Raw genomic sequence first — 234,762 nt, forward strand, 5'->3', positions numbered from 1 at the left:
ATCCATGCCATTAGTCGATTTAAACCAATTTTTTTTCCTCTTATTTTTTCTTGTTTTTTTTTTCTATTTCTTTCAAAACCTTCGTATATGTATCACACATATTTTTTATGTCTAGCATTAACTAATATATATTGTTCCTAGTACATTGCCAATAATGTGTAAATATAATCCCAAGGAGAGAAACTATATAAGAATCATTTCTTTCGTTTCAATCCATTTCTTATATCCGCTGTAGTGTGTATTTTGATATATTGTACTTTCTTTTAAACTAAAACCAACGTATTCAGCGAGTATACAGCCGATAACTATGCCGATTTTTCGCACTTCGCGATCGAGTCGACATTTTTGTTCAATCCGGAAGTGACGTAGTCGAATATCACTTGCTTGACAGGGGTTTCGCTGCCGACAAATTTGGCGACACATTTTTCAAAGTGGCATGCTAGCAAGCCCTCCGGGCATTGTTTGTTCTCAGAAGAGATTGACATGGTGTGACAGATTACCTTCGAGACTCCGACATCACAGCAGCTGTTTCACGCTTGGTAAGGCAAATCACACTCCATTGAAATAAAAATGAGTTCTACATGTATCTGCTTTTTAATCTCGTGATTTTGATAATGAATTTGTTTTAATTCCATGTACCAATGCAACAGTTTTAGTTTATTTAAGTATATTGTTTTTGAAATGTACGGAACCCGGATAATGCCATCTATAATCTCGTCCTTCTTTCATCAAGGGCGACACCCGACACACTAAGCGATACACGATATTTTGCGCGACACACGAAGCGACACACGATATTTTGCGCGATACACGACACGAAAGAATATACCACGAAATATCGCCCTTTTGTAGGTAGCCCAAAAGGCGATATATCGTGGTAAATATCGCGTGTCGCTTCGTGTATCGCGCAAAATATCGTGTATCGCTTCGTGTATCGCGCGAAATATCGTGTCTCGCGTTCAAAGGGCGACACACGAAACACGTAGCGACACACGATATTTTGCGCGACACACGAAGCGATACACGATATTTTATAATTCAAATATCGCCCATATTATCCGAATCTCGTGTCTAATTTCAGACCGCGACACACGACACACGAAGCGATACTCGATATTTTCGCGATACACGAAGCGACACGCGATATTTGTACTGTTCAAATATCGCTGTAATAATATCGCCTGTCGACTCTCGCGTTTTTGAAAAGGTGTTACAGTAATTTTTAACCATTTATTATCAATATGGCTGCCCAAATGTTTGTATAGGTCCCCGACCAAAGTTGTGCGTGTCTATAAAATTATTCCCGAGTACTACACTTTTTATTTATACCTATTATTTTAGCATAATCATAAAAAAAACTAAGATTTATGGAGACAAGTTCGAGTCAGTTTAGGGAACGTACATAACGCAAAAAATGAGGATCCAATCAGTTACCTACCAGGCGCTAGGCATGCAATACATCCACTACGCCACACTGACCTTACATTTATAAACGTTTCTACAGGGAACGGCTGATTTCTAAATTGTGCGCACTGTAACTGCTGCTATTGATGTTGGAGCAGCTACTTATTTCAATCCTGCGACTCTCTTTCTCCATTGCATGCTCAAATGTAGGGGTCTGATGTTTTAAGCAAGACAGCCATGATTTTAAACATTAAAAAAAGGTTAAATACTTTTGCAAAATTCATTGATGTACAATTTAAAAAAAAAGTTTCAAAACTATTTTTACTCCTTGAATGCCACAATGGTTTTTTGACAACAAGTTTAATGGTAAAAATTTCAAAACAAAGAACATGTTTGTTGACATGATATTTGTGGGTTGTTTAATCAGGCATATACTTGATCTTTAATTAGTGAAATTTGAAGAATAAGTTAAAGACGTACATATTCTTTGATAATTCGATTCATGTTTTGAGGAGACCCACTAATATACAAGAAAATTAGTGATTAATAATCAATTATAGTTTTAAGGTTTCGATGTAAATACTCTCGGAGTAGGGATTCAATCTGGTACTACCTGTTCGCTAGGTAAACACAATATTCACTATGTAATAACGACCCCTATAGATTTTTTAAATAATGAACTCAGGACAATTTTATCTAATTTGCGACAAGATCTGCATATCAGCTTCTTATAAAGAAAAGTACAGCTCACTACCTCCATGCAAATTAATGTTATTGATTGGACACTATTTTTCTTTTTTCAATAACAGTGACCTTCACCCAATCGAAATAAAGTCATACCCAAGGTCTGCATGTACGATACCTACAGAAAAAAATCCAGCATAAACCCTTCCGCAAACTGTTACTTTAAGCAACATTTAAATTGATCTCAAAAATGTCAATCAAATTCTAATATAGCTCTGTATCTAAATCTGCATGTATGCCACCTCTATACAAAATTACAGAAATATACATCAATCAAATGTAAAGGTATTAGGCGGAAACTCTTTTTTGTTTTTAGTAACAATTGACGTCATCCCACTGACCCTAAATCTTATACCTCACTAGATTAGAATGCAACCTACCTACACATACAATTTCAGAACATTATCTGAATCAACCTTGTGAACATGACCTAGAACCAACTTTCCCCCAAATGTTAGCTAGAGAAATGAGTTATTGCATGAAAATGTTGTCTCAATTTAATAGTAAAAACGTACACAATTTGCAGTTAAGAGTTATGGAACTTGGTCAGTGAGCACGCAAAAGGCCCCGAAGACATGTGTGAAGTTTGAACTGAATACATATAGTACAAACAGTGAGATTTCGCACGTTTAACTAAATTAATTGGACACAAATGGACATAATAAAGAGCAAATTGCAGTGAGTGTAATGGAACTGGATCAGTTCCCTAACCCAATGGTCCAATGCACATGTTTACGTTAAAATTGAATACACATAGTAGCAACAGTGACACTGCGATGTTGTACCTTGACCTTAACCAGCACACAACTTAGATGCCGACGTCAAAATTTTTGGTGAGTACTATAGCCAGGACTATTCGGTAAGAAATTGAATAAAAAAAAAAGAGATATTCCAAGAATGGGTGAACTCTACTTGTACGTATATGTACTTATGATGTTTTTTTCCTTATTTATTGTTTCCTGAAAATGGCCGTTTTCTCACAAATGTGAGAAGTTTGCGACTCAATTTTTCTTAATTAAAGAAATTCGCGACTAAAATCTTCACAATTGTGATAAGTTCCACCTCATTTGTTCACCATTTTAAACAGTTCGCGACTCATTTCTGCACAATTTTGATATGTTCGCAAGTCATTCTTTCGCAAAACGAGGGGGGGGGGGGGGGGCTAGGCCGCTTTACACAAATGGGTATATGCCTTGTTATTGTAAACAACCCTTAAACATACCATGAGGCTGATACGGGTCTATAAATTAATATAAAAACCACACCTGGGCTTGCTGTTAAAAAAAGTTACTAGTCGGTATTATCCTTACAAAAACACAAATCATCTCCAAGAATTCTCAGTTATGAAGTTACTAGAATATATGTTAAGGTAAATGTCCATTCTTGGCGCACATTATAAAAAGTATTATGAAGTTTATCCTTTATTTAATGGTCGTTAAATGTTTTAGTAATACAACATATCATATCTTACCATTTTGGAATTACGCCTTTTTATAAACGTTTAAAAAAAAACATACCATGCAGACAAAGCAAAACCGGACCTTGAACATGGGGAATAGGAAATTACGAGTTAGACTGAGCATTCGCCTTAAGGTCCTTAGCCAAAAGCCTGTTGCTGCACACGCCCGAGCAATGTCTCTGAGCTTCAAGTTCAACGGCCCACTTAAAATATGGGTGATAAGTTGGTTCCTTTCTCCTAGTTCCTTATTCCTTATTCACGCGTAACTTATTTGTTATAGGGTTTTAAAGAACAATAATGCATACATTTCTGAAGTAAATCAACACAAAATAACTCGAATACATTCACTTTATGTATTACGTTACAGATTCATGTTTCTTCTTCGCGCTTGCATAGGATTTCTTGTTTAAACCGAACCGATATTTTCTTATTTGAATACTAATTTCACATCAACAAAACCTTAAGCATATACTATTATTTTACATGTATGTGATAAAAATTCAAACGTGTACATTCAAACATGTTTGTTGTTATTTATAATCCAGTTCCTTATTCGAGGCTGAATAAGGAAAAAGGAATCAGTTCCTTATTCCTTATTCAAGCCAAATAAGGAACTGGCATTTTTTTTACTTAAACATCAATAAAATTGATCCAAAATTAACCACATATAAATTAACATATTATGTATATATTGGTTGTATATGTTAAATTCTAATTGCAATACATTTCTACTAAGCTTTAAGTGATGATTATCCAGTTCCGTATTCAGTGTGAATAAGGAATAAGGAATTGGTTCCTTATTCATTATTCAAATCGAATAAGGAACTGGAATTTTCTTTCTATAAATTATTAGTCAAAATAAACCAACGAGACGAATAACTCAACGAAAAGTATTGTAAATGTATATCGGGTGTAACAAATATTAATTGCAGTACATTTCTACTTCTACATTTCTACATGTTTTATTTAATAATAACATAGTTCCTTATTCGGTTTGAATAAGAAATAAGGAACTGGTTCCTTATTCCTTATTCGAATCGAATTCGATTCGAATCGAATAAGGAACTGGTATTTTCTTAGTTAACAAATAAAATGATATGAATTAAGGGACGCATTAATGAAGGAAAATCAATGTTATGTAGGTTGGGAATAAGAAATATGTATTTATTACAGTACATTTCTTTTAGTATTCTTGTGTAGTGATAACCTTGTGCCGGCTTAATAAAGAAAGCGTAACCAGTTGCAATATCTAAAGATATCACTTATAACCACGGAGAACAGTGCCATTGTGTCGGTTCTCACGACTTCTAATCGTGCGCCAATGTTGAAGGTGGCCGGATGTAACGTTGGCATCCTAGAGCGAGGAAACGCGCTTTCGGAGATAGAAAATGTATTGAAATAAAACCAACCAATTACAGCTATGTAAGTTTGGGATTTTGATTGAAAAAAAACACAACAGCAGAGGGATTTCGACGAAACTTTCCAGTCTAATAGAGGCATCGTGGCCGCTGCTTCCGGTTTAGTCTCGCTTTATTGTGACATCAGTGACGTCGCACTGATGACAACTCTGTCCGGAACATTGGCATTCGTCTTGTGCCGAGGTTGAAAGTCGCCGAATGTACCGTCGATCTGCATGAGCGAGAAAACGCGTATTCGCATTAAAATATATCAGAAGAAAACACACTTTTACAGCTAGGATGCGCGTTTCTTTCGTTTCAATTATAAAATATTGAGGCATTTCGATGAAACTTTTCAGTCTTATAGAGGCACTTAGACCGCTGCTTCCGGTGCAGTCTTTCTTTTATGGAAACGTGTTGAAATCATTTTGAATTCTTTATCATATACCTTCGTAACATTTTTCGTATGAAAACGGAACAAGATATTTAAAACATGTTTAGTTTTCAGCTATTATATAGTCTTGAACAAAGTTCAGGGTCAGATAAGACTTCAAAAACTGTACCAGAGATATAAGTAACAAATCTTACACAAACAATCGCCAATAATAACGAATATAAAGTTGTGCAATTCTAAAATGATCCGAATTAAAGTATCCGAAATTATGGCCTCCGAATAAGGAATTAGTCGTAAATTTAGTTCCTTATTCGGAAACCTGTATTTAGGACAATCACTTTCGGATATGTTATATTTTAGATGGTGTGTGGGTTATTTAAGCTTGAATATGTTATATGGACGTTTTCTGTCAGATTTCTTTTTTTATTCTATGTGAGGATACATGCTGAAAACTAGTATTATGTAGGCGATAATAAGGAAATGGTATTGCCTTACTCAAACATAAATTGAAATTTACCATATAATATTAAATGACGATGAAAATCATGGTTTATGTAGGTTCGAAGTTAAAAATATTTTAAGCAATATGTTTCTACCTAGTATTATTTAATAATAACACGGTTCCTTATTCAGTGCGAAAAAGGAATAAGGAACTGGTTCCTTATTCCTTATTCAAATCGAATAAGGGACTGGCTTTTTCATACTAAACAAACTACTAAAATGAACAAAAGAGACCAATAAATCAATGAAAATCAATGAAAATCATTGTAAAACCGAATAAGGAAATATGTTATTATTAAATAAAACAAAGTAGAAATGTACTGCAATTAATATTTGTTACACCCGCCATACATTTACAATACTTTTCGTTGAGTTATTCGTCTCGTTGGTGCACTTTGACTTATAATTTATAGAAAGAAAATTCCAGTTCCTTATTCGTTTTGAATAAGGAATAGGAACCTGTTCCTTATTCCTTATTCACACTGAATAAAGAACTGGATAATCATCACTAAAAACTTAGTAGAAATGTATTGCAATTAGAATTTTACATATTGCAATTAGAACTTTACATATGCAACCAATATATATTGTATTGATGTTTACATCCTTTGAATAAGGAATAAGGAACTGGTTGCTTTTTCCTTATTCAGCCTCGAATAAGGAACTGGTTTATAAATAAAAACAAACATGTTTAAATGTACACGTTTGAATTTTTATCACATACATGTACAATAATAGAATATGCCTTAGGTTTTGTTGATGTGAAGTTGGTATTCGATTAAGAAAATATCGGTTCGGTTTAAACAAGAAATCCTATACAAGCGCGAAGAAGAAGCATGAACATGTAACGTAATACATAAAGTAAATGTATTCGAGTTATTTTGTTTTGATTTAATTCAGAAATGTTTGTATTATTGTTCTTTTAATACCTATAACAAATATGTTACGCGTGAATAAGGAATAAGGAACAGTTCCTTATTCCTTATTCGAACAAGGAATAAGAAACTAGGAAAAAGGAACCAACTTATCACCCACACTTAAAATGGTGTTATGCTGGAAATCGATACGTCATTCCTTTGTGTTACAGTTAAGTGTGTACAATCTCATCCTATGTGCCCTAGGCTGTCACAAAGCTTTCAAAAAATTGAATGTTTTACTTCAGAACAAATTTCAGATAAACTTCTCCACAATAAATCTATTTATGTTAGCTTATATTAAAAGCATACAATACTAAACATGTTAGCTACACTCACTTGTTAAACACATTGTAATGTAAAATTATCGTGTCACAAATATGCCCCTTGCTTAATTAATTAAGAATAACCTTAATTGTTGAATAGTTTTCTCCACATAGTTTTGTGGGTCTCTGCTAGCCAGCTATACATATTAACACGAAATATCTTTAAAAAGAAGATATACGGCGTTGATTGTGGTTGCAGTTAATGAAAGGTAAAGACTTCAATGAATGAGATCAAAGATAGCGAATGTCTTTTTGTGTGCAGTTCTTAGCTGCAGCAAACGCAGAACGGGATGATACGCGGAGTTTTCGCGGCTTATTTTACATTATTACATATTGCTGGTCATAAACGTATAGATACAAAACAGAAAACCAAAAGAAGAATGGAAGTGAAATTAAAACATATGAGTCAATCGGCCACACGCGAAGTATCCGTACATATTTTAAATATTTATACGCGCGTTCTTCGAACAGACCTGTTTTAGTGGTTGTCTGGCGTTGCTATTAGATTCGATTATTAACAGTATCGAGAATCATTGCCCTCATGCTTATTTCATTAGTCTATATGATGGCATAATTCTTGTTAAATTAATTAAAAATAATATTTATCATGGTATTGTTGTAAAACACATTAAGAATCTATTATTGAGAATCTATTATTGACATACCATATGATATCGCTGGATATCATTTAACATCTGTCTGGTCTAAAGTAAATTCCAGTTCACCTAGTTCACGCTATAGCGTCTTTATTATGTAACGATTATTTTCCTGGCCGCGAACTCCGATCAGCACATAGGGTAGAGACGCAGCGATGACCTGTATGTAAACTCTGACATTCACACACAGTGGCCGCAAATTGACCCGATATACCTCGCGAGTTGAAATGCAATGCATTAAAGTGAGTCTTCGCTTTCACTGCTCTCTATACTTTAACATGTTAACATGTTGACAGGAATATGGAAGTTAGTACTAAATAGGAGAACATAGCCTTTAAGTGCAAAAGTTCTCGCGTTGAAAATCTTCTGAAAATAAAAGGTGGACGCACAAACTGTATTGATGTCGAGATTGAGTGTAAAACTGTTCTATCTATTAAGCCTTTTATTAGATATAAAATTGTTTCATGCTGAACACGCAGTAAAACAGTGTTACAAAGACGCGGACATGTTTCCAATGTTCTGGTCGTATTCTCAAATCAGCCAATGCAGTCAATGAAGTGTATTCATCTGTACTTGGCCGCGGGAAGTTTTATTTGAATTCTATTGGACGCTAACAAAGGTCAGGCTAAGGTGAAAAGCTGGCGTATACAGCTAACGCCGAAAAAAATGAATACCTGTTGGTGCTGGTGTTGCTGCGAGCAGGCCATAGACAGACGCGGGGTGCCAACCGACGAAGAGGTCAACACCCCAAGCTCGGGCTTGCCCGACAGCAGTTGCTGCTGAAAAACATAAATTACCGACTGTTCACAAGGCGCTTTGACAACAACATTTCAAGTTTGGTCACTTTTAAGTACAAATCGCTCAGCCCCAGCACTACCTGTTGGATCAGATCGTTCCCGCTTGAGCTACTTAGCAACAAGTTGTCCACACCGGACTTTGAGTTGTTGGTAAGCAAGATCGATGATAAAACAGATATTGAACTAATCAGCCCTCCGCTGGTTTAGCTGTTAATAAAAAAATGCCGCTTAATGAGAACATGCTGTAAAGTGGTGTGGTGGACTGACGAGATATGTCTTCTTGCTGAATTTTCCTGAGCAAGATCAAAGTAGTGGCGCTAAGAGCAGATCGAATTGTCCTTGTAATCAACATTCACTTCATATTGAGCTTGATGGGTTATATATATAGCTTGAAAGAAATGGATGGTAAATTACAACTTTTCCTTACTGTGGTAATACAGGAATTACAGAAATTATCAGATGAAGATAAAAAAAACATTTCATAAAACATCTGCATGCCATAAGGGATAATTTATTCACGTTCTTATGTCATTACATTCAAAAGATAGGAGTACAATAATTTGTTTTCAGACAGATTTCTATGGTGTATCTTGTATACCTCTAATTTCTACCTTGCGAAGTGTTTTTCACTAAAAGTATTATTGGCATTGTTCTTCTTGTTCTCTAACAACTTTGGCTGGATGGAATATTATAATACTATATTTCTATAATAAAGACCGGGGCTCCATGAGGCCGGTGAGGTGCCGTTTTAATGTCAACTGAATATTAATGCTGTTGCTTTCCTGACAACAACACCAAATGGTTGATCGACTTGTTACTAAGACATGCTTTAATTATTTGTGTACAATGACTAGTCTTTTGTAAGTGGAAGTACTTAACTGAAAACAACAATTACAAAATTTGTGTTGAACTCGACTATTTGGGTTTAATTATTCAAGTATATGTAGATATTCAAATTTTAAACCCATTACAAGAACTTACGATAATTGATTACGTTATCTATCAAATATTAAACATTTTCATACAATTACTACTGCTTAAACGCTCATGTGGACAACGTAGTTTTCGGTTGCTGATTGAAGCAAACTATATACATATAAGAGGCTGTTAAATGGTGGGAGGCGCGATGTACCTGATATGACGAATCAATAAGTAACTGAAGTTACCTGTGTACAATAAACTGTTTGGTGTCCCTGCTTCTCCTCTTTGACTAACAGCGTATGGGTGTTTTCACTGAAAGGGATTAAAACTGGTGATCTTAAAGTTGTTATTAAAAACTCAGACAGCACGTGTTATTCCGCAAATTTTCGTCAGGTAGAAATATACCTGTTCTAAATCCAAGGGTCCTGTATTGCCAGATTGATTGCAAATCTTTAATCAGCATGCAACTATTCTTGTGACAAAAATTCATATAACAAAAAAAAGTTATTTGCACCTTGGGGATTGTCGAGTTCTAAATAAGGCCTTAAGTTGCTTCTTTGTAACTCTTATTGATTTTTCAGTTATGCGTCTCGGCTAGACGCAAACTGTTATGCAATGCACAAGTAAATTTGACCTATGTCCTATTTAATGGCAAGTTTCAAAACAATAATCTTTTTAGTTGATGATATCAAATCATTTACACATACACGACAGTCGTCCGGAAAAAATCGTTTAAAAAAAATATTACTTAGCTGGAGCTGCATGTCATTGTCCATTGTAGTCATGCATGGCCAATAGTTTTATATATATATATATATATATATATATATATATATATATATATATATATATATATATATATATATATATATATATATATATATATATATATATACACACACACACACACACACAAACTACGCTCCTTATAAAAGAAGTACTGCGTGGGCAACTATATTCAAAATGTTAGTTTTCAACCCTATGATTGCATTGTTTGCATTCTCACGACTTATATACCCAGACAATGGTCTAACCTTGAATGCTCTGGTTCTTTGTTCTGGCCTCATTTTACATGCGACATGGACGCCTGACTCAACGGTACTGCGCCGCGTTTTGGTCTAGCATCATGAGCACCAAATACGTGAGCGGGTGGTTTTGCTATAGATTAAAAGAAATGTGTTGAAGAGCAAATTTAAAATCTGCGTGGGAATGGAAAGTGAAGAGTTTATCCAAAGACTAATGTGGGCGCCATTTTTCTATATTTGCTTGCATATTGTAAAGAATGATAAATTGCTTATTGTTCATTTCTTCATATTTGGTCTAGGAACATTATTGAAAAATTCTAACGCTACTTAGCTATCAAGTTAACTAATGTATATACACTATATACTCATAACAAGAGAAGGCACACTATTTTACCTTCTGCAAATTTTCATCGTTCTTACCGACATAATTCTCAGCATCTTGGCCCTGACGGAATAGTGGCTCCAAGAGCGTATTGTTAAGGCCCTCTCATTGTCATGGTGATGGTCGTTGTTGCACATGATCGGCAGTCTCTTCTGGCGTCTCTAACTAGTTCCTGTCTGCGGGGCACATTGCCGAGTTTCACCTGACGACTGTTGTGTCGACCACGTCAACATTGGTAAAAATATTTAAACCTGTTGAGTTCGGGAACAGCATCGCAGAGTTACTCCAACGACTGTATTGTCGACAATGTCATATGGCGATATTTAAAAGTTAAAACTTTAAAAATCACAGAATTAACTAGACAGACTGTTCAACAGAGTCTTTTTTAACAGTTATCTCAGTTAGTATTCAATTAATTTGAACAATAGTTACTGCACAGTAAATAATTTCTTACTGCTACACAACAAAATAACAAAAGATTATAGTTGGCTTAGCCCAAATCATGCTAGAACACTAAAAAAACATAAATTATAATCCAGGCAACGTTGTATGTTTTCAGTTTGAATATGTGAGCAAGGTGCAGCAAAAACTCTACCTTGTATACATAATTTCCATATACGTTTGTAATACAAATGGAAAACTAATTGAAAATCAGATTGTCTCGGAATGATTTTTTTTATTAAGCTGTACCTTCTAAACAAAAATAGAGTTAACATGAAAAGCAAAATAGCGTCATGTTTAGCGTGTTTTTATGATTACGCTTATTAAATAATAATCCAGTAAAAAAAACGTTATCATAAATAATAATAACTGATCAGTAGCATAAAAAGATACAATCAACCCATTTCCTACCAGGAATTAATTTTCATATAATAGACGTGATCAGTATATTTCCGTTGAAAATAAGTAAAACTATTTCATTAAAAAATCATATAACATAAGATGTATTTGTCATAATTTAAAGCTATTGTTTTTATACATTTCTGATAAGAACGCAGATATGAAAGCCTAAAAATAGCACAAGCATCATATACATGTATGTCTATGTACACACATTTACAGTAGAATGCAAAAGTAATAAAAATGTTATGAAAACATTACATATTACACATTAGTGATAAAATTCACAAATAAATTCACACTGTATAGGCTATTTATTCAATATGGACATTATTTATATCCGCAACTACAAACACAATGCTTTAGTAACATCACGTGCTGCGATGTTTTCATGCTTAACAACGCATTGTCAATGTATTATATTATACAAACATGCACACACTATTCCACTCTATACACCAAAATGTTGTTGCTGTTCCACTGTCCCACAATGAAGGAGGATGTAGTGTTGCTGTAGCAAACCGACACTGGGTACTTTACTCCATCCTCCAGTGTTGCCAGTGTGGCCATCTTACTCCCCTTTCACAGACCACCTGTATTAAAGTGTTGGACAGCCATCGACATACCTGCACCTGGCCTTAAGTTGTAACATATACACCTGCTGGGCCTCGTAGTTCTGGGTCTGTAACTGTAGCCTGGAGTGTTCCATCAATAGCTAGGGTGAGGAGCTTGTGCTGGTCTGTGTTGGTAACATACAGCTTGTCACCCGTGGGACTCACAGCACACCTAGATACTGCAAAACAGAGTCACATTAATGTATAAAATAACTGTTAATGTTAAATTATTTTATTAAAAATACTGTAGTGATATTGCATTACGTATGTGTTGCTATAAACATACAATTAACACATCTTAAAAACATGAATACATTCAAATAATTCAATAGTTCAATTTAATAGTTAAGTGTGAAATTAAACTTTAGTAGTAGTGTTATTGTGTAAAAGTTTGACAAGCTGAAATGCAACTGAATAGTAAGAAATGAATTGTAACACGATTACGCAGATAAATACACAAACGGAAACAATTGCACAGTTCAATAAACACGTGTTAACACAATCAGACATACTTCTTCGTCCAGTTTTACGACTTTATTTGCTTTTGGGAAAGTTTTGTAACACGAAAAATAATGTTTCAAACAACACATAATGAATCGTTTCTATCTAGTTGTATACTTATCCATGTACAAAATGATCTTATTTTTATATAATTATTGTGAAACATTTCAATTGTACATTTCCAATAAGTTCATGTCACAGGAAATCATTTTCTATTTATAGACATGACATATATTTACAATAAAATACTTGATTACTGATGTCTATATACATTGCTAATACTTATTATTATTTCTGGCAATCATTACAATCAATGAAAGCAAGTACATTATACAATATAAAGATATAAAGAAGTGAAACTCCAGCTGCTGGAGCAGTATCGCATTCCAATTATAAACAATTAGTTGGTCTTTTATTTAAGGCAAGTGACCTATTGCCCAAACAGTACGAAACAGCAAATACGAAACAACATACACACATAGTAGAATAAAGCTGGGGTAACCGTCTTGGAACGGTTAAGGCAAAGCATTGGGGGTTTAAACCGGTTTCAGAGTGCTCAGCCTCATACTTGGCCCAGCAATATGTATGATACATATACGTGTGAATAAAATTTAACCTCATAGAACTTAAATTAAACAATAATAAATGGGAATTTAAAGCATTCAATTTAATTTCCATTTAATTACTCAATAGTAGAAAGGAGACCAGAGCAACAGAGTTACAACTTTTTGAGGAACGATGATATTTTTTTAATAAATACTTGTTATGCTGAAGGATGGATCAACCATGATTCTTACCTGTATATTCACGTGATCTTTCCAGAGTCTGCACACAAGTTTCCCACTTAGTGAGTACTTGTACAGTGCAGAACCAGAGCAGATGAACTGGTCTCCCTGGTGATGAGCAATACCTATACAGCCGTGTTTTAACTGGAACTTTCTTGCTGGAAGCAGTTAGCTCTGGTTGACTGTGATAAACTGGACTTCTTATATGTTACCTCTATTTTCAACCTCCACTGCAACTGCTGTAATTTGACACATGCCCCACGGTTGAGCAGTCCCACCCCAGTGACTTAAAACCTAGTACTGCTGGTTCAGCTGCTGGACTTTCTTATTACCCCAGTATGCAACCAGGACTTGTACATCTGGGAGAACACATATAGCTGTGATCCAGCATGTGTCTAAATCATTTGGCATTTTCACAGTGTACTCAAACTTTCTTTTTGCAGTGAACATATGATATGAGAAGATTGGATACTAGTTCTTATCCAAATATGTTTCAAACTGGTCTATTGATTTTCGACATTTTATACTGGCTATAAAAGACAGTTCAAGCATACCCAGTACTTTCTGTATGGCTACATGGAGTTGAAACAATTCATCATGACGCATGATGCAGCTGTTTCTATTGCAGCCGCATCTTGTTGACGAAGTATTGTTCATGTTTTTTTTAATGTGCTGTTTTCACATTCAAATAAAAAGGATGATACATTAAGACGATATCTTTTTCATGTTCTTTGTATGAAACCTTTCGAGACTTCATTATGCCCTCATGGTAAAACTGTTTCATTCGTGAAAGAGTATTTTGTATTCTTACAGACAGAGTCTTGAAGTCGACTGACCTCTCTTTTGAAGCCTGATTAATGGGGTCACTGGTAAGCACAGTCTGGAAAACAACAAGAACATCACGATTTATGTTTAAGAATACCATTATACTGTTAAACAACATGTGTATACTACCTTTAATATGCCATTCAATGCACAAACTGGTTAGTGTTGGTTGTTGCAGTTGAACGGTATATTGAGCATGAATTTACAAAGATTTAAACCACATGGGAGACAGTAACTATTATGATAGCAATCAATGTTCTACACAAACTCTACAATAAGTTTATATATTTCTTATACTACTATTGACTTTCCGACCACATTTTCTATTCCTAGGGCATATTGTTTTAATTATGAATACATGTATATACAATTTGTCTGCGTGTTTTGTACAAATTTCATACAAGTAGAATTTCTTACAAAATGAAAAGCTCAGTATTATTAACACATATAATTGGGAGATCATATATTTTCAATTCTGTGAAAATTTTATAATAAGGACTAGAGCATTTACAAAAGCATATACAATCATCTATTTTGACATATACAATTAGTTGGTCCTTTTTTAAGTGACCAATTGCCGTACAAAACAGCACAATACAAAACAACATAAACACATATAAGAATAAAGCTGGGGTCATCGCCTTGGAATGAACAATGCAAAGCATTACCTCTTATTTTAACTAGTTACCGAATACCCCAAACTTAGCCTGTTATTTTTAAAAAGAATAGCAATCCTTATGTAGTGTAAAATTAAAGACAAAAAATTCCAAAAAAAGTAAATAAAAGTGGGAATGATGACTCTTAAATGCTAACCTGAGCTTGTTGAAACTTATTGTGGATAACGTGAACCTAGTTCAACGATATTCCGACTCGGCCTACATATTATCCAGATAAATAATCTTATCACGTTCCACCAATTCTGATTCATAAATGTAGTGCCAACAGTGGTGAGAACTTAAACAAGATTGTACATTGAGACCTAGTTTCTTGATGATTGTGACCCAGATTCAGACTTTGAATTAATATTGTGCTCTTGACCTTGGTCTTGTGCACTTTCCCAATGGAATACGAATTTGAGGTAGCTTTATGAATATACATTACAGAATACAGGCGACGAATATTAAATTTAAGAAAAGGACAAAAGGCAGGTTGTGTTTCACTTTTGATATATGAATTAAGCAAGACAATAGAATGGCAGTAAATGGCACAATTTAATGAGGGGCCTGAAAAGGGGCAGGGTTTACATTTTTGCGGAAAAAAAATCGTCAGATGGTTAACATGACAAAGTTTTAGTAAGTTAATGTGCTGTTTCAAATCAATTACTTTTATTCAATAATCAATTCATAATATATTCCATGAGACCCCACTTAACTAGACTGTTCTAAGCTGGGAACGTTCACAAGGTTTTATAATAGGCTTATACGCGAAGCCTCCTAAATAGCTGTTTTTGAACACATTCCGTCATTTTGTAGTCAGGCACGGGTGTATGATCCGATGTTTCAATGATGATATAGTAAAAGTGTTCTAGAGTGTAAATGATTTTACTATAAGCATATCTTAGGGAAATCTTGCATGCCTATAAAAGCCACGTTTTACTAGAATAATATTTCATTTGGAAGAGAAATCGCTGGATAAAACACTCTTAGTTAGTCAGTTTTACGAAAAGTGTTTTAAAAATTGTACCTAGTAACATAGTTTCGAAAACAGCTACAATATCATATGGAAAATAATTGCTCTGACCAAATTTTATAGGATTGGAAATTAAATGTGGCCTGTCGAGTGTTCACATGTTTTAGTATTTTTATATCTGACCCAATTTCATGAATATAGGACAATACTCGAGGCCTCTATACAGTTCATTAACTTTTTCTTTAATTCTGTGGTATGTTTTTGTGGGCAATAACTATAATGTATGAAAAGCCTTATCTTTAACAAAATACGTTTATCCCGCATGAACCCCTATTAAAATAATGATGATAAGACACCATGGGGACAAATGTTCTTATCCAGTTTCATAAAGATTGGGAATAAATATTGCAAGAGTGTTCAAAAGATTTAAATTAAATTTGACTTAAGAGCAATTACCAGACGTTACCCATTTAAAAACTATTTGGAATTTTCATTGGGACAAATTTATCTTAAGTTGGCCTGAAAGGCCATGCCACTTCGTCACAATACTTTAATAGCAAAATACGGTGCGTCAAATTTTATGAAATCAATTAAAAAGAAATAGATACATGTGCAAGGATTGGACAAAAATGGAGGCTAGAAGATTTGGCATTCAAAAGCGACCTTGATAATGAGTTAGCATAACTGAATTTTGCCTTTATTATATCATCTAAATGACTTAATATTTCAGGCAGCTTTCATGACAATATTTCACTCATGAGGTGAAAAGGTATGGGGTAGACTTTATACAGACATGCGGATGTAAATTCATTTCTTAAACGTGCCCCCCTTTGCTAACTGGCATTTATGGCATGGTTTTGGATACATTGAGCGAGGAGAGGGGGGGGGGAATGACATTTATTGACCACAACAACTTGAGACAACAAACGAGACATTTTTTAATATTTTCATTTTAATTGTTCAAGCAAATTTATAAACAAGGATATTAGTAATATTTTTGGAAAAGGCTTCTTTGAAATGGTTAAATAACGTCTACTACCGGTATTTCGAGGTCACAATAGAAGATCACATATTTAGCATCTATATTGTGTTCATTCCGTTCTATTTATCTATGCATTTTAAATAGATGTTCAATGTCCTTCTCTGATATGGTAAAAATCATAAAGCTGCTAACAATAATCCAAAATACTAATCATGGTCGATGGTAAATTAATATTACAATGCCATTATTTGCACTGAAAAACACAGTAATTATCTTCTACCTGTGATGAAGTTTAACACATCTAGAGCAGCAGAGCTGACTGTGGTCCGCACAGTACATTGTTAATGTTTCATCCTTGTGTGTGTCACATGTTATAAGATAATTCTCCATCTTCTTAGAAAGTGGCCACTTCCATATCTTATCCTTTCCATAAAGGGATTTTTTATTTAACCACATACCATGCTGACCATGAGAGTCAATACATTGTCCAAAGAAAAATTGATTGCATTTTTTATAGTAAACTACTGCATCTACCTGGATGTTCTGCTCTTCGCAGATTGAACAACAATACTCTTTAATCACAACATGATCTCCGATATCTTATGAAACAGAGGATGCTGCCATGTTAAATTGAATTGCAGCGACCTAAAATTCAATTGAACTGTAACATCAGCGTATTGTTGTTAAACACGTTTTAAAAAATATTTTAAAAGTAAATAAATAAATAATTAGATCCGAACACAAAACAAGGCATCAAATAACATTCATAGGTCTGACACAAGTGAACATTTGAACGATGTAAACTGTCAAGTGCCTATTGGTCGACGTGACACTCAGATTACTCTAAACATTGGTATGCAGTGAATAAGATTGGCTTTATACTAGATGTTTTTAACCTGATTGTTACACAGACCCAATACATGCTTATTATTTATTATATCTCAACTGCAGATCTTTCCTTAAATGGTTCTAATGTATCAATTTAGAAACTTAAGCATAAAGGCCGGCTTTTCCTCTAGTTATACAATGAAATATTTAATAACGAAAGCCTTTTGTTATTGAACGCTTGTTTCACAAGAGAGCTTATATGGCCTTAGAGTGCTCATTTACTATTAGAGCAAGGTTGTTTTTTTTTAAGCATGGGCATAATGTAAACAATCCTTGTATAAGTCTTAATTTGATGTCAAATACCAAACATAAAAGCTGATCGGATTGTGGTTTAATCGCAACATGATTTCTGACAACAAAAGATACAGTAGATGCTGCCAAATTTTAATTCAGCAACCTTAAATTCAATTGAACTCTGTATGCAATATGTAATATGGATCTTTTACACCACATATTGCTGCTTCTTCCTGTACTTGCACGATGATGATCTGAAATATTAATTATATGATGCTATATTCTTAAATCTTGGTAATTAAATTGAATGCGTTTCAATTCCAGTAAGTCACTGTTTTATTTGATTAGCAATGCTATGGAGTTAAATTTTATTTTCACTTTTATGTATCATGAATATTGATGTGCCAAGTGTGAGGTTGAGCGCTCTAAAACCGGTTTTAAACCCCCAATGCTTTGCATTGACCGTTCCAAGGCGGTGACTCCAGCTTTATTCTTCTATGTGTGTATGTTGTATTTTGCTGTTTCGTACTGTTTTGGCAATTGGTCACTTGCCTTAAATAAAGGACCAACACATTGTATATATTAAGAATGCAATACTGCTCCAGCAGCTGGAGTTCCACTTCCTTATATGATGCCAAGAATCAAGGAGAGAAAAGATACCATGCTGCAGTGCAATTTGAAAACTGATTAAAGGAATCCTACACACGATACTTTGCTGCAGTTACTTATAACTTAAGACAACAGAAATACTTAACATGATACTTTGCTGCAGTGACAAATGGCATATGATGACAGAAATCCTCAACAAGATACTTTGCTGCAGTGACATATGGCATAATCCTCAACATAAAACTAGTCTGCTGTGACATATAATATATATGATGACAAAAATCATCAACACGATACTTTGCTGCAGTGAATTTACAAATGATATATGGTGACGTAAATCGGCATAATTGTACTATGCTGCAGTGGCATATGACATATGATGACATAAATCCTCAACATGATACTATGCTGCAGTGATAACTGACATAAGATGACATTAATCCTCAACATGCTATGTTGCAGTGACATATGAAATAAGATGAAAGATATCATCAACAGGTTACTCTAATTCAAGGGCTTTTGTGGACAGAAGTCGTCAACAAGAAACTTTGCTGCAGTTACATACGGCACATGGTTTAATGACTCCTAATCATGATTCTTTGCAGCAGTGACAAATGGCATATGCTAACAGAAATCCTCAACATTATACTATGCTGCAGGTTCAACGAGAAATTTGAACTTCTGAATGAGTAAGTCCCAAAGTTGGTCGATGGCAAAGACAACATGAGGACAGACGGCGAGGGGGTGTTGAGACTGTTAATAGATAACATCCATGCTAGTATTTATTCTTTGTAGGAAGTGTAATTGGTTAACGATGAAATGCGTAATTTTTGGTTAAACAAGAGATTGGACCCTCTGAATTAGTCTGAGCAGGGTTGCAATTGGTGTGTTGATAGTTTCCTCGGACACTACCCATGCAAGTATCAAAGTTTTGTAGGAAACTTTGTATTACTGTTATATGAAACATGTGCTTTTGCGTTAACCTTTTACAGATGCATTCACAATATTTTCAGACTGGGTTTACTCTTACATATATTAATGTAAGCACAAGGTACAATTTGGTTTTCGATTGTCATCAACGGAAATAGCCACTGGTGAAGGGCGTCGAGCATATCTTGTAAATGTAAGTGCACACTTAAATGTTGATTGTGCAGGATAGATAGCCAAGTATTGCTATTATGCACATACTAGTTCATGCATTCAACTTTAACCAAATTAAACACGATACGATTTAAACACTTTACAGTCATATCAGATCCTCCCTAACAATGTTCTTTTTATTCGTCGCTCGGGATTAATACAAACAGTGCGAATTGTAACCGGAAAACACAAGTTTGACTGCCACATTCACGCTTACAAGAAAAGCTTATTAAGTTAGCCAAAATAATGCTACATTCATATATACAATCAGTCAACATGTTAGAGTAAAAAAATAGTATAACAAGAAGTTCAAGATGGTATACACAATAAAATAGTATTCTGCGAAAGAATTTAATTTTATTTATCCTTCGAAAATAGTAATGAAATAGTTTCATAAAGTTCAAATGCTTGTACAGAATGTAATGCAAACCCAAGAAAGGGAGAAAACGTTTTTGCTCTCATATCAATTTTTAAGACATAACTTTTACAAAGTTACTATACTGATATTATACGTAAGTTTATCAATTTTCTGGTTGAGATAATATATATAAACCATAGTGATTCAAGTTAAACCTATTACTATTTTTTAGACCAGAAAAAAAGTATATTTAATTTTCTTGACTGATACGAATATACATTGCTCAAACTTAATGGCATATTCAAAATGTGCAGAGGCAGAGATTGGTAACAATATTAATCAATAGGAAATGGAAATGTGATATAAAAGTAATCTATCAATTTAAGAGAAACAACTAAATATAAAGAAGTGAAACTTCAGTTGCTCAATCAGTATTGCATTCTTATTAAACACAATTTCGTGGTCCTTTATTTAAGGCAAGCGATCAATTGCCGAAACAGTACGGTAAAATACTAAACAACATACACACATAGTAGAATAAAGCTGGGGTCACCGCCTTGGAACGGTCAATGCAAAGCACTTGGGGTTTTAACCGGTTCTAGAGCGCTCAACCACACACTTGGGCAGCAATATTCATGTTACATATAAGTGTAAATAAAATTTAACTCATTGCAACTCAAATAAACAATAATACAATGGACTTAAAAGCATTCAATTACATTATTGTTTAATTACTCAATGGTAGGAAGGAGACCAGAGCAACAGAGTTACATCGTTTTGAGGAACGATCAAATGAAACTACGAACATGTGTCAACTTCATGCCTTCTTTTTACAAAAAGATTTAAGAGTAAAGCATCATAGTTATTCCTTCTGATCGTCATCGCGCATTTACAGGAAGAAGCAGCAATATTGTGTGTACAAGATCCATATACCATAGCTTGGTAGTTTATGGGACTTATATATACTATGAAAATAAATGTATAAGAAGATTAAACAGTGTACCAAACTTCTCTATTTTTCCATCAATTATAACTTAATTTAATGTTGTCAATGAATCACTTCATGGAAATTTCAGAAGTACTTAACGTCTTTATAAAAGGAATACATACTACATATACTTTTAGTACTAAAGAAATGAACATGGCATACACATGCTTTAATGTTACATATACATTTTTACATTTAAGGAATTATTCATTCAAAATAGTTTGACTGATTTCATACAAGTGATAAATAATATGCTAAATAAGGCTTGATAACGGCTGACCGATTGATTAGACCAAGTTGCTAGTCACTACATTGAATAATTATCTATATTATAAAATATTGAATTGTTCCCAATTAAGTTAGGACTGCAAATATATTTTTAGTTGTAAGCGCTAGCGAGCAACTAATGTAGAGCGAGTTTTACAAGTCAGTCTGCTGTTAACTACGCTATGCGGAGCGTCGTTGTATTGGACAATCGATATTGGCCAATGAGAGCGCACGCTTTGCATGAGCGACAGCACTCATAGGCCTGCACTACCTGCAATAAAGTTATGCAGACGACCAATTCTAAGTGCGTCTGCTCTCCTACGCTATGAACGACAACCGGCGCAACTGCCTGTTTATAGTTTACCACTGGTACACTGCAGTGTGTGTATGTAATCAATAGTGTTTAACAAATTAACAAAAGACGAGATTTGCCAGTATAGTGTTTTACAGCTTGTGCGACGTCATTGGCCAGTTTATAATTGAAATCTGTACATATTGGCTGCTTTCAGGGAAAACGGGGCTTAATGCATGTCAAATAAGATTAGCATGTGACACCGATCTGTCTGTGGAATGCGTACAAGCTTATCAAGGACGACACTTTCTGATGCAATGGTGTTATTGTTTCAAGAGAGTCTGGGATGACAATTAATGCATATGCATTAAGCCCCTCTTTTCCCAAAATGAAGCTTTAATTATATTTTTTTATTAATGATTTGAAAAAAACATATCTCGACCTCTGCTTTTAGACAGACTCTTTATAAATTTAAATGGGTTGTGTTCATTTCAAACTTGCGACATAAAAACCTATAACATAATTTTGAAAACTGAGTTGCGTCTAATTAAACAATAGCGAACAACTTCAGTGCCTTCAGCGCTTTGATTAACTGTAGTCCTGTGGTTTCAAGGAGAATGTCAAAAGCTAAAACATGTTGCCAACATATAACATGCAAAACATATTGGACAGTAGACGAAGACTGATCACAATAGTAGATATTTACAAACTTTAACCTCAGTTTAGCACGCAGTCTGTGATTGGGCTGCATCATGCCACTGAGGCTATGAAATCAAAGTCATCTTACCTTACATGACTTGGCTGTAATTATTAACTATTCCAACCTTGGTCACTTCCACCTTGGATGAAAGTACAAGTTCAGAGTCTAGCTAGAGTTCCATTTCTGCTGCTCACTAAACAACTATTCCAACCACAGTCACTTTTTCCTCGAAAGGAATGAGGATAGTACAGTTTCAGTGTCTGGCTCAAGTTACATTCTTGCTACTGAAAGAACGTTTCCCTGGCTGACAAATATTTCTTCTGTTCATCGTCTGCAAAGAAACAAAGAATAACACACATGATTGGGCTTATCGAAACTATTGTTTATACGTTTAATCATTTGTCAAGACATCAGTTTACTTGTAGGAGTAATAGGAGTACTGTTTGGACCGCCTGTATGGAAAAAAGTTTTCTCCTATCTGATAAAGAAGGTATGGAAAGAAGTTCATACATGTCTTTATTTTTAAGTCTTATTAACAACTAAACACTTCTTAAAAATCATGAATTATTGCATCAAGAATCGAATTAAGTTTTGTATACTTCATTTCCAATTGTATTTTTACTAGGTCCAATAAGACACGAGGGACATGCTGGCGCTTAGGCTCACATGAGGTCCTAGACATCACTCGTTGAAGCCCAGACGATCTAGTTTTTGACTACACATGATCCTGATTCAAACGTTGACTTCCTATTGGCAATTTTAACATTGTGATCAAGTTGTTGTAATGTTATCTTATTGTAGTGTAGAGGTTTATAATACAAATGTATATTAAACAGATGACATAACAACACAAGTGTTAGGTTATATATTTAATAGCATTCTAATGAAGCTTAACTCTACAAAGAGTAATAATGATGTTACCCCAAGCAATGCATACAAGAGACTGAATATGCGGGCTGTCTGCATCTATGTTATGAGTAACCATTGGGTATGTTAATTAGCTATAGCCTGTATCTATGTCCAGCAATAATTGTCACAAAAATAATAAATGTCCGTAAATCCAGTTAAATCACCTTTTTTCTGACACCATGTTGTTATGTTATCTTATTGTAGTGTAGAGGTTTATAATACAAATGTATATACACATGACATAATAACAACACAAGTGTGAGGTTATATATCTAATAGCATTCTAATGAAGCTTAACTCTACAACTACTAATAATGATGTTACCCCAAGCAATGCATACAAGAGACTGAATGTGCGGGCAGTCTGCATCTATGTTTTGAGTAACCATTTGGGTATGTTAATTAGCTATAGCCTGTATATATGTATCTGGATCATGGAACACAAGTATTATTTAGACTGAGTCATAAATGTGGCCGTAGAGTGGTATTTTAAGAGAGATTTTGTGAAAATCCGCAAAGCGGTTCAGGAGATGTCAATTCATATCAAACCTGGCCTTTTTGCGCTAATCAAATATTGCGCTGTTCAGCCAAGCGAGTCAGTAACAATCAAACTTTTCTACAACATCAAACATAAAGAACAACAAACGAGTCAAATGTAGTCCATAAGCATCTAGCTATTTATCAGCCTGTGTTTATATGAGTACCATTAAGTTTTAAGGAATATACAAAAATCTAAAAGTAATCTAAAGTGTTTACTTTTCAATTTCAAGTTCAAGTTTTCTATTGGAACATCGGCAAAATGCCTTTGAACATTTACATCAAAGTTAAAGCGACATTATACGATTTTCATATGTGTAAAATGGTAATATATTAATAAAAATATGTAACAATAACACAAAATAGGCAAGAAAAACTATACATTGAAGACGAATTTCATAAACTGCAGCAAAGACAAATAAGCGCCCCGAGCCGATTGTGACGAAGATATTTCGTACATATTTTCCTTCACTAACCGAAGAATTCGTCTTTTTATTAGAATCAGAGTTAGTGTTCGTGTGTCGTATGAATAGATATCGTTGCAGGAATTTAAAATGAACCGTTAAGGTTCATGGGGGGGATAAAATTCATTAAAAATTCGCTTTGGTTTTTCTTCATTCAATGTGGTACAATATGGTCAAACTATATATCATTTTAAAGCTAAAGACGGATAGAATAACATAAACACATTTTTGACATTCAATATTTGTGTTCTTTATTCATATTTTGGTTTAAAACCAATACATTTTTACACTAATTTACAAAATCTCAATCTAAAGTTAGGAAGGATATGCACTACCTTAAGTTGAATAAATACAAAGCTATATACATATACAAGGTCAAGTTAGCAACATTTCACAGAAAATTATTGTCATAAAACAACAAATGAGTTTTTATTCAACTGCCTATTTTGGATAAATTTCCTAAACAAAGTTCTAAAAATAACTAAAACGTAACTACTTTTTAAAAATCCAGGTATGGTGGATAGTAAGAGTCACAATTCTTCTTCAAAGGCTTAACAATTTTGTTATTTACCTCTCAACCAAATTGCAAATTTAAACCATCTAAAATTGAAATAGATTGCAGACGACATATAAAATTGTAAAGAATTATAAAGAAATTGGCAAACCGATTGATTTTATATTTCGATTACTTCTACCCATTTTGAAAGCGTGGCCATCGCTGTGCTCCGTAGAAAAACGTGCAAAACAAATCGGTCGAAACCACGTGCAGTAGTGAGAAAACCGGGTATGTGTATACACATACCTGAGAAAACACAAACATATTTTGACAGTTGGTTCGCAACTAGTAAAACAACTATTAACATTAATCAGCAAGAGATCGCACTCAATAACAGAAATGACCACGTAGAGATATCATCACTTACCCTATTTCAAATATTTTCCAGCTGAAAATTGTCCCCACACGTCTTTTTTAGTTTATTTGTATTGTTTTTTTTCTGGAGCCGAAGTGCATCTCACAGAATATCCATCTAACTTCCGTTGTTTTCACTTTCGTTATTAAAAACTTTGTTTAAAAGAATTATTTCTCCTTTTAGATTGTTAAAGCGATGTGTTATTATATATTATCAATAGAATAGTATACCGTGATGAATTTAACGGAGTTACGTATCGATCTTTCTGTCAGTCTGTAAGCGTACTATTTTATGCGCAATAATATAAGTATGGTGATTCGACAACAATTGTAAACATTGGTGAAATGCTTCTTACATAGTTATTCTTTTGAGTGTTTATGAGGTCTGATCGTGCAGTTTGCAAACATCAACGGAAAGATTACAATCCAATGCATTTGTCATCGTCAACCGTTTGGAATGTCAATTAGGCGATGAGTGAGTTTTTAGACTGTTTCTTTCTATGTTATGAATTTACAAATGGCTGCCCCCATGGTGATGAAATTACATGTGTTCGAGTTTTGATATTTCTAGATATGTAAACTTGTTTTACTATTTAAGCGTAACTTGCCCTCGTCAATGTCGAAATTATTCACTAGTTATATAATTTTCCGCCGAAATACGTGGAATAAACATGATTCAGATTTTTGAAAATAATGTATATTTTAGTGTTAAAATCGCTTTGTATTTTGATTGATTTTGTGGATGGTATGATACGTTGATGTACAAAATTGGTAGCAATTTGAAGGAAAAACATCCTTTAAAGCATATATGTATACATTTTCAATGTGGCACTCTTCCTTTAGTCAAATTTGAGTTCAATGCTTGGGGTCCCACATTTTTCAAAATGAAGCCTCTACATGAACCTTAAACTAAATTTATGATCACATCGTACATGCATGATTTACATGCTGGCGAATTCGACTGTACAGACATGTTCGATTTCAGAATTAAATATCCGGCTTATTTCGCATTTTTCGACACATGTTCTTCTTAACTTTTATTTTAATTTCTATTGAAATAAATGTTTAATAAGTTTTTTACACATTTAATATAAATTCATAGATATTTGACAAAATCGTATAATCTCGCTTTAACAAAATATAGTCGAATTGCATCAGAACAATACAACCAAATACATAGTTATACACATTTCAATAAATAGGTTTAGCACAAGCATGAACCGCTATCTAATAGAAATGTGTGTCTGAATCTAGTCTTTTCAATATATTCTATTTAACCAAGTGTTTGTTTTCATTTTTATAAATCATTTGTCACGATTTTGATTGTTAACAAAAAGATAACAAATGATTGGTCTTAACTCTCCACAATCGAAGTGAATTTATATCATAAAGGACAAATACCATGTCAAAATTTAGTTATTTACGTTTTTATTTCATATCTAGTTAAATACTCTCCTGCTAGTGCAGTATGTTGTATATTTTGTTATTATGATAACTGTATGTTGTATATTCTGTAGTTCATTTAGTAAATTAAATGATTACTGCAGACAGATGATCTTCTTGTGCTAGATGAAATAATTTATAACAATAGATCACTGATAACATGACTTCTATGAAACAAACAGGGCCAACTATTTTATTACACCAGCTTGATTTATGGCAGCTGTAAGATAATGCTGCCAACTTGGTGCAAATTCCATGCCTTGTTGGCATAGTGATTTGCACCGGTACAGGCACTTTAGTGACCTACTTATTTGGTCAAGAAACCATCAAATTGAATGAACTTTATACATGAAATGTAAACATAATAAACTGAAATTGGCTTATTAAATTTTGAACTCATTATAATGCTGTCACTAGATGACAGTTAACACCCATGTATTGTCTACTCTTATAATAATTGCAACACAAACTTGCATGATAAATATAAATTTGTAGTCAAAATAGTAATAAACATGTTTTTCTTTTGATCCACATTACACATTTATCAAGCAATACACCTTAAGTACATTAAATTCTAATAATGATATATCCACATGGCTAAAGCCCATACATACCAAAATGTGTTTATTAAACCGAAAACTGTTACTAATTTTATTAATGCATATAATTATATTTGTAATTACAAACATATTGCACTACCAGTGGCCTAAATAGGTATCCTGACAAACTGCACCAGAACAATCGGCACCTGTGTGTTATTTGCCTAAATAGCCATTGGCTACTTTAATCAGTATAATTGATAACTAATATTAAACAATGCCTACTTCATTTAAGAAAACATAATGGAATATTATAAAATCAGATGCATTTACACTACACGAGGAATAATTGGTATAAGACAAATGTTAGCTACTTGTTCATTTTTATTGAATAAAGCTAATGGACTTTTGGCGAACTATTTTGGGAACATTACATTTACCAGCGAAATTGTAAATTTTAGATGAATTATTATGTTAACAGTGAAGGAAAATTTTGTTTTGTTCATACATTTTGAATTGCTAATTATACATATGTGATATAAAAGAAAATCCACCACATAAATAATTTAGTAAAATGGTAATCTATTGCTAGCTTATCATCTCTATTTCTAAACAAGCAAGTGTGAATTGTCTGAATGTATTTGGTAAAAAAGATACTTTTTGCGGTTCTTAATATGAACTTGTTTTCAGTAAGGCAATTTCAACAATAGCAGCATAATAAACAGGAAAGAGCCCTTTTTCACATAAAAAAAAGGTAAGCAACCGATTTTTAATGGAAGTTTTATTTTAGAAAATTTGTTACAAAAAAAGGCTTGTTATTCAAAATGTTTTATGCAAAGTTTTGCATATTTGCTGGGCGTAAAGTCCACCACCTTCCCGTCGATTATCCGTCGTGAATTCACGGCTAGCATCTATTTGCGCCTTACACTATCGTCCTTTGGGAAGCCGAAGAATCCTTTCTTCTCCTTCTCAGGCCGAGCATTGTAACCATACACTGCATACTGCTCAATCGTATTATCTGTAAATCCGCAATGTCACGTAATAATTTGAATCGTAAGCAATTCAACGTAGATTGAAAATCCATAAAATGCAAGTAAATGATCAACACAGTCCTGTATTATGTATACAGTGACGTTTTTCGCGAAATTTGCGTAACTGTAAACAACAATAAAGGTCATTTTGGGTCATGCGCAGTGGTGTTCGACTACGTCATCGAGGGAAATAGCTGCGGAAACTGTCGAACGCATTACGGATATTGCCGATCATCAAAACCATAGTTTTTTTAGCTCTAAATATTTTTGTTTGTTTGTTTTAATTTCAATATTTTTTATAGGGGTTTCCTTTATAAAATATTATTTTGAATTCAGAATTCTTCTGTTAATCCTTAAGTTGTCTTACTAATAAAGTTAAACTGTGATTTTGTTGCTGTGAACTTAATTTATCATGCTTATTAATAGGGATTTGTTGTGAGTTTTTGGTAACTCAGTCTAGAAAACCTTTAAAATTCCGTTTAACAACTATTTGATTTATTTTAAATGTCATAACGGATTTTTTTTTATTAAGGACAATAATTCATTAAAAGAATGTTGCAAACAATAATGGTTTTTGTGGTGATTATGTTTATTGATTAGGATTTATTGTGCGTGAATGATAAAAATTTAGCTAAAGAAACTTCAGCGAACAGTTTATATAGTATTGACAGACCTGCACGCTGAAGCGAACCCCGTATCGAAAGTCAACCAAAGTCGTAACACATTTATGTCAAGCTATAAATCAAAGACAGCTCATTTTCTTGAATACATTGCTACATATATTGGTGAATAAATGTATAATTTCTGCATCGGGGAATATTTTAATGTTCAAATGTTTCAAATGCATCTTCCAATAAATTCACAATTTTGACGATATTGTCGCTTTGTCACGTGACGAGTTTGGATACTTTCGGATTGACCTTGACATTACTGGCTGAAATTGTAAACATTACTTTCTCGCTGACTATACTCCTTTAATTGACGTTTCGGCATAATGCCTTTATCAAAACAATGGAATTTATAATTAAACTACATGTTCACATCTTTTGACAGTACAATTTAAATAACAAAGAAAAATAAAATTAGTAAAATTATAAATTCCATTGTTTTGATAAAGGCATTATGCCGAAACATCATAAAGGAGAATAATCAGAGAGTTATAATTATTTAATATCCGTAAGGATAATTCAACTGAACATTACTTTCGTTTTCTGAAATCTATTACCAGTATTTGTGATTTACAACCTACGTTTGGGGGGTTAAAATACTGATTTCAATGTGAATCAGGTAGTTCAAACTAATGTTTACTTTGAGTTTGTATTAACACTACAATTTGTTTACAAAACAATCAAGAATGATTTAAAATACCGTCATTCTGATTTTGAAAACACTTGAGCACATGGTATGTTACTAAAAATAAAAAATAACGTCAAATGGACGTGAAATCTCGGGATTTTTCATTTCAAGAATGTCTGTCGCATCGCTGTTTTTCTGGATATGTTAGAGCAGAAAAGATAAATTTCAAATGTTTAAGGTAGTATTTTGTGAAAGAATATATCAGTTAAATATGAAAAGATGTCAATCTTCCCGATCAAGTGATTGATTTGGGCCAATAACTGCATTTAAAAGCTGTTTTGGACTGGTCTAAATTGTTAACTGTCAACTTTTCGGGAATTTCTGATTGACTTACCTATTGGGGTTGGTCCATAACTGTAAAGTCGCGCTAGTCAAAAATCATAAAAAGCGACATTTAAAGTTATGGTAGCCATAACTAATAAAAATAAAGCTTTTTAAATAAGTGAGATATTTCTTCCTTGATTTGTAATTGATAATAACCGGCCTAAATTGTTAACTGTCAACTTTTCGGGAATTTCTGGTTGACTTACCCAATGGGGTTGGTCCATAACTTTAAAGTCGCGCTAGTCAAAAATCATAAAAAGCGACATTTAAAGTTATGGTAGCCAGAACTAATACAAATTAAGCTTTTTAAATAAGTGAGTTATTTCTTCCTTGATTTGTAATTGATAATTGGTTTTGAGAATTTCTTTGATAAATGCAACTTTTAATTTTAATCATGTTCAAACTGCTAACGGCTGATATGATACACTTTCGCATGATGTACCTTATGTCCAACATTTTATAATACAAGCAGATGGACGGACTATCATTCTTTTAGGAATATCAATTATGTATTCCTTTTCTTGAGTGCTAAAATGTATATACATATTCTATATTTAGGATAAGAATTTAAATTAACGTGTTATTTTTTATCCTTCGTTTATCAGTCACACTTTGTAAATAGTTACCGTGCCAAAAGGCCTGACTATTTCCCTATTTAAATAAATATGAAGCAAACGACTTTTTTATCATCTAAACAAAAGAAGGAAATTCAACATGTTAAGTGTAGAAATTGAGGCTGAAAACCTTGCGACAAAAATATACAGTTTGATCTTGGTGAACACATTGTATTTGTTTCAATATGTCCATGCCACACTACTTAGTGTTTTCTACAATTTGTTTGAACATATTTTTATAGCTGAACGATAATAACATAAAGAAGCAAATTTGTCTTGGTTTGTTATTGGCTTTTTTTTTCGACCTAAACTGCGTGCTGGAAATTAATAAATTGATAAAGACATTGGAGTTTAAGCAAATTAAAGCAAGTGTGCACTATATGAAATACTAAATCCTATTGATCATTGCTCAAACACACTATTTTACTATATAACATCTTGCATTTTTTCCTCTGACATTTTTTTCTTCTTACATTTATTCCTCTGGTATTTTATCGCACACCGATAACTCGTTTTCAAGTTCCTTTCGTTCACCTTCGTAGCGAGAATACACTCGTTGCTACACTAATGATACGTATTGTATATTGAGCCTCGGTCTAGGAAAACCGGGCGTAATGCGTGTGCGTTAAATGTCGCAGCAGCTTAGCCCTTGCAGTCCGCACAGGCCAACCAGGAACGACAATTTCCACTTTTATTGTATTCCATATGTATGTAAAGGATGTCTCTTCTCAACGAAAATCAAGTTTAAGTGAAAAGTGTAGTCCCTGATTAGACAGTGCGGACTGCACAGGCTAATCTAGGACTTGACTTTACGTTAAGCATTTAGCTGCGTATTCCCAGAGCGAGAGCATACACTCTTAGTATTAATTTACGTGCCGTTTTGTTAAGAGATATTTGCTATTTACATTTCGTGGCGATTTCGAAAACTAACGCTAATAAATGCATATCTTTCCGCAAGGACAACCCGGGATAAAAAAAATAAAACAATATCACACCGCATTCAAAGTGTTAAATGCACAGTCAGAAATTATTGTTAAAATTAACAAAGCTATATTTTCTTAACCCCGATGTGTGTTGGGGATTGTAAATAATGTAGCAATCGTGATACGTCGGCTATCTCCGGACTCCTCCGTAATGGTATAAACAATCGTTTGCTGATACAGAGTGATAATGTAGTTGTATACACAGCGTATAAACTAAAACAAACATTTATATGCTGCTTTTTTATTTAAATTACGATATAATGTACTATCTCAGTATCTGTTATATCTGAAACATAATGCTTATTATGCAAGAGACCGTACATTTAATATTATGCTGACATAATTTTTTTAAGTAACTTTTTTACGGCTACAATGAGATTGCAGATAAAAACCAAAACACTTAATAAACAAACACAAGCATGGCAGAAAAAAAGTAAACGAAGAGTAATCTTTTGAAATACTTGTTAACATTAATTTACTTTAAAATCATAAAAACACTAAAAAAAAAGACACGCACAGAAACAAAATGTAAACATAAGTTTGACTTCGTATGCACAGAAACAAAAATATAGACAGATAATGAAACTTAAGTCTCACTATCCCTCCCACTAGCATAGTGGAAACTCAAAAAAAAACAACATCACACTGAACATACAATTCAAGTGGTCGAAATAAACACAGATTCAAAAAAGAAAACGTTTGCGGTATAAAATATAAATGAAATAAAAAATAAAATACTAGCCATCAAACTAATTTGTTTTTATAATAATCCTAAAAAGTCTCTGTTTATCATGTTGAACAATTTTCATGTAACAAGTTCGTGTAATCTTGATTTTTTGCATGTTTACTTTAAAATGGTCAGCGCAAAAACACAAAACGAACATTGGGCCTTTGGCCTGAAAAAACATACATCATGAAAAGACAAACACATGGTAAAAAACTTATATCCGAAATTGATACCGACGTCCGAATACTATTCAATGCAGGTAGTTTTATCATTATCGAACACGAAACGATATTCGTTAGAAATAGTTACAGCAAGTCTAAATACAAACAAATATTTGACCTATCAATTTCCGAACAGACCAATACAATACAATATCAGCACAATACATGAACCTTGTATTTTTGTTGTTGAGCTATCTGGCCGGAATACGGCACTTAAATGTCAACTGCATATTTATTCTAATTAATTTTAATTTTAGATTATTTAACATGTAATATGATCCCACTTGACCGTAAGCTTCCGACTAAAGACCGTTTTATGACAGCAATATCGCACTCAATTTATTGTTAAATAATGTTCTATTTATACAAAAGCAGACTATATCTTTCTGCGCAAATTAAAAGATGTTTTTCTTTATGATGCGCATGGCCAAAAGACAATGCTCCGAGGTTCGATCCTCGTGGTAGCAACAGACATTCACTATGTCCTGGTATGAAACATTTTGTTCAAATTGTTAGTATTTGTCAAAATAATCCGCGAAATGAAATATGCAAAACAATTTCATCCTTCAATTGAATCGTTTTCCAATCTCCTATACGTATTTTTCGAGCCAGTTCCTTTGAAGATATTACACCAAATGTTAAGGACTGTGATATTGTTCAACAAACAAGCTTCAATTGGGACGTTCATTATCAAGTCGCACAGGTAATCCAAGTCCTGTGCGTTATATTCTGTATTTTTCCGCCACATTATTTTCTTTGCGGATCTAAAATGCAAAGATATGCCTCTTGGCAACTCATTCGTGTCCGTTTCGCCTTTGATTACGTACACGATCGGTTTGGGAACCTGGTTTGCCTCTCCCGTCGGGAAGCACGACAACAGAACCATTTCTACACTGTTATCTTCAAAAGAATGTTCCGTAAGTAGCACGACTATGACGGAAGAATTTTTTATAAGCTCATCGGTCTTATCCAACAAGACCGCTCCAGGCTTAATGTCACGGGCTTTGAAACGTACCAGATCCCGTTCAGATTTAATTTTTTGCTTTAAGCGTATCTCCAACCCGGGGCATAAAATGTCTTTAACAAATATATCGTCATCTGGTTCGCTATCATTGTATATAACAAATGCTGCGTTTTTGATGACCCCATTGCCATTCCGTAGTTCTAGGATCAAATCTTCCTTTAGTTTCATTCGTTCTTTTGCACGTTTGAGTCGAATGGCCACGCATGTGGCGACACATACAGCAATAAACAGAGCCATTGGGGTGGCTATGCTTGTCGTTATGATCCTAGGAAGCTTACATTCAAACAGGAGGTGAATTTGGATAGAAATCGATGCTCTTTGATACCCACTTGACCAGTCGAACATCGCAGCGCGTTCTTGTAAATAACAGCGTCTGTGTGCAGAAGCCAGCGGACTGATGTCGAGTCCTCACACTTTGAACATCGCAGAGGATTTTGGGAGATGTCAACAAATGCCTTCCTATCGATTAAGTCAATTGCTCGTGACGTCACGTCCAAAGTTAGAATTTGATTGGAACTCAGATTAAGTAACTGCATGCCGGAGTGATTTGAAATAATGCATGGGAAGTCTTCTAGAAGGTTGTTTGATAAATCCAACACTCGAAGTTTTGAATTGTTAACAAACAAATCGGGAGGAAGTGTTGTGAACTTATTTCGTGAAAGGTTAAGTACAAGTAAATTATACAACGATGCAAACACCATTTTGAATTCTGATTGGTTTTTCAGAATCATTTTATTAAGGTCATTACTAGAAAAATCTAAATATTTCAAAGTTTTACGGAAAAATAGCGCTTTGTGATTAATATACTCTAGACTGTTATTACAGAAAACAAAGTCTTCTATGTTGCTGTCCACAAACTCATAAGTCATAGACACGTCTATTACTTGAATGTTATTGTCACACGACTTGAGCCGCTTCAAGGCCGCTGGTTGACCCGTCATAATTGTAAAGTCAGTTATGTTTATGAACCGTTTTGGTTTGGGCTGTTCTGGACAAAATCTACTCCAAGTTAATTTTTCCGCCCCTAGGATCCATGACATAGATCTGTTTAACTGTAAAGTTGCACCAGAGATATTTGCCACGTCGTTTATTATCATGCACGAAATAAATTGCCGCGGAAAGTCCACCCCTGTAAAATCCACCGATTTAATATTTTTGCAGATGACTTTGATTGCACTATCGTGAATGGCGGCATCAACTCTTGCATCTGTTAAGTCTATACCTTCTAATTCAATATTGTTGCAAACTCGTTGCAAATCTGGCAGATTTATGCTACTTATGACAGCTCCTCTCAGAATCAGTTTCTTTATTGGGCGATTCCTGAATATGGTCAAGAAGTCATCATCGACCGCAAATTTAAATTTGAAGATGCCAACAAAGGATAGGTCAAGAACCTCTAGACGAGGCAATGAAGTGTTCGTATCGAAACTCTCGATTAAATACGTCTGGTTGCGTCTCTTACATCCACTCATGTTCAGCGTCCTCACGTGCTCAAGACCTTCGAACATTCCAGAATAAATCTGGAGGTAGACGTCTGTACTCAGCTGTAACTCACTCAGACTGTCAAGTCCGGTAAACGCGCCTGATTCGAACCCAAGCAATGGGATTACGGAAACCAGAGAAGACCACTGACCCACAAAGCGCAACGTCTCGACTTTGTTCCAATTCAATCCATGAAATGAGCCTTTTGTTATATTGACGTTGGCGAGCGTTTCAATGCAATATACGATGACTGTCCGAGTGTCCACAGAAACGTTGTGAGGTATGTGGCCCACACAAGACAGTGTGCTGTTGTCGATATTAGTACACTGGGAAGAAACTTGCACAGGGCACACAAAATCCGTTGTTATTATGGCAACGCATTGTGAAGAAACTAACACTATCCATAAAAAATAATAAACTCCAAGTTGCGTAATATTTTGAGATTCATGCTTTATTCAATAAGTTTTACTTGTCAGATCACAAATGATCTCATACTCGAACATGGTATTTTTTTAAACGCATTCGTTTGAGAAAACTTCCCGGACTCTGATCGCGGGCTTTATGTATTTTTGATGGTAAAATAAAAACTGAAAAAATGCAACTGCTGACGTAAGGGGAAATTTTTTCATTCCCGTGCATAAAGATAACAATTTTATACAGGCTGTGGAAGAACAGCATACATGTATATTTACCGACATTGTGATTTATGTCTGCAGTATTACATTGTTCATTGCTTTGGCGAACTGTTCTATGTTTAATTAATGAAGAGGCAATAAACTCAGGATATAATCTTTTTTTTTTTTTTTTTTTTTTTTTTTTATTCAATAAAATACATACAATGTATACATGAATATATACAACATAGTGATTGTACAAAGCAATAAAGTTCAGACATGTTATACAAGATATGCTAATATGTATTTTTTTTTAAAGAGAAAAGAAAAAAATAATAGAAGAATTGTTATGGAAAATGATGAGTTGTATAAAGTCGGAAGAAAGCATACTGGACTTGTGTGTTTCGTTGTATATTCAAAATGATCTTATAAGATTGAAAAAAAAACATACAAAAATATTTTAGAAAGATAACTTACATTAGAGTGAAATGTATATAAGTGGACAAGCATCATGAGAATTTAATCCGATTCCATTTTTGTTCAAAGTTTTGTAATGTGTCATTACTGAGGGCTATTTCTTTCTCAATCTGGACTTTAAGTTTAAAACTATGGATAAAACAATTAAAATTTGGTACTTGTTTTTTTAACTTCATGTTAAAGATGAACAATTTCATCATTATAGGAATAAAATTCACAATATTATTACAATCTTTTGATTTCAATGAGTAAATTCCGAAACTTACATTTAAGAAAGATAATTTAACGTTTAGTTGCTGTTGTTCAAGAAAAGATGTTAAATGATTCCAAATAGGCTGGATGTGTTTGCACTCCCAAAACAGGTGTTCTATAGTTTCGATGTTTTCACTGCAGAAGTCACACAGATTTGAGTTAGATAATTTGCATTTAAAGAGGTATTTATTTGTAGCTATAATTCTATGTATGTATTTATATTGAAAATTTCTCAGAGTGCTTTCAATAGTTGCTTTATATGGCATGGTAAATATGTGTTTCCAATTAAGTTCATGTACTCCGAAAAGGACTTGCCATTTATTTTGGGTTTTTGAGTTTTCTGTAGGGTTTTTAATTTGTAGTGTGTAAAATATTTTATTTGTTTTGTTTTTTCTTCCAAGTATATTTTCTACGAATGTTGTTTGAGTACATGGTGTATTATTTGTATTGATTTCAGATATAATATGTATGGGTATGCTTTTGATTAATGTGTAGTACTTCAGAAAATTATTTGAAGGTATTCCGTATATGTAGCATATATCATTAAAAGAGTAGAAATCCTTAATTCTGTAGTCATATAATTGGTCGACATATTTAATGCTTCGTTCAAACCAATCTTTATAGAAAAACGTCTTATTGTTTGAAGTTATGTCTTTATTGTTCCATAGAATAGTTTTACTGCTTGTTTGGGTTTCTAGGTTATGCGTGACATCACACCATGCTGATAGAACATCAGACAGAAATATGTTTTCGTTTGCAATTTCATGTAAGATAGATTTGCTGATGTTACATTCAAAGAGTAAGGAGTCACCATAGTTTTTTAGGATTTTCTGATAGAATAATTTCCATTTACTTGTATTGGCATTGTCTAGGTATCTTTTAACCCAGCTGCATTTGATTGCATTCAAGAATGAGTCGATGTTCGTTAATTGGATACCTCCATTTTCTACAGATTGAATTAACTGAGTTCGTTTTATTTTATCAGGCTTACCGTCCCATATGAAATTAAATATTGCTGATTTTATATCGTTAATAATATCATTTGGTGGATTTGGGAGGACTGTTAATACATAAATTAATTTAGGAAGTGCAAACGTTTTCAATACTGTGTTTTTTCCGATAAGTGTAAGTTTACGGTGATGCCATGATTTTAAGCAGTTTTTAAAATTCTGTAATTTAGGTAGTATGTTTTTAAGAACTGTATCTTTTTCATTATTTGTGAAAGTAATTCCTAACGTTGTGGCTTCATCGGATGTCCAATTAAATTTCATTTCTTTTTTATATAGGACATTACTTTGTTTTAATTTACCTGCTCGTAGCACAGTACATTTACTTTTGTTTAGTTTCAGACCCGATGTCATTCCGTAAAGGGTTAGCGATTCTATTAGGTTATGGAAAGAATCGTAATTGTCGTTTAAAAAATAAGTTGCATCGTCAGCAAATAGGGATTGTTTGATTTCTTCGTCAGGTTCTAGTGATATGCCTTTTATGTGTTTATTTGATTGGATGTGATGTGATAGATACTCGATGCAGATAATAAATAGCGATGATGAGAGTGGACATCCTTGTCGAACCCCTCGTTCGAGTTAAAACTGTTTGAAAAGAAGCCATTGTTAATGATTAAACTGTTAATATCGGTATAGAATAGTTTGACCCATTGAATGAGACTTTCACCAAAGTTCATATTTTCTAAGCAAGAGAACATAAATGAATGATCAAGCGAATCGAATGCCTTTTCGAAGTCTGCAAAGAATATTAGACCAGGATTATTTGAATTGTTGAAATAGTTTATGCATTCTTGGATAAGACGAACGTTTTCACCAATGTAACGTCCCTTTATGAAACCAGATTGAGATCTTGAAATGATTGCTGGTAATACTTTTTTCATTCTGTTTGCTATACTTTTAGTTGCAATTTTATAATCGTTGTTTAGTAAACTAATCGGGCGCCAGTTTGATAAGGATTCTAAGTTTTTTCCAGGTTTTGGAATAAGTGATATAATACCTTGTTTTTGTAGCGTAGTTAAGTTTTCGTTGTTAAATGAATAGTTTAGTGAATTAATTAGATGTGTTTTTATATCATTCCAGAATATTTTATAAAATTCGATTGTGATGCCATCAGATCCTGGGCTTTTGTTATTTTGCATATCTTTTAGGGCTAATCCACATTCATATTCATTAAGCAATCCGTCGCACAGTTGTTTTTCCTCTTCGTTTAAAGCATGATGTGTATTTTTAAAAAGGGTGTTATTTTCAACATGTTTTCGTTTATAGAGGGTTTCGAAAAATAAACGTTGTTCTTCTAGTATTTGAGTCATGTTTGTTATATCTTTGCCATTGACTACTAATTTGTGTATAGTTTTTTGTTCACTTCTACGTTTTTCAATGTTTGCGAAGTATTTTGTATTTTTTTCATTGTGTTCAATATGCTGTGCACGCGCTCTTAGTATTATTCCATTGAGACGTGTATGCTAGATTCCATCTAATATTTGTTTTTTAAATGTTATTTCATTTTCAATGTCGGTGGTATCATTTGTGTTTGTTTGATGCAATTGTTTTTCAAGTGTGTCAATGGTTTTGATGGTTTCAGTTTCAAGTTTGTGTGTTTCTTTTTGTTTAAATGATGTGTATCTAATTGTTGTGTTACGTATATTTCCTTTAATTACTTCCCATAAGGTGTTTGGGTTTGCATCTTTATTATTTTGAACTGTATTTAATATTTCCTGTTTTATTTGTGTTTGATATTGTGTATCCAATAAGATGCTGTTGTTAATTTTAAAGTATCCTGGGCCTCTTTCAGGTTGTATATTATGCAGTTTAAGTTCAACTAGAGAGTGATCAGTCATAAATCCTGGTTTTATGTTACATGTGTCAATAATGTTGCAAAGAGATTCAGATATTAAAAAATAGTCTAGTCTACAAAATATTGTTGGTTTTGTGTTTGAGTGCCAGGTGAATTTGCTTTCGTTTGGGTGTACTGTACGCCAGATATCTATCATATTGTAGTTTTCAAGTATGTTATTTAAAATATTTCTATTTTTAGGATGAGTATAAAGGTTTCCATTCTTTTTATCTAATACTGGGTTCAGGACAGTATTGAAATCACCACCGATTATAATATTTTTATCTTGGTTATTAATTATAATGGATTGTAATGTTTCGTAAAATGTGGAGTCATCTATGTTAGGACCGTAAACGTTGATTAATGTTAGTTGTGTTTCATGTATTTTTATATCTATACTTGCTAGTCTGCCAATTATTATTTCGTTAAGGTTATCAACTGTGATCCCTATGTTACTTTTTATCAGAAAGGCAATGCCTTGTTTATTAGTATGTTGTCCACTGAGATAGATTTCTCCGTCCCATTCATCTTTTAAGGTTTGTGCTAAAGTATGTGTCAAGTGACTTTCCTGTATTAGGCATATACTATATTTTTTTTCGTCTAACCATTTGAAGATTTTTATGCGTTTATCTTTATTGTTTAGCCCTTTTACATTTAAAGTACATAATTTAATCATTTAAAATGATGAAGGGTGTTGTAAATGATAATGTGTGTGTGCTTGTCCGGTTGATCTTTATTTTTTTTAAAGTCCAGTTGCTTTCTATTATAAGAGATAAGATATCCATACATACAAACAACGAAAAAAAGAAAACACAAATTATGGAAACAAAAAGATGAATATTCCATAGAAATGAAGAAATAAAAAAAATAATCACAAGAGTAAGAGAAAAATAATAAACGACTATATTCACTAAAGTGAACATTTTAGGGTATCCTTTCGACATCTAAAATGAACTGAATAAAAATAAAAATAGCATATACAAGTCAGTAAATATAATCATAAATCACTATTTCAAGATAATATTTAATGCAAACAACTGAAAGAAACAAAATACCTAATTATTTCCTTTTAGTCATATGTGGAGTTTTAATAATTGAATTAATCATAGTGTATTTATTATGTTCGTGTGTGTATGCATGTGTTCATAATTTAATTTCATTCATAAAAAGTTCCCGTACATTGTGGCAACCTAGTGCACGCTAAATTGCCGCTACGGTTTACCAAGCAAAACTATAATATAATTTTAAACTATTTAGTATGTATTAAGAGACGCCACTCTATGGCAGTTTAAAACACGAAAATCGAAAGTTTAGACAGCCGTAATGGCCTTTTTTTTAATGAAGTGTCTATGTATGTAACAATAATATTTTCAGTGGATGTGTGTATGTATTTAACAAAAATAGCAGTGTATAGCGTGTATGTGTCTGCGCGCGTGTGTGTGCTCTTAATTGTGTATGACTGTGTTTATTATAGCATGAAACGACCAATAGCATATTGTCAGCTCATGAAAAACTTATATATCTAATAGCATTGCATTACACAGTATACTATTAAATTTGACGTGACTACTGTAGACCTACATAAGTTCGTGTGTGTATGCATGTGTTCATAATTTTATTTCATTCATAAAAAGTTCCCGTACATTGTGGCAACCTAGTGCACGCTAAATTACCGCTACGGTTTACCAAGCAAAACTAGAATATAATTTTAAACCGTTTAGTATGTATTAAGAGACGCCACTCTATGGCAGTCTAAAACACGAAAATCGAAAGTTTAGACAGCCGTAATGGCCTTTTTTTTTAATGAAGTGTCTATGTATGTAACAAAAATATTTTCAGTGGATGTGTGTATGTATTTAACAAAAATAGCAGTGTATAGCGTGTATGTGTCTGCGCGCGTGTGTGTGCTCTTAATTGTGTATGACTGTGTTTATTATAGCATGAAACGACCAATAGCATATTGTCAGCTCATGAAAAACTTATATATCTAATAGCATTGCATTACACAGTATACTATTAAATTTGACGTGACTACTGTAGACCTACATAGTAATAATACGTACAAGGCGTAACAACAACAATGTGTGCACATATACAGTACTCATGTATACAATCGCAGCAATTAAAGTAAGAACACGTACAAGATGTAACAGCAACAATGTGTACATATATTCAGTACACATGTATACAATCACGGCAGTTAAAGTAAGAACACGTACAAGGCGTAACAACAACTATGTGTGCATATATACAGTTCTCATGTATTCATAAAGCCTGAGTAGTGCATTCGCTTAAGATACAATAAAGGTATTTATTAGTAACAATTAAATACCAATTAAATACATTTGTTCATGTAACGATTGTTCGAACTTTATGTAGTACACATATAATCATACCATTATCCCATAATCTATAAATTAAAGCGACTCGCTCTACACGTGGAAATGGGAAGGGGTTAAAGAGACGCGAAAAACAAATGTTTTATAACTATTTTAATTTAAACAGCATAATCGACGCCAAGTACTTTGAACATTGCAATCGGTTAACGTAAGTTAAGTTCCCTATGCCTACAAATAAGAGAAGCAATTTATGTCATGTATAAACAATGATATCCATCATACAAATCGACGCATTTGACATGTCAACCGCATACTGTTTCTTATTAAATTGTAAAGAAAGTGTAGGTTAACAACTACTTTTTGTCCTCATGCGCTCATTAGCCAATATTTATTGCCGCTAGTTCTAAAGCAGCAGAGTTTCCCCCAGCATTTTATTGGTACACAGACGTAGATAACGACGTCTCGGATTGGTATTATAAAGAATATTAAATATATTGTTCGTATTTTTTAAAGAAAAAACAACAAGTTAGCATGTGTTGTATATGGTCAAGCGTCACAATCACATAACTTACGACAGCTCCTCTCAAAATCAGTTTCTTTATTGAGCTATTCCTGAATATGGTCAAGATGTCATCATCGACCGCTAATGGAAATCGAAATATGCAAACCAAGGATAGGTCTAGAACCGCTAGGCGAAGTAATGAAGAGTTCGTATCGAAAGAGTGGATAATATACATCTACGTGTCGTTGAGTCTCTTACATCCACTTATGTCCGCAAAATAACTGTTCTTATTTATTTATCATATTAATGTCAGTGTTTACCCAAATGGAAGGCAATACAGTTATGACATAAAACTCTACGGTCCCAAAATCTATAAGTTAAAGAGACTCTTTCATCAAGAAGATCTGGTAATGGTCTTAAACAGATGTGCAAGCATTTAAAAAACTATAATTAATCAGCCATATCAATATTTTATAAAATTTAATCCGGGCGTGAACATCGCAAACTATGACATTAATAGCGAACATCAAACACTCTGAAAGCTCTTTCAATATAAACTTTAATATCAGCTTTCAACAAGGATTGAATTTCACAATATGACTAATAAACAATAAATGACTCCAAGTTAGCACCATCAACAATTTTTGATGAACTTGATAATGCATACAGCAGCAAAAAACCTACCCAATCGAAAAACGTAAAAACCATATATTACAACTTATGTATTTTATTATGCATTTTACAACGCACTGTCTTGAGACCGATTTCTGAACAATTAAATATGAAACTAAAACACATACACATGAGCACCTACAACATATCGTTAAACTAAAAAATGCATTCTTTGTGAGTCAACCACTTTCTCACAAGTGAAAGAAATGTTCTGTTATTGATTTAAATTCACCTTCGTGAGTTTACCACCACCATTGTGAGGAGAAGACACTTCAATAAAAAAAGAAATATGTTCAGCATTCGCATGTTATTTAAGTTCATGTGACATAATTTGATTGACACTATATTTATTTAAACTATATATCTAATAATGTTTCGTTTGCGTTGAGAGAAAATTGCTTGATTTAATCATAGACGTTTTGTTATTTTCAAACACGCAATTGCACTTGTGTTTTATATTTAAACAGGTAAAAGGAAACTATGAACAGTTTCTGCTCAGTTTCTGAGGGTTTTCTTCATCAAGGATATACTGGGATCTCAGGACTTTAAACTTCTTTTTTATCCAGTCATTTTTAAGTTATGCTCTGATTTCCAGAATTACGTACGCCTTTCCCCGGTTGCAGTCAACATCAGTCTGTTAATTTTTTTCTATGAATTTAAGTAATTTCATCATGGTAAATTATGTTTGTGAGCAACAATTCTTAATGAATGCATGATAAAAATCAATCTCCCAATCAGTCACAACCAATTTAAATGTTGGAGACATATGTCACCTCTGCATGTTTGTATCTTCTATTATGACAACTTACTCGCATCGCGTTAGCTCTGAAATCGGACATTATGCGTTGTTAATGATGTACATGTAGTTTTAATCGAAATTAAGTCGGAAACAGGTGCAAATATAGAGTTGTGTACGGTAAACTCAAATACACTCGAGTGCAAAGTACGTCCTCATTGTCGGACGTATATCATTCAACCTGCTTATGCAATGTACTATAAATAGCATATTCTCGTGACCTGGTTCAAATATCTAGCAATACCAATTTCATTTTTATAGCACAGATTACAGTTTATCGGGTTTCATGCATTTTCCGAGGCATCGTGTTGCGCATTTACGCTTATGACACACAATTCAAGCTTTGTTGAGATAATCCCGAATTTCCGTTTCGTCTCATAAGTTTGATTTAGTATTCGAAATTTATGTGAATCGTTATGAACAAAGCCCTTTGACTATAAATTCTGACATTGATTTCTCACTGAAGAGCCGTGTTAATTGTATGTGTGACACATCGTCTGGTTATAGAGAAAAATAAACGCGCGTAATAATACAATTGTCGATGCGTAATAATAAAATTACTCACAGGCATTAACAAATTAAACTGTCATACGCATTTCTTCTACTCGTTGGCTAATGATAGGTGTAAACAAATCAAAGGCGATGAAAAACAGACTTTAACTTTTGTATGGATGTAAATATTTTTTATAAATTGTACGTTACATAAATTTGTTTCTTCTTTGCGTATAATAACTACACAGGTCCGTTATTTTGAATAGTATCCAGTGAAGATGCGCGCGCATCTAATAGTGCCCGCCAGAATGTTAAATATTTGTAACATTTGTTCAAGTATTACAAAGCCAAGATTTTTCGAGTACTGTTTCCTTTGTTTACAAAACTGTCCATTTGTTTTTAAATTAACCTTGTGTATTATCGTTTTACACCGGTACATATTATTAATAGTAACTGGTAAATATTGATGGAATTTGTATTGTGTTATTTTTTTGTATTTATATTAACATTTATCTGCAAAAACATGTTCGGTATAATAAAAGGAATAGGAAACCTCACTTCAGGCCCAATGGCAGAATAGTGACCATTTAAATACTCAAATATATTCACAAAATACAGTGTCCAAAAATTTAGACTATATATCTAATACACTGAATGTTCTTATATTCCCATACATATCAACTATGAATAATAGAGGGTGCCTTTTATATAAAACACCATTTAGAATTTATCTCCAAAGGATATGTTTTAAAAGAATTTAATATCATTTCAGTGTGTTTTGGAGGCCTTTTGAGAGGCGTACGCGCTAAAACATGTGAACTTTTTTAGCAAGCATTATTAAACATAAGGGAAAAGTAATTACGCTTAAAAATATATTTAAATCAGCTTTAAGTATTAACAAGAACTGCAAGTACTTGGTTAATGTCCTTAATGTAAAACGACTGAAAACAGAGGTTTGTGTAATCGTGCAAAATAAAACTTCAAGGAATTTATTGAGGGCATAAAAGGAAGGTGAATTTTGAGTTTCAGTATCGCTTTTATCATACTTGAATTATGATTTGTCATGCGGTTTGTTGATTTAAAATAGTTAAATACGTTAATTTTCACAAGAATTCTCGTTTTATTAATATTTTAAGGACTTTTCACGGACGATTTTTCGAAAATAGTTTCATAGACTTAAAACAGGCATACCGGTGCAACAAAAGAGCGTGATCAAAAATTACATTCTTCTGAAATACATACTACCCGAAATCATAAGACAGTAAGTTAACAGCAAAAAATGCATACACAATTCACCCCATTGGTTCAAAAAGGTATTTTGTTACATTGAAATTGAAAGCACATGGTGCCTTTTTGCACCAATAGGGCAATATCAGTCACTTTGTTTCTTGATTTAACATTTTGTAACCGAATCATCGAGGATAATTTCATGTGTTTTCAAAAAAACAAATATAAAGTATCAGTTTTCATGTTTGGTCTGGTTTAATGTGTCAACTTGTCGGCAAAATGCAAAATAGAGCACATCAGTGGCCTTGAGACTTACCTATCATGCGGAAATCGATTTATCCCGCGTGATAAAAGCGTGTTTTTAAATACAAATTGTAAATGTGTGTCATGGTCCGGGAACACAACACGCGGCAAACAACTACACAATGCAAACGGGTATATAAACACATATTAATACATCTTTTAGGAGTCAATCACAATTTCAAAAGTTAAGGACATCGTAGTGATTTAAAGACATATTTGCGAGTTAAGAACAATCAAATAACAAATATAAAGTATCAGTTTTCATGTTAGGTCTGGTTTCAAGTGTCAACTTGTTGGCAAAATGCAAAATAGAGCACATCAGTGGCCTTGAGACTTACCTATCATGCGGAAATCGATTTATCCCGCGTGATAAAAGCGTGTTTTTAAATACAAATTGTAAATGTGTGTCATGGTCCGGGAACACAACACGCGGCAAACATTTTCAAAATGGAAACGAGTGTATAAACGTATATTAATGCATGCATTTGTGAGTCAACCAAGCTTTCAAACGTGAATGAAATGTAAGTGATTAAAGACATCTTCGCGAGTTTCGGACAATTATTCGAGGGGACGACTTTCATTAAAATGTTGTAACATTTTCTAGTTGCAAAAGTTCATCTTTCATAAACAATACATTGATAGACAATTTAATTATTTTAACTGTTTATTTAAAAAGTGTTCATATCCCTATACTTTTTGTCTATGAACTAAATAAAATCTTCATGGTAAATTATGTAACGGAATACTGTTGCCTGAATCAGTCGTTCGTGAGCAAATATCCTCAAAGCGTGTATGATACTTTGATATTTAAATAAGAAAACGCTAATGTTTGTGCAGCTCATTTTTTGTTATAACTTGATTTACAATATAACAGAGAAAACAATCAAACAGTTATTATATAAATATATATATATATATAATTGAGTACCCTTTCGCTTTTCATAAGTATGTAATTAAAATCGATCTTCCAATCAGTTCTGTCACCTGTGCATGTATTTATGTATGATTTATATGGAAACTTACTCGTGTGTGTGCGAGAAAACTATCAAAGTGGACTGCTGTTTCCGATGTTAATGCTGTAGTTTTAAACGATACTTTATCTAAGAAAAATATGTAAATATAACGGAAAAACATTCCCATCGTCGGATGTATATCCTTTGTCATGATTATGCAATGTACCATAAATAGCATAGTCACGTCAGCTTGTTCTGTTTATTCGCACAAATAGTTGTTTCTCGGGTTTCATTTGGTTACCAACGTATTGCGTTGGGCATTTCACTCATGACGCACGATTAAAAAATTTCGAGAAGATTTCGAATTTTCTTTTTGTCCTATAATTTTGCTCAAGGGTTTGCAATTCGTGTGAATCGATTGGAACAAAATACAATGTACTATTGTGAACCACTGATTTGAAAACACTTCATTGGTGAACTAAGTCATTGATTAGCGAATATCCACAGATCAAGTGATGTTTTGTGCGTATGTAAAATTACTTACCAAACATGCAAATATTATGGGTGTGCTTATGTTTGTGACGCTTGGGTATTAAATATAAAACTCGTTTACCCGTTTTTTTAATTACATGTTTATATGACACTTTAACAACATGATACAGTGAACATATCATGAAAGTACAAATACAGAACAGAACAGAATATTTTATTTTGACTTAAGCATATATACAGCTCATCGTTTGAAACATACATATACAATAACTGCATGCGTTTCAATTAAATAATCAAAGCGCTGAAGGCACTGAAGATGTTCGCTATTGCATAATTTAACACGCAATTCATTTTTCAAAATCAATCGCAAGTTTGAAATGAACACACGCCATTCAACTTTATAAAGTGTGTGTCATAGCGCACGGGTCGAGTTTTGTATGCACTTTTTATCATCCTTATTATATTATTTCATAGAAATAACTAAGACAAAATAAAAACAGCATGCTTTTTGGAAGTTCTGAAAGCATAGAGAGTATGAATGAAAATGGTAATGGGAACTTAATATAAAGAAAATTTGCAGTCACCATTATATTAAAGGAATATTTTTTCTAATATCAAATGACTATCTCACCAAGAATATAAATTCATAATGAAAGTTCCGTGTACACAACTTTTGATTTTTGACACCATATACAAATTCAAAATATACAATAATCTTCGTATCTTGTATATGGAGGAATAAAAGTATATAAACATTGCTGTTTATGCTTTACTTGTTACCCGAGCAGTTCCCACGGTGTCAACAACGCTAACATAAACATAGGTATAGAACACTAATGCGCTTTTAGGCGAAGCTGTTACAGTTTTCATCTTAGTGACTTTTACATAACGCCAACAGACACGCATGAATATTTTCGAATATTTAATAAGCTGATTCGAGATACAACCTCTGAAGTTTTGCTTCATCACCGCGTATGTGCTCAATTCAAAGGATGTAGCACTGTTTAGTGTAAGGGATTCCGGACTACTCTCTGTATGCTCAAACGACAAAATTGTGGCCCTGTTACAATTACGCGTTACAATCCATCTCGCAGAATTTCACTTTCGCCTCCAAGATGAGAAAACAATCATTAGCGAAATAGTATAGTGTCACGATAAGAGAAAATCGTTTAATTATCATACCACAATGTTTGCCGTACTTGGTCAGCACGTCTGGAAATCATTCCTTAATGTGTGGATAGGCTGCCATTATTAACAAGTTCGCTATTTTGAATTCAATTTTGTATCAAAAAGCATTGTTCTTAAATGTGGCATTTTCAATTCGCAATGAGATTTGTAATGACCCTCGTCATGCGAAAATAAGTCTTATTCCATATGCGCCCATCATATAAATAGCCCACTCAGCTATCCCTCCTTCTGGTAAGGAGTAACATAACATATTGGGTGATTTTAAAGCGAACCGCATCGCCTATGGCCTGACAGCGCAAAAGTACATGTTGGGTTTAACAAACGCTTGCCGAAACGCATAAGACCCATTTTCGCATGACGGCGCTATTGACGTGTGATTAAAATGTGTCGAAAGAAAACTGCGTTTAAATCAAATATAAACATACGATATATTTCGATAGTGAAGAAAGATACTCATAACAAGGCATATGATGACACATATGAAGTGCTCTCCGGTAGTATAAATTTTTATTTACTCACACTAATGTGTGGTTTGACAATGCTAACACACATTTCATGCGGTGAATATGCAGCTTACAAGTGAAAAACGGTGTGATTCGTGAAAAACACAACACAAAAGTTTAACTTTTGTTTAATTGTATTTAATTATTTAGACAAGTAAATTGCTAACTTTATTTCAAAGTCAGCGTATACGCCGACTACATTTTTTAAAGACATTTATTGTTATAAATATATTTAATATAATATATTAAGTTGTTTTCGGTTTTAGCGATTATAAAGCATTTTCGAGGTTGCCTATAGTATGCCTGTAGTAATTGATGAACTCATATCCAACTGTCTATGTATTGAGAACTGTGAATATAAACAAGCTAAACCTTCAACTAACCTTCTACTATTGCGTTGCTAGCACCCGTAAATACAAAAGATCGCCGCTATCTGTTGAAAACCAAAGAACGTTTTCCAGAAAACCCGCTGTAGTAGCATGAACGAGGTTATGAAACAGGTCATTCGTATTATAATTATAAATTGTTTGTTATATTCGGGTTTAGCGATTATGAAACATTTTTTTTTGTTTTTGTCTATCGTATCGCTATGTTATTGTTGAACTTATGTTCAACGTTTTATAAATTGAGAATATAAATAAGCGTCAACTTTTTTCCCGAATCTCTCAATTTACGACCTGTACTACGTCATTGAGTTGTATGTGAGAGCGTAACCTATTGCGTTGTTATCGCCCGTAAACTTTCCTTTGTTTATCGACATGCGCATCTATTAATAGCCTCATATCATGAATGCCAAAAACACCCGCGAAAAAGAACCACGTGACCAAATAGGACGCTAAACGCAAATACCATGCGACTACGACTTTTATTATGTAAGAACGCTCCGCAATTCCTTTGAAGCCGGGGCCATGTGATTTCAATTACGTAAAGAATTGACCTCTAACTGAAGCAAGCAAAGGAAACGCAGCACCTAATTGACCCATTCCTTCTATGTGCGAAGGCAGATTGAATTTTACTAATGTATGGTTTTGCCTATTTTAACACACATTATAATGCGGTAAATATGCGACTAAAAAGTAAAAAACACTATAATTAAAGTTTTGTTTTGAATTAAGTTATTTAGAAACCAAAATTCCAAACCTTATTTCAAAACAGCAAGACTACATTTTTTTAGAGAATATTCTTGTTATATTTAAATGTTTTTTGAACAGTTTCAGCGATAATGAAACAATTTTTTATGTTGTCTATCGTATCCCTGTAAAATTGTTGAACTCGTGGTCAACGTATTATTAATTGAGACCTCTGAATATGAACAAGCGTAAACATAAACTAGTGCGTTATTCTCACCCGGACTCCCCTTTGTTTATCGCCAGCCTCAGATTTATGAATGAGATGAGCGAAAATACTACGTCACGCAGACGCAGCAGAAAGTGGACTCTTTTAATAATTCATAAACAATCTCCTCCGCGACACGTACAATACGATCATTGTTTTTTATTCTTTTCTATAAAACACCATTCGAAACTATTGCATTTAACACGATATTAATATAATGTTTCTATTTGTGAATAAACATAATTGGAGAAATCAAACCTCTTGCATAAATTATACAACTCTTTCTTCGCGCGTAGTAAGCGGGAATTGGGCTAATCATACCTAGGCCGTACCGACCTGAATTTTACTCTAATCACTTTAGACGGTCGCTAAAGGTTACAATACACTAAATGATCGCTTCATGTAGGGCTGTACTCTCTAAAAAAAATATCATAGTTGACAGGAAGGCATGTTTTACACTTTTTACCATTATTCGGGTGTTATCTTGCGGAGATAATGGTAGGCCATGAATAGGTGTTCACTACTGAATCTCTGAAATATGATACACTTGAAGACTATAGTAAACCATTGCACTAGAAAAGGTTACATTCCACTAAGAAACGGCCGAAAAAAAGTTGCAAAAACAGTCGATTTTGATTTGTGTCAAGTTCTTTCTTGCATTGTACATGACATATCTTTTTTTATTGCATAAATCGATTCTGCTTAGAATGGCCTTTAAGAAAAGGTATGGTTATGGGGGTCTCTATGTGCAAAATGTTGCATTTATTTTCGCTCAAAGTTGTCGCTTTTACATTGAATTATATAGGAAAACTATTTAGTGTATTATGACCTAAACGCAAAACCAGGCTTAGCCACAAAGGAGCTGTATTTACAGAAAATCATCATTTTTTAGTGGGATATGACGCAAAGTTCACGGAATAAATGCGTTTGTTTCACGAATTTAAGGAGCATCGTGAGTTTTTAAGAAAAAAATACGTTTTCAGAGGAAAATAAGAAAAAAAAACGTACAAAAACTCGTCTTGAGCATCTCAAATCGCAACATTTTGTGCTGAAAGAGCTCATGAACACGTTTTAATAGTTGTTTACTTCTTTTTCTACATAGCTTGTAACAATATTCCAGTATTTTGACCGATTGTAATTATTTAGGGTAATCGTTTTACGCCTGAACGTCCGTTATAAAGCAAAGCTCCGAACGCGAAAGCCACATGGCTTATCAGGCGTTATAATAAAATGCATGTTCAAGCTTTTCTACGTGAACGATCGGTCTGAAAATTGGCATGCACATAGAAAATAAGTTAATAAGTATCGAGAAGTGCTTATTTTCCGCGATGTTAACAGTAAACGTTGTCTTATAGGTTACAATACACTAAATGATCGCTTCATGTAGGGCTGTACTCTCTAAAAAAATATCATAGTTGACAGGAAGGCATGTTTTACACTTTTTACCATTATTCGGGTGTTATCTTGCGGAGATAATGCTAGGGCATGAATAGGTGTTCACTACTGAATCCCTGAAATATGATACACTTGAAGACTATAGTAAACCATTGCACTAGACAAGGTTACATTCCACTAAGAAACGGCCGAAAAAAAAGTTGCAAAAACAGTCGATTTTGATTTGTGTCAAGTTCTTTCTTGCATTGTACATGACATATCTTTTTTATTGCATAAATCGATTCCGCTTAGAATGGCCTTTAAGAAAAGGTATGGTTATGGGGGTCTCTATGTGCAAAATGTTGCATTTATTTTCGCTCAAAGTTGTCGCTTTTACATTGAATTATATAGGAAAACTATTTAGTGTATTATGACCTAAAGCGACCATCTAAAAAGCATAAATCAGTTTGAAGAAAGATCGATTTAAAAAGGAATGAAATACAACATGTTTAAGTGAGAATGTCACATGAAAGAGGTCAATACTCAGTGACCACATAATCTGAAAACGTTGTTTAATGATTGCAACAAGTATTACATTATTATTATCTTATTGACATTATGAAATAAATATAATGTATACTGCATATATTAGACATTTTATCGCATTTCAAAGCATTTTAAACAAAACATGGCCAGTTTTCTTAACACTTTTTTTTAAACTATTAAGTAGCTTGATAAACTTGAACATGTTTGGGCGAGATCTATAATACTTTGGAATTAATGTTTTCCTAACATAGGCATTGTGAGGACATTAAAGAACAAAGTGATATTCATCCTCGATATCATTAATGTTGCAAAAACACATTTACGTTGATCTCTAAAACTGTTTTGATGTCTACCCGTTTCACTAAATAATTTGTGAGACGACAAACGTAATTTAGCAATAATGTTCCAATTTTTTTTTAATTTTCAACAATATCAAGATAAGCCGATCTTTCGAATACTGGTGTTAATTCCTTATATAAAATAATTGAACTAGATGATGTGACACTTATATTCCTGTTAGTGATATGTTGGTCTCGTAATCACTTTTTAAGTAAATAATACAATAAACTGGATAGTAAGCTTTAATGTCCATCTGCTGTACGATTTTGCAAAATAATATCTGCAATTAAACATCAATAAAAAGAATAAATGCCAAAATTTGTAATATATCACGTGAGGAAATTTCCCTCATCAATTAACATATTTTTGCAGAGAACCCCCAAAAAGAAGAAGCATGCAATTGTAAATAATATACGAATAACACTCGACATTTACAAATGATCAATGCAGAAAATTTAGTAAGATTCGCTGGATTTTACAATGAAATAATTGTAATTATGAACTGCATATATATGGCATCATATGTACCGAAAACATTATACATATACACACTAACTTTCCAGTTTTTATGAAGTGTACAAAGTAAACAATTGAACCAATATTGCTGTAACAATGCCATTTGTTTGCAAAAAATTAAGCAGATCAATATCTTACCGACATAAAAACAAACATGAATTAAGGTAACCAATAATGCTCTAAGGTAAATTGATTGCAACCATGGGTACAGAAAAATAATGAAATGCATGTAATAAACATAACAGTTATAACGCAAACACATTATTATACACAATCACAAACTGACCACGTGTTATTGTTTTCGTTCTGAATTTCGTCAATGCACATATAATAAAAAGATAAAAGAAGATATCTTTATAAAAAATGCCCGACCCTCAAATTTACAACAGATAATACCTGTGACATAAACATGTGATCTCTTGTTTTTAAAATAATTGTGGTTCATTAAGACCAAAAATCGTACTGATTTTTATTCGTTATACTTCTTAAAAGTGTCTAGATTTAATGTGGAAGCAATGTCGACATAGTCAGGTACATTCCAAAATCTGCAAAAGCACACTTTATTCTTGCGATCAAATGAAAAAAGTATTGCTTTATATAATCCGCATGATCAGCAGACAAAGCTCCTTTGACTTTATTTTGAGATCAGCGGTTCAATCCTTGCAGTAGCAATTTACAGTCCCCATGAGCAGTAACGCAGCCTTTTTGTTAAAATTAATATATTTTCTTCTTCAAAATATTCCGGGTAATGTTATATTTCAGCAATATCATCTTTCAAACAATATATTATCCCAGTCTCTTATACGTGTAAGACGAGTCTGCTCTTTTTAAGATATTACACCAAATGTTACTGACTGTTATAGTTTCTACAACACGGACGTCGATTGGGCCGTCAAAAGAATTTCGCGTTTATGTAAGCACTTTTGCGCCAGAAAACATTTCTTGCGGAACTATTATTATTATCAGCGTTATTTCCTGGTCATGTTTTCATGTCTGTGTCGCCCTTTATAACGTACACGAGCGGCTTGGGGATCACGTTTAGCTCTTCCATCGAGAACGACCACGACAGATACTCATGCGCCAGAATACTTTTCTTGCGGATCTATTATTATTATAAGCGTTATTTCCTGGTCATGTTTTCATGTCTGTGTCGCCCTTTATAACGTACACGAGCGGCTTGGGGATCACGTTTAGCTCTTCCGTCGAAAACGACCATTAAAGATACTCATGCCAACTTTCATCGGTACAAAATTGTTTCGTAAGTGGAACGACTATTACGGAAGATTCGTGTATGAGCTTTTTGTAAACATCCCACAATCTATGTGGAGCCGCATGGTCCTTGGCGATTAAATTGACCAGGTCCCGTTCAATTCCAACCTTTTGTGATAAGACTGATTCCAAACCGGTATATAAAATATCTTTAACACATGTTTCGTCGCCATAATTGTACATTATGAATGATGCATATTTGTTGCCCTTGATACATTGCCGTAGGTTCTGGAATCTTTCTTCCCTAAGTCTCATTCGCTCTTGTTTACGTTTGCATAGAATGTACAACTTTGTTGCGACACATGCACTAATAAGCAGAGCCGATGGGGCGCCTCATGAAGACCAACCGTCATGCTAATTTTAACTTGTAACAATCCTAACAAGTCTCTGTACATTATGTTGAACAATGTTTATGTTACAAGTTCATGTGATCCTGATTTGGCATGTTAACCTTAAAATTGTCGGTGCCTTAACTCAAAAACAACATTCGGTCCTTAGCCTGAAAAAACATATGCCATGAAAAGACAAACACATTTTAAAATACTTATATCCGATATTGATTCAGACGTCCGGATACTATTTAGAATACGAAGTGTTGAGATTATCAAACACGAAGTGACATATTCTTTGGAAATAGTTACAGCAAATCGAAATTATTATCAATATCGGACATATCAATTTTGAAACGAACCGATACAATTCAATTATACAACACACGAACCTTCTATTGTTGTTGTTGGGCTATCTGGGCGGAATATGTCAACTGCTTATATATTCGTTTTACTCTTTTGTAAATAAACACAACAATCTAAAATAATAATAGAGGACTCCACCCATAGCATCTTCAATTACATTATTTAACATGTAATATGATCCCACTTGACCGTAAGCTTCCGACTAAAGACCGTTTTATGACAGTTAGCAATCTCACACCTAATTTATTGTTTAATAATGTGCTATTAAATGTCACCCGTCAAAATAATCAAGCACATTTTGAAATTTACAAAAGCAGACTATATCTTTTTGCGCAAATGATAAGATGTTTTTCTTTATGATGCGCATGGCCAAAAGACAATGCTCCGCGGTTCGATTCTTGTGGTACCAACAGTCATTCATTTTGTCCTGGTACGATACATTTTGTTCAAATTTTTTGTATTTGTCAAAATAATCCGCGTAATGCTATATGCAAAACAATATCATTCAATTGAATGGTTTTCCAATCTCCTATACATATTTTTCGATCCAGTTCTTTTGAAGACATTACACCAAATGTTAAGTATTGTGATATTGCTTAACAAACTGGCTTCAATTGGGACGTTCATTATCAAGTCGCACAGGTATTCCAAGTCGTGTTCGTTGTATTCAGTATTTTTCCGCAACACCATTTTCTTTGCGGATCTAAAATGCATGGAAATACTTCTTGGCAATGCATTCGTGTCTGTTTCGCCTTTGACTAAGTACACGATCGGTTTAGGAACCTGGTTTGCCTCTCCCGTCGGGTAACACGACTTCAGAACCATTATCTTGAAAAGAATGTTCCTTAAGTAGCACGGCGATGACGGACAAATTTTTAATAAGCTTATCGGTCTTATCCAACAAGACCGCTCCAGGATCAATGTCACGGGCTTTGAAACGTACCAGGCCCCGTCCACTTTTAGTTGTTTGCTTTAAGCGTATCTCCAATCCCGGGTATAAAATGTCTTTAACAAATCTATCGTCATCTGGTTCGCTATCATTGTATATAATAAATGCTGCGTTTTTTATGTCCCCATTTCCATTCCGTAGTGCTAGGATCAATTCTCCCTTAAGTCTCATTCGTTCTTTTGCACGTTTGAGTTGAATGCCCACGTATGTGGCGACACACGCAGCAATAAACATAGTTACAGGGGTGGCTATGCTTGTCGTTATGATTGTAGGAAGCTTACATTCGAACTGGAGGTGATTTTGAATAGAAATCGACAGCGGCTCGTTGGAAGCCACTTGCCCAGTCGAACATTGCAACGCGTTCTTGTCAATCACAGCATTCGTCTGCACAATCCAGCGGACTGACGTCACGTCTACGCACTTCGAGCATCGCAGAGGGTTGTGCGAGATTTCAATAAAGGCCCGCCTTCCGATTAAGTCTATTGCTCGTGACGTCATATCCAAAGTTAGAATTTGGTTGAAACTCAGATTAAGTGACTGAATTCCGGTGTGATTTGGAAACACGCATTGGAAGTTTGCAAGACGGTTGTTTGATAAATCCAATAATTGAAGTTTGAATTGTTTAGAAACAAATCGGGAGGAAGTGTTGTGAACTTATTTTGAGAAAGGTTAAGTGCAAGTAAATTATACAACGTTGCAAACACCATTTTCAATTCTGTTGCGTTTTCCAAAATCATTTTATAAAGGCTTTTACCAGAATAATCTAAATGTTTAAAAGTTTTATTAAAAAATAGCGATCAATGGTTGACATACTGTAGACTGTTATTACAGAGAACTAAATCCTCTATGTCAAATGACGCATAAATCATGTCAATGTCTAGAACTTGGATGTCGCTGTCACATAATTTGATCCGCTTAAAGGCCATTGGACTAGTTATTATCGTAACGTTCTTGATATTTATCAACCATATTTGTGAATGTTTTTCTGGACAAAATCTATTAAGTGTTACATTTTCCGATCCTAAGAACGCCATTATAGATTCATTCAATTCGATATGTTCATTAGAGTAATTTGAAATTTCAGTTATAATGCACGATATGAATGTACGTGGAAAGGTCACACCTGTTAAATCCAAAGATTTTATAGTTTTGCATACGACTTTGTCAGACATATCTTTGATACTATTGAATCTGGCGTCTGTAAAGTCTACATTTTCTTGTTTAATATCGTTGCAAACCTGTTGCAAATCAGTAAGATTTAATATATTTATGACAGCTTCTCTCAGAATTAGTGTCTTTATTGGGCGATTCCTGAATATAGTCATGAAGTCATCATCTATATTGAAATCAACGTGAACGGTACCAATTATGGAGATGTCTAGAACTTCTAAGCAAGGCAGTGAAGGGTTCGGGCTGAAACTTTGGATAATAAACATGTAATCGAGTCTCATACATCCACCCATGTTCAGCGTCGTCACGTTCTCAAGACCTGTGGACGTTCCAGAATAAATCACGAGGTAGACCTTAGTGCTAAGTGGTAACTCAGTCAGACTGCCAAGCCCGGTAAACGCGCCTGATTCAACGTGCATCTGAACGGACTGATTAGACTTGTGACCCCAAATACGTAGCGTTTCGACGTTGTTCCAATTCAATCCATAAAAGGAGCCATTTCGTATGTACAAGATCTCAGGCGCGTCTTAGCAGTTCACAAAAACAGTTAACGTGTTCCAAGGCACGTTGTTAGGTATGTACCCCATACAAGACATTGTGCTGTTGTCGATAGCTTTACACTCGGGTACAACTATGTCTGGACACACATCTTCTAAAGTTACTGTTGTAACGCATCGTAATGAAATCCACACCATTATGATAACATTCATGTACTTCAAGGTGTTTATGATTTTGATATCCATTATTAATTTCAATAAATATTCCATTTATTTCACTTGCCGATTCACAAATTATAGTAAGTATAAATCGCTGAAGATGCAAAAATAAATGAATAGATTTCCTTAGATAGTAATGTTGCTTATTTAAAATAAGTTAAAAAGTTCTGTACTTGTTTAATAATCAAAACACAAGCAGGAGTAAAGTGTTTTATTCCGCTGGTATGCGCTTCTAACCAGTTTACATGTTATATCACTTTCAATATCCGTTACATTGTCTGCTAAATAACTAGGGCGGAAGTCCATATTGCGTCATAACGTAAAGAGTACGGTGTTCCGTCAAGCCAACCGCTGTTATGTCCACATCTGGCTTTTAAAGGTGAGAACGCGAAAACACGATGCAAAGGAGCAAAACCATGATGCTATAACACGAAAGCGCGATGCAAGTATCGTTTTCTCATGTGTATGCGTTCTCACCCTTGATGTTAAGCATTCGCAAATAAATTCCGTCTTTGTTCTTTATAAAATACGCCATGTTTGTGTCATTTTGGCCATGATAACCTACAATAAACTACACCATGGTTAGAAAGATAAAACAGGGCACAACTGCAACAAAAACTGCTCTAAAAATTGCTGATTGTTTTATTATCAACATATATTCCTTTTGTTGTATACATTATATTTCATTTAATAATTTGCATTTTATAAAGTACACGCAACATGCACTCAACCAAAAGTGCCTGTGACCACAATAACAGATTTATCTTTCGACCTGGGGTATGCGCGTTTTAAAGGTCGAAATTGCGAGAACACGGTATTAAAATCTCAATCTCGCAGCGAATCCTTGCACCTCTGCAACGTTATATTGCAACCTCGCATCCTGATTTTGCACTATCAACCTTAGATTTACAAAACACAATGAGCAGGCACGAGGTTACGACGAGACGTCGCTAAATCGCGATGAGAGATAACGAGATTACGATGCGCGAAAGCGAAACAACGATGCGAAATCACAAAAGTGATATCGCGATCTCCCACAGTGGTGGAAGAACGCGATTTCATTATATTATTTCGCAATTTCGCCCTCCGGTTGAATTACCGCAACGGGTCACTTCGATCAAATTCTCACTTATCTTATGTCATGTTTCTTTATTGTAATTTTGTGTAACAATAACCGGTAAGATTGTATTTCTTACCTTCAAATAAATGTTTCGTTGTTATATATTCAGATATTTAAACTGTGGAGATATTGAAAATATCCGAAACTTATATTGAAATACACACATTACGTCAATGATTGTTGGTAATTAAATTCTCATTGTTTTATTTCTTCGGCAGTATACAACAAAAATATATTGGACACAAAAGAAAGCTCAATAATATTAAAACAACGTTTACTATAACAAGTGTGCGTCATTTGCTGCATCTGACCAAAGGAAAACTCGTTTTCGGAAGGAGATATCATCACCATATTGATACACCACATTGGGACAGCACCATTTACCTTGGTCATAAACTGCCTTTTAACTTGTTCATACTGGTGACATTATGTGGATATATAACACTATTATAATATTTTCAAAACAGAGTTTATATAATCTAAACATCACTAGACGTTTAATATAAAAATCAGCTATCAATTTTATTGATTTTTTAAATGTTGCGCATTCCAATATTTGACAGTTTATGCCAGCTTATCCTTAAACTTAAAGTGTCATCTTGAAATTGTGGTAGGCATTTGTTTTATTGACAAAGTCGCCGTTAGTGCCAGAATTATTGTCAGTATATAATCTTGGTCAAAACGACTGTCACAACGGCATGATGTTACTCTTGAGGAGTATGCCCTTGACTGAGCGACGATGACGTTAAATTTGAATTTGATTAAACAAAAAAACGCGAGGTGATATATTTCGCCATTGACTTGTTCCATATGCGGGGTTCAAGCACATGGGCGAAACCGTTACAACGCTAGAATGGTTTCACATTAAGATCAGGATGATTGTTTTGAAAACAGGGAAGAAAAGGCTTTCACAACTAAATAACAAAGATGAAACCAACACTTTTACGTTTTAGAAACGTAGTTGACACAAAGAACGAAGCATCAACGGTATATGAGCTCTTAGAAAGAATAGAAAAGCAAAAGGCGGATCGAAACTCACGCCAATGAAAAAACTTATATATGGGCGTGAGTTGAACTACCAACATAAAGGGTGGTATGCGAGAGATAATCGCAATATAGAGCAACAAGACGCAACGAACAAACTAGACAACCAAATGAAGACGACTTTACACGGAAAAGGACCTGCCGTTGAGGGCGAATGGAGTTCAGATTAAATCAACAATTAAACTGCTAAGAACAGCACGACCACTATGAAAATACAACTACGACCGTGTCAGTTTCAACGGGTGTTACGACAGGGATTACGGAGATCATCTTAAAATATGGGGTACAGTTCCAAATACCTCTGTTGTGTTTACAACTGACACTGACACATCGGAAACGAGAGTTACTTCAAACGTCTTTAACCTGCTAAGTGAAATTAAAAAGCCTAAGTTGGCCGGATCCTTATGCATATTGCTCACCGGCTATAATTCGTTCAGGAACCAGATTGTTTGAGACATTGTGTCATTTCTTTAAAGACCAAGACGTACCTTGCACCTAGAAAAAAGTACGGGCATATGCGAAAAGTGATTGTCGCAGGCTATATACTTGCAAAAGAGAACTCTGAAGCTGTTTTAGACGTGTATGCAGACAGGGTAGAGGCAAATGGTGGTGAGAAGCCTGATATCATAATAGAAGCCAATGATCAGTGATAAGAGAGATAAGGTCTAGTTATGGCATCAAAACTGGTAAACATCAAGCCAGCCTCAACATTCGCGGTAAGGCTCATGAATCCTTTTCCATAGCAAGCAGTCATAAGGCAGGATGCAAAAATAGCACGGACTGAATATGGCTGTGGGCGTGTGCGTTGATAACGAGGGCTAATATATTGTGAATTACTTTGGTTTTAGGAGAATCGCTGTTAGGAGAAATCAATAAGTGCCTGTAAATCTGGAAGCACTTGCTCAAGCTGGATTCAAATGACTACCAGATCATCTGAAAGATCTTGACGGGCGCTCTTAAAAAGTTTAAACGGAATAGGAGATCGTCGTTGTAACATGACTTCTTCACGAGTATAACGAAACTCTTTTGAAAGATTATTGCAATATATGTGTAACTAACCTGACAGAACATTGCATTAGTAATATTGGAGAAACCGTTGAAAACAATGCCTCGCCGTGTGATGTTAGCTTATGCTAACAAAGAAAAAAATGCAACCGAAGACCTCATGAAGAAAATTGTGATCCAGAAGAGAAGTTCGCCTTGGGATAGCCTGATAGAGCTTGAGCGAAAGACATTCAGTGCGCCGCTTAGTCGTTTGTTCATTACCGGCGTGTCAGTCCTTTGGTTAAGACAGACGGATATCAACTTCCTCGACTCCAGGATTTGCTAGACCGTGTCTGGCTTACAGTATTTTATCAGCTCTGATTGGACGTCCTGCTACTTTCATATACTTTAAAAAAGGGAGGCGTTCCAAAAAGCGTTTGTGTATGAAATTTTTGAAATTTTGAAATGACACAGATGGCATTCGGTCTAAACACCGCAGCTAGTATTTTTTCAACGGACCATGGCATTACCTCTGCAAGCTCTCCAGTGGCAGAAATGTCTCCTATACATTGAAGATATTATTGTGTTATGATTCAAATAATTAATCATGTTGTCCGAGTTAGTGCTGGCGCGATTTCAAGACTCATGCCTAACGTTAAAGCCAGAAAAATGTCACATACTGCAAAAAGAAATTGTCTTCGTGCATATAACGAGGAGACCGTACATAAAATGTGTTTCGGAAATGTCAATCCAGTTAAAATTTCAGATGACTTCATATTTGCAATGCTTTTTTAGAAGAAATATTGTTTTGCAAAAATGTGACAGACAGTGTAATTTGAAAAAGTGGTATCATTTCAATTTTTAAACGAATATTGTCAATGCTATAATACTGTTAACTAACAAACATTCAGTTGGTTACATATATTTCCTTTTGTTACTTTTTGTTACTTTATTTAACCAATTAAAATGTGCATCTTTGGAATTCCTTAGCAGTTTTGGTATTCTATTTAAAATTAGTTATTTCAATACAAATACTTAAGAAATGATTATAGTAAATGTGTCGGATGAATTGCTTGATATACAAAATATATCATTTCTTACATACATTTTGAAGTCCATAAACAGTTGGGAACTATTGGGATCAAACAATCGTATGACGCAAACACAAAATTCCCTTATGTGCAATGCTGCTACCCTTAAAGGGACCTTTTCACAGATTTCGGCCTGTATTGAAGTTTGTCATCAAATGCTTTATATTGATACATGTAAATATTAGATCTCAAAGGCTCCAGTAAAAAAAGTCAGACTTTAGTTAAAGAAAAAAACAAATTAGCGCTCAACTGGACTCGAACCACTGACCCCTGGGGTCCTGGATCAAAATTGTCTCGCTTAGACCGCTCGGCTATCCGCGCTCATACAATGAGTGATGTGTTTTATTATGCATCTTTTGACGATTTAAAAGACTGAAAATTATAAAGCCTTGCTACGCGAAACGATTGAATAATTTTGAGACATGTGTGTATTTCGAAACCCGCATTACGTCGTTTATATTTCTTACGGAATACTGTTTGGGCCATCGTGGTTACACATTAAAATCGAGAGGGCGACAATGCGATAGTGCGATAGAACGATGGCGACAATTCGAAAGTACGATGGCGACAATGCGATAGTACGATGGTGACAATCGATAGTACGATGGCGACAATGCGACAATAAAACAACGCGATAGTACGATGATGACAATGCGATAGTACGATTGTACGATGGCGACAATGCGACAACGCGATAGTACGATAATGACAATGCGATAGTGCAATAGTACGATGGCGACAATGCGATAGTACGATGGCGACAATGCGATAGTAAGATGGCGACAATACGATAGTACGATGGCGACAATGCGACAACGCAATATTATCTAGTAGTCAGAGCTTCTAACGATAACTACTGCCATCACAAGAAAATCCTTCTAGATCCGGAAGGATTTTTTGTTTAAGTATGTATAATGAAAAGTAGTATTATTTACTTTTATATTTTGAAATAGTGTATAAGTTTAGGTTCATTACAAAGAAATACCTTAATTAAAAGAAAAGTAAAAATAACAACTGTTGGGTCGTTGAAACTGTAAGACGCAATTATTGTACCACGTGGCTCGGCTATCGTCACGGGGCTGGTTATAACGGAAAGATTTGATATACAGCTATGCTCGGAACCAGTCAAATCTCCGCGCGGAGGTTGGATCCGCGGGGCTAATATCTGCATGTCTTACTTTCGATAAAATTAGCTTTGATTTGATACATTCGAAAAATAAACATTTCGCGTGAGACAATTATGTGAGGAACATATAACACGAAAACACATGATTTAAAGTTAAACGAGGTAAAAATACCAAGGTAAAATAAGTAATTAAATTTAACACCTTAACATATATACTATTTTATTATCTTGCAACAAATTTTAATCTACAAGGGACATTATTTTAATCAATATGATAAAATAGTATAATAGTTACCAGGCATCTAGAGTGTTCTAGATTTGGGATACCTATTTATCCGGTTAAGGTCGGCTTTTAGTTGAATAAATGTAAACTATGTTTTCTGAAACCTCACTAGTCAGTAATTATATCTGCTTATAACACGCAAAGCACTTCACTTTATGGCATGTTTATTGGTTCTGGAAAGATGGGTTTGTTACGTGGGAATGTTTAATAATATGTTTTTCTGTGAATATACTTAGATTTCAGGTACAGTGTAACCTTTTAGGCGCTGTGCGTGTCAATTTAATTACGATAGCATCTTTAAATACGGTCCATATAATAAAATAACCACAAATGTACCATGTTTATTTGAAGCTTATTGGAATGATTCATGCGTGTCTGAATTGATCAGTTTTAAAGTCAGCAATACTTCAGGTCATCAACATGTAAGGTATGTGTTTCCTTGCATGTTTAATATGTTCTTTGGGTAAAACTACAGTGGGAAAGAAAACACATTTTTGCCCTGCCTTTTAGCAAATGTGAATATTCATAAAATCCTACTAAGTCAATAGAACATGTAACAGTCTGTATCGCTTCTCCTATATGTACATGCATATTAACTCATGTACTTATCACCCGATATTTTTTCAGGACTGTTAATGCTGTATTTACGATTTTACCATAAGCTCCTAAGGTCAAGATGAAACATAACGATCACAGCGAAAGAATGGCAATTCTACTTAAGGGTTTAATCCTGTGACGAATACGAGTTCAAATTCAAAATGGATCGGGAATCTAATAAAACAAAATCACTGTGTACGGAAGATGATCTTTGACACTGTTACTCACCAAATCCTTTCATATTCACAAAAGTAGGAAATAACTAACAGAAGGCTTAGTTCACTTATCAGTGTTTAGTCAGTTCATCAGTATGCTAATACAAACTACGGCATATGCAAGTGCGTCTGCAAAATAGTCATACATTAACTAAGATAATGATACATGTACTACAGTCATGTAACTTACCTACAATATTCAATACAATTTTATCGTTGTAGTGGTAGTGGTAGTGGTAGTGGAAGTAGTAGTAGTAGTAGTAGTAGTAGTAGTAGTAGTAGTAGTAGTAGTAGTAGTAGTAGTAGTAGTAGTAGTAGTAGTAGTAATAGTAGAAGTAGTAGTAGTAGTAGTAGTAGTAGTAGTAGTAGTAGTAGTAGTAGTAGTAGTAGTAGTAGTAGTGGGTAGTGGTAGTGGTAGTAGTAGTAGTAGTAGTAGTAGTAGTAGTAGTAGTAGTAGTAGTAGTAGCAGTAGTAGTAGTAGTAGTAGTAGTAGCAGTAGTAGTAGTAGTAGTAGTAGTAGTAGTAGTAGTAGTAGTAGTAGTAGTAGTAGTAGTAATTGTGTAATATTTTGAGAATCATGTCTTATACAATTTGTTTTACTTGTCTCTTAATCGACCATGTACATTTCTTAAACGTTTTCGTTAAGATAACTTCCCGGATTCTTAACAAAGGATTAATGACTTTTTGATGGTAAAATATAAACCTGACTAAATGCAACTTCTGTTGTGGGGCGAATTATTTTCATTCACCTCCATAAATATAACAATAGTGAACAGGATGTGGAAGAAAAACATACAAGTATATTTGTCGACATCGTGATCTGTGTCTGCATCGTTAAAGTTCTTATTTATATATCTTTTTTATTTCAGTGTTTCCCAATAAAAAGGCAATAAACGTATGACATAAAACACCACTTTACCATAATTTAAAGAGACTCTTTCATTTAGGAGATATGGTAAGGGGCTTAAACAGATGTGCAAGCAGTCTGCAGCCAAACTTAATGAAGGGTAATACAATTAGGGTTTTGATTATTAGTGACGTTGTTATTTGCAGAATTATTCAGAACACAAACGATGTTGCATAATTACCATTTAACTCTAAATTTTCGGACACTCAAAATAATAATTAAAATGTCCTGTCCAACCTTTTAAATACTCAAGCATATTCCCAAAATACAGTGTCCGAAAAGTTGGACTATATATCTAATTCACTAAATGTTATTATATTCCCATGCATATCACATATGAATAATAGCGTGTGCCTTTACATACAACACCACTAAGAATTTATCTCCAACGGGTATGTTTGAACAGAATTTAATTTCATTTCATTGTGTTTTGGAGGCTTTTTGAGAGGCGCACGCGCAATAACATGAGAAGTTTTTTTAGCAAGCATTCTTAATCATATGGAAAGTGTAAGTAAGCTTAAAAAGAAATTAAATCACCTTTTAGTATAAGTACTTATTGATGTCCTTAAAAAATGTTAAACGACTGAAAACACAGGTTTGTGCAATCGTGCAACATTAAACTTCAAGGAAGTTATTACGGGCATAAAAGGAAGGTGAATTTCGAGTTTCAGTATCGCTTTCATCATACTTGAATTATGTCTTGTCATGCGTAACATCCGGTTTGTTGATTTAAAATAGTTAAATACGTTCACTTTCAAAAGAGTTCTCGTCTTATTAATGTTTTAAATGAGTTTTCACGGTTTGTCAAACGGACGATTTTTTAAAATAGTTTCATAGACTTAAAACAGGGATGGTTTAATGCAAACCGGTGCAACAAAATATCTTGATTAACTAATTCACATTCTTCTGAAATACATACAAGCTGTAATCATCAGATCGTACGTTAACTGCAAAAGGGCATATCACCCCATTGGTGGAAAAAGGTATCATGCGACAATGAAATAAGATGGCACATGGTACCTTTTTGCACCAATAGGGCAATATCAGTCACGTTGTTTCTTGATGTAACATTTTGGAACCCAATCGTCGAGGATTATTTAATGTGTTTTCAAAATAACACATATAAAGTATCAGTTTTCATGTTAGGTCTGGTTTAAAGTGTAAACTTGTCGGCAAACTGCAAAATAGAGCACATCAGTGGCCTTGAGACTTACCTATCATGCGGAAACCGATTTATCCCGCGTGATACAAGCGTGTTTTCAAAATCACACTCACATTCACAAATTGTAAACGGTCCTGTTTTGTTTGTGTGTTTTTTTTTTTTGGGGGGGGGGGGGGGACAAAATTTCAAAAGTGAAGAACATCGTAGTAATTTAACGACATCTTTGTTTTAATGACAATCCTTTGAGGAGACGAATATTCGTTAAAATAGGAATATGTTAAATTAAATCTTCATGGTTTATTTTGTAACGAAATACTGTTGCGTGAAACAGTCGTTCGTGAGCAAATATCATCAAAGTATATATGACAATTTGATACTTAAGTTCAATAAGACAACGCTTGTGTTTATGCAGCTAATGTTTTGTTATAAATTGACTTAAAATAGTTTTTAATATAACAGGGAAAACAGTCAAACAATTATAATATATAAAACTAAACCATCAGCCATATACTTGAGTAATCATTTCGCTTGTCATGAGTTTGTAATTAAAATCGATCTCCCGATCAGTTATGTCACCTGTGTATGTATTTATGTATAATTAATATGGAAACTTACTCGTGTGCGTGCGAGTAACCTATGCAAGTGGACTGCTTTTTGCGATGTTAATGGTGTAGTTTAAAACGATACTTGGTATAAGAAAATCTGAAAATTTAACGTTTTAAACGGAAAAAACAGTCCCAGCGTATATTAAAAAAATCCATATTCGAATAATATTTTTCTATGAATTAAAGTAGATCTTCATAGTAGATTACGTTGCGAAATATTGTTGCATGAATCAGTCGTTCGTGTGCAAATATCCTCGAAGTATGAATGATACTTTGATACTAAAATTCATTAAGACAACGCTTGTGTTTGTGCAGCTCATGTTTTGTTATAACTTGACATAAAGTAACTTTTTATATAACAAGGAAAACAGTCAAACAATTATTATATATAAAACTAAACCATCAGCCATATACTTGAGTAATCATTTCGCTTTTCATGAGTTTGTAATTAAAATCGATTCCCCGATCAGTTATGTCACCTGTGCATGTATTAATGTGTTATTTATATGGAAACTTACTCGTGTGCGAGTAACCTATACAGGTGGCCTGTTTTTTGCGACGTTTAAGGTACCGTCAACCACGACGACGAAGAAAAGAAAAGTTGTAAAATACCATATTTTTTACGATTATTAGTTCATTTTGATTCAAATACCACGACTTGTATAATACATTACTTGAAAAGAGTTCATATTTTCAGTATATTCGGTAATAAAATTTCGCGATGTGAAATCGAAAGTACATCGCAAAAATAGGTGGCATAACGATATACACATTATAAATAACGCAAGTAGATTGATTATTTTATATATAAAATATATACAATTCACTACGCATGCACAATTTGCATTCATAGGTTTACCACGTGATGAAGATGATGATCAATCTACTGGCGTTAACTGGCAGTTACCTGCTACCCGTACCCAGTTAAATTTATTACCGTATATACTGAAAATATGAAAACTTAAACACTTTTTGCAAGTAATGTAATATACCAGTCGTGATATTTCAATCAATATAAACTTGTAACAAAAATACGGCATTTTACAACTTTTCTTTTCTTCGTCGTCGTGGTTGACGGAACCTTTAATGGTGAAGTTTAAAACGATACGTTGTTTAAGAAACATCTGTAAATATAACGTTTTAAACGGAAAACATTCCCATCGTCGGATGTATATCGTGTGTCATGTTTATGCATGTTAATGTACCATACATAGCATAGTCTCGTCAGCTAGTTCAGACATCGAGCAATATAAATTAATATGTATTCGCACAAATAAGTAGTTGCTCGGGTTTCATTTGTTTACCAACATATTGCGTTGCGCATTTCCGCTCATGACGCACGATTCAAGAATTTTCGAGAAGAAATCGAATTTTCTTTTTGTCCTATAATTTTGCTCAAGGGTTTGAAATTCGTGTGAATCGATTAGAACAAAATACAATGTACTATTGTGTACCGCTGAATTGAGAACACCTCATTGGTCAGATAAGTCATTGATTAGCAAATATCAACAGATAAAGTGATGTTTTGTGCTTATTTAAAATGACTTACACATTATTCAAATTACATCGATGTGCTTATGCTTGTGACACTTGAGTATTAAATATAAAACTTCCTTGACCGTTCTTTTCTTAAATACCATGGTGCTATGACACTTACTGTATGAACAACAAGCTACAGTGAACATATCATGCAAAATAAAAATAACATAGACTGGATAGTAAGTTTTAATGTCACTCTGCTGTCCGATTTTGCAAAAAGAACATCTCAATTAAACAATAATAAAAAGAATTACAGCCAACATTTAAAAAAAAATCATGTGAGAAAATTTCCCTCGTGAATTTACATATTTTCACAGAGATCCCAAAAATGATGAAGCATGTATGCTATTTCGTATACGAAAAAAAACTCGACATTTTCAAATGATACTCACAGAAATTTAAGTTAGATTCGCTTGATTTGATAATGAAGTAATTGTAATGATAAACTGCATTTATGGCATCACATGTACTGAAAACATTATACATATACACTCTGACTTACCAGTATTTATAAAGTGTAAAAAGTAAAAAAGTGAACAAATATGGCTGTAACAATACCATTTGCATGCAAAAAATAATCAAATCAATATCTTACTGACACAAAAAAACATGAATTATGGTAACCATTAATGCGCTTAGGTAAGTTGATTACAACAATGGGCACAGAAAAATAATGAAATGTGTGTAATATACATAACAGTTAAAACAAAAAAACATCATTATACACAATCACAAAATGATCACGTGTTATTGTTTTCGTTCTGAATTTTGCAAATGCACATATAATCATAATATACAACAAGATATTTTTATAAAATATGCCCCCCCCCCCCCGATTTACAACAGATGGTACCTGTGACAATAACATTGATGTCTTGTTTTTTAAATCATTAAGACTGATTATCATACCAACTTGTATGTGTAATACTTGTAAGAAAGTTCTATATTTTATGTGGAAGCAATGTTCATGTCACAATTCAATGTGCGCTTGATTTTGGACATGTTCACCTTAATATGAATAAGCATCTTTGGTTCCTTAGTTACGAACATACTAGTGAGTAGGAATATAACATTTGAGGTCAGACAGACAGCCAGGCGCAGGTACGGTCAAGGCCATAACATAAAACGACCATTGGGCTTACAACATATATAATTAAAAGCCAAACCAATTGCAAAAAACTTATATCCGAAATTGATTATGACGTCCGGATACTATTGATTGCATGATATGAAAATTATCGAACACAAAATGACATTCTTTGCATATGAATATAGCAATTGAGATAAAACATAACCAAACAATTTTCAAACGAACCACCACATTAAAAAATCAGCACATTTCATTCATAGACAATTTAATTTTTAATCATAGGCTATTTTATCTCACCCTGTTGACATAATCAGGTACAATCTAAAATCTGCAAAAGCACACTTCATTCTTGCGGTCAGATGAAACAAGTATTGTTTGATATAATTAGCATGATCAACAGACAAAGCTCGTTTGACTTTATTTGGAGATCAGCGGTATTATATTACGCGATAAGTTACGCAACATTTTTGTTTAAATCAATCGACTTTCTCCTTAAAAATATTCAGGTTAATTTTATATTTCACAAATATCATCTTTCAAACAATATAGTTTTCCAGTCTGATATACGTGTTATCCGAGTCAGTGCTTTTGCACACATTACACAAAATGTTACATACTGTTATATTTCTTACAACATGGATGTCGATTGGGCTGTCAATTACCAAGTCACAGAGGTATTCCAAGTCTTTCGCGTTGTTGTCGGCATCTTCGCGCCAAATCACTTTTCTTGCGGATCTATTATAATTATAAGCGATTTTTTCTTCTAATACTTTCATGTCGATGTCTCCCTTTTTGATGTATACGATAGGCTTAACGACTTCGTTTAGCTCTCCTGTCGGCATACACGACAAAAGAATCTCATGTAAACATTTATCGTTACAAAAATCGTTCGTAAGAAGTACAACTATTACGGAAGATTCGTTGATTAGCTTCTTGTAAATTCCCCATAGTCTTTGTGAAGCTTCGTGGTTCGTGTCGATTATACTGACCAGGTCCCCTTCATTTCAAACCCTTCGTGATTCCCGTTCAATTCCCACCCTTTGTGATTCCCGTTCAAGTTCAACCCTTTGTGATTCCCGTTCAATTCCAACCCTTTGTGATTCCCGTTCAATTCCAACCCTTTGTGATTCCCTTTCAATTCCAACCCTTTGTGATTCCCGTTCAATTCCAACCCTTTGTGATTCCCGTTCAATTCATTCCAACCCTTTGTGATTCCCGTTCAATTCCAACCCTTTGTGATTCCCGTTCAATTCCAACCCTTTGTGATAAGAGTGATTCCAAACGGGGATGTAACACTTCTTTAACAAATGTTTCGTCAGCATCATTGTTCATTCGCTCGTGTATACGTTTGTATAGAATGCACCTCCCTGTTGCGTAACACGCACTAATAAGCAGAACCAATGTGGCGCATATGCTTGTCATAATGATCATAGGAAGCTTACATTCGTGCTGGAGTTGATTTTTAATAGAAATAGACAGCGGCTCGTTGGTAGCTACTTTCCCAGTCGAACATTGCAACGCGTTCTTGTCAATCACAGCATTCGTCTGCAGAAGCCAGCGAACTGACGTCACGTCTTCGCACTTCGAGCATCGCAGAGGGTTGTGCGAGATGTCAACAAAGGCCCGCCTTCCGATTAAGTCTATTGCTCGTGACGTCATATCCAAAGTTAGAATTTGGTTGAAACTCAGATTAAGTGACTGAATGCCGGATTGATTTGGAAACACGCATTGGAAGTTTGCAAGACGGTTGTTCGATAAGTCCAATACTTGAAGTTTTGAATTGTTTAGAAACAAATCGGGAGGAAGTGTTGTGAACTTATTTTGAGAAAGGTTAAGTGCAAGTAAATTATACAACGTTGCAAACACCATTTTCAATTCTGTTGCGTTTTCCAAAATCATGTTATAAAGGCTATTACCAGAAAAATCTAAATATTTCAAAGTTTTATTGAAAAATAGCGATCTATGGTTGACATACTCTAGACTGTTATTGCAGAGAACTAAATCTTCTATGTCAAATGACGCATAAATCATGTCTATGTCTAGAACTTGGATGTCGCTGTCACATAAATTGATCCGCTTTAAGGCCATTGGACTAGTTATTAGCGTTACGTTCTTGATATTTATCAACCGTATTGGTGAATGTTTTTCTGGACAAAATCTATTAAGTGTTACATTTTCCGATCCTAAAAACGCCATTATAGATTCGTTCAATTCGATATGTACATTTGAAAAATTTGAAATTTCGCTTATAATGCACGATATGAATGTACGTGGGAAGGTCACCCCTGTTAAATCCAAAGATTTTATAGTTTTGCATACGACTTTGACAGACATATCTTTGATACTGTTGAATCTGGCGTCTGTAAAGTCTACATTTTCTAGTTTAATATCGTTGCAAACCTGTTGCAAATCAGTAAGATTTAAGTTATTTATGACAGCTCCTCTCAGAATCAGTGTCTTTATTGGGCGATTCCTGAATATAGTCATGAAGTCATCATCTATATTGAAATCAACGTGAACGGTACCAATTAAGGAGATGTCTAAAACTTCTAAGCGAGGCAGTGAAGTGTTCGAGCTGAAACTCTGGATAATAAACCTGTAATCGAGTCTCATACATCCACCCATGTTCAGCGTCGTCACGTTCTCAAGACCTGCGAACGTTCCAGAATAAATCTTGAGGTAGACCTCAGTGCTAAGCTGTAACTCAGTCAGACTGCTCAGCCCGGTAAACGCGCCTGATTCAACGTGCATCTGATTGGACTGATTGGACTTGTGACCCGAAATACGTAGCGTTTCGACTTTGTTCCAATATAATCCATGAAAGGAGCCATTTCGTATGTAGAAGATCCCAGGCGCGTCCAAGCAGTTCACAAAGACAGTTAGCGTGTTCCAAGGCACGTTGTTAGGTATGTAGCCCATACAAGACAGTGTGCTGTTGTCTATAGCTTTACACTCGGGTACAACTATGTTTGGACACACATCTTCTGATGTTACTGCGGTAACGCATCGTAATGAAATCCACACCGTAATGATAACGTTCATGTACTTCAAGGTGTTTGTGATTTTGAGATTCATTATGAATTTCAATAAATATTCCATTTGATTCACTTCACAAATTATCTTCTATTCGAAAGTTTAAATCCCTGAAGATGCGAAAACAAATTATCAAAGATTTCCTTGGATAGTAGTGTTGCTTATTTAAAACAAGTTCTGTGCTCATTTCATGATCAAAACATAAGCTACTAAACGAGTAATGTGTTTTATTCCGCTGCTATGCGCTCTGTACCAGTTTACAGTGTATATCACTTTCAAATATCCGTTACATGGTCTGCTAAATAACTAGGGCGGAAGTTAATTGCATCTGGATGCTTCATATTGTTAAGAATACGGTGTTCCGTCAAGCCAACCGTTGTTTTGTCATCATTTTGCTTTAAAGGGTGAGAACGCAAGAACAGGATGCGAAGGAGCGAAATCATGATGCTATAATACGATATCGCGATGCGAGATCGCGACAGTAATAGCACGATATCACATCGTTTTCTCATGTGTAGGCGTTCTTACCCTTGATGTTAAGACTGCGCAAATAAAATCCTTCTTTGTTCTTTATAAAATACGATATGTTTGATGTCAATTTTGGCCACGATAATCTACAATCCAATACATTATGGATAGAAAAATAAGACTGGACATCACTGCAACACAAACTGCTATAAAATGGCTGATTTTTCTTATTATTAACATATATTCCTTATTTGTATACATAACGTATCACTAAATAATTTGCATTTTATAAAGTACACGAAACATGCACCCAACCAAAAGTGCCTGCGATCACACTTACATGTTCCACTTTCGACCTCGGGTTTGCACATGTGTGACTATTATTGATTCAAAGAACACGGTATTAAAATCTCAATCTCGCAGAGTATCCTTGCACCTTCGCAACGTAATATCGCAACCTCGCATCGTAATTTAGCACAATCGACCTTCGATTTACAAAACACGATGAGCAGGCACGTGGCTCAATCGCGATGAGAGATTACAATGCGCGAGAGTGAAAATACGATGCAAAATCACACCATTAATATCGCGATTTCCCACAGTTGTGGGAGAACGCGATTTCATGATATTATTTCGCTATTTCGCTCTCCGGTTGAAATGTCTTAGTCATGTTTCTTTATTGCACGATTTGTGTAACAATACCCGGTAAGCTTGTATTTCTTACCTTCAAATAAATGTGTCGTTCAGATATTTAAACCGTGGAGATATTTTAATAAAAGCGCTAAAGGCACTGAAGTTGTTCGCTATTGCATTATCTTAGACGCGACTCATTTTTCAAAATTATGTTATAGCTTTTCAAATCGCAAGTTTGAAATGAACACACTCCATTCAAATTTATAAAGAGTGTTTTAACGCACAAGTCGAGATGTGTGTGCACTATTTATCCACATATTTATGTTATAGAGATAACTTTTTTGACGTTCTGAAAGCATTAAAATAAGATGAAAATGGTATAATGAGAACCAGTAAATATACAATAAAATTTGCAATCACCATCATATGGAATGAATATTGTGGGAATATCGAATACAAATCACACTAAGAATATAGTTTCATGTTGGAAATTCCCTTAACAAAACTTTTTTGACACCATATACCATTCAAAATACCGGTATAAAATAAGATAATTGATGAAAATAAATAAACATATAAATTTGCGAGCAGTACTTTTTACTCACGGATAAGGTAGTCATAATGACACGCTGTTCAACCTTACTTTGTTGTTGATGTATTACTTGTTACCCTAGTAGTTCACACGGTGTAAACCAGTCTCGTAACTTAACATCGGGATAGAACACTCGTGCGCTCTTTCGGCGTGACTGTTTTACCTAGCTTTTCAGCCTAAATGACCTCTACATAACGCCAACACGCACGGATGAATACATTCGATTAATTTATAGGCTGATTCGAGAGAAATCACATTGAAATTTTGCTGCATCACTGTGTCTGTGCGTAGCGTAAAGGATGAAACACTCTTCAATATACGGAATTCCGGACTACTCTCTGCATGTTCAAACGACACATAGACACAAATTGTGGCCCAGTTACATTCACGTGTTAAAATCTATATCGCAGAATTTGAGGGTCTGTACTCGATCACTTAATCGTCAGAGGAAGACATAATTGACTATCGATAAACACAGTTTTGCTTTCAAGATGCGAAAAAATCACTACCGAAATAGTATAGTGTCACGTCAAGATTTTTTTTTAATTCTCTAACCACAAATGTTTGCCGTCATCGCTCAGCACGTCTGGAAATCGTTCCTGAACGCCTGAATAGGTTAACCTTATTTGCCAGTTTGCTGTATTTGCTTTTTTAATTCAATTTTATATCGAAATGCGTTGTGCTAAAATATGCAATTTACAACTCACAATGAGATTTAAAAAGGCCCGCGTCATGCGAAAATGGGTCTTATGCCATTTGCGCCCATCATAGCTATAGCCCACCATGTCTGCGCATCTCTCAGTCTGGTCAGGAGATACATAATGTGACCATAAAACCTTGAGTGATTTTAAGGAGGACAGCTTCGACTCTGACCAGACTGCGCAAATCCACAGACTTGGCTTGAACTACGCTGGCCGAAACGCCATAAGACCCATTTTCGCATGACGCGGCTATGAATGTGTGATTTGAATGTTGCGTAAGAAAACTGCGACATAACATACGATATATTTCGTTGGTGGAGAAATAAACTCATAATAAGCCATGTGAGGACACATATGATGTTATCTCCCGTAGTATAATTTGTATCAACGAACACTAATGTGTGGTTTTACTATAATAACACACATTTCATGCGATGAATATGCAACTAACAAGTAAAAACACACACACATATGTTTAACTTTTGTTGTTTGAATTTAATTATTTAGAATCGAACATTTCAAATTTTATTTTAGAGTCAGCATTTTCACAACTTATAAATTGAAAAACCATGATTATAAACATGCTTAACAATATACTACTGCGTTGTTATCACCCGTGCTATTGAGAATAAATGAGATATCGCCGATACATGATGAGAACAAAAGAACGTTTCCCGGACATATCTTGAACTCCGCTGTAACAGCAAGCACTATCAACGAGGCTTTGCAACAGACGCATGATAGTGTATTGGACTCCCGATAAAACATTATACTTGTTGATCAGCAGTAGTTTTATTTCCCCGCATCATTTAATAGCCACGTATTATGAATGACCTGTGCTGAGACAAAATACCACGTGATTAAGACGCAGCAAAAAGTGGACTTGTTTAATCATTCATAAACATTCTCTTCCGTGACACGTATATTTCTAACATTGTTTATTGATTATTATCTATATACGCTCCGTTCAAAAATATTCCATTAAACTAGATATTCACATTATGGTTCGATTTGTGAATGAATAAAGTTGAAGAACTCAAACCTCTTGCATAAATTATACAACTCTTTCTCGGTGCGGATGACGCAGATGCGGCAGATGCAGCAGTTATCAGGTTTATCATAATTAAGAAAACTGGCTTAAAACGCGTACAATTAACCTAAGTGTTCGCAAGCGAACAACTAAAACCCGACACTAAGATTCAAAAACACACACATTACGTCAATCTTTGTGGGGAAATTAAAATACTCATTGTTTTATTTCTTCGGAAGAATACAACAAAAAGATCTTAGAAACAAAAGAAAGCTTTATAATTTAAAAACAACTTTTACTATAATAAGTGCGCGTCATTTGCTCTATTTGATCAAAGGAAAACGGGAGGCGATATCGACAGCATATTGATACACCACATTTATGACAGCACCACTTACCTTGTTCATTGACTGCCTTTGAACTTGTTTATACTCGTGACATAATTTGACTATATATCACAATTATAATAAAACTGAGTTTATATAATCTAAACATCACTAGACGTTTAATCTAGAAATCAGCTATCCATTTTCTTGAATTTCTTTTCTAGGTTGCGCATTCAAATATTTGACAGTTTCTGTCAGCTTATTGTAAAACTTTAAAGGTCATCTTTGAATTTTGGTAGGCATTTGTGTTATTGAATTATTAGACCCATTTTATGAGCATTATTGTGACCAAATATTTTGCCCGGCACGTGACCGACCAGGTTTCGCCGTTAATTAGTTACAGTAATAAGATCATAATCATGGTCAAAGGATTGCCACAACGACATGATGTTACTCTCGAGGAGTATGCAGTTGAGTTGAAACAACTTCATGATCATGCTCACATCACAATGAGTGATGTGTTTTATACTTTATATAAGCTATCCTCGTAGTATCACAAAATATAACGACAACAACAGAACTTTCCAAATTATTCAATCGTTTCGCGTTGCAACGCTTTATAATTTTCAGGTTTTTAAATCGTCAAAAGATGCATGTAATGGATAGTAAAGAGCACGGTAAATAATCAGTTTTACTGTTTCCTCACAAGTATCATAACTACGACGAAAATTTGCGAATCTGAAATCATTTTTTTAATTTTGTCAATTTAACCAAACGTAAAAGGCCCCTTCAACAAAGGACTGTAAATGCGAATATGAATTGAGCGAATACAACTTACAATGTTGGGATAAGAACCGTCTTTCGCACCCTTAAAGAACACAAGTTTTTAAACAGGTCGTAGCAGAAGAGCTTAATAGTATATGCCGATATCGTGATTTATATCTGCAGCATATAAGTCCTTTTGTACTACTATGAAATGTTCACATTTCAAGGTTTACAAAGTAAAGAGATAATACACTTATTGTTTTAAACACCATAATCACATAATCTATACACACAGGAGACTCGTTCAGTAAGGGTATTTAAAAGATGCGAAGGCAGCCAGCCGTCCAACTTAACGTGTCTTGGCGTTTGAAACATGTCTGACGCTTCTGGGTACAAGAATTTAAGGGGCCTTTTCACAGATTGTGGCATGTATTACGTTTGTCATTAAATGCTTTATATTGATAAATTTAAACATTGGACCTAAAAATCTAAAAAAAGTAACCTTGAACTGGGCTCGAACCACTGATCCCTGGAGTACTGTAATAGAAGTCTTCCGCTTATACAACTCGGCCATCTGTGCTCATGCTTATATAGGAGGTTTTTTACTTTATATAAGCAATCCTCGTAGTTTCAAAAAAAAATATGAAGACAACAACAGAACTTTTCAAATTATTCAATCGTTTCGCGTTGCAACGCTTTATAATTTTCAGGTTTTCAAATCGTCAAAAGATGCAAATAATGGATATTTTAGAGCATGGTAATTGTTCAGTATTACTGTTCTCTCACAAATATCATAACTTAAACGAAAATGTGCAAATCTGAAAAAAACTTTTTTTAATTTTGTTAATTTACCAAAACGTGCAAAGCCCCCTTTAAGGTGTTTTCAAAGTGAAGGTTATGTTTTTTATTGGCAGAACTCTAAAAAAATCAAAGAAATAAAACAAATGATATAAAACTGTTTCAAAGAGCCCGAGTACTTAAAACGCTGTAATCGGTTAACGTTATTTTAACGTTAACCCTTTTTTCCACAAAATCAGAAAAGCAATTAACGTGGTGTTTGTTTTAACCTGTCTGTTCAGATCAACGTCCCAATATGGCCAGAGCAAAATGTTTGTCATTAAATTGTCAACCAACGTCAAGAAAGTGGAATACATAAAAGTCGTATTGCTGTTACAGAATACGTTGTCAAGTTAGACTGGAAATAAGGATTACTTACACCTTACCATTGTTTATCTGCAGGTCAACAAGTGGTTTTTATTCTGATGAGCACATGAAAACAATATTTATTGTCACTATTTGTTAATCAGCACATTTCCTCCACAATATTCTATTAGTGTTATGAAACACATTAAATATATTCTTAGTATATTTTTTTCAGAAAAAAGAAACAGTTGTTGTATAATGTCATTATTGAGACATGCATCATTAGGTCTCTGTCCCACTAAGATATGGCTTGTTAAACAACATTTCACTATTACGTTCTATGGTTTTCATTTGCATAATGTGTACAATCGATTTTGTTTATATGGAAAATAGCATAAACATAAACTCTAATAAAAATTTGAGAAACAGTTTTTTGCATTTTTTCTAATACATGTGAACTACGTATCCTCAAAAAGTAAATCGGTGAATCGATTTTAAAAATTTAAAAAACTTTTAGTGCGTTTCTTCAATTAAAATATACAGATTATTATAAAAATTCACTGGTCTGAAATGTTCTTCTAAAATAATATTCTTCTACAATAATGTCCTTCTTCTTCTTAAGATACTCAAACTGTCAGTTCCGATATAGGGGCTACAACAAGCACCAAGCTTACGTCAGCGAGCACCTAGCTGACGTAGTTGGCGATGTCTCGGGGCATCTCCCGGATTTCCGTGTTGTAAAACTGCTCGAGATCCGGATGAGGCGCCCTTCTTGCTGGGTCATGAAGTTAATTGCAACTCCCTTCCGCCCAAACCGACCGCTTCTTCCGATTCTGAAATATCGAACGGTACACTATTTTATTGGATAAAGGCTTGCGTCTTAAAAAATAGAAATGCAGACGCACGAAAAGAAAATATTATTATGAAGCGATAGTCGTGGCAAAAATAATCAATAATTTTGTCCAAGAGCCTCCTATACACTTAGTTGCTGGCGGGTACCAGTTCTTTAATCCCTTTTTATGTATTTATCTGTTCAAGGAAATTTAAAGCGCATGCTCGACCGAAATAAAAGCCTATATATATATTATTACTGTACTTCTAAAGTTGAGCTTCGTGCAAACTACTGAGCGGCATGGTTCTACCTGTGCAGATAGCTCTCCCGGTCGCGAGGGACGTCGTAGTTTATGACGAGCGACACCTGTTGGACGTCGATGCCGCGCGCAAGCAGGTTGGTGGTGATCAACAAGCGACTCGATCCCGTGCGGAACTTGCGCATGATGACGTCACGATCCTTCTGGTCAAGGTCACCGTGCTGAGAAATAGATTACCTTTTTAAAACCGTGTAAATACTGTTTGTTAAATGGAAGAATCTACCAGATAAAATAGAGAATTTAATAACAAACAAAATATTATAGAAATTCAAATAATTACGATGTTTATTGTATTTACAAAAGAACAGCAAAACGATGTTTGCACGGAAAAAGTAATAAACACATGCGAAACGTCTACAGTATTACCGGTATTTCAATATTCTGAGTGTTTAACACTAATATTGTCTAAAAACTATAATTGTTCTGACGAATGACAGTCACTTCGTAGCGCTTAACGACTACCAATATATATGCATTAGCAATGCAGTCAGTATATTTGGGTATAACTGGGTGCAATAGCTTTTGATATTATCAATGTATTAATAAACCTCGCTCTGGAACAAATGGATGTAAAGAATGTGCGTAAAGTGTCGTTCCAGAGTAGCCTGTGAGGTCCCCACGGGCTAAACAAATACGGCACTTTCCGCTTTCGTTAGATTTTACGTTTCAATGAAGTATTCTATTTGCGAAAATCCAAACTAGGTGGAATCTGTTGTCCCTGATAAGACCGTGCGGACTGCACAGGCTAATCTGGGATGCCACTTAACGCAAATAAATTAAAGTCATTTTCCCCAGACCGAGGCTCAGATCTGTTCTCACTATTGCGGACACGGTGAAGTTGGCGTCGTTCATCTCGCGCGTGAGCTGCACCACCTTGCGGCGACTGTTGCAGAAGATCACAGCCTGGTTCACACAAACGCTGTAGTTAAGATCGCACAGCGTCTCGAACTTCCATTCCTGAAACGGGAAATTTGTCAGTCATGTATGTTTAATCGGACGTGAGCACATATTTACATGTTTTTTTAAATATCATTAATGAATACAATGCCTTCAAATAATAATTTGAATAATATAGATGGTAGAAAAAAGAAGAAATACAAACCCATTCAGCTGTAATGTAATCCGGGTCCATTGAAAGCAAAATCTAACACTACGCCAATAATGCTGGCTTTAAATTTGGCATACGCATTTTCAACGCTATGTTTATGGTTCACGTGCGATCCAAATTACGTTTAAGCGCTGAATCCTTAACATACACAACCAAAAACCAGTTGGCAAACAAGAGAAAGAACGCGAATCCCATCCTCCTAAGTACCGTGCACGAGCCTATACGTAAGCGTATATAGTAAAAGGAACAAGCATGCTGACTATGCACTCGACTGATGGCCGACATGACAATTTTCTTCGAAATAAAGCTAACCAATGTTATCCTGATAAATTGGCATGCAATTAGCCAATTAGCATATAAACATTTCATATAAAAGTATATTCTCATAATTGTTTTAGGTTTATTACCGTAATTACTCTATGTTTTCGGACACATAAAAATAATTAATTTTTTTTCGTGTCCGAAAACTTAGATACGAAAAATATTCACAAAATACCGGTGTCCGAAAACTTAGAGTCGAAAATTAAAGTGTCCGAAAATAGCGTCAATTGTATCGACGACTACCGATATTATCACGTGCTTTAAAAAAAAAACGTGCCGTATAGTATAAATCACATTCATATATGTTTGCACTGCATTTTAAATTTTTTTAAATGCTTAATTTATTTTACAGAAAGTTACTACAAGGTTGTACTTTGACCAACGAGTTCAAAGATGCGCATATGATGTACCGATACTCGCTAGTATGAACCTGTAATTTACGCAATAAAAAAAGGAAAATATGAATTCTTTGTTTGTTCATTTCCGATAGTTGTTGTCTAACACCTTCCATTGTTCGTAAAACTTGTAATAGGGTGCATCACACTTTGAAGCGTTAAGTATATTTTATCACAGTTATTTTACTGAGAAGGGGTAGTACCATTGCGGTAGATAATTGAACTGTTAATTGGCACTACGCCTGGTAATTGTCATAACGCTTATTTTCAAAAGAAAGTTGTTTAAGATTATCATAATTGGCACTAATTGACATTATTCCGTTGTTCCACTATGGCTTTTAACGTTTAATTACTGATTTCTTTAATCTGATTGGTGAATTATAACGATCCAATCGACGTTCAATCTGCATTATCGGTATATTAGCTTTAATCTGTTTTATAAATTCCATCATTCAAATTACCCTGAGACTTCGAATGTTATTTTAGCAAAATAATTGTTCACTTTTGATTATGGATAAGTTTGTGAAAATGTAAAAGAAACGGGGCTCTGAGTTTAGGAAAAGACTGATTCAATCCTTCAAAAGAATTGTTCTTACATGTTCCGGTAATCGTAACATGCGTTTTTATTTCAATACAACCTTTTTTCAGAAGTTGTAATGTTCATAAGGAATTTGTTTTATCTATAAATGTCATTCATCAATAATTATGCCCAACATGAATGAAAATGAATGTCATTACCGGTATGAACCGGGTTTGTTGTGTTTGTTGGTCTTATATTACCGGTAAATTGAAATAAAAGCAATAAATCCATGTGCAATAATTAATTGTGTTGTACTCTTCGTTCTCTGCTTTTTAATAAATACAACCACACAGCTTTGCTACCTGAAATTATATGGAACAAAGATATATAATATTAAACATACTGCTTCCTTAAAACGGCATCAATTCAAATGCAATCGGGCGAAACCATTGTTTAATACCGGTTTACAAGGTTATCCACCCAAAACGCAAATGTAATGGTCCGTTGCCCTCAGCATGCACCTGCTGTGTTTTATGATGTTAATCTGGTTGTAAAACCCCATGATCGATGTCATGATATATCGAAACAGGACCGAAATTTGGCAAAATAGCGCTGTAAAATATGCTGTCCGAAAACTTAGAGACATTAATTATGGACGAAAACTCGTGTGTCCGAAAATTAAGAGTCACGAAAAATAATTATTTTTGCTAAAAAAAGGGTGTCCGAAAACTTAGAGTGTCCGAAAACATAGAGTTATTACGGTAGGTCTTTTCCGAGCAAGAGGCTACATTATGTGCCGCCTCGTAATGTGCCCTAGCACTCCTACCCAATAAACTTACTAGACTAACGAAGGTTGGGTAGAAATTTTGAATTATAGCTGCAATTTCCAGATGTTTTGTTGTTACTGAAAGATTTTAAATTTTGGTGTGGCCATGTATTGTGGGGGTAAGCCAGAATACATGGGGTAAACCCCACCTGTCCGGTATGGTGACGACCAACCAAACTCACTTCATGTCGGGAAAGGGATTTGAACCCGGGTCGCCTAGGTGAAAAGCGAGTCTACCAACCACCGCGTTAGCTGGACAGCCGCTTACCTCTCTCTCTTGCCCGTCAGGGTGAGCAGCTCTTTCTTGACGAGGATCCGCAAGGTGTTCAGCATGAACTGCTCCGTCACTGACATCACTTCCGGAGTCATCGTCGCCGACACAAGCACCACCTGTGAACGAGGAGATTAAAAGCATATTATTATAAGCGTATTTAGTGCATTTTCAGTAGCATGAGAAACGACAAATACGCGCTCTTTTTGCAAGTCCCTTTCAATTTGAAGATTAACTAACACGAGAAGTTTTTGTGAAACTATTGTTAAACATAAAGGAAATTTTTCCAGGCATAACATGACATTTGAATAAGCCTTTTCGGTATAAGAGGAACATAAAGTATATTTTAGTTATGTGCTATTTTCCACATACAAAAAAATCATGAAAGCTTGTGCAAGACTGGAAATGTAATTGTACAATTATTCAGTATAAAACTTCAGGGAAGTGATTTATAACATAAAAGGAAGTAGAATTTCGAGTTTCAATGTCGCTTTAATCTTACTTCAATTACGGCTTTGAGGTGACACATGAGTGGATTTATATTACTAGTTGTGAAAATCATAATATTCGAGAGAATTCCAGTCTCATTTATATTTAAAGGGCCTTGGACGTTTTTCACAATTATAGATGAGTAAAAAGGCAATTGATAATAAAAGAATACATGCAATGTCTTCCGAAAAGCTAAATTTCATTGTAGTAGTTTTAGAAGTAGTAGTAGTAGTAGTAGTAGTAGTAGTAGTAGTAGTAGTAGTAGTAGTAGTAGTAGTAGTAGTAGTAGTAGTAGTAGTAGTAGTAGTAGTAGTAGTAGAAGTAGTAGTAGTAGTAGTAGTAGTAGTAGTAGTAGTAGTAGTAGTAGTAGTAGTAGTGGTAGTGGTAGTAGTAGTAGTAGTAGTAGTAGTAGTAGTAGTAGTAGTAGTAGTAGTAATAGTAGTAATTGTGTAATATTTCGAGATTCATGTCTTATTCGATTTGTTTTACTTGTCAGGTCACAAATGATCTCATAATCGACCATGTAAATTTCTTAAACGTATTCGTTTAAGATAACCGGATTATTAACAAAGGCTTAATGACTTTTTGATGGTGATATAAAAACTGAAAAAAATGCAACTTCTGACGTGGGGCGAATTATTTTCATTCACCTCCATTAATATAACAATAGTGAACAGGATGTGGAAGAAAAACATACAAGTATATTTGTCGATATCGTGATCTGTGTCTGCATTGTTAAAGTTCTTATTTATATATCTTTTTTATTTCAGTGTTTCCCAATAAAAAGGCAATAAACGTATGACATTAAACACCACTATCCCATAAGTTAAAGAGACTTTTTCATTTACGAGATCTGGTAAGGGGCTTAAACAAATGTGCAAGCAGTCTGCAGCCAAACTTAATGTAGGGTAATACAATTTTTTTGATTATTAGTGACGTTGTTATTCGCAGAAATATTCAGAACACAAAGGTTGTTGCATAATTACCATATACATACTCTTAATTTTCGGACACTCAAAATAATAATAATAAAAAAATGTCATGTCCAACCTTTTAAATACTCAAACATATTCCCAAAATACAGTGTCCGAAAATGTGGACTATATATCTAATACACTGAATGTTATTACATTCCAATGCATATCACCTATGAATAATACCGTGCAACATAAAACTTCAAGGAAGTGATTGAGGGCATAAAAGGAAAGTGAATTTCGAGTTTCAGTATCGCTTTCATCATACTTTAATAATGCCTTGTCATGCCTCACATCCGGTTTGTTAATTTAAAATAGATAATTACGTTAATTTTCATAAAATTTCTCGACTCATTAATATTTTAAAGGAGTTTTCACGGTTTGTCAAACGAACGATTTTTCAAAATAGTTTCATAGACTTAAAACAGGGGTGGTTAAATGCATACCGGTGCAACAAAATATCTTGATTAACTAATTCACATTCTTCTGAAATACATACTAGCTGAAATCATTAGATCGTAAGTTAACTGCAAAAAGGGCATATCACCCCATTGGTGGAAAAAGGTATCATGTGACAATGAAATAAGATGGCACATGATGCCTTTTTGCACCAATAGGGCAATATCAGTCACGTTGTTTCTTGATGTAACATTTTGGAACCCAATCGTCGAGGATTATTTAATGTGTTTTCAAAATAACACATATAAAGTATCAGTTTTCATGTTAGGTCTGGTTTAAGGTGTCAACTTCTCAACAAAATGCGAAATAGAGCAAATCAGTGGCCCTGAGACTTACCTATCATGCGGAAACCGATTTATCCCGCGTGATACAGGCGTGTTTTCAAAATCACAATTTTAAATGTGTGTCATGGTCCGGGAACACGACACGAGGCAAACAACTACACAATGCAAACGGGTATATAAACACATATTAATACATCTTTTAGGAGTCAATCACAATTTCAAAAGTTAAGGACATCGTAGTGATTTAAAGACATATTTGCGAGTTAAGGACAATCAAATAACAAATATAAGGTATCAATTTTCATGTTAGGTCTGGTTTTAAGTGGCAACTTGTCGGCAAAATAGAGCACATCAATGGCCTTGAGACTTACCTATCATGCGGAAACCGATTTATTCCGCTTGATAAAAGCGTGTTTTCAAAATCACACTCACATTCACAAATTGTAAATGGTCCGGAAACACGACACGCGGCAAAAAAACTACAAAATGGAAACGGGTATATAAACACATATAATGCGTTTTTTGTTGTTTTTTGTTTTTGTTTTGTTTTTGTGTTGTTGTTGTGTTGTGTTTTTTTTTTTGGGGGGGGGGGGCAAAAATTTCAAAAGTGAACGACATCGTAGTGATTTAACGACATCTTTGTTTTAATGACAATCCTTTGAGGAGATGACTATTCATTAAAATAGAAATATGTTGTAACATTCACTTGTTACAAAAGTTCATGTCATAAAAAATACATTCGTAGACACTGTATATTAAAAAAATATTTTATCCCTATAACATTTTTCTATGAATTAAAGTTAATCTTCATGATAAATTATGTAACGAAAGTCTGTTGCATGAATCAGTCGTTCGTGTGCAAATATCCTCAAAGTATGTATGATGCGTTGATACTAAAATTAAATAAGATAACGCTTGTGGTTGTGGAGCTCATGTTTCGTTATAACGTGATATAAAATAGTTTTTTTATATAACAGGCAAAACAATCAAACATTTATTATATATAAAACTATATCATAAGCCATATAATTGTGTTATCATTTCGTTTTTCATGAGTATGTAAATAAAATCGATCTCGCGATCAGTCATATCACCTGTGCATGTATTTATGTATAATGGTGGAAACTTACTCGTGCGCGAGTAACCTATACAGGTGGACTGCGTTTTGTTAATGTTGTAGTTTAAAACGATACTTGGTATAAGAACATCTGTAAATATAACGTTGTAAACGGAAAAACATTCCTATCGTTGGATGTATAATGTTGTCATGTTTATGCAATGTACCATAAATAGCATAGTCTCGTCAGCTTGTTCATACATCGAGAAATATAAATTTCTTTCTATTCTCACAAATAGTGATTTCTCGGGTTTCATTTATTTCCCAACGCATCGCGTTGCGCATTTCCGCTCATGACGCAGGATTAAAGAATTTTCGAGAAGAATTCGAATTTTCTATTTGTACTATAATTTTGCTAAAGGGTTTGCAATTCGTGTGAATCGATGGGAACAAAATACTTTTGTGCACCATTAAGTTGATGACACCCCGTTGGTCAACTAAGTCATTGATATCATCATTGATATCAAATATCCACAGGTCAAGTGATGTTTTGTGCGTATGCAAACTTACTTACCAAACATGCAAATAATATGGATATGCTTATGTTTGTGAAGAATGATCGATTTAAAAAAGGAATTAAATACAACATGTTTAAGTGAGAATGTCACATGAAAGAGGTTAATACTTAATGACCACATAATCTAAAAACGCTGTTTAATGATTGCAACAAGTATCACATTATTGTAAGCGTATTCGCTTTATGAAAGATATATAATGTATACTGCTTATATAAGACATTTTCTCGCATTTCAAAGCATTATTAAACAAAACATGGCTAGTATTCCTAACACTTTTCTCTTTGAACTATTAAGTAGTTCGATAAACTTGAACAAATTTGGGCGAGATCTATAATACTTTGGACTTCATGTTTTCCTAACATCGGCATAGTAAGGACATTTAAGAACAAAGTGATATTCATCCTCGACATCATTTATGTTACATAAAACACATTTACGTTGATCTCTGAAATGTGTTGGTGTCTATCCGTTGTGTTGGTGTCTATCCGTTTCAATAAATAATTTGTGAGACGACAACCGTAATTTAGCAATTATGTTCCTATGTTGTTGTTTTTCCAACAATATAAAGATAAGCCGATACTGGTTTAAATTCATTATATAAAATAATTGAACAAGAAGATGTGACACTTATATTCCTGTCAGTGATATGTTGGTCTCGTAATCATTTCTTAAGTAAATAACACAATAAACTGGATAGTAAGCTTTAATGTTCCTCTGCTGTATGATTTTGCCAACTAACATCTCAATTTAACATCAATAAAAAGAATAAATGCCAACATTTGAAATTTATAATGTGAGGAAATTTCCCTCATCAATTTACGTATTTTTGCAGAGATCCCCAAAAAAGATAAAGCATGTATTGGTATATTATATACGAAAAAAAATCGACATTTACAAATGATACTCGCATAAATTTAAGTAAGATTCGCTTGATTTTACAATGAAATGATTGTAATTATAAACTATATATGTTATCATATGTACCAAAAACATTATACATAAACAAACTGATTTACCAGTATTTATGAAGTGTACAGAGTAAACAAGTGAACCAATATGGCTGTAACAATAATAATCAAATCAAGATCTTACCGACACAAAAACAAACATGAATTATGGTCACCAATAATGCGCTTAGAAAAGTTGATTGCAACCATGGGCACAGGAAAATAATGAAATGGGAGTTATATACATATACATAACAGTTATATCGCAAAAATATCATTATACAATCACAAAATGACCACGTGTTATTGTTTTCGTTCTGAATTTCGTCAATGCACATATAATAATAAGATAAAACAAGATATGTTTATAAAATATGCCCAACCCCTCGATTTACAACAGATAGTACCTGTGACATAAACATGTCGTCTCTTGTTTTGAAAATCTTTATGGTTCATTAGGACCACCAATCGTACTAATTTTTATTTGTTATACTTGTTAGAAGTGTCTAGATTTAATGTGGAATCAATTTTCATGATACAAGTCCATGTGCCCTTGATTTTAGACCTGTTCACTTTTAAATGAATAGGCATCTTTGTTTCCTTAGTAACGAACATAATAGTGAGTAGAGAAATAACATTTTAGGTCGGACGGACAGCCAGGCGGAGGCACTGTCAGCGCCTTAACAGAAAAACGTCCATTTGGCTGAAAGCAAATAATAAAAGACAAACCAATTGCAAAACACTTATATTCTAAATGTATTCGGACGTCCGGATACTATTAATTACATGATATACAAATTATCGAACACAAAATGACATTCTTTGCATATGGATACAGCAATTGAAATAAAACATAACCAAACAATTCTTAAACGAACCACCACGATGAAAACGCAGCACATTTCACACATAGACAATTTTAAGTTTTAATAATAGATTATCTATTTCACCCCGTCGACATAATCAGGTACAATCCAAAATCTGCAAAAGCACACTTCATTCTTGCGATCAAATGAAAAAGTATTGCTTTATATAATCCGCATGATCAACAGATATCTCTATTATGGCTCATTGAGATCAACCATCATATTAATTTTAATCTGTAACAATCCTAAGAAGTCTCTGTAAATTATGTTGAACAATTTTTATGTTACAAGTTCATGTGATCTTGATTTTTGGCATGTTGAGCTTAAATTGGTCAGCGCCATAACACAAAACGAACATTGGGCGCTTGGGCTGAAAACATACATCATGAAAAGACAAACAAATCGTAAAATACCCGAAATAGATTCTGACGTCCGGATTCTATTCAGTATACAAAGTGTTGAGATAATCGAACACGAAGTGACATATTCTTTGGAAAAAAATACAGCAAATCGAAATAATAATCAATAGCAGACATATCAATTTTGAAACGAACCGATACAATTCAATATTAGCACAATACATAGACAATGTATTGTTGTTGTTGTTGAGATATATGGCGGGAATATGTAAACTGCTTATAAACTGCTTATATATTCGTTTTAGTCTTTTGTGAATAAACACAACAATCTAAAATTATAATATAGGGTCCTACCCATAGCATCTTGGATAAGATTATTTAACATGTAATATGATCCCACTTGAAGTTAGCAATCTCGCACCTAATGTATTGTTTAATAATAGGCTATTAAATGTCATCATGTCGAAATAAGCAAGTGCATTTTGAAATTTACAAAAGCAGACTATATCTTTCTGCGCAAATGTAAAAATGTTGGTCTTTATGATATGCATGCCTAAACGAAAAAGCTCCGCGGTTTGATCCTCGTGGAAGCAACATTCATTCATTTTGTCCTTGTTCGAAACATTGTGTTCAAATTGTTCGTATTTGTTAAAATAATCCGCGTAATAATGCAAAACAATATCATTTAATTGAATGGTTTTCCAATCTCCTATACATATTTTTCGATCCAGTTCTTTTGAAGACATTACACCAAATGTTAAGTATTGTGATATTTTTTGACAAACTGGCTTCAATTGGGACGTTCATTATCAAGTCGCACAGGTAATCCAAGTCCTGTTCGTTGTATTCAGTATTTTGTCCACCACACCATTTTCTTTGCAGATCTAAATGCATAGAAATACTTCTAGGCAATGCATTCGTGTCTGCTTCACCTTTGACTACGTACACGATTGGTTTAGGAACCTGGTTTGCCTCTCCCGTCGGGTAACACGACTTCAGAACCATTTCTACACTGTTATCTTGAAAAGAAGAATGTTCCGTAAGTAGCACGACTATGATGGAAGAATGTTTAATAAGCTCATCGGTCTTATCCAACACGGCCTCTCCAGACTCAATGTCACGGGCTTTGAAACGTACTAGGTCCCGTTCACTTTTAGTTGTTTGCTTTAAGCGTATCTCCAATCCGGGGTATAAAATGTCTTGAACAAATTTATCGTCATCTGGTTCGCTATCATTGTATATAATAAATGCTGCGTTTTTGTTGTCTCCATAGCCATTCCGTAGTGCTAGGATCCAGTCTTTCTTTAGTTTCATTCGTTCTTTTGCACGTTTGAGTCGAATGGCCACGCATGTGGCGACGCATGCAGCAATAAACAGAGCCATTTGTGGCTATGCTTGCCGTTATGATCATAGGAAGCTTAAATTCAAACAAGAGATGAATTTGGATAGAAATCGACAGCGGCTTTTTGATACCCACTTTCCCAGTCGAACATCGCAGCGCGTTCTTGACAATGACAGCGTCTGTGTGCAGAAGCCATCGGACTGACGTCGAGTTCTCACACATTGAATATCGCAGAGGATTCTGAGAGATGTCAACAAATGCCTGCCTATCGATGAAGTCAATGGCTCGTGACGTCACGTCCAAAGTAAGAATTTTATTGGAACTCAGATTAAGTAACTGCATGTCGGAGTGCTTTGAAAATATGCATGGGAAGTCTGCTTGAAGGTTGTTTGATAAATCCAATACTCGAAGATTTAAATTGTTAACAAACAAATCGGGAGGAAGTGTTGTGAACTTATTTCTGGAAAGGTAAAGTACAAGTCAATTATACAACGATGCAAACACCATTTTGGATTCTGCTTGGTCTTTCAAAATCATTTTATTAAGGTCATTACTAGAAAAATCTAAATATTTCATTTTTTTTTACGGAAAAATAGCGCTTTGTGATTAATATACTCTTGACTGTTATTACAGAAAACAAAGTCGTCTATGTTGCTGTCCCCAAACTCATAAGTCATAGATACGTCTATTACTTGAATGTTATTGTCACACGACTTGAGCCGCTTCAAGGCCGCTGGTTGACCCGTCATAATTGTAAAGTCAGTTATGTTTATGAACCGTTTTGGTGAGGGCTGGTTTGGACATAATCTACTCCAAGTTAAACTTTCCGCCCCTAGGATCCATAACATATTTTTGTTTAAATGTAAAATTGCACCAGAGATATTTGCCATCGGTTACCATGCACGCAATAAATTCCCGCGGAATGTCCACCCCTGTAAAATTCTACGATTTAATTTTTTTGCAGATGACTTAGATTGACGTATCGTGAATGAGGGCATCAACTCTTGCATCTGTTATGTCTATACTTTCTTTTTCAATATTGTTGCAAACTCGTTGCAAATCTGGCATATTTACATTACTTATGACAGCTCCTCTCAGAATCAGTCTCTTTATTAAGCAATTCCTGAATATGGTCAAGAAATCAACATCGACCGCAAATTTAAATCAGAAGATGCCAACAAATGATAGGTCTAGAACCTCTAGGCGAGGAAATGAAGTGTTCGTATCGAAACCCTGGATTAAATACTTCTGGTTGAGTCTCTTACTTCCACTCATGTTCAGCGTCCTCACGTGCTTCGAACGTTCCAGAATAAATCTGGAGGTAGACGTCTGTACTCAGCTGTAACTCACTCAGACTGTCAAGTCCGGTAAACGCGCCTGATTCGAAATTAAGCAATAGGATTACAGGAACCGGAGACGACCACTGGCCCACAAAGCGCAATGTTTCGACTTTGTTCCAATTCAATCCATGAAATGAGCCATTTGTTAAATTTACGTTATCGAGCGTTTCAAGGCAATATACGATGACTGTCCGAGTGCCCACAGAAACGTTGCGAGGTATGTGGCCTACACAAGACAGTGTGCTGTTGTCGATAGTAGTACACTGGGAAGAAACGTGTACAGGGCACACAAAATCCATTGTTACTATGGCAACGCATTGTGATGAAACTAACACTATCCATAAAACATTAATGAAGTCCAAGTTGTGAAATATTTTGAGATTCATGCTTTATTCAATAAGTTTTACTTGCCAGATCACAAATGATATCATACTCGAACATGTTAATTTCTAAAACGCATTCGTTGAAGAAAACTTCCCGGCCTCTGAAAACTTGCTTAATTTCTCTTTGATGTTGATATAAAAACTGAGAATTGCTAGAAAATTTGAGGATATAAAACACTACTATCCCATAATTTATAGCGTTAAAAGATCGTTCTTCAAGATGATCTGGTAAGGGGCTTAAACAGATGTGCAAGCAGTCTAAAGCCAAACTTAATGTATATATTATTGGCAGACATGTTCAATACACAAACGATGTTGCACACCTATCATATTTTAACTCTTAGTTTTCGGACACTTTAAATAATAATAATACAAATGTCGTGTCCAACAATTTAAATACTCAACAATATTCCCAAATATTTAGACAAAATACCAAATAAACTGAATGTTCCTACATTCCCATGCATAGCAGATATGAAGCAAGTGCTTTTATATACCGAAATCTTGTGTGTGTAATGCAAAATGATATGTTTGCAAATAATTAAATATAATTTCATTGTGTTTGGGAGTCTTTTGTGAGGCGTACGCGCAATAACATGAGAGGTTTTAAAGCAACATTATTAAACAAACGGGATGAGTAAGTAAGCATTAAACGAAATTTAAATCAGCTTTTGGTATAGAAAAGTACTACAAGTACTTGGATATTGTCCTTTAGAATGTTAAACGACTTGGAAACCTGTTTGTACAATCGTGCAATATAAAACTTTAAGGAAGTTATTTCGTGGCATAAAAGGAATGTGAACTCCGAGTTTCGATTTCGCTTTTCCATACTTGAATTATGACTTGTCAGGCGACTCATCTGGTTGTTTCGATGTCCATACCATGTATACAACCATATATTACATGCCATGTATTTTATTAAGCATTCTACAACAGCTCTCTTGAGATCGATTAATGAACAATTAAATATGAAACTATAACACATACACATGAGCACCTAGAATATATCGTGAAACTGAAAAGTGCATTCTTTGTGAATCAACCACACTCTGTAAAGTGAAGGTCATTTTATGTTATTGATTTAAAGTCACCTTCGTGAGTTTACCACCACCATTGTGAGGAGAAGACACTTCAATAAATAAGAAATATGTTCAGCATTCGCTTGTTGTTTAAGCCCATGTGACATACATTGATTTAAACTTTATTTATTTACACTAGATATCTTATAATGTTGCGTTTCCGTTGAGAGAAAGTTGCTTTATTTTATTATATAAAATGTGTTATTTTCAAACACGCACTTGTATTGTACATTAAAACAGGTCAAAGAAAACTATGAAAAGTTTCTGCTCAGCTCTCTGAAGGTTTTCTTAATTAAGAATATACTGAGAATCCTTGGCTTTATGCTACTTTTTTATCGAGTAATTTCTAAGGCTATGCTCTGATTTACAGAATAACTTATGTCTTTCCACGGATGAAGTCTTCATCAATCTGTTCATTTTAAATGAATTAAGTAAATCATCATGGTAAATAATGTAACGAACTACTGATGCAATAATCAATCGTTCGTGAGCTACAATTCTTAATGAATGCATCATGCTTAAATACTGAATTTAAATAAGACAGCGCTAATGATTGTTCAGCTTTTGTTTTGTTATAACTGATATAAACCTTAATTATCAGCATACTGTGAGTTTCGTTTTTGCTTTGAATAAAAAAACTCCATAGCAGTCACAACCGATTTAGATGTTTGGGACTAATGCCACCTGTGCACGTATTTATCTTCTTTTATGACAACTTAATCGCCTTTGCGTAAGCTCTGAATGCGGACTTTTGCGTTGCTAATGATGTACATGTAGTTTTAAACGATATTGTGTCATAAACACATGCAAATATAAAGTTGTATACGGTAAACCCAAATACACTCAAGTGCAAAATAAGTCTCAATTGTCGGACGTTATTCAACCTGTTTATGCAATGTACTATTAATAGCATATTCTCGTGACCTGGTTTAAATATCTAGCAATATCAGTTTTTATATAGCACAAATTAGAGTTTATCGGGTTTCATGCATTTTCCGACGCATCGTGTTGCGCATTTACGCTTATGACACACAGTTAAAGCTTTGTTGAGATAATCCCGAATTTCCGTTTCGTCTCAAAAGTTTGATTGAGTATTCGAAATTTATGTGAATTGTTTGGAACAAAGCCCTTTGACTTTAAATTCTGACATTGATTTCTCACTGAAGAGCCGTGTTAATTGTATGTGTGACACATCGTCTGGTTGTAGGGGAAAATAAACGCGCGTAATAATAAATTACTCACAGGCATTAAAAAATTAAAAGAGCGGAAACGAAAATTTATGACCTTGAACCTTGAATCGTGACATCGACCTTAACCCGAGGAGAATGGAATTTATAATCGACACATGGTATGGACATGGAAATAATATCCAGACGTACTATTATTGTAATCCCAAGCTTGTTGATGTTAAATAACGGAAATATAGATTTATGTCATTTTACCTTGAACTGTTTGTTACATTCAACTGGCATACGCATTTCTCCTACTCGTTGGCTTATGATAGGTGTAAACAAACCAAAGGCGATGAAAAACAGCCCATTTTATTTTTAAATAATACCAGATCACGCCTTGCATAATATATTAGAACAATATTAATATTTGCATGCACCAATATTATTTGTTAAGTATATGTACATGTGTATACACATTTATGTCCGTGATTACAATAAATAAACAAAACAAATAACATGTAATTCTTACTTTACAAATGATTTCTTTGTTCTGTTTGACTTTTAATCGTAATACAGAATACAAAAAATCAATAAGAAAAATGTACTATTATTTTTACTAGAATTATAGTCGTCATATAATAGAAGCAATTATAAATACATAATACCAATCCTTATTCAGAAACTTTGCAATTAAATAATTCTTTTAAGTACCCTATATCGAACTAAGTCAAAATAAATGAAAGAAGCAAACAAATATTTAAGTATGAAATATTTAGTAAGTAGTAACAAATGTCTTACCTGAAATAATACCAGAACACGTACTGGAAAATTCGCCGAGCGCGGTTCTTAAATACTTTTTATGGGTCTATGGGTAGGGGCTACATATTAGATTTCCTACTTTCAAATTTGTATCTCACGTGATTGAATATGTAACGTTTTGATACGTTTTTGAATTAGCATATTCATATTTCTTTGGGTGAACAACATTGACCCCTGATCACGGAATTTTCTGGTTCTCCGAGTCACTCATGGATATTCCTAATTTGGAAATGGCCTAGTTAATCTTAGCATGATTTAGGTATTACAAATAGCATTATTTTCAGTATGATTGGAATCGTTTCGCTGTTCTCTGCTATTTTTATCTAATTTATACCTAAGTTCCAACTACATGTGTCTTCCTTCTTGTATTAATCAACCTTGATATTCTGCATTATTGGTTTCTGCTAAGTAGGTTAGTTTGCCGTACTTCTAGGAAAAAGGCCTAAAAAGAAATAATTGTTTGTCAAATACTCTTATAAACTTATTTATTTATTAATTTAATGATCGTACTTTTTATCTAGTGTATATTTATATATTAAAAGTTGATGACTTCACAATAAATTAATTGCTGTATTTATCTGATAATTTACTTTACAAAATTAACTACCCACACCGTTGTATTAAATATAACATGTTAAATAAAATGATGAATAATTAACATTATACATGTAAAAACAATAAAAATTCAATATTATGTTAAATAATTAAAATTATACTTTTTTATTGGACTACACAACTATCACCCAAAGAGCATTTAAGTTATACGCGATACATCGTCTGCTCTAAGGGAATAAAAATCCGAAATTTTATAAGAAATAGAAAACCTCACTTAGGGCCCTATGGCAGAATAGTGACCAGCCAGGCAGCCCTAAATAGTATATTGACCGAAGCCGAAGGCTGAGGTCCATATACTATTTGGGACTGGTCACTATTCTGCCATTGGGCCTGAAGTGAGGTTTCCTATTCCTTATATTTTCCGAACCTTTGTGTGCAGATAAATGTAAATAGAAATACAAATAAATAGCACAATAAAAATTCCATCAATATTTATCAGATACTATTACGGGCAAAAGCCCGCAAAGCGGGCTTTGACCGTTTATTTGTATCACTTTTCTGAAATACAAAGAGACATTACCTTATAGGGATACAAGTCAAATAATTTCTGCCGTCACCTATTTTCGCGATGGAAAATCATAGAGCGCTGGAGCACATAGACACTTCGACAAACGCTATATGACACGTAGATGCATTCCTCATGAAATAATACGGCATGGCAGTAATTATTAAGTAGCGAATCGTACTCAATGTTATTGTATAATGATTTTCTACGATCAAAATACGTCTGTTTGCTTCCCTGTGTGACACTTCCTGTTTCCCATAATGCATTGCAAATTGAAAATTGCTCTAGATGTTGTAAACAAAATCTTAAAAAAGATAACCCGTCTAAATTATTTGCGTACTTCCGGTTTACAATACCGAATAAAATTAGTTTCGAATTAACTTCTTCAATGAACCCAATATTCTATAGTTAATATTATCCCTTTACATAAATAAACAATTGTTTAAAAGTTTAATTTGTTCACAACATGAACGGCCGCGTTTCTTTCGTCGACAACTATACATGTCTGTGTGACGTCACTGCTTTCGTCATTACGTCATTAAGAAGTAAAAATTGAAACTGACATACTCTGGTGGTTGTTTACATTGTTTAAATTTAATAAATTAATGGAATGCACTCGATTGGTAAGTCATTATTCAATTAAAATATTGCGTTTGGTTACATAAAACATCAATCTATATAATATTGCTAAAGATTACCTTTGACAACATGGGAACTGTTTTCGGCACATACAAAATTTCGCCGATTTTAAATTTAAGTTCATTATTATTCAGTCAAACTAATGGAACATAAAAGTTATCATTTTATTAAGTTTTTGAGTTATTTCTTGAGTATATTCTACGTGATTATTCTACAGACCCTTTCTTTTGTGAAGTATTAAGTTACGTTGTGATTGTAAACAATATTGCATCTCCGACTCATACTCGATCATTTTAGTACCAAACTGTTTCAAACTGTAAAAAATCAAACTGTGCTTACAAACACATTGGAAATAGACTAATTCATATGTTCATTTTATGGAATCTTTTTGATTTTCTTTTAGAAGCTGCTCTGTCAAATGCTGGACTTCACACATTCCATGCAGCATTCTGCTGAGCAAAACTGACTGCGTGCTTTGTACTCAACAACGAAGCAATTCTGGACCTATAAAGCTTGACCGGGACTGAAACATTAGCAATTGTGACTCTGTACTGTTCAACGTTAGTGAACTGTAAAGAAACTGCAATTATTTTGAAGAGACTCTGTATGTCTGTAAGCAAAAAGAATATACAGCATAACAAATATCAGGTGTGAAAACAATGTGAAAGAATAGTGAAATTAACAATTTGCAATCAGGCATGTCAAATGAATTGTTGATATTAAAAATGATAGTTCCCAGGCAGCTCTAGACATTTTTTCTGTATTTCTATTACTAGTATTAATTCATAAAATGTATGCCACAATTAAAAAGCACACTCTGTTTAGAGACCATTGTGTTGTCTCACTGTGTGATGATGACTTTGAGTAATACATTGTACATTAAACAATATCTACTAAGTTGTTTTTAAGTTTCAGATTTCTTGTTTATTATATAAATGAATGTTACTTTTTGCTTAAATATAAATGTGCATAATGCAGTGCCAGTAGCAAACTTTGCAATATTTTTATTACAAAAGAGTATGTTGTAAGCGTATACCTATAATTAATAATCCTTGCCTAAAAATTCATTTGACACACCTGAGACCATGTGTATTACCATTAATATTTTGCACATTATGCTGACACTTTGAAAAAATTGCAAATAAGCGAAAACCAGAAGTTTAGTCTTGTCAACTGTCTCTGATTATTTTTTTGAAGACCATATAAGAAGCGAAAGTGTAGGATACGGTATTCATTTTATTTGATGACTGCTTGTTATAATTTCTTCATAGAAGGCGTACTGGATGAGTGGAGTATTTTTTTTTTTGGTTCTACATCTTTGATGAAGTCAACTCATTGACATTTAGTGCCATGACTGAGCGTGTTTTTTAACTAACAAACGCGTGGTAGGAACTTACCGAATATATGCAAACTCATAACAGTGTGTACTACATGTGTTGAGTGCACAGAAACAAGGGCGAGAAGATAAGGGTATAAATGAACATACTGAATGTGTTATTTTGTTTATGAGCTTGAACATACAAAAACTTGACTTTAATCAATTGGGATGTACATGCAGTTTAATAATCGGGTTGTTATTTTATAATCATATTCATGTGGAAACTGCCTCATTCACATGCAATACGCAGCTGCTGTCTATATGTTTAATGCCACATTCCATAATGACTGAATATCTTTACTTTTAAAACATGACAATGAATTAAATGAAATGAAAATAAACGAAATAATGTAATTAAATTCAGGTGAAAAATATTTGATTATATTTTATTTAAATATGGTTTGGTAAATTATTTACTGGTAAAACAATTCTTGTTGATAACAGTAAATTCGTGATAATAAGTATGTTGTTGTTTATTTTTTGTCTCACACATAAAGTGACAGGTACACTCATATATTTAGCGTTAAGCTTATGATGTGGGTCTTCATCATAAACCAAAATTTTTGCTACTAGTATTTTCTCCTTAGCACCAACCTAGTAATGTTCAATCTGTGTATGCTATAAGCGATAGTTTTTACCAACTGTTAATTCCTGAGGATTCAGAAAAATACAATTAGTTTACCACATTTCATGACATAAGCTCTAACAGTGCGGAAGATATGCAAAGAGTATTGTGTCCAATTTAGCCAAATGTGATATTTCTGGTCTGTGTAATTTTGCGCAGTGAATGAGGTCTATGCACTTCTTTCAAGATAGACGCAAACACTCCCGCAAACATTGTTGCATTTATATGTTTATTAACATTAATTAAGTACAAAAAGTTTTTCATTTACATATGCAGGGGATACATTTACGATGTCGATGATTTAGACATGGGACCAAAATAATGAAGTACGACACCATTCTTTTGTATGCTTAAATTAAATAAAATCGTTTTAGAAATAATCTCGCCCTAAAACATAAATGGCATCCCTGCATGTGGAAAACATCAATAAAACACAGTTTCGTAAGATTTTTATTTTTTTATTCTAACATTGTTTTGAAAAATGTAAACAAAAAATGAAATACATGTTTAAGAGTTTGAAAACAGTACAAGGGGTTACTATACAAAAAGCATAGCTTCATAAACTTGTTTAAGATTTGAACAAATTATATTTTATTGCTTTGCTAAATTACATATTGTTTTGTAAAGAAATTGAATGTTTTGTTGCATGATAATGTGCAGACATATATTACCCGTGTTATCTTTAACAAACATCAAATAAGCTAAATTAGGTAGCACCTATTATCATATTAATAATATGTACCGGTGTAAAACAATAATACACAATGTAAATTTAAAAACAAATGAACATTTTTGTAAACAAAGGAAACAGTACTCGAAAAATCTTGGCGTTGTAAAACTTGCACAAATGTTACAAATAATTAACATTCTGGCGGGCAGTATTAGATGCGCGCGCATCTTCACCGGGTACTATTAAAAATAACGGACCTGTGTAGTTATTATACGCAGAGAAGAAACAAATTAATGTAACGTACCATATATAAAAATATTTACATCCATACAAAAGTTACAAAGCGGAAACGAAATTGAATGGACGAAACCGACCAACTGACGGGCGCTTTTATTGTCAGTTTTTATTGACAATTGTTTACTCCGCATAATAAACAAAGACCATTCCAAAATAAAGTCTTATAATATTACTGTGAACGGCATATGCAAATTGTTGAACGTACTTGGACAACAAAACATTCGCTTATGAACTTTTGCGCACACTTTAACATCATAACGTTAGCCCGTGAGTGGCGCATTCGAGCGTATTTACGAACGCTCTGGGAATATTAACGTGAATACTCGGGTGTCTTTTCATAAGAACTTGAGCACATACACGTACGAACTTTTGCGCGTTTACCGTAATACGTTAGCGCCTTAACGTTAACGATTGAGCATATTACCATTACCTAAAGAGAGTTCTTACTTGTGCATTGTATCGTCTTTACATGCGCATCTTCACTTGCGGAACGCAACCACGCGCATACATTGAATCATCATTATATTCTGATTACATATGGGCTCGAATAAAATAATAATAACTATTATAAATATTGTTTTTGTTAATAAAGTTAACAAATGTTCATCTATCTAAACACGCACGCATGGGCATAACTGATTGTCATGGCTCTTAAAACTATTGTCATACGAGAAATGAGTCGGTATTGAAAGATTTTTTCTATGAATAAATACATGAAGTTTGTTGTTTATGCTGATATTTAATCTGTATAAACAAATATGTTTTATGCAGATAATAAATATCATTCGAAAATCTAATCAAACAGTTCATATTTTCATATTTGCTAAATAAAAACAACAAAATAAACATTCCATTATAAAAAAAACAGTCGCAAACCCTGACCAATATTAATTGCCTCTGCTTGTAAAATAACTGATATCTAAATCATGTATTCCCCTATTTAAAAAGTAACATGATGCTATCAAACTAAATTTTTTAACAATGAACATATTGTAAAAATGCAAATAACATGAGCTGGAGCGCAAGCTTTAATCTCACTGTGAAAAGAGTGATCTTCAATTTTGCAAAGATTTTATAACTTTTGTTACCTCTAAGCAAATAATTTAGGCAAAGCTTTAAAAGATATCACGAGAGAAAATGAACCTCATCAAGTTACATATTTCCACCGGGATCGCATAAAAAATGATGCAGAATGATTTGGTAGTATGTTTATACGAAAATATAAAACTTTTGATACGCCATAATCATATACATTTTAGTAACATTCGCTGTGATTTTCGTTAAAATTATTACATTAATATAACATTTATGAACAGGATGTGGAAGAAAAACATACAAGTATATTTGTCGATATCGTGATTTGTGTCTGCATAATTAAAGTTCTAATTTATTCATCTTATTTATTTCAGTGTTTACCCGATTAAGAGGCAATCAACGTATAACATAAAACACCACTTTCCCATATTCTACAAGTTAAAGAGACTCTTTCATCAAGGAGATCTTGTTAGGGGCTTAAACAGATGTGCAAGCAGTCTGCAGCGAAACATAATCTAGGGTAATACAATTAAGGTTTTGTTAAGTACTGACGCTGTTATTTGCAGAACACGAACGATCTTGCATAATTACAATAATTAATTTAATATTCTCAAATTCTCTTAATTTTCGGACACTCACCATTATTATAAAAATTTCTTGTCCAACCATTTAAATACTCAGACATATTCCCAAAATAAATTGTCCGAAAATTTAGACTATATATCTAATACACTGAATGTTCTTATATTCCCACACATATCAACTATGAATAATAGAGTGTGCCTTTATATACAACATCATTTAGAATTTATCTCCAAAGGATATATTTGACAAGAATTTAATACCATTTCATTGTATTTTTGGAGAACTTTTGAGAGGTGTACGCGCAATAACATGAGAAGTTTTTAGCAAGCATTATTAAACATATGGAAAAAGTAAGTAAGCTTAAAAAGAAATTTAAATCAGCTTTAAGTATTAAAAAGAACTGCAAGTACTTGGTTAATGTCCTTTAAAAATGTAAAACGACTGAAACACAGGTGTGTACAATCGTGCAACATAAAAATTCAAGGAAGTTATTGAGGGCATAAAAGGAAGGTGAATTTCGCTTTTATAATACTTCAATTATGACTTGTCATGCGACACATCCGGTTTGTTGATTTAAAATACGTTAATTTTCACAAGATTTCTCGTCTAATTAATATTTTAAGGACTTTTCACGGTTTGTCAAACGGACGATTTTTCAAAAATAGTTTCATATACTTAAAACAGGCACAACGGTGCAACAAAAAAGCGTGATAAAATGTTCCCATTCTTCTGAAATACATACTAGCTGAAATCATCAGACAGTAAGCTAACTGCAAAACGGGGCATAAAAAAACACCTCATTGGTGCAAAAAGGTACCATGTGACAGTGAACTTTGAAGGCACATGGTGCCTTTTTGCACCAATAAGGCAATATCACTCACATTGTTTCTTTATGTAACATTTCGGAACCCAATCGTCGAGAATAATTTAATGTGTTTTCAAACTAAAAAATATAAGGTATCAAATTTTCATGTTAGGTCTGGTTTCAAGTGTCAACTTGTCGGCAAAATAGAGCACATCAGTGGCCTTGAGACTTACCTATCATGCGGAAACCGATTTATCCCGCGTGATACAGGCGTGTTTTCAAATACACAATTGTAAATGTAAAGTATCAGTTTTCATGTTAGGTCTGGTTTAAGGTGTCAACTTGTCGGCAAAATGCAAAATAGAGCACATCAGTGGCCTTGAGACTTACCTATCATGCGGAAACCGATTTATCCCGCGTGATACAAGCGTGTTTTCAAAATCACACTCACATTCAAATTGTAAATGGTCCTGTTTTGTTTGTGTTTTTTTTTTTTTGGGGGGGGGGGGGGGACAAAATTTCAAAAGTGAAGAACATCGTAGTGATTTAACGACATCTTTGTTTAATGACAATCCTTTGAGGAGACGAATATTCGTTAAAATAGGAATATGTTATAATATACTCTTGTCGCAAAAGTTCATATCACATAAAAAAATACATTCATAGACACAGTATATTAAAAAAATATTTTACCCCTATAATATTTTTCTATGAAATAAATTAAATCTTCATGGTTTATTTTGTAACGAAATACTGTTGCGTGAAACAGTCGTTCGTGAGCAAATATCATCAAAGTATATATGACAATTTGATACTTAAGTTCAATAAGACAACGCTTGTGTTTATGCAGCTAATGTTTTGTTATAAATTGACTTAAAATAGTTTTTAATATAACAGGGAAAACAGTCAAACAATTATAATATATAAAAATAAATTATCAGCCATATACTTGAGTAATCATTTCGCTTGTCATGAGTTTGTAATTAAAATCGATCTCCCGATCAGTTATGTCACCTGTGTATGTATTATGTATAATTAATATGGAAACTTACTCGTGTGCGTGCGAGTAACCTATGCAAGTGGACTGCTTTTTGCGATGTTAATGGTGTAGTTTAAAACGATACTTGGTATAAGAAAATCTGAAAATTTAACGTTTTAAACGGAAAAAACAGTCCCAGCGTATATTAAAAAAATCCATATTCGAATAATATTTTTCTATGAATTAAAGTAGATCTTCATAGTAGATTACGTTGCGAAATTCTGTTGCATGAATCAGTCATTCGTGTGCAAATATCCTCGAAGTATGAATGATACTTTGATACTAAAATTCATTAAGACAACGCTTGTATTTGTGCAGCTCATGTTTTGTTATAACTTGACATAAAGTAACTTTTTATATAACAAGGAAAACAGTCAAACAATTATTATATATAAAACTAAACCATCAGCCATATACTTGAGTAATCATTTCGCTTTTCATGAGTTTGTAATTAAAATCGATTCCCCGATCAGTTATGTCACCTGTGCATGTATTAATGTGTTATTTATATGGAAACTTACTCGTGTGCGAGTAACCTATACAGGTGGCCTGTTTTTTGCGACGTTTAAGGTACCGTCAACCACGACGACGAAGAAAAGAAAAGTTGTAAAATACCATATTTTTTACGATTATTAGTTCATTTTGATTCAAATACCACGACTTGTATAATACATTACTTGAAAAAAGTTCATATTTTCAGTATATTCGGTAATAAAATTTCGCGATGTGAAATCGAAAGTACATCGCAAAAATAGGTGGCATAACGATATACACATTATAAATAACGCAAGTAGATTGATTATTTTATATATAAAATATATACAATTCACTACGCATACACAATTTGCATTCATGGGTTTACCACGTGATGAAGATGATGATCAATCTACTGGCGTTAACTGGCAGTTACCTGCTACCCGTACCCAGTTAAATTTATTACCGTATATACTGAAAATATGAAAACTTAAACACTTTTTGCAAGTAATGTAATATACCAGTCGTGATATTTCAATCAATATAAACTTGTAACAAAAATACGGCATTTTACAACTTTTCTTTTCTTCGTCGTCGTGGTTGACGGAACCTTTAATGGTGAAGTTTAAAACGATACGTTGTTTAAGAAACATCTGTAAATATAACGTTTTAAACGGAAAACATTCCCATCGTCGGATGTATATCGTGTGTCATGTTTATGCATGTTAATGTACCATACATAGCATAGTCACGTCAGCTTGTTCAGACATCGAGCAATATAAATTAATATGTATTCGCACAAATAAGTAGTTGCTCGGGTTTCATTTGTTTACCAACATATTGCGTTGCGCATTTCCGCTCATGACGCACGATTCAAGAATTTTCGAGAAGAAGTCGAATTTTCTTTTTGTCCTATAATTTTGCTCAAGGGTTTGAAATTCGTGTGAATCGATTAGAATAAAATACAATGTACTATTGTGTTCCGCTGAATTGAGAACACCTCATTGGTCAGATAAGTCATTGATTAGCAAATATCAACAGATAAAGTGATGTTTTGTGCTTATTTAAAATGACTTACACATTATTCAAATTACATCGATGTGCTTATGCTTGTGACACTTGAGTATTAAATATAAAACTTGCTTGACCGTTCTTTTCTTAAATACCATGGTGCTATGACACTTACTGTATGAACAACAAGCTACAGTGAACATATCATGCAAAATAAAAATAACATAGACTGGATAGTAAGTTTTAATGTCACTCTGCTGTCCGATTTTGCAAAAAGAATATCTCAATTAAACAATAATAAAAAGAATTACAGCCAACATTAAAAAAAATCATGTGAGAAAATTTCCCTCGTGAATTTACATATTTTCACAGAGATCCCAAAAATGATGAAGCATGTATGCTATTTCGTATACGAAAAAAACTCGACATTTTCAAATGATACTCACAGAAATTTAAGTTAGATTCGCTTGATTTGATAATGAAGTAATTGTAATTATAAACTGCATATATGGCATCACATGTACTGAAAACATTATACATATACACTCTGACTTACCAGTATTTATAAAGTGTAAAAAGTAAAAAAGTGAACAAATATGGCTGTAACAATACCATTTGCATGCAAAAAATAATCAAATCAATATCTTACTGACACAAAAAAAAACCATGAATTATGGTAACCATTAATGCGCTTAGGTAAGTTGATTACAACAATGGGCACAGAAAAATAATGAAATGTGTGTAATATACATAACAGTTAAAACAAAAAAACATCATTATACACAATCACAAAATGATCACGTGTTATTGTTTTCGTTCTGAATTTTGCAAATGCACATATAATCATAATATAAAACAAGATATTTTTATAAAATATGCCCCCCCCCCCCCCCGATTTAAAACAGATGGTACCTGTGACAATAACATTGATGTCTTGTTTTTTAAATCATTAAGACTGATTATCATACCAATTTGTATGTGTAATACTTCTAAGAAAGTTCTATATTTTATGTGGAAGCAATGTTCATGTCACAATTCCATGTGCGCTTGATTTTGGACATGTTCACCTTAATATGAATAAGCATCTTTGGTTCCTTAGTTACGAACATACTAGTGAGTAGGAATATAACATTTGAGGTCAGACAGACAGCCAGGCGCAGGTACGGTCAAGGCCATAACATAAAACGACCATTGGGCTTACAACATATATAATGAAAAGCCAAACCAATTGCAAAAAACTTATATCCGAAATTGATTATGACGTCCGGATACTATTGATTGCATGATATGAAAATTATCGAACACAAAATGACATTCTTTGCATATGAATATAGCAATTGAGATAAAACATAACCAAACAATTTTCAAACGAACCACCACATTAAAAAATCAGCACATTTCATTCATAGACAATTTAATTTTTAATCATAGGCTATTTTATCTCACCCTGTTGACATAATCAGGTACAATCTAAAATCTGCAAAAGCACACTTCATTCTTAAGGTCAGATGAAACAAGTATTGTTTGATATAATTAGCATGATCAACAGACAAAGCTCGTTTGACTTTATTTGGAGATCAGCGGTATTATATTACGCGATAAGTTACGCAACATTTTTGTTTAAATCAATCGATTTTCTCCTTAAAAATATTCAGGTTAATTTTATATTTCACAAATATCATCTTTCAAACAATATAGTTTTCCAGTCTGATATACGTGTTATCCGAGTCAGTGCTTTTGCACACATTACACAAAATGTTACATACTGTTATATTTCTTACAACATGGATGTCGATTGGGCTGTCAATTACCAAGTCACAGAGGTATTCCAAGTCTTTCGCGTTGTTGTCGGCATCTTCGCGCCAAATCACTTTTCTTGCGGATCTATTATAATTATAAGCGATTTTTTCTTCTAATACTTTCATGTCGATGTCTCCCTTTTTGATGTATACGATAGGCTTAACGACTTCGTTTAGCTCTCCTGTCGGCATACACGACAAAAGAATCTCATGTAAACATTTATCGTTACAAAAATCGTTCGTAAGAAGTACAACTATTACGGAAGATTCGTTGATTAGCTTCTTGTAAATTCCCCATAGTCTTTGTGAAGCTTCGTGGTTCGTGTCGATTAAACTGACCAGGTCCCCTTCATTTCCAACCCTTCGTGATTCCCGTTCAATTCCCACCCTTTGTGATTCCCGTTCAAGTTCAACCCTTTGTGATTCCCGTTCAATTCCAACCCTTTGTGATTCCCGTTCAATTCCAACCCTTTGTGATTCCCTTTCAATTCCAACCCTTTGTGATTCCCGTTCAATTCCAACCCTTTGTGATTCCCGTTCAATTCCAACCCTTTGTGATTCCCGTTCAATTCCAACCCTTTGTGATTCCCGTTCAATTCCAACCCTTTGTGATAAGAGTGATTTCAAACGGGGATGTAACACTTCTTTAACAAATTTATCGTCAGCATCATTGTGCATTATAAATGCTGCGTATTTGATACCCCCGAATCCTTGCCGTAGGTTCTGTAATCTTTCTTCCCTCAGTCTCATTCGCTCGTGTATACGTTTGTTTTGAATGCACCTCCCTGTTGCGTAACACGCACTAATAAGCAGAACCAATATGGCGCATATGCTTGTCATAATGATCATAGGAAGCTTACATTCGTGCTGGAGTTGATTTTTAATAGAAATAGACAGCGGCTCGTTGATAGCCACTTGCCCAGTCGAACATTGCAACGCGATCTTGTCAATCACAGCATTCGTCTGCAGAAGCCATGAGACTGACGTCACGTCTTCGCACTTCGAGCATCGCAGAGGGTTGTGCGAGATGTCAACAAATGCCTGCCTTCCAATTAAGTCAATTGCTCGTGACGTCACATCCAAGGTTAGAATTTGGTTGAAACTCAGATTAAGTGACTGAATGTCGGAGTTATTTGGAAACACGCATTGGAAGTTTTTAAGAGGGTTGTTTGATAAGTCCAATACTTGAAGTTTTGAATTGTTTAGAAACAAATCGGGAGGAAGTGTTGTGAACTTATTTTGAGAAAGGTTAAGTGCAAGTAAATTATACAACGTTGCAAACACCATTTTCAATTCTGTTGCGTTTTTCAAAATCATTTTATAAAGGTTATTACCAGAAAAATCTAAATATTTCAAAGTTTTATTGAAAAAAAGCGATCTGGGGTTAATATACTCTAGACTGTTATTGCAGAAAACTAAATGTTCTACGTCAATTGACGCATAAATCATGTCTATATCCAGTACTTGGATGTTGCTGTCACATACCTCGATCCGCTTAATGGCAACTGGTTGCCCAGTTTCTAGCGTTACGTACTTGATATTTATCAACCGTTTTCGTAAGGGATTTTCTGAACATAATCTGCGCAGTGTTAAATTTTCCACTCCGAAGAACGCCAATATAGATTCGTTCAATTTGATACGTACACCGGCCAAATTTGCAATTTCGCTTATAATGCAAGATATAAAGTGACGTGGAAAGGTCACCCCTGTTAAATCCAAAGATTTTATATTTTTGCAGACGACTTTGACAGACATATCGTTAAGGACTATGTCGAATCTGGCGTCGGTAAAGTCTAAATTTTCTAGTTTAATATCGTTGCACACCCGTTGCAAATCAGTAAGATTTAATCTATTTATGACAGCTCCTCTCAGAATCAGGGTCTTTATTGGGCGATTCATCAATATGGTCATGAAGTCACCATCCATATTTAATGGAAAGCGAAAGGTACCAATGAAGGAGATGTCTAGAGCTTCTAAGCGAGGCAATGAAGTGTTCGGGCTGAAACTCTGGATAATTAACCTGTCATCAAGTCTTTTACATCCGCTCATGTTCAGCGTCTTCACGTTCTCAAGACCTGCGAACGTTCCAGAACTAATCTGGAATTTGAAGGTAGTGCTAAGCTGTAACTCCCTCAGACTGTCCAACCCAGTGAACGCGCCTGGTTCAACATGCATCTGAGACTCAGAGGACCCATGACCCGAAATACGTAGCGTTTCGACTCTGTTCCAATTCAATCCATGAAAGGAACCATTGTGTATGTAGATGATCTCGGGCGTGTCTAAGCAGTACACTAAGACAGTTAACGTGTTCAAAGGCACGTTGTTCGGTATGTACCCCATACAAGACAGTGTGCTGTTGTCGATGGCTTTACACTCGGGTACAACTATGTCTGGACATACATCAACTTGAGTTACTGTGGTAACGCATCGTAATGAAATCCACACCGTAATGATAACATTCATGTACGTCAAGGTGTTTATGACTTTGATATTCATTATTAATTTCAATAAATATTCCATTTGTTTCACTCGCAAATTATCTTCTAGTCGAAAGTTAAAATTCCTGAAGATGCGAAAACAAGTGAATACATTTCCTTGGAGAGTAATGTTGCTTATTTAAAACAAGTTCTGTGCTCGTTTAATGATCTAAATATAAGCTACAAAACGAGTCATGTATATTTATTCCGCTGCTATGCGCTTCACACCTGTTTACCTTTTATATCACTTTAAATACCCGTTACACGGTCTGCTAAATAAGTTGGGCCAATCTCTTGCACGACGGTTACATTACATTCACCTCTGTGTTGGGCTCAGAACGGACTATTGTTATGAAAGCGTCTCATTCATGTCATGATCATACCAAGCGTTCATTATTGAGGTTACAGTATACTAAACAATCTCTTGCACGACGGTTACATTGCATTCACTGCATTAAAGAAAACCATCTCATACCATGATATCTTATATCAGTCTTAATTCATTATTATAAAATTGATATGTTTTTTTGTTGTTAAGAAACCAACATACATACACACGTCGAAGCAATTCCTAACGTCACTCAATAAACATTATGTTCAATTATTTACATATTTACAGTGCGTGGAATGATTCCATCTGCGTAAATGGGCAATAAAATAGTTCCAAAGAGTTGCATTAAAACTCTCAAGTATTTGCACGATTTATCGTACATTTAAAAGTCATATTTCTTAATTTAATGAATGCGATCTTAAATATCCAATCAAATATACATTGAAAGCGTTTGTTCGGTTTTAGCTATTTTATAGACAAAATGGCGTGCTGAGCCTTTCGCAGAGTTGTATGTGAGAGCAAGGAACGACAACTCTGCGTGGAGATTGAAGTTGAGCGGAAGTCCATTGCATCTGGATGAGTCAAATTGTTAAGAGTACGGTGTTCCGTCAAGCCAATCGTTGTTTTGCCACATCTGGCTTTTAAGTTTGAGAACGCGAGAACACGATGCAAAGGAGCGAAATCATGAGGCTATAAAACGAGATCGCGATGCAAGATCGCGATAGCAATATCACAATATCACATCGTTTTCTCGTGTGAATGCGATCTCACCTTTGATGTAAAGCCTGCGCAAATAAATCCCTCATTTGTTCTTTATAAAAGACGCTATGTTTGTTATCAAGTTTGGCCATTATAACCTACAATCTAATACATCATGGTTAGAAAGATAAAAACAGGACAGCACTGCAACAAAAACTGCTAAAAAATGGCTGATTTTTCTACGACGAGACGTCGCTAAATCGCGATGAGAGATTACGAGATTACGATGCGCGAAAGCGGAACAACGATGCGAAATCACAATATTCTTGAAAAATCAAGAAGTGCCAGGAAATCTAAAAGCACTTGATCAAGCTGGATTCAAAGGACTACCAGATCATCTCAAAGATCTTCACGAGCGCTCTTAAAAAAATAAACGGAATAGGAGATCGTCGTCGTAACAGGACTGCTTCACGAGTATAACGAAACTTTTTCGAAAGATGATAATATCGCAAAATATGTGTAACTCACCTGACAGAACATTGCATTTGTAATATTGGAGAAACCAGTGAAAACAATGCCTCGCCGTGTGCTGTTAGCTGAGCTAACAAAAAATTATAATGCAATCAAAGACTGCATGAAGAAAATTGTTATCCAGAGGGAAGAGATGTTCGCCTTGGGGTAGCCTGATAGAGCTAGAGCGAAAGACATCCGGTGCGCCGCTAAGTCGTTTGTTCATTACCTTCCTGTAAGTTCTTTGGTTAAGACAGACAAATATCAACTTCCGCGACTCCAGGATTGGCTAAACCGTGTCTGGCTTACAGTATTTTATCAGCTCCGATTAGACGTCCTGCTCATCCATATACTTTCAAAAGGGAGACGTTTCTTAAAGCGTTTTTGTATGTAATTTTGGAAATTTTGAAATGACACAGATGGCATTCGGTCTAAACACCGCAGCTAGCTTTTTTCGACGGACCATGGAATTACCTCTGCAAGGTTTCCAATGGCAGACATGTTTCCTCTATTTTGAAGATATTATTGTGTTATGATTCAAATAATTGATCATGTTGTCCGAGTTAATTTAGTGCTGGTGCGTTTTCAAGACTCGGGTCTAAAGTTCAAGCCATAAAAGTGCCACATACTGCAAACAGAAGTTGTCTTCGTGCATATATCGAGGAGATCGTAAATAAAATGTGTTTCGGAAATGACAATCCTGTTAAAATTTCAAATGACTTCATTTTTGCAAATTTTGATTGTTATTCAGAAATATTGTTTTACAAAAATGTGACAGACAGTGTAAGTTGAAAAAGCGGTATCATTTCAAGTTTTAAACGAATATTGCAAATGCTAATACTGTTTACTCATAAACATTGAGTTGGTTACATTGACTTCCTTTTGTTACACTATGTTACTTTAATAAAATGTGCGACTTCGGAATTCATTAGTATTTTCATTATACACTCATTATAAGGTCAGAAGGGATAACCGCAAATAACTTTTGTATTCTATTTAAAATTAGTTATTTTAATACAAATAGTTGAGAAATGTTTATAGAAAAGGTTTTTATATGTCGGATCACTTGCTTGATATATATAGAATATATCATTTCTTTTGAATTCCATACACAATTGGGAACAATTGGGATCAAAACAATCATAAGACGCCAACACAAAATTCCTTATGTGCAATGCTGCTACCCTTCAAGGAGCCTTTTCACAGATTTTGGCATGTATTGAAGATTGTCATTAAATGCTTTATATTTATATATGTAAACATTAGATCTCAAAAGCCGGAGTAAAAAAGCAAGAATAGAGTTAAAAAAGAAAAAAATAACGCTTAACTGGGCTCGAACCACTGACCCCTGGATTAAAATTGTCTTTCTAAGACCTATCGTGATTAATATCTGCAGCATTCAAGTCATTGTGTACTAGTATGGAATGTTCACATTTCAATGTTTAAAAAGTAAAGAGATAATACACTTATTGTTTAAAAAAAACAACATAATGCTATTATCGATTCATAAAGGAGACTCGTTGTGTAAGGGTATTTAAAAGATGCGAAAGCAGCCAGCCGCCTAGCTTAATGTGTCGTGACGTTTCAAACATGTCTGACGCTTCTGGGTACAAGATTTAAACAGACCTTTTTTTACGTTTTGGTAAATTGAGACAAATTGTTTCAGATTCTCAAATTTTCGTTGTCGTTATAAAATTTGTGTTGAAACAATTATACTGAGCTTTTACTATGCTTTAAAGTATTCATAATATGCATCTTTTAAATACCTGAAAATTATTAAGCGTTCCAACGCGAAACGATTGAATAATTTGGAGAGTTCTGTTGTTGTTGCTGTTATATTTTTTTATACTACGAGGATTTTTATATAAAGTATAAAATACATCTCTCAGCACGGATGGCCGAGTGGTCTAAGCTTACGACTATTACCCTAGGGGTAGGTGGTTCGAGCCCAGTAAGGGTTACCGGTACTTTTTTTCTTTAATTTTATTCTTGTTTTGCACTTGAGCTTGTTAGATCCAATGTTTACATTAATAAATATAAAGCATTTAATGGTAAACTTCAATACATGCCAAAATATATGAAAAGGAGATTTTATTTACCTATCTATACAAATCAACGCTCCAATATGACCAGCGTAAAATATTTGTTATTATGTTTGTTATCAAATTGTTAACCAACGTCAAAAAAGTGGACTACATACAAGTCGTATTGCTGTTACAGCAAGAAAGTGGACTACATACAAGTCGTATTGCTGTTACAGCAAGAAAGTGGACTACATACAAGTCGTATTGCTGTTACAGCAAGAAAGTGGACTACATACAAGTCGTATTGCTGTTACAGCAAGAAAGTGGACTACATACAAGTCGTATTGCTGTTACAGCAAGAAAGTGGACTACATACAAGTCGTATTGCTGTTACAGCAAGAAAGTGGACTACATAAAAGTCGTATTGCTGTTACAGCAAGAAAGTGGACTACATACAAGTCGTATTGCTGTTACAGCAAGAAAGTGGACTACATACAAGTCGTATTGCTGTTACAGCAAGAAAGTGGAATACATAAAAGTCGTATTGCTGTTACAGAATACGCTGTCAAGTTAGACTGGAAATAGGGATTAGTGACTCCTTATAATTGAATATCTGCAGCTTAACAAGTACCTTTAATTTGGATGCGCACATGAAAACAATATTTATTGACACTATTTGTTAGTCAGCAAATTTCCTCCACAATATTCTATTAGTGTTATGAAACACATGAAATATATTCTTAGTATATTTTTGCATAAAATACTAAACAGTTTTTGTATATGGTCATTATTGACACACACATAATTAGGCCTAGTGTGTCTATCCCACTAAGATTTGGCTTGTTAAACAACATTTCACGATTGCGTTCTATTTGTTTTCATTTGCATAATGTGTACAATCGATTTTGTTCATATGAAAAATAACATAAACATAAACTCAAATCAAAAAATGAGTAACTGTTTATTGCATTTTTTCTAATACATGTGAACTACTTATCCTAAAAAAGCAAATTGTTCAATCGAGTTCAACCACTTCGATTTTACAAAATAAAAATACTATTAGTGCGTTTCTTCAATTACAGATAATTATGAAAATTCACTGGTATGAAATGTTCTTCTACAATAATATTCTTCACTTCTTCAGTAATGTTCTTCTTCTTATGCTACTCAAACTGTCAGTTCCGATGCAGGGGGCTCCAACGAGCACCTAGCTGACGTCAGCGAGCACCTAGCTGACGTAGTTGGCGATGTCTCGGGGCATCTCCTGGATCTCCGTGTTGTAAAACTGCTCGAGATCACGGATGAGGCGCCCGTCCTGCTGGGTGATGAAGTTGATTGCAACTCCCTTCCGCCCAAACCGACCGCTTCTTCCAATTCTAAAATATCAAAAGGTACACTATTTTATTGGATAAGTGAATGCGTCTTAAAAAATAGAAATGCAGACGCCCCAATGAAAATATTATCCTAAATCGATAGTCGTGGAAAAAATAATCAATAATTTTGTCCAATAGCCTGCTATACCCTTAGTTGCTCAGATTGCTGGCGGGTACCAGTTCTTTAATCCGTTTTTATGTATTTATCTGTTCAACGAAAGCTCAAGCTCATGCTCGACCGAAAGAAATGCCTATTACATAATTACTGTACTTCTTAAGTTGAGCTTCATGCAAACTACTGAGCGGCATGGTTCTACCTGTGGAGATAACTCTCCCGGTCGCGAGGGACGTCGTAGTTTATGACGAGCGACACCTGTTGGACGTCGATGCCGCGCGCCAGCAGGTTGGTGGTGATCAACACGCGACTCGATCCCGTGCGGAACTCGCGCATGATGACGTCACGATCCTTCTGGTCAAGGTCACCGTGCTGAGGAATAGATTACCTTTTTAAAACCGTGTAAATACTGTTTGTTAAATGAAAAAATATATCATATGCGGTAGAGAAATTAATAACAAAATATAAAATAGAAATTCAAATAATTACGATGTTTTTTTGTATTTACAAAAGAACAGCAAAACGATGTTTGCACGGAAAAAGTATTCAACACATGCCACTTCTACAGTATTACCGGTATTTCAATATTCTGAGTGTTTAACACTAATATTTTCTAAAAACTATAATGGTTCTGACGAATGACAGTCACTCTGTAGCGTTTAACGACTACCAATGTATATGCATTAGCAATGCAGTCAGTATATTTGGGTATAACTGCGTGCAATAGCTTTTGATATTATCAATGTATAAATAAACCTCGCTCTGGAACAAATTGATGTAATGAATGTGCGTAAAGTGTCGTCCCAGAGTAGCCTGTGAGGTCCCCACGGGCTAATCACAATTGAATCAGGTACGGCACTTTCCGCTTACATTAAAGTTTACGTTTCAATGAAGTATTATATTAGCGAAAATCCAGTTTAGGTCAAAAATGTTCTCCCTGATTAGACTGTGCGGACTGCATAGGCTAATCGGGGATGCCACTTTACGCAAATGCATTATAGTCATTTTCCCCGAGCGCGGCTCAGATCTGTTCTCACTATTGCGGACACGGTGAAGTTGGCGTCGTTCATCTCGCGCGTGAGCTGCTCCACCTTGCGGCGACTGTTGCAGAAGATCACCGCCTGGTTCACGCAGACGCTGTCGTAAAGGTCGCACAGTGTCTCGAACTTCCATTCCTGAAACGGGTAATTTGTCAGCGGTGTATGTTTTATGGGACGTGTGCACACATTTACATATTTTTTAAATATCATCAATGAATGTACTGCCTTAAAAAATATTTTGAATAATATAAATGGTTAAAAAAGAAGAAATGAAGATCCAGCTGGAATGGAATCCGGGTCCATTGAAAGCAAAATCAAACACTTTGACACTACGCCAATAATGCTGGCTTTGCATTTGGCAAACGCATTTTCAACACAATGTTTATGGTTCACGTGCCACTCAAATTACGTTTAAGCGCTGCTTCCTTAAAGAATGGTCTACAAAACCGAAGACCAGTTGGCAAACAAGACAAAGAACGCACATCCCGTCCTCCTAAGTATTAGGAACATGCACGCTGACTATGCACTCGTCTGTTGGCCGACATGACAATTTTCTTCGAAATATAGCTCACCAACGTTATCCTGATAAATTGGCATTCAATTAGCATATAAACATTTCTTATACATGTATATTCTCATAATAGTTTATGGTTTATGAGTACCTTTCCGAGCCAGAAGTTACATTATGTGCGGACCCGGAGTGTGCCCTACCATTCTACCTAATGAACTTACTAGACTCACGAAAGTTGGGGCGAAGTTTTTAATTATAGCTGTAATTTCCAGATGTTTCGGTGTTACTGAAATATTTTATATTTTGGTGTGGCCAAGTGTTGTGGGGGGAGCTGGAGTACCCGGCGTAAACCCCACCTGTCCGGTATGATGACCACCAACCAAACTCACATCCTGCCGGGAACGGGATTTGAACCCGGGTCGCTTAGGTGAACAGCGAGTGTACCAACCACCGCGTTAGCCAGACAGCCGCTTACCTCTCTCTCGACCTGCACGTAGAACTGCCGGATGCCCGCCAGGGTGAGCTGCTCTTTCTTCACGAGGATCTGCAAGGGGTTCCGCATGAACTGCTCCGTCACTGACATCACTTCTGGAGGCATCGTCGCCGACACAAGCACCACCTGGGAACGAGGAGATTAAAAGCATATTATTATGAGCGTATTAAGTGCTTTTTTCTGTAAAAAGAAAAACGACAAAATCGGGCTCTTTTTGCAGCTCCACTACAATTTGAAGATTAAATAACACGACATGTTTGTGTGAAACTATAAAGAATCAACAAGGACGTTTTGCAAGCATAACTTGAAATTTGCGTAAGCCTTTTCGGTATAAAACGAACATAAAGTATTTTTTAGTTATGTGATTTTTCCAAAAAAAAAAGAAAATAATGAAAGCTTGTGTAGGACTGGAATGTTAATGTACAATTATTCAGTATAAAACTTCATGGAAGCGATTTATGACATAAAAGGAAGTAGAATTTCGAGTTTCAATATCGGTTTCATCTAACTCTTATTACGACTGTCAGGTGAAATTTGTGTGAATTTATATTACTAGCAGTTAACAACATAAATATTCGCGAGAATTTTAGTCTTATTTATATTTAAAGGCCCTTGAAAGTTTTCACAATTACAAATGAGCAAAAAAAGTCATCCATTAAAAAAGAATATATGCATTTTCTTCCGAAAAGCAAAAAGTTTGTAAGGATAGTAATCAGGCGTTTTTTTACGATTTTGTCGATAATCTGAAAAATACCTCCCTTTAGGTCACAGATTTGAATCGCGTGGAATGCACGTCTTTTATTTAACATTTGCTCGTTCCATTATAATAATTTTAAACGTGTCAAAACTATGTTTGTGGGTATGTAGATGCAGTAAATAACATATTTAAAAAAAAAATCAGTGAACAAGTGCCTTTTAAGATGGTTTGGCCTGTAATTTAAAAATCTGTTTTATCATATTCTATATGCTATATTTGTTGAGAAAGAGACAACCACCCACGTGTACCTGGACTTGGTCCGGCAGAGTTCTGAAGATGTCATAAACTTGGTCTTTGAAGTCACTCGACAGAAGGTCGTCGGCCTCGTCCAGTACCAGCATTGTCACGCGACGGGGGTCTGAAAAAAAATCATTTTCCATTAATTGTTTCCTTTTTAGACGTTAAATATTACTTATCGCTTATTAGGAAATCGCTAAAAAGCATACGTTGCAGAGTTTTAAAATTTAAAGGCTAATACCGTGTTAGAAACATATGTGAATTCATGTAATGTATATTTATTTATTTATTTATTTATTTATTTATTATTTATATTATGTGCTTATGCAGCAATAGAGTTTCAATGGTAATATTATTTACCCAGATGTTGAGCGTTGATCAAGTGCTTTACTCGCCCCGGTGTCCCAACAACAACGTGCGCCGGTGACTGACGTAACCTCGTAACGTCATCAGCGACGCGACCCCCACCCACGATACACGCCGTCTGCACCTTCATGTAGTCGCCAAGGGCCAGCAGGCAGCGATGAGTCTGCAAAGCGAGCTCTCGGGTCGGCTCCAAGATGATCGCCTGCGTTTCCGGCGTACTGCATTCGGTTCGCTCGAGAACGGCCGTGCAAAAAGTCGCAGTTTTTCCTGTGCCTGACTGTGCCTGCGCAATGACATCACGACCTGTGAACAATGAACGTCTTTTAGTATTACCTAATCGCGTGGAAAATCCTTTACATAAGTTATACCTGGATTGTTGAATAATTACATAATTATGTATAGTGTTTATGTGAAATAGGCTGATAGCCCATAAATATGAATAAAATCGAAACTATATTCTAATGTATCGCGCATCTTCTAAGTATGTAGCAATGCAAATGGGCTAAGCTTGCTTAAGGTCCAATAGCAACGTACTTTAACTATTCCCCCAGAGGCTTTTAATATAATATATTTCAAATCATAAAATAGACATACACGTAAAAAGGAGTTATACTAACTAAAGTTGCATACAGCCATATAATAAATATTCTGGCCTGACCCGGATGAAAATGCGATGTATATATTACGGAATACCGTTAAGGCCATCGTGGTTACACATTACAATTCAGAGGGCGAGAATGCGAGAACGCGATAGTACGATGGCGATAATGCGACAATACGATGACGACAGTGCGACAATACGATGGCGACAATTCGATAGTACGATGGCGACAATGTGATGATACGATGACGACAGTACGATATGACTATCGCATTGTCGCCATCGTATTTTCGCACTGTCGCCATCGTTTTGTCGCTCTGTTGCATTGTCGTCATCATACTATCGCGTTCTCGCATTCTCGCCATCGTACTATCGAATTGTCGCCATCGTATTGTCACACTGTCGTCATCGTATTATCGCATTGTCGCCATCGTACTATCGCGTTCTCGCCTTCTCGCTCTCTGGATTTTAATTTGTTACCACGATGGCCCTAACGGTATTCCGTAATATATTTACCTTGCACGCAAGGAATAATCGCCCTCTGTTGAATTGCAGACGGCGTCTCAAATCCATAAGCGTAAATTCCCCTCAGGAGTTCGTCCTTGAGATTCATGTCTTCGAATCCCAGGGGACTGCCCTCGGCCACGCCCTCCTGGTCTGAAACCGCCCCTGCATTCTCATCCTGATAAAGGGTATGGTATGTATATAGCTACTTCAGAAGTATAAATATGTACACGTATTTACATTTAAATTGAATACTGTGGTATACATTCAACAAAAATGGTAAAACCTACGTTTTAGAGCTACGCGATTCCGTGGCTTTCTACATGTGCAATTGACCAGTATATAGAAATATATTAAGTAATGAATTTCGTTTTGTGTTTGTCAAATGGTTAACGGTGGAAACTCGATTATTTTCTTTTTCACCCGTTCAAGTATAAGCAAATTATTTACGTAAGAAGAGAGATAACTCGTGTTGTTTATATAACAAATGTGGCAGGGAGTATATACCCTTAACAATGACGTACGTACCTCAACAGTGGTCGTGAGTCCATAACTACCTTCGGGATTGCGAAATTCCGATAATCTGAAAACATAAACAATTAAAAATTGTTAATAAATAAGTAAATACATGAACTTATAACTAAATAATATATGTACATTTAAATAATATTAATCGTGATACCAATTATATTATTATTATTATTATTATTATTATTGAATATAATAATACTATTATTACTATTATTATTATTATCATTATAATTATTAGTATTATAAGAGAAGGAGAAAGGGGAAAAGGGGAAGAAACGGAAGAAGAATAAAAAGAAGGCTGACGAAGTTACAGAAAAAGAAGAAGAATACACAGTAGTACAAAAATAAAAGAATGAAAGATAAAACGGAAGAAGAGAAAACAGAAGAAGAGCAACCCCACGTACCCTGCCTCACTGTCCCGATCCCGTCTCCTCCCGCCCAATTCCTGGGCCTCGTTTGGATTCTCGTCTGCTCCCTCCTCGCTCGCGCGTGAAGTGCTTACGTCACGAGAGAATTTAGTTGATGCACTGGTCATTTAAAACAGTACAGCAAATAAAATACATTTGGTTTAAGTTAAGTTGTGTTTCAAGTATGGGTATGCAAGCTTTGTTCGGTATATTTATACCTGGGATACATGTGTACATGTGTGTATTTCGAAATCCGCATTACGTCTTTTTCTATTTCTGGACATGACGTTTTAGATCGCATTCGACTATTTCTATGTGCACGGTTTATCCAACGATCTATAAATATTTATAGATCTTTGGTTTATCGTTGAAAATCAAAACAGTTGTAATAAACGGAATGAAGTCATTGACAAATGTAGCCTATTTAAAACTCACTTAAATTCTTTACGTATAACAATGGAGCGCTTTACCTTAAGTGTATACATAACCCAGTTACAAGCGCATATGGGTGTCAAAACGGGTGTCCACCCATCGATGTATATAGATTCTAGGTGTTTATAATGGTTGCTTTTGTATATGTGACCATTAAAACATTGAACTGTGAGTCGTAATTAAACTGCGTTTTGCTAACATTTTTATATATGTATAATACCAACAGTATTTAAAATGAAAAAAGAGTAATAAGTATACTGCAGCATTAATATCGTGACAATTGTGATTTCAAAATATCACTATAAGCTCGTGTTTATCGAGGTCAGTAAAGTTCATGGTAAATTGGCACTAAAATATGTCTCGTGACAAGACACAATAAACAAATTACGACGACCTAAACCATAGACTTCCCGATAACGATATGGTGCCGGTCTGGCGTTGATTTTATATAAAGAAACACGTTCCTAGCTGTTCATCATTATATGTGTTAATATCATTGTATTGTAACCCGCGTATCTTTAGACTCAATGACTGTAACTCACTAACGTGAATGTTCAAACATAGTACTCCGCACATAATCATTCGATTTTTAAAGCCGTCCTTTAATAATTATTGTCTAGATCACAAGTTCGTAAGTAACAACGTAGATTGTATTACTCTATGTCACGCAAACAAATGTTCATGTGTATAGACAATTACTAAGCTAAGATGCCCATAATTAAAAGTATTATCTCCGCAATGTGCTTCAATCAGTCCATAACTCGGCATGGACAGCTTTTCAGAGTTGTCTTTCCCTTTTACGGACTCAATATTCGAAGCCAGTGCGATAAGCATGCCCTAGTTAAAGCATGCCCTTATTAGATCTAGGATGCAATCATCAAATAGGGAATATAGAACACCATAATTATCTGACTACCATATAAAAGCTGAAATCTTCTTGAAAGGGCAATCCTCTACAAACTATGTAAACATGGCGACGTCGGCTGAAAACGCGAGAGTATATTCTCTGGTCCTGCTGGCAGCGCTAGCGAATGGACAGTTGTTAGATGACCCGTGTGACGTGGAGGTTTCTCCGGCTATAGAGTGAGTATTTTTTAAGAATAGAGCTTCTATCTTGGAAAACAAGGCTTAATGCATGTGCTTGAAATTTTCCCCAGATAACCTGAGCAGCACACATAATCTTATCAGGGACGGCCTTCCGCTTTAATGTAATTTCGTTAAAAGGAAGTCTTTTCTGTAGCAAAAACCGGTGAAGGCGGAAAGTGTCGTCTCTGATTGGCATATTTGGCCGGCACATGCTACTCTGGGACCACAATTTACGCACATGCATTGCGCACGATTGTATCAGAGCGAGTTTCCAATGTTAAACTGTTGGCAAGACGATTGTTCAGTGACCTATGCATACATATGAGTCGTGTTCTGAGAAAACTGGGCATAATGCATGTGCGTAAAGTGTCGTCCCAGATTGCACAGGCTAATCTGGGACGACACTTTACGCACATGCATTAAACCCAGTTTTCTCAGAACGCGACTCATATATTCTCGCACTTCACCACACTCTGGCAGCTATAATTGGAACACTCCTTTTCTGACAGAAAATGCTCTATCCATATACACGTTTTTATTTACAAGTGATTTTGTATTTTTAGTGATAACAGGTAAATCTATATTCTACCAAGGTCAACACATATATTGAGTATCACACCCTCAGATTTGAGTTTGCTTATGCCGGTTTCTTGGTCGTCTTAATAATTCTACTTTTAATAGACTACTTAATTGCACTTACAAAATCCATGGTAACCCTGCATTTTATTATACTAAACTGCTTCTCCAGACGTAAAGGCTACATCGATCGTACGGTTCCGCCCCAGTGCGTGCAGGGTGAGTTCCGTTGGGCGTACCCACAGAACACGGTCCTGCTGCACTTCCCTAACCAGGAAGACGTCTTGCGAACCGTCTGCGTACGGAACGACATCCTCGGTGACGTGTTCACTGTGCGTGACGTCACTCATATGATGGGAATGCCGATGGTCATTGGAGGCGAGTTTTTTACTCATCGGAACTTTCGACTTATTTTTTATAAAATCAACTTCAAGCGATAAGCTTTTTTCGAATGCTGTTGCGTGCGCATGAGTGCGTGTATGTGGTCTCGTGCAGCTCGGGTGACGATCCTCAACTAAACTCACATCCGCTGCGAGGGGAGCGGTCTGGAGCTCAGTACTGTCGCACTGGTTGATGATGAGTTTAATCCTACGTCAGCGCACTAGATACATTTATAGCACTTCATCATTCACGATAATGTAAAATCCCGTATACTATTACCGTGAACAGTAAAGAAAAGTAACACGAAAACAATCCAATCCTTTATGACGGTATTAAATTCACTTAATACGAACCGCTGAAAACGTCAGTGCATGTAAATAAGAAGACAAATGTTGTGCGAGTTTGCTTATATCAATACTTATTATTTTGCATAAGTGGGCACGTCTGGAGGGAATGTCTTAAAAGTTTAGTATTCTGTCACGAATTTTGAAACACGACACAGTCAAATTACCTAAGTAGTAAGTAAAGCATTATCTGACGCGTCATCGATGTTTCATAGGCAGTTCAATGTCAGCTTAACGTGCAATACTTAATTAAGGCACACGATAAAACAAGTCCGTGAGTAGCTGTATCATATGAGTGCAACGCGTGTCCTTTAGATATTTGGTTCCCCGCGCTGCCTCTTTGAGCTGGCTAACAATTGAGGAAATTAATTTTTGTTGAAATGGATGTTTTTCTTCTTTAAATACTTTATTCTGAAAATCGTCCAGCAGATTGATTGAGCTAATATAAACACTTGGTTCGGTAGCGAAATACTTAAAGGGGCCTTTTCACAGATTTTGGCATGTTTTGAAGTTTGTCATTAAATGCATTATAATTGATAAATGTAAACACTGGATCTAAAAAGCTCCAGTAAAAAAAAACAAGAAAAAAATTAGAAAAAGTAGCCCGCAGCAGGGCTCGAACCAGTGATCCCCGGAGTCGTGGAGTAAAAACCAATTAGTCCGCTAGGCCATCCTGCCAAATATATATAGGAGACGTATTTTATACTCTATATAAGCAATCTTCGTGGTTTCACAAAATTAAACGACAAAAACAGAACTCTCCAAATTCTTCAATCGTTTCGCGTTGCAACGCTTTATAATTTTCAGGTTTTTAAATCGTCAAAAGATGCATATAATGGCTATATTAGACCATGGTAAATCTTCAGTATTACTGTTTTTTTACAAATATCATAACTAAAACGAAAATTTGCGAATCTGAAACAACTTTTTTCAATTTTGTCAATTTACCAAAACGTGAAAAAATCCCTTTAAAATTCAAAGCTAAAAGTTCACTGGAGTGCTTCTATAATATTATTATAATATACTTATGGAACTTAGCATATCTTTCCACCTACGAATGAATGCATATTATCTCATTCCGGCATTCACTTCCGGTTTCAGAGAAGGAGAGTTGTACCGTCCGTCACAGGAACGAGATCACGCTGCGTATTGACGCACCGTCAACGCTCTACTATGTGGCGGCGATCTGGTACCGCATCCAGACCGAGGCTTGAGATCCCGGCGCCGTCGGGCTCACCATTTTATCACATGCTTCTGACAATCAACTTACATAATAATTACCATGTTCATACCGAAATAAAAGACGAAACGGTTCATAGGTTCATTGGGCATGGGTAATGTTGAGCCTTGTTCTGGGAACACTCGACTTATTTAGTGCTTAAAGTATCGTCCAATATAAGCATATGAAGCCCTCGCAGGATGATCAGGGTTGACACTTCCAACTTTTAGGGAATGTTTCGTTTGAAGGACGTTTCCTCTAAACGATAAGCCAGTTTAGGCGGCAATGGTCGTCCCTGATTAGCCTGCGCAGACTGCATAGACGTATCTTTGACGACACATTAGGCCCAGTTTTCCCAAAACGAGATTTTATGATGGTACTCAGTGTAAACACGACCCCGTTATCATTCATGGCATTAATGGTTAAGCATAGACACACACAAACGTGCGCCTAGAATACGTGTTCATTATGAGCATTAGCGTTTGGAGGGTCAAACGCTCAACTCGTTTTTACTCTTCATAATGACGTTTGTTAAAAATGCTAAAAGAAATCGTTTCTTAAGTCGAGGCAACCTATTAAGCATTTTCTTTTTTCCCCTAACAGTGGTCTTAACCCAAAGTCATTCAACTGTACAAAATTGTCTGACTATACAATAGTAACAAGTTACCTGCTGCATACTTTGAGCGGAAAGCTTTCGTATCTTTCACTGTGTTTATTTGAAAAGTTGGAACTTATATCCCCACAATAATAAAAAAAAAAACGCTATACGTCTTAACAGATCTAATTGCAGTCTCCACATATATATGGAAACCCGACTTCAAGGACAGGACCGGGGCCCGTTTTCCCCAAAGTATTCTAAGACTTATAAATAATAGTCTTAGACTCATTAAAAATACCTCATAGTTTGCACATATTCAGGCTGAAACTGGTCCGAATATAAATAACAGATTGTACTTAGCGATTAATTATAAACTTACATACGTTAAATGCCATATAATACTTGACTTTTAAAGTATTTTTAGTACATAACATTTGTAAGACTATTCTTCTTTATTTTTAGACTAAAGTCTAAGTATCGGTTGGTGAATAAAGCACTGGTTTGAGATCCATAGTCCATGCGCTTACACAGAACAAATACCACCGACATTATTTCATTAATTACATGAATACGACACTTTCCGCCTAAACTTGATTTTCGGTAATTCCTTGAAACTAAAAATACCATAAAGGCGGAAAGTGTCGTCCCTGATTAGCCTGTGCGGACTGCACAGGCTAATCTGGGACGACACTACGCACATGCATTAAGCCCAGTTTTCTCAGAACGCGACTCAAAAATAAACAATATGAGTGCCTAAGCTTGATCAGCAGTCGCAGACAATTTTAAATGAAGGTGTTCTTAACGTTAGCGGCATCCCACTGGTTAAACAATTAGCCATCAAAAGCTTCGTGCAAGTGTTTAAAGTGCCATCCAAGATTAGCCTATAGCAGTCAGCACATGCTAAGCAGGGACGACACTTTCCGCTTTTAAATAATTTGGTCGTTAAAAGGATGTCTCTCTTAAACGAAAACCCAGTGTTGGCGTAAAGTGTCGTCCCTGATTAGCCCGTGTGCACTTAACATGATTATCAAGGATGACACAGTAAGCAGATGCATGAAGACCAAAGTTCCAAGAACGCGGATCAATTTTCCCAACCAATGTGATTATACCCATTCCTCCGGTAACTGGTATACATAGTACTAGTGAAGAAAAAACACGCATGGGCCTGCAATGAGCAATTGTCCACTTTGCGCGTTTGTATAATTAAAATGATGTTAAGAAAATTCATCGAAGGCAACAATGGGAGTAACATTATTAAACAATAAATACTAAAAAAATCAGCGAATATTTCTTTAAAAAAAATAAAACATAAATTTGGTATTGTAACAAAGTTTTAACGAGAAATGTTTTTTGTGTGCTGCACAATATATTCCATTTTAATTTCCCGCAACGATATCTATTCACACGGCACACTAACATGGTACATGAACATGTGTAATAAATCGTTCCACAAAACAACAACAAGAGCATTTTAACTTACCAGACCACATCTAGCATTGACATTTTAGGCTATTGCTATAGGGAAAATTGATCTTTTATGTGTCAACTTTTTCTTTCGAAATATTGTTCGAAATTTTCTTTAAGAGTTTGTGTGTTTATGGGCTTTTAAATCGATGCATGAAGGACTGTTTTTGTGTCTGTATTCTTCATAACTCTGAAGAACCTAATTGCAGTGATTATTCGCCTATATGGCAATATTTCAGCTTGTGAAAGCGTTTTTGTTAGCCCCAAGCTCGCGCCATAAACATTCTTAAAATCATGTCAATGTTCCCAATGACATGTTGACGAAGGCTGGATGCTCCCTCCGGCTGTAGTGGTCAAAACACGTCGAGTAGTGAACAGAGAGGCGTCTCCGTTGACTTTAAAACAATGATGGGTCATTGAAATCTGTCATCGTTGAAATAATGAATTATTACTTCTATTGACTACGTTATCTTATTTTTTTTATAGACAGCAGGCCTTTGACTCCACTCCGAAACTTTCTTTCATTTGTAAGTTGTAGAACGAGCAAATAATGCACGTGCAAAATGGTTTATTCCCAAGTTTCATCTTTACTCTCAAAGGTGATATTGTGCGCCATAGCTTATGTTCATTTCACTTAAAATCATGAATAACTACCATATAGATTTTGTCCACTTCACGGTCTTTGATTTGACTATAACATTTCTTTTAAACACAACTGTTATTTCTTGGTAAATTATACATATGACGACAGTTTCAATACAGTGAAACAGTTTTATTATCTATATTTCAACTTATATATCATTATAAGTCGCAAGGTGGCATTGACATGACCAGTTAGAATACATTAGGGAAAGCGAGTAGTGAGAGCTCATTGGAACGGTCTCCCTGACATCGAACATTACAAGGATGAGAATGGTAGTTTTGGGTCAACAACCAAGATAATGAAAAATGCAAGCACTCGTCGACATTTTGAACCTCACATGGTTGCATTTTTTAAAATTGTTTCAATGACTTCAAGGCCAAATACCTAGTAGTGTGAACAAAGAATTGAACCAGAAGAAAAGAGTAATACACACAACATTAGTAGTTTCACATATCTTTATTTATCATTTCATAGGAACTTAATATGTTTGTGACAGCATAATCCTTGAAACATTACATTTGCACTCCACATTCAGCTGTTCGTCTCAATTCTATTGCACTCCCTTGCTTAAATAAAATATATTAAGTCGAATATTTTATCACACTTTAATTGCATTATAGTACAAACGCATTCTCGCATATCAGTCAAGTAAAAGAAAATACTCCTTTACTTCTTTGAACTTTGGTCATATTTACTGTTTATTATTTACTAAGTACAATAAACACATACACAAATTGAGCACCTTACAAATAAACTTTCGCAACTACCTTCAATAGATTAAAATCACTTCTGAATATAGTCAACATATTTTTTATATGAAAGCTGTTACCATGTAAGCTTCTCATAGAATCCTCAATTATGCCTTATATTTATACAATCAATTTCCTGCATATACACAAATTAAATTAATTATAAAACAAACGCAAACCACTTTATTAATGGTAGAGTGGAATGGTTTTCACATATAACAGTACACTTCCTTCCATGGCTCAATGTACACAACACGATATGGTTCGATTTGAAGTCTTTTTCATCAATTGCATATAAGCAAACCTTCACCCACATCTATAATACATAGTTAATATAAGCTGGCCAACATAGATCTACAATTGGCAACGTATGCCTTTACAAAGAATGTAACCTTGTTACTTCATATCATTTATAATACATTGGCTCCAATAACGTCATGTTACTGCTAAAAAGTCTACACTTTCTGGTTATGATATTGAATGTATCACAAAATGTACAAAATAATGTCAATGTCAGACTAGAAAAAAATGATTTAGTCCCAAAATCTTAAGCCATTCAATATAATCTAGTTCAACCCCCAACCCCAATAATAAACATTGAAAAATAAATAGGTCTAATTGTTTTTAACATGTTACAAATAACTTAAGATCACATTGTTGGTCTGTTATTTGTCTGTCTGTTTCCAAGAGGCACAAGAAATATCATCTATAAGAAAACCCTTTAAATATCTACAAGCATCTTTACAGCCAACAGAACAACATGTTTTCTTGTGAGAAGCTCAATCAGGTACTGTTTATCAGTGAAACTCTCGTAAATCCTAATTGCTGGAAAACTTTCAACTTTTTCTTGAATTTCCTCGCGGGTGAACCCTACTCCTCTCCGGAACCACGCTTGCTTTTTCGTTTGCGTGGAGACCCACCTCTCGGCGACCCCTTTGGGGACTTGTCTGAAATGGTGAAAACAATTTTGGCTGTGCTCTATGAATTATTTTTTTTATACATGTGCGTAGTGTCATCCAAGATTAGCCTGTCTGGTCCGTATAGGCATATCAGGAACGACACTTGACACTGTTTCTAAGCAAAAATCAAGTTTTTGCTGAAAGTGTCATTCCTGATTAGCCTGTGTGGACTGTTATCTGAGACGACACTTTACGCACATTTTAATATTTGATAACATGCCTTCAGTTAGTCTGGCCCCCCCCCTCCTCCAGTAAATGAAAACATTTAAGACACACAAATAAAACCTACTGATTTCCTGGAGTGTTTCCTGAGGCAACCAGCTGTAATCCACATCTGTCTTCTGAGTACCCATCTCCACTTTTGGGGCAGCCTTGCCCTTTCCCAAGTGCTTTTTCTACAAACAAAATGCATTTAAATAATACTGTACAGATCTATGACACGTTTTCTAAGAAAGTTCTGGATATAACAAGAGATTGCCAAGCAATATGGTCCCCTACCGTGAAACTCCACTATTGTCAGTAACAATTTTTTTTAAATATATATTTGTTGCCGTAGCAACCAGAATTTTTGACGTAGGAACAAAATGAAATGACGTGCATACCGGTAATCTCCATATTACCATATATCCATGTTTCAAGTTTCATGAAAAAGTATGAAGAACTTTTAAAGTTATCGCAGGATCCAGAAAAGTTTGATGGACTGACTGACAGACAGACGGAGTGCAAACCATAAGTCCCCTCCGGTTTCACCCATAGGGGACAATAACCTGTGAGAAGGCATAGTTATAGTCTGTGAAGCATTTTGGACAACAATTGGTGATAAAAAACGAACAAGCTGCAATAACTGCATGAAGTATAGTCAAACACTTTAACAGGAGCCTCATGAAAACAAGACTGTTTTACACTGAACAGATTATGAAAGTACCATTTGTATATAAACACTTTTATTTCTAAGGAATTTGTTTGCTTATGATCTCTTGTAGACAAAAATCCAGTACAAGGCAGAAAGTGTTGTCCCTGATAGGCATGTGCGAACTACACCGGCTACCCTGGGGATACACATATTACACGCATCCATGAATCCCATTTTTCCAAGCACATAGCTCAGACTGATGACTTACTCCAAAGGTGGTGAGCAGTTGCTGAGCCCCTATACCCAGGAGGACGACAATGGCGACTAGGAAGAGGTAGAGGAAGAACGTCTCCCCATCCAGGCCCTCGTCAGGCTCCACAACGTTTATGGTCTCGTTGAATACTGCACTCTGGTACTCATTGCCATCCTGAACAAATAGGACACAACTGTGGTATGAACATACTGAATAATGACTGGTAGTCACTAATATATATAATAGTTAGTATGACACAACTGAGGTATGAACAGTTTTGATACCGACTGGTTGTCAAAAACAGAACAGTTAATGGAATAGTTATACTTGTTATTAACAGTAGTAAAAACTGCATGAGATTGAGCAATAACAGCCAGTAAAATATTTAGGTCATAGTTATAAATTTTATAAGACTGGCCAGATTGCATTAAGGGTCAGTATTAGTTACAGATTAACCGGACTCTGTGGCCAGCAATGGGACCTTCTCAGAGATGGAAATAATTGTTTGGAAGATCTATACCAAGACATAGTAAACAGCCTGGTTCAAACATCTCCCATGTTTTATATTGCAAGAGTCAGGAAGGTGTTACGTAAACGACTACATCCACCTGCTGTTGCCTTGCATCTAATAAACATTGATAGAGCATAAAATCTCAAGATTGCGCCAGTAAGCAATGTTGTTTCAGCCAAATTTTGAGCCAAGATTTTAAAAAGTCTACATTTAAAAAATGATGATTTTTCTGAAATGACTGCTTAAAATTACCAATAAGTATTTAAGTTTAAAAAAAAGCATTAAAATCATATCCCTAGCCAGATGTTTCAGTTTAAATTCAGCAAATATAAGGTTACACTTGTATCATAAATCCCAAAGCATTTATAAGCAAATTTTTGTATTAATAAATAGGTCAAAAAATCCCAAAATGGTGAAAAAAACAATCACTTGAAAGTATACGGCTTACTATGCTACTACAGTCGAAACTGACCTAACGGCCACCTGAATTTACCGGTCACCTGCAGACAACGGTCAGTCTGGAATCCCCCCCCCCCCCCGCTATTATAAAAGCGGTCTGCTGCGAGTAAACAAATAATAAGGTGTTGAGACGGTTTGTTTTCCGGGGATAATTGTGGGGTATCTTCACAATAAAATATGTCAGAGTTTGTGACACGTTTAGAGTAATTATCTCTAATTAAATTACCGCTAATTAGTACATAGTACTTTCAACGGTACAATTACACTGTACTATCGGTTTATGACAGCGAATCCTCTTTTTAGACTTGTACGGACGTGAGGTCAACAGCACGTGACAAACTTTATTTACTGAATGAACGAGATGCATGAGTTAACAATTATACCAGTGTTGATAAAGTCATTGCTTTAGTAAACAAGATGAAATTAAATCAATCTATGAGATATTATTCTGTATTATTCAATGTACACACGTAAGTTATTTCTGTTATTATGCTTAGTTCATGGCAATGAGCCTTTGTTTTACACTGTATGCAAACCACTGGGTGGGGTTAGGACGTAGCAATACTACCAACTGACAAACGTTCTTAAAATTGTGATCCGAATTCAACGGTCACCTGTGGACAACGGTCACTTTGGTCATTTCCCTTGACTGACCGCTGTTCTCAGGTTTGACTGTAATCTTAAATAAACATTTAACTGTTACAGCCAATACATACATTGTCTTTGTAGTTGAGAAGAATGCTCAGTCCGAATGGCCTGGAATTGAAAGCCTCACTTGGTGTGAAGCCATATTCAAATGTGGCCTCCTTATTTGGTTCCACAAGCTGGTTGTAAACTGCTGTTGTGAACTGAAAATAGATTTAAGACTGCAAATGAACTGAAAATTGGAGTAGACTAACATGGTGATGTGAAAATAGGAGAAAACTGCATAAATGAACTGAAAATAGGAGTGAACTTAAGTTGAACTGAAAATGAGAGTAAACAATGTTGTGAAATGAAAATATGACGGTAACATGTCAGATTAGTTTGTTGGCGATATCAACTGTTGCTCAACATAGGATGTTTTTTTAGTCTTTCAAACTACAGTAAACAGTATTAGATCATAAAATCAGTTTATAAAAGACAAAACTAGACATGGATGCAGGGCTCCACATGAACAGTTGTCCTATTTCCCCTGGCAAGTAAAAGTTGGGTCCGGGCAAGTTATTTTATAATCTAGTTGTCCGTCCAGGCAAGTGCAAAAATGAACAAAGAACATTAAATATAGACTTTAATTGTTGCTGTTTTTTGTTAAATGTGCAAAATTAAAAAGGTTTTGTGGTGTATCATTTTGATCTTTATTAAAAAATATGAGGCTTACAGTTAATGTGATATTTCATGTTTTGGCCTTTACATTCAGGGCAAGTAGATTTTCTAAGTACTTGCACAGGCAGGGCAAGTTGGTTTTTAGGTTAATGTTGAGCCCTGGGATGAAGGTCCTGGATCAGGGGTTTTCTTCGCTTCATTGGGAAGCTGCCCTAGCCTATGGATTTTGGGAATAAATTGCTCATTTTGGGAAGAATTCTCGCTAAAATTACTGCTTTGGGAAATGAAAAAGCTGGTGTAAGTTAGGATTTTTGGGAAAACTGCATAATTTTAAAGAAATTTTCAATTGGGAAGGGGCCTATAATAGGCCCCTGTTATAAAAGGCTGAAAACCCCTGTGGATACATCATTTTATAAAAATGTATCACGCTATTTTTTTCTGATGTGTTTAAACAACTTGGGTTTCAACTTTGACCGATTATAGGAGTTGAGAAATTAGTCAATCATTGAGTCACTCACATTCTGTATGAAGAATGAGTAGTCCTGTGGATATCTGAAGGAGGTTTCCAAGCTGCTCACAGTAAAGTCCTTCTCACCATTGTTCTTGAAGCCCACTAAAAACCGCACCGGCTTTCCTGATGGAAGGTCTATAAAACAGAACATGAGATGATCACCATCCAAGGTTTTACTACCTTCATGGTTCATCAGTATCATGACATGTGTTTATATGGCAAGGATTCCAGTAGATTCCACTTTTGTCTTAAAAATTCCTCTCATGTTATATGCAAGATTCTTCATGGCCAGTTTTGACTTGTGAACTTTGAGGAAGGGATATGGTGATACAGGAGACAAGTAGTCTCTAGGTGGGGGTCATTTGTAGCAAGCAATGATGAATTTGCCTCAAAGTGTGACATTTACTTTTCAGTTAGGGAGAAAGGTGCTACCTGCAAAATGTTATCAATGATGGTGTTCTTTGATTGAAAAGTTAAAGACCAGACAGCTGTTTTAAAGCAATATTAATCTGTTGGCCTCTAAATGCTACCTTGACATTTGCCGTAGGGAATCGGTTTTACAAGTGCCACATCATCTTATGATGATATGTATTTTGCCCAGTCATTTTAAAATCCATCAATACATGGCAAAGTTATGGCTTAGACAGGAATTTGTTGTGGAAATCCAGACACCCAGAGGGTCTGCAATATTCCACCTTCTAAACAGTGCGGCATTAAAAAATACAAGTTTTAAAAAAGAAAATCAATAAATGGAACCATTTGGGTTATAAAAAGAACAAAAATATTTGTATTAATAAAATCAAAGATAGCAATTTAACAATTATTAAAATGTCCATCTTGTTAAAATAACATTTACCATTTGTATTAACAGGCTTGGTGAACAGAATTGTAGCATCAACATCTTGTGAAGGTTTTAATGAAGTGTCTACTTCCTCCTCTTCTTCTTTTTCCGGCTAAATTAAAGACAGTAAAAAACGCTTGTCAACATGATACAAGTTAACAATAGTATACAAGACAAGACAAGACAAGACAAATATTTATTCAGACTTGCACAGTGTACAGGGGTTTTTCTGCCTATTTTGGGAAAAGGAGTCTGACCAAATTGGGAATTTTTTATCGACAAAATTGGTCATTTTGGGAATTTTTGCTTCGATGAAACGGCTCATTTGGGAAAAAATTGTGAATTAATCATGCTTAAATAATTCAGTGGTTTAACAAATAAATTTGTTTTTATTTGGTTATTTTGTAATGTATATTGTATTATGTAAACAGATGCAATATTGGGCATGTTCAATGTTAATTCAAGTACTGCAGTTTTGTTTTTCAGTTACAGTTACACTCTGTGATAAGAACTGAACAGTCAAAACCTTATAGCAAATATTTTTTACCAAAACAAACACTGGTTAGTCACACAAGTTATAAGACATTTCATTCTTAAAAAAAAAAAAAAAAAAAAAAAAATTTTTTTTTTTTTTTTGGGGGGGAAATTGGGATTTTTTTAAATAATTTCGGTTTGGGATCGGGTCCGTTTGCTTTGGGAGTGCCTCCGTTGTCCGGAGGCGCAGACAGTGCTGAAAAAACCCTGGTGTACATCGTCTAAACACTAGATATTTCACATACAATTATGTCACAGAGATAAACATAGTAATATATAAACATAAGGAGCATCGTATACGTTTAGGAAGTTACAGAGATAAACATAGTAGTAACAATAACATAATCAGCATCGTATACGGTTACGAAAAGGCAAGGTAATATATGGAGGATTGCTATATAAATTAATTAACAGCATTAGTAATATTATTTCTTAAAATCAGAACTTCTTTTACAAATTTGGCTAACTTAATAAGTTCAAATTTATTCGTTGTATTCAGCAACTGGTGGAATTTGTAAACAGAAGGCCTATTGTAATAACATTTCTTTAAATAGTTTTTTCTAATATCAACGTATAATGGACATTTACAGACAAAATGGTACTCATCTTCAATATCTAATTCGTTACAACAAAGGCAAAAACGTTCATTTCGTGGTATATTTTGACCAGCATATCTTCCAGTTTGAATTCTCAGTGGAAGGCTGGAAGATCGAAGCTTTGCGACATAGTGTCTTAGTGATTTAGGTAATAAATCTAAATAATTTTCGTATACAAATGTTGACTTAAACACACGGTACATATCTAAAACAGAGCTATTTTCAATGGATCGAAACCACTCTTGTTTATAAGTATCAATGACAACATTTTTAAACTGTGGTATAACTATTTTAACATCGACGGAGCTTGGATTATTAAACACGTATGAAAAACCGTAAGTGTCTAACAATAGTTTAACATTAGATACCCAATTAGAACGACCATTTTGACAATCATTTAATGCTTGTATATAAATCGATTTTAAAATTATGTTATCAGTTTCAATAAGTTTAAACCAATATTTAACCATTTTAACATATCTATGGATAAATAGTGGGTATCTTCCTAACTTGCCATACACTACAGCATTACATACAGTTTGCTTAACGTTTAACAATCTTTTACAAAACTTAAAGTGTATCCTTTCCAATTCCATGGATTTTGCTTTACCCCATATCTCACATGCGTAATTCAGTATGGATCCAACAAAGGCATCGAATAGCTGGAATTGTGTTTTTGGTTTTAAGTCAAACTCTTACATTTGTTAAATAAAATATTCATAGCTTTAAGTGCTTTTCCACATAAATATTCTTGATTTAAATTAAAATTTCCAGTGTAATTAAAAACAGTTCCCAAATAATTAAAATCATTTACTACTTCTATTTGCTGACCTTCAAATGTCCATGTTTCAGATGGCAATAATCTACCCCGTTTGCGAAACACCATTATTTTAGTTTTATCGGTATTAACTTTTAATCCCCAGCATTTACAATAATCTGAAACAAGATCCAAGTGTTTCTGCACTTCCGCGGGCGATTTACCAATTATAGCCATATCATCTGCGAAAAGTAACAAAATCAATACAATGTCATCAATACTTAGGCCGGAAGAGACGTCATTCTGTAAAAACAATTCTAAGTCTTCTACAAATAAGGAAAACAACAAAGGGGACATAACTTCACCTTGCCGTTATCCTACAGCGTAGTTAAAATAGTCTGAGTATGATGAACAATGCTTAACACATGATTTAACATTTTCATACATACTTTTTATTATTCTAAGCAATTTACCTTCTATGCCGGCCTTGTATATTTTCAGCCATAATGCATTACGGTAAACAGAATCAAAACATTTCATCATGTCAACGTATATTACATAAAGTCTTTTATTTTCATTTATATATTTTGAACCAGGGACATGAGAATGTATATAGCATCAATTGTTGAGCGCCCTTTTCTGAATCCGAATTGGGCGTCCGAAATTATATTAAAGTTACTACAAAAAGTTTCTAATCTATTGTTAACAACTGAGGTAAATAGCTTAGATAAACAACTTAGAAGAGTAATCCCTCTATAATTGTTCACATCAGATTTATCACCTTTTTTATGTAGAGGGATTATAATACCTTCCGTCCATTTCTCGGGGAAATGACCAGAGTTCAACACAGCATTAAACAAATCACATATATGCAACGCTAAAATATCAATACATTCAATCAAATATTCCTTTAAAATATAGTCACTTCCATATGCTTTGTTGCGTTTCAATCGTTTTACAGACAATTTAATCTCATCAACGGTAAATGGCTGATCTAGTTCGGGGAAAGGTGAATTTGGCAAATTGAAATTATGAGTACTACAAAAATGTTCAGCCTCATCATTAACACAATCAAACAAACCATGACTAATATCAGAGAAAAAATGTTGAAAGTCTTCCAAAGGGATATTGTGATTTTTAGTTTGATTATTTGATTTAAAGTATTTCCAAAATTCTTTTGGTCTACGATTTTTTAAACATTCTATCTCATTGGCCTTATTTCTCAAATAGCATTTTTTCTTTCTATTGATAATTTGTTTGTACTCCTTTTTACATTGCAACAATTGAAGTCTATTGTCTTCCGACTTATTACAGTTAAATTGTTTTAACAGGGAAACATAGTGACCGTGTGCAATTTTACATTCCACATCGAACCAATCAGCATGTCTTACAGCGCTACACTGTTCAAATTTTGATGTATTGGTTATTACATAATCTTTGCAAAATAAAGGATCAGCAACATTACGTATAACATCAGTGAATTTATTTAACGCACTATTTATAGAGTCACAGCTTGTACAATCTAAATCCTCTACAATTGTGTTAAACATAGGTAAGTTGCTAATAATACCCGATCTAAATTGGTTACGCAATGAATCGTTCCATTTAAACTTCGTTTCAGTGTATGACAATTGTTCAACCGTTTTATTGTTACAATACAATGTAAACGATAACGGTGTGTGGTCACTGAATTCATTAAAAAATTGTACTACAAATTCTTTAATAAGTGCGAAGAATTTGTAGTACACTTTTTTAATGAATTTTTTTATTGAATTACAACGGTTCAATTTCTATCTTGTATAAAGATCATTATGAACACGTGTGAATAAATAATTATACATGTAATTCAAACAATCCGAATCTATCAATTAAAATTATGGTTCATAATATAATTCAGTTTTCCAAAGAATTTGCCCATGTATCACAATTTGAAGCCATGGCTTGCTGTTGATGTACCTTTTCTGTCTCTGTCACTGCCTGTTCACCATCATCCCCGGTCGCATCATCAGTTTCTACAACGCCTTCATCATCATCATCTTCTCCATCGATCTCTCCTTCCATTGAGTCATCACCCAGAGCTACAAACTTTCCACTAGCACCTTGAAAGAATTGACATTTGTCAATAAACAAGAGCTGTCTCCATTGGAAGACATATGCCCTAAAAAAACTTTTCAAAATCTAAACGCGGTCAAGGGGGTCAAAAATATTTGTGCGTTTGGAAAGGCCTTGTCCATATTCACATGCATACCAAATATAAAGGTTACATCTGAAGCGAAGTTATGAGCACTTTTCAAAACCTAAACGCAAAAGTGTGACGGAAAGACAGTGCGTGCGATCACTATATGCCCTCTTTCGTGGGCATAAAAACAACCCCACATGCTCGAAGTAAAAATCTGCACTTCTTCAGATCTATTAAACCACACTACTTTCTTATATTGCCTTAATTTAGTCTTACATTTATTTACTAGAATTCATACACACAGATCCGGTAATTTTCAGTTCGCAGGATCCATGGATAGTGGTGAGGACAGAACTCTTCTAGTGAAGTCACTAATGCAGATGTGTATACTTAAGCAGTTTTTTTTTAGCAAAAAGGGAAGACCCTGGATGTTGGGTGTAAGGAGAAAATAGTGCCAAAGAGACATATTTGGGAAAAAAATAAAAACTGTTTTAATCAATGTTTATAAGTCATCTACTCCAAGTTCAGGGTTTTTTCACCAATGTCTGCGCCTCTGGAAAATGGAGGCATTCCAGTGTTTTTTTATGGCAATTTCGGGGCCGATATTCGACCCCATTCCCCTAAAAAAAAGAGTATATATTTTTCCCCCCCATTTTGTAAAAAAAAATCCCCTCCAGAAGTAAAAAAAGAACTGTTTCATAATCATGACAAATATATCTCAAATTTATTTCATAAATAACTAACAAAGTATATAACTAAACTTTATGATTTTTAATTATTATAAAGTGTTATATTAAATTAGATTAGAATTAGTTTTAATTAATTAGATTAGTTTTTTCCAAATCAGTGGACTTTTCACATGAATTGGATTTTTCTCCCAAAATGCTAGGAAAAGGCCTGATGTATCTATATTGTGTAAACATTTGTTGATAAAAACATTCCAATTTGGTCCATTTTATTGATAAACAAGGGACAAAATTGTCACAAAACCAGGTTTTCATTGTGAAAAACAAATCTGATAAAGGGAGAAAACTCAAACTGAACATTTGAAATGAACAAACAAAATTAACCCCCTTTGTAAGTTTGTTTTAAAAAAAAATCTATTTTTAGTCGTGGCGACCTTGACATTGGAGATATCGACGTGATTCTTTCGTGCGACACACCGTCCCATGATGGTGAACAAATGTGCCAAATGATTTTAAAATCTCACAATGAATGACATAGTTATGGCCAGGACAAGCTCATTTATGGCCATTTTTGACCTTTGAACTCAAAGTGTGACCTTGACCTTGGAGATATCGACGTTATTATTTCGCGCGACACACCGTCCAATGATGGTGAAAAAAATGTGCCAAATGATTTTAAAATCTGACAATGAACGACATAGTTATGGCCCGGACAAGCTTGTTCCGCCCGCCAGCCAGCCAGCCCGCCCGCATTCGCCAATCTAATAACCAGTTTTTTCCTTCGGAAAACCTGGTTAAAAATGCTCAAATTTGCCATTTAATCGATTTAACAAGAGTTCCGCGGTCGGAGATGACCGCATTGAAGCCGGATTTTTGATTTAAATGACAGGAAAGTACCTTTCGTGTTTTTGTCAATGCAATACTTAAATTACTGAAATATTGTTCAAAGGTCAAAATGAAATGTTAGTACTTTTCAAGGCATGAGCAAACCTTGTGTTATGTTTTGAATGCATGCATATACATGAACAACAATAACATTTAAGGTCACAAATATGAACTTGAATTGACAATTAGGAAAGTTTGATCTCAATTTTTTTATTAGCAAATTAGTAACATATTGTTTGAAGTTTCCATCAATTTCATTATCAAATGTAAGAAAATAAACTTAGATGAAATAATACTATTTATTACAAAGTTATAACATGAAATAAGAACTTTAACATTTTTACATTCAAGGTCACAGTGACCTTGACCTTCAAATGAATGACCTTGAAATGTCCAGTGGTTACTTACTAGTTCTGGCCAACCTTCATGTCAAGTTTCAAGACTCTAGGTCCAAGCATACCAAAGTTATAACAACTTTAACATTTTTACATTCAAGGTCACAGTGACCTTGACCTTCAAATGAATGACCTTGAAATGTCCAGTGGTTACTTACTAGTTCTGGCCAACCTTCATGTCAAGTTTCAAGACTCTAGGTCCAAGCATACCAAAGTTATAACAACTTTAACATTTTTATATTGAAGGTCACAGTGACCTTCACCTTCAAATGAATGACCTTGAAATGACCAGTGGTCATCTGTTAATCCTGGCCAACCTTCATGTCAAGTTTGAAGACTCTAGGTCCAAGCATACCAAAGTTATACCATGAAATAAGAACTTTAACATTTTTACATTCAAGGTCACAGTGACCTTGACCTTCAAATGAATGACCTTGAAATGACCAGTGGTTACTAACTAGTTATGGCCAACCTTCATGTCAAGCTTCAAGACTCTAGGTCCAAGCATACCAAAGTTATAACAACTTTAACATTTTTTATATTGAAGGTCACAGTGACCTTGACCTTCAAATGAATGACCTTGAAATGACCAGTGGTCATCTGTTAATCCTGGCCAACCTTCATGTCAAGTTTGAAGACTCTAGGTCCAAGCATACCAAAGTTATACCATGAAATAAGAACTTTAACATTTTCGAGCACGCCGCCACCCCGCCCGCCCGCCCGACAACATCAATCTATAAGCAGAGATTTTTTCGAAAAAATCCGGCTAAAAAAACTCAATTCGACTCAAAATGGCTAAGAAAACTGAGACTGTGCTGAACTGTCTGAAACTAATGTTGAAAAAATCATTGATATATATTTCAGAAAAAGGACAGACATTCTGCTGTGAATATTATATTCATGCAAACATATATATTCATATAATAAATATCATTACATATAAATGAGTGAATTTTTAATTTTCCCCTTTTCCTAAAAAACGACGCATTTTTTCCCCTTTGGACGGGCCCCGCCACCATTCCCCTATAAGTGAAAAAAAAAACTGCATTCCCAAAGCAAACGGCCCCATTCCCAATCAAATCTAGATGACATTTTCCCCAATTACAATAAAGAAGTTTTCTGTCAAAATCATTACAAAACGTTTACAAACACTAATGACATTTAGAGTGACTTCCCTTTATCCATTACGTATTAAAGCATAAGCTTAACGACTTAGTTGTAAGAACTAAGCACGTTTAGTTTGAGGATTCTTCTTCCAACATTTACAGCAATAAAAAGCGAAAATGTTTCGCATGACTTTGCAAAAATTAACAGGAACCGCAAACTACACTTTCCAATCCAACTCCGTAGAACTTATCTCTATTTTAACGTGTTTTCGCGACCACTACAAATTAGCTAGTATTGCGATTGATAAATAAGCAATCAAAATTAACAATATTCTATTTAAAGCTTAAATAAATGCTTAAAAAAGATGTTTTGGTGAAAAATGATATACTTGAAGGAGAAATAGTATTTTGAGGGGAAAAAATTCAGGTACAGGAAAACAACTACCATTGGCGTCACTTTCTTGGTAAACAAGAGATGTGTTTGTCAAAACACAATGCCCCCTAATGCGCCGATTTGATTATATTTGTTTGACCTTGATGGATGACCTTGACCTTTCACCACTCAAAATGTGCTGCTCCATGAGATACACATGCATGCCAAATATCAAGCTGCTACGTTCAATATTGCAAAAGTTATGAAGAAGGTTAAAGTTTTGGGACACACTGACACATACAATGACAGTCAAGCCAAAAACAATATACCTCTGATCTTTCAATCCATGGGCATAACAAAAAACTGTCAGGTTTTTTATCTGATTTTGGGGAAAGGGCCTGGCCTTTTATAAGAGGGAAAAATCTTGTGAAAAGCCGGATTTTGGCAAAATTAAGGGAAGTCTTAAATAATCAATTTAACATATTTTACTGTTTTTAAAACAAATTCAAGGCAACAGATGATTGCTTCCCCTATCAAATCAAGACAGAGGCGATGCCGCTTCACATCAATACAAATTTAACAATCATACAATCAAAGAGATTAAACTGAATAGCAAGTTGCATTATAGCTTGTAGCTTGAACTTATGAAAGTGGGAGGAGCTCACATACAAAAACAAGTGTGAACCTACCGACAGTTCCTTCAAAAGATGCACAGCGATGCAGTTCTATAAATCAAGCTTCGATTTTATCATCAAATACAACGTCAAATGTTGTATCTGATATTATAAAACGCTGCTGCCACGTCCCCAAAAATTTACACAAGTAGGCTAACTGAAAGCGGACAAACTTTAAGTGCTTACCACTTTCGAATATCATGACAGTCGTTGGTAAAACCAACAGAAGCAAAAGAATAAATCTCCCGAGAAAAGTCTTCATCTTAGAAGGTTGTTAGTTGCCACAGACTTTTAAGGATCTCTTCGATGTAACTAACACTATTGAAATATATTCAGCCGGCTACGAGTAAACACCGGAAGCAGTTGTCAAATTTCTAAAACTACGTCACCCTACTATCCAATATATGTACTTGAGTGTGAGTTGTTTTTTAATAACACTTCAATAAACAGTACAAAGTCACAATTTTTAGAAGTTTTGTAGATTTTAACCACGGAATATCTGTTTAAATCAAAATACATATCACAACTATTTATGAGCTTTTTTTTTGCATACAATTATTACTGTAGGGTGGCGTTAATGCACACATTTAACTGATTTGAAACGAGCTAAGGGATTGGACAGTTAATAGAGCTATCACCAATCAGCTAGCTCGTTTTTTATTACTGTGTCAATCAGCTGTTGTGCAGGTTGTGCTCAGAAGTTTCTGTTTAAACTCATTGATTATATTGTTATTAACATTGACACGATTTCGATGATAATAGTATGGCATTATTATTTGCTTACATGTAACTTTTATTTCAGTGAAATACCTTGGTATTATTTGATTTGTTGTTGTCGTCAGTCAATCAGTTCTATTTCAACCTGAAACCTGCTCTGACCCTGCTCAGTCTGTTGCTCGTTACACTAAGTTATTATTGTTCTTTAGTTTTGTTGTTTTATTAAAACAACCCTGCACGTTTTTCTTAGAGCTGAACGATAATCCATTAATTGCTTCAACTGTTCAAAATATTTGAATTCTTTGCCTTCGCCATCAGGGTGGGTGCTGTTGCAGTGTTGGACCAGGATCCTGTTTATGTCATACACACTCTGCATTAGTTGCTCCCCCCTAGCTGCTACAAGCCCCCTTCCCCCCAGCTGCCACCCTCTAACATAAACCCTCAAAATTCTCCATTCGTTATACACAATAACAAAAAAAGTGAGTCTAAAAAAACAATAACTTCTATATATAGAAAGGTATGTGGCTTAAACCATTGAAATGCCGATTTTCATACACCAGCTCACTCCTCCATCAATTGTCATCTGATTTCCAAAACACAATACTTCACACCAAAGGAATAAATCAATGCCTGTTCTGCCCTTCAGCTGTTTCAAACACCAAACTTGCAAAAGCATTTACTAGAATCGATCTGGCTACCACGAAAATACATTGCAACAATAAAAAATTTAGTTTGTCAGTCATTTATAATGTCATTACCATCTTACACAATCAAAATTAAACTAAATTATTACTTTCTTACATATATATCTCTTCAAATCCAATCTTATGCAAGAATCAGCTTTTCAACTATTATTCGACTCGGAAATATTTGTACACAAAGCTGTGTTCTCATTGGTTAATAATGGAGTTGTGGTGTTCCTTGCTATTGTTGTGAAAACTGTTTTCTCGCAACTGATTTTATTTAGAGTTATATTTACATAACTAAGTGTTGACCTAGTTGATTTTGGCATGTTTTTTTTAATGCATTTATAGTCCCTCAGAAAGTTTCATCTGATTAGTTTTTAGCCGGATTTTTTTCGAAAAAATCTCGGCTTATAGATTGATGTTGTCGGGCGGGCGGGCGGGGGGGCGGGCGGGCGGGCGGGCGGGCGGGCGGCGTGCTCGAAAATGTTAAAGTTCTTATTTCATGGTATAACTTTGGTATGCTTGGACCTAGAGTCTTCAAACTTGACATGAAGGTTGGCCAGGATTAACAGATGACCACTGGTCATTTCAAGGTCATTCATTTGAAGGTCAAGGTCACTGTGACCTTCAATATAAAAAATGTTAAAGTTGTTATAACTTTGGTATGCTTGGACCTAGAGTCTTGAAACTTGACATGAAGGTTGGCCATAACTAGTTAGTAACCACTGGTCATTTCAAGGTCATTCATTTGAAGGTCAAGGTCACTGTGACCTTGAATGTAAAAATGTTAAAGTTCTTATTTCATGGTATAACTTTGGTATGCTTGGACCTAGAGTCTTCAAACTTGACATGAAGGTTGGCCAGGATTAACAGATGACCACTGGTCATTTCAAGGTCATTCATTTGAAGGTCAAGGTCACTGTGACCTTCAATATAAAAAATGTTAAAGTTGTTATAACTTTGGTATGCTTGGACCTAGAGTCTTGAAACTTGACATGAAGGTTGGCCATAACTAGCTAGTAACCACTGGTCATTTCAAGGTCATTCATTTGAAGGTCAAGGTCACTGTGACCTTGAATGTAAAAATGTTAAAGTTCTTATTTCATGGTATAACTTTGGTATGCTTGGACCTAGAGTCTTCAAACTTGACATGAAGGTTGGCCAGGATTAACAGATGACCACTGGTCATTTCAAGGTCATTCATTTGAAGGTGAAGGTCACTGTGACCTTCAATATAAAAATGTTAAAGTTGTTATAACTTTGGTATGCTTGGACCTAGAGTCTTGAAACTTGACATGAAGGTTGGCCAGAACTAGTAAGTAACCACTGGACATTTCAAGGTCATTCATTTGAAGGTCAAGGTCACTGTGACCTTGAATGTAAAAATGTTAAAGTTGTTATAACTTTGGTATGCTTGGACCTAGAGTCTTGAAACTTGACATGAAGGTTGGCCAGAACTAGTAAGTAACCACTGGACATTTCAAGGTCATTCATTTGAAGGTCAAGGTCACTGTGACCTTGAATGTAAAAATGTTAAAGTTCTTATTTCATGTTATAACTTTGGTATGCTTGTACCTAGAGTCTTCAAACTTGAAATAAAGATTGGCCAGTACTAGAAGATGACCACTGGTCATTTCAATGTCATTCATTTGAAGGTCAAGGTCACTGTGACCTTAAATGTTAAAATGTAAAAATTGTTATAACTTTGGTATGCTTGGACATAGAGTCTTCAAACTTGACATGAAGGTTTGCAAGCACACTTAGATGACCACTGGTCATTTCAAGGTCATTCATTCTAAGGTCAAGGTCACTGTGACCTTGAATGTAAAAATGTTAAAGTTCTTATAACTTTGGTAGGTAAAAATGTTAATTCAAGTTCATATTTGTGACCTTAAATGTTATTGTTGTTCATGTATATGCATGCATTCAAAACATAACACAAGGTTTGCTCATGCCTTGAAAAGTACTTACATTTCATTTTGACCTTTGAACAATATTTCAGTAATTTAAGTATTGCATTGACAAAAACACGAAAGGTACTTTCCTGTCATTTAAATCAAAAATCCGGCTTCAATGCGGTCATCTCCGACCGCGGAACTCTTGTTTCTTACTAGATTCACATTTTAAAGTGTTAATTTCCAACGCTTAGTTACTGATGACCAGCAAACAGCATATAATCTGAAACTCACAGGCTGTTCTGGTTTTATGCTGTTTGCAAAAGCCATTTTCACTTCGCTTCTGAGTGGGAAGGTTAAATGTAAATGTAAAAAACTGTTTGTAGATTGCATGTTTTCTATTTTCAAAAAGTTTCAGGGCTAACGGCCGGAAATTATATTTTCAAATTAATTGGATGTTACAAAGGTCAGAGCATGGTAAATGTTCAGTATTACTGTTTCATAGCAAAAAAACCCATAAATATAACAAAAGTTTGAAATCTGAAACATCAAACAACAAACATCAAAAGGTGGAAAGGTCCATTTAATTTTGATTGTTTAAGATGTGTAATTACATTGTGAATGACTGTCAAACCAAATGTTTCAATTTATTTTCGTGATAGCCAGATCGATTCTAGTAAATGATTTTGCAATTTTGCGGTTTAGTAAATGCTCTACGATGGACTTGTGCAAACAGGCATTAATTTATTCCTTTAGTCCAAACTGATCTTATGCGTTGTTTGATATGAACATTTTGCAAATGGGTTAAAAATTGATAGAGCAGCGGGCTTCCGTAATTTGCTGGCAGGCGGAGATCAGTATTTCAAGTGTATTAGTCACACCTTGTTATGTGTATGTATATATATGTATATATATATATATTTATATATATTTTATCAGCAATTTATTTTTGCCTAATTGGGAAAAGTACTGGTACCAGCCCAATTGGGAAAAATGTGCGCGAAAAAACTTGAAATTGGGAAAATTCTCTTCGTGAAGTCTTCATATTTGGGAATTTGTTGTATTTATTTTTTTCTTCCAAATACTTTAAAATTGATAACGAAGTGTTGTCAAGTTGTCAATATTATATTTACTTAGGTTCCACCCATAGAGCTGCATAGGGAAACTAACTTTATGTTGCATTTTTCTTCTAATTTACAGCAATTGGGAAATTTAAAGTTTTTTCCTAATTGGGAAAGAGCTGTTTTCTGGTACTTTATAAAAAAGGGAAAAACTTGCTGTATATATACATACAACAAAATACATATAACTTTTTTTGCTTTGATATTGTGTATAACAAATAGAAAATTTTGAGGGTCTTTGGAATTGGAAGCAGCTTGGGGGAGGTGCATTGCAACAAATGCCGAGTGCGTGTGGTTTATGTCAGCCCAATAATGGAAACAATCTCAGAATATGATTGTGACCATCAGCATTCCATTGGCGTGATATATTTTATTCCCCTTTTTGGGGGATTTGTTTACTTACTCTCTCATTATTACAATACATTTGTACATTTTTGCACTATATTCATTGTTTTTTTTCATAATTTATTACGTTTTGCAAGATTAAATTGAAATAGAATTGAGATATTATAATCATGAGACACATCTTTCTATTAAAAAAAAAAAAAAAAAATTTTTTTTTTTTTTTTTTTAGGGGGAATTTTTGGTTCTGAAAGGGGAAAAAACCCAGCCTAGTTTGGTGGGGGAAGACGCCGATATTCGGCGTCTGTTATATAAGGTAAAAACCCCCTGTAAATTTGCTTGTTTTCTATGGACCAAAATGGCAAACTCGGACCTGATGCAAAATCAGGGCCCTATCTCTGACTTTTTTGGGATACCATCCACTTCTCTCAGATTGGGTGATATTTAACGAATTTTTTCTCTTGAGTTTCCATAGTTGCATGATTCATATTCTGGGAAAACTGGGCTTAAACCATATGTGTTAAATCTCATCCCTGATTAGCCTGTGTAGTCTGCAAGACAGTGTTGTACATATGCAGACTTTACAGGCTAATCTGGGATGACTTTTTACACACATGCTTTAAGTCCAGTTTTCCTAGATGCAGCACTTAATATCACTGTTGACTACTACAAGCTTAATTCACACATGAATAGTTAAGTGCATCTGCTGAACATTTCTATATAAGATTATATGCCTTGACTCTCAATCTTGTACAAACCAACGAGTAAACCTTTTTCTTTCTTAAAGGCTGAACAATGGCTGGTAATGGCCATGGTTTCTCTCCACACCTGGCAAATGAACTCCATGAACAGACTGGGCAGCAGCCATGTCAGCAAGGCATATATCTGGCCTGCGCAGACATCCAGGGCAAAAGGGTATTGCTGTATCCAAACCAAGGCTTCATGGCCGCATATACCACTAACAATGGAAGAAATGAGAGAAACTATGTGGAGCTTGTTTCCTCTGTTAGCAATACTGGTACAATCAACACTTACAGCCAGCCAAGGAAGACAATCCGGCCCAGCAATTGTTCAGAGATGAATGAGATTAATGGACTGGATAGTAGATATGAAGCCTCAAATAATCAACTTAGTGCCGACATCTCAGCAAGTGGAATGCTCAATACTACAGTCATAAAGATTGAAGATGATGGTAAGACCTTTATTATTAATGCCATGTGTTCTCTCATTTTATGTTTATGCCCCCTATGCCCATAAGAGGGCATATATTAGTTTCCTCATTACTGGTACTTTCTTGGATGGTTAAGTTGAAACCTTTATTTATTTAAGCTCGATTGAATAGAAAGCCTAAGGCTGATTTGAAAGGCTCTCAAGTAAGTTCCCTGGGACTAGAATGAGAACTTGGTGTCTATGGGGGAGATCTAAAGAACCCCATAGTGGGGATCGAACTAGTGACCTTAATGGTTTATTGGATGGTTTATTGGTTAGTTAAGTGTGTTCTGTCTTTTTTATGAAGATTTTGACTTATATTTACTTTTGAATGCCTGGAATGCTTTAAATATACCTTAAAGTGTCAATAAAGGTAAAATAGTGAAAATAAAAATAAATGCTAAAAAAGACCTTAAAATGAGTGGTAAAATTGATTTATTTAAAAGGCTTCATTTTTCCACAGCGAAAAGAAAGTATATTTTGGCTCAAAGTCAAGGTCATTGTTGCTCAAAATATACAAAAAGTGTTTGCTCGAGTACTTAAGTTTAGATGAAGATTCTGCCAGCGTTTTTTTTTCCTTCTTTAAAGTACTGGAAACAGCGTTCTAGATAAGATGCGTACCAACGTAATATACGCAGAAACAGGGTTTTTTTTTTGCCCGATTTTATAGCCTAAATTCTGCTATGGTCCCAATCCCAAAAAGTATACTTTTTTTCCCAAAATGTGGCTAAAATTCCCAATTTCCCCAAAAAAAAAAATTTTTTTTTTTTTTTTTTTTTTAGAAAGAAGTGTCTTATGCGTATTTTATCTCAATTTTAATTCAATTACATCTAACAAAGTATTTTATGATTTTGTTCTTTTAATTTTAATGATAATAAAGTGTTATATCAAATTTAGTATTTCCCTAATTAGTGGACTTTTCGTGTGGAAAAAAAGGCTAATGAATTAATTTTCCCAATTTCATGAAAATGCCGATAAAATTCCCAATTCCAAAGCCATGGGCTATCTTCCCAAAAAGTGGGAAAAAAACCTGAGAAATATCAAGATACGCTCAATATATGATTTCCGTGCGTACATTTAAGCAAGCAAATCTGGACTTACGCAAATGATGTGAATTCTCTGCGTACAACGTAAACAAAAGATATAAACAGCTGATTGTCTTTCGCCAAAATATGAGACTGGTTATCATACAAATTAAAGCTAATTTGTGCGCTGGATTGTAGAAATAGTTAGCAAATCGGTATGTATACTCTGTATCATCTAGACGCATGGTAAATTTAGTATTGATTTTTTAACAGACTGAGTCAAGCTCTTATATGCTTATTAAATTACATGAAGAGGTCAACATGGCTTCGTTGAAGCCAAAACAAATTACTTCTCAAAGTAAAATTTATTCTTTTTATACGGCAAAATTTGTATCGAGTAAAAACATTGTACTGCAAATACTGAATGATTTAATTTTCTCTGTTTTCACATCAAAAAGGACACACTTAAACACTAATAAAACAACTGTTGATAGTTGGCAAAACAGTTATCCGTGGCTCACGGTGGTGGACGATAAGGAGGAAGTTTATCTCAAATGTAAAATCTGCCAACAATACAAGGCTGATAATGTTTGGCCCTTAAACCAAGGACTCTTAAAAAACAAGAAACACTTTAAGAAACCTACTACTATGAAGGAATACACATAGTTAATGGTTTATTTTGTTTAACATGATTAAAGTAGTGTGTTGTCTGTACCCCGGCTATATTCTTGTTTTACTTTTAGCAAATAACCCTTCAAGCATGGCAAAATTTGACCATTTACCCCCAATTCTTTGAAAAGTGGGGGTATTTCCCCCATGGGTCAAAAATTATCTATAATGCTGTGGAAAACGGCACTTGCACCCTAATGGGAAAAAATAAACATCACCCAATTGCTGTCCCAAAAAATCAAAAATGAAGGTTTGCAAAAACAATTTTTTTTTTAAATAAAATAGAACATTTAGTTAGTTTCCCTATGCAGTTCTATGGCTTGAACCTAAGTAAATATAATATTGACAACTTGACAACACTAAGTTATGAATTTTTATGCCCCCAGATCGAAAGATCGGGGGCATATTGTTTTTGGCCTGTCTGTCTGTCAGTCTGTCTGTCGTTCATTCATTAATTCATTATGTGTGTCCCAAAACTTTAACCTTCATTGAAGTTTTGCAATAACTTTTGCATTATTGAAGATAGCAACTTGATATTTGGCATGCATGTGTATCATATGGAGCTGCACATTTTGAGTGGTGAAAGGTCAAGGTCATCCTTCAAGGTCAAATATATGGCTTCAAAGCGGCGCAATAGGGGGCATTGGGTTTCTGACAAACACATCTCTTGTTAAGTTAGCAACTAATCAGATACACTAATATCCCAATCTGAAGACTTCATTATGCGAATTTCGCCAATTTCCGTTGTTTTTTTCACCCTAATTTTCCCAATTGGGGTGGATACTGGAACCAGTACTTTTCCCAATTGGACAAAAAAATCACTGTCTGTTCTGATAGTTGGCGTGTACTGTAGAGGTAGGTTACATGCTGATCTAGTGAGGGATTGCATTTGGATTGCAGTCTAGGGCGTTTCCACTTGACTTATAAATGCAGGTAATAATTTGCGTGCAACAGCTCCAAATCTCTATGTCTACTACCAGTGCTTTCCACAGGCAATTTAACGGTCCCTCAGCAGGGTGCTTGAATTTCGAAATCAGAATGCGCGGGGCGCTTGAAATTTTCCGATCAATGTATTGTGACAGTTATTGCAGCTAAAGATCTACGCCGAAAATTTTGAAAGCCGATTTGCGATCCTTTGTTGCTTTACCCAACTAAAGCCAGCTTAAAGGCGGAGCGTCGCTGTATTAGAAAATCAATATTGGCCAATGAGAGCGCACGCTTTGTATGAGCGACAGCAATAGGCAGGCAATACCTGCAGTTAAATCATGCAGACGACTCGTGCCGTACATGTAATTGGCACAGAAATCTTAGCCAGTTACTTTGAAGACTGATGATGGCAACCAGCCGTAATCCTCGTGGACAAGGTGAATTTCATGCATAATTCCGTCAAAACATTTATTCGACTCGTAAAGTGTTGGAACAAATTTTCGTTGAGTTCATAACGCAAGTGTTAATATTTGTTGAAATCTCAAATGGGAATAATTAAATTTGTAATCCGAAACCCATTCCCGTAAGTCGATGTTAAGGCGTTTTTAATCCGAAACACACTTAATTCCTAATGAAAATGTTACCGCAATGTTGAAATATTCTTGCTTCAAATAAGATGTGCAAATTTATTTTGTGTCGAATCTTTTCCTCAATTAAAAATAGCGCGAAAATTATGCAGCATGTACAACGTCGCGTCATTTGCATAGAAAGCGTGCGTGTATTGAGCGTTTTAACAAGCACACAACACGTCAGGGGATTGACGCATGTTCAGAGGCAATATTTCATCAAATCTATATAAAGTCACTTAAAATTTATTTGATACTATAGAAAAATTGCAAGGTTTGTGTTAAAGAAATAATTGAGAGCTTTTATCGTAAATATTTACTATAAAGTGATTTATAAAAACGGAATAAAAGGGATTATCGGGTAATAAATAGAAACTTGAAAAGTAGTAAGTATACAGTAATAGAGTCGGGTTGAAACGGATGTATTGGGGAATCGTTCGAGTCGGGATTTTACTACCTATGCGGGAAAGTTTTAAAACAATTAAACAATATATATTTTTTAATGACTGATTTTCTTGAATAGTCATAGCGCACCAAATGACGTCTTTTGACGCTGTTTTTCTTTGAGTTATAACGCACCACAGAACACCAATTGACACGTTCAGTTAAAAAAACAACACCCCTATCAGTCCCCGGGCACCTGACAAAAATCCTGTGGAAAGCACTGACTACAGATATTGAAATAAAACTTTGCATTTGTATGCATGGTCTTTTTAAACTGTCAATTAATGACTAAGTCTTTGAATTATACCAGTATTTTTACTTAGGGGACAATATATACGACTTCCAAATCATTCATCTAGAATAAAGTATTTTGTAAAAATCTTCTTAATTTTACAACTGACTTGTAAGCAAAAAGGCATCTATGTTATGTCTAAACATATCTTTAGGTGCATTCTTCACTTACAGTGACAACATAAATTTTGTTGTTTTCATCTATATTTAAAAACATTCGTTTTACATTTTATCAGGGCTTCTGCTGTCGTTCGCCAAATTCGCCGTTGGCGAAAATTTCGCAAATTCGGCGAATAAAATTCTCGGTTGGCGAAAATGCTCGGCGAAACATTTTTAAAATTCGGCGAATAAAATTCTCGGTTGGCGAAAATGCTCGGTGAAACGTTTTTTGCCTGTCAAGTACCATCCCAGATATTAAACTCTTTAAAACCGTCAATACATCATCGTGTTATTAACCAGAAAATTTAATACGCAGTCTGCAGCAATACCGGTCAGAACCGGTCATCGAAACAAAGGAAACTTGCTGGTGCATTGTGTACTGGCAGTGACGTCACCATCTATGTATAGAACGCTTGCTGGTGTGAAAACAAAAGGTGTTATCGAATATTATGTCTATACCACGGGCCCTGCAAAAGCATTTAACAAAAAACTATTTCTTCACAAAAACACATGAAATCTTGTTTCAACAGGAATTAAAGAGCATTTCTGCTTAATAGTTTCATTATTATAATATTTTGGGAAAGGTAAAGTTTGATTAAGAAACCAACAATTTCGGAAATAAAAGTATACCATTCACTCGTTGTAATATATTTCGGATATGTTAAAAATTCGGACATTTAAAGATACGTACATTAATGTGTTGGTTTGTTGTTGATAGTTTGTAAAACTATGTTTTATCATATTTCAGGCAACTAGAATAGATGGTGGCAATTATCTGGGCCTTTCTGTCAAGAAATATGCGTGAAAAACATTCATTTATTTGAGCCTAGAAATCATCCACCACTTACAAAAAATGTTTTAACAACAGAAGCTGTCAAAGCTGATGTATATCATATCCAAATGACCAAATATAACTGTTTAACAATATGAAGTGAGAGGCTTTGGAAATAAAGCATCTTTAGTCTTGATCAACTGTTATGTTTTGCAAATATTGAAATATGTGCTCAAGAATGAATATCTTTAATATAATGAAAATGTGCTTATTTTGTTAACAATGTGAACTGAACATGTGCTTATGATGTATGTATAAACTGATATTCTGTTATGTAGAATAAAAGTATGATTATTAACCAGGTTTTCCGAAGGAAAAAACTGGTTATTAGATTGGCGAATGCGGGCGGGCTGGCTGGCTGGCGGGCTGGCTGGCTGGCGGGCTGGCTGGCTGGCTGGCGGGCTGGCGGAACAAGCTTGTCCGGGCCATAACTATGTCGTTCATTGTCAGATTTTAAAATCATTTGGCACATTTGTTCACCATCATTGGACGGTGTGTCGCGCGAAATAATTACGTCGATATCTCCAAGGTCAAGGTCACACTTTGAGTTCAAAGGTCAAAAATGGCCATAAATGAGCTTGTCCGAGCCATAACTTTGTCGTTCATTGTCAGATTTTAAAATCATTTGGCACATTTGTTCACCATCATTGGACGGTGTGTCGCGCGAAATAATTACGTCGATATCTCCAAGGTCAAGGTCACACTTTGAGTTCAAAGGTCAAAAATGGCCATAAATGTCCCTTGAGATATAACCTTCATATTTGGTATGCATGTGTATACAGACAAGGCCTTTCCATACGCACAACAATTTTGACCCCTGTGACCTTGACCTTGAAGTAGGGGTCTGCATTTAGGTTTCAAAATCTGCGTTTAGGTTTCGAAAAATGCTCTTAACTTCTATGTCCCTTGAGATATAACCTTCATATTTGGTATGCATGTGTATATGGACAACGCCTTTCCATACGCACACAAATTTTGACCGTCCGTCCGTCCGCCCGTGTGTCCGTCCGAAAACTTTAATGTTGCTCATAACTTTTGCAATATTGAAGATAGCAACTTGATATTTGCCATGCATGTGTATCTTATGAAGCTGCACATTTTTAGTGGTGAAAGGTCAAGGTCATCCTTCATGGTCAAAGGTCAAAAAAAATAAATTCATGTGCATATCTCCAATGTCAAGGTCGCCACGACTAAAAATAGATTTATTTTAAACAAACTTACAAAGGGGGTTAATTTTCTTTGTTCATTTCAAAAGTTCAGTTTGAGTTGTCTCCCTTTATCAGATTTTTTTTTCACAATGAAAACCTGGTTTTGTGACAATTTTGTCCCTTGTTACATTTATGTATGTATATCTAGATGTATGCATATCTATAAATGTTTTTTGTTATAAACTGATATTCTGTTATGTACAATATTTTAAAAGGATGATTATAGTAATAAATATATTTCAGCTTCATATTGTAGTTATTTGTGTTCTTACACCCCTAGACTTTTACGAGGCGGTCCTAAATGCTTGGCTAAAACTTTGGCTACAGTTTCTAAAATTTGGCTACAAAAAAATCCAATTGGCTAAATTGTTGGCTAAAGAAATTTTTGAGCCAGGGGAAGCCCTGTTTTATGTTTGCTTCCTGAAAGACGATTCAAAAAGAACAAGTTATACAACAATCTGTTTTTTTGGCACCTCTCTCTTCCAAAAACGTGTTTAATCAAGTATCTGCCATGTAGAAAAACACTGTTATAATCAGGTTGCGTGTCAGTTGTTGTATTCTTGTTGTTTCACTGCATCAAGGTCTTTGACATCGCCATCTGTAATGAATTATTTGAATCTGTGATCACATTTTGTATAGGAAGTAACTGATAGTTTACCCAGAATCAGGGTAATATTTCTCATTAATAAGGGATAATATTTCTGGTTAGATACTGTTGTACTTCAACTTGTTACACTTGTTAAAATATTCCCCATGTATCAAGTCTCAATGGTGATGTTAGACATGTGTCTGGCAGTTCATGGGCTTCCGCATCTTTCTAACAGCGTACAGTAAACAAGTTTCTTGGTACTTTTGTTACCTAATTGCTTGACGGCTATTTTGTTTAGCTTGTTCAAATGTGAACTTTATTGTACACTAATATATAGAAACAATGCACACTGTAGTGTCTTTTTAACAAAAACAACAACAACAACATAACAACGACATGCACTAGCACGAAACTTTAAAGGATTTTTTAAGAAGCAATTTACCAGTCCTGAAGAAAACAACAAAAACCAATAAGTGACAAAAACATGGCGGAATTATTCAAACTTGTTTGCGAATCATTGACAAGCAAATGTATTGAAGTTGAACTCTCACATGTTTTTCTAACGTTATGTTACGTAAATAGTGTTTTGTATGGTAATGTAACCATACACCAACACTTACTCCCACCCTTATGCACTCAAATGTTAGTTCATAGCTTTTTACCAGTTTATAAATATTTATAAACTGGTAATATACCTCCACCTGCTACATCTAGGAGAGCGTTTGTTTGTGGTTAAAAGTTTTTTCTCCTGTTTTCACAATATAATATTGAATCGTAAAGGACCAGATCTTCTCTAGACTACAAATGTGGAGCTTATGATACTAATAGTATAGAAAACAAGCTCATTCTGATCAACAAAGATTTGCCTTGAGTCTTCTGTCTATGTTATGAACCATTATTAGGATTTATCAAACTCTGACATTTAATAATCTACTCATGTAAAATTTGTAAATGAGATACTGACATCTGTTATTCTATGGTCAAATCGAAGTTCATGCCAAATAAGTCATAATTATTGTGAAAAGTCTCAGTAATATTTGTTTAATGACTGTCCTGGATGTTTGAAAAGGTTTGCTGAGACTTCAGAAAGCCTGCAGGTCATGTAGAAAGGATTGTCAACTTCTTCCTCTTCTTCTTATCAATTGCTCCTAATCTTGGAGTAGGGAGGCAAGGGTGAAATGGGTGGTCTTCAGTAGACCTTGCTTCCTCCAGGGTCCTAGGTTCTGGCCATACAATTCCGCTCTGGTTTTCAGTCTCGGATTACCTACCCATAAGACAGAGTAGGCAACTGAAACTTTAAGAGGCCCCATGAAAAATTTACTTACTTACTTAGCCAGATCTAATGACTTAACATGGCCATTTATTTGATATCAATTGTATGATCCGTTTAAAGGCTTGCCAATGTCTTGCCAAGTAAGAATAAGTTATATAATTCACCCTTTCCCTCATAAGAAGCAACGTGAAAATGGCTTTTGCAACCAGCATAAAACCAGAACAGCCTGCGGGTAACTCACAGTCTGTTCAGGTTTTATGCTGTTTGCTGCTCATCATTAATTAAGGGTTGGAAATGAAGCCCTTAAATCTTGAATTTAGTAAAAAAAGGTATTTAATTAAATGTACCAATCTAATGGACAACAAATGCTTCAAAATACTTACCTAAAGGTAAAGGGTTAAAACTTTCACTGCCTATGGGCCTCGATGTTGCTAACTCGGCAATGCTTGTTGATAGTCCCTGTATTCCTGGAGGATATGTTCAGCCGATTTGTATTCTTCTACGTAGGGATACAATTATTTTGAAGATGACAGTAAAATTTACTGTCAGGGATGACATTTTGGGCTGCATTAACAAGCATGGACTTGCATCTGTTGCCCATGTTGTGTTCCTGTGAGTCAAACTTACTGCCTGCCTTGTATTTACATTCTGTCTTTTGCATAAATGACTTTACATAGATGAAATTAAAAATTGGTAACAAAGTAATCCATGGACATAATTAAAATGGTATAAAGAAATAAAAAGATGCATACTGGTTAATCGCCAACATTATGCCTATCAAAAACGACCGGCAATACGTTTGTTAGGCATCCACCAAAAAAATTTATGTTGCAACTTTAAAATGACAATCATTTTGCTACAGAGCCCATATACCAGGCTGAAAGCAGCTTCAAGCTGTCAGTAAATATGTGTTCAGACATCTCTAGACTATTGTAGACTACTGTGGACCACTTTTGTTTTTGTTTTTTCTGTATGTGCCGCAGTTTGCAAGCCACCTTCATCAAATTTAATGAAAATATTAGTTGGTGTACAATTTTTCAAGTTCCCTTTTCATCAGTAGGTGTAATGGCAATTGATATATGTAAAATCTGCCCAGCAGAATTATTTTTTTTTCAAAATAAAACCATAAATTATTCTATTATCTTGATGGTGTGATGTTATTTCAAATATAATTGTTTGATATGTGGAGTAATGGCTATTTAATAACTAAATGTTATAGTTGTTCCTGATTTGGAATGATTTTCATTCAATCCTCATCAAAGTTTAAGACAGGTTTTGAATATTTTAGCCAAATTTGCCTTAAGAATTGCATACTAGAGCTTCAATACTTGATTATGTCTTTATAACATTTTCTGTTCTCTGTAAAAATTTCTTCAACAAACTTAAAAATGTTTCATTAACCTTGATTGGAAATTACCTGACAGCGCTTTTTTTCCTGTTTTGTGAAGTGGCCTTGGCCCCCCCCATTTTGTGAAAAAATGAGTCGAGAACTGTTCAAAATTGTGAAAAAATGAGTCGCAAACTTTCTAAAATTGTGAAAATTTGAGTCGCAAACTTCTTGAAATTTTGAAAATGTAAGTCGAAAACTTCTTGAAATTGTAAAAATTTGCGTCGCAAATTTCGCTAAATAGTGAAAAACAGCCATAATCACATAAGGAAAAAATGCACTGTCTGATATGCTTATTAAATAGCTGTTTAGTTTAATTCAATTTAATAAAGATATCATGCACGTGTCTCTTAAACAAATATCGGTGTTAACAAATATTGTTATACCTTCAATTGGAGACAAACATTTATAAAAGTGAATATTTATATAATATTTTCTTCATGATGCTGCGTAGGCTTTCTGAAAATAGTATGGAGTAACTAGATATGTTGTCACCACTAGTTCTCAATATAGTGATAATAATTTCATTCAGCTTGATATTGTATTCCACGTTCAATTAATGTCAATGTCATGACACTGGTTGTGGGATTGTTCATGAGAAATATAATCTGTTTTCCATTACGAGAACTCGAGAGTTTTAGTAGACTGATAGTAGAATGTTTCCATTCATAGAGCCTGGATCAATACCAGCAGTTTATCAGCCTTGGTTGTATAAGCATGATTACAGTTCTAAGAAGGTGATGTCCACATGTACTGGTGTGTGTACACATAAAGTCTTGGCATGTGACCTGTATGGTCCTTTATATATAAAGCACTGTTCGTTGCTTTAACAATAAGTCTACGGGCTCATTTGGTTAAAGTTAAGAAAAACCGTAAGTATTTTACAGATTATTAGTATTAGTATATTGCTTGTACTTTAACATAAATACAAACATTTTTTCTATTATTTGATAATATATTTTTGTATATTCTTTAAAATAATGTTTGCTTATTATTTAAATGCAATAATTCTGGCCACTTTTATTCCTTGAGATTGGAAAGGATTTGATTTTAATAGCTTTGATAAAACAACACTTTCAGGCATAAACATAATGTCAATTGAGAAATAATTTAGAAAATGTCCTTCCGTTAGATAGAAAAAAAATGTGTAATGAAAACACTTTCAATGCATGTCCTTTACCTAACCTGAGCACGTTGAGCTTATTGTGAACTTTTGTGATCACCTTTTGTCTGCTGTTTGTCTTGCATAATGTGTCCTCAACATTTGTGTTAGGAACACTCTTAAGACTACATTTATCGCCCAATCTTCATTAAACTTGATAAAATAATCGTCACAATTATATTGCAGTGTTTTTTTTCACTTATAGGGGAATGGTGGCGGGGCCCGTCCAAAGGGGAAAAATGCGTCGTTTTTAAGGAAAAGGGGAAAATTAAAAATTCACTCTTTTATATGTTATGATATAATTATTATATGAATACACAAAGTCTATTTGAGTTTTTTTGGGCAAATTTGAGCATTTGTTATCAATAAAATGGACCATATTGGAATGTTTTTATCAACGAATATTGACACAATATAGATACATCAGGCCTTTTCCTGGCCATTTTGGGAGAAAAATGCAATTCATGTGAAAAGTCCACTGATTTGGGAAAATCTAATCTAATTTAATATAACACTTTATAATAATTAAAAATCATATAAATTATAGTTATATACTTTGTTAGTTGTTTATGAAATAAATTTTACATAATATATTAATCATGATTATGAAACAGTTCTTCCTAAAAAAGAAAAAAAGAAAATTTTTAAACATCTGGAGGGGATTTTTTTTACAAAATGGGGGAAAAATATATACTCTTTTTTGAGGGGAAAAAAATTATATATATATATTTTTTTTTTTTAAAGAAAGATGTGTCTCATGATTATTATATCTCAATTCTATTTCAATTAAATCTTTTCAAACATACTAAATTATGAAAAATGCAATGAATATAGTGCAAACATGTACAAATGAAATAATGAGAGAGTAAGTAAAAAAATCCCCCATAAAGGGAAACGCCGCGAAAATTCCCCCTCCTAAGGGCTGCGGATTCCTTCCCCCAAAGTAGTGTGAGGGCCCTGTTGGTCCGTCAGTCTGTCGGTCCGTCGATAGGTCTGTCTGTCCACCATATGGTTTCCGGATGATAACTCAAGAACACTTAGGCCTAGGATCATGAAACTTCACAGGTACATTAATCATGACTTTCAGATGCCCCCTATTGATTTTCAGGTCAGGCCCTTGTTAATAAACAGAATAATTCATGATCAGAAGTCTTAGCCAAAATTTACCATATTGTAACCATTTGTCAATCAAGTGTGTTTTTCAGTAAAAGTTTGTCTGAAATATTAAAACTCAGCATGGGAAAGGGTTCTATTTTAAAATATCTGCAAGGTGTTTAAGACAGGGAACAGAAAGAATGGTTATCAAAACGAGAAGCGGAAAGTATTGAGAAAAGGAAACAGGTGCAGAAAACGTAAGGAAAGCAAATAAATCCATCACATAATGGAAAATTTGTTTGCAATTCAGTGTCACTATGTTACGTAGGTTAAAAAGGTTCTGGTTGATTATAACTATAAATATTATATATATTTGTTTTAATGCAGGGTAAGTAGATTAAAGTGAAGGGCGAGTGGATTGTCAGGCCTACTCGCCCTGCAGGGCGAGTGACTCTGGAAAAATTATTCAAGGCCTGGAGTGTTTTGGACAGTTATAAGACTAATATGTAATTCATAATTTAATATATACAAAAAATAGCTGTTGTTAACCTAGCAACTCTCATTATATATGTCATTGATTATTGCATTTTAAAAAATGCGTTTTACCTAGCAATCAACTCATGAAACTTGCAAATTGTGTTTACTTGATTAAGTTTGTTTTTGTAATTTGCATATTGGATTCAAAATTAATATTTTTCACATTTTTAGCTTGGCTGTTTTCGGGAAAAAAAAAGAAGTATTGTCATAGCCAGCTAAAACCTTTACATTTTGCTCTAAAATCAAAGTGCTTCCACCTACAACTTTGAAACTTCATATGTAGATGCACCTTGATGACATCTTCATGCCACAACCATTTTTGGGTCACCAGGTCAAAAGACAAAGTCAATGTAACCTCTAAAAAAAAATAAAAAATCTGACAAGCTTTCATAAATTAAAAACTGCACCCCCAGCCGAGCGTTGGCACTCATTATGCGGTGCTCTTGTTGTTTATAATGTCCATTATAAATGCAACTTGAATATCTTACATTATACAGTTTTATGTTATTTGAACACTGTAATCATAGTTAAAGTGTAATCGTAAATCTGAACACTTTTTTTGTTAAGAATTTCTTGTGTAATAGTAAGTTTCTGTATTGATAGTTTTTACACAGTTTAAAACACAATACATATGGTAAAATAAGTGTATGCATGTTCATGTTTTGTAAATTTTCATTATTTCAGGGATCTTGCTATTTCTTGTTACATGTGTTTTAATACAATAGTAATATTAGAAAAAATTGTTAAGGGGAGTAACTGTTCCATGTAAATAACTATTCAACTACATAAATTGCCTCCCATATTTCCTTGGGCATATTTCAAGTTTATGTTGTGCCTGGGAAATTGTTTTAGTACAATAACAGTGCAATGAGGTAAGATTAAAAATGCACGTTGTAGGATAAATCACATTACTGATACTAAAAATGTCAACATTTTATTTGTTTAACTGGATGCATGTCACACAGGTTTGTACTTGAAGTAGGATATGTATAAAGCTTCCTTAAAATCTATGCTTAACTTCAAATCATTAATACGACTGAATATGCCAGAGTGCTATTTATGGCATGAACTGTACTTGAATAGACGTCTTGGAACCAATAAGAGAGAACATAATTATTATTATAACTACAATAAATTACAGTGCCAGTCTATGAAGCCATAAGTCTATATTTATTTAAGTTCATCTGGATTTCTAGTGAGAGATTGCAAGTTGTTTAGGTCAGCTGTTTGACATCACCAGATTCAGTAGAAGTATTGAAGTTATTAGCTTGGCATTTTTCGGAGAAAACCCGAGGTATTGTCATAGCCAGCTTAATAATAGTTTAATTTAACATTAACACAACAAAATCTGAATGAATGTTAAGAAACTCAATGTAGAGATCTCAAAGTAGAAATTATAACAATTTCAAATCGCAATTCTTGTTAATTACACCATATATGGTAATGTGAGTTTTATGTCAATCTTTTTATGTCCCCCACCACTATAGTGGGGGACATATTGTTTTTGCCCTGTCTGTTTGTTTGTTTGTTTGTGTGTCTGTTTGTTTGTCTCAACTTTAACATTTGCAATAACTTTTGCAATATTGAAGATAGCAACTTGATATTTGGCATGCATGTGTATCTCATGACGCTGCACATTTTGAGTGGTGAAAGGTCAATGTCAAGGTCATCCTTCAAGGTCAAAGGTCAAATATATAGCTTCAAAGGGGCGCAAAAGGGGACATAGTGTTTCTGACAAACACATATCTTGTTTGACTTGTGTTTGTCTTTACATGGCTAAGTGATTTTAAAGTTTAACTTTTGCCATACACTCGTCAAAAATCTGTTTTAGTTTCACAGAATGACTTGCATATGCATACATAACTCACATGAGAGCATGTCGAGTTGTAATTTCTCATGTAACTGGTCAACATCCAATATTTTGACATGCTTGACCCCTCAAATCTCTTCATGGAATGTGTGAATTTATTGGCAAGCCCACATAAGTTTCTATAAATTAATCAACACTTTCACACGGAAACTAGTTTTTTGATTATAGAAACAGTGTCACCCTCCCCCTAAAAAGAAAATGAATAAAAAAACACACTGTAAGTCTACTGGGTATTGAATTCTCCAAAGAACATGAATTAAATGGAAGTATTCACATTTTTATAGACGTGTGATTGTTCTTATAATATATTTAATATTTATGTATTGATTCAAAGTGAAAGACAAACAATTTCATATTCAGGTATAAAACTAAGTTTGAACATTTTAACATTTTTATAGTATCTGTGAACCTGTGATGTTCTGAAAGAGCAATTTTTATCCAATATTTCCTTAAAATTATGGGGAGCCCACAAATGTACAAAAGGTGCAATGGCAAACAAGCTGTAAAAAAGCCCCTTTACAATTCACCTTGATAATATATGGCTATAAACATGAAACAAAGACCTAGTTGAAGAATTATTGTTTTATTGTTGAGTTATGTTAATAAACAAAAGACCAACTTCTTGAAAAGTGTGTTAAAGTGAGTCTTTTAGCCTTGTTGCGGCTTTCAAATCATTTATAAAAAGACCAACTTAAACTCGCTTAAAGCGGGTATATACGATTTTGTCAAATATTTATGAATTTATATAAACTGTGTAAAAAACTTATTATATATATATTTCAATATAAATTAAAATAAAAGTTAAGAAGAACATATGTCGAAAAATGCGAAATAAGCCAGATATTTAATTCTGAAATTGAAAACGGCTGTACAGCCGAATTCGCCAGCATGTATACCATACATGTAAGATGTGCATCTAAACTTAGTTTAACGGTTTATTTGAATTCCTGCAACGATATCTATTCATACGACACACGAACACTATCTCCGATCCTAATACAAAGACGAATGCTTCGGTTATTGTAGGAAAATATGTACGTCACTATCGGCTCGGGGCGCTAATTTGTCTTTGCTGCATTTTATGAAATTCGGCTTTAATGTATAATTTATCTTGCCTATTTTGTGTTATTGTAACATATTTTATCAATATATTACAATTAAACACATATAAAAAATAGTATATACCCGCTTTAAACCCACTTCTGTTAATAAAAAGACCAACTTCTGTTGTAAAAGACTCGCTTATGAAACAAAAAGACACACTAAAACACACATAAACCAACTCATAAATAAAAAGACTCACTTTTGATACATAAAAAACCAACTTCTTACAGCAAAAAAACTCGCTTTAACACACATCTACTTTAAAAAACCAACTTTAAACTCAGTTAAGCACAGTTTAGCTCACCTAAAACTCGCTTTTATTAGCAAAAACCAACTTCCGCTCAGAAAAACTTAGAAAAAACACAGTTTTATGTTGGTTTAAGTGTGTTTTGGTATGAAAGTGGGTTAACTTTTTGCAAGGGTAATTAGATAATGTTCTTGTTTTAATACCAGCTATTAATCAGAAATGTAAGTAAAAAAGTTTCTTTATGAAGTCTATCAATGAATTGCTTTATTGCAGGGCGATTATTGTTCTTGTTATAAATATTGATATCAATCTGCAATAATAAGCTCCAGGGACATAATTATATATCAACTTATTATTCCGCATAACATAGAGATTCAAACAAGGTTATTTTTTACAACATATATGTAGCCCAGCTGAAGATTACGTAGACACTGATATTTTGGCTACACTGCTAATGAATTGAGGTTGTATCTAGGGCATGTAACTAAAAATACTGCAACCAATGGCAGTTAACATTGTGTACATTTTCCAAAAAGCCTCCATTCAGCCTGCATTTAGGCCAACACTTCACCAGAGCGTAGATTTGATGGTGCCAAAGTTGTAATAATGAGCCTTGTATAATATTACAAGGTGTTGGCAGATACTCATAAATGTGTGTTGCCATTGTACACAGTGTGACATACTTGCCATTCCTGCCCGGTGGGTCAATAAGGACTGATAAGATAATCAACGTCTCTGAATGTGCTGGGTCAAAGATAATCAATGTCTCTGAAAATGCAGTGTCAATGGAAATGTAGGGGATCAATGAGAATGTAGGGAGGTTCAGTGGATACAGGGCATAGTAAACATTGTTGAAGGTCTACTTTAATCTGCTGTTCTGACATACCAACAAGTTTGTGTCAGTTGAGAACTGAGATTTAGATTAACCCTTTAAGTGCTGGAACCGAATTATAAAGGCCTTTGCAAACAGTTTGGATCCAGATGAGACGCCACAGAACGTGGCGTCTCATCAGGATCCAAACTGTTTGCCATTCTGATAGTATTCTATGAAAAAAACCGAAGAAAATGCTTATTTTAGAAATTCAGCAGACGACATTTTAGTAGACGACAAATTTCCCAGCATGCAAAGGGTTAATTGAGCCAGATTCTGGAATAACTGGTCTTGAAGCATGTGTTTAAGTGTCATCCGAAAAGAGTGAAATAAAAATAGCCTTTGCAACAAGCATAAAAACAGGTTTTATGCTGTTTGCTGCTCATCGGTATTTAAGGGTTAAAACTGAAGCCTTTAAAACTTGAATCTGGTAAGAAAGGTCTTTAATCAAATTTAACTTTCTTAGAGACCACAAATGGGGTAAAATACGTATCTAAGTGGTAAAGGGTCAAGTGTCATCCCACATCAGCTTGTGCAGTCTGGGATTACAATTTCTGCCCAAACTGGACTACCCACATGCATTTATAGCCCCGTTATCTTGGAACACTGCTCATATGAATAAGTAGTTCCAGGTTCAACTTATTTTCAACTTATTTTCTCGAATCCATAATGAATCTCCCATGCAAATACATTATCAATAATTTAAATAGAAGGGTAAAGACTTAATACTTAAAGAAATGGATTATTGTTTTTGCAATGCCATGGAACCAGGCCAGATGGATTATTGTTTTTGCAATGCCATGGAACCAGGCCAGATAGCTTAGTTGGTAGAGCGCAGAACTTCAAAACAAATGAGAGCAAGTCCGATCCTGGTTTTTGCTACGTAACTAGTGTGTTATTAGTCAAAAAATTCTCTCAACTTCCCTTCTTCCCTTTATTCAATAATGGCAGTTAATTTTATTTAATCAGTCACTTGCAAATATGTGTGCACTTTGTTCTAGTAATTCAGCTGTCCCAGGAAAAGTGTGAATAGGTTAACTGCCTATTCCTTTCCTGATAGCTTAAATAGTCAATGAAAAACAAGAATGTGGTGTAACAAACTGAAAGCAAAATGTCTGAAGTTACTGAAAATGATATCCTTTTAGTGGTGGCCATTAATAATGGCAGACAAAGTGTCTCCTCACAAGCATGATATACTTCTAAGGAGGTGTATGAAGATAAATTTATATGTACTTGCATGCATGGTTTAGGCCAAAGAAAATAATATGTCTGGTTCCTTTGACATGCTAAAAAAAATTAGGTTGGGTGGGAAGTTTTTAGCTCATCTATTTTTTGAAAAAAAAATATGAGCTATTGTTATCACCTTGGGGTCGAAGTCGGCGTCCGGTTAAAATTTGCGTTTAGGTCCACTTTTCTCATAAAGTATCAATGCTATTGCATTCAAACTTGGTACACTTACTTACTATCATAAGAGGACTGGGCAGGCAAAGTTAGATAACTCTGGCGTGCATTTTGACAGAATTATGTGCCCTTTTTATACTGAGAAAATTTAAAATTTTGGTTAAGTTTTGTGTTTAGGTCCATTTTATTCCTTAAGTATCAAAGCTATTGCTTTCATACTTGCAACACTTACTAACTATCATAAGGGGACTGTGCAGGCAAAGTTATGTAACTCTGACTGGCATTTTGACAGAATTATGTGTCCTTTTTATACTTAGAAAATTGAAAATTTGGTTAAGTTTTGTGTTTAGGTCCACTTTATTCCTAAAGTATCAAAGCTATTGCTTTCATACTTGCAACACTTACTAACTATCATAAGGGGACTGTGCAGGCAAAGTTATGTAAATCTGACTGGCATTTTGACGGAATTATGGGCTCTTTATACTTAGAAAATTGAAAATTTGGTTAAGTTTTGTGTTTTGGTCCTCTTTACCCTTAAAGTATTATAGATATTGCTTTCATTCTAGGAACACTCGCAAACTATCATAAGGGGACAGTAAAGGACAAAGTGCATAACTCTGGTTGTCATTTTTACGGAATTATGGCCCTTTTTTGACTTTGTAACTTTGAATATATGGTTAAATTTTGTGTTTAGATCCACTTTACTTCTAAAGTATCAAGGCTATTGCTTTCAAACTTCAAATACTTTCATGCTATCATGAAGGTACTGTTCCTGGCAGTTGAATTTTACCTTGACCTTTGAATGACCTTGACTCTCAAGGTCAAATTATTAAATTTTGCTAAAATTGCAATAACTTCTTTAATTATGATTAGATTTGATTGATACTTTGACAAAACAACTCTTACCTCACAAACCACAATAGACTCCACCCAAATTATCCCCACGCTCCTCCCCGAATCCCCCCCCCCCCAAAATATTTTTTCTTTCATTTTTTTTTCTTAAAGATCATATTATAAATGACCACCACACCCTAACACTATACCCCCCCCCAACCCCCCCCCCCCCCCCCCCCAAAAAAAAAAAACAACAACACAAATATTTATTTTTTTGAAACATGGTTAAAAAACACAAATATTTTTTTGTATTACTTAATTTTTGAAATACCGTCCAACCATCCCACCCAAGAATCCCCCCCCACCCCCAAAAAATTAAATATTTTTTTTTGCTTTTTTTTTTCATTTTTGGAAGATAATGTAATAAATGACCACACCCCCACACTATACACCCCCCTCCACTCCACCCCTCCCTCCTTTGTGATTGAAATTGAGATTGGTCCCTTCACCTTTAAAAAGAAAAATAGATGAGCGGTCTGCACCCGCAAGGCGGTGCTCTTGTTTTTAATTTTATTGTGGGTGATACAAGGCAAACAGTTCCTCATATGTCCAACTCATTTTATATGCCCTAACCTTCTTTATAGCCTTTTAAAGATCAGCAGCTTTCAATTGTCACGGCTAACAAGCATGTGGACACGGCCATATTGGATTAAGTAATACGGGATAAAAACTGAGCATAACCGTATCAACATCAAATTCGTACTCGGTTAATTTCAAACTTGATTAGTTTTCCACCTTAACATTATTTTCCTTCTTAATTTTTTCGTACTCGGAGCGGGACAAAAGTTTAGGGTAGGTCGGGTCACCGGAACCAGACATATTCTTTTCTTTGGCCTTATTGTGGCCAGTGGTATGCAATATCAACATTGAGCATGTTCCATAATGATACTCAACTTTATTAACCACAAAATAGTGGTACCACATGGTACGAAATATGATCCTTATACTGTCTGTGAATATTGTTGAATTATGTCTGACATTGACATGTCATGCGCGCATGCTTTTAATTTCAAAAGTAAGCTATTGCAAATATATTTCAATTTTACTTTTAAGGTGAGTACAGAATACAGGCACCTGTGTACATTCCTGTCAAAACTTCTTTATTAATTGTTAAGGAACATGACAATTTTCATGTTTCCAGATATGGATATCAATAAAATATTTTAATTAATCATATTCCAGTGTTTATTGTCCCCTACCGGGTTGCGCTCTGTGCGTCTGTCTAAGAATCTGTCTGTCTGTCTGTCATACTTATCTGGATCCTGGGATAACTTTAAAAGTTCTTCATATTTATTAATGAAACTTGAAACATGGTCAGATGGCAATATGGAGATTATGCATGTCTTTTCATTTTGTCCCTGAAGAATTCTGGTTGCTATGGCAACAAATAAAAATAATAAAAAATTCTGACAATGGTGGAGCCAGTAGGGGACATATATTATTGCTTGGCAATTGTCTTGTTAAATTTAATTCTTGAAAACAGATTGATATATGAAATTCGTTAGCTGAAAGTCTATGAGTATTAGATTGAAAAATATATCAAACGTCTAAACAAAAACATAAATAACATGCATGTCGATCAATTAGCATGTAAAGATAGTGTGTACGTATTCAGTGACAACTGCCAAAATTCCATGGCAAGGAAATTAGCTGTAGGAGGGTCATTGAATAATTCATGTTGCTTGCCTTGCAGTCTACTATCTACTATATAAGCCAGGTAAATAAAATAGTGGAATTTTTATCAGCCATGGAATGCAGTGACCTTGTCCTAAAGTGTTTAAGATTGGAGTTGCTGATATGACTGGTTAATGGAAAAGTACAAGGCCCACCTGCCTTTCTATTCAATAGTATTTTTATGTAGGCGAAAAATCTAAAGAATGGGTGATAAGGTTTATTCACTGAACAGGATGTGAGCGTGCAATAACTTGGTTGCAAGTCTTTGTTGATTTTCAATTCAGGCGAGGAAGTGTTATATATCTGTTTTTGCCAGTTTTAACTTATTGATCATGGATGTGAATGAAGGCATGCATTAAACAATTGTGTCGTGTTCTGAGAAAACTGGGCATTATGCCTGTGCTTAAAGTGTCGTCCCAAATTAGCCTGTGCTGTCCGCACAGGCTAATCAGGGACGACCGTTTCTGCTTTTATGACATTTTTCATTTAAATGAAGTCTCTTTTAAGCAAAAATCCAAATAAGGCAGAAAGTGTTGTCACTGATTAGCCTGTGCAGACTGCACAGGCTAATCTGGGACTACACTTTACGCACATGCATTATGCCCAGTTTTTTCATAACACAACTCATATAGATATCAAGATTAATAATTACTAATTCTTTTTAAACTCAAGGCACAAATGAATGTCTTTCATCTCTCCATTTCTCTGTCAGTCTGCCTGTCCATAACACTTTCATTTCCGCTCAAAATTGCTTTTAACCTTCGGCAGATTTTTAAGAAATTTGTTTAAAATATTCAGGGCATTATGCATAATTGTGCTAAAAGCGTGAGTCAGTCATGCCAAATCAAGGTCAAGGTCATACTTGAAGGTCATATGTTTGCGACTTCATTTTAATGATCGCTCTTTAAATCTTAATCCATTAATTGCATTTCACGAATCTTGGCTGAAATGCTTAGGCCATTGACCTCATATGCAGAAACCATTGACCTCATATGCAGAAGCCATTGCATTAGCCATTTTCTCTTTGCTTTTGAGCAAAAAAGGGTTAACCCTTTGCATGCTGGGAAATTTGTCGTCTGCTAAAATGTCGTCAGCTGAATTTCTAAAATTAGCATTTTCTTTGATTTTTTTTCAAAGAATACTATCAGAATAGCAAACAGTTTGGATCCAGATGAGACGCCACGTTCTGTGGCGTCTCATCTGGATCCAAACTGTTTGCAAAGGCCTTCAAAATTCGGTTCCCGCACTGAAAGGGTTAATGATCTTTGGTAAAAAAAGTCTGCATGTATGTTATGGCCTCCACATATGCAGTGGAACAGTCAAGTAAATATTCTGAAGTGGGGACTGTTTTCTTGTTGAATCAGGTCCTTAGGTCAAAGCTCAAGGTTATATTTAATGGTAAAAGTAATATATTAGAAATCAGAACATTGACTTGGGATTATAGGTTTTAAAAAAAATCTTTAACATTTGTGAAGTGCCTGGTCCGTATAGGTCAAGGTCACAATTAAAGAGGATAAGTCACATAAAGAACAGGATATTGTTGTCCAACATAGAAGGATTTTCGAATGATAAAAGTGGTAATCATATTAAAATGCTGAGACATGTTGGATAAAGGATTGAAGATGGATTTTTTTACTTTATCTGAATTAATTCTATTTTTTAATGACTGAAATAGTTTGATCTTGGTCAAGGCGTAACTGTACATTATACAATTGTTCATTCTGCACAGAATGATTAGAGAAAAAGATAAAGTTAATCATATAAGAATCTTTCATCTGCCATAATTGTTAAAAAGCTGGGAAAAGGTTTTTAGACACATGCAATACATTTAAAATTGGTAAATAAATAGATATATTTGAACCGATTGCGTACAATTGAGACAAGCTTTGGGAAAAGGGAGCTTAATGCATGTGCGTAAAGTATGATAGAATACTCTATGAAGTATACACAGTCGAGTTTCGGATGACACTTTCCACCTAAACTGGCCTTTAGCTATGAGACGTCCTTAACCCTTTCAGTGCGGGAACCGAATTTTTAAGGCATTTGCAAACAGTTTGGATCCAGATGAGACGCCACAGAATGTGGCGTCTCATCAGGATCCAAACTGTTTGCTATTCTGATTATATTCTTTGAAAAAAAATCGAAGAAAATGCTAATTTTAGAAATTAAGCAGACAACATTTTAGCAGACGACAAATTTCCCAGCATGCAAAGGGTTAAACAAAAAACTACTTTAAAAGTGGCAAGTGTTGTTCCTCATTTAGCCTGTGAAAAGGCATAGGCTTATCTGGGATTACATTTATTCAAATGCATTAAGCCATGTTTTTCCAGCGCAAAGATCATTTTATTTAGTGTAGAAGTGGAATATGAGATTTATGAACTCCACGTTATGGATGTGCTCTGTAGAAAAACGAATTACTAAATCTTATCCAGTGTTTGATATAAAATTTGTTTACAAATAGCCTGTACGAAAATGTTTGGGCAGACTGCAGCCAGATTATGTGCAGAATAAAATACACAAAATCTTTGTAGAATATGTGCAGAAAATATTTGGTGTCCATTTTAAATGAGTTGAACCAGATTTCTATTCATAGATTTTTTCAATATAAACAAAGAACGAATTCTGTACAGATTTTACGAATTATTTAAATTAAGCAGAATTTGTTCGAGGCAGAAAAAAATCTGGCAGAATTAAATCTGGGGAGAACCAAAATGTGAGAATAGAATTCTGTGCAGAATAAAATCGGTTTAATATTAAATTCTGCACAGAAAATTTTCTGTACAAAAAATGTATGCAGGAAGAAAAAGCAAAATAAACAGACCATCAATAAATAACATTTTTTTATGAGATTATAAAATGTAAACAATAAAATGTACACAGTGAAATATACTGACAGTACCAATATTTTTGTTGTTGTTGAATTGATCACATTATGACGGGGTAAAAATTAAAAAAATCTAACACCCCCTATTTTTAGTCTCAATTTAAACAAGATGATTTCATTTATTTCCTGGAGTAGTCTATTTGGAGTGTCACTGCCTTGTTGAAGGAGGTGTCATCTGGCACTGTTTTGCTGTGGTCTTTGCACCACATCCAGACATAACCTATCGGAAAAAAATAAATGTTTACACATTTACATATTTATATCATTCCTCAACAAGGGCACCGCATAACAGGTGCCAACGCTCGGCTGCGGGTGCAGTTTTGAATAAATAAAAGCTTGTCAGTTATATATTATTTTTTTTTAGAGGCCACAGTGACCTTGACATTTGACCTAGTGACCCAAAAATGAGTGTGCGTGTAGAACTCATCAAGTTGCATCTACATATGAAGTTTAAAAGTTGTAGGTGGAAGCACTTTGATTTTAGAGCAAAATGTCAAGGTTTAAGCACGTCGGAAAGGCTGACGCCGGACGGCGAGCTGGCTATGACAATACCTCGGGTTTTCTCCGAAAACAGCCGAGCTAAAGAACTGATACATGGTTTATTCTAACTACTCAGTTTCAAACAGTAATGCCATACCTGTATTAAAGACATCATACATCAAGTGCCAGCCCAACAAAATTCACTTATAGCACAAACATCCAATTGAATTTCAAACCATTGTTTGATTCTAGTATTAATTAGACCCAAAGTTAAAATGCGATCCCAATAGTTTTTTGGTATTTAGTAAATGTTACTTTGACCTTGATCCGACTTAAACTGCAAACAACTAAATTTTCTACATTTGCATTATTGTTTGATTTTGTTGGATTATTGGCTGTTGTCAACAGCATATCAACAATATGCCTGTCATATCATTAAGTTAACCAACTCAAAGTATCCTGGAATAGCTGGTTTACCAGGACCAAGTGCTTATACCAAACAGTGAAACTAATGTCAGTAAGTTGAGTAACAGACAACTGCACTACATCATTCAGAGGAAGGGTGAGAATGGCTGTAAAAAGGATAAAGCTAACACACAATTTGTGTCCAATACCTCCATCCAAGCTCAAGTTAACCTTTTTTACTCCCCCAAAATTTATTTTGGGAGGAGCATATAGTCGCTGCTTCGTCTGTCCGTCCGTGTGTCCGTCCGTGCACAATTTTTGTCCGGGCTATTTCTCAGCAACTAATGACCGGAATTCAAAGAAACTTTATGAGAAGCTTCACTACCAAGAGTAGATGTGTATATTATCAGCGGGTTCTGGTCGGATGATTTTTCACAGAGTTATGGCCCTTTGAAATTTTCCATTAACTGTACATATAGTGCAATTCTTTTCCGGGCTATTTCTCAGCAACTAATGACCAGAATTCAATGAAACTTAATGGGAAGCTTCACTACCAAGAGAAGATGTGCATATTATCAGCGGGTTCTGGTCGGATGATTTTTCACAGAGTAATGGCCCTTTGAAATTTTCCATTAACTATACATATAGTGCAATTCTTGTCCGGGCTATTTCTCAGCAACTAATGACCGGAATTCAATGAAACTTTATGGGAAGCTTCATTACCAAGAGGAGATGTGCATATTATCAGCGGGTTCTGGTCGGATGATTTTTCACAGAGTTATGGCCCTTTAAAATTGTCCATTAACTGTACATATAGTGCAATTCTTGTCCGGACTATTTCTCAGCAACTAATGACCGGAATTCAATGAAACTTTATGGGAAGCTTCACTACCAAGAGGAGATGTGCATATTATCAGCGGGTTCTGGCCGAATGATTTTTCACAGAGTTATGGCCCTTTGAAATTTTCCATTAACTGTTCATATAGTGCAATTCTTGTCAGGGCTATTTCTCAGCAACTAATGACGGAATTCAATGAAACTTTATGGGAAGCTTCACTACCAAGAGGAGATGTGCATATTATCAGCGGGTTCTGGCTGGATGATTTTTCTCAGAGTTATGGCCTTTTGAAATTTTCTATAAAAAAATTTTTGTCCCCCCAACTACTGTGCCCTCAAGACGTTTTCTTTTATCTGAGTATATAGTGCAATATTGTGACAAAAAAAACCTTTGGGGAGCATCACCCGTCTCGACGGTTTCTTGTTTATTTTTAGTGACACATTTGGGCTCTGTATGCAATCCCTATCTTGGCCTCAATGCAAGGTCATCAATTGAGTCTAGGCAAACTTAAGTTATTGACCAGATACGCCCTACCCGCATTTAATAATCTCATTTTTATCTTCTTTGAAAACCTGGTCATAAATTTAAATAAAATTCCTACCACTGTTTAATTATGTTAAATACCTAGCAAAAAAAAACAAGACAAAATGTACCTTTGCAGGCAGAAATGATGACGGCATTCAGCACAGGCTTTATGTCATGCTTGTTCCCCGCCAGAACCTGACATCTTGACCGTTCTTGTGTCTCCCTCGGATTTATGGCTGTTTAAAAATAAATGAAAGCACTTCATTCCACTTAACTAAAAAATATATTTTAAGACAGAAGTTGATCTAAATCAAAATCTGTGAACATTGCTAATCAAACGTTAAATTGAAGCATTTGTCAAAGTTATGTATGCTTTATGATGATACAATCAATGTTTATTTCTCGAAAAGACTAATAAAAAAAGACTTTTATGAAAAAAACTTTTACTTTAATACCTTACATACCCGGAACTAAGTTTCACCATCAGGTAAAAGGCAGCACTGCAAAACTTGCGCAATCCAAATCTTTTTATTGTGGATGGATAATGTTCCATCAGTTGAACCATCTGGAAAATTATAATCATTTATCTGTATTAACTTGCCTGCTAATGCAAATAAAATGAGGGTCAAAGGAAAATATTGAGCTTACCAGTACCTAAGACCCAAAGTAACTCATTGATTTGTGCAGTTTGTCACTTGTGTTCAGAAGATTTCATTATTGTTGTTGTTTTTTTAATATGAGCAAAAGTGCTATTATTTGAAAAAAAATGTTCAAAACAAGTTTCATAAAGATTTGACATTAAATATTTCCACAACAGTGTTTACATGGTAAATGTTTGAGGCACAATGGATAAAAGGCAATCACAAAAGCTTACAATAAGAACAACCTTGTGCTTAGGTGATCTAAAAGCCTCCTTAAAAGATCTTATATATACATACATAGACTGACATCATATAGCTCACCATGAGCATTTAGTGCTAAGGTGACTTAAAAAAAAGTTCTGCTCAATAACTTGAGTTTGGATGGCGATACTGCATATATCATTTGTATGCAGATTCATTGCTTACATACAGACCTAGCATAGGAATTCATTCAGGGACCAGTCGTTTCAAGGTCAATGTCATTGTTACAAAAACTAGGAAACTATGATTTATGCATTATAAGTTGAATATGCACAACCAAAGTTTCAATTTTAAACAAATTTACAAACAAAGCCAAATACTGTCAACAGATTAAATACATATTTTGATGAAAGAAAAAGCAAATTTTAACATACCTCTGGTAATAATAATTCTTTCCTCATAGTCTTCTGCGCCCCATTTCATGGAACATTTTGATTTTCGCTTGAAAACTTCGAATGTCAAGTCTCTGAGATTTTGTCGCACACTTACAAGTGTACTATCCTTTTCAAAGTAGACTAAACCACCTTTTTAAAGTAGACTAAACCAAACATCTTTAAAACCATATATATTACAACACTTTAATAATGTTATGTCTTAATTTCTTAATTGTTCCTATTTATAATGGTATTTTTATTTTTTGTCACAAAATTTGTTATGTTTAAGCACTGGCATTCAAATGAATATTTTCATAGAACGAGAGCCAAGTAAAGTAAATGTGCTGAAATAGGAGTAAATTTATCACACCTGACGCTGGTGTTTGGGTAAACTTGGGTAATTGGATCTCTCTCTATCTTGGATATCATTGAAAATGTCACTGCTGACAAACAGCAGACAAAATGTCCTAGCAATTTTCAGTATTTTGGGACAATTTATCCAGCAATAAGCAAAGAATAAAAACTTTGTAAAAAAATTAAACCTTATTTCACTCCATTGTAGATTTTTCTTGAAGCCTGTTGGATTAAATTGTAACTTTCTATGTTCCTTATGGTATGAACAATAGGTACTGCTGTTTGTTTTTTTTTTGCTAATAATATGCTGTATTTTTTGGTCATTTTAACTATTGTATGAATTGAACATAACTGTTAGTTTTCGGTGAATAGAGAAATGTTTCCTGCAATAAACAATAAGAAACTGAAATCAGAAGTCTGTTTCTTAAATTTTACAAGTCCCATTTTGAAATGTTGAATCTAAATTTTTTCTAAGTCCAACATTCTGCCTCATTTTTCTACCAAGTACAGAAATTCTGCCTGGCTAAAATGCAAAGTGCTAAAAATCTGTCTTGTAAAAATTATAAGTGTTAAAATTCTGTCTTGTGTAATAATCTTTACAGATAAAATTCTGCTTCATTGTAATTCTGCTTAGAAAATCTGTACAGATTGCAAGGTATATTCTGTGTCTGTGTCCTCTTTGTACAGAAAAAATGAATTCTGTCTTGATTCTGGGCAGATTTTGTACAGACTCTATACAGAATTTGCATAGAATTTTCGTACAGGAACCTTCAAGCTGTTGTGTGATGTGTAATCCCATGGGAATCTGTTGTTCAAAAAAGTATTCCAGGCATTTTTACTACTCAGATGAATCATTCAGGCGTCTAGGTGACATTGATCTTTTTTGTTGCATTCTTTATTTGTAAATATTAGTATTTCTTGTGAATTCCTCAGCATGTGCCTGGCAGATGATTGTATTCCCAGCCATGCAGCAAAAGTTCAATGGGTAGAAATGCCTGGCAGCCAAGTTTCCTTGGTGTTTTACTACTTCTTTGTGCCAGAAATAGGTCTAATGAATGGAAGATGACTAAATACCGAACTTTAATCAAAGTGCTGGTTGGTGTTTATTGAAACACAGGTAACCAACATGTGCATGTCTAGTACAAATCATCCAAGTGCCTCCAATACAGGTTTCTGTTAGGGTATACCGTAATTACTCTTAAGTTTATGGACACTCTTAGTTTTTGGACACCCTCTTTTTTAGCCCCAACAAATATTTTTCATGACTTAATTTTCGGACATACTGGTTTTTGTCCATAATTAATGTCTCTTAATTGTTTGACAGTATATTTTACCATGCTAATCTATAGGCTTCAGCCATGGTTTTGCTCATCTCGTGTCACTTCGATCATGGATTTTTAAGGTAATAAAACCTGGCAGATGCATGCACGATGGCAATGGACCTTTACATTCACGTAATTGGGTAAATAACCATGTATACCGGTAGAAAATAATGGATTCACCCAATAGCATTTAAAACAGTTTCGTCCTATTAAGGAAGCAGAATGTTCTCTGTTTTTATTTTTTTGTTCTTCACTTGGAGACGTTTGCTTGAAAAACATGGCTGCCAAGGGGCGGGGCATTTTTTCCTTTTATGGCTATAGCAAAGTCTTGTTAACACTCTAGAGGCCACATTTATTGTCCGATCCTCATAAAACTTGGTCAGAAGATTCATCCCAATAATATCTTGGTATAGTTGGAAAAGGATGTCGGTTGGTTGAAAAACATGGCTGCCAGGGGACGGGGCATTTTTCCTTATATGGCTATAGTAAAACCTTGTTAACACTCTAGAGGCAACATTTATTTTCCGAATTTCATGAAACTTGCTCAGAAGATTTGTCCCACTGATATCTTGGATGAGTTCAGAAATGGTAACCTTTGCTTGAATAACATGGCTGCCAAGGGGCGGGGCATTTTTCCTTATATGGCTATAAATGACTATAGTAAAATCTTGTTAACACTCTAGAGGCCACATTTGTTGTCCAATCTTCAAGAAACTTGGTCAGAAGATTCATCCCAATAATATCTTGGACGAGTTCGAAAATGATGCAGGTTGGTTGAAAAACATGGCTGCCAGGGGGCGGGGCATTTTTCCTTATATGGCTATAGTAAAACCTTGTTAACACTCTAGAGGCCACATTTATTTTCCGATCTTCATGAAACTTGGTCAGAAGATTTGTCCCACTGATATCTTGGATGAGTTCAGAAATGGTTACCTTTGCTTGAAAAACATGGCTGCCAATGGGCGGGGCATTTTTCCTTATATGGCTTTATATGACTATATTAAAATCTTGTTAACACTCTAGAGGCCACATTTATTGTCCAATCTTCAAGAAACTTGGTCAGAAGATTCATCCCAATAATCTTGGATGAGTTCGAAAATGATGCCGTTTGGTTGAAAAACATGGCCGCCAGAGGACGGGGCATTTTTCCTTATATGGCTATAGTAAAACCTTGTTAACACTCTAGAGGCCACATTTATTGTCCAATCTTGGTGAAATTGGGTCAGAAGATTTGTCTTAATGATATCTTCGATGAGTTCAAAAATGGTTACGTTTGCTTGAAAAACATGGCCGCCAAGAGGCAGGGCATTTTTCCCTATATGGCTATATATAATATAAGCCTATAGTTAAATCTTGTTAACACTCTAGAGGCCACATTTATAGTCGGATCTTCATGAAACTCGGTCAGAAGATACATCCCAATAATATCTTGGAAGAGTTAAAAAATGATGCCGGTTGGTTGAAAAACATGGCCACCACAGGGGCGGAGCATTTTTCCTTATATGGCTATAGTAAAACCTTGTAAACACTCTAGAGGTCACATTTATTTTCCGATTATCATGAAACTTGGTAAGAAGATTTGTCCCAATGATATCTTGGATGAGTTCGAAAATGGATTTGGTTGCTTTAAAAACATGGCCACCAGGGGTGGGGCATTTTTCCTTACATGGCTATATATGGCTATAGTAAAACCTTGTTAACACTCTAGAGGCCACATTTATTGTCCAATCTTCATGAAATTTGGTCTAAAGATTGGTCTCAATGATATCTTGGATGAGTTTGAAAATAATTATGTTTGCTTGAAAAAAATCGCAGTCTGTTTAGGTTTTATGCTGTTTGCTGTTCATCAGTATCTAAGGGTTGGACATGAAACCTTTAAAACTTGAAACTAGATAGAAAGATTTTAATTAAATATAACTTCTAAGGGACTACAAATGCGTCAAAATACGTATCTAAATGGTAAAGGGTTGATTAATTGAATTGTTCCCCTTTCTTATTTTTGAAAAGTTTTTTGTGTATAGTTCAACTTTGTTTTAACAATTCAGCTTAAAGTATAAGAATTATTAATTATAATGAGATGAGAGTCTATGAAATATTCACAACTTATTAAAAATAATTGTTTTGTGCTGATTGGAATTACTGAAACATTATGCATGAGCACTCCAAGTAAAAGAGAATGCCTCTGACGCCTGCTATGTACGTTATGGGTAAAATGAACTGAGTCAGGCGCTGAGAAAACTGGGCTTAATGCATGTGCGTAGAGTGTCGTCCCAGATTAGCCTGTGCAGTCCGCACAGGCTAATCAGGGACGACACTTTCCTGTTTTATGGTATTTTTAGTTTTAGGAAGTCCCTCCTTACTGAAAATCAAGTTAAGGCGGAAAGTGTAATCACTGATTAGCCTGTGCGGACTGCACAGGCTAATCTGGAATGACACTTACGCACATGCATTAAGCCCCATTTTCTTAGAACAAGGCTCAGATGAAAGTAAAGCTTACACTCTTGCATCTTGACATTTGCATCAAAACTTGTCACTATGATGCTAACTGAAAATGTCTTGTCTTTGAATTTCCAAATAGGTGTGGATTGACAAATTCTTGGTCTAATAAAATGTGTACTAAACAGTTTAGATGTTTTTCAGTGCAGCAGACTTTGATCGTATTTGACCTAGATATGTTTGATGGCTACGCTACATTGTATATGCAATCGAAACACTGAATGCAAATAGAATAATGCAAGATGTAATGTTTCAAGGACTGACAACACTTTTTGAATGTATATCAATAATTGTCCTCTAGTTATAGAGATTAAAGTTTACATTATTTTGTATACATTGTATAAGCAATTAAAAGTAAAAACACTAGCACATGAAAAGAAATCAACGTTATTATGACATGAAAGCGGATATGCAAGTGCAAGGGCAGGAGAATTGACAAATTGAGTCGAGTGAGAAAACTGGGCATAGTGCATGTGCTTTAAGTGTTGTCCCAGATTAGCCTGTGCGCAGTCCGCGCATGCAGGCTAATCAGGGACGACACTTTCCACTTTTATGACATTTTTCGTTTAAATGAAGTCTCTTGTTAGCAAAAATCCAATTTAGGCGGAAAGTGTCGTCCCTGATTAGCCTTGGGGACTGCACAGGCTAATCTGTGATGACACTTTAAGCACATGTCCAGTTTTCTCAGAACTTGCAAATTATATTCACAGTTCATTTTAGCCTCACCCTGGAAAATGCCATTAAATGCGAAGGCTAATCTGGTAAAACACTTAAGGAACATGCATTAAATGCGCATGCTAATCTGGTAAAACACTTAAGGAACATGCATTAAATGCGCAGGCTAATCTGGTAAAACACTTCAGGAACATGCATTAAACCCCATTTTCCCAGAGCAGGCTCATGTTCTTGACTAGGTTATCCACTTGTCAAAAGCCTAGAGACATGGAAAATAGTTAAATCAAATACATTTTATGAAATAAATGTGATATCTTTTTTGCAATTAATTTTAACAAACATTCTTTCTTTTTTATCTGTGTGGGCGGCAATCGAGCGGTTTATCTGAACTATGTAACTTAACTGGTGATGTTTGTTTTAAAGTTTGTTTGAGTAATTTGTAGGCTATGTAACCGGTTTGTAATAAATTTGTCGGTCCACAGTTTGATGGAGCAGACTTAAATATAAAACTTTAGAATGCTTGTCTGAAATATGTTCAATAATGCTTTTTAGAGCAAATATCTATTGGAAAGAGCATACAACAAATGTGTGCTAATTCCATTTAATATTTAAACATGTGCCAATACTATATAGACATAAACCAGACGCTCTCTCTCTATACCTTTCTACCAGTTGCGCTATCCTTTCTTTCAGATTTTTTGCTGTAGTAACAGTTGCTAAAAATAACTTTGTTATCGGCTGGGAGAGTACATAGCAGAAAGACGAAAACATTCTTTCTAAGCTTGAGTAAACATACAACCTACAACTTAAAGCGTGGATTTTCAAATGAGTTCATGTTTTTTTGGTGTTCCATGTTGAAAACAAGTTTGTGGCTAGAGTGGTTTTGAATTTCAACTATGTGGGTTTGAAATTGCATAGGCTCATTGAATCAGTGCAAGTCTTTGAGGTAAGTTTGATGATTAGTTTCGTATTTATAATTTTATTAGTTGAAAACAGCTTACGGGGAGTATAAGTCTTAGCTGATGTCACATACCATAAACTAGATCATTAGATGACATAAGCATTTTTGAGTAACAAGTTTTTCTCCACCCAAATGGCTTGTCGAAAAGTTATTTAAAGATAGCTTTTTATTTAAAGTAGTTTAAATGTTGTTTCCTTCGGTTTTAAAAACTGCAGCATATAAGTAACTCTGTGAGTCTTGTTCACGGAAAACTGGACTTAATACATGTGGGTAAAGTATTGTCCCAGATAAGCCTGTGCAGTCCATAAAAGGCTAACTAGGTATGATACTATTGCCCCACATTAGCCTGTGCAGTCCATAAAAGGCTAACTAGGTATGATACTATTGTCCCTTATTAGCCTGTGCAGTCCATAAAAGGCTTACTAGGAATGACACATTCTGCCAACACTGGATTTTAGTTTAGAGGAGACTTTCTTTTAAATGAAATATTCCATAAAAGGGAAAGCTTTGTCCCTGATAAGACTGGGAACACTGCGCAGGCTAGTCTGAGACAATTCTTTATGCACATGCATTAGCTCCATTTTCCCAAGAACAGGCTCTCTCTTATTCACAATGTCAGACTTTTTATGTCCCCCACCACTATAGTGGGGGACATATTGTTTTTGCCCTGTGTGTTGTTTTGTTGCTTTGTTTTTCTCCAACTTTAACATTTTGCCATAACTTTTGCAATATTGAAGATAACATCTTCAAATTTGGCGTGCATGTGTATCTCATGGAGCTGCACATTTTGAGTGGTGAAAGGTGAAGGTCAAGGTAATCCTTCAAGGTAAAAGGTCAAATAAATGGGTCAAAATCGCTCATTTAATGTACACTTTTGCAATATTGAACAAAGAAACTTAATATTTGGCATGCATGTGTATCTCATGGAGCTGCACATTTTGAGTAGTGAAAGGTCAAGGTCAAAGTCATCCTTCAAGGTCAAGGGTAAAATATATGGGGACGTAGTGTTTCACAAACACATCGCTTGTTTCATTGTGCTTTTTTTGTATGTTGATTGTATTTAGTGTAATCTTTGGTTCATAGATAGGACATGTGTGTTGCTGAGTAAGTAGGGGGACTTATGGGACAAAACCCTCATTCGTTTCTCTGCATAGGACATCAGAAACGTTCAGAAACTGTCCATCATTTAGCTAATATATCAATTTTGGCATGCATATAGTTTAGTTGACGATGTTTCCTAACAAACGCACCAACAACAGTATGAATACTTTTGTTTCTATTTCCATAGTGTTATTCAGCCTCTTTAAATACATGATTTTTTGGCAAATCTGCAACATCATTTTATACAATTATGGATAAGTCAATCAGTTTAGGTTTATAAATTATTCTCCAGGGATGGAAACTAAAGTTTTGCAAGTGGTTGCCCAGCTGAAGACTTATGAGCCCAGTACCATGTACATATTGTATCATGTGTATCTAATACATTCTTTAAATAAAATAATAGATAACTAAACAACTCCATTGCTAACATGACACAGCCATTGTGTATTATGTCTTAATATGAGTCAAAGTTGAATCATTACCTTAGCCTTGATAAATTAATATTATTTATTTAATTATTATAATCATCCCATTTTAATTGAAATTTAATGTGTAATTGCACTTAATTGTTTCAAGAGCTAGTTGCCTGACAGAACTACCAGCTTTTGAAGCTGAGTTGCCGAGGCCAAAATCTACTGGCTCACGGCAACCACTAGTCTTCATTCACATCTCAGAAACCAGTTTTACATCCTCAATTATATAATACATGGTGCTGTAGCCATATTTCAAGGATGCAATGTGTCAAGTAACTCTTAGGATTTCATTGTTTCTTGAGTTGTATCGCCCTAAGTACAATTATTCTATTAATGTCCTTATTTATGATGTATTGACAATGCAAACTTGGTGACTGATCTTCATATAGTGTGCACGTGTTCAAATATAGTTTTCATACTAGTTGCACAAAATTTGTCAGATCAAGGCCTACTAGCACACTTGGCTCAATATTTTTTGTCAACTTTTGAGTTGCAAATCAAAGAAACAGCCTGTGAACTATCTAGAGGCCACATTCATTGATCAATCATTATGAAACTTGTTTATGAACATTAAATGTTGTCCTTATGATACATATGGGCATGCTATGTGAAAAGGGGGTTTAATGCATGTTCGTAAAGTGCTGTCCCAGATTAGCCTGTGCAGTCTACAAAGACTTATCAGGGACAACACTTTCCGATTTTATGATATTTTTCGTTTAAAGAAAGTCTTATAAGCAAAAATCCACTTTAGGCGGAAAGGGTCGCAGACTGCACAAGCTAATCTTGGATGGCTTTTTACACACATGCATTAAACCCCCTTTTCCCAGAGCACGGCCCATATGTATCTCTAATTGTTCACATGATTTCTCTAATGATGAGTGAGATATATGGTTCCTCTAAATTGAACACATGTTGGCCATGAGGCCAGGAAGTTTTCTCAGTGTGGTTCTAGTAAAACAACTCTTGAAGTCACTAACAGAATAGCAAACAGTTTGGATCCTGATGAGACGCCATGTTCTGCGGCGTCTCATCTGGATCCAAACTGTTTGCACAGGCCTTCAAAATTTGGTTCCAGCACTGAAAGAGTTATACATCTACTCTAAATGATTATAATTTTAGAAATGATAATTTTACATAAGTACAATTATTAATTAAAAATTATAAATACATAATGATAGACTCGCACAACTGTCACTTCAAATCGATACAAAAACTCAGATCTGCTATGTTGTGCCTTTATCTTTTATTGATTGCTACAGAAGTAGAGGTATTCATTCAGAAAGTGACTGTTCATTGACTACATGGTGTAGTGATAAATAATTAAATATTGAAATGTTAACATTGTATTTGCACAGTTCGGTCAAATGAGCCGCCCTCTGAGAAAACTGGGCTTAATGCATGTGCTTAAAGTGACGTCGCAGATTAGCCTGTGCAGTTACGCTTTTATGGTATTTTTAGTTTCAAGGAAGTCCCTCCTTACCAAGAATCAAGTTTAGGTGGAAAGTGTCGTCCCTGATTAGCCTGTGTGGACTGCACAGGCTAATCTGGGACGACACTTTACGCACATGCATTAAGCCCAGCTTTCTCCGAACAAGGCTCAAATGAAGGTCACCCATACAACAGCTGTGTACCATGACCATGGATATGTGTGGTGTGGAATTATCGCTTAATCATCTCTTGTTCAGTCTCTCTGAACATTAAGTAGATGAATGTATATACTTGAATGTCAGAATATTCATTAAACCTTAGCCAAAATTCATGAACTTGTTGCTCTTTATGACCCCGGTAGGGTGGCATATAGCAGTTTAACTGTCCGTCAGTCCGTCTGTCTGTCAGTCTGTGCGTACGTCCGAAAACTTTATTATTGGCCATATCTTTTGCAATATTGAAGATAGCAACTTGATATTTGGCATGCATGTGTACCTCACGGAGCTGCACATTTTGAGTGGTGAAAGGTCAAGGTCATTCTTCAATGTCATAGGTCCAAACAATAAAAAATTAAAAGTGGTATGGGGCATTGTGTTTCTGACAAACACATCTCTTGTTTGTTATGTTTTGTGTTTGCATAGTTAAATACTGTTGTATGAAGAGTGGCAAACGGATATTAGTTATAAGAAGGAGATATATTTTTATTCTGCCACAAATTATGAGGGATTCAGCAAAGAAAAGCACTTGTTCATCTCTTCAAATGTTTGTCCCCTAATTTGCAAATGTCTTATCTAGTGCCATAAGACATTTGTCCCTGCTTTGACTTTGTTGTTTAACAGGCAATTTTAAAACAGCTTGTTATAACAGGGATATGACTTGTGCACTCAAAATCCTGGTACTACGTCTGCTGACTTTGTCTGTTGAGGTACCCTACTATACCTGTCTCTTAATTTTCCTCAATACATTGATACAATAACCTCAGAATTTTAATCCCTTGCTTTTTCAATGCTTTTAATCTGGGGCAATAATTGTGAAGTGTACTCTTTTGTCTAAGTTAAAAGGTTTAATTTTCTTTGTAGTGTCCTTTGCGATTACTATCGTCTGTTTTTCTTGTAAGGTCACAAATTATGTACAGTAATATCTTGATTATTATCACTTACACAAATATCTGTGTCACGACCAGGGAAATGTCCTTTTTATACAGCGAATATTTGCCAAGCCGTAAAATGCTGGAATCAGCTGTAACTACAACAGTAAATTTGTTCTATTGTATTTTAACAATTTTGTACACTAGTAAAATTTCCTGAAAAAAACACAAAGGTACTTTTAGAACTATATGATCAGTTTGCACTTAATCTCTCAAACCTTTAAATGACAGAAGCCATATCATGTAAATATTTAAATTAATGTGAACTGGATAAATAATAAATGTAGGAGTGGCAGCGCTTGTGTTCTGAAAATAAATCTAGCATTGACAAAATGGGAAATTGATTTCTTACATTCTGTTTAGGAAGCAAAATTTGCTATGCTATTGTGAATGGTTGATTTCATTCCATAAAAAAGGCTTGTAAGCGCAATTTGTGTTCCAAATAAAGTGTTATTTAGCTGGCCGTTGACGTGCTAGCTATTCCTGTGCGTAATTTTGTCTTGTTAACCAGTCGGATCTCAATCATCAATGAGCGTAGCGGGTTTGTAGTACGACTACAAATTCTGTGAATGGAAGACATCTCATTGATTTTCCTCTGGGCTTTAGGAGAAATCTCCTCTGTCTGGAATTTACATGGCATTCTATATACTTTTTATTTTTGCTGAAAATAGACGTCCATTAACCTAATTGCCTTCAAGGGTGAATGAAAGAAAAATAGCAGAAAAAACCACAGTTGACGTAATACACAGATTAAGTTGACGTTTGATATTTATGTGCGCTAAGTAAGTTTTTGTGACTAAAATGACAAAAAGGCATGTGTACTTTAATGTAAAGAACTGTTATATTATTTTTCACGTAAGTTATTATTGTTAAGTTTTATGGTCAGTAATGTAGTGCAATGCAATGCAATTGATAATGTACTTATCAATTTGACAATCATACATAATTGAGTCTCTTGCATTTTTTTTGCTTGAGTTTAACCCATTTATGCGTAGCGTCTAGAAAAAAGGCCTTGGCAAACAGCGTAGACCCAGATGAGAGGCCGCATAATGCAGCGTCTCATCAGGGTCTACACTGTTTGCTTAAAGGAATTTCTGTAAGAAAAATTATAAATATAGAAATAATTATACTAGACATCCCTAATTTTGGAAATAAATTGATCTAATTCAGAAGGATGGGAGAGTCCACTAGGCATAAATGGGTTAAGTCTCTTGCATTGTTTTTTGCTTGAGTTTAAGATATAGTATGTAGCCATCAACATCTCAAAATAGCAGCTAGGGTGTTGACCTTATAAGGGGACTGGTGGGAAAAATCTGCCATTTCCATGCATAGTACACTTATTTAATTTTTAATATAGTTTAAGTTTTGCATGTTTGTCTAATTTTGAAAAAAAAAGTTAAGAAATTGTATGAGCAATTGATTTTTCAAAGGAGTGAGCTTTTATCAACAGCTGATAACGGCCATTATGATGCAAGGAGATCAATGTGTCCCTTTGGTGCAAAAAGGTACCATGTGGCCTTGCAAATTAGAACACACATGGTACCTTTTTGCTCCAATGGGGTGATTATGGAATGTCCTCTTATTTGGATACTTAATGTGATACATCTTCACTTCACATCTTGCATGCTCTGCCCACTAATGTTTTCATGGGCTATCAGTGTTTACTATGATGTATTGTAGAATTAGCAATGCTTGGCTGGCCTTGGCTTGTCTGTTGAACAAGCACCCATCTCAGGTTTAAAGTGCTCATTCACCGTGCAAGTCTCAGGATTAAAGTGCCCATTCACCGTGCAAGTCTTGGGTTTTAAGTGCCCATTCCTTGTGCACAGTTTGATGCTGAAAACACTTTTGGTAAGTGGGTAGTGTGCTCTGACCTTCAAGTGGAAGGTTATTGGTGGTTTATTAGGGGATATTATGGTCAACAATGCATTTATCATGGAGGATATAGGTGTTTTGAGTGCAGTCATCCTAGCAGTTAGATACAACTTTAGTTATTTGGTTGAGATAATGGTCGCTATTTCACTTGCTTTGATGTCATAGGTTAAAATTTAATTTTGAAGATGATAGTGTGCTGAATTTCAACAGGCTAATTGTATATCGGATTAATTTTTAAAAAAGAAGATAAAAAAGAAGAAAAAAAAATCAAAGGCTAGGCCCATCATTCAACAACCAATATTAAACTTGAGCCTAAAAATAAAAAATAGACTGTAGTTTACTAAGACTTCTTAAAGTCAATTCTAGCATGACGGTGTATGCTTATTAAATATATCATTATGTGTGAAGAAGAATATATGGGCCTATGTCTCATGTTAGAAAGTTTTTAATGGACGCTTTTATGCATGTCCTTACGCTTGGAATGGGTTAACACTTGATGGCCTTTCACCCTCCTTGAAAGGGGTAACAAGCCTTTCATCATCCTTGAAAGGAGTAACACTTGCTTGCCTGTCACCATCCGTGAAAGGGGTAACACTTGATGGCCTTTCACCATCCGTTAAAGGGGTAACACTGGATATCCTTTTAAAATCCTGGAAAAGTGTAACATTTGATAGCCTGTCACCATCCTGGAAGGGTAAACACTTGATAGCCTTTCACCATCCTGGAAAGGGAATACACTTGATGGCCTTTAACCATCAGTGAAAAGGGTAACACTTGTTGGCCTTTTAACATCCTGGAAAGGGGTAACATTTGATGGCGTTTCACCATCCTGGAAAGGGATAATACTTGATGTCCTTTTACCATCCTTGCAGGGGGTAATACATGATGGCCTGTCACAATCCTTTAAAGGGGTTACATTTGATGGCCTTTAACCTTTCTTTAGAGGGGTAACACTTGATGGCATTTCCCATCCTTGAAAGGGGTAGCACTTGTTGACCTTTCACCATCCTTGAAAGGGGTAACAATTGATGACCTTTCACCTTCTTTGAAAGAGGTAACACTTGATGGCCTTTTACAATCCTTGAAAGTGGTAACATTTGATGGCCTTTCACCATCTGTGAAAGGGGTAACACTTGTTGATCTTGCACCATCCATGAAAGGGGTAACACTTGTTAGCCTTTCACCATCCTTGAAAGAGGTAACAATTAATTGCGTTTGCCCATCCTTTGAAATGGTAGGGGCATAAAATGGTTTGGATAAATAAAATTCAAAAGTTTTTTTTAAAAAGAGCGTGCAAGATTGTCATGTAAGGCTGTCACCCTCCACAGGTTGTGGGTGTCGCTCAATGAACGTGTACTAAACATATTCAAAAGGATGACAATTTAATGGCTTGTCATGCATGCTTCAGCATTTTCTTATTTGAAAACAGTTTGATTGTATCTGACAGGTGGATGTTTGTAGTGATACAGATTTAAACTTTGCTAATTTACATTTCAACAATGCTTATACAGTAGACTCTGCCAATACCGGACTCTCCGAATACCGGAAATCTCCCGATTCCGAACAGTCCGGCCAGTGCGTATTTTTCCCTTCTATTTCTTTGTTTAAAAATGTTGAATAAACCGAACTCTCTCAAAACCGGAAACCAAACGAATATCTCCTTGAATTTCGTCATTTTCGACGTAAAATAGGCATTGAGTACAACGGACGGTCCAAATTCTCAAGATGCCTGAGGCGTGTAAATTACAATACTTAGTCAGCACGGCGCGTGCTGTGTCACACATTCCGCTCGCACAATTATCGATAATCGGATTAAACATACCATAAAGGTGTCAAGTCGTTACCGCGCTATTGAAGTCTGATTAAATAATGTAAAACAAACTGTGAATGTCTATTATAGACGTGCGGTAGCTACAAAAAGTGATTGACGCGATCGTTTTATTAAGCTTATGATAAACAGTTTAATTACAAAATAAATGCATGCCGTTGCGACGATCACTTTCTTGTGATCTTCTCTGGTAGTTTGTGTGCGTGTGTGTATGTTTTGTGAAATGTCTTGAATGAAAAATTGTGTGTCCACAACAATCGTGTTTGTGCCGTAGTTCGACAAAATTGTCTATGACGTTTTGCGCTTCTTATTTGTAACAAATAAAACTTAATTAATTCATAGCTATTTATAGCCAACTCGAAAACTATTCATTCGCCTATATGACAAATGTCACGTATGCATGTACATGTACATACATGTACGTACATGTATAAAGCACCACGCTCACTTTGGGATTAATAAAAAAAAAGTCGGTATGGAATGTTTTTTTGCTTTTAATCGAATAAAAACACATTTTGTAAGAATACTTTAAACCTAAGCATTACATGAGTACTGACAGTTATCACATGGTACATGTAAATGTATATGGTTTGTTGTATTCTTATATGATTTTGTACGAAATGCATACAATGTATATTTTAGGAATATGCCTACTCTTGGTAAACTGGAACTCTCTGAAAACCGGACGATCAGGCCGGTCCCCCGACCGTCCGGTTTACAGAGAGTCTACAGTATACATACGTAAATCATTATGTATTTTTTGGATAAAAAAGTTTAAAGAACAGAAATGTAATCTGTTATTCTACTTGATCGGCCTCTGAAGGCAACAAAATGTTTTCAAATCCAGTGCTATTAACTTTGAAAGGAATGCAGCGAAATGTTGGCTTCCATCATTATATAACATTAATGTCAGTCCTGTATTGAAGTTGCACTTTATTGGCAGCCATTAAAATGCTGGGTCAGACAACGTGCCTCAAACTGATTTGTATCATCCCCCATATTCTATTTATATATTTAAGGATTGTTTTGTGATAGAAACTATTTGTGCTATTCTCATGCAAAGGACTTGTCCATGCAAAGGGGAATAATTTTGATGTTTTCCCTTCTGGAATGGGTATATGAAAACAAGATAAGCCACCCTTGTAATCTCAATTAATGGTTTCATTGCAACCGTTCTATCTTCTGATTTACCAGATGTTAAGTTTGATACTTCACAGTTGTTTTACTCTCATGTGTATACTGGACTATCAAGGAATGGTGCTAACAGTGTCTCAACTAGCAAGTGTGTACTGATTTGTGCTGTTTCTACCAAAGAATGGTGCTAACAGTGTCTCTGTCAGCCATTTTGAACTAGTTCTACCAAAGAATGGGGCTAACAGTGTCTCTTTTTGCCAGTTTGTACTGGTTCTACCAAATAATGGTGCTAACAGTGTCTCTATTAGCCTGTTTGTACTAGTTGTACCAAAGAATGGTGCTTACAGCGTCTCTGTCAGCTAGTTTGCGCTGATTCTACCAAAGAATGGTGCAAACAGCGCTCTATTTGCCAGTTTGTACTGATTTTACCAAAGAATGGTTCTAACATAAAGATTGATGCTAACAATGTCTCCATTAGCCAGTTTGTACTGATTTGTACTTGTTCCTCCAAAGATTAATGCTAATAGTATCTTTATTAACCAGTTTGTACTTGTTCTATCAAAGATAAATGCTAACAGTGCTTCTATTGGCCAGTTTGTACCGGATCTATCAGAATTTGTACTGGTTCTACCTAAGATTTATGCTTACAGAGTCTCCATTAGCCAGTTTACAGATTTGTACTGGTTCTACCAAAGATTGATGCTTAAACAGTGCCTCTGTCAGCCAGTTTGTACTGGTTCTACCAATTGATGTTAACAGTGCATCTATAAGCCAGTTTGTACTGGTTCTACCAAAGATTGGTGCTAGCAGTTTTTCATTTAGCCAAATTGTACAGTTCTATTAAAGATTTATTCTAACAGTTTTTCTATCAGTCAGTTTAAACAGGTTCTATCAAAGATACTGGTGCTAGCAGTGTCTTTATTAGCCAGTTGGTACTGGTTCTACCAAAGATTGATGCTAACAGTGTCTCTGTCAGCCAGTTTGTTCTGCTTCTATTGATGCTAACAGTGTCTCTGTTAGCAAGTTTGTACTGGTTTAATCAAATATTTATGCTTAGAGTTTCTCTCTCAAGACGTATGTGCTAATTTTAAATAGGATAGATGAAAAAATGTCTTTCAAAAGCCAACTCATATAAGTTCTACAAAGGATTGCTGACAAATTGATAGATCTTTTGGTATAAAAAGTTATAATGTTTATTTATTTTATCAAACTTATTATATTTAGTTTGAAATTAATGTTATAAAGAAAGCTTGACTGTTAGCCATGAAGCCTTTAATTGTTTTGCTGCTATATACGGCACTGTTCTGTGCAAACGAAAAGTTTGGTGCTCTTAATATTTTAGCCGTTAATGTAGTGAGTGGGTTGGCTACACAAGTTGTCACTTAGTCTGTCTAGAAGTCACCATGTCAGCGGACCAAGGACATGTTGTAGTTAGTTTAACCCTTTGCATTCTGGGAAATTTGTCGTCTGCTAAAATGTCGTCTGCTGAATTACTAAAATTAGCATTTTCTTCGATTTTTTTCAAAGAATACTATAAGAATAGCAAAAGTTTGGATCCAAACTGTTTGCAAAGGCCTTTTAAATTCGGTTTCAGCACTGGAAGAGTTAAGTGTAGCAATGGTCAAGAGCAGCCCATTAGCTCAAATATCTACCAATCACCACATGTGCATCTGAAATATGTACATTCAAAAATGAAACTAATTAAAATAAAAGATTGTTAAATTGCAGACATGTTAATACATGTTAAGAAAGGTGTTTTAAAGTCATGTTATGTTGATTTAGCATACTAGTTCTTTTCATGAACTGTGTATGCCAATTTTATATCGAGATATTTTAAAGAAAGCAAACTTATTTTTGCAAAAAGGTTTCACCAATTTTAATTGTCTCCTGTTTGAGACATAGAGTTGCAGAACAATGACCTGATTTAAAAAAGCAGCTTAGTAGGAAGATTTGAGAGTCAGTTTCCTGACTTTCTGTCAACAGACTCAAGACAGCAACAGCAACGACCTTCTTAACCAGTAATGGTTAGCTATTTATACACCATTATCATTAATCCTGATACAGACAATGGTACCTCTACTGACTTCAAGAGAAACAAAGGACAAATCTTGTCATGACTGGGGGTAGGGGAGGGGGTACATAGTTGACATTCATTCTGGTAGGCATCTTTTCCAGATATTTATCCATTCCGAGATTTTTCCACTTTTCTGCCATGCACTGTGCACTCCCACACATACCAGAGTATCTCAAGGCCCTGATTGATCTCATCAGTGCCATGTACGTCATCAATGCATTGAGGTTGATGGCTATTGATTGGTCCATACACGGCTGAAGTGGTCGCTTTTCCTGATCGTCACGAACTATATTTGCCAAGAGCTCAAGACAAGCTGCTTTTGTTGCCAATCGAACAGTTATTGGTTTGGTGTATATTTGAATAGCATGAAATCTTGTCGTCAATCGTTGTGAAAATAATGTCATCAATAGAAAAGTGTTCATTCTAATTTAAGGTGACAATTTTCTTTTAAAAACAATAAACAATGTCATTTTCATTGATCTGATGTCTAATTGTTCAAATCTTGCAGAGACAAAATAGAAACGCTTGTAGTAACACTTTGTCATGACCTTGAATTTTCTCTGTATCAAACTTAATTTGAATTTTAAAATCCACAAATAATAACAATTGTTTCTCAATATGATATCAATTTCTTAATTGCATGGGCTGATAGTAATAGTTTTAAGCAATCCAAAAGCTCATCTTACCGTATGTGTTCAAAATGATTGTGACTCAGTCTGCAGGGTCCTGCACGTCTCAAGCCTCACTCTGGAAAAACAGGGCTGGATTCATGTGCTAAATGGCCCAAGGCAAGTGTGCACAGGGCTGGATGCATGTGCTAAATGACCCAAGGTAAGTGTGCACAGGGCTGGAGGCATGTGCTAAATGACCCAAGCTAAGTGTGCACAGGGCTGGAGGCATGTGCTAAATGACCCAAGGTAAGTGTGCACAGGGCTGGATTCATGTGCTAAATGACCCAAGCTAAGTGTGCACAGGGCTGGATGCATGTGCTAAATGACCCAAGGTAGTGTGCACAGGGCTGGATTCATGTGCTAAATGACCCAAGGTAAGTGTGCACAGGGCTGGATCCATGTGCTAAATGACCCAAGGTAAGTGTGCACAGGGCTGGATGCATGTGCTAAATGACCCAAGCTAAGTGTGCACAGGGCTGGATGCATGTGCTAAATGACCCAAGGTAGTGTGCACAGGGCTGGATTCATGTGCTAAATGACCCAAGGTAAGTGTGCACAGGGCTGGAGGCATGTGCTAAATGACCCAAGGTAAGTGTGCACAGGGCTGGAGGCATGTGCTAAATGACCCAAGCTAAGTGTGCACAGGGCTGGATGCATGTGCTAAATGACCCAAGGTAGTGTGCACAGGGCTGGATTCATGTGCTAAATGACCCAAGGTAAGTGTGCACAGGGCTGGATGCATGTGCTAAATGACCCAAGGTAAGTGTGCACAGGGCTGGATGCATGTGCTAAATGACCCAAGGTAAGTGTGCACAGGGCTGGATTCATGTGCTAAATGACCCAAGGTAAGTGTGCACAGGGCTGGATGCATGTGCTAAATGACCCAAGGTAGTGTGCACAGGGCTGGATGCATGTGCTAAATGACCCAAGGTAAGTGTGCACAGGGCTGGAGGCATGTGCTAAATGACCCAAGGTAAGTGTGCACAGGGCTGGATTCATGTGCTAAATGACCCAAGGTAAGTGTGCACAGGGCTGGTTTCATGTGCTAAATGACCCAAGGTAAGTGTGCACAGGGCTGGATGCATGTGCTAAATGACCCAAGGTAAGTGTGCACAGGGCTGGAGGCATGTGCTAAATGACCCAAGGTAAGTGTGCACAGGGCTGGAGGCATGTGCTAAATGACCCAAGGTAAGTGTGCACAGGGCTGGATTCATGTGCTAAATGACCCAAGGTAAGTGTGCACAGGGCTGAATTTATGTGCTAAATGACCCAAGGTAAGTGTGCACAGGGCTGGATCCATGTGCTAAATGACCCAAGGTAAGTGTGCACAGGGCTGGATGCATGTGCTAAATGACCCAAGGTAAGTGTGCACAGGGCTGGATCCATGTGCTAAATGGCCCAAGGTAGCGTGCACAGGCTAATCTGGGACAACAACAGGGCTGGATGCATGTGCTAAATGGCCCAAGGTAGTGTGCACAGGCTAATCTGGGACAACAACAGGGCTGGATGCATGTGCTAAATGGCCCAAGGTAGTGTGCACAGGGCTGGATGCATGTGCTAAATGACCCAAGGTAAGTGTGCACAGGGCTGAATTCATGTGCTAAATGACCCAAGGTAAGTGTGCACAGGGCTGGATCCATGTGCTAAATGACCCAAGGTAAGTGTGCACAGGGCTGGATGCATGTGCTAAATGACCCAAGGTAAGTGTGCAGAGGGCTGGATGCATGTGCTAAATGACCCAAGGTAAGTGTGCACAGGGCTGGATGCATGTGCTAAATGACCCAAGGTAAGTGTGCACAGGGCTGGATGCATGTGCTAAATGACCCAAGGTAGTGTGCACAGGGCTGGATGCATGTGCTAAATGACCCAAGGTAGTGTGCACAGGGCTGGATGCATGTGCTAAATGACCCAAGGTAAGTGTGCACAGGGCTGGATGCATGTGCTAAATGACCCAAGGTAAGTGTGCACAGGCTAATCTGGGACAACACTTTCCGCTTATATCTTATTTTCCAATTTTAAAGGAAGTCTCATCTGTGTGAAAATCGATTGTATGTGGGAAGTGCTGACCCTGATGGCATTTTTGAACTGCACATGTTAACCTGGAACAACACTTTATGGACACCAGAACTTGTCTCATTCCATTGGATGTATGGGAACAATATAACAATAATGTTATGGAGATAACTTAAGCACATCACACCAATGAAAAAACATTCATGCAACAATATTCATGTTACCACTTATGTTATTGAGGTAACTTAATACAATTTTAGTTTTCTGTCTTACCATACATGCATAGGGAAAAAAGCTTTCTACCACTATCCTGAACTTGTTTTTTATAGACAAAGGAACTTAGTGCGTTTATTTTTGCAGCAAAACATGGATGGTACCTATTGTTTGGGAAGTAGGATAAGAATTTCCAAGAAAATTTGCTTCATGAAAGGAACACAAATTATTTCCTAATCACGAGAAGGAAATGACAGAAGAAAGTGCGTGTCAAATAGTCGCTTAGTAATTGCATTTCAAGAACACAATAACTAGTCTATTGTTGTTTGAACACATAATTGTGAAAGATTACGCATGCAGGAAGTTAAGGCATTGTTTCTGAAAATATTGGTTTCAAAGTTGATGACTTGCTATTACTTATTGGTTCTGCAATTAATCATAAGCACTTTGGTCGTAGAAAATGTACTCATATTATAAGATGAACTAATTACAACATGAACTAATAATTTCAAATGTCAAAGTTTAATAAACATAAAGCAAAGTTTAAAACAAGGAATAAAGCTATATATATATATATATATATATATATATATATATATATATATATATATATATATATATATATATACACACACACACACTTTTTGGAGACACAAGCCAGTAGAGATTCTTATGGTCTACATAATTATGCAAGTTCTTTTTGTTTGTTGATTTCCCATGCAGTGCAACGAACTTACAGAGAATTTAAAGACAGTGTCCACGTTTGTTGCAAACTTATGTGGCATTTCCAGTTTTTCTAGGTCACTGCATCTTTGTCATGAAGCATTCTAATTCGGACTATTAGTGATTATAGCCATGTGCGTCAATAGCGGCTTAGATAATGGAGTGACGGGAACATCAATACTTACAATGCCAACGGCTAGGTCACATGGTGCATGGGCAACTAGTTGTAGAGGTTGATGTACGAATTATGGGACACTGATGGTGTACTAAGAGCAACACCCACAGATGTTTAAATGATGCTATTTACATAAAAATGTTGATCATAATTAAAAACTGTGATAGGTAATAGCACAAGGATGTTAGTTGGTCACCATTACTCTGGCTTGCTCATATAAATATTGATAATTTTGTAATATTTTCATAGTCTTGTACAAAAATGTAAGAATCTGGGCTGGATTTTATTAAAATTTTAATTTTGGTTACTGTAATAGCAATAATAATAATAATTATTAGAAAATTTGTAATAATAATACTAATATGATAGTGATGAGTATATAATAATTATAATAATAATGATAACAATAATATAAAATAATAATAATAAAATTCTTTACACTTCCTGCATCCTGATGGTATTCTTTTGTGGATCAATTACCCTAAACCTTGGTGTACGTTTGCCCAATCTTTTCAGATACCGGTAATTCATAGAGCAAAAAAAAACAGAAAAAAACATTTAACAAAATATTCACACAGACACCATAACGCTCTTTCTCTTTGTAATATATAATTAATTTAAGAAATATTTTATCTTGTTTTGTTGTTTCTTGGCATTTTAGTCATGTGTGTTTCCTGTCTTGTAAGGAACTTGATATGTTTTTAAATTGAACAAGCTATTTTCATGGGAATTTTGCTCGCTCATGTGTAATTCACCATCCTCCCCTGCACTTTCTGGAGACAAAAATAAGATCTGTGTCATGTTGACGCCTAAAAGGTCATTACCAGCCTCGAGTGTCAAGTGTAGGTGGACAAGTTCAAGTTGAACATTCATTGTCCCCGGTAGGAAATATAGCAGGAAAATTATGTAGCGTAAATATTGTGGTTATGTAATATTGCGGTTATATAGTTATTTTCAACGACTCCTACAGCAAATGTTTCGTCTCGAATATCTTCCCATTTCCAGGAGACTATTTCTAACCAGAAACAATAAATAAATGGTTCAAGTTCAGTGTTGCCATTGAAAACGCCAACTTATGTTACCTGATTGGTCTGGAATAGTTTTATGAGAAATGTAATTCATCATGATTTTTCTAAAATATTTTTTTTATTATTTGTCTTTTCCCACATATTTTGCTCCCATTTGTATGATGTTGTATAACTTGTGTGATATTTTAAGGCTTTTCCCACATATTTTGCTGCCATTTGCAGTATTATCTAACTTGTGTGATATTTCAACTGAGTAAAAAGTTTCAGATGATGATGTTTTTGTCACAACAAAAGAGCACTCCTAGATTTAATGGTAGTCTTAAAGAAACAAGTTTATAATCTAGATTCCAGCATATTTAACCCTTTCCTACTCAGAAGCAAAGTGAAAATGGCTATGTGCAAACAACGTAAAACCAGAACAGCCTGCGAGGAACTCAGGTTTTAGGTTCAGGTTTTATGCTGTTTGCTGCTCATTAGTATCTAAGGGTTGAAAATGAAGCGTTTAAAATATGGATCTAGTAAGAAAGGCCTTTAATTAAATTTAACTTTCTGAGGGACAACACATGCCTAAAAATACGTATCTAAGTGCTAAAAGGTTAAAGTAACAGAATTTCAATGATTTCAATGAAGAAACGCAAGGATGTTTTCATACAGTCATGTTGTTTAATTTAGGAATTGTCACTCTATCATGTAGTCATGGTTAAATATATGTCACACTGTCAGGTTCTCATGGTTACATCACTACCACGTAGTTCTGAGGTTACATCCTTGTCATAGTGTCAGGTTGTCTGAGTTTGGTCATACTATCGGGTTTCCCTCTGGGCTTTAAAAAGTTGTCACCACTTATTTTCGGCAAAATCAAAAAGTTGTCGCCTAATTGGGACCCCATTGTTAAAAAGGAAAGCATGTTATACAAATTCAAATAACAACTAAGCACAGAGCTCCAGATAAAAATTTGGTCAAATTCTCATTTACTCCCTATTTTAAAAATTACTTCTTATTTTACCCTCTATTTATAAAATTAATTCTTAACAATATATTACCAAATAATTTTGAGTGCTTTAGATTCGCAGTCATTTACACAAGAGCTTATAAGTTCACCAATTATTGACGAAACCATGCTTTGGGTATTTGAATCTAATTGAAAAAATGCATGCAGCGAGGACTTTTGACACTGAAATGGCTTTTTTGCATTCCTCGCTTCAATACACCTCTTCAGTAGGCCATTAATTTTTTTTCTGTAAAACGGTCACTCACACTTCGGCTTTATATAGGTCATAATGGCCTTTTGGTCGCCGTTAAAGTCATATCAAAAACTATATTTAACATTTAATTTTAATGGAATTTTGAATAGGTATACAGTATATTACTTGTGTATACAAATTACGATAAGTGTAATTAAAATGGTACAATAAACACTAATGACTCGCCTGCAAATCTAGGAGAACAGAATCGAGACCGTTTGGCCTTTGGACCATTCTAGGTGTTGCTCTTCCTCACAGCAAACGCTTGAGTGACGTTGATTTAAAGTTGTAGTTTTAATTGAGCGCCAAGACGAGCCAGAACCGGGATGAAATGTTTACCATACATAATTTGCTACTGGAAGATTTACGTACGTTTGAAAATTTTGATTTCGTGTTTTAATTTTTCAATGCGTAACTTTACGCAAAGATTTTAAATCTAAATCGTTATTTAAATAATTTAATTCGTTTTTACTCCTTTATGCATGTTATCTGGAGCACTGACTAAGCATTTCACATTATTTAATAAGTTTATTTAATAACAGCACAGTTAACAAGTTGATTTAATAAAAGCAGGTATGAAATAATATATTACAACAGTACAATGATAGTCTTTTACAGTAAATAAATCATAAATGCTTCACATTACAATAAAGTGTACAATATAAACATCGTTCTTGTCTAGAAATCTCTTTCATTGGTTGGTCTTCCTCCACGTCTGACAAAGCAGCCTGAAACTCATCATTGACAATTCAGTTCATTTTAAATATCATTTATATTCAAGCTTTTACCCACCCTACCAATAATGCTACAGAACTTACATCCTAACTTATCCCTTCTTACTTACTGCACAATGAACAAAATTCCAACCAAAAAATCAAATCACTTTAAGTAAGCATATTTTGAAGTGAAATTATATAATACAATCAATGTAAAGATTTTCTTATACCCATATTTTTCATTTCATAATTCGTATGTTCATGGTGGCCTATTTTCCTGGGAATACACTATACACGGGCCATCCTGATTCACACACTCGGTATTCTGTGCATGGCGCGTGCTCCAGTTATCGGCTTTATTGTCGAGATAGCCACTGGTGGGAGAGTTACCAATTAGTTTGGGCTATGTAGTATATAGGCTGTAGTAAACCACGCTCACTATATAAACACGTCTGGTATTGAATCGTTGACAGTTGTAAAGACTTGTGAACAGGCATTGACTTTTCTTTCATGCTCAGTTCACATTTACACTGCAAACAGAACAGTCTGGTTGAAGTCTTTTGAGTTTGTATTGGGAGTTGTGAAAAGCTGTGTATTGGAGTGGTAATATGATTTTCGTGATAAATTTTAGGACATGATACTTTTCTGTGGAAGAACAGGTTTTCTAATGTTAACTTGAGGCATGTTTTGTTAGATTGGGGCAGACATAGTTGAGTTTATGTTGGATGTTTAAATAACTTGTGACAAGTAATTAGGGTAAGTAAAAAGTAAACTTTGAAGTAAAATAGTCATGAATGTTGTTGTAATATTTAAAGTAAAGCACTTTAATTCCAATATTGTTGTATGGTAAGTTAAAGATTTTTACATGTTTTCGTATATATAATCTTATAACACTTCCAAATCAGTGATTTATGTTCCCTTTAACAATAGTTTCAATTACAACTAATGTTCTTCATTAAAAGCACTGTGAGAATATTTGAGTCGTGTTCTGAGAAAACTGGGCATAATGCATGTGCGTAAAATGTCGTCCCAGATTAGCCTGTGCAGTCCGCATTGTCTGTTAAAGAAAATCTAGTTTAGGCAAAAAGTGTTGTCCTTGAAAAGCCTGTGTGAACTTCCCAGTTTTCACTGAGTGCGGCAAAAATGTTAGGGTAGCTGTCTGTCTGTCCATCTTTCCTTAGGACATACATTTATCGAAAAATACACCTACTGTTTTCAAAGTACAACATTGGAAGATCCTTATGATATAAAGTTGTTCATGTCTATTAAAATGTTTTATGTGCAGTGTAACTTGGATTGAAAAGTGTTGCCTGCACAGACTATCAATCCCATCAAGTAATATATGGTTATCAATACAGCAGTAAGTTCACATTTGTCAAGTGATGGACTGGTGCTGTTTTTGTTGCTTCAGTTGCTGGTGACATTAACCAGTAATAGAAAAACTCATTATCAGCAACAACAGTATAGGAAAAACATGTTTTCCATGTCAGATTCATTATATTCATGGCAACGCAACCTGCCAAAACACTAATTCACAAGTGTCAAGAGTGCATAACACTGTCTAGCACAGTCTGTGATTGTCTGACATAAAAAGCTTTCGTGGCAGAACAGCATTTAAAGGACAGATCCACCCTTGCGATTCACACAGAAATTGGTACTTGATTGCTGCGTCTTGTAAATAAAGTTATACAAATGTCATCTGTATGACATAAACAGACATTATAGGATACAATTTTAAAACGAATGTCCTGCTAATTGCATAAACAAAATGATGTTTTTCAAAAGAATTAAGTCTGTTGTTATTGTAAACTTTCATTTGAGAACAACAAATGTGGTCCTGTGCAAAAATGCATTGCTCTAACTGTTAAATTCCTATGTAACCTAACTTGGAACCTTTGGTTATCGCCATTGTTAACTCTTTCAGTTCTGGAACCGAATTTTGAAGGCCTTTGCAAACAGTTTGGATCCAGATGAGACGCCACAGAACGTCTCATCTGGATCCAAACTGTTTGCTATTCTGATAGTGTTCTGTGAATTTCATGTGCTAATTTGTGATATCCAACCATACAAATTGCTTAAGTTAAAATTTCCATGGCATCGTTATTACAATTTGCTGTTAATGTTGTGTGTTATGTGAATAAAATAGAGGTCAAGAAGTGAAAATGATCATTAGTCATTTTCAACTTCCATTTGTTTGATGACTCAACCTATACAAGCAGTTTGACCTAAATCTTTCTTGTTGGCTTATATTGTGATTTGGTGCACGGTAAGAATTAATTTGATACTTAAATAAATACCGATGGAAATTGTACATGAATTTAAATGTTTCAGATTAATTAAATGCGGATTAAATTATATTACCAATTCCTGGTTAAATAAATACTAAATTTTTATGTCCCCCACCACTATAGTGGGGGACATATTGTTTTTGCCCTGTCCATTTTTTTTTTTGTTTGTTTGATTATTTGCCATAACTTTTGCAATATGGAAGATTGCCACTTCATATTTGGCATGCATGTGTATCTTATGGAGCTGCACATTTTGAGCGGTGAAAGGTCAAACTGGTCATCATTCAAAGTCAAAGGTAAAAAAAATAGATCAAAATCAGGTAAAACAGGAAAACAGGGCTTAATGCTTGTGTACAATGTGTGGACTGCACAGGCTTATCAGGGCAGCATTTTCCGCCTTAAGAGGATGTTTGCTTAGAAGAGACTTCCTTTAAGCATAAAAACCATAAAAACGGAAAATGTTGTCCCTGATAAGCCTATGCACACTGCACAGGCTATCTGGGATGAAACCTTATGCACATGCATTATGACCCGTTTTCCCAGAACATTGCACAATTGTGTTGTTTCTCAACAATATCTGGCAATATCTCCATCTGTCTCATTTAGTCCTAATTTATATAACTGTTTGCAATTATAAACATAGTCATGCCATATATGAACATGGTTTTATTTCCCCCATAGATTCATGTCTCTTCTGTTGTTTTCTAAATATGTGCAATAATCTTTGTGATTCATTATGTTTACAATAGAAACATACCAATATAATACCTGATTATCATCATTATGTTTTTAACATTTTTCCACGGGATTGGGGGTGGGGGGTTGTAGCTCACATTCTTTGTGCTTTTATTATTGGATGATAGTGTAGCACATTGTATTATAAAGCTAAAAATAAATATACAACTTATCACCATATTATCTGATATAAATACTGTGCTGGCCAGAGTGATAATAACAATTAACTTGAGTTCAATAAGTCTTTTGTTAGTATTGTTTGAATCTGACAAATATATATTACAATTAACAACTGCCGGTATATTTTGAAAAGTATTATGGGCGAATACCTTTCTCTAACCTAGGCATTAGACCAGTGTTTTTGTTTTTTTCAAAATCGAGTCCGGTATCCCAATGGAAAAAGTATATTTTTTTCCCAAATGGGGCCTAAAAATTCAGAATTGAAAGTTTCCAAAAAAATTAGATCAGCATTTAGTTTTTCTCCCATCCAGCTCTATAAGTTACACTCTATTAAATATTATATTTAAAACACTTAAATACTCATTTTTTAAGCATAAATTTATTTTTTTTGTTAGCAAAAAACAACAACACTAATTTTTCCAATATTCAGGTCAAAGCACCTATTCCCAATATAGTGAAAAAAAAACACTGAAGACTAATTTTAGGAAAGGGTACTTTAAAATCATTTAAGCTGCACTATGGACAAACAGGACTTGATGTGCATAAAGTATCATCCCATATAAGCCTGCACAGTCCGCACAGGCTTATATGGGACGACACTTAATTTCCACTGTTATTATGTCTCTTGAAGGAAAATCTGGTCTAGGCAAAAAGTAACGTTTCTGATTATCCCATACAGCTACACAATCTAATCTTAGATGATACTATACTAACATGCATTAAGCCCCATTTTCATAGACACCGCTCATTTTTAATTGTAAATGATCTGATGTAAATGATACTATTTTGAATTCTAAGTTAAATAACTGAAACATACATTTACAATGCAGAATAATTACTGCTGACCAAAAGTGGTTCATGTTATACATTATTTACTTGTTTTATCAACAAAATGTAAGGGAAATACAAAACAATATTAAAGTGCAAACACTTTTTTGTGCTCCAAACATCAATATTTAATATTTTCAACTTGGTTATTAATGGATACAGAAGTCTTACAACCCTTTGTCTGATATTTGTCCGAGTGTGACCTTCTTTCAGAGGTTTCTGCATTCATGTTTTTAATCCCATGGGAGTTGTCTTGTGGCTTCAATGATAGTTCAAACACCTTATTATATGATAAATAAGGGATGGTGTGATAGTTCAGGTTAAAACCTTTTATTATTCCTTTTTATGCTCCCCGAAAATTTTCGGGGAGCACATAGTTGCCAGTTTGAAGTTCCTTCCGTAAAGCCTTCCTTCCGTCACACTTTTGTTACTGTTTCTCATAGCACCTTCAATACTTTACCAAACGCTTTCATATTTGGCATGTAGGTACCTTGCATTGACCTCTACCTTTTGATGAGGTTTGAGGTCACTGGGGTCAAGGTCACCGAGGCTATGAATAGATTTTTCCGTCACACTTTTGTTACAGTTTCTCATAGCACCTTCAATACTTTACTGATCTCTTTCATATTTGGCATGTAGGTACCTTGCATGGACCTCTACCTTTTGATGAGGTTTGAGGTCACTGGGTCAAGGTCAAGGTCATTGAGGCTAATAATAATATACTTTTTCCGTCACACTTTTGTTACCGTTTCACATAGCATCTTCAATACTTTACTGATCTCTTTCATATTTGGCATGTAGGTACCTTGCATGGACCTATACCTTTTGATGAGGTTTGAGGTCACTGGGGTCAAGGTCAAGGTCACCGAGGCTAATAATATACTTTTTCCATCACACTTTGTTTACACTTTCTCATAGCACCTTCAATACTTTACCGATCTCTTTCATATTTGGCATGAAGGTACCTTGCATGGAACTCTACCTTTTGATGAGGTTTGAGGTCACTCGGTCAAGGTCACCGAGGCTAACAATAATATACTTTTTCAGTCACACTTTTGTTACCATTTCTCATATCACCTTTAATACTTTAACAATCGCTTTCATGTTTGGTATGTAGGTACCTTGCATGGACCTCTACCTTTTGATGAGGTTTGAGGTCACTGGGGTCAATGTTACCGAGGCTCATAATAGAATTTCGTGTCACACTTTTTTTTTTTACAGTTTTTCATAGTACCTTCAATACTTTACCGATCTCTTTCATATTTGGCATGTAGGTACCTTGCATGGACCTCTACCTTTTGATGAGGTTTGAGGTCACTGGGGTCAAGGTCACAGAGGCTAATAATAGATTTTTCCTTCACACTTTTGTTACAGTTTCTCATAGCACCTTCAATACTTTACCGATCTCTTTAATATTTGGCATGTAGGTACCTTGCATGGACCTCTACCTTTCGATTAGGTTTGAGGTCACTGAGGTCAAGGTCACCGAGGCTAATAATAGATTTTTCCGTCACACTTTTGTTTCAGTTTCTCATAGCACCTTCAATACTTTACCGATCTCTTTCATATTTGGCATGTAGGTACCTTGCATGGACCTCTACCTTTTGATGAGGTTTGAGGCACTGGGTCAAGGTCAAGGTCACAGAGGCTAATAATAGATTTTTATGTCCCCCACTATAGTAGTGGGGGACATATTGTTTTTGCCCTGTCTGTTGGTCTGTTGGTTGGTTGGTCTGTTGGTTTGCGCTAACTTTAACATTTGCAATAACTTTTGCAATATTGAAGATAGAAACTTGATATTTGGCATGCATATGTATCTCATGGAGCTGCACATTTTGAGTAGTGAAAGGTCAAGGTCATCCTTCAAGGTCAAAGGTCAAATATATGGGTCAAAATCGCTCATTTAATGTACACTGGCAATATTTCAATATTCAAGATAGCAACTTGATATTTGGCATGCATGTGCATCTCATGGAGCTGCACATTTTGAATGGTGAAAGGTCAAGGTCATCCTTCAAGGTCATAGGTCAAATATATGTGGCCAAAATCGCTCATTTGATGAGTACTTTTGCAATATTGAAGATAGCAACTTGATATTTGGCATGCATGTGTATCTCATGGTGCTGCACATTTTGAGTGGTGAAAGGTCAAGGTCATCCTTCAAGGTCAAATATATTGGTCAAAATTGCTCATGTAATGTCACTTATGCAATATTGAAGCTAGCAATTTTATATTTGACATGCATGTGTATCTTATGGAGCTGCACATTTTGAGTGGTGAAGGGTCAAGGTCAAGGTCATCTTTCAAGGTCAAACGTCATATACGGGGACATAGTGTTTCACAAACACATCTTGTTTAGGTGGTTATTAACACATAGATTGACAAAGCGCATCATCGGGGAGCATTTATCAGTTTCACTGATATTCTTTTTATGTCCCCCACTATAGTAGTGGGGGACATATTGTTTTTGCCCTGTCTGTTTGTTGGTCTGTTGGTCTGTCTGTCTGTTTGCGCCAACTTTAACATTTTGCAATAACTTTTGCTATATTGAAGATAGCAACTTCATATTTGGCATGCATATGTATCTCATGAAGCTGCAGATTTTGAGTGGTGAAAGCTCAAGGTCAAGGTCATCCTTCAAGGTCAGAGGTCAAATATATGTGGCCCAAATCGCTTATTTTATAAATACTTTTGCAATATTGAAGATAGCAACTTGATATTTGGCATGCATGTGCATCTCATGGATCTGCACATTTTGAGTGGTGAAAGCTCAAGGTCATCCTTCAAGGTCAGAGGTCAAATATATGTGGCCCAAATCGCTAATTTTATGAATTCTTTTGCAATATTGAACATAGCAACTTGATATTTGGCATGCATGTGTATCTCATGGAGCTGCACATTTTGAGTGGTGAAAGGTCAATGTCAAGGTCATTCTTCACAAGGTAAATGTCATCCTTCAAGGTCAAACATCATATAGGGGGACATTGTGTTTCACAAACGCATCTTGTTTTTTCTTTTTTTTCCGTTAATACATTTTATTGTCCTCGTGAATAGGTGTGCGAGGGTCGAGGGCATCCCTGACTTAATTGCAATACATGCATATTAAATTGCATTCGCATATTTAATTACATTTAAAATTTAGTATTAAGAAATTATTTTAACTAAAATATATAGTAAATTAAATGCCTTGCATCGTGCAAAAATGGGTCCTATGCTGTATGTGGCCAGTGTAGCTCCAGCCCAGTCTTCATATCCTCTTGTATGGCATAAGACCCATTTTTGCATGACATGTCTCAAATGATAACTTGCGGACAATGAGTCAGAAGTATACATACTTACATTCTTAACTTGTTCCATGGAATTTAATTGTACTAAAAAACTTTCCTGGTACAGTTTGAAATGAGAAGAATTGGGTCTTATAGATACTCATCTTAGGTGAAATGACACAGGCAACAGTAATTAAATTTGTCTGGCAAGATAGGTCAGTTAAAATATACTGATTAACTGAACTTGCATACCTTGAAGTGATCAACTGCAGGCTACAATTTACTTTTTTGTAGTGCTTTCTCTTATTTGCCAGGATTCCAATTTAGTTGAATGATAAAAACAAGATAAATCAGTGAATAACACACTTTCACAATCTGGAAAGGAGCTATTTTAACTAGCCTTTAACCCCAAGGCTGCAAATTATCTCCTACATTTTCAGTTAATTTGAACCATATTGATGTAATCAATTACATATAATTTGAAAGTTGTTAGTGGTTGTGTGGCTGGTAATACAACTAAAGTAAATTTCAGAACACCTGTGAATGTCACCTGTTGAGTTTAAATATAACTTGGAACTGAAGCCAGTTAAACTTGAATTATTTTAATTTAACAAACACAATTATCAAACATGAGTTTGCAATACATTTTTGTGATTTTATCCAATATCATATCTCGAGAGATTTTTTTTAATTGAATATTTCTTTGTACCTTATTAAATTGCCTACTTTATAGCTGAAATACCACCTTTACCTTGGGGATTAATCATTGGCGATGTGTGATTTTTGCCAAATCTTTTTATAAAATTGAAATTGCTTTGTATTCCGTACCATCTGTGGACATCTACTTTTACTAACAGTTATTGAATGGACATTTGCTTATTATCAACAACCTTTAATACCATTGACAGTTTTTGCAATATTGGTTTCATTAATTATGTCCTTTCCTTATGTGTAGTATTTTAATTAGAGTGCTGCTTTGTGGTAACATGAAACAACACTTGAATGAAATACTTGTGTGCAGCCTGTCCTCATGGCCAAATTTAAGTATGTATGCATACATTGATTCAATGTGTACAGACATGTGATCCACGCAAATATTTTGGCTTTTTGCCCTGCAGTGACTTAAGAACTATTGTACCATTTACTCTGTAAACTTATCCTACATGGCTTCATTCATTGCCTAATTACCATGTACTAGCACATTTGTAATTGAACATTTCAACTTTTGAACAATGCAGTTAAAGTAATGCAGTTTCACACCTCTATTAAATGTGTTGTAAGGCACATATTAATAATATTGAACTAAAATTGCTCAACTGAAATAAACATTAATTGTCTGTCCAAATCAATGTATTCATGTACAAAAGAGTCAATCTGTAATGTATAGAGAAAGAATATTGCCAATAGTGCAGCAGTTTATTGTAAAACAGGGCTTTCATGTCCCTAATGCCTCGGTTACACTGTCACGAATCAGAGCTACGAACAAGCTATGAATACTTTTCGGCACAGTTCGTAGCTGTCCTTACTGGACCGTGGCTCTTCGTACTTGATCAGTGATCATTCATAGTAGTTTTTGGATGTCCGTAGCGACACTTGACAAATTTTGAACATGTTAAAACAAATGCTACAAATTTATCAACCGTAGCGTATCCGTATCAGTCTGTTATAAACCGTACTGATCCGTACTAGTTCCTAACGACACCGTAGTCGTCCGTACCTTTTCGTAGGACCAGAGATTTTCAAAGACTTCTACGGATTGATACGAAGAACTACGGAGCGGTACGGTTACGCTACGTATTAGCTACAATTATTCCTAGGATATACTACGGAAAGCCACGGTTCTAGTACTTGTACTACGGATATGCAGGAATTTGCACGATCTTGTTTAACATTTAATGTCGCGTTAAAAAAAAAAGTTATCCATTTGTTACATGCAAGTAGTATTGATTCAGTTAAATGTTAAATTAAATATACAAAAGAATGCGTAAAATCACAGACTTTCTGTTATGCATTTGACCTTAAGACTGTACTACTTGCAGCCAGCCAATAAACTCACTCATAGTGGTAGTTCTTAAACCAATAATTGACCACACTGTGCTTGTAACTTTAAAAGGTTAAATGTCTTGACTGCTTAATGGGCACATCAGGTAAAACTTATTAAATGCAGGTCAAATGTTTACATACCCTAACACACATAGCAGGCTGATTGACTGGTTAAATATAAACTTGGGAGACCTAATAACATAAGTCACAAGTTCATGTGAAGTTGAATTCATTACACCTTTATCCATGGAGGGATATGTACCGATTTGTTAATGAAAAATGAATACAACTTGCTGTATTTCAGTGCATATTGATAAATGGCCACATGTATTGTAACTTATGCTGTCAACCTGGCATATTTATAACAGAAAATACTGCGGTCTTCTTTGTGGTGAATAAGGTATTTGTTGTGTAGTATTTGTAAAATTGACACAGGGCGTTTAAGTAAGTGGAATTGATCCATAAAAAGGAATGCTACTTAAGAATCGTGGGGTTGAATTATTGAAGGATATTTGAATGTGGTTACAATATTCACATGGTCTGAGCTTGTTAAGGTAAGTAATATTGTCCCTTTCTTGTAGTTCTTTTAAATTTAACTAATGGTATCTAGATTGGTGCACTTAAAGAAACAAGGATATAGTTAATCATAATTGAATTATGCTTCCTGTCAGTTAGTGAAAGTGTTTATCTCCAAATAGTAGTTGCAATAATTCAACTCTCAGCTTAGGCTGAGAGTTGCAATGCGCTCTCTCTTTTCCATGGGTGCAAAATGTTATCAACAATGCAAGGGTTAAGGAACACTGAAACTGCAAAAACTTATTAAAATTTACCTATCTAAACCACAAACTTTTCTAAATGGTACCATTATAGCAAGAAATAATTGAGTTTATTGACTTAGGTTTTGTTTTTTACGCTGTATCCGCCATATTGGAAAATTGACCCAATATTGGTTAGGTCGCAGTACACCAATATTTTGCATGTCGGGTTATGTGCTCCAGCCTATAAAATCGATAACGATGTTGTATTCGATACAGAATACACTGTTTCAAATTTAAACATAAACATGTCAGCGAGAAAAGTGTGTTCAAACATCGTCGTGTTTTTATAGGGTGCATGCAAAGGATAACATTCGTAGGTTGCCATTCAGGTAAGTTTAACATGTTATGAAGTTTATTCATTATTTTCCTCAATTTGTCTCGAACGACCTCTGTTTAGTGAAGCGCACGGATTCACTGCGCTGAACTGCACCAATGTTTATGAAGGGGTGCATATGGACTGCCAGAGCCGCCATAGCAAAAATTATCAAAGGCTCTGGGAGTCCGTTTATATGGACTACTCCAAATTGATAAATATTTCGCTTTATGGATTGAAAACATGTTAATTGAGCACAGATAAAAGCCCATAAACACTCAAAATTAACAAATATTTCATGCAATATTGCGAAACATAAAGTTAACATATACAGATCACTGTTCCTTATAGCAAAAGTCACAATTGCAATGCTGGATGTTGTCTGGTAACATAGATTTAACGAGATACAAAATGCTTTTTTTAGTTTTTGCGGGAAAATATATTCAACACATGTTCATGTGCCATGTTATTGTTCATGTACCATGTTATTGTTTGTGTGTCGTATGAATCGATATCTTTGCAGAAAAATAAAACGGAATATATTGTGCAACAAAAAAACACAAACGAGCATTTTGTATTTCGTTAAATCAATGTTACCAGACCACATTCTAGCGGTGAAATTTTGGCAATTGCTATATTGCTTTATGGGTAAACATTATTTACTTAATATTTTGCAAATTATTCGTTCATTTTGAGTATAAATGTTACTTTAAATAAATTGTTCATTTGTCTCATTATGCACAATTAAATGGACACATTTTATAATTAACTTTTACTCTGCCTTACTTAAATTTGTTTCTTTCTTGTGTATACATGTACTCATTTATTCAAGTTGAAAGTGGTCTCTTTTGGTTTATTGAAACATGTAATTATAGCAGATTGATAAAATAGTTCATTGTCCACTGCAGGCACTATTGTTTGTCTGTTCCTGATTAGCTATAGTGGTGTGTTGCCACAGCTTTGTGAAATATTCTTTTAATGTTAACAAATTATCAACCACCATAATATACATAGCGAGGTAAATAGTGTTTTTAATTATAAATTCATTTACTTCATCGAAATCTTTGGTACTAATGAACTCCAGTACTAAATTAAACAAAAATATAATGGTTGTTTACCAAAATAGTGAAGCATTTATAATTCTAAATCATGTAATTATAGTGCATGACGTAATCATAGTGCACTTTTAACAAGTTTTAAAAAGATAAAAGTAACAAGGATGTGTACTTATTTACCATCTCTCATCTACCTTGAACAGATTAAATGATATCTGGCCTGTATACAGGTTTAAAGGATAATATCAGGGAAAGCTCATTTTGCCCTTTGCATGCTGGGAAATTTGTCGTCTGCTAAAATTGTCGTCTGCTGAATTTCTAAAATTAGCATTTTCTTCGATTTTTTTTCAAAGAATACTATCAGAATAGCAAACAGTTTGGATCCTGATGAGACGCCACGTTCTGTGGAGTCTCATCAGGATCTAAACTGTTTGCAAAGGCCTTCAAAATTCGGTACCAGCACTGAAAGAGTTAGTCAAACAACTGAGATCACATAAAACAACTTACAGTATTTATTTTAAACATTTTTCCAAGTCATCTTTCAACATTTGTTTAATAAAAAAAATCACTCACTTAGTACTTGTATTTATTACTTAGTGTTAACTGATTCATGGAAAGTACTCAAGAATGTATGTTAAAAATGAGATGGGGGATGATTCATGTTATACTATGGTATGACAACCTCATGTGGCTGGAGGCTAGACATGCTTGAAATGTAGGTCTTTACGATAAATTTTACTCTATAACCTCTATTAACAAGGAAATAGTGGTCGCTTAAATTAAAAGTATAAAAAGTCCTTATAATCAGCTTGTCACTTAATTTTTCCTCTAAAAACACATAATGATGGCTAATTTTTTATTCATGACAAGTTTTGGAAATATGAAGATTAACTGGGTTGCAATTAAGTTAAATGACTTCACCATGCAGGATGCAGCCACAGCACATGGGCTTGTTTATCTCACAGGTACCCATATATACTCTTGGGTCTACAGAAGTAGACCTTCCAATGTTTTGAGCGGGATTCAAATCAGGGACATTCGGATTCTTAGACCTCTGCCCTAAGTAGCCACTCGACCATTGTTCTGACAAAAAAAAGTGTAAAACATTGAACAAACCTTGACTGGTCCCTAATTCTTGCTAAACTTGGTTTAATAGTTACTCATATTTTAACCAAACTTGGTTTAATGGTTACTCATATTTCAACCAAACTTAGTTGACTGAGATGATTGATTACCTAACATTGTGTACTGGTGACCAGTGATGACAAAACCTGGTTGAATGGTGAAGGAAACTGCTAGATGATCCGCTTAATATAGCTGATATGATATTTGATTGACATGATAATTGCTGTGTGGTGGCCCAGTCCACATGTTATGTTGGGTGTAAAATTTCTGACTGGTTACAATTGGTTACCTTTTTCTCAGTCAGTATCATTAACAGACGTGCTTATATTTACTGCTTGATTAGTAACAGAGAAATCAATACACTGTAAATAAAAAAAAGTGTTCCCAAATATATCTTGAATTTTATTCGTGATATAATCTTGCTTTAACATTGATTCTTACAAAATGTAAAATATAATGGGTTGGAAAGTAAAAAATCAATTTGTTGGGCTAGCTCACAATTTAATAATTGAGCTAGTGCACAATTGAATAGTTGCACTAGTGCAAAATTAAATAGCTTCACTGGTGCATATTTGTATGCCCCCGGATCGATAGATCGGGGGGGTATATTGTTTTTGGCCTGTCTTTCTCTCTGTCATTCTGTCCCAAAACTTTACTGTACAGTAAAGTTTTGCAATAACTTTTGAAGTATTGAACATAGCAACTTGATATTTGGCATGCATGTGTATCTAATGGAGCTGCACATTTTGAGTGGTGAAAGGTCAAGGTCATCCTTCAAGGTCAAAGGTCAAAAAAAAGAAAAAGCGGCGCATTAGGGGGCATTGTGTTTCTGACAAACACATCTCTTGTTAAAGTTGCGCTGGTGCTTCATACATTTGTTGTGACAGTGTATATTGTGCAACTCCATCATATTGCTGTCCCCTATATTGAGATATCCAATTGTTCATGAGTTTGCTGTGGACCCCATTTTTTCACCCATTTTAATTTAATTTTCAGTATAATTCAACATTCATCAATCCAGTTTGGACTCATTGTACATCATATTCCAGCTTGTGTAGTGCAACAAACATTTACAACACTTGCCCAACATCAAAGGTCATTTTGTGTGTCACCTTTGACAACAATAAATTGATTTTGCTTTGAACTGTTGAATACACCAAGTCCCCACATGATGAAGGTGTGTACAATAATTGTAAATGTCTTAGATCAATACTGACCTATCTTAACAAAGTTTGCACATTAGCATGTAAATGACTTGCTATTAAATAAGATGAAAAGTTTCCACAGTTTTTACAAATTCACTACAAAATTTTTATCCAAAAGTAAAGAGTTAGTTGTCTCCCATTCACTACCAAGTTTTTAAGCATTAACAAAAATTTGAAGCCCATGCTTTCCACAAGGAAGAATGATGTGATACTCTACATGAAGTCTAATTTGTGCGTGCTTTTAAAAAGTACAAAGGATTTACACGAAATACATGGGGCTGTTTTTTCGAGGCTAGATTTTGACATCTTTCTTGAACAATAAAACTGTGCCATCCATGATGCGGCGCCTCATCAGGGTCTGCACTGTTTGCTTAAAGGAATTTCTGTAAGAAATATTCTAAATATAGAAAACTAGACATCCCTAGTATTGAAAATAAATTGATCCAATTTAGAAGGATGGGAGAGTCCACTAGCATAAATGGGTAAAATAATGATTAAAAGTCTTTTTTGCTTATACCATGTTCTTGTCTCTTTTCAGGAGAGGAATCTCAGTCGTTGCTGTGCTCTGAGCCGTTTGTCTCGCCCACGCCTCCCAGTGACGACAGCGGCCCTTCTCAGACAGGTGCAGCCCTCGTGTGGTCGACCTGTGAAGGCAAACCCACACAATTGTCTCCTCTGCTGTTGACAAAGGACAACCTGTTCCAGCATGACCTGCGCTGCTCTGGAACTGCGGCCGATCCGTGTGGGCACTTGACGAATTTGAATAAACCACATCCGAACAAACTGTTGAAGGCTGCTCTACTTAGCGTGTCGTCCACTCCCTATCAGCCGCCTGCTGAAAATATTGAGAAAGACATCAACTCTAATTTTCAAGCTAAATGCTTAGAAGAAGGTGTAAATTTGGCAAAATTTCATGGAAATGATGATGACAGTAACTGGCGGATGTCAGGCACAAATGGCTTTGATAGGAATAGAATGACAGGCAGCTCTGCCGGGGGAGGAAATTCAAATCTACATCGTCTAACAGATGGTTCTGGGGCCCAGGGTCAGGCCCAGCCCCAAGTCGCTGCAGCAGAGGGGATGATACTGGGACGCGTCGGCAGTTCTGGATCGCTGGCCTTGCACGAGCACCTTAACACTCGGAGCATTGTGACGGGTTCGGTTGGGGCAGGTCCCCCTGTGACTGCATCCATTCACGCACCACAGACACTGTCGGACACACAGCGATACCGGGCTACCTACTCACCGACTGGTGCAGGTTCGTCAGCGGTGGGCCCGTATTCCCCGTTGTACACAGGCGGCTCTCATGGGACCGGCCCTGCCTATGGGGCGTACTATGGACAGTATACGACCGGTGGAATGCAAGGAGCAATAGATCCACACATTGGCCATTATTCGGCCGTGTTACAGAGCATAGGAAATGCTGCTCAGTCACAAGTTCCACGTTCCCCGTATCCAGCTAGTTCTGGATTAATTCATCCGTTTTCTATACCAGCTTCAGTTCCGGCACAAAAAGGATATGGTTCAGGGCTCATGGCTCATGAGAGGGACGAATTGCGGTACAAAAGGGAACATGAGAGTGAAAGTCAGAGGCGATACAGTACAGGTGTTCTCAAGGATGAAAAGGCCCATCAGTTTACTTTCCCATCAGGCTTTGCTGAACCATCCCGAGCCCCTGTTTCATCCACTTTAAGGGAATCTCCAAGTCAGAGGCGTGAGCATGAGTACTACAACTACAAAGTCCCTTCCAGTCGAGATGGGAATATACGTCAAAGAATGTCACGACCCTCTGACGCCACTAGTTCCTTTCCTACTGAAAACCCACATAGTGCTTTCAAAAACACAGATGAGCCATCGGCTAAAAGAACTAAAATAGAACATACTGGAGGGGATGTGAGCATGGAACGTCAAGTCCCTGAGAGTGTTCTAAAGTATCCACACCATTTCATGAAAGGCTCCATTATCGAGCTTGGCAATAGGAAACTTAAACGTGTTGAAGATCTGGAAACCAATGACTTCATCAACAGTGCGGATATTAGCAGTGATCTCAAGATTGACTCTAGTACTGTGGTCCATATCAGTGAGAATGAGACTCAGGGTACATCAGTGCTGGGGTTTGTGGTTGGCGAGCACAAGGTTCAGGTGAGTTCCATCCCCTTGTTTTTAGTCCAAACACAGGGTTCAGGTGAGTTCCATCCCCTTGTTTTCATCTAAGGCAGTTGTTTTTTTTTCATTCAAAATCAGGTCTGGTAATCTGCCCCATTCCCAATGGGAAAAAGTATATATTTTTGCATCCCCTTGTTTTTAGTCCAAACACAAGGTTCATGTGAGTTGCATCCCCTTGCTTTAGTCCAAACACAAGGTTCATGTGAGTTGCATCCCCTTGTTTTAGTCAAAACACAAGTTTCAGGTGAGTTGCATCCCCTTGTTTTTAGTCCAAACACAAGGTTCATGTGAGTTGCATCCCCTTTTTATGTCCCCCACTATATTAGTGGGGGACATATCTTTTTTGCCCTGTCTGTTGGTCTGTCTGTTTGCACCAACTTGAACATTTTGCAATAACCTTTGCTATATTGAAGATAGCAACTTTATATTTGGCATGCATATGTATCTCATGAAGCTGCACATTTTGAGTGGTGAAAGGTCAAGGTCATCCTTCAAGGTCAGAGGTCAAATATATGTGGCTAAAATCGCTCATTTTATGAATACTTTTGCAATATTGAAGATAGCAACTTGATATTTGGCATGCATGTGAAACTCATGGAGCTGCACATTTCGAGTGGTGAAAGGTCAAGGTCAAGGTCATCCTTTAAGGTCAGAGGTCAAATATATGTGGCCCAAATCGCTTATTTTATAAATACTTTTGCAATATTGAAGATAGCAACTTGATATTTGGCATGCATGTGCATCTCATGGAGCTGCACATTTTGAGTGGTGAAAGGTCAAGGTCAAGGTCATCCTTCAAGGTCAGAGGTCAAATATATGTGGCCCAAATCGCTTATTTTATGAATACTTTTGCAATATTGAAGATAGCAACTTGATATTTGGCATGCATGTGTATCTCATGGAGCTGTACATTTTGAGTGGTGAAAGGTCAAGGTCAAGGTCATCCTTCACAAGGTCAAGGTCATCCTACAAGGTCAAACATCATATAGGGGGACATTGTGTTCCACAAACACATCTTGTTTTTAGTCTAAACACATGGTTCATGCGAGTTGCATCCCCTTGTTTTCAGTCTAAACACAAGGTTCATGTGAGTTGCATCCCCTTGTTTTTATACCAAACTCAAGGCAGGTTTTTTTTTGGCCCGATTTTATAGCCGAAATTCGGCTATGTTCCCAATCCCAAAAAGTATACTTTTTTACAAAAATGTGGCCAAAAATTCCCAATTTCCCAAAAAAAAATTCAATTTTTTTTTTTAGAAAGAAGTTTAATGCGTATTTTATCTCAATTTCAATTCAATTACATCTAACAAAGTATTATATGATTTTGTTCTTTTAATTTGAATGATTATAAAGAGTTATATCAAATTTAGTATTTCCCTAATCAGTGGACTTTTCATGTGAAAAAAAAGGCTAATGAATTTATTTTCCCAATTTCAGGAAAATGCCGATAAAATTCCCAATTCCAAAGCCATGGGCTATCTTCCCAAAAAGTAGAAAAAACCCTGCAAGGTTCAGGTGAATTACATCACCTTGTTTTGTTCAATCTCAATGTTCATGTGAATTGCATCCCCTTTTTTTAGTCCAAACTCAAGGTTCAGGTGAATTGCATCCCATTGTTTTGTTCAATGGCCATGACAGAGGTTTGGTGTGAGATATATAACATGGTTAGGTGGTCCTAAACCAAGTTTGTTCAAATCATGCCCCTGGTTTCAAATTTGGCCCAATTTCTTAGGTGGCTTGTTTTTCTTATATATTTTTAGTGAAAACTTAAGAAAGCTGCTCCTCTAAAAATGCAAGGCCTTAACAGAGGTATGGTGTGTGGGATATAACATAGGTGGTTGTAAACCAAGTTTGTTCAAATAATTCATGAAAGTCTCAGTTTAGTGACTGTATGCCTATTTGTCCTCTTGATGGGATAAAATGTGCAATACGGGTAATTAAAACAAATTAGGAATTGTGTAAACAAATGTTTTAAAAGATATGTGATAACTAAACAATTTTCTAGGGATGCATTTTGAGGTAGTATTGTTTGACAATGGAAACCAACATGTAGTTAATATACTGATTAAACATTTTCTTGGCAGCTGATGGACGTTAATAGCTTTGTCAGGAAATGACCAACGTTTGTAATCAACCAAGCTATATATTTCCTGTGTTTGCCAATACAATCAACATAATAATGAGACGCCCATAAACAAGCGGTTTTAGATTAAGGTGCGGAAATTATTGAGGAACTTTCATGCCATTTACATCATTCTGTTATGTTGGTCAATGTGAGTGGTTTCAACAGACAGGGCCCGCACACTACTTTGGGGGAAGGGGTCCGCAGCCCTTAGGAGGGGGAATTTTCGCGGCGTTTCCCTTTTAAGGGGATTTTTTTACTTACTCTCTCATTATTTCATTTGTACATGTTTGCACTATATTCATTGCATTTTTCATAATTTAGTATGTTTGAAAATATTAAATTGAAATAGAATTGAGATATAATAATCATGAGACACATCTTTCTATTAAAAAAAAAAATAAAAAAAAAATAATAAAAATTATTTTGTTTTTTTTTAGGGGGAATTTTTCCCCCCAAAAGGGGAAAAAAGTATACTTTTCAGGTGGGGGACTGCCGCCGAAATTCGGCGGCAGATTTGATAGATTGAGGGCCCTGACAGAGTACCTATTTTGTGCAAATCTAAGCATTTTTTTTTTTACCATTTTGGGAAAAGCGCCAGGGCCCATTTGATTGGGAAAATTGTGTTGTTTCAACTTGCAGATGGAAATTGGTGTTAAAGTATTGTTGTTGTTTTTTGCTAACAAATACCTAAAATTACTGCATAGGGCAGAAAAGGCCTGAAAACAGTTTCGAAATGTGGTTAAATAGCGCTGTAAAATATACTATAAAATTAAGAGCCACGAAAAAAAAAAAATTGGCTAAAAAAGAGGTTGTCCGAAAAATTTAGTGTCTGAAAACTTGGAGTAATTATGTTTAGTCATCAGTAGCCAATCAGGTTAAGTTCTAGGTGACAGATAATAAAAATAGAAAAATGGTTTCATGTAAATGAATTTTCTATGCAGGTTGCTTATAAGCAGACCTATATGGGAGTAAATTTGGGGCTAGTTGGGTTAGGGTCAAGGTGACTGTTACTAATAATAGAACAACTGTACGTGTCCTCTTAGTATCTTCAGTTTTTTTTAGCTTTGCTGTTTTTGGATTGTTTTCATAGCCAGCTCGTCGTCTGCCGTCCTCCATAGGCGTCGTTTTAAAACCTTAACATTGGCTCTAAAATCAAAGTGCTTCCACCTACAACTTTGAAACTTCTTATGTAGATGCACCTTGATGAGTTCTACACGCCACACCCATTTTTGGGTCACTAGGTCAAAGGTCAAGGTTGCGCTGTGACCTCTAAAAAAAAAGGCAATTCTGACAAGCTTTTGCAGCCAAGCGTGGCACCCGTTATGCTGTGCTCTTGTTTGGTATTGTTCTTAAAATTGCGTTTGTTGATAGCTTACATGCAGACCTAGTTTGGGATTGTGTTAGGGACCAGTTGGATCAAGTTCAAGGTCACTGTTATTCACAATAGAAAACACTGTTTTCTAATGCTCAATAACTTGATTTTGTATGGAGGTGTTAAGCTGAAATTTTATGTTAAGGTTGCTTACATGCTGTTTGAGATTGCACAATCATTATAATTAATATCGTAAACTTCGAAAACCTGGTTCCATTGTGTTGCTGTGTTTCTTGTCGGTTGATTTGTTTAGAGAGACTGCAACGGTAACACACATTTTCTGTATGCTTTTTCTTGTCATCATCTGTTACTCCTCATAAACCTAGTAATATTAATAGTCCTTATACAACTCTGGTGTGATTTTCTAGCATTTGTTGTCTTTTGTCAAATCGTATGAGCCTCACTTTGGGAAAATATGGCTTTATGAATGTGAGTAATGCAGTTCACACAGGTTATCAGGGACAACATTTCCGCTGTTACTGTTATCATGTTTTTTTTTCATTTAAATCAAGTCTCTTTTTAGCAAAAATCAGTTAAGGCGGAAATTGTAGGTCCTGATTTGTCTGTGCAGATTGCACAGGCTTATCTTGGACAATACTTTACTATCATGCTTACACACATGCATTAAACCAGCAGTTTTGTTTTTTTTTCTTTCAAATTGTTTTTTTCAATAAGTCTCAACGCTTAGTTTATATCTTAAAACGCTCTATAAGTTTCTTAGTAAACGTCATATTGAAATCACTGTTTTCTTAGTATTTGAGTATTTGTTAGCAAAATTTTATTAACAATTATTACCCAATAAATGTCAAAACAATGTGACATTTTCCAATATAAAGGGACCGGGTCCAATTCTCAATATGGTGAAATAACACTGGCCAGGTTTTCTTAGAGAGGGGCTGAAACTCTGCATTATGTATCAGAACTTCCCTAACCCTTTCAGTGCTGGAACCGAATTTTAAAGGCCTTTGCAAACAGTTTGGATCCAGATGAGACGCCACGTTCTGTGGCTTCTCATCTGGATCCAAACTGTTTGCTATTCTGATAGTATTCTTTGAAAAAAAAGTAAGAAAATGCTTATTTTAGAAATTCAGCAGACAACATTTTAGCAGACTACAAATATTCCAGCATGCAAAGGGCTAACGTCTATAACCATAAATCTGTTTGTCATGGAAATCATATCCAACACCAAATCCATTCACATTTCAACATGGAAATTCAGCTGATGATCTTTGGAAGCAGGATTTTATTCTTGGCACCTAATCCTTCTACAAAACTAAGTCTGTCCTTAAACCAGGTCCGCCTTGTAGTTATGGCTTACATTCCTTATTTCCATGAAACATTAATTTGTAACCCATACAAATGATGCAAAATCAGATGCTTTTAACACTTGCATAATGGGGTGATTAGCATGACAATGTGATTTGCGAAGTGGAGGGAACTACAGTGGCGTATAATTATGCAAAATATTTTGAAGACCAGGGGTCATATCAGGAACATTTATTTGAACTCTGTCAAATTATTCAAAAATGGCCAGTTTTTACACACCCTTAAAAAAACTCTTTTTTTCAATAACTAATTTATTTAATGAGTGAATTGTTTGATTTCTGTATGATTTATTTAATGTTCAAAATTTTATTTTCACAATAGAATATTATTGTAAACTTGCATGTTATACACAATATATGAACATGTACTGTAACGGTGTATTCAAATGGACTTTTTAACATTTATATGTAATACATAGAGGATATTTGTCGGATTTTGTGTAATATAGATTTTTTTCTGTGATCACAAGTGAATTAAAATTGATATTACAAAGGATCCAACAAATGTTATTATGTCCCCCACTATAGTAGTGGGGGACATATTGTTTTTGCCCTGTCTAATGGTTGGTTGGTTGGTCTGTCTGTTTGCGCCAACTTTAACATTTTGCAATAACTTTTGCTATATTGAAGATAGCAACTTCATATTTGGCATGCATGTGTATCTCATGAAGCTGCACATTTTGAGTGGTGAAAGGTCATCCTTCAAGGTCAGAGGTCAAGTATAGGTGGCCAAAATCGCTCATATTATGAATACTTTTGCAATATTGAAGATAGCAACTTGATATTTGGCATGCATGTGTATCTCATGGAGCTGCACATTTTGAGTGGAGAAAGGTAAATGTCATGGTCATCCTTCAAGGTCAGAGGTCAAATATATGTGGCCCAAATCGATTATTTTATGAATACTTTTGCAATATTGAAGATAGCAACTTGATATTTGGCATGCATGTGTATCTCATGGAACTGCACATTTTGAGTGGTGAAAGGTCAAGGTAAAGGTCATCCTTCAAGGTCAAGTATATGGGTCAAAAGTGTGCATGTAATGTCACTTCTGCAATATTGAAGCTAGCAATTTTATATTGGAAATGCGTGTGTATCTCAAGGAGCTGCACATTTTGAGTGGTGAAGGGTCAAGGTCATCCTACAAGGTCAAATATCATATAGGGGGACATTGTGTTTCTCATACACATCTTGTTTTAATTTTATGTTTACAAATGAGTATTTTAAATTTGTATTCAAACTGGAAATTCGCACTGATATAATGACATCATGACATAATAAAACAATGTCATTTCACAGTTAATTTTCACTGTTTAACATAGTGAATTATCAGTTTGTGTTCACTGATATTTCCCTTGAAACCACCTTAAAGTATAATAAAAAAAGTGCTGTGCTCTGTAAAAAGGGGATTTAATGCATGTGCGTAAAGTGTCATCCCAGGTAAGCCTGTGCAGTCTTAACTGAATTTTCATCAAGAATAGTCTTTCTTTCAACGAAAATTACAATAAAAGTAGAAAGTGTCATCCCTGATCAGCCTATGCGGACTGCACAGGTTAATCTGGGGGAAATACTGCGCACATGAATTAAAACCCTTTTCACAGAGTGCAGCCTTATTTACAGTTTTTTATGCCCCCTTTCGAAGAAAAGGGGGTATATAGTTTTCATACTGTCCGTCTGTCAGCCTGTCTGTCTGTCCGTCTGTCTTTCTGTCTGTCACACTTTTCGTGTCCGCTCTCTTTTTCAAATACTTTTCATCCGATCTTTACCAAACTTAGTCAGAAGTTGTATCTAGACAATATCTAGATCGAGTTCGAATATGGGTCATGCCGGGTCGAAAACTAGGTCACTGGGTCAATTAGTGCATTTCAAGGATTTAGCATGGTAAAATGCTCATAACTTCTATCAAAGCGTTGGCTATAACTTTTGCATAATGTAAGATAGAAACTTGATATTTGGCATGCATGTGTATCTAATGAAGCTGCACATTTTGAGCGGTGGAAGTTCAAGGTCAAGGTCATCCTTCAAGTTCAAAGGTAAAAAAAACAACATTTTCAAAGCGGCGTTCTCATGAAGCTGCACATTTTGAGTGGTGGAAGTTTAAGGTCAAGGTCATCCTTCAAGGTCAAAGGTCAGAACAAAATATTTTTTTTATTTCAAAGCGGTGCAATAGGGGGCATTGTGTTTCTGACGAACACATCTCTTGTTATATTTCAAGATGTTTCAATTATTAAGGTCATAATCAGGGTTTAATGCAAGCTAGATACCACGCTTGACCTGTTGTTGATCAAATTCAGGCTAATCAGGGAGGACACTTTCCGCCTAAATTGGATTTTTGCTAAGAAGAGACTTCATTTAAATGAAAAATATCATAAAAGCGGAACTTTTATGCACATACATTATGCCCAGTTTTCTCAGAACGCGACTCAAATCATTATTATTCATGTGACATTAATATTTTGCTGATTATATGAGTTGACCCATTCCAGAATGTACACACCTTGGTCAAAGTTTGATGCAAATTCCTCGTATTTCTTACAAATTCAGAGATCCATGAATATCCACAAAATAATTTTTGTTTGAAAACCCGTAAATTTCATTTGACGAATATGAATGATTTTACAGTATGTGTTGTTTTTCAGGTAACTATAGAGGCACCAGTTGAGCATCCATTCTTCGTTTTTGGGAAGGGGTGGTCATCATGCGAGCCCTCTTGGACAATGAAACGCTATGAACTGGAGTGCCAAAAGCTTGTGGTCGGCGACAGGTGTATATCCCTCACTCACAAAGAAGTTACAGCCCACGCGGCCGAAATCTCAAAGCAACAAAAACAGCAAAACAGACTCGAAGGAAACTCTATCTTTGACAATAAAGATCTAAAATCCTTGGGCTCTCCCCCCAAGCCTCGTGACAGCCCGCGCCAGAGCCCGTACCAGGGTCAATCCAAAAGCCCGGCCGGGTCAGCTAACCTTCAAGGTCAAGGTCATAGATCTGAATCGGGGGGACACACTGAACAATGCAGCAGTATGGGTGTGAAATCTGAACACAATTTAAGTAACCTTAGTAACCCGGTGGGCTTATGTCAGATGACTTCTAGTGGCCACCCTCAGGAACATGGCAACAATTCCTCTACACCGTCGTAAGGCAGGAGTGCCTTAACTAAGAGACACTTTCTGGGAAAACTGGGCTTAATGCATGATCATAATGTGTTGTCCCAGATTAGCATGTGCAGTCTGCAACACTTTCTGCCTATGCTTGATTAACGTTGAGACAAAACTTCCATCAATGCAGAAAGTGTTGTCAGTAATAAGCCTGTGGGGACTGCACGGGCAAATCTTGGCTGACAGTTCACCCGCATGCATTCAGCCCAGTTTTGCCTGAAGGCAGCTTAACACTTTTTGGAGCAGCATTCTATGTACCATAGTCTGTGTCCTAATAGCTCCCTAGTTGCAATGGTTCATGTTTATGAACTTGCTGCTTATGCAGATACCGGTTTTGGACCTATAATGTCCCCTCTAACATCAAATTAAATTCAAAACCTTCCTTTATAGTTTAAAACAGCTAAGGGTTCATTTTCAAGTGTAAGATACTGATGAGATGCAAATAGCATAAAGCCTCAACAGCCTGCGAGTTGAAGAGTTACTCCCAGCCTTTTCAGGTTTTATGCTGTTGCGAAAGTGCCATTTTCACTTTTCTTTTGAGCAGGAATTGCTAAATGGTTAGAATGTTAAATTTTAAAATTAAGTAAGGATCTCATTAAGATGCGATTTGGGTAAATCTACTAGCTATTTTGATATAAATAATCATGAACACACTGCTATTTTTGAAGTGCTAGAATCAAAGCATCAAATTATTTGCCCCTTTTCTCAGATTTTTATTAATTCCGTAATTGCAATACAATTTCATTTTGATTTAGAGGGTTAAGTATTTTTATGTCCCCCCTGGGGGACATATTGTTTTTGCCTTGTCTGTTGGTCTGTTTGCGCCAACTTTAACATTTTGCAATAACTTTTGTTATATTGAAGATAGCAACTTCATATTTGGCATGCATGTGTATCTCATGAAGCTTCACATTTTGAATGGTGAAAGTTCAAGGTCAAGGTCATCCTTAAGGTCAGAGGTCAAATATATGTGGCAAAAATCGCTCATTTTATGAATACTTTTGCAATATTTAAGATAGCAACTTGATATTTGGCATGCATGTGTATCTCATGGAGCTGCACATTTTGAGTGGTGAAAGGTCAAGGTCAAGGTCATCCTTCAAGGTCAGAGGTCAAATACATGTGGCCCAAAGCGCTTATTTTATAAATACTTTTGCAATATTGAAAATAGCAACTTGATATTTGGCATGCATGTGTATCTCACGGAGCTGCACATTTTGAGTGGTGAAAGGTCAAGGTCATCCTTCACAAGGTCAAGGTCATCCTTCAAGGTCAAACATCATATATGGGGACATTGTGTTTCACAAACACATCTTGTTGTTATTTTAAAGTTGTGATTGTAGTGGACGAAAATATTGTTTTTATAACAATAAGTTTAATGCAAAAATGATGGCATGCAAATTATTGTGTGAAGGTAAAGTGGTGCCCATTGTATTATTATATTTTTATTAATATTTTGTTGATAATTCTAACACGGCACGTGACTTGTTTTCTATAGACAAAGAAGGAAATCAAGCGTGGGTTATTCTGCAATAACTTATGGGCGGAGCTTATACACTGAAAGCACGCGCTGTAGCTAAACAAAACATGCCGATACATTTTCCACCAGCGTAATAATCCGGTATTTTATGAATGAAAGTCACGTGACAAAATACTACGCTATGAACAGAAATGCGTAAACTTGACCCAATTTCCCACGGTGTTCGTCTGCTGCTTCGATACTGAAATGGCTGAAGTTCGAATCGGAGTTGTTGTCTTGTAGATTCAACACTCTTGCGTTAATTTAAAGAGTACAATGAAAACATGTTAGTTTACGCAAGTTGTTGTTCTTAGTTAACCAAACGTGAGAAATGAAATGGGTTTTTTCCATCCAGTTTGGCTGTTATTGAGGGCGGAGATCTGATCGATAGAACAGCCGAAAGCTATTTTTATGGGCGGAGCTTCACATAAAATAGTATGCAAGAAAAATAAGATACATTCTATAAATCTTTAGTAAAAATCGTGTTAGATTCGAAATAATTCGTGTACGTTATAGTTTGTGGTCGAATAACCCACGGCCGGAAGTTTAGATGCGTGGTTTCAAATCACTCGTGCTTCGCACTCGTGATTTAATCCCTACGCATCTAAACTTCCGGCCGTGGGTTATTCGACAACAAACTATAACGTACACAAATTATTTCTTAATTAGACCCTAAGCATTTGGATAAATATATTTTTAGCTTGACTATTATATATGAAATATATATAGTGTAGCTATCCTACTCATCCCGGCGTCGGTGTTTGCGTTGGTGTTAGCGTTAGTATTATTCTTAGCGTTCGCGTGAGCCTTCAAATGTTAAATTTTGCGTACTACCCCAAATATTTCCTATGTCCCTTGACATATTGCTTTCATATTTTGCATATTTCTTTACCAACATAACCCCAATCTATAAACAAGAGCAGACAACTGTATCAAGCATTTTGTAAGAATAATGGCCCTTTTTTCACTTAGAATATGCATATTATTGATAAATCTATGTTAAAGTTTGCGTACCACCTCAATTATTTTCCATGTCCCTTGACATATTGCTTTCATATTTTGCATTCTTCTTTACCAACATGATCCCAATCCATAAACAAGAGCAGACAACTCTATCAAGCATTTTGACAGAATTATGGCCCCTTTTATACTTAGATAATTGAACATTTGGTTAAGTTTTGTGTTTTGGTCCATTTACTACTAAAGTATCATACCTATTGCTTTCAGACTTGGAAAACTCGCCAACTATCGTAAGGGGACTGTACAGGGCAAGTTGCATAACTCTGGTTGGCTTTTTAATGGAATTATGGCCCTTTTTTGTCTTGGTAACTTTGAATAATTTTTTTGAATTATGTGTTTAGATCCACTTTTCCTCTAAAGTACTTTCTTACTATCATGATGATACTGTACCTGGCAATTAGACCTTGACCTTTGAATGAACTTGAATCTCAATGTCAAATTAATAAATTTGCTTAAATTTCCATAACTTCTTTATTTATGATCACATTTGATTCATACTTTGACACAAAACAACACTTACCTGACATACCACAATGGACTCCACCCAAACCATCTCCCACGCCCCACCCCAGAACCCCCCCCCCCCCCCAATCTTGTTTAAAGATCATCTATTAAATGACCACACACACACACATTATACCCCCTCTCCATGATTACGTTATACTGTCAAGCACTTGAATAGTCGAGCGCGCTGTCCTCTGACAGCTCTTGTTTAAGAACCTGCCTAAGCTACATTTATCTTAAGTATTGAAAAAAAAAGTAATTTTAGATTAAAAATAAACTAAATGTTTCAAAATATTTTTTGTATATAACTAAGGTTTTAAATATATTGTAGCATACAATGAATGATCCTACATTGAAAGTTCCATGAAAGGGACGCAAGTATACATATTCCTTGAAATGGGTAATTACCATAATAATGACACTTGTGATGTTAATCTGCATATGAATTGTGGAGAACAGACTATGGTACATGTTATCCTGAAATGAATTACAACAAAGACTTTATGTACCAGCTGTGATAGAAAATACTTATGTTATCTGTATTTTTGGATAAAAAAAAAATGAAAAAAAGCTATATCATGTTAGTTTTGCGTTGGTTGCAAATATTTGACTATTAGAGACTTTTGACTTCAGCTTTTGGTAATGAAGCAAATAATTGTGTAAATAATGTGGACTTCTTCTTTGAAGTTGTATGTCTCTTAAAACAAAACATTTATTATTCTGATTGGATGACAGTGTTATTACAATGCAATATATTCTCTTAGTTTTGCCTGTGTTTAAATTCGTGAAATTGAAAATACTTTTTATATATGAAATTCAGAAAATGTTCCCTAGATAAAATAACAAAGCTGTCATTTTCATTTTAAATTGTTTGTTTTTTCTGCTTAGACAAGCATAGCTGTCTGTTGATGAATTTGAATACATAAAATCAAAGGCATTGGGTGCGTCCAAAGCCTTGCTGCTATTATACACTTGAGCCTCCCTTTGGGAAAACTGGGCTTAATGCAAGTGCGGAAAGTGTTGTGACACATATTAAGCCTGTGTAGAAAGCACTGGCTAATCAGTTAGAACACTTTCTGTGTTCATGAAAATTTTTGTTTAAATCAACGCAGTCTCTTTTTAATGAAAATCGAGTGTAGTTAGAGAGTGCTTACCTTGATTAGCCTGTGTAGGCTTATCTGGGATGACACTTAATTGAGTTGCGTTCTGAGAAAACTGGATGTAATGCATGTGCGTAAAGTGTCATCCCAGATTAGCATGTGCAGTCCGCACATGCTAATCAGGGACGACACTTTCCCCCTAAATTTGATTTTTGCTAAGAAGAGACTTCATTTAAGAGAAAAATGTCATAAAAGCGGAAAGTGTTGTCCCTGATTAGCCTGTGCAGATTACACAAGCTAATCTGGGACGACACTTTACGCACATGCATTATGCCCAGTTTTTGTCAGAACTCAACTCAATTTATGAACATGCATTAAAGCCTGTTTTCCCAGAGATGGTTCAACATATCTTTGGTAGTATACCAATCATGACCATACTTATACAGAGGCTTACCGCATATATAATCAAATAGGACACAATAATAGCAAATCTTATTTGTAAAGTAATAAATATAGAGCAGAAACCTTGAGATAATTGTAACATGAACAAGTTACAGTCAAGTCTCAAGAGTGTAGTTGGATGCTAGTCTATCATTATAATTAAACACTAAGATTTCCTGTCCAAATATTTAATGTCATGTTACTCTCGTTGCGATTGTTAGAAAGTTGATAAGTTTTGGTTGGTAAATTTGTTTTGTGAAGATTATTGTCATAGTATAAATTTTTAAAAAACATTATTAAATACAGTGTTTTTTTCATTCAAAATCGGGTCCGGTAATCAGCACCCTTCCAAATGGAATAAAGTATATATTTCTCCCAAATGGGAGCTAACTAAAAATTCCTGGAAGGTTTCCAAAATTGATTTTTTTTTATTTTTTTTTTTAAGAACTCAATTTTTTGTTCAACTCCCATCCGTAGAAGTTCAACATAAGTAAAAATAATACTGAAAACACTTGTGTTCTCAATTTTGAAGCATTTTTAGCAAAACAACAACAACACCAATTTCCCAATTTTAGTCAAAACACAGCAAATTTTCCCAATGCAATGGGAACCGGCCCCATTCCCAAAAAGGTGAAGAAAAAAACACTGAAATAAATGTTACTATGTTAACTCATTTTGATGTATATAAATTGTTTGTTTTGTTTCAAATAAGTTGTAGATATTTTTAAAAAGATTTTATCCATTATTTTATCAACTTTATGAAGATTTTGTACAACAATATTTCCTGTTACATTAGTGCTATTTGTTATAATATTATCCAATTAAGTATAATTATATTTGATTGCCATTTCTTTTAGCAGTAATAGTTTTATCGTATATATTTACACATTGATTATTAATTATATCACAATTCAATTCTTAGCTTATATTTGTTTTTTAACAATTCACATTTTATCTGCAATACTTATATTGAGTGCTTATGACAATATTTTGACTACTAGTACATTTCGATCAGTGTATGTCTGGTGTCCTATTGTTGAGACACCGTGTTATAATCAATCTGTTACTGCGTATCACTAAAGATAGATGTATGATTTTACTAGTTGTTAGATTACCTTGACATGTGTAAACAGTTATTGATTGGAATAGAATTGCTCTCATTGTGCCTGTGATGATAAAATCTCACATGTTATTATTGACAGGGTGTATTATTTACATGCGTATAATACATATAAGCCCATGTAGATGTTTACCTATACATATTCATTGTCTGATCATAAGTCTTATCCCTAAAATCAGAGATGTTTCAAATGACATTTGTCTAAATTCTGCATCAGTTCTTGTTGTACCGGTACTCTTTGTAGATTGCTATCGAACATGGAACTTTTCCTGCGTCTAAGTTAAATTTTTGACAGCTAATTTCATGAGTTTGTCAAAAACACGATATTGTTGCAATAACATCCTCCACTATACATAATCATTCTACAACTCTTCCTGCCTGTATTTATGTTTCCTATCTCGGCTGAATAATATTTTTATGTCGCCCAGTCTATACTGTGGGACATATTGTTTTTGCCCTGTCTGTTTGTTGGTTTGTTTTCGTCAAACTTAATCATTGGCCATAACTTTTTCAATATTGAAGATAGCAACTTGATATTTGGCATGCATGTGTATCTCATGGAGCTGCACATTTTGAGTGGGTCAAGGTCATCCTTCAAGGTCAAAGGTCAAATATATGGGGGGAGACATAGTGTTTCACAAACATCTTGTTTTTAATGATATTTGTCAAAATTTTGCATCAGTACCTTATGATGTATTTCCATCCAGGCCTGGCCGTCCCTTTGGCAAGAAACATATTGACAAATGAGATAGGGGAAGAAATGTTTAATTGTAAACTTATTATGTTGAGAAAAATGCATCATTTTTAAGTAAATCTCTTGGAGTGAGGGACTCAGAAGGGGCTAAAATAAGGTGGTTGCTTAAGAAGACAAAAAAGGCCAGCCATTGATGAGGGAAGCTTTACCGCTTCTTGGTAAGACGTCCTGATAATGACAACTCATTTCAGGAGTGGTCTTAAGCAAGTTCTGTGTGTGATAACAGTCTCCACTCCTTTATATTAATCATCAATATTTTCTGTCTGTAACTATGTTTTTTTGAAACGTTTTGATACTGCACCAAATTCTCAGTATAAAAAGTGTTTGAATCCTGTTTAAGAAACTTCATATGTTGTCAATGTTATAAAACTTTCTGCATGCACCTGTTTTCCAAAAATGCTTTTACTTTGCATACATTTTTTATGCCCCCGGTAGGGTGGCATATAGCAGTTGAACTGTCCGTCAGTGTGTCAATCAGTCTGTCCGTCCGTCCGAAAACTTTCCGCTTTTATGATATTTTTCATTTAAAGGAAGTCTCTTCTACTCGAAAATCAAGTTAAGGCAGAAAGTGTCGTCCCTGATTAGCCTGTGCGGACTGCACAGGCTAATCTGGGACGGCACTTTACGCACATGAATTATGCCCAGTTTTCTCAGAACGCGACTCATATCTTATTGAAATATATTCCAAGTCTGCTTTGAAACTTTGACTAGCAAGTAAAAGGGACAGCATGTTTCCTCATAGTTGCAATATTCTGCTTGTTTCCAACAATGTGCATTCAGAATACATTCTTATATGGCTATAAAGTAGTCAATTATGTTCACTGGTTAAAGAGAGTTGTACATGCTGATGGTCTGTAATTAGTTATATAATTACTTAACATATTGTTAGGCATGTTAACATACTGAAGATAGGTAGACTTGATGTAAGTCTTATTAATTTGGAAATTAAACTGCAGTTACATGACTTTTGTATTGTTACACTAGTGCTTTTGATAGTATTGTATTTAGTTTATTTTGATTACATCTGTTTAGAAATAACTATTACATTTATGTTGAGTGAACAGATTTCAATCTGTTGAAAAGATGAAAGTTATAAGAAAAAGAACAAAAATTTACTATCTCAATACCACTTGTTTATATTTTCGAAACACAAACGTTTATAATGTCATATTGTTCAGCAAGAAAAATTAATTTATCATGTATATAAACAAATCCCTGCACTTACTGTAACAATGTTAAGCAACTCAAAATTACAGTAACATGCACTTGACAGAAAAACAAAACAAAAATACAAATAAACATTTTACAAACACTAGCTTGTTTTTAGATTTGGCCATTTTGTTTCAATATTATGACCTTGCACAAAACAATATAGTAGATTATTATTGTTGTTGGCCTGTGTATTTGAGTGGTATTCTGAGAAAGCTGGGCATAATACATTTGCAGAAAGTGTCGTCCCAGATTAGCCTGTGCAGTCCACACAGGCTAATCAGGGACGACACTCCGTCTTAATTGGATTTTTGTTAAGAAGAGACTTCATTTAAACAAAACATGTCATATAAGCGTAAAGTGCCGTCCCTGATTAGCCTGTGCAGACTGCACAGGCTAATCTGGGACGACACTTTACGCACAAGCATTATGCCCAGTTTTCTCAGAACACGACTATTTGTTAGCCAATTGAACATTTTATCTCTGTTACACTTCAGTGCTGTCTTTGGTGCATCATTTATTTTTAGTTTTGTAGTTCAGACAGCTGTGCCTTCACAGTTTGTGACCAGAAATGTTCAGAAAATGTAATAAAATTACTCGTGTATATTGGATGTGCTTAAAATGGCTTGTTGTCAGCATATTGGACGTTACTGATTACATGTCTAATATCTAATCTCTAATAATGTCTATGTTATATGGTTTCGTTTGTTAAAGTATTTTACCATGATAGTAGTTATTTCAAACACTTTGTTGTTGCATATGTCACAAACTGTGAAAGTGCAGCTTTAAGATAGTGTTGTTTATGCTGTTGTTTTGTCCATTATATTCATGTATGTGCTTTGTTTAAAAAAAATACACTGTTTTATCTAGATGTAAAATTGTTATCCTTGTTATTGACAAAGTTTGAATAAAACACACAATTCTACACTGTTGTCAAGTTCAGTTTTGGATTTTGCGTATATTGGTTATATATTGTATAATAAATAAACTTCTTGTTACAGAATTGTTTTTGTTTGTCACAATCAAATGTTCCAGCACTGATCAGTGGCCAAATTTCAACAAAAAAATGCTTTCTTGGTTTGAACCTATGTTTGTTCCTAAAAGCCTGTGGAAGAAATGCATTTGAGTCTGTTTGCCATTAATTATCTGTTATTTTAAAGCATATATAATGACACTAACTGTAAAAATCACACAATAGGATTTAACTAAGTAGGGTAATAATGTATTTTCATAATACGGAAAATACCACTCCCTTTGGTGGCTATGACTTAAAGCGGTTCAAAACCATTTTCAAACTCTGCATATACCGGTACCATTATTCTGAGCATTTGTTTTAAAGAGTTAAAAAAAAATTTGATTTCTAGGGTTTTCACAATCCTTTTCTTTTGTTTTAGCCTAGTTTTTGATTCAACATGACCAAGTTTTGAGATTGGAAAAGACAACATTATGTCAAATGTTTGGACCAAGTGTCATGAAGTTTTGCAAAAAAAGTTGTTCTTGTGTTCACAAGGTAAGTGTTGCTGAGGCTAACAAACACTACTTAAGCATATTGTGCTCATTTGAGCTAAAAATGCATTTATATCGGGTTTAATATTAGACGTTGATGGTATCAAATAAATACTGGGCATACTTTCAATAAAAAATCTGTAAAAAGACAACTTTTTGAAGTACAAATCATGAGAGTCAATTGTTAAGTCGTCTGACTTCAATAAGTCTATGAAAATTTTATCTCTTAGCATTTCTGTCATTTGGGATGCAGTTTATACAGTGGAACCCCTCTTAACCGGACACCCCTGGGACCGAGAGGATATTCCGGTTTTGAAAAGATTCTGGTTTAGAGGAAAAGTTGACTATTTTACTTTCAGAAGGTCAATTACATAGCCTTATGTGGAAAAACACATACTTTTAGCAAATTTTAATAGTTTATTTGTATATAACATGCGTTAATAGTGCAGCATCTTGAGTGTAGGTTTAGGCAACATCTCTGACTCTTTGATCTGTTTGATTTTGTCTTCTAAAGACATTTCCACGCGCCTTCGCCTAGGAGGAGGTTTGGACATTTTTAGTCTTTGTTATTTAAATTGCCAAGTAGAAAATCTTAATGAATATATAAATACAACTGCTTCAAGAACTCTGCAAATCACCAATTTATATGTCACTTATTTAGCACTTATTATAAGCAATTCAAAATTAGGTAGCAGTAAGCTTATTAAAATTTAGCATGGCTTCCTACATCGAAAACAAAACACACTTAAGAACCTTATTTGGTTATCAGTTATTATAATCAGTATTATCACTTCTAATGACCGATATGTACATCACTGGCCAAGTCTCGTAAAATTGTTTTGCAATTTGCAAAATTTTCGACCACCTTTATTTCATGTGTCTTTAATCAGATATTCACATGTTACCTTCATCTCGACTCTCCGTGACAAAAAACAAAACGCGTTATTTAATTTTGTCTTCTATTTAAGATGTTTTCATTTTAAAATAAATCTTAGCATTTGTGCTACATATGCAATCGACCATAAAGAAAATTGTCATTCAATGATGTTTCCTTAAAAATTTTCGTTAAGGTTCATGGGGGGGGGGGATAAAATTCATTAAAACTTCGCCTTGGTTTTTCAGCATTGAATGTGGTACAATATGGTCAAACAATATATCATTTTAAAGCTAAAGACGGATAGAATAACATAAACACATTTTTGACATTCAATATTTGTGTGCTTTATTCATATTTTGGTTTAAACCAATACATTTTTACACTAATTTACAAAATCTCAATCTAAAGTTAGGAAGGATATGCACTACCTAAAGTTGAATAAATACAAAGCTATATACATATACAATGTCAAGTTAGCAACATTTCACAGAAAATTAATGTCATAAAACAACAAATGAGTTTTTATTCAACTGCCTTTTTTGGATAAATATCCTAAACAAAGTTCTAAAAATAACTGAAACGTAACTACTTTTTAAAAATCCAGGTATGGTGGATAATAAGAGTCACAATTCTATTTCAAAGGCTTAACAATTTTGTTATTTACCTCTCAACCAAATTGCAAATTTTAAACAATCTCAAATTAAAATAGATTGCAGACGACATATAAAATTGTAAAGGAATATAAAGAAATTGGCAAAACGATTGATTTTATATTTCGATTCCATCTACCCATTTTGAAAGCGTGGCCATCGCTGTGATCCGTAGAAAAACGTGCAAATCAAATCGGTCGAAACCACGTGCATTGGTGAGAAAAACGGGTATGTGTATACACATACCTGAGAAAACACATACTTATTTTGACAGTTGGGTGGCAACTTGTAAAACAACTATTAACATTAATCAGCAAAAAAATCGCACTAAATAACAGAAATGACCACGTAGAGATATCATCACTTACCCTATTTCAAGTATTTTCCAGCTGAAAATTGTCCCCCACACGTCTTTTTTAGTTTATTTGTATTGTTTTTCTGGAGCCGAAGTGCATCTCACAGAATATCCATTCAACTTCCGTTGTTTTCACTTTCGTTATTAAAAACTCCGTTTAAAAGAATTATTTCTACTTTTAAATTGTTAAAGCGATGTATTATTATATATTATCAATAGAATAGTGCACCGTGATGAATAGAACGGAGTTACGTATCGATCTTTCTGTCAGTCTGTAAGCGTACTATTTTATGTGCAATAATCAAGTACATGTGATTCGACAACGATTGTAAACGTTGGTGAAATGCTTCTTACATAGTTATTCTTTTGAGTGTTTATGAGGTCTGATCGTGCAGTTTGCAAACATCAACGGAAAGATTACAATCCAATGCATTTGTCATCGTCGACCGTTTGGAATGTCAATTAGGCGATGAGTGAGTTTTAATCATGTTTCTATTTTATTAATTTAAAAATGGCTGCCCCCACGGTGATGAAATGACATGTGTTCGAGTTTTGATATTTCTAGATATGTAAACTTTTTTTACTATTTAAGCGTAACTTGCCCTCGTCAATGTCGATATTATTCACTAGTTATATAATTTTCCGCCGAAATACGTGGAATAAGCATGATTCAGATTTTTGAAAATAATGTATATTTGAGTGTTAAAATCGCTTTGTATTTTGATTGATTTTGTGAATGTTATGATACGTTGATGTACAAAATTGGTAGCAGTTTAAAGGAAAAACATCCTTTAAAGCATATATTTATACATTTTCAATGTGGCACTCTTCCTTTAGTCAAATTTGAGTTCAATGCGAGGGGTCCCTCATTTTTCAAAATGAAGTCTCTACATGAACCTTCCTTAAGGTTCATGGGGGGGGGGGTAAAATTCATTAAAACTTCGCTTTGGTTTTTCTTCATTGACTGTGGTACAATATGGTCAAAATAAACATCATTTTAAAGCTAAAGACGGATAGAATAACATAAACACATTTTTGACATTCAATATTGGTGTGCTTTTTTCATATTTTAGTTTAAAACCAATACATTTTTACACTAATTTACAAAATCTCAATCTAAAGTTAGGAAGGATATGCACTACCTTAAGTTGAATAAATACAAAGCTATTTACATATACAAGGTCAAGTTAGCAACATTTCACAAAAAATTATTGTCATAAAACAACAAATGGGTTTTTATTCAACTGCCTTTTTTGGATAAATATCCTAAACAAAGTTCTTAAAATAACTAAAAGGTACCTACTTTTTAAAAATCCAGGTATGGTGGATAATAAGAGTCACAATTCTATTTAAAAGGCTTAACAATTTTGTTATTTACCTCTCAACCAAATTGCAAATTTTAAAAAGTCTCAAATTGAAATATATTGCAGACGACATATAAAATTGTAAAGGAATATAAAGAAATTGGCAAAACGATTGATTTTATATTTCGATTCCATCTACCCATTTTGAAAGCGTGGCCATCGCTGTGATCCGTAGAAAAACGTGCAAATCAAATCGGTCGAAACCACGTGCAGTGGTGAGAAAAACGGGTATGTGTATACATATACCTGAGAAAACACATACATGTGTACTTATTTTGACAGTTGGGTGGCAACTAGTAAAACAACTATTAACATTAATCAGCAAGAAATCGCACTAAATAACAGAAATGACCACGTAGAGATATCATCACTTACCCTATTTCAAATATTTTCCAGCTGAAAATTGTCCCCAACACGTCTTTTTTTAGTTTATTTGTATTGTTTTTCTGGAGCCGAAGTGCATCTCACAGAATATCCATCCAACTTCCGTTGTTTTCACTTTCGTTATTAAAATCTCCGTTTAAAAGAATTATTTCTACTTTTAGATTGTTAAAGCGATGTATTATTATATATTATCAATAGAATAGTATATCGTGATGAATTGAACGGAGTTACGTATCGATCTTTCTGTCAGTCTGTAAGCGTACTATTTTATGCGCAATAATAAAGTACATGTGATTCGACAACGATTGTAAACATTGGTGAAATGCTTCTTACATAGTTATTCTTTTGAGTGTTTATGAGGTCTGATCGTGCAGTTTGCAAACATCAACAGAAAGATTACAATCCAATGCACTTGTCTTCGTCAACCGTTTGGAATGTCAATTAGGCGATGAATGAGTTTTTAACATGTTTCTTTCTATTTTATTAATTTAAAAATGGCTGCCCCCATGGTGATGAAATGACATGTGTTCGAGTTTTGATATTTCTAGATATGTAAACTTTTTTTACTATTTAAGCGTAACTTGCCCTCGTCAATGTCGATATCATTCACTAGTTATATAATTTTCCGCCGAAATACGTGGAATAAACATGATTCAGATTTTTGAAAATAATGTATATTTGAGTGTTAAAATCGCTTTGTATTTTGATTGATTTTGTGGATGTTATGATACGTTGATGTATAAAATTGGTAGCAGTTTAAAGGAATACATTTTCAATGTGGCACTCTTCCTTTAGTCAAATTTGAGTTCAATGCGAGAGGTCCCACATTTTTCAAAATGAAGCCTCTACATGAACCTTAAAATCTGTAAAAAGATTCATAAGATGAATTTGAAGAAAAAGCTAGCGCCCGAATCTCACGCACGCACTGATGGA

General features: G+C 34.9%; 6 protein-coding genes and 1 long non-coding RNA gene across 8 annotated transcripts; 2 read left to right on the forward strand and 5 right to left on the reverse strand.

The window, feature by feature from the left end:
- Positions 1 to 68,624: 68,624 nt before the first annotated feature.
- On the reverse strand, positions 68,625 to 109,200 carry LOC127844513 (uncharacterized). Its single transcript, XM_052374778.1, has 2 exons — positions 104,990 to 109,200; positions 68,625 to 68,735 (listed from the first exon to the last, which is right to left on the reverse strand). The coding sequence occupies exon 1, from the start codon at positions 108,884 to 108,886 to the stop codon at positions 106,253 to 106,255; it is 2,634 nt and encodes an 877-aa protein (XP_052230738.1). The 5' UTR covers positions 108,887 to 109,200; the 3' UTR covers positions 68,625 to 68,735; positions 104,990 to 106,252.
- On the reverse strand, positions 78,370 to 89,759 carry LOC127845967 (eukaryotic initiation factor 4A-II-like). Its single transcript, XM_052377145.1, is given in 7 exon segments — positions 78,370 to 78,906; positions 78,909 to 78,982; positions 79,292 to 79,461; positions 80,120 to 80,257; positions 81,510 to 81,528; positions 82,739 to 82,868; positions 89,687 to 89,759. Coding segments are annotated over 7 exon segments (675 nt in total). The 3' UTR covers positions 78,370 to 78,835.
- A 4,155-nt stretch (positions 109,201 to 113,355) lies between the features above and the next one.
- LOC127844514 (uncharacterized) lies at positions 113,356 to 119,548 on the reverse strand. Its single transcript, XM_052374779.1, has 9 exons — positions 119,340 to 119,548; positions 118,933 to 118,987; positions 118,417 to 118,582; positions 117,294 to 117,602; positions 116,945 to 117,054; positions 115,922 to 116,065; positions 114,933 to 115,070; positions 114,098 to 114,267; positions 113,356 to 113,783 (listed from the first exon to the last, which is right to left on the reverse strand). The coding sequence occupies exons 1-9, from the start codon at positions 119,468 to 119,470 to the stop codon at positions 113,636 to 113,638; spliced, it is 1,371 nt and encodes a 456-aa protein (XP_052230739.1). The 5' UTR covers positions 119,471 to 119,548; the 3' UTR covers positions 113,356 to 113,635.
- Positions 119,549 to 120,656: 1,108 nt separating this feature from the next.
- On the forward strand, positions 120,657 to 123,475 carry LOC127844515 (uncharacterized). The gene is made up of 3 exons (XM_052374780.1): positions 120,657 to 120,857; positions 121,609 to 121,814; positions 123,263 to 123,475. Exons 1-3 carry the CDS (start codon positions 120,745 to 120,747, stop codon positions 123,373 to 123,375), a joined length of 432 nt encoding a protein of 143 aa, XP_052230740.1. The 5' UTR covers positions 120,657 to 120,744; the 3' UTR covers positions 123,376 to 123,475.
- Positions 123,476 to 126,522: 3,047 nt separating this feature from the next.
- LOC127844734 (translocon-associated protein subunit alpha-like) lies at positions 126,523 to 141,101 on the reverse strand. The gene is made up of 8 exons (XM_052375184.1): positions 140,898 to 141,101; positions 136,370 to 136,512; positions 132,542 to 132,638; positions 131,693 to 131,820; positions 130,586 to 130,717; positions 128,915 to 129,073; positions 128,083 to 128,188; positions 126,523 to 127,781 (listed from the first exon to the last, which is right to left on the reverse strand). The coding sequence occupies exons 1-8, from the start codon at positions 140,971 to 140,973 to the stop codon at positions 127,705 to 127,707; spliced, it is 918 nt and encodes a 305-aa protein (XP_052231144.1). The 5' UTR covers positions 140,974 to 141,101; the 3' UTR covers positions 126,523 to 127,704.
- A 238-nt stretch (positions 141,102 to 141,339) lies between these two features.
- On the forward strand, positions 141,340 to 229,618 carry LOC127844727 (uncharacterized). 2 transcript variants are annotated; one of them, XM_052375167.1, is made up of 4 exons: positions 141,340 to 141,398; positions 146,260 to 146,664; positions 211,420 to 213,023; positions 220,508 to 229,618. In XM_052375167.1, exons 2-4 carry the CDS (start codon positions 146,268 to 146,270, stop codon positions 221,006 to 221,008), a joined length of 2,502 nt encoding a protein of 833 aa, XP_052231127.1. In that variant the 5' UTR covers positions 141,340 to 141,398; positions 146,260 to 146,267; the 3' UTR covers positions 221,009 to 229,618. The 2 variants fall into 2 exon arrangements, with proteins under 2 accessions (XP_052231127.1, XP_052231126.1); XM_052375166.1 differs by having other exon boundaries at positions 141,395 to 141,472.
- Positions 169,913 to 174,417, reverse strand: LOC127844739 (uncharacterized). The gene is made up of 4 exons (XR_008032880.1): positions 173,375 to 174,417; positions 172,563 to 172,663; positions 172,227 to 172,334; positions 169,913 to 170,070 (listed from the first exon to the last, which is right to left on the reverse strand). It is a non-coding gene; the product is annotated as an uncharacterized LOC127844739 (long non-coding RNA).
- Positions 229,619 to 234,762: the final 5,144 nt, after the last annotated feature.

This window comes from Dreissena polymorpha, chromosome 9 (assembly GCF_020536995.1).
Source record: "Dreissena polymorpha isolate Duluth1 chromosome 9, UMN_Dpol_1.0, whole genome shotgun sequence".
Taxonomy (NCBI): domain Eukaryota; kingdom Metazoa; phylum Mollusca; class Bivalvia; order Myida; family Dreissenidae; genus Dreissena; species Dreissena polymorpha.

Bases quoted from the DNA above. Each gene is read 5' to 3' on its own strand.
- LOC127844515 (XM_052374780.1), top strand. From the start codon at position 120,745: ATGGCGACGTCGGCTGAAAACGCGAGAGTATATTCTCTGGTCCTGCTG. The intron at 120,858-121,608 runs GTGAGTATTTTT...CTGCTTCTCCAG, and splicing joins GAGGTTTCTCCGGCTATAGA to ACGTAAAGGCTACATCGATC. The intron at 121,815-123,262 runs GCGAGTTTTTTA...TTCCGGTTTCAG, and splicing joins AATGCCGATGGTCATTGGAG to AGAAGGAGAGTTGTACCGTC.
- LOC127844727 (XM_052375167.1), top strand. From the start codon at position 146,268: ATGGCTGGTAATGGCCATGGTTTCTCTCCACACCTGGCAAATGAACTC. The intron at 146,665-211,419 runs GTAAGACCTTTA...GTCTCTTTTCAG, and splicing joins CATAAAGATTGAAGATGATG to GAGAGGAATCTCAGTCGTTG. The intron at 213,024-220,507 runs GTGAGTTCCATC...GTTGTTTTTCAG, and splicing joins TTGGCGAGCACAAGGTTCAG to GTAACTATAGAGGCACCAGT.
- LOC127844514 (XM_052374779.1), bottom strand. From the start codon at position 119,470: ATGACCAGTGCATCAACTAAATTCTCTCGTGACGTAAGCACTTCACGC. The intron at 116,066-116,944 runs GTACACGTGGGT...CCTCGTTCCCAG, and splicing joins CTCTGCCGGACCAAGTCCAG to GTGGTGCTTGTGTCGGCGAC. The intron at 115,071-115,921 runs GTAAGCGGCTGT...TACCCGTTTCAG, and splicing joins ACGTGCAGGTCGAGAGAGAG to GAATGGAAGTTCGAGACACT.
- LOC127844513 (XM_052374778.1), bottom strand. From the start codon at position 108,886: ATGGAATATTTATTGAAATTAATAATGAATATCAAAGTCATAAACACC.
- LOC127844734 (XM_052375184.1), bottom strand. From the start codon at position 140,973: ATGAAGACTTTTCTCGGGAGATTTATTCTTTTGCTTCTGTTGGTTTTA. The intron at 131,821-132,541 runs GTAAATGTTATT...TCTGTTTTATAG, and splicing joins CAAGCCTGTTAATACAAATG to ACCTTCCATCAGGAAAGCCG. The intron at 130,718-131,692 runs GTGAGTGACTCA...ATCTATTTTCAG, and splicing joins ACTCATTCTTCATACAGAAT to TTCACAACAGCAGTTTACAA.